This window comes from Elephas maximus, chromosome 2 (genome assembly GCF_024166365.1).
Source record: "Elephas maximus indicus isolate mEleMax1 chromosome 2, mEleMax1 primary haplotype, whole genome shotgun sequence".
In the NCBI taxonomy this organism is placed as follows: Eukaryota; Metazoa; Chordata; class Mammalia; order Proboscidea; family Elephantidae; genus Elephas; species Elephas maximus.
Genome location: NC_064820.1, coordinates 142,828,833 through 143,117,190, shown reverse-complemented (window position 1 = coordinate 143,117,190; position 288,358 = coordinate 142,828,833). Strand labels below are relative to the sequence as shown.

The following is a 288,358-nucleotide window of genomic DNA, read 5'->3' as shown; positions in this document are numbered from 1 at the left end:
ACACTTCACTGAGTTTGCTCCTTTAGAGAACTCAGCCTAAGATAAAAAAAAGGTATATAAAAATAAAAAAGTCTGGTTGATTGAGAATTTTGGGTTAGTTGAATTACAATTAATTAAGGTATTTCATATTATAATGGCTTCCCTATCATTGACCTGTCAGCTGACCCAACTAAGTTGTAAAAAGTATTTAGGTATGTAGTGGTGTATAAATTTCTTGGTATTTATAAATATACATTCCCTTAGCCTAGAGCATATCTACTGTAAATCAAATGAGAACAAGACAAAGCACCTTGGTGACCGACACCCAGCCTAGAATATGAATCTACTTAACCCTCCTGTACCCTCCCAATCTTCTGGCAGGTTCTGAGAAGCTGAGGGAATCAGGAAGAACAGGGCTTTGAGCTCTTCCCAGGCCAGGTCTGCTATGGTACCTGAGTGGCTGGCCCTGCCCAGAGAGAGACCTGAGAGCTGCCTGACATCACTTCAGTTTGAATTTCCAAAAGGGCAGCCGTACTAGTAAGGGTGAGCAGATACAAGTCCTCTCCGTCTGAGGTGGTGAGGCCACTCGACTGGTATATATAAACGGCACTCCATTCAGCTGTCTGGATCATCCTCTCTGTGTCTGGTGATTGCCTCATAAATCAGTACGTTTGTCCTCCTTCCTTTAATCAAATAGAACAGCAACAATTAAATGTGTTCTTAACATAATCACTCTTTTCTCATTGGTCCTTGGAAAATAAGCCTCCCAAACATGTCTTTTTATTTTTCTTCCAGGCTTGTTTTCAGGGAAGGAACAGTGACCTCTTCAAGCTAGCTCAAGTAAAAGGGAATTAATGTTAAGGTATACACGGAACAATGAGGACGGTCAGAGGCTTCTGGAAATCCCAGAACTTAGACCAAGGTATAACCGAGACCAAGGACCTGGAACAAAGAATTCAAGGGGCTTCTAGCAGCCATTGCTATAGCTGTTAGAGGATCCTAACTCATGCCCCACCATTAAGATGAAATACTTACATTCTACATAATGACTTCTCTGTCCCTCCCAAGTATCAAAGGCTCCATCTCCTTGCACATTGCCCCAGCTCACCCTTAATTTTTATTTGGCTGCTAACTGAAAGATTGGCAGCTTGACCCCACCAGCAGTGCTATGGAAGAAAAGACCTGGCAATCTGCTTTCATAAAGATTACAGCCTAGGAAGCCCTATGGGGGCAGTTCTACTCTGTCCTATAGGATCGCTAGGTGTTGGAATCGACTCTACCGCAATGGGTTTGGATTTCTTTCTCTCTCTCTCTTTTTTTTTTTTTTTTGGTATTTTTAAATATACTTTGTGACCCTTCAGAAACAATTTCTCCTACCAATGGGAAACTCCTTTCTGATTTAAGGGTCACTTTGAGGGAGGGGGGATTTGATGAGTTCAATTTCTCCTTTCCTTCTCTTTATTTTGTAAAACATATGGGTCATTGATCACTGGAAAGCTATCAATTGATTTCTTGTGGGTTAGATAGATCTCCAACCCTGGTTCAATCAACTGTGCAGGCAGGGTAAGAGTGGAGGAAAATGGGCCAAAATTATTGTTGTTATTGTTGTGTGCTGTCAAGTTGATTCCAAGTGATAGCAACCCTATAGGACAGGGTAGAACTGCCCCATAGGGTTTCCTAGCTGAAATCTTTAATGTAGCAGGTCTTTTTTTTTCCTCTGAGAAGTGTCTGATGGGTTCAAACTGCTGAACTTTCCTTTCAGTTAGAAGCCGAGCGCTTTAACCATTGCTTCACCAGGGTCAAAATTACCCTACCTAATCAGCAAGGGTTTTACATGGGTCAGGTTCCCTTTGAATAGAATGAGCAGGCATGAGCACTCCTCTTTTTGAGAGGAGCCTTGAACTACACTTCCACGAAAGACTTAATTTCACAGAAGATCGGAAAAATCTGGGAAAGGTGATGTGTCTTTGGCGCTAACAATCCAACACAAATTTTTCTTTTTTAATTGTTCTTTAGGTGAAAGTTTACAGCTCAGTTTAATTTCTCATTCAAAAATTTATACATACATTGTTTTGTGACATTGATTGCAATCCACATGTGACAGCACACTCTGCCTTTCCATTCTGGGCTCCCTGTGGCCGTTCATCCCATTCCAGTCCCTTCCTGCCTTCTTGTCTTGCTTTGGGACAGGAGTTTCCTATTTGGTCTCGTATATCTTTTTTATCTGATTGAACTAAGGAGCATGTTCCTCACGTGTGTTATTTCTTGTTTTATAGGCCTGTCTAATCTTTTGCTGCAAAAGACCTCTTTAAAGTGTTGAAAACCAAAGACGTCACCTTGAAGACTAAGGTACACCTAACCCAATCATGGTGTTTTCAATCACCTCATATGTATGCAAAAGCTAGACAATGAATAAGGAAGACCAAAGAAGAATTGATGCCTTTGAATTGTGGTGTGGGCGAAGAATATTGACTATACCATAGGCTGCCAAAAGAACGAACAAATCTGTCTTGGAAGAAGTACAACCAGAATGCTCCTTAGAAGCAAGGATGGCAAGACTATGCCTCACGTACTTCGGACATGTTATCAGGAGGGGTCAGTCCCTGGAGAAGGACATCATGCTTGGTAAAATACAGGGTCGGTGAAAAAGAGGAAGACACTCAATGAGATGGATTGACACAGTGACTGCAACAATGGGCTCAATCATAACAAGGATTTTGAGGATGGCATAGGACTGGGCAGTGTTTCCTTCCGTTGTACATAGGTTGCTATGAGTCAGAACCAACTTGACGGTACCTAACAACAACAATACAATCTCTGAGAAGTGGGCTTTGGGAGTGGTTTCAGGAGCCATAGTTTGGGGGGTTCCTCCAGTCTCTGTCAAACCAGTAAGTCTGTTCTTTTTTGGTGAATTTGAATTCTGTTCTACATTTTTCTCCTGCTCTGTCTGGGGCTCTCTGTTGTGATCCCTGTCAGAGCAGTTGTGGATGATAGCGAGGCACCATCTAGTTCTTCTGGTCTCAGGCTGGTGGAGTCTCTTGTTCATGTGGTCCTTTAGTCCTTTTGGCTAGTATTTCACTTGTGTCTTTGGTTTTCTTCATTCTCCTTTGCTACAGATGAGATGGAACCAATAGATGTATCTTTGATCTCCTCTCACAAGCTTTTAAGACCCCAGAAACTACTATTCAAAGTGGGAAGAGCATTTTCTTTATGAACTATTTTATGCCAATTGACCTAGATGTCCCCCAAGTCTATGGTCCCCAGTCTCCAGCCCCAGTTACTCAGTCTTTCACAGTGTTTGGCTGTGTCTAGGAATCCTATATGCTTTTGCTTTGGTCCAGTTGTGCTTACTTCCCCTATATTATGTGTTGTCCTTGCCTTCACTGAAGTTAACACTTGTCTACTATCCCCTCCTCTCCCTCCCTGGCCTCGTAACCATCAAAGAATGTTTTTTTTTTCTGTGTGTAAACCTTTTCTTTAATTCCTGTAATAGTAGTTTCATACAATATTCATCTTTTTGTGATTGACTTATTTCACTCAGAGTAATGCCCTCCAGATTCATCCATGTTGTGAGATGTTTCACAGATTTGGCATTGTTCTTTATCATTGCACACTATTCCATAGTGTGTATGTATCAGTTTGTTTATCCATTCATCTGTTGATGGACATTTAGGCTGTTCCCATCTTTTCGCTATTGTGAACAGTGCTGCAATAAATATGGGTGTGCATATGTCTATCCGCCAACACACATTTTTCAGTTCAAGGACAAAGTTATGGATGAATCTGGCTATTTCACAGTGGAATGAAAGAAATAGGCCCAAAGCCTCTAGGCCTGCCTGTGCTCCAAAGCTTCAAGCCTTGTTATGGCATCAAGACAATCTTGGTCTTTATCGTGTGTGTGTGTGTGTGTGTGTGCATGCATGCACACATGGTGGGGGCAATAGGAGACAAGGGTAGGAGTGGAAGGGATGTTGGGGATGATGTCAAACTGCCCTGTGGCCTTTGTGAAAAGTCTCCTGATGCTATGCCCCCACTCTTATTGGCCTGAACCTGTGGAGCTGGCTTGCAGCTCCTGCCCTTTCAGTCAGAAACGCCTACAGATCTGCTATTGTTTCCCTCAGGTAACAAATGCCAGAGAGCTGGGCCAGCCAAGCTGTCCTGGAACTCAGCTTCTTCCACACCATCAAATGAGAAGGGTGCTTTGTTTTAATTGTCACATTTGTTGTTTAGAAGGATGCGCTTTGACCATGGAGTTTTCTGGGTGACCTTTCCATTAGAGTTGCATGCAAATGTCCCTGCGAAAGGTTTGATTGGTCTGGAAAGGTTATCGCAATTTGTCTAGACTGCTGTCTTCACAAAAGGAGAAAGTGCAAGCCAGGAGCCCAGGGTTGGGGAGCAGCAGAGGAGAAAGGTCATCTGGGCTACCCCCTCCGTGTCCGCTAGGCCCCACCTGCAGAAGGCCACTTCCATTTGCTTCTGCCCTTGGCCTAGAATAACCCTGCTGGCTGAGACACCATCCCAGAGCTGCCCCCAGATAGCCTGTGTCCTCGGAACAGGCTGTCTTTGAGCAAATGTAATACATCCTCAAATTGCCCTTGAGATAAACCATGCAGAAGAAACACCCCTCTGAACAACTGAGGCTCTGTTAATAGGCTCTTAAAGGGTTTGTCGAGGGAATGGCGTATTAATGGCTCACCCTGCAAACAACCCTATTTAAATAACTACCCTTTCTGAGCCAAAAAAATGAATCTCTCTGAACACTAGGTTGCGATTAACATATTACTTATTACAGCAGGGAAGTCTGATAACCCCTTATCCCCAGTCTCAGGCTGGCAATGGGAGAGAGGTGGGTTTTAAATGAGACAGATTTAGTTTGTTGAAAAAAAAGGCCTATTCTATGATTTATAGATGGGGTGGATTTCTTGCCCGTATTCCCAGTCACTCCCAGCCAAATCAGAGGGTTTATTTTCCTTCTGGGTGGAGGCCTTGCAACAGCATAATTAACCTTAGAGGTCGCAGAGGGGAGAGGATGGGAGAGAAGGAAGGCGGGGGACAAGCCAGTGGGTCAGGGCTGTGCGTGAGGGATAGCAGAGCAGGCGCGAGGCATGAGGGGATTACAGTGGAGGAGTGTGAAGTTCTAATGAATCATGTCAGCTGTTGACTTGGGATTCACAACAAACAGCTGTGTGTGCAGCCGCAGCCCCGTCCTCAGGGAAGCAGGTGGTGGTGACGCTTGGGGACGGCCTGCCCCAACCTGCCTCCATTAGCTGTAATTATGCTTTTGACTTCTGCTGGGGGCATTGGGAAGCGACCAAGGCCCTCCATGAGTAACAGGGACCCTCATTTTCAGACGGTGGTCAGTCAGCTGTAAAAATGGGTCACAGTTGGCAACAACAGAAGGAGTCTGAGGCCTGAGGCAATTTTTCTTTGAAATCAGCTTCTAAATTGCAGGGAGTCAAGTAAATTGACACATTTACTAGCGTGAGCTCCTTCTCCGTTCCTGCTTCATTGCCTGCACCAGCCTCTCCTGGCTGAAGCAAGTCTCAGGGAGGGTGGGCTGCCCAGCATGGGACAGGATGGGAGGGGGCTCGGATCTATCTGCAGGGCGGTCACAGGCTGGGCGTTTAGGTGGTGATTTATGTGTGCACGCACATTTTCACTACCAACATCAACCAGTGCGTTTTAACCTAAAATCCAAAAACATGTTTCACAAAAGAAACCTGTAATTCACAGGGGAAAACCCCTGGAAAATAAAAACCAGGAAGTACCAAGTGCTCATTCCAAGATAAATACATTTTATTCGCAATGTAGGTTCTCTCCCCAATCCACTCTCCTGAGTAGAGAAAGGCACCTTCTAAGGCAGTAGAATTCTCCTATAATTTGGCAGCTTTAAATTCTGGGCTGTTTCCTCCCATAATCAAAACTGAAATTAAGTGGTAGAAGAAAGCCTGCGTGAATTTAAAATTTGATTGGTCGCTTAGCATTTGCAGCACTATCTTCGTCACTAGGATTTGAACTCCAAGCCTGAATGGATGGTTCTGAAACAATCAGGGAGGAATGTTGTTGGCAGCAGACACCTCTCTGTGCAGGGGAGAGCTTAGGTGCTAAGCCGCAGGCACCAGACTGGCAGCAATTCTGATCCCAGCTCAGCCACTTACTAACTGGGTGACCTGGGGCAAAGAAATTCATCTCTCTAAGCCTCAGATTCCTCATCCATAAATGGGGTTAATAATAACTATCTAATGGTTAGCTTGTGATTAAATAAAGTGATGGATGTAAAGCACTTAGCACTGCGCCTGGCATATTGTAAATGCTTAGTGAATGTTAGTTATTTGCAATCATCACTGAAGATCTACCGGATCAAATTCCCCCTTCGCAATGCTTGGAGAGCTTGGTCAGTGGAGAGATTGCATCCTTGTATTATCCCTGAGCGGGCAGGGGTGGTTCAGTGGAAGAATTCTCACCTTCCAAGTGAGAGACTTGCATTCCATTCCCAGCCACCACCCTCTGACGGTGGAGGCTTGCATGTTCCTATGATGCTGAACAGGTTTCAGTGGAGCTTCTGGACTAAGGCAAACTAGGAAGAAAGGCCTGGTAATTTACTTGTGAAAATTAGCTAACGAAAACCCTATGGATCACAAGGACCCAATCTACAACTGATCATGAGGACGGCTCAGGACCAGGAAGTGTTCTCTTCAGTTGTGTATGGGATCCCCAGGGGTGGATTATCCAATAAGCAAGGTACGCACAGGCTTACTAATCTGTAGTGCACAATTTCACCTGTGAAATTGTGTAGTCTAGATTAGTGAGTAAACACGAGTAAGCCCGTTCATACCTTACTTACTATAAGCCTATGCATACATTGCTTACTGCTTAATCTGTCCCTGGTGCGGTCACCATGAGGGGGAGGCTGACTTGAAGGCTGCTAACAACAACTACAGTCTCCTTGATGTGAGCTTGACCTTCTGTTCTCTCATCCTTGGCAGAGTCGGCTGGGTCGGTGCTCTCCCATGGCCCCAAAGGGGCCTTCTGAACCCTGACTTCTGCTCCTTTGCTATTGTCATCCTTGTGCCACCTCTCCTCTCCACCTATCTTTGTACACTGGCAGAAGCCTCACCTCCTCTGGGAAGGCTTCTCTGGAGCTGTCCCTATGGATCTCTCCTTCCCTGGCACTTCTGGAGTGCTGGTTAGCACTCCCTGCCACTTACCAAACATAGGACTCTGATGTTAGTAGACAAATCTGTGTCACCTCTTAAACCAGATGGTGACAATCTTGAGGGCTGGAGTGGTTTTTTTCTACTTCTTTGCATTTTCCTCAGTATCCAGTCCAGTGCCTGGCTCATCATAGATGCTCAAATAAACACTTGTTAATTCTTAATGGATGCAAAACCAGAGACAAAGTGAACTGAAGACTTGAGCAAGGATCAGTTTGCTCTGATTATCCCTGGCATTGATTCCATCAGCCAAAATTTACTGAGCACCTTCTGGGCACGGGGACACAGCAATGAACAAAACATATAAAATCCTTGTTTCCATGGGCCTTACAGTCTGATGATGGGTGTCAATGAGAATGAATGCATTGTACTGGGGTTAATATTTGCTGAGCTGTCTTCAGCAGGTGGAGGAGAGGGGCCTGGAAATAGAAGGTCACAACTCTCTTCATAAGTATTATGTAGTTTGTACTGTTTCAACTTCTCTAAGCTGGAGCCACATTTCTGAGAATTCCCTGGCCTTTATGAGAAAGGTTTCCTTTGTGAGGAAAACATGGGGATGTGGAGAAAGGGGGAAGAGAAACAGCAAAACCTCGCCATTCTGGGTGAGCAATGGTCACAAGAGACATTTTGAGGGAAACTTGAGACGTGGGGGGAAAGCTTGGGAGGTGGAGGTAAAGTGGGAGTCCTATTCTTAAGCTGGGCACCAACCACCACGGCCGCTTGCACATGCAGGCTCACCTAGGTGGGCGGGGCAGCACCTGGTCCCATAGATCTTCCAGCTCCCACTGGATCTGCTCTTTCAGCTTCTCCAAGTCCTGGGCCAAGTGGGTGTGCAGCACTGTGACCATGGCACCAGCTTCTCCTGCAAGTCACCCATGGCACTGAAGTTGGACATAGTGAGAAATTGGGCTCAATTTGCCCTTATGGGCTCCAGTTGTTCTTCTGAGCTCCAGTTTGTCTCTGGAGGTTTCAGTTTGTCCTTACTCTCATCCCCATCCAGGATTCCTTCTCAACTTCTGGTCTGGCTGACCTGTGGTGACTGCAGGCTCAGCACCAGTCACAGAGGCAACAGCCTGCGGAGACTGCTCCACCAGCTCAGTCTGCAAGCACAACTGCAGAAGGTCTAGCTCCTGTACCAAATGCTTATTCTGAATCACCCATAGTGGCTTTGCTTCTCTGATGAAACCCTGCCTGATTCAATTAGCATAGCCGATAACATTTGTGGAGTCCTCCTGACGTGTAAGTATCATGGTCAGCGTCATCTAAGTGAGCCAATATGCAAATGAGCATGCCAGGAACTCTGCTGATCCCTATTTCAGAGAAGAGGAACTGAGACACTCACCACTCCCATCTCTCCTCGGCTGCACAGTTGGGGTTGAGGTCGACGTCAAAGTGGTAGGATCGACCGTGCACATACATGAACGAGACTGGAGGAGCAAGCTGTTCATCATGCCTATGGTACAATGAAGATTCAAAATCTGCTTCAGGTTGCCATGGCTGGAAGTGAGAGATGTAGTAGTTTGCTTTCATTTCAAAACCAAAATCAAACTATTTGCCATGGAGTCGATTCTGAGGCATGGCGACCTCACGTACGCAGAGTAGAACTATGCTTAGTAGGGTTTTCAATGACTGATTTTTTTGGCAAAGTGGATCACCAAGGCCTTTATTCCAAGGTGCCTCTGGGTAGACTTGAACAATAGACCTTTCAGTTAGCAGCCCAGCACTTAACCTTTTGCTCCACTCAGCAGCAAATATTTATTGCCTGTCTTCTGTGAAGTGGAGGTGGGAAGGGATAGCCAGGGAACCTCATTTCCCAGTTCTAGGGTTGCACTCGCCTTGAAGGGGCAGCCCAGGGGCCACCCCTGGGGCTGCAAACACTTTCACAGGAGTGTTCCCTGGAAATGCAGGTTGGAGTGTGTTTCCTGCACAGCAGAGGGGCAAAGACTCCCAACCATCACTGAGCAGCAAGGCTGTGTGTATCTGAGACGAAACCAAAATGAGGAAAAAACACCCAAAACTGAAGTAAAATATGCGGCAATGTACATATTCATGTGAGGAAAACATGGGGACGTGGAGAAACAGAGGGAATAGAAACAGAGAAACCTCCCAAGGCATACTTTTCTAGAGTGATAAAATGAAACCTCAACGTCTGTCACCATTCAAAGTGCCATAATTTTATCATCCTTCCCACGCAGTGCTGTGCTATTTTGGGTTCTGTTATTTTCTTCCCTCTCCCACCTCAGTATGCCCAAGATGTCTGACTAACGAATGTGTAAGAAAACCCTTTATTTTTCCCAGCACGGATCAGGTCTTTATTATGGGAGCCGCATCTCTGGGAGGGGGATGCTGCCTCTTGCACGGATCCACGCTCCGCCCAGCGATAGATTTCGCCTGAGAGCGGAGCCCAATTAATTTGCCTGATATGGTTTCATGCTCAGGAACTAAAACCCTGTTGCTCTTCGCTGTTACAATTTCTTTCCGTAGCCACTAATCCAAGCAGAACAGAAAAGAATGCCAGCCACCCTTCTGCAAGAGCAACGAACCTCCCCTCTTGCTTCAAGGCAGTGCACCAAAGATTTCTGTGTTCTGCTTTGAGTCGTTTCCTTTGTAACAAAACAAAACAAGAAACCTCACAACTTGGAACTCTTTTGAGGCCAAGAAAGGAGATGCTGGAGGAAGTGGCTGCACTTGATGTTATCTTATTACCGGCTGTTCGTCTAAGTTAGATGTTTCATCAGACGAACAATGGAGAACCTGTGTAAGCCGGGAGACAGATGATCATCTAGCACAGTGTGCTTTTTCCCTCTTGCGCCTTTCTGGCCAGACATCCTCAGTGTCAGGACCTCCAAAATCTCCATCATTGGGGTGCACTTTGGGCTGGGGCAGAGTCCTGGCATTGTGTCACCTCTTGACCTTTGTCTTCCAGGCTTTCAACGTGCCAGCTCTCCCTGACGTAAGCTGCTGTGCCTATAATCCTGGAACTGTCCTGAATAGAATACCACAGACCACATTGTTTTGAGGATGGTATTTTCAGCAATGAGACAAGCCATTAAGCTCAAGGAAAGAAGCTGCCACCTGTTTCCAGCAAGGCATGATATTCACTGAGACTCAGAGGACATGGTTGCAGACTGGCCACCAGTCAGCTAGAGCAACCATCTGCTAAGACCAAGTCATTTCTCTTTGCAACTTGATGACACTTCACCTTCAAAAGGGAACTGAGCCAATTTGGGCCATTGGTTTGGGCCTATTCTCTGATGATGACAAGTTATATTTCCCCAGGAGACTTTTGCGGCCACAGCAAATGGATGACTGCCTGGGTTTAATACTCCATTGTCAGGTGGCCCCTGCCCTTCTCGTTTTTCCTAGCACACCCAGGCAGATGTTTTTACATCCTGCCATTTATATGCTTCCCTGTGAGGGAATCAGACCTAAATGAGCCCTATAATACTTGAAGATTTATTTTACCATAAAATGCATGACCTCCTCTCTCCAAATCATTTTAAACCCTACCTCCCAGGACTCCCCTTAATGCTCTTGCAAAGATGGACTTTTACTGTTCCTTGTGCAGGCTGTGTGCTTCTCTGTTACTTTTAATACTACATTGTTTCAATCTAGAAAGTTCATCTGGTATTTTCAATTTTCCAAGCCTACCCACTCTTAAGGTTGGGCACAAATGCCACATCCTCCATGAAGTTTTGGTTGAGTCCCACCATGTTCCCCTTCCCATCCCATTGGTGATCTCCTTCTCTTTAGGATTACTGCTGCAATTCGTAGGGTTTTCACTGGCCAATTCGTTTTTAGAAGTAGACTGCCAGGTCCTTCTTTCTAGCCTGTCTTTGTCTAGAATCTTTGCTGAAACCTGTTCACCAAGGGTGACCCTGCTGGTATTTGAAATACCGGTGGCAAACTTTCCAATATCACAGCAACACTCAATACATCGACTATGAAAAACTGACAGAGACCTGGTGGATAACCACAGCTATGTTTTTGTTTTTGTTTTTTTTTATGTATTTTAGCCTATTTTATGGACCACATTCATTTCTGCAACATTTAATGGTCATCTAGCTTCGTGACATAGTCGTTAAGAATGTGGACTCTGGAGACAGGTTTTCTGGGTACAAACCCTTTCTTAGGCACTTACTCTATGATCTTGAGCAAATAATTTAGTGTCTCTGTGCATCAGTTTCTTCATCTCTGAGATGGAAAGAAAAATGATAACTGTCACGTAAGACTGTTGTGCAAGTCAAATAAGCTAATCCATGTTGAGTGTGCAGAATGATGCCTGGCAATGTTAGTTGTGGTTATTACTATTATTTGTTATTATTTTTCTTCTTCTTTAAACCTTTGTTGTTGTTTATGTTTCTCCTTTAAATTTCTTGATGTCAGGGGCCCATCTTGTCTGTCTTGCCATTCCACCATACAGCACCTTGCATGTTGAAGACTAGTTTATTTTATTGTGGTGGAATATATATAACAAAACATTTGCCATTTCAACATTTTCTACATGTACAAATCAGTGACATTAATTGTGTTCACCATATTGTGCAACCATCGCCACTTCCTTCTCAAATTTTCATCACCCTTAACAGAAACTCAGTACGCCTCAAGCAATACCTCCCATTTCCCACTCTCGCCTGCCCTGGTAACCGCTAATAAAATTTGATCTCTGTGCGTTTGTCTATAATACATATTTCATATAAGCAGTATCACAATAATATTGAAGTTGTAAAGGATTTTATTTTACTTGGATCCATAATCAACACTCATGGAAGCAGCAGTCAAGAAATCAGATGACATATTGCATTGGTCAAATCTGCTGCAAAAGACCTCTCTCAAGTGTTAAAAAGCATAGATGCCACTTTAAGGACTAAAGCGCAGCCGACCCAAGCTATGGTATTTTCAGTAGCCTCACAGAAACATGGGAAAGCTGTACAATGAATAAGGAAGACCAAAGAAGAATTGACTCATTTCGCTTACGGTTATGGTGAAGAATATTGAATATACCATGGACTGTAAGAAGAATGAACAAGTCTGTCTTGGAAGAAATACAGCCAGAGTGCTTCTTAGAAGCTAGGATGCAAGACTTTGTCTCACATATTTTGGACATGTTATCAGGAGTGACCTGTCCCTAGAAAAGGACATCTTGCTTGGTAAAGTGGAGGTCAGCAAAAAAGAGGAAGACCCTCAATGGGATGGATTGACACAGTGGCTGCAACAATGGGCTCAAGCATAGCAACAATTGCGAGGATGGTGCAGGACCAGGCAGTGTTTTGTTCTGTTGTACATAGGGTCACTATGAGTTGGAACTGACTCAATGGCACCTAACAACAGCAGGATAATAAAATATTTGTCCTTTTGTCTGACTTATTTCACTCAGAATAATGTTTTCAAGGTTCATTCATGTCATACTATGAATCAGAGCTTCATTTCTCTTTATGATTGAATAATATCCCCATGTATGTATATACCACATTTTGTTTATCCATTCATCGGTTGATGGACATTTGGGTGGTTTCCACCTTTTCGCAATTGTGAATAGTGTTGCAATGAGCGTTAGTGTACAATAATCTGTTTGTGTCCCTGTTTCCTAGTCTTTTGGGTATACACCTAGCAGTGAACTTTCTGGGTCATACGTAATTCTATGTTTTACTTTTTGAGAAACCACCAAACTGTTTTTCACAGCAGCTGTACCGTTTTAGAATCTTAGCAGCAACGAATGAGGATTCTAATTTCTCCACATCCCAGCCAACACTTGTTATTTTTTATTTTTTGATAATAGCCATCTGAGTGGGAGGGGGGGTGAAGGGGTATCTCACTTTGGTTTTGATTTGCATTTTCCTAGTGAGTAATGATGTTGAGTCTCTTTTCATGTGCTTACTGGTCATTTGTATATCTTCTTTGGTGAAATGTCTATTCAAGTCCTTTGTCCATTTTTTGATTGGATGTTTGTCTCTTTGTTGTTCAGTTGTAGGAGTTCTTCATATAGTCCAGATATTAAGCCCTTATCAAATATATGGTTATCAAATATCTTCTCCAATTCTGTAGATTGTCTCTTCACTTTGTTTATAAAGAAGTCTCTCTATTATATTTGTGAAATAAATGGAGTGGATGACAAAAAAATAAATAAGTGAATAGTTAATTTATCTACAGACTTCAATTTCTTAGAAGTTGATCCAACTTTCCTCCATTAGTTTTGAGTTGAAGGGGAATTGATAAAACTGATTTAGACTTTGGATGGCAGTATTAACACATGTTCTTAAATATAATACATCAGATATAATACGTATTTTCTTAAATACATCACCCTTTCCATCTTGAAATGCTATCTCATGCCATCATCACCCAGAGGCTATATTAAGACCCTCTGGGTGGCATTGTATAGAGGTGACATAAAGCCAGGCCTGTCCTTCTAAAAGTATGAAGTGCAAACCAAGCCTTATAATAAATAAAGCCCAATAATAAATAAATACATCACGGCTGAGACCAGGCCCATCTAGTAGTGCCTGGTGTCTGGCAATATTGCTTACACTGTTGTGTGGAGATTTGCCCAGTAAGACCAGAGGTGGGATCTAGAAGTAGAAGCTGGAGATTTAGATGCCCCTCAGATTTAGGAGGAAACCCTGGTGAAGTAGTCGTTAAGAGTTTGGCAGCTAACCAAAAGGCTGGCAGTTTGAATCCACCAGGTGCTCCTTTGAAACCCTGTGGGGCAGTTCTACTCTGTCCTATAAGGTCACTATGAGTCAAAATCAACTTGAAGGCAGCAGGTTTGGCTTTTTTTTTTTTTTTTTTTTTTCCTCAGCTCTAGGAAGAGCCTTAAGGAAGCCCTGGAATATTTTTCATGGACATAATGTGACCTTCAGTTAAGGGGTCCCCACACAAAGCACTGTTGTCCATAGTCCTGTGGTTGCTGTTAGCTGTTGTTGAATTAGCTCCCGACTCATGGCGACCAGTGGAACAAAACACTGCCTGGCCCTGAGCAATCCCCATGTTCAGTTGCAGATTGGACTGTTGTGATCCATAGGGTTTTCACGGGCTGATTTTTGCAAGTAGATCACCAAGCCTTTCTTCCTAGTCTGTTTTAGACTGGAAGCTCCACTGAAATCTGTTCAGCATCCCAGCAACACGCAAGCCTCCAGTGACAGATGGGTGGTGGCTCCACATGATGTGCGTTGGTCGGGAATGGAACCCAGGCCTCTTGTATGGAAGGTGAGAGTTCTACCAGTGACTCACTAATATCCTCCCATAGTTCTGAGGACATGGTAATTTCTCTTAAGCCTGGGGTCCTGCTGTTTCGCATCCCACCTGTCCTTAGAATTCTAGAGCAAGTGAGAGAAAACGTGGTGACGGGAAAGAGAGGAGAGTGGAGAGAGAGAGAGAGAGAAAGAAATGACCACAGAGAAAACTAACAGGGAGGAAAAGGAGAGATTTCAATTTCGACACCCTTTCTCACTGTTGTTAACATGAAGGAAACGACAATGGAACCTGTCTGAAGTATCGATCCGCAGAAGGTGAGAGAGGAAGGTGTGCACCCAGAGAGGATGAGCTGTGCAGGTGCTGGCATGGAGAAGCCGGTTCGTGGGGGAAGGGGAGGCGCACCAGCCAGGTGAATGTGGGTGATTGAAGTGTCACTGGAAGCTGAGTTATACTGAAGCACTCGTAGTTCTTCTTTTCTTTCCTGATGAAAAATTTGCAATTTTTACACTGTGGCAGAGCAAATGGAACTGTGACTTATGATTCACAATTCATGTAGTTTGACACTTCTATCATGTTTCTTGCAGGCACAGAGCTTTATTCTACCCCCAGAAGTTGCAGAGGCTCGGGGAGGCACTGTGCCCACTTCATCCCTGAAGCCATGTTTATGGCAGATGATTTGTTTGTTTGTTCATTCATCCTTCATTCATTCAACCAAAAGCATTTTTTGAGCAGGGTGGGAGTCTGAAGATGCTTTCAGAACTAAGCAGGAAAATTGGATGTAGGCAAGACCAGATGGATGCAGGGGGTTGTCTGGAAAGAGAGGAAGGAGAGCAAGTCTTGAATAAATTATAGGAGTCAAAATTCTGTACAGCAATAGCTTAGACATGATTGTAATGCAGCACAAAAGTTCCCTATTTTGTGACTTATTTGACTTCCATTAGTGAGCACCAGGGAACCTCGAATTTGTGTCCACTGCTGAGAGGACTCTGCCTCCACCAGGTGAGTCAAACAGAGCCCCAAGCAGCAGCTGAGCCACCCTAGGGCCTTCATTTAGTCCACTTTTGAACTCGTGAATACAGGAGATTTCTGTTGAGAGCAAAATGTAATTACATTGGCTTAAATAATTTCAGGACCAAATAAAATCTTTCCAAAGTAGGTTGAAGTGTTAAGCACATATATCTTGTGGGCTGGCCATTAATTGCCACCCAGATCAAAGGGGGAGTGGGGCAGCAAGAAAGGTGCTGCACCTGATCTGTTCCTGCCAGAGCCTGCCAGCAGAGGAGGTGCCATCCCAAGAGGTATCTGTTAAAGGCGAGGCTGCTGCTTGCTGCCTCTATTTCCCTTCCTAAGTGGCTACTGCAGACAAAGGACAACAGGGTGGAGGGAGCTGTGTCAGGACCTGAGCTGTGTGGCAGCCTGCAGTAATAGGCTTCCTGGCCAGGCCCTTTGCTCCCAGGCATTAGAAAGTCAAGGTTGGGCTGTGTTCAGCTTGTATTGGACGCTGTAAACTCATAAGATGGAGGTTCTAGATTATGGGGGAGGGTGCCAAGTCCCACACTATGATCTGAGGTCATCCCCCAAAATATTTCCTCTGATGGAGGAACACTTTTGTAGGTCTGGAACCTCCTCATCCAAGACACAGGGGCCTCTTCCTTGCCTAAGGTAGTATCATACAAGGCTCTCTCTCTGCTTAGCCAAAAGCACATCTGCCATCTGTCAGGCCTGGTGAGACCTGTCACAGCCCAGTCCACAGAAAATCCCAGAACACCAATGACCACCTTGCCACCTGTTCGCTACCAATTAACACGGCGAAACCATTTAAAGGGTACCTAAACTGTTTCTTATTGGATGATTGACTCATTTGGGAATGCAAATGGAAGGCAATCCAGCAATATCTATCTGCATTTTAAAGGAAGTTACATTTTAACCCAGCAATCCCATTTCCACAATCTATGCTGCACTTAAACCTGAGCCTGTTATCCAATGATTTATATAAAAGGATATTTATTGACTGTGACATTATAATAGGCTAAGGCTACAATCAACCCAAATATAGGGAAGAGGTTTAAAAAAAAAAAGCATTTTGTTTTTGTTAGGTATTATTGAGTCAATTTTGACTCATAGCAACCCCATGTGACAGAGTGGAACTGCCCATAAGATTTTCTTGGCTGTAATCTTTATGGGAGCAGATCTACAGGTCTTATTCCCACCGAGCTGATGGGTAGGTTTGAGCTGCCAACCTTTTAGACAGCAGCCAAGCTCTTAACTATTGTATCAACAAAACTCTAAAAACTCATTGCTGTCGAGTCGATTCCGACTCATAGCAACCCCATAGGTCAGAGTAGAACTGCCCCATAGAGTTCCCAAGGAGCACCTGGTGAATTCGAACAGCCAACGTTTTGGTTAGCAGCGGTAGCACTTAACCACCACGCCACCAGGGTTTCCATTGTACCCACAGGGCTCCTGTAAATAATGGTATAGCTACACAATGGAATACTAAGCAGCTATTTAAAAAATCAGGTAAATCTGTATGAATTGATATGAGAATATCTTTAGGATATATTGTAAAGTGAAAAAAGCAAGGCACCGAACAGTGTATATTGCATATTACTATCTATTGCAGTGTCTCGCAACCTTTTTAAAAAATTATTGCCCCCATAAGGAGCATTTTCTAGGTGTCTTTTTCCTAACTGCCTCCCCCGTGAAATTTCAATACCGTGTATATCTGTTCAAAGCGTCTGTCAGTTTGTCATACTGTGGGGCTTGTGTGTTGCGGTGATGCTGGGAGTTAATGCCACCTGTATTCAAATACCAGCAGGGTTACCCATGGCGACAGGTTGCAGCTGGACTTCCAAACTAAGACAGACTAGGAAGAAGGACCCGGCAGTCTACTTATGAAAAGAATTAGCCCATGAAAACTTTACAAATAGCAGTGAAACATTGTCTAATATAGTGCTGGAAGATAAGCCCCCTGGTTGGAAGGCACTCAAAATACGACTAGGGAAGAGCTACCTCCTCAAATTAGAGTTGGCCTTAATGACATAGATGGAGTAAAGCTTTTGGAACCTTCAAATGCTGATGTAGCATGACTCAAAATGAGAAGAAACAGCTGCAAACAACCATTAATAATCAGAACCTGGAATGTACAAAGTATGAATCTAGGAAAATTGGAAATCATCAAAAATGAAATGGAATGAATAAACATCTATATCCTAGGCATTAGTGAGCTTACCGACTGGTATTGGTCATTTTGAATTGGACAATCGTATAGTCTACTATGCCAGGAATGACAATTCGAAGAGGAATGGCATTGCACTCATCATCAAAAAGAAGCTTTCAAGATCTATCCTGAAGTACAACACTGTCAGTGATAGGATAATATTCACACGTCTACAAGGAAGACCAGTTAATATGACAATTATTCAAACTTACGCACCAACCACTAAGGCTAAAGATGAAGAAACTGAAGATTTTTACCAACTTCTGCAGTCTGAAATTAATCGAACATGCAATCAGGATGCACTGATAATTACTGGTGATTGGAATGCAAAAGTTGGAAATGAAGAAGAAGGATTGGTAGTTGGAAAATATGGCCTTAGTGATAGAAATGATGCCAGAGATCACATGACTGATTTTTGCAAGACCAATGACTTCTTCATTGCAAATACCTTTCTTTATCAACATAAACGGTGACTATACACTTTTTTTTTTTTATACACATGGACCTCTCCAGATGGAATATGCAGGAATCAAATTGACTGCATCTGTGGAAAGAGATGATGGAAAAGCTCAATATCATCAGTCACAACAAAGCCAGGAGCCGACTGCAGAACAGACCATCAATTACTCATATGCAAGTTCAAATTGAAACTGAAGAAAATTAGAACAAGTCCACAAGAGCCAAAGTACAGCCTTGAGTATATCCCACCTGAATTTAGAGACCATCTCAAGCATAGATTTGACATGTTGAACACTAATGACTGAAGACCAGATGAGTTCTGGAATGACATCAAGGACATCATGCATGAAGAAAGCAAGAGGTCATTAAAAAGAAAAGAAAGAAAAGACCAAAACAGATGTCAGAAGAGACTCTGAAACTTGCTCTTGAACATTGAGTAGCTAACGTGAAAGGAAAAAATGATGAAGCGAAAGAGTTGAACAGAAGATTTCAAAGGGCAGCTCGAGAAAACAGTGTTATAATGACATGTGCAAAGACCTAGAGATGGAAAACCAAGAGGGAAGAACACACTCTGTGTTTCTACAGCTGAAAGAACTAAAGAAAAAATTCAAGCCTTGAGCTGCAATACTGAAGGATTCTATGGGGAAAATATTAAACGATGCAGGAAGCATCAAAAGAAGATGGAAGTAATACACAGAGTCACCATACCAAAAAGAATTGGTCGCTGTTCAACCATTTCAGGAGGTAACATAGGATCAGGAACCGATGGTCCTGAAGGAAGAAGTCCAAGCTGCAATGAAGGCATTGGCGAAAAACAAGGCTCCAGGAATTGATGGAATACCAACTGAGACGTTTCAACAAATGGATACAGCACTGGAAGTGCTCACCTGTCTGTGCCAAGAGCTTGGAAGACAGCTTCCTGGTCAACGGACTGGAAGAGATCCATATTTATGCTTATTCCCAAGAAAGGTGATCCAACCGAATGTGGAAATTATGAAACAATATCATTATTATCACATACAAACAAAATTTTGCTGAAGATCATTCAAAAACGGCTGCAGCAGTATATCAACAGGGAACTGCCAGAAATTCAAGCTGGATTTAGAAGAGGACATGGAACAAGGGATATCATTGCTGATGTCAGATGGATCCTGGCTGAAAGCAGAGAATACCAGAAAAAAGTTTACCTGTGTTTTATTGACTATGCTAAGGCATTCTACTGTGTGAATCATTCCAAATTATGCATAACGTTGCTGAGAATGGGAATTCCAAAACACTTAATTGGGCTCATGAGGAATCCGTACATGGATCAAGAGCCAGTTGTTCGAACAGAACAAGGGGATACTGATTGGTTTAAAGTCAGGAAAGGTGTGTGTGTCAGGGTTGTATCCTTTCACCATACCTATTCAATCTGTATGCCGAGCAAATAATCCGAGAAGCTGGACTGTATGAAGGAGAATGGGGAATAAGGGCTGGAGGAAGACTCATTAACAACCTGCATTATGCAGATGACACAACCTTGCTTGCTGAAACTGAAGAGGACTTGAAGCACTTACTGATAAAGATCAAAGACCACAGCCTTCAGTATGGATTACACCTCAATATAAAGAAAACAAAAATCTTCACAACTAGACCAATAAGCCACATCATGATAAATGGAGAAAAGATTGAGGTTGTCAAGGATTTCATTTTACTTGGATCCACAATCAACACTCATGGAAGCAGCAGTCATGAAATCAAAAGATGCATTGCACTGGGCAAATCTGCTGCAAAAGGACCTCACTAAAGTGTTGAAAAGCAAAGATGTCACCTTGAGGACTAAAGTGCTCCTGACCAAAGCCGTGGTGTTTTCAATTACTTCACATGCATGCAAAAGCTGGACAATGAATAAGGAAGGCCAAAGAAGAATTGATACCTTTGAATAGTGGTGCTGGCGAAGAATATTTAATATATCATGGACCACCAAAAGAAAGAACAACTCTGTCTTGGAAGAAGTACAACCAGAATGCTCCTTAGAAGCAAGGATGGTGAGACTAAGTCTCACATACCTTGAACATGTTATCAGGAGGGATCAGTCCCTAGAGAAGGACATCATGCTTGGTAAAGTACAGGGTCAGTGGAAAAGAGGAAGACCCTCAATGAGACAGATTGACACAGTGGCTGCAACAATGGGTTCAAGCATAGCAACAATCATGTGTATGGCGGAGGACAGGGCAGAGTTTTGCTCTGTTGTGCATAGTGTCACTATGAATTGGATCCAACTCAACAGCACCTAACAACAGCAATATTTGTTTAGGAAACCCTGGTGGCATGGTGGTTAAGAGTTACATCTGCTAACCTGAAGGCTGGTGGTTTAAATCTACCAGCTGCTCCTTGGAAAGTCTATGGGGCAGTTCTACTCTGTCCTTTAGGGTCACTATGAGTCACAATTGACTCAATGGCAACGGGTTTTTTTTTTTTTTTATCTGTTTATTTACTGTATGTATATCTGTGCTTTATATATAAGAGGAATAAGATTTTTTTTCCCTTCAGGAATCAATTTTCACCCCTTTGAGGGCCATATCACCTCTGTTGATAATGCATGTTTGACTAAAAAAAAAAAAAGGAGAAAATACTTATATAACAAAATGTAAGGGTACATAAGGAAGTAATGAAAATGGTTGCCTATAAGGAGAGGAGGGTGGCCTAGTGGTTAAGTGCTACAGCTGCTAATCAAAAAGTTGGCAGTTTGATTCCACGAAGTGCCCTTTGGAAACCGTATGAGGAATTTCTACCCTGTTGTATAGTGTCGCTCTGAGTCAGACTTGACTGAACGGCAATGTTTTTTTTTTTTTACTAGCTTAAAGTTTGGCTATTCGAACTCACCCAGATGTGCCTGAGAAGACAGGCCTGGCGATCTGGTACCAAACATCAGAGCCTTGAAAACCTGAAGGTGCAGTTCTACCCTGCACACATGGGGTCACCGTGAGTTGGAATCAACTCAATGACAACTAATAGCAACAACATAAGAAGGGGAGAGGATAGGGAGATGGGGGCACATATGTGAGCAAAATTTCTCCAATTATTCCTTTTTGTATTATTTTGGTGTTTGAATTATCTAAATGTGGTTGCCTAGTTAAAAGTTTAAAGACATAAATTCACTTTTTTAAAAAGTAGAATATAAAAAATTAAAAAACAAAACAAAACAAAAAAACAAGCCAGCTTGTTGCTCTTTAAACACTATTCTTTACACCAAGCAGAGCCCCTTCCCAGGCTGGTAATCTGCCTTTTGTTTACAGGGATGCATGTTGATGGCACCACGCCGGGAGACTTCCGCTCCTAAACAGTCTTTTGTCCTCCCAAGTTTACATTTCAGCACAAAAGGAAACAAGAGAGTATATTCTGCACCCTTATAAGGGCCGTTTCAGTCTGGTTGAATTTCAAAGATCTTAACCTTATTTTAAAAGCATCAGTGTATTTCAAAGCTGGAGGAAGAGGTGGCAAGGGAACTGTGGGGATGCGAGCACCAGCCGTTCCAAGAGAATGTGAAAGGAGGGAGGAAATTACTCGTGCCCTCTCTTCCTTCCCCAGCACACACAGGCTCCCCTCAGGAAAGGACCAGGATGGGGCACCCACAGGCCTGGGAAACTGGGAAACTGGTAAAGAAGTGTAAAACGGCAGCGACCCTGGGCACATTCAGATCGCTTGGATTCAGGGTCAATGCAGGTGCAGGTCAGCTTCCTCCAGCAGAGTGTGTTTCCTCCTTGGAGAGAGCAAGCGCTCAGGAGGAGGGAAGGGCATGCTAAGGTTGATTAAAAACCAAATCAAGCCCACTGCCATAGAGTGGATTACACTAATAGTGACCTTGTAGGGCAGAGTAGAACTGCCCCATAGGGTTTCCAAGGCTGTAAATCTTTACGGAAGCAGACTGCCATATCTTTCTTCCATGACGAGGATGGTGGGTTTGAATCGTGACCTTTTGGTTAGCAGCTGAGCTCCTTAACCACTGTGCCACCAAGACCCCTACTCAAAGTTGCTTTAGTGGACCAGAACTTCCATTGTGGGATTAACAAAACGAACTCAAACAAAAACTTGGACTCACACTCCAATATATCAACAACTTCAATTTGATTGTGTAATGAGGCAAGATGATATAAATAAGATTTGCATGATTGCAACATTTCCTTTGCTTAAATATCAAACATTGTAATGCATATTTGGAATAAATGACAGTCTTTGAGTGAATTTGTTTTTTCAAATGTTCCAGTAATTTACCTAGAGAGGAGTCAGTACAATTAAGTCAAGTCCTGGTTGTGCCACTGTACCTCAGTTTCCTCATCTGGAGAATGGATGTAATGATAACCACCCTATCTGCACCATAATGCTGTCATAAACGGTGAATGATGCAATTTAAGAAATGTCTTATAAGAGTAAGATACTGTCATTGTAGACACTTTCATTTTGGGGAGAGGGAGGGAGTCTTGCTTTTTAGAATGAAATAGATGACACTCGACAAGCTTTTGCTGAGCTGAATTGCAATGTTTCTGGTCCATTGAGGGAGATTCTAGAGCAAACATTCCCCTTCTGCAATGTGAATTCATTTCTCTATTTATTCAGAAACTTGGAAGTCACTTATAAGCAGTGAGCCGGTTTAGATATCCAGGGGTTCTGTACGAAATGGCAGCTTTTGATGTTGGATTTAGGCCTTACTGCCTTTATCGTTCTGTTGGGCCTCAGGTTAGCTGACTAACATTTCTGTTTCTCTCCTCTTTCCTTCTCTAGGTACTACTCTTTGAAATACACAATGGGAATTGGTTAATTAATAAGCTAATTGATTAATTGAGAAAGCAAGTCCATGAACAAAATTTCTGTGCTCAAAAGCAAAGCTGGAATACATAAGATTACAGAAGGTAACTACTAATCATTTTTTTTTTCTTATTTTTTCTTGTGAAGCAAAATAATATACTAGAAAACCAGAGTGCAATGTTCTTAAAGTGGAGGGTTGAATGAGCTCTCCTAATTGCGGTCTGGTTCGCTTGTATTATCATATATGTTTGATCAGAAATAATATGGACATGGGGCTATAACTGTCCATTTTTGTCTGTAACACTTGGATGGAGTTGTAGGTACAGTCCACTGCCAGAAAGATTGTCCATTCACCAATTATAAGCACCCATGGAGCCCAAAGAATTGTGGACAGGGTGAGTATCAGATTCCTGAGGACCTGAGTGTTGCTGGAGGAGAACTTGGGCTCTGCAGATTCTTCAGAGTAAATCATCCAGTAGAAAAACAACCTTTCTCTTGCTAATACTGATCAACTCTCAGGACAAAACTTCAGTGGATTATTGTGATATTAAAAGCTTTCAATATGTACTCTAACTTTCTGAGAAGGGGTGAATGAAGAAAGAAAAGAAGGGGAGGAGCAGAGAAGACAAGTCTTACCCTACCATAGGATGAAAAAGGAATGTCTGCAATGTTTGAAGGACTAGAGGGGGTCTCCATAGTGATATCAGGATGAGACCCCCAGATCCAAATCCTAACCCTGACGCTGCAGATGGGTGCTTTGTGTAAGCCCCTTAGCCTTTTCATTCCTCAGTGTCAGTCCATAAAATGGGGAAAATAGTGGATGGCTCTGGTACTTCATAAAGACATGGCAAGAGTATCATGTAGTGAGAGTATTGAGATTTCATAATGATGTCAATAACTATTGTTGTTAGGTGCCGTTGATTCGGTTCCGACTCATAGCGACCCTATGCACAACAGAACGAAACGCTGCCGAGTCCTGCACCATCCTCACAGTTGTTGTCATGCTTGAGCCCATAGTTGCAGCCACTGTGTCAGTCCATCTCATTGAGGGTCTTTTCTGCTGACCCTCTATTTTACCAAGCATGATGTCCTTCTCCAGGGACTGATCCCTCCTGATAATATGTCCAAAGTGTGTGAGATGTAGTCTGCCATCCTTGCCTCCAAGGAGCATTCTGGCTGCACTTCTTCCAAAACAGACTTGTTCGTTCTCTTGGCAGTCCATGGTATATTCAATATTCTTCATCAATACTACAATTCAAAAGTGTCATTTTTTCTTCCGTCTTCCTTATTCTTTGCCCAGCTTTTGGATGCATATGAGGCAATTGAAAACACCATGGTTTGGGTCAGGCATACCTTAGTCCTCAAGGTGACATCTTTGCTTTTCAACACTTTAAAGAGGTCCTTTGCAGCAGATTTGCCCAACGCAATGAGTCTTTTGATTTCTTGACTGCTGGTTCCATGAGTGTTGATTGTGGATCCAAGTCAAATGAAATCCTTGACAACCTCAATCTTTCCTCCATTTATCGTGATGTTGCTCCTTGGTCCAGCTGTTAGGATTTTTGTTTTCTTTATGTTGAGGTGTTTCCATACTGAAGGCTGTGGTCTTTGATCTTCATCAGAAAGTGCTTCAAGTTCTCTTCAGTTTCAGAAAGCAAGGGTGTGTCATCTGCATAACACAGGTTGTTAGTAAGTCTTCTTCCAATCCTGATGCCCCATTCTTCTTCGTATAGTCCAGCTTCTCGGATTATTTGCTCAGCATACAGCTTGAATAGGTATGGTGAAAGAATACAACCCTGACGCACAGCTTTCCCGACTTTAAATCATGCTGTATCCCCTTGTTCTGTTTGAATGACTACCTCTTGATCCACTTACAGATTTCTCATGAGCACAATTAAGTGTTTTGGAATTTCCATTCCCTGCAATGTCATCCATAATTCGTTATGATCCACACAGTCGAATGCCTTAGCATAGTCAATAAAACACAGGTAAACATCTTTCTGGTATTCTCTGTTTTCAGCCAGGATTCATCTTACGTCAGGAATGAATAGTTTTAAAACAATCAAAACAAAACCTGTTGCTGTCGAGTCGATTCGGACTCATAGCGAGCCTATAGTACAGAGTAGAACCGCCCCATAGAGTTTCCAAGGAGCAGCTGGTGGATTTGAACTGCCAAGACTTTCATTAGCAGCCACACTCTTAACCACTGCACCATAGTATAGTAATGCTATAATGAAGGAGCCCTGGTGGTGCAGCGGTTAACGACTTGGCTGCTAACCAAAAAGTTGGCGATTTGAACCCACCAACTGCTCTTCAGGAGAAATATGTGGCAGTCTGCTTTCGTTAAGATTACATAAACCAAAGCCAAACCCTTTGCCATTGAGTTGATTCCAACTCATAACAACCCTATAGGACAGAGAAGAACTGGCCCATAGAGTTTCCAAGGAGTGCCTGGTGGATTCCAACTGCCAACATTTTGGTTAGCAGTTGTAGCACTTAACCACTACGCCACCAGGGTTTCCTTGGCAACTCTATGGGGCAGTTCTGCTCGGTCATGTAGGGTTGCTATGGGTTGGAATCGACTAGATGGCAACAGATTTTTTTTTTTTTATAACTTTTATTAAACTTCAAGTGAACGTTTACAAATCCAATCAGTCTGTCACATATAAGTTTACATACATCTCACTCCCTACTCCCACTTACTCTCCCCCTCTTGAGTCAGCCCTTTCAGTCTCTCCTTTCTTGACAATTTTGCCTGCTTCCCTCTCTCTCTATCCTCCCATCCCCCCTCCAGACAAGAGTTGCCAACACAATCTCAAGTGTCCACCTGATATAATTAGCTCACTCTTCATCAGCATCTCTCTCCCACCCGCTGACCAGTCCCTTTCATGTCTGATGAGTTGTCTTCAGGGATGGTTCCTGTCCTGTGTCAACAGAAGGTCTGGGGAGCATGGCCGCCGGGATTCCTCTAGTCTCAGTCAGACCATTAAGTTTGGTCTTTTTATGAGAATTTGGGGTCTGCATCCCACTGATCTCCTGCTCCCTCAGGGGTCAGGCAACAGATTTTTAATGCTATAATGAAACTATTATGATCGTTGTCTGAGGAGCTCAGAATGACTAGGGCTACTTAGGTGGGTGCCATTCCACCATTTCTTGTTTCAGATTCTATAGCTGATAAGGATGCAGTACCTTGTTCTAGGGAGTCCGTGGGTGAGACAAATGATTAATGCACTTCGCTGCTAACCGATAGGTTGGAGGTTTCAGACCACCCAGAGGCACCTCAGACGAAAGCCCTGGCAATCTACTTCCAAAATCAGCCATTAATAACCTTATAGAGCACAGCTCTACTCTAACCTACGTGGGGTTGCCTGAGTCGGAGTTGACTCGATGGTAATTGGTTGGTTAGCTTGTTCCAGATTGGAAATGAATCTCACGGAGAGGCCATGATTATTGCTTGGATTGATATGTGGATCTGTAGATTCTACACTCTAGAAAGAGGAAACCTTTTCTTCAGCCTCAAGACTTCCTAGAAGCCAGCTGCTCCGGGTGGCTGCACAGGCTGTGCCCTGTAAGGTTCTGGCCCCTGGACATTGTTTACATCAGCTTGCACCGAAAGGAGCTGCCTGGAGCTGTGTTGTGCAGTGCCCTGTGGGCGGTCCTACCTATAGAGCAGATGGAGCAAAGAGGAGGCCCCTGGCAGAGTTTTGCCCTACAAAACTATTCTTAAACGATTTGAACCAACATTAAAAATAGAATGTTTCATATACAAATGTTGACTTCCTGCTTCTCTTGAAATATCAGCCAGCCTGACAACCCTGGACTCACATTCATTCCCTCATGGAAAAAGCTGTGAGGGCTGAGCTTGGTCTGTATTCTACTACCAGTAAAACCAGTTGCTGTTCTGCGGATTCTGACACACAGCGACCCCATGTGTGGCAGGGTAGGACAGTGCTCCAGAGGGTTTTCAGTGGCTGATTTTCTAGAAGTAGATGGCATCTCTGGATAGACTTGAACCTCCATCCTTTCAGGTAGCAGCCAACCATGTTAATCGTTTGCAGCACCCAGGGTCTCCCCATTTTACTACAGGCCCTATCCCGGTAAGGATTCTTCACTTAGCCTGCTCCCATACCTGCCAAAGCCCCTAGATTAAAAGGATGATAAAAGCAGGTCCCCATGGTCTAAGGTGTCCACTCTGCCCCACTATTCTTTCCTTGAGAAAGGAAACCTGGGAGGACACCTTTAAAAAGATGAAGGGAACTGGTAGAAAAAGTTGTTTTCCAGCATCCTTCCCTCCCCCTCCGAACGAGCGACAGCAGGAAACATTCGCTGAGCTGCTGAGAAGAGAAGATTGGCAGATTTCAGAATTTCCTCTATTACAGGTGAGCGCTGCGGGAACGAGGCAGACTTGAAGCTTTTCAGAATAGCAAAGTTTGCAGTCTCCAGGTTTGCATTCCCGGGTGGAGCGGTGGGCTGCTGCGGGGTCCTAGGCTTTAACTGGAGGGTGGCATTCACCTCCTCCCTGCCCCTCAGGTGAGCCCTTCAAGTTTTCAAGGACCCTCAGGGCATCTCTTCCTGAGAGAGACAAGAGAGGCACTCTGTGGGCTCCTCTGTTCTGCCGGTGCCTGAATCCCCCTGGCTTCTGAAATTGGCTTTTTTTTTGCGCTGGAAATATTTTGCATCTAGAGACATCTGTGTGCTGTTTTCAGCCAGCTCTTTACTATTCTGTCTTGTCATGTCTCTCCTGGCTAGGGCGGCTGCTGCTGCTCTGCAGCCTACTGATAGTTCTTGTTTACCTCTAGGGGTATTCTTTCTTTTAAGACAGCCTCCTGTAGCACACTCCACTCGGTGCAAACTGCTGCATTCTTTTCCTGGGGCTAGTCAGTGGCTCCTTGGATCTGCGAGACCTCAGAATGGGAAGAGTCTCTTTGCAGATTGTACTCTGTCCCCAGAAGGCCCTTGCAACCATGGGGTCGATGCCTGTTCCGCTTTTGTGAAATCTGCATTATGAGGGAGAAGGGCCTGGAACGGTAAAGCAGGGGGAGGTGACTGTGCCAGGAGTCAAGGAGAAAGTGCTGCCAGTTTCTGAAAAGCTAAGTAACAGTTCCAAAGCCATGCCGTGGAGCCCTGTCCTCAGCTGTTCTCCAGGCAGAGGAAGCAGCTTCTGAAAGTCTGGGAGCAAAGGCCCCTGCTTCTCAAGGAGGAAGAACAAAGGAGGCTTAACCTCCTCGAGAAACAGTCCTTAACTATTTTTGGATCATGAATCTCTCAAAAAATAAGAAAGCTCCAAGACCATACCCCAATAGGGATTCTCTTTGCCATGTAAACATACCAGGCAGACACATCTCAGACACCCAGCCAAAGGCCCGCTGGAGTCTGGAGTTCAGGAAAAACTTTTGGTTAGTGCTTTCATCTCTCAGTGGAGGGTGGCCCAAAGCCCAGGATACCAGCTCTCCACAGCCCAAGCCAAGCCCAAGGCAGAGGCCATTTTCTGGATAATTTAGGCAGAAGCTGCCACCCCCAATATTTCTTTACACTCAAAATTCAAACTGAAACTTTATTCTTTGCTAGGTAAGTGATATCTTCTCTGCTGGTCCTAGACTCTTGGCCAGAGGGCAGGAGGCAAAGGCTGAGAACCGCAGTTGTGGCTTTGTTCACAGGCTCCAGCTAGAGACAATTTACAAAGCTTGGAGGACATGCTCCAAGAACCGGAATTTATGGACAAGAAAATAAATCCTACAGCACTGACTCTGATTTTGGCTTATGATAACAGGGGACCCTAAGTCTCAAAGCTGTTGTCTTTGAATTGATTTACCACGCAGACTATGGGGAGCCATAGGCCCCCTCAGCTATAAGAAAAAGGAAGGCTTCCTGGCCTCATTTTGGATGCAATTCTCTCTTGGTGGCAGGGCAAGCTTCATGGACCCAGACCAAATTGCTCAGCAATGTTGCTGCTCGTGGCCTTGACTGGGGCTATCTATCAGCCCAAGCAGTTGGCCAGAGGCCTGGGGCCTGGCCAGTGAGGGGAAGGGACAGCTTGAGGGCAACTGAAATCAGGGATGGAGTTCCACAGGCCTCCTCATTCTCTTTGGAGTTATAACTGACTACCTTGGGACATCTGGAAGGACAGCTGGGATGGGGGTGAGGGGACTCTGTCTCACTCAACTGGGACTCAGAAGTGGCCTTAGACAAAAGTGGAGAGCCTAAGGAGTGTGTCCTTAACTCCTCCAGCTTCCCTCGAGGCCATCTCTTCCCACCACCTTGGCAAATGTGGGTCCCTCCCATTACCATTCAGCTGTGCCAATTCTGCTGTTGTTTGGGAAAGCCCAAGTTTTGCACAGCTACTGTGGCACTCCATCCTTTAATCAAAACATGCCTTTTAATAAAGTCTTTACTCAGTGTTTAAAAGGTACCTTCACATTTGAGCTTCAAAATGGCCCTGTAAGGTGAGCCGACTTGTCTCTCCGTCCCTATCCCCTTTTACGGCTAAGTGACTCAAAATTCTGAGAAGCAGAGGAGCTGGCATTCATTAGACAAATGTTCGACTTCTGTGGAGCCCTGGGTTTGGGGTCAGAAGACCCTGGATTCCAAGGAGGCCCTGCCACTTGCTTACAAGTTTGTCTATTTTAAGTTTTGTTTGTTTTTGTTTTTAGGCCTTTATGAGCCTAGTTTCCTTATCTACAAAACGGGAGTAACATCATACAGGGGTTGATTTGAAAGTTAAATGAGAAAACACGGTAGGTGTCATACTGGTGGCAATCTATTGGCAGGCAATGCACCACGTTGTTTGTGTTTGACTTGCTCACATACCACTCACCTGTGGGACCTCTTCAGAGCCACTTATCATTAATCATAATTAATGATAAGTGAGGTCAATGTGACATTGTCAAGGCATTTCCCAATGTCCTTACACTGAAATGACCTAGTCTGGTTGGTTTTGTTCCAAGTTGTTATACACAGCATTAATCCAAATGGCACTTGGCATTCTTATTCACTTAGCAGATCAGTTTGTGCATATTGCTAGAATCTCCTTGGTTACTCTGAGGTTTAGGTTGGTGGAATATGTTAATACCAAGGCAGACAGAGTTGTGGCGAGGATTTCACATTTCAAAATACACATTATTTCTTTTAACTCAGAACTCTCCATTAAAGCCTCATACAACTTCCTGTTTTTTGGGTTTGCATTTGCCACTTCTGCCTACCACACACCCACTGTCACATGCTGCTCCCCCAGTCACTCCTCTGACTGGACTCTGTTGGCTCCTTATTACCTACAGAATCAAGTTCCCAATCTTCAGCTTGTCTACTCGACTTTATGAATATTTTGTAGGGTGTGCAGACACGATCCATAGTGCCCTCAGGAGCACATCCTTTCTTCTAGATGTTCACCCCACCCACAATTCCCTTCCTCACCAATAGCCCTACCTACCTACTACCAGTTTCTGTTGAACAGATTTTGACCCATAGCGACCCCATGTGTTTTAGAGTAGAGCTGCACTGGGCTACTAACCAAAAGGTTGGCGGTTTGAACCCACCCAGAGGCACCTCGGAAGAAAAGTCTGACCAAATTTGAAAGGTCACAGCCATAAAAACTGTATGGAGCACCAGTAGCCCTGTCTCCCCAAATGGAATTCCCTTCACAAAGACATCTCTCATCCCGCAGCTGGAAGCAACCTTCTTTCCTCAGAAGCCCCCAGTACTTGTCTGTGTCTTTCATATACCACTTATCAACTTTCTAACTTGAAGAATATTCGTTTAATCTAATCTACCTTTTTTTTTTTTTTTACTGATAGAGATCTCCTTAAAGGCAAATTCCCTGCCTCATTCATCTTTGTAGCCCCGTGATACCAAGCACAGTACCTTTCACCTATTTTAGAATGAATTAGTGAATTAAGTGAATAGATTAAAATATTTTAAGTACAGAATAAAATAGTGGAGCAAGTTTGAGTTGTTGAAAAGTTTGAGTATATTTGAAGCAATGTAGCCATATTACTTTCAAGCATTTACAGTTGTCCCTCCCTCGGCATCTGCGGGGGGATTTGTTCCAGTACCCCCTCAGATAGCAAAACCCCTGGATGTTCAAGTCCCTTATATAAAATGGTATAGTATTTGCATATAACCTACACACATCCCCCTGTATACTTTATATCATCTCTAGATGTCTTGTAATACTTAATACAGTATAAATGCTATGGAAATAATTGTTTAGGGAATAACAAGAAAAAAAGTTTTGTTTTTTTTCCCCCAAATATTTTCGATCTGCAGTTGTTGAATCCGCTGTTGGTTGAATACCGTATCCATTTCCTTATTCTTAGAGTCCCTGGGTGATGCAAATGCTTAACATACTTGGCTGCTAACTGAAAGGTTGGAGGGTTAAGTTCACCCAGAAGTGCCTGGGAAGAAAGGCCTGGTGGTCGGCCTTCAATAAATGAGCCACCAAAAACCACGTGGAGCACAGTTCTACTCTGACAGACACGAGGCCTCCTTGAGTCTGAGCTGACTCCATGGCAACTGTTCTTTTATTGGTCTTATTCCTTATTCTCGAAGATTTCCAGGTACTCATTCTTCATGGGAATGCTGTGTTAATGGATTCCACTCGAAGGAGGCTTTCCTTTTCTTTGGCCATTCATCCATACGAGTAGGCTTCTACTTCAATTCAGTCACCATGTGTTTGAGCCTTCACCGTGTGTCAGGCACCCAGGCTCCATATTGGGAATTAACAGGAGACAGTGCCCTGTAGTGGGTGCCCATCCTCCAGTGTGGGAGACACACCCGAAAACAAGTAATTACAAGGCAGCATGATGAGGGCGACAGTGATAGGGTGGGAGCTCACAGAAAAAATAATCCCCTCTGCCAATGCACAGCCACCACCCAGAGGCGGAGGGTCCATGTCTGAGAGCCATGCCTCACTCCCCCCTGCTTCTCCAAAGCGAGGGTGCACAGAGCTCTCTCCACTGAGCCACTTCACTCACTACCATAGTCCCCACTCCACCTCCCAGCACAGGCAAAACCCTGAGGGTCCCACGCCTTCCCTTCCAAGCCTCTCCACTTGATATTTTTAGGTTACGCATTGCCATGGGATGGATTCTGACTCATGGCGACTCAGAGTAGAGCTGCTTCATAGGGTTTTCCTGGTGATAATCTTTACAGAAGCAGATTGCCAGGCCTCTCTTCTGTGGTACTGCTGGGTGGCTTCAAACCATCAACCTCTAGATTAGAAGTACAAACCATTTGTGCCACCTAAAAAAAAAAGAACCTGTTACCATCAAGTTGATTCTGACTCATAGTGACCCTATAAGAGGGTAGAACTGCTCCATTTAGCAGCTGGTAGATTTGAACTGCCAACCTTTTTCTGGTTAGCAGCCAAATGCTTAACTACCACCAGGAGTCCTTGTGCCACCTAGAGACCTATTTTTAGCTCAAAAAAAAAAAAAAAAAAACCAAACCCACTGCCGTGGAGTCAATTCTGACTCACAGCGACCCTATAGGACAGGGTAGAACTGCACCGTAGAGTTTCCAAGGAGCACCTGGCAGATTTGAACTGCCGACCTCTTGGTTAGCAGCCCTAGCACTTAACCACTATGTCCCCAGGGTTTCCACCATGTGAAATTGCCAATCCACAACCATTTTTTACTGAAAAGTGGCAATTTCATTTGGTTTGACTTAATACTTCTCCCTTGGCCTTGGTGAGACTTCATATGGGATGACGGCTGAGGACAAGTTTGTAAAAAGGAGGCAAAAAGAACTGTCTCTAGTTGGACCCTTCTCACTCCACCCCTCCTGTGATCTTCTCAGCTCCTCCTTTGCAAACTCCTCCTCCTCTCATTCCTCAAGTGGGAGTGTTTCCCAGGATTTGACCTCATTCCTTTTTTATCTCTCTCTCTCTCTCTTTTTTTAATCGTGTTAAAAATATATACATAGAGTAAAACTTTAGCCAATTCAGCATTTTTCACATGTACGATTCAGTGACCCTGATTATGTTCACCATGTTGTGCAGCTGTCACTGCTATTCTTTATTGCCTCTTAACACTCAGAGCTCAGCCCCTCACAGTTCGACCAGCCACTTCATAGAGACCCCCAGAGCTACCCCTACCCTCTCTGCTGAGATACCATCCTACCTTTTCCGCTGCCCAGACATCCCACCAGAGGTTTTGCCAAGGGGAAAGGAAGGTGATAGTTGTATCCTTCCATACTTCCTCACCCAAAGGTGAGGATGGGCACGCGAGTGTGGATGGACTCACAAGCCCTTTCCCGCTGCTGGTGACACAGCCGAGGCCCTCACCTCTCCTCGCCTCTAAAGGGCACCATAGTTCCATTGCTCTGTATCCTCCATACAACTCCCTCCAAGAAATGCTGTCAGGCAGAGGGCAAAGCTCTTTGCACAGATGGTAAACTGAGGCTCTGAGAAGTTAAAAAAAATGTTGAGCAAAGGGGACAAAAGCCTTGCTGAAAGCCAGGGCTCAAAACGTCCTATCAGTCTAGATTTGAAAAAAGAAAAAGAAAGACAGAGAACAAGTTGACAGTCAGCTCTTGTTGGCAGTCATAATTATCATGCTGTTGGGTGCCCACTGCATGCAGTGTGGTGTGGGGGGCACCAGGGGACAAAGGGGGGCCCTGAGGCCTCAGCCAGTGGAGGGGATGCAGTCCAGAGACCATCTCCTGTCAGACGTTCCATCTGGAGGGGAGAAATCCTGTTGGACACACCAGGGTATGTTTCTGGCTCCAGTGGCCTGAGGAATAAAATATTTCACATACGTGGTGGTCACATTTTATGCAACAGATGCTTTTTGGAAGACCTTGCATAATTCAAGAAAATTTTTCCCATAGCAACAAATGTAAACTCAGGAGGACGAGTTTCAGGAGAGCATAAATTTATAATTACTACGCTGTACTTTTGCTTTAAAGCTGCTTTTTTTCTTAGCATTGTGTTTAATATGTTGCAGAGCTTTTTTCTAAATGAACAGTGCATCAGAGCATACAGCTGGGCTTCTTTAAGGCATTTTGCTGCATCTAAATTACTTTGCAAAGTTATTGATTTGGGGGCAGTTTTTGGAGTCCCTGGATAGCACAGTTAAGTGCTTGACTACTAACCAAAAGGTTGGCAGTTTGAATCCAACCAGAGATGCCTTGGAAGAAAGGCCTGGAGATCCGCTTTGGAAAGGTCATGGCCTTGAAAACCCTATGGAGCAGTTCTACTCTGCACACATGGGGTCACCTGGGAATGCCTGCACACCTGAGATCGCCATGTGTCAGAACCGACAGCAACAGGTTTTTTGGCTTGATCAATTTTAGCATGAGCAGGCCCATTGTGGGATTTTTAGATGATACTGTTACTATATTTTTGAAAGATAATAAATTCTAACAGTGAAGACTAAAACATTAGCAAAACACTCACGAAGATACTAGCAAACTCTTTGATATGTGCAAACAGTGAGGAGGTTCACAGCATACAGATACTGAGAAAGGATGGCAGGCATTTCTGTGGCCTGGCATGTGGGAAAAGCGTAAACTGTTTCCAAGGCCCCCTGTCCGTCTTGAAACTATGCAGTTCTAGATGGATTCTTTTTAATATTGGAGGAGCCACATAAATTCCAGTTTCGATAACATGAGACCATACCAATACTATTTTATATCACCTGGCTTCAGGTTTGTACAGTTAAGATTTTTATAAATTGTGACCACACTGTAATAACTAAATGGGGTTCCTTGTGGCTGACAACTTGCATTACAGATGTGAAGAGATGATGATGAGGAGTGCTGCAGGGTGGGCTGGGCCTGGGAAACAGCTGCCGGTAAAGGGAAGTGGTTTTTCCACCCTTCCTCCGTGGTGCCTTGCTGGCTGGTCTTCTCTCCATCCATGGAGGTGATGAAAGCCCATTAAGTGCCTCTTCTACTCCCAAATCCCACCAGAAAACACCCCACTAAGGATATTCCAGGTGTGTGGGTTCCCTAAATAGTCCTAGGGCACTGATTCTCAAAACGTAGTCCCTGATCAGCAGCGTCCGCGTTTCCTGGGGGCCCTGCCGGAATGCAGGTTCTGATCCAGGAGGGCTTGGGTAGGGCCTGAGAGCTCCCAGGGAACACAGACGCTACTGGTGCGTGGACTACACTTCCAGGAGCCAGGCTCTATGATGTTTTTAGGGTCCATACGTCCCCTACCCCCAGTATCTCTTGACTCATTTGTAAATGCTTAAAATCCACCTTTACTGTACAGTTAAAGTCCAAGTGACATGCTTTTGTGGAGGAGTATTGGTGATGAAGAGTCTTGGTGCCATAGTGGTTAAGAGCTTGGCTGACAACCAAAAAGTCAGCAGCTCAAATCCCCCAGCCACTCCTTGGAAACCCTATGGGGCAGTTCTACTCTGTCTTATAGGATCTCTAGGAGTCGGAATCAACTCAACGGCAGTGGGTTTGGTTTGTTTTTGGTGGCAAAAAACTCTCCCTTTGATGGTGGAGAGAGGATAAAGGTCCTGACTGACCTGGGAGAGAGAACAGAAAAAGGAGATAGAAGAGACCAGATTTACTTTCAAGACTTGACCCTTCCACGCAGGGACAGCTGAACAAGTACAGGTGGCCGCTGCCTCTCAGAATGTTCTCACGTTTCACGCTGCTTTTGTTATTTCATACGTCTGGCTTCGTATAAAGGAGCTTTGTTTAGGGGGGTTGGTTAATTGAGGTATCAAGGCATATGGTATAGGCCTTGCCCTCGAGGAATGTAATGTAATTTATAACTGTTTCCAGAACAAAACTTGAGCAACTAAACTCTGTTCAGAAACCACTGCGACTACTTTTCAGTTTTTAAGTACTTTTTTAATTCTGGATAGAAAAGTTGAAAATCATGAGAGAGCATGCTTTCTTCTCCAAAAGCCACAAGTCCATACCTACATGTCATCATATATTCAGCTTCTTGGGGAAATGAGAGGACAACTAATTTTCACATAAATTCATCTTGGTGTGCACACCAAGACCAGCAGCAGTATGCATTAATGAAATCACTGTGCGTGGGATTACTGAGATTTATTTTCCTTCTTCAAACATTCCTTTTACTGTGGTTTTAATGATGTTTATACACTGAAAACATTCACTTAAAAAGGCTAAATAGTCTCTGAACTGTTTCTATTGTGCATTGTATTGGTAGGGAGAGAATCAGCTCATTATTCCTGTACAGTCAGGAGAGCGGAAAGTGATTAAACCTTTTGATAAGAAGATAAATGATAGGAAATCCATCTGAAAGCCGCACTGCTCCAGTCAGAGTTTCCACACTGAACTAGCACAAAGCCCTCCTTCTGTGCAGAGCACCCTGGGCAGCCTCATCCTTCCAGCTGTTGTCCCACATTGGCTGGGATGCTCTCAGAGACTCACACCTGGGCTAGTAGTGTTTCCTGAAAAGCAGGACCCCCTACTATCCATGATCCCACAGCACTCATCACTCTTGGGACGAGTAGTCCGAAGTGTGCTTCTCTAATGCTGTAGGATGGCAGAAACTGTCTCATTTGCCCAGTCTGGTACAAATGGACATTAGGGAATGTTTGTTAGAAAGCAGGTGGATGGGTGGATGGATGAATGGGTAGATGATCAAGTTTTAAAGTGGCCTCCACTGAATTTTTGTCTCTAGGCCAGACCTCTAGAAGTACTGAAAATCAAGAGATTTGGTTCTAGTCCTAGCCATGTCATTAAACTTGTGACCCTGAGTAAGCCACTTAACCTCTCTGAGACTTAGGCTTCTCATTGGGCAAGTCAGGGGAAGCCCATCTTTCTTAAGGATTGTGTGTCAATATGATGAATTCTGCAAAAGTACCTTGAAAAGTATACCCCTTGATCCCTAAGCTTTCAAACAGCACAGACCACCTTCAATTTGCCTGCTTCAGGCACCACAACTCAGATTTGGGGGCTTGGCCCTCAAAGGCCTGTGGCGTCACTCTTGAAGGCATTCAGGGTACTTAGGCCTTCTGGCTTCCAACTGCCTCTCACCCAATCTCAGGCAGGGCAGAGCAGGGTCTGGGCTTCCAGTCCTAGGCTTAATATCCACTTAGTAGGGAGTTAGTAAGAGATTGTGGAAATGTGACTCGTTTGTATCAGAGCCCACCTACCTTCCACTTCTGTACTTCCAGACTTAAGGTAAAGCCTTGCATGACCAGTCCAGACTGGCCAACTACCATGATGAATCTACTCCTATTTCATGTAAGCCTCTGCAGTTTAATGTAGCAGGAGACACAGATTTTTTAAAACCCGGTTGTCATTTCCCTGAAAAAAGCTTTTTTTTTTTTTCTTTTCTCCTGTACAAGTAAATAAACAAAAGGAAAAAACCCAAACTTCACCTTAAACATTCTATTTATGCTCTTGATCTCTTGTCTGACAAATTAACAGCCTCGTCACCTCCACAAGCCATATTAAGCTCTCTTTACTTTTGGAATTAATTGTGGTAGGTTGACAGAACTTCAGAGAGAGTTGAGCAATACATTTGACTTTATTGCCAGCTTCCTCTGAATTTTGTCTCACTCCTGTGAAGCGACCACACTTTGTAATCCTGAATCAGGAGTTTATCAAATCAAAGCTTTCTCTAGTGTCAGAGTAAATTAGAGCACAAATGATTTTCTTGAATAATACTAATAAAGAGAGGCCGATGGCTGCATCTGGTGTTTCAAATATGAAATTATATTGTTTACATGGGTTTATTTTTAGCAGGCCCTTTACATAGGCGTGCAGGATGAATTGAATTCTTGGGCCCCAAAATTTACCATACTAATAAACCAAACCTGTGGCCATCAAGTCGATTCCGACTCACAGAGACCCTGTAGGACAGAGAAGAACTGCCCCGTAGGATTTCTAAGGAGTGCCTGGTGGATTTGAACTGCCGACCTATTTGTTAGCAGCCAAGCTCTTACCCACTGCACCACCAGGGTTCTACCATACTGGCTAATAAATAGAGGGACACACAAATAAAATTACTTTGGGCCTCAACAAATCTTTTGTATAGGAGCCAAAAATGTGAGTTTGAATCCTGGCTTTGCCATTTACTTACTGGCTCAATGTTTACAGTGGAGAACTGTTGTTGTCTGCCCATTGCTCATGTCCCTGTCTTCAAGTCATAGCAGATCTTCCTTACCCACACTCCATGTTTTTGTTTTTTTCTTGTACTTTAGAGAAAGGGTTACAGAGCAAGCTCATTTCTCATTAAACAATTAATACACATATTGTTTGTGACATTGGCTGCCAACCCCACATGTCAACACTCTCCCCTTCCTGACCTTGGGTCCCACATTACCAGGTTTCCTGTCCCCTCCTTCCTTCTTGTCCTTGTCCCTGGACTGGTATGCTCATTTAGTCTCATTTTGTTTTATGGGCCTCTCTAATATTTGGCTGAAGTGTGAGCCTCAGGTTTAAGTGGGGCTGATCTCACGCTCCAGCCCTAGGTGGTATATGTGCAAGGCAGGGTCCTGCTGACTGGTTCAGACCTGGACATGCGATTTAAGCCAGTCCAATGGAATTTAATCTATGACTTATACTGGAACTACTGAGAAAAAACTCTTTTCAGTTTCATGGGGTTGCCAAGTTAATAGAATGTAAGACTAGAGTGACCGATGGCCATTTTTGCTACCTCATAGGAAGAAATGAAGGGAGATACAATATTAACTGAGGACCTGGATTCAGTCATACCTGTCATAAGTAATGCCTGGACTTTTCAGATACGTGAATTAATATATGTTCCCCCTCCTTGACCTATTTGCTCTTTCTTCCTTCTTTTCTTCCCTTCCTCTTTTCATCCTCCCTCTCACTCTTCCTCCCTCTCTTTTTTCCTTCTCTCCCTACTTCCTTCTTTCAAACAAAAAGACAGTGACCTTAGCAAATGCTTTAACCTCTCCGACTTCACTTCTAATTGACAAAGTGAAGTAAAATGAAATTTCTTTCCTCTAAGCATATCTATGACTGTAATGTGCATTCTAGAGGTAAGAAACACTTTTGGAAGTATATCTATTCTGGAACACCGATTAAACATTCAGGGACTACACAGAGGCTCCTCTCCAAACCTTTCTAAGCTATGTGTCCAGGGGGCAGTGGCTTCATTGTCATCATGAGGCCATCTCAGATGTCCAGCTGGTGAATGGACTAACTACTCTCACCAAGTCAGACCTGTACCAGGGGGTGGTAACTTAGTCATTGTTCACACATGGCAGTCCCTGAAGTGTATGTAACTGGCACATTGAAAGACCTGAACTCAGCAGAGTGCAGGCACAAAACAATTTTCTTCTTTCTCACTGTTGACCCTTTAAATCCATTCTGTGGACCATCTCTTTCCCAATCACTGGATGAATACTCAGGCAAATCCCCTGGCTTTTCCTGTTATTCTTAGATAATAAAAAAGTCCTCCATTCACTGTAAGTTATAAAAATAGCTTCGTTTCAATAGTTAAAATACCCAGTCTGCCATAATAATTAACATTTCAAGCTTAGTTAAAAAATTAAATCTTCCTCCTCCCAGCTTGGATCTGAGTAGTGGGGGAAGAAGAATGGTTGGCTTCTTTGCCATTCTCCCCCTGCCATGTCCTTCATCTCCTCCTCCCCACTTCGCCAGGATGCTCTCTTGGCTCCACCAAGGCTTGAAGATAGTGGAAGGTGGAGAGGTAAGGGGGTAGGAAAGGTCTTTTTTGACTGGCGTAGCTGTAACCCACATTGGTGTCTCATATTTTGGTAGATTCCCAATGAGGACCTTTTTGTGGGATTCTGTGAAGGCCTTTTCCCTCTTGGGAACCTTCAATTGCAACTTCCTTGATATGAGTGCCACTTTTTCTCCTCCAGCTCATGAACATTCAGGTGGTCCACTTGGTGGGGGTCTAAGCTGTTGCCAAACCAGTTCCCTCCCTGATGGTCCACATTTAGTCCTTGGGAAATTGCTGTTACAGAAATGCCATTTGCCCTCAGTATACTCCCTCTGTACTCTGCCACCTTTGGCTGCTTTAATAAGCCTCTTGCCTGTGGGCTTTTTTGGATGTGAGTCCGACCCCAATCTCTGCACCCAACATACTCTAGGGGACACAGACCAAACTGTCCAAGTGATTCTTTTGAAGTCCTGCCCCACGTGGATTGATAAGAAGGAAGTCATCCTTTCTTCCCAACCCCTATGCAGGGAAGGAGCACCTGCTGGACTCACAGACACTCAACTCTCTTCAGAAAAAGTCTCAAGGCTTCTTTAATCTCAACCCTTTACATCCTCCAGGCAGATGATGGCTGGGGGACAAATCTTTCATTGCTGTGCTTACGTGGTCTGGCACATCTCTTCGGAGTGGGGCTTTCTCAAATCCTAATGTTTGCTTGATTCATTCTCAGCCTTTGGAATCTCAGCCAAGACTGAGATATAATAAGTCCCATTTCAACCCTCTATAGAGACCTGGTGGTTCAGTGGTTATGTGCTCAGCTACTAACCTAAAGGAACGGCAGTTAGAGCCCACAAGCTGCAGAAGAAAGATGTGGCAGTCTGCTTCTGTAAAGATTACAGCCTTGGAAACCTTTTGGGGCAGTTCTACTCTGTTCTATAGGTTCACTATGAGTTGGAATTGACTCGATGGCAATGGAGTTTTTTGTTTTTTTGGATTTCATGCCTTGGGAAACATGTCAGAATTTCTGGGCTCTTCTTCTAACTCTAAGTGGGAAGTTGTTGATGGAGGGGTCTCCCATCCCATCCTTGGGCCTTTCCCCAAATCATCTCTCCACCCAGAAACCAACAGGTCACAGAGGTCACCAGTTTACCTCTCCACAGGAGTTTTTGTTCAGCTGCCTTATTGCCATGCACATGTGATGGGGCTTCCAGCCACTCTTACCTGGTGTCTTGCATTGTTATTCAGATTTAAAGATAAGCTATTGGTCCAAACACCTTTGTGAATCATACTCCCAAGGAGGCCAGGAGAGGTTAAGTAGCCTGCCCAAGGTCACACAGCAGAACCACGATAGGAACTTGGGCTTGCACCTGCCAGTCCATTAGTCTGGCCTCTAGACCTTGCAAGCACTCTTCCTAAGCTCATTATCATCTTGTTAAAAATCGCTTCTCCTGTTTCACACACAGCAGCCAAGATGTCTGCAGATTCATATTAAACAGAATGCAAATATTTCCAGAATTCATTTCCATTTCCAGCTCTGAGGAGGTGTTAACTTCAGAGTAGTTCGCTGATCATTTTTCCTCTAGCAGCAATAATTGTTTTTTAAGAACTTGACACACATTTCACCAGGGCTCAGTGGTGTTGAGCGGGCAGGGAGCAGCCAGGAACTGAATTCCAAGAGCCAAATTTGCATTGTGCTGTCCCTCTGGAGTGAGCTGAGCACCCCAGGCCCATTAACAATAATGATAGGTGTGTGCTAAGCTCTTCCTCGTTGCCAGAAATACATTTCATCCTTTGGGGGATCTGTTCTGATCCTTAGCCCTTCTGTGCGCCCAACCTCCACAGCATTTGCTCTGTAATTTATAAAAGATGTGTATTGCACCTGGGTGCCTCAGAAAATTTAAAATAATTTAAAAGCGTTCAACACCAGCCTTAAATTAAAGCTCCCTAAATCCCTTGCCTGACGAGTATAATTACACTCAGACCCACACAGGTGAGTCTTCCAGTACATCCTAGGGATTGAGAATCCTGGGTGGGTCTGAGGCAGGAGCCATTCCAAGATTGGGGCAAGACAATGATCATCGTGCGGGCAGCATGGTGTGCTAAGGGCAGACCACAGAGTTTATGAATAAAGCCTGGTGGAGCTCCACTGGAGTCTGGGTGGTGCAGATGGTTGGCTGCTAATTGAAAGGCTGGAGGTTCAAGTCCACCCAGAGGTGCCTCAGAAGAAAGGCCTGATGACCTACTTCTGAAAAATCAGCCATTGAAAACCCTATGGAGCACAGTTCTACTTGGACACACATGGGGCTGCTATGAATTGCAGTCAATGTGAGGGCAACAGGTTTAAAAAAAAAAAAATTTGGTTTAGAGCACCATTATTCCAAGATGCTCCATGTGCTTAATGGACGTCATGGTATTCATCTCAGCCCACCTGCCAAGGAGGGCAGGCTTTTGTTTCTGTGGGGTTTACGTTAACTTTATCCCCCCAAATCTGGTCTTCGTCCTTGGTTCCTGAGAGCTAGCCTCTCAAAGACAATTATGATTATTGGAATTTCTCCAGGAATCATAAGCGTCTTTGAGGAGTCCTGCAGCCCACACCTAACCTAACAGGCTATTCTAATGAGGTGGCTCTTGGGTGGGGGCTGGCCAGGCCAGAAAGACCCCGTGATATGGCATCAAACTTGTGATCATCTCGTGACACAGACCGGCCTCAAGGGAGTGGGGCTGGAGTTTGAAATTATGTAATAAAACCCCCAGTAAAAGCTCTGGAAATGCCAGGTCCGTAGGCTTCCTAGTTGGTGAAAGACATCAGTGCACACAGGAGGTGCATTGTGTCCCTTTTTGAGACACAGAAGCTCCAAGTTGGGAGCTACCCGCATAGTTTCCCATTCAAGCCCCTGAGCAGCAAGGTCCGAACTATATGTCCCCGAGCCTCTCAGCAGAGCAGGAAGGCAAAGGAACCAGAATTTTTCCCAATGTTGGGGATCATGCTTTTGTGGGCAAAGCACTGAGGCTGGGGTCTGAATAAATCTGTTAAAACAATAACAGCAACAACATTTCCCACTTCACCTTAGATTTCATGTCTAGAGCAGTGGATGGATAGCACATAGAAGCCTGGGTGAGATGTTCATAACCGTAGTGGAAAACAGGCAGCTGTGGAGAAAGGGCCCCCAAAGATTAACTTTGACCCAGACCCAATTTTCCTGTCCACTCAGCCTGACTGGACTGCAAACTTGAGACTGATGAAGGTAGCCAGGGAGATTTCATGACAGGAAGCCAGGTGAGCCAACCACCCTGGTGTTTCCACCCCCTCCTTGAAATCTGGCTGGAGCCTCAGGCCAGGCTGGGGAGGCCTCCCTTTGCCCCTGCTATGGTGGGACTTCAGCCAGCAAGCGGCTCCGTTAGCTCCTGGAGGATGAGTTCAGGTTTCCACACCTGCTATTTACTTTCCCTCCTGGGTTGACAGCAAGAATGTAAGGACTTGCCCTTTTTGCTTTGAAAGTCACAAACCTGGGAGCTGCAAGGACTACTACCTTTTTGGTGGGACAGATGCCAAAAAAGCAGGTGGCATGGAAGCCAAGTGCCAAGCAAAAGTTTAGTTGTCATCTGAGGCCTTGAAACTTTTAAAGTGGCTTAGCAAAGCCGTGTACATGGAACTTTATCAATTATGCATCATAAATAAGTCATTTAAATGTACAATACACTAACTGAATATTGCTTTAATTCATAGCGATATAGAGTAATTACAAACCTCACCCCCATCTCCTTTCAAAATGCAGAGGCAAGCAGAATGGACTGCCCTTGAGAGGCCTTGCACTCGGGGGAAGATGCCCACAGTGTGCAGATATGGCAGAAAGAGGGGAGGTGAGGCTGTTTAAGCTCTTCGGTCTGTCTCTGTACCTGTGTTTCTCTTCCTGTCCCTCTGTGGTTGCAGAAATCTGGGTGCAGCGAATCCACATTTCTCCTCTCTGCCTAGTTTTTGAGTCCAGAGAACGGTCAGTTGGTGCGGCTCCCAACAGCATCAGCCTCAGAAGAGCACCCCTCGGCTGTGGCTGTGTCCAGCATCCCCCTCCTGGGAGGCCTCTCCTTCACCTCTATAACCTGGGGCTCAGCCAGCACCCATAGCCTCAGATGGTTTTGGAATGCTGCTTATAGAACCTGCTTGCCCAGTGTCTTGTTATGTTGAAAGAAAACTGTTTAATAAGAAATAAAAGTGACAGAGAGTTTTAGTGTCTGACAAGGGGAGAATTGAGATGCTAACAGATGAGATTCATTTACATGGTTATTCCCGAGAGGTGAGATTACTGGTAAATTTTCAGGTTTTGGCCCCGTTTTTTGGTATTGGCATATATTCCTTTTCTAATACTAGTAAAAGAGCACTCACAATAGAGGGAGGGGGTGGGAAGACAAGGTAAAATTGCCTCCTTTCTACGCTGGAGTCTCATGCCCTTCACCTGTGAGTATAGTAGAGTTCCTTCTAGAAGCTGTAGACCATCCAAATATTTGGAGCCTGGGATGGCATCCAAGCCAAGTGAATCATCAACAGTCAGAGCCCGTCCTTTGGAGTATGGTTGCCAAACAGGCCTCTGGGATAGAGAGAGCATCCCATAGAGTGGAAATCCAAAATGCATCTTCTGGCAGGGGAGAGGCCCCAGTCAGAGCAGGCTGGGAGTGAAGCCCTGGCTGTCTGTCTCAGCCCAACTTTCTTTGCAGGTCTTTCTCTGAGAGGCCTGCTCCTCACAGCCAGTTGGTGTAGAAAAAACAAAAAACAAAAAAACCAGGTTTCCCTGAGAGCACAGCAAAATATTCCTGTTTCTAAGGCCTGGAGGAGTAGTGAGCATAGTATAGCTGGAGCTTTCTGCCTGCAAAAAACACAGCTCAGCCTCCTGCCACTCCCACTCTTCCTCCCCCCCTCCCCGACCCTTCCTGGCAGCCGCCAAGTCTCCTTGCTTCTGCCTGGACTGTACGTTTGAAGGAGGAAGGAGGAGGGAACAAGGAGAGAATGAACAGTCAGTATTTGTCAACTGTGAGCTAAGTGCTCTACATAAAATAATCTGTCTGTATCTTCACAAGAACTCTGGGAGAGTAATGTGATAATCTCTTAAAAAGGAGGAAATGAAGGTTAAAGATAAAAGAAATAAATCAACATTTGAATCCAGGTTTTCTGACTTCAAAATTGAGGCTCATCGTTTTACTTCTGGTGTACCCTTCAGGGTTACAGGCCCTGAGTTATAACTGGGCAGCTCCTACCCTCTGTGACAAGGAGCTGCATTTCCTGAGAACAAAATCTGGTTTAGTCACTACTCTATAACAGTAGTCATATTTTCAGAAACTTAATTCAGGGTACACAGTTTGGTCACAGAAAACACGGGGAACAGGGTTGTTGTAATGAAATCACTTCCAAGGGCAGGCTCTTCTCCTGACCCTTTGGTGAGCCTTGTCCTTGGGGGTAAAGTGGAACCGCTTGGAGAAAGCTGTGCTGCCTGACACCTTGCTAGGTTTTTATGGGCTGGCTTGAAAGTAGCTGTGCATTTTCCAAAACTTTAATTCCTTACTATTTATTGGCCTTAAGGCCCTGAGGCTGTTTCACGAGCATGCACTGCTGTGGTCAAAGCTAACTGGAGGGGGCAGGATGAGAGCAGGAAAGCATGCACAAGTTGATGCAAGGACCGCAGAATTCAGTACTGAGAGAAAAGGTAACGTGGACGCTCAGTAATTGTCCATCAGTGCACGGTTTTGCCTCTAAAAAGGCTGCTAGGTGGCTGGAAAAGAAAATAAAAGAGGTTCCACTAGAATGAGGGTCTTTATTTATGCAAAAAGTGAGCCACTTAACAAGTTCTTTTCCTGCCTCCAAAAACCAAAACCAAAACCAAACTCAGTGCCGTCGAATCAATTCCAACTCATAGCGACCCAAGAGGACAGAGTAGAACTGCCCCATAGAGTTTCCAAGGAGTGCCTGGTGGATTCAGACCCTTAGGTTTGCAGCCATAGCACTTAACCACTACGCCACCAGGGTTTCCTTTCTTGCCTCAGTCACGTGAAAACATTTTCTCTGTATATGTCGGTCAGTTAGGACTCTTGGTTGCAAGCGACTGAAGAGCCAACTTAAATAGTCTTCAGCAAAAATAGAATTTATTGATTCATGTAAGCTGTAATGGAAACCCTGGTGGTGTACTGGTTAAGTGCTATGGCTGCTAACCAAAAGGTCAGCAGTTTAAATCCACCAGACACTCCTTGGAAACCCTATGGGGCAGTTCTACTCTGTCCTATAGGGTTACTATGAGTCGGAATCAACTCCATGGCAATGGGCTGGATTTTTTGACTCTTGGTAAGCTGTAATGCCTAGGAGTAGGGCTGGCTTCAGGCAAAGGCTGGATGTGAGCTCAGAAAATGTTATCAGCACTCACTTTCGCTTTTTTTATTTTACCAAGTTGGGTTCTGTCTCTGACTTTACCTGGTACTAATATGGTGGCCCACCACCCATCTGTCAGTTTGTTGTACTGTGGTAGCTTGTGTACTGCTATGATGTTGGGAGCTATGTCACCAGTGTTTCAAATACCCCCAGGGTCACCCACTGTGGATAAGTTTTAGCTTCTAGACTAGGACAGACTAGGATGAAAAAAGCCTGGCAATCTACTTCTGAAAATCAGCCAATGAAAACTTTGTGGATCCAATATAGTGCTGAAATGTGAAAACATACCAATGACCATGAAGATGGCACAGGACCAGGCAATGTTTTATTCTGTTATATGTAAGGTTACCTTGAGTCGGAGCTGACTTGACGGCAACTAACAACAAATATGGTGGCAGTAGCACTAGCTCCTACATTGTCTTTGGTTTCTAAGACATCAGCTCCAACAATACCCCCCTTAGGTTTTTGGTAGGTTCAGGAAGGTGAAAGGCCATTTCTAGTAAGTTCAGGTCTAGCTTTGCATTGCAGCAAGGAAAAGTGGAGGGCAATAAGTAGGCATTGGGCTTTGTTCAGAAAGATCTCTTTGGTGGTGTTTGCACCTTGAGGTGCTAAGTAACTTATAGTTTCCCTTACCAAGTTGGGACCTAGACTATCAGATGTCTACCCAGTTTATATAATATACTTTATAAATACAGAGGACTTTTTCTTTTTTTAAAGACAAAAATACAACAGTCCTTTGGAGTGATTGAGACTTTTGGAAACATTTTCTGGGCCAGACACTGTGGCCAAGGATGCACTGGCACATGGAGATGCCTGGTGAACCTGCCTCCCTCCGTCTCTGGCTCCTGCCCATTCTCCAGGCCGTCTTTTTGCTTGTCTGCTCCTCTCCAGCCAACTCCCCTAATTTGTTTCCTATCTAGACTTTATACTCTGGTTCCCTAGTTTATCTGACAACATAACCTGAGGATATGAGACAAATAGGAAACCAGAGGAACTAGGCTTAGAATTTCCTAACAGACAAGACAGAATAACTCAAACTTACTGTTAGACACTGACATTTGTTTCCTCATAGAACCTTTAGAATAAAATCAATATTCTTCATGTATCTGTCTGGAGGAAGAGTCTCAGACAAACTCACAGGGTCACCTTTAGCCCTGAGATGTGACAAACTGCTGCATTCTATATAAGTTTCTCTTTTTTCCTGCCTTCCCCTCCTCCAGACTGACTCCTCTGGTCACTGCCTTCAGCAACCATTTCCTCTCCCCTGAATGCAGGCCAGCTGCTGACTTGGCTAGGAAAGCCATGGCTTCGCTGCCTGTTTACCTTGGAATAATAAAAAATAAAGCTGTTATAACTCTTTCTGGCTTACCAAGAGCTTTCACTTTTCATATGTTCTATCTCATTAGATTGCCAAAATACTTCCACAAGGAAGGCTGAGAATATGGGTGTTCCTGGTTATCTACTGCTGCAAAACAACCCATCCCAAAATTTTGGGGCTCAAAACAACATTTGCTTTTGCTCATGAATTTGTAGTTTGGGACGTGCTCCATGAGAAAGGCTCATCTCTGCTCCATGAAGAATAAATGAGACAACTCTACTGGGGTTGGGGGATGCACTTCCAAGATGGATCACTCATCTCACTGGTAAGTTGGTACTGGTAGTCCACGTGGGCTTCTCCATGGCAACTTGGGTTTTCCTTACAGCATGGTGGCTGGGTCCCCCAAAAGCAAACATCTCAAGAGACATAAAATGAAAACTCCAGTTTCTTAAGAGCTGGGTCTGGAAACTGGCATGGCGGCATTTGCATGATATTCTGTTGGTCAAGTTATCACAAAACCCAGCTTCCAGGGAAAAGGACATAGACCTATACCTCTCAATGGGAAGAGAGTCAAAGAACTTTGAGGCCATGTTTTAAAACTGCAAAATTAAGATGAGGGAACCGAAGCTCCAAAAAGTTTAGTGATGCGCCTGAGATCACTTCAGTAGATGAATTTTGAGGTGACCGCCCAACTCATTACCACCTTCTCTAAGATTTGCTGTTTATCCATAAGGGTAGCCCCTAAAGCCCTGTTCATACTATGAAATTAGGTATCATGGAATTTCCATTTTCTTTTGTAAATGGAACCCCCTGGAGTTTTGTAATACTGCCATCTTGACAGCCAACAGCAACTGCCTTCCAGGAATTTGGAATTAAGATGCAGGTACACTGGGACTGCAACTGACTGTGGTTTACTTTCCTTGAGTGCCATCTCAGGGTTAGGTGACAGTTCAAGGGCCACTATTGACCTCTCTATAACCTTGGGGAAGATGTTTCTGTTCTCTGGGCCTCAGCTTCCTGTAAATTAGGGTGAATGATGTTAATAGTCTATGTTTCTGTGAATCAATGGAGAATATAAATGTATAAATGTGGGCTCCTAAATTACTTTTGCCTCTCGTTTCCTGGTATTTTGAGTCCTGTCTTGACACTGCCACAGGACTGAGAATGGGGAGGGAGGTGGTTCATTACGTAATTGATTCAGCAACATGAAGCCACAGATTCTCTCCTTCAGAGTTGGAAGGCTGAGGCAGAGCTCACAAGGGTACTGAGATACCCTCAGTGGAAGGGATAGCAGGGCCTGTCCCAGCTCGTAGAGCTGCTGGGAGGGCCAAAGGAAATAATGACAGAAAGGAGCTTATCGACCATGAGACACTTTGTTACACTGTTTTTGGTATCATTGCTACATCCCGGTGGTTCTCATCTGGAACAATTTTGCCCCCAGGAGACATTTGGCAACGTCTGGAGATGTTTTCCATTGTCACAGCTAAGGAGGTGGTGCTACTGGCATCTAGTGGGAAGAGGCCAGGGATCCTGCTAAAGAACCCACAATGCATAGGACAGTCCCATAACAAAGAATTATCCAGTCTAAAATGTCAATAATGCTGCGGTTGAGCCTGCTGTATCCTGTCACTCAAATAGAAAATTCGAACCTGGCAGTCCACGTTGGAGTTTAGATCATCGCTTGAGTTTTCAATGCTGAGCTTTACTTCATGGGTTATGATTTTGTAATCCAGATGAAGGCTGAAATCTCCCTGCATCTTGAGTTAATCTCATAAAATTAATTAAAATTCCCAAGTCCATAGCCATTTGCTTTGCCAAGATTTCTGCAAATTCCCATGACTGCGCTCCCACTCATCACTGTCTACCACACATGGTGTGTCTGTTCTGTCCATTACAGCTCAGATGTGAAACTCAGCTTCTGTCTCAATTTCCATTGAAGCATGAACACATGCACACACACACACACACCCCCCCATCCACCCTTAGCATTGTGTGTGCACGCATAGGAGTCTATGAGTTGGAGGGGACAGGGATGGAATAGGAGGTTTATAATGCAATGATATTCCTGCTTTTACATGTTTTCCAGCTGCCTTACTGACGGGCCCACGTGGAACCGAATGATCTGAGACAGTGGGTATATGAAGAATAGAAATGAAGAATAGACAGTAAAAAGATATGAAACTAAGTGGCTATAGAGAAAGATCTTTTAAAGATAAATTGCTTTCTATGAACAAAAAAGTCAAGGGAAGTATTTTTCAAACTTTTTTTGACCATAACTCTCAGAAAAATTCTGACATTGCAGTCCTGTACACCCATCAATACGTATAATTTAAACAAAACTTTCATGAAAAGATATCCTTATTACCTGCAATATTCTCAGATATTTTCTATTTTCTTCTATAAAAACACTGGTTGCAACTCACTAAATTGATTTCGTGATTCCTCAATGGCTGTGACCTGTGGCTTGAAAACATGGCCTAGGGTGATAGTCCTAGGGTAGATAAAAGCATGTGCCTTGGAAACGCGCAAGTGTGGTGAAGATTAAGAGCCAGGAACTGCAAGCCCAGGTATTCCATGAATCATTCACAGTCAGGGGCCGATTACCCAATAAGCAGGGTAAGCACGAGCTGACTTTACTTGCTTACTAATCTGTAGTGAACGATTTCACATGTTTCATCAAAGACGTGGTGAAACTCATGTGAAATTATTCATTAGAGATCAGTAAATAAGCACAAGTTAGCCCATGCTTACCTTGTTTACTGGGTCATCTACCCCTGCTGGGGATTGTAAATTTGAAAAGAGGCTTTGATTCTGTAGGCAGGCTGCGGGGTTGGGAGAGACAGATGCCAGCCATACCTAGAAGCAGAATCTTTGATGTGGTGAAAATGTGAAATTGTTCACTACAGATGATGTGGTAAGCACCGTGCTTACCTTGCCTACTGGATAATCCACCCCTGTTCACAGTGGTATTCAAGTTCCCCAGGATGGTGGTGGGGCTAGTGAACAAGGAAGTAATACATGAGGGCAAATAATTAGTGAATAATATGGGAGAGTGAGCTGGATGTCACTAGATGTCTAAAAGGAGGAGGGAGAGGGCGGTTTGGAATAAAACTTGGAGGTTGTGTTTTTTTCTCTGAATGGAGAAGTGTTAGTGGTTTAGAAGAATCTTGATTAACCTCCCAGGCCCAAGCACCCATGGCACAGAGCACTGGGCAGCTGCTCAGCACAGGTGGAAAATCCTTGTTAATAAATTCATTCTTTCAACAAATATTTATCCAGCACCAACTAATACCCTATCCACACACTTTTATGTCCTGTTTTGCTCTTCCTAAGAGAATCTTAGTCAACCTAAATCTTGATGCTAAGGGACTCATAACTATACCTGGGCCACTATCTGATAACATTCTCTTCTTTCACCTGTACTTACCTTCTTTGTTAGTACCTAGTAAGCCAAATGCAGGAAAGCAATGAAGAAATATAAAAAAAATCTGAACCTGTTATATAGGACTTAAATATGGCTCCTCAATCGTATTATAGCATAGATTTTAGGGCAGGATTATGTGAATCATATAGTTCAAGATCACAGTCACTTTAATGCCTGAAATAGCACGGGGAACATGCAAGCTGTGAATCCATAGTCTAATGACAAAGGACTCGGGGTCACAGGACTTCAATTATTACTTCAAGCATAATGGTCCTGCCTCAGGGCCTTTGGGAGAATCTTGCATCTGAAAGCATTGCAGTTTACCTCTTTCCTAGCTCAATGCATCTTTACTCTGAAAGAGCAAGAAACAGCTCCAGGGCCTGCAATCTAGCCTCGAACTCTGCTGGCATGGGTGGGAGCTTGTTACACTGATGTGTGAGTTCTGGTCCAGTTGCTCACTAGCTTTCTCACCTGGATGTCAGTTTTCCATCCACAATGTGGGATTCTTGTGAGAATTAAATAAAATTTTGAGCCTAAAGCCACAGCAGAGTAAGTGGTACAAAGCAGGATTCTAATATATATACATATATATATATGTAACACATGCATTTTATATACATATTACATATATATATCTCACATTCATCTTCCTCCTTTTGGTAAATGGCATTATTATTCTCAATTCTTCACCATATCTCTGTGCACTATTTGCCACGTAACTTTGAAGTTCTTTCCTCTGAATGCAGAGTGTTTTCTGCCCCAGCTGTTGTATATCTTAGCTATGTGACTTGCTTTGGCCATTGGAATATTAGCAGATATAATATAAGTGAAGGCTTGAAATATGTTTGCATGACAGGGCTTATTTTCTTGCATTACTACATTTGACTGGTGAGAACAACATGTCTTAAGAAATTCCTGGTCCAACAAGGATGAGAGACATGGGGAGAAGACCTAGACCTAGCCAGTACTTAGAGTCAAGGCCAGCTGAGCCCAGCCTAGATCAGCCAAACCCCAGCTGACCTGCAGGTGCCTAAGGAGAAATAAATGTTTATTGTTTTATGCCTCTGTTTGTTCAGCGACTGGCTGATATACTACCTAACAGCTTGAACACTTTATGATAAGTGCTTGATATATTAAATAGTAGAGAAAGTAATTGTTCCAGGGAAGCAGAAGAAAGTGAATCCCTGGTGGTATGGTATACTGCACCTTCCTCTCCATTTTTATTTTTGAGTGGGGGATTTCATACAAGAATGAAACTGTTTGTAGATGGCACTATCTCCTTTAAGACAATCGTACCAGGATTATCATTCCCCCAAGAGTGGGGCCGAACTATTGTTAATAGGAAAAACGGGCACACCTCATGTGAAATGAGATTGTATTGCCTTCAGAAGAAAATGAATTCTCGATGGAGTAGGCTGTTTGCTCTTAGATAATTAGAAGGAAGCCTGAGCCATCAGTGGTAGAGAAACTAAAGTGAATTTGGAGCATCCATGACTTCCCTATGACAAATGGCACAGAGCCCACCTCTCTCTACTTTGCAGCCAGCAAAGGAAAGCAGAGAGGTCACTACCTTGAACAGCTTCAAAAGACATCATTTACACCGGCCCTGCAGACTTGTCTCCCATGTAGAAGGCTGTAGTTTCCAAACACTTGGGTGCAAGAAACTGGAAGAAGTGTTTGCTTAGAGCGTGGACAGGGATGGATGAAGACAAACCTGCAAGACAGAGTTAGAAGACATTGGGGCCCCCAGAGCTGGTTGGGGCTGAAGGAATGAGTGAGGACTAACATCCAGCCCAGCTCCACTTACCATAGCAGGTGTCAGCATGAGGCTGTGTCTGCCTAGAGCATCATCTAGAGGAGCGAGTTTTCTTTATTTGTCTAATTCTCACAGGGGCCCAGCATGAAGTAGCCATTGATCTGGACAAGAACAAAGGACTGTCCATGTGGGACATACCCTGAAGGCTTGAGCACTGAGGCGTTGTTCTGCTACCCAACACTGCATGGGGCAAGGAACAATGCTAGTTAAATAAAGCTGTGCTTTCTAGCACATCCTCTTTGTCTACTTTCTTGACCCGTCAGTAAAACACCCTGCTGAGTTCAGAGTGGGCTCCTTCTGGGGAAAATAGGTGTCGTGGTTCTTCCAAAGAGGAAGCACCTGTTTCCTGATCACCTGACAGTGACTGGCCCTTCCCTTTTAGACTGCTAGAAGAAGTGGATTATAGACCAGTAGACAATTCCTCAAGCCCAAGGGATCATAAGGCTTATTTCTCTGCTCACCCGGCCCCCTACTGGGTAGCGAGGGACACCCCCTGTGGGACAGAAAGAAGGAAGGGTCCTAACACACCCAGGTTACAATGCTATTCTAATTTCAAAAATGAAATTCCTTTTTAGTTTTTTATTTTGTTCAGAAAACTCCCACCTCTGAGTTCCCTAGTTTTATTTATCTTTTGAGTGTTTTATAGTGGGGGATAGAACCATTGTGGGACCCCATGTTTAAACAATTTATAAGTCCTGCTTTATGAAAAAATATAATAGAATACAGAATTAGGGACAGAAATGAATATTTGTTTAGAATAAGATTGGATGGGTCCTGTGCAAGTATGGGGCCTAGAGCTGTATTAGCTTGGTGGTATTTCTGCTGTCATCCTACTTGATTTACTTTCTCCTGCTTTGGTCTAGGAAGGTGATAGCCAAGACCAGAGCCTCCTAGGTGGTGAGAGGTAGAAGCTCCCTCCAGGGCTGCCAGTAGAAAACCTCTTCCAGGCTGCTGTCCACTGTGCACTTTCTGGGCAGAGGCACAGGGGCAGCACGGCCTCCAGCTCTGTTACTATAGCATCACCCTTGAGGAGTGAGCCAGTGGAGGGTGTGGTTGGGGCTGCTTGGGTGGAGCATCCCTCCTAATCATAGAATGAGTGGGATCCTTATGCAGAGGTGTAGACACTTGCCAAATGTTACCTCTGCCTTTGATCATCCCCTCAGAGGGGGCTATTGTTAGAACAACAAGGAGACCCTTTGATACTCCAGAAGCACAGTATTTCCTGTTCTCTCAGAGAGCCCCTCCCCTAAGCTACTTTATCTCAGAATCTCTTCCTAGGCTTCTTTTTTTCTTAAAATGTTCACAGTTTACCATTCTTTTGGATTAAGGAATGGTATTAGGGCTTTTTGCCCTGCTAACTTAATGTAACAGGGGTGGTGGCGGTGGTGGGGCAGGGGGGCACTTCATTGGACACATAGAAGGATCTGATGGAATTAAGGTCTCAGAAGGACAGGAGGGCACCAGGCTAGCTCTGGAGACCTAGGTAGCCAGAATTAATGTGTGGTTTTCCCGGAGCCCTAGTTTTGGATCAATCAGTTCCAGGCATTGGTTATCCTTTTTTCATTTACCTCAAAGAGAACCTGACTAGACTGCCTAGGGTCAGGGATCCACATCTTTGTTGTGACAAAGTACAGCCTCCTGACTGGCAATCAGTCAAGACAGCATGCACTGTAGGAGATAAGAATCTGCAAGAGGAATCCAAGCGCTGTTACAAAGACTTGGGAAAAGGTGCAGGGTACACACACATTAAATGTACATTCCAGGGAGAGACACACCATCCTTATAATCTGCCATCTGGAATGGCTTTCATGGCAGTGCAAATTCACTATTAGGATAATTAACAGAGTGCAGGTGCAAGGACATGGAAGGGAGGACATCAGGAAAGGTCTGGACCATGGAAAGTGGTAAAAGGCAAACCTGAGTAGAAAATACCAAAGGAAGAGAAGAATTTGAGCCTCAAGGAGGTGTAGGGAGTATGAGAAGGTGGAGCCAAATGAAGTGAGGATTCTAGGAGGATGATGGACCCTGATAATTAAGTGTGCTGAGTTCAGAGTTTTGTCTAGAGTGGATTCTGACTTTTGAGCTGCGGTTTTCCCTATTAACCAGGTTCCTACTACTACTACTACTACCAGTTATAGTCAAGTTGACTCCAACTCACAGCGACCTCATGTGTGTCAAAGTGGAACTGTTCTCCACAGGATTTTCAGTGGCTGAGGTAGGGCACCAGGCCTTTCTTCTGAGGTGCCTCTGGGTGGACTCAAACTTCCAGCTTTTCTGTTAGTAGATAAGCACACTAATCTTTTGTACCACAAAAGACTCTTATTAACTAAGCACAATTTTTTAAAGGTAGCCCATTTGCAACAGTTTATTCAGGCAACTCAGTCCAAATGGGGTCAGAGAGGAAAGAGGGCAAGTTGCAAGGAAGGAGTAATTTTTTCTTTACCAGCTGAGTTAAAATCTCTGAGGAAGCATTTCTATAACAGACTCTGGCAGACCTAAGGTGTGGAATGGTCATAGGCAAAGCCAGCCTGAGACATCTTCATGGCAAGGCAAGGAAGACTATAAAAGATTGGTTCTCAGAAAAAATAGAGGGAAAATAAACCATTCCTGGCTTTTAAAATGGCAAACAAACACACTTATGATATCATGCATCCCTATGAAATGAGTTTACTCTATCAAATGGCAGGTCACCCTTAATGCTCACAATCTACATGCCAGGAAGTGAAAATGCCAGGGCTGGATTGCAGCCCACTCCATCTTCAGGGTTTCTGGCATCAAAAAATTGCTTGCACATCCACATATGAGCAGCTGATATTTGACAAAGGCCCAGTGTCAATTAATTGGGGAAAAGATAGTCTTTTTAACAAATGGTGCTGGCATAACTGGATATCCACCTGCAAAAAATGAAACAGGACCCATACCTCACACCATGCACAAAAACTAGCTCCAAATGGATCAAAGACCTAAACATAAAGTCTAAAACGATAAAGATCCTGGAAGAAAAAATAGGGACAACGTTAGGAGCCCTAATACAAGGCATAAACAGAATACAAAACATTACTAAAAATGACGAAGAGAAATCAGATAACTGGGAGCTCCTAAAAATCAAACACCTATGCTCATCTAAAGACTTCACCAAAAGAGTAAAAAGACCACCTACAGACTGGGAAAAAATTTTCAGCTATGACATCTCCGACCAGCGCCTCATCTCTAAAATCTACATGATTCTGCTAAAACTCAACCACAAAAAGACAAATAACCCAATGAAAAAATGGGCAAAGGATATGAACAGGCACTTCACTAAAGAAGACATTTGGGCAGCTAACAGATACGTGAAGAAATGCTCTCGATCATTAGCCATTAGAGAAATGTAAATTAAAACTACGAAGAGATTCTATCTCACTCCAACAAGGCTGGCATTAATCCAAAAAACACAAAATAATAAATGTTAGAGAGGCTGTGGTGAGACTGGAACTCTTCTACACTGCTGGTGGGAATGTAAAATGGTATAACCACTTTGGAAATCGATTTGGCACTTTCCTAAAAAGCTAGAAATAGAACTACCATACGACCCAGCTATACTACTCCTTGGAATTTATCCTAGAGAAATAAGAGCCTTTATTATACGAACAGATATATGCACACCCATGTTTATTGCAGCACTGTTTACAATAGCAAAAAGATGGAAGCAACCAAGGTGCCCATCAGTGGAAGAATGGATAAATAAATTACGGTATATTTTCACAATGGAACACTATGCATCAATAAAAACAGTGATGAATCTGTGAAATATTTCATAACATGGAAGAACCTGGAAGACATTATGCTGAGTGAAATTAGTCAGTTGCAAAAGGACAAATACTGTATAAGACCACTATTATAAGAGCTTGAGAAATAGTTTAAACTGAGAAGAAAACATTCTTTTGTGGTTATGACAGGGGGGAGGGAGGGAGGGAGGGCGGGAGAGGGGTATTTACTAATTAGATACCAGATAAGAACTACTTTAGGTGAAGGGAAGGACGACACTCAATACAGGGGAGGTCAGCACAACTGGACTAAACCAAAAGCAAAGAAGTTTCCTAAATAAACTGAATGCTCCAAAGGTCGGCGAAGCAGGGGCAGGGGTTTGGGGACCATGGTTTCAGGTGACATCTAAGTCAATTGGCAAAATAAAATCTATTAAGAAAACATTCTGCATCCCACTTTGAGGAGTGGCATCTGGGGTCTTAAACGCTAGCAAGCGGCCATCTAAGATGCATCAATGAGTCTCAACCCACCTGGATCAAAGGAGAATGAAGAACACCAAGGACACAAGGTAATTACAAGCCCAAGAGACAGAAAGGGCTACATGAACCAGAGACTACATCATCCTGAGACCAGAAGAACTAGATGGTGCCTGGCCACAACTGATGACTGCCCTGACAGGGAATACAACAGAGAACCCCTGAGGGAGCAGGAGAAAAGTGGGACACAGGTCCCAAATTCTCATAAAAAGACCAGACTTAATGGTCTGACTGAGACTAGAAGGACCCCAGTGGTCATGGTCCCCAAACCTTCTCTTGGCCCAGGACAGGAAACATTCCTGAAGCCAATTCTTCAGACATGGATTGGACTGGACAATGGGTTGGAGAGAGATGCTGATGAGGAGTGAGCTAATTGCATCAGGTGGACACTTGAGACTATGTTGGCATCTCCTGCCTGGAGGGGAGATGAGAGGGTGGAGGGGGTTAGAAGCTAGCAAAATGGACACGAAAACAGAGAGTGGAGGGAGGGAGCGGGCTGTCTCACTGGGGGGAGAGTAATTGGGAGTATGAAAAAAAAATTTTTTTTTTAGTAAGGTGTATGTTAAGTGTTTATGTGAGAGACTGACTTGATTTGTAAACTTTCACTTAAAGTACAATAAAAATTATTTTAAAAAAATCTCTTGCATATCCAAAAGATGGAAATATTTCCTTTATCTAACAGATTCTTCATGCTCAGAAAACACGTAACTAAGAGCAAACCAGGAACCCTGGTGGTACAGTGGTTAAGTACTTGGCTATTAACTGAAAGGTCAGCAGTTCCAACCCACCCAGCAGTTCCACAGGAGAAAAGACCTGCCAATCTGCTCTCATAAGGATTAAAAATAAAACAATTGTTGTTGAGTCTACTCTGTCCTATAGGGTCGCTATGAGTCACAATTGACTTGACAGCGTACAACAGCAAATCTTCAGAATGGCACCCGAAGCACAGGCCCATGGGCTCTGCTAGGAGGCTGCTGATGACTGTCAGCAATATGGATAAGGGTATTGGGTTACTGTCAGAAGGGAGCAGGTGTCAGTTCTTCCTGCAGAGAGCTGGGAGAACAGCACTCAGCAGCTCCTTGCCCTTTCCCTCCTCCCTGTGCCACACCCCTTCCAGCTTAGAATGGGTATTGCTCTTGCCACCCTCTCTCCCAAACCACTGGGCTTTGCCTGGGAGCCACTGCCCCTGGGTGCCGATCCATTCTGGGCTCGTCCTTTCATTCAGCCCTCGCTGTGCTGCCCAGGGGTTTTTATTCCCATAGAAATTCCCACTTTTATCATTTGTGCTAATGGGAGCCAGTCATGTTTTCGTTCTTTTAAGTACACAGAGAAGCCCAAAGTACCTGTGTGTCCTTCACCAAGGAATGTATTTTTAGATGGCTCACAAACACATCTTTTCTTCCCCTCCCCCCCACCCCGCAAAATCCTAGATTTATTCTTGGAAGCAGCCCCCTGCTGCTGACTTTACTTCTCTTTTTGGCTGAGTCTAAGTAGGATCACTGAACCAGAGTACCTTGTTACCTGTTTTATGATGAAGAAGGACACACAGTTCTTTGCAAAAGAACACTGGGTTTGTCTGAAATGCCCTTGTTTCAGCTCTGAGTTGCTCTAGGTGAGGGTGTGTTGACCAATTCTAACCTCTCCGTAAGGCTTCTGTGTATAGAGTTGAGGATCTTAAGCAAATACACAAAACCCAGATCTGAGTTCATCACTCCCTGCTTAAAAACCTTTGATGGCTCCCATTCCGAAGCCCAGATTCCTTAGACTTACATAAAAGGCCTTTCACGATTTAATTCCAGCCAAATTTTCAAGCCTCCACTTGCTCCACCATGACCACTAGCTGCTACCCAATACATATCTGATGAGAAAAATAAACAGCTGTGCAAGGGCAGCTTTCCCTTGGTAATCAGGAAATTAGCAGTTTTTTAATGAACAAGGGTTTCTGTAGGGATAGGGCTTCTGGGGAGGGACTCACTTTTTCTCCTCTTCTTGCCTGGCTCTTGGCTGGTGGAAGGAGCCAGAATTTCTTGGAAGTTGTTAATGCCTTTCCAATGTTCTGCTTCCTGTTGCTAGCTGAAGAGAACTATATGCCATTGTGTTTTCTTTTTCTCCTCTTGGATGACAGGAAGTTCAGAGCTAAGCCAATGCTTTCTGGTACAATTATTCTACAGACCTGTTCCCTCTATTGCCTCTTCCTCTTCTTGGCTTTTGCCTTCTGCCATCAGTTTTAGAGGTTATATTTTTTTCCTATCTGTGCTTGTCATTGAAAGTGGCTTCACACCCAATTGAAGGAGGTGGGGTATTAATATAAACTGGAGATGAACATCTGATATAACGCTCTTCTGATGCTTCACTGCCTGCTAAAACAAGAAGTTTAACACCTTGTAGTTCGGTGTGTGCTCCTGGTCCCCTCAGATACCCATTCTGAATTTTGTGTCACACTCAGGATGCCGTGAGGGCTCCGTTGCCGTTTATATCAGTTCTAGCTGGACATGCGGAGAGAGCCCTTTGGCCATGTCCTTCCCCACAGAGTATCTCACAAAATTCAAGGAGAGGGTTCATCTTCACTGTGGGTGAACTACTCTGATTTGTCAACCAGATGCGTTGAGGCTCTTAGGTAAAATGCTCTCAAAAGGTAGGGTGATTAGAAAATGTTAGAACTCGGAGTGACTACCTTACATACCATCTCTGGACACACACACACACACACACACACACACAATTCTACATACAATCTCAAGGGGGCCAGGAATTCCAGCTTCTATTCTCTAGAGAATGACACAAATTGAATGTTGTTATATGGAGGGCAAATATGCAATAAATGCGAAAGCAATCTTTAACAACAACAATGTGGTGGTTTTGTTTTACTTGATTTAAAACTACTACAATTTTAAAAAACTACTATAATTTTAAAACTACTATAATTTACTGACATAAATACACAATTTGGTCAATGGAAGACAACAAGGCAAGGGATCCTAGTAAATTTAGAAACAATATATAATAAAGGTGATGATAGCACTCAGGTTTAAACACAGAAGCAGAACCACCATCAGTGGGTCTCAACAGGGACAATTTTGTCCCCCAGGGGCATTTGGTAATGTCTGGAGAAATTTTTTTGTAGTCATAACTGGGCAGCTGGTGCTACTGGCATCTAGTGGATAGAGGCCAGGGATGCTGTTAAACATTTTACGAAGCACAGAACAGCCCCCACAACAATTATCCAGCCCAAGATGTCAATAGTGCTGAGGTTGAGAGACCCTGATTAAAAAAAAAAAAAAAATAGAGAGGATTTATTATTGGAATTAGACCTTACGCAATGATGGGAGCTTGTGTAGTCATCTTTGCAAGGTTATTGCCTCTTGCCTCTGTTGTTAGGGATTGAGCCTCTATAGCTCAGTTAGTCTAGCAGTCAGGAAGGAAGTTGGAGAGACAGATGACAAACTTGGGCAAACTGGAAGCCATGAGGGCAAACTGGAACTGGTCTCTATCTCTACCATCTCCAATCTCGATGCCGTGGGTGACCTGCAGGAGAAGTTGGCATCCTATGCTATGGAGCAGTGCACCCACCTAGCCCAGGACTCAGACAAGCCAAAGGAAGAGATCTGGTGAGAGATGAAGGAGCTCAAGGCCTGGGCACTGGCCCACACCAACGTCATGCCAGAGATGGCAACAGCATCTTGTACCCTACCATGACCTTCAAAGCCTTAATGGTTGCTGCTTCACTTTCACCTTTCTAATTTTTCTTGTAGGCATCCCTGTCCTGTAACCATATAAGGAAGGGGATTCTAGGAAATGTATTTCCAGTTTAGCTGAACTGACACAGCTCAAAGTCACTGCACTGACATTACAGGAAAGTGGGGGAAAGACTACTTACTTAATATACGGGGTTAGAACAACTTGTATCTGTTTGGATGATAATAAGATTAAACTTTGCCTTATGTACATAGAAGAATAAATTAAGAATAATGAAGAAAGTCCCTGAATAGAAGAGGAAATGTTCTATCTCTGTTTTCCTGAGCAAATGAAGAAGCTTACTTTTACAAATATTCAGACAAATGAGAACTAAAACAACAATGAACTTTTTACCCACAAGATTAGCCAAATTTAAAGGGCTGGAGACCTTCCAAGGGTGGTCAGGTTATAGGGAGAAGGGTGATCTCATTTGTTACTGGCATTACTGTGTATTATGGGAGCATACTAGAATGAATTTCAGAAATAGTTATTAAAATTGAAATGCAAATACCCATTGTCATAGTAATCCAACATTCTGGAAATGTGGTTACTAAAAATAACAATTTCAGTTTATAAAGATATAGTTTTAAGGGTATGTATTACAGCCTTGTTGATATATGATGCTACGTATTTATGGTATTTATAATATTAAGTACAATTCTGCTGTTAACTTGGATGTCTGGTTAATGGAAATAACGTGATTCATGTTACATGGTTAGTGGAAATATAGATAGATCTTAAATTTCAAAATATCCTGCAAAAAAGAAAGTATGTGAGGGGCACATGTCAAATTGTCAATGTTGTTGTTGTTAGGTGACCCTCTGCTTTACCAAGCATGATGTCCTTCTCCAGGGACTGGTCCCTCCTGATAACATGTCCAAAGTATGTGAGTCATAGTCTCACCATCCTTGCTTCTAAGGAGCATTCTGGCTGTACCTCTTCCATGACAGATTTGTTTGTTCTTTTGGCAGTCCATGGTATATTCAATGTTCTTTGCCAACACCATAACTCAAAGGGGCCAATTTTTCTTTGGTCTTCCTTATTCACTGTCCAGCTTTCACTTGTATATGAGGCAATTGAAAACACCATGGCTTGGGTCAGGCACACCTTAGTCTTCAAGGCGGCATCTTTGCTTTTGAACACTTTAAAGAGGTCTTTTACAGCAGATTTGCCCAATGCAATGCATCTTTAGATTTCTTGACTGCTGCTTCCATGGGTGTTGACTGTGGATCCTAGTAAAATGAAATCCTTGACAACTTTAATCTTTTCTCCGTTTATTATGATGTTGCTTCTTGGTCCAGTTGTGAGGATTTTTGTTGTCTTTATGTTGAGGTGTAATCCATACTGAAGGCTGTGGTCTTTGATCTTCATCAGTAAATGCTTTGAGTCCTCTTCACTTTCAGCAAGCAAGGTTGTGTCATTTGCATAAGGCAGGTTGTTAATGAGTTTTCCTCCAGTACTAATGCTGAGGTCTTCTTCGTATAGTCCAGCTTCTTGGATTATTTGTTATTATTTGTTGAATAAGTATGGGGAAATGATGCAACCCTGACACACACCTTTCCTGACTTTCAACCACGTGGTATTCTCTTGTTCTGGTCTAACAACTGCCTTTTGATCTATGTATAGATTCCTCATGAGCACAATTAAGTGTTCTGGAATTCCCATTCTTTAAAACGTTATCCATAATTTATTAAGATCCACACAGTCAAATGCCTCTGCATAGTCAATAAAACACAGGTAGACATCTTTCTGGTATTCTCTGCTTTTAACCAGGATTCACCTGACATCAGCAATGATATCCCTGGTTCCATATTCTCTTCTGAATCTGGCTTGAATTTCTGGCAGTTCCCTGTCCAGGTGCTGCTGCAGCCACTTTTGAATCATCTTCAGCAAAATTTTCCTTGCCTGTGATATTAATGACATTGTTCAAGAATTTCCACATTCAGTTGGATCACCTTTCTTTGGAGTAGGCATAAATATGGATCTCTTCCAGCTGATTGGCCAGGTCAGTGTCTTCCAAATTTCTTGGCATAGATGAGTGAGTACTTCCAGTGCTGCATCTATTTGTTGACACTTCTCAGTTGGTATTCCATCAATTCTCAGAGCCTTGTCTATCGCCAGTGCCTTTACAGCAGCTTGGACTTCTTCCTTCAATACCATGGGTTCCTGATCATATGTTACCTCTTAAAATGGCTGAACATCGACCAATTCTTTTTGGTACAGTGACTCTGCGTATTCCTTCTATCTTCTTTTGATGCTTCCTTTGTCATTTAAGATTTTCCCTGTAGAATCTTTCAACTCGAGGCTTGAATTTTTTCTTCAGTGCTTTTAGCTTGAGAAATGCTGAATGTGTACCTTCCCTTTTGGTTTTCTAACACCAGGTCTTTGCACATGTCATTATAATACTTTACTTTGTCTTCTCGGACCACCCTTTGAAATCTTCTGTCCAGCTCTTGTGCTTTATCATTTCTTCCTTTAGCTTTAGCTACTCAATGTTCAAGAGCAAGTTTCAGAGTCTCTTTTGACATCCACTTTGGCCCTTTCTTTCTTTCCTGCTTTTTTAATGACCTCTTGCTTTCTTCATGTATAATGCCCTTGATATTATTCCACAGCTCATCTGGTCTTCAGTCGTTAGTGTTGAATGAGTCAAATCTATTCTTGAGATGGTCTCTAAATTCAGGTAGAATATACTCAAGGTTGTATTTTGGCTCTCGTGGACTTGTTCTAATTTTCCTCAGCTTCAAATTTAACTTGCATATGAGCACTTGATGGTCTGTTCTGCAGTTGGCCGCTGGCCTTGCTGTGACTGATGATACTGAGCTTTTCCATTGTCTCTTTGCACAGATGTAGTCGATTTGATTCCTGTGTATTCCATCTGCTAAGGTCCATGTGAATAGCTGCCGTTTTTGTTGTTGAAAAAGGTATTTGCAATAAAGAGGTCATTGGTCTTGCAAAATTCTGTCATGCAATCTCTGGCATTATTTCTATCACCAAGGCCATATTTTCCAGCTGTAGATCCTTCTTTGTTTCCAGCTTTCACATTCCAATCACCAGTAATTATCAATGCATCCTGATTGTATGTTTGATCAATTTCAGACTGCAGAAGTTGGTAAAAATCTTCAATTTCTTCATCTTGGCCTTAGTGGTTGGTGCGTAAATTTGAACAATTTTATTAACTGGTCTTCTTTGTAGACGTATGAATATTATCCTATCACTGACAGCGTTGTACTTCAGAATATGTTGAAATGTTCTTTTCGATGATGAATTCAATGCCATTCCTCTTCAAGTTGTTATTCCCAGCATAGTAGACCATACGATTATCTGATTCAAACTGGCCAGTACCAGTCCATTTCAGCTCAGTAATGCCTAGGATATTTATGTTTATGTGTTCCATTTCATTTTTGATGATTTTCAATTTTCCTAAATCCATGCTTCTCACATTCCACATTTTGATTATTAATGGATATTTTCAGCTGTTTCTTCTCATTTTGAGTGATGCCACTTCGGTAAATGAAGGTCCCCAAAACTTGACTTCATCCACGTCATTAAGGTTGACTCTACTTTGAGAAGGCAGCTCTTCCAGGTCATATTTTGAGCACCTTCCAACCTGAGGGGCTCATCTTCCAGCACTGTACCCGACAGTGTACCACTGCTCTTCATAAGGTTTTCACTGGCTAATTCTTTTCAGAAGTAGACCACCAGGTCCTTCTTCCTAGGCTATCTTAGCCTGGAAGTGCAGCTGAAACCTGTCCGCCATGGGTGGCCCTGCTGGTATTTGAATACTGGAGGCATAGCTTCCAGCATCACAACAATGCTCAAGCCCCCACAGTAGGACAAACTGACAGATGCATGATGGAAATTGTCAGTAGTGGTTACATTGTGCGTATGTGGGTGTCCAGGGAAAAACAACATTATGTGTGTATATATACATATTGCTTAATCTGTGCTGATTTCAGAGATCTTAACAACTGAAAAACTGTGTCTGTCTTAGATTTGAAGACTTTTGGTGCTCGCATATTCTTACAAGAGATATTTTCTATTGTTTCTTTGTCACGGAACAAACCTTCAATGCCACCCTGGCCCGAAATCCAACTCTCAGTCCCACTCCAGCAACCCATTACTACTCATCCGTTAAGAAGTAGCATGGAGGCCACCTCCTCCAAGCAGCCTCCTCAGAAGCCCCCTCCAGCCCCACCATCTGGGAAGGAGTTCCCTCTCTGGTTTCCCAGTGGGCCACACAGAGCACTGTCAGAGCAGTCGGCACCCGCATCACATTCACCTGTTAACTTGTTCATCCCTCCAACCCCTAGAAAAGCAAAAGAAACATGATGTGCAATAAGTGTTTGCTGACTAAATGAATCAATTTCAGATCGTCTGGCAGACAGTTTGGGAAAATACACTTGTTTTTCATGGCCATTTGATTTATGCCACAATCCTTGTCAGCCTAGCCATAAAAACAACTGGAGTGAGCTTTCGCCAAGGAGGAGAGTGTATTATTAAAACTCTCATTTCCTACCCATTCCACTCAAGCACATCCATCTGTGCCAATGCTGAATACAATTCATGTACTGAGATTTTTCCTTCTCACCTAACAGCTGGTACTCTGATATTCTGAGAAAACTACATTTTAATTTTAATATTAAAGAATAAAAGTATATTGAGCACCTATTGAATCACAGTAGCGGTGTAGAATGTCATGTTTATTTACACACATTCAGGCCCCAGAGACTGTTTACAGTGCCGTCACTCAGCTTAATGCTTTCACACGCTGAGTTTGCATTTACAGCCAGATGGACACTCAGAGCTGCTAAGAAAAATCAGTGCTGTCTACATGTGTGTGAGTATCATAGGAAAGGGTCCCTGTCTCCTGACCCCTGCAGCCTTCCATTTGTCAAGGCAAGATGGGGAAATGTCTGCTGTTTGCGAGACCCAGTGTGTGCCAGGCACTTTTCTTAAATTATCTAATTTAATTCTCAGCAAAAAAAAAAAAAAAAAAAAAAACTTCTCATTTTTCTAAGTAAGGCTTAGAAAAGTTAAGTAATTTTTCCTAAGCTGTCCAGCCTAGAAGTGGTAATTATTTGAACTCCAAAATCAGACTATGCTCCCTTCTTCTGTCCTTAGATGATACTTGAGAAATTTTCCACAAGTCAGGCAATGCATGGAGTCTGCACAGAGCCTGTGTGGAGGCTCCCAGGAGCATGGGCAAGCTATGGTCTCGTTAGGCAGGATGGCTGCCAGGCCTCTCCTGACACAGGCCATGGCACCTAGAGACTTCAAATCCTGGGCTCTTAACTCAATGTGGAGCCAATCCCCAATTCCAAGGCTAGGAGTCAGAGAAGCTGGCCAATCTCTGCCAGGTGTTTGAATTGGAAAGAGATGAAATTTGGAAGCTCAGACTGCCTTTCTGGAGTGTCCACTTAAGACACATGTGCAGAGAATCAGAGACCAGCAGACTCTGAAGCTGAACTAAGAAGAATCCCAGAGGTCAAGGAACCCAAGGAAGACACAGAGAGCAGACATGCTTCTTGTCTTTTTCATTTTGGTTTCCAGACTCCTGTGAGGCTGAGTTGAATTCTTGCCTAAGTTTCTTTGAGATACCCTCATATCCTGATTATAAAACCCCATTTTACTTAAATTAAACTGCCCTGAGTGGGTTTCTATTATTTGTATCCAAATGACTCTTGACTATACATCATGTTGATCTGGTCTTTGTCCAGAAGGCATAATGCCCTGGCTGGCATTGACTGGCACCAATGCTGACTCTCTTAAGCCAGGCAAACTGCCACTAAGCACTATGCCGTCCAGAAAGTCTTCCAGGATGACTGAGATGAATGATGGTACCCAACTGCTCTGGACCAAGAGCTCATACAGTAGCTTTACCACCACTTCTCATCTCATCTCTTTCCCCTCAAAGTGCATTTACCCCAGTTCTTGCTGGATATGGCTATTTTACTATTTACCCAGAGGCGCTTCCATCTCTGAAGGCTGGGCCTAGGATTTCAAGAGTACATCCAGTGAGTGTTGATTTCTTCAAGCGTTAGCACCAACCAGTGAGTACATCCTCTCCTTAGGGTTCCAGGGAAAAGATTTTGATTGACCTGGTTTGAGTCACCTACACACCTCTTGGTGAAAGGAGGGCAAGCAAGCAAGATCATAGCAAAAGGGGGACATTAACTCTCCAAAAGGAAGCTATCAAAAAAAGAAGCATGGAAATAGGCTCTCAAATGTTTACTGCTACCTAAAGCTTTTATTTGTACCAATTGTTCATTTTCACCTGCTTCCCCATTATCCCAATGCAAAATGGGAAGAGCTGTCTTAACCCTTCCCCACATATCCCACAGGCTGCTTTTTAAATTGGATTTCTCACCTTCAAATGCAGAATCAGGATTGGAGGAAGACTCATCTGTGATATGAAGATGGCACAATCTTTGCTGAAAGTGAAGAGGACATGGAGCACTTACTGATGAAGATCAAAGAACCACAGCCTTCACTATGGATTATATCTCAACATAAAGAAAATGAAAATTCTCACAACTGGACCAATAAGCAACATCATGATAAACGGGGAAAAGATTGAAGTTGTTAAGGATTTCATTTTACTTGGATCCACAATCAAATGCCCATGGAAGTGGCAGTCAAGAAATCAAAAGATGTATTGCATTGGGCAAATCTGCTGCAAAAGAGCTCTTTAAAGAGTTGAAAAGCAAAGATGTCACTTTGAGGACTAAGGTGCACCTGACCCAAGCCATGGTGTTTTCAAGTGCCCCGTATGCATGTGAAAGCTGGACAATGAATAAGGAAGGCCGAAGAAGAATTGATGCCTTTGAATTGTGGTGTTGTCAAAGAATATTGAATATATCATGGACTGCCAAGAGAACGAACAAGTATGTCTTGGAAGAAGTACAACCAGATTGCTCCATGGAAATAAGGATGGCAAGACATACTTTGGACATGTTATCAGGAGGGATCAGTCCCTGGAGAAAGATATCATGCTAGGGAAAGTAGAGGATCAGTGAGAAAGAGGAAGACCCTCAACGAGATGGATTGACTGTGGCTGCAACAATGTGGTCAAGCATTACAAGGATTGCGAGGACAGTGTTTCATTCTGTTGCGCGTAGGGTCTCTATGAGTCGGAACCAACCTGACGGCACCTAACAACAACAACAACCTTCAAATGAGGCTACTTATGTTCATTTTAATCCATTTCAATCTGCATAAAAAATATATAGGGTAGAGTTGTGGGGTCCCTCCTGGGCCTGCTTTAGCATGAGGGTCCTCTGAAGGCTTAAGCATAACCATCATTCATGTCAATCTGCTCTTGTTGGTTTGACATTTCTCAGCTCCTTATCTTAATCAAAAGGCTTCAAACTCTGGGTTCAACTTTCTTCCTGGCTATCTCCTCACAAAGTGTCACATCTAAAAAGGCAGGTAATAAATATGTTTTGATGACCCTAAAGATTCTCACACCAGTTCTTCTCGCAGATCCAAAATAAGAAACAATGGTATCATTTCAGCCTGAAGAGGAGGTTTCCTCTCAGAAGGCTACACTCACCTTGCCTCAGCAGTTGTGAAGAAAGGCAGGGTGTATGTGGTGTGCTGGTGAAGGGAGGGCATCCATCATCAACAACCATCCTCTCAGCCCTGTGGCCTTGGCTGAGCTCTCCCCAATTCCTAGCACAGAGGTCAGGTACCCACAGAATGAGGAACTCTGCATGAAGCTGCAGCCCCCTCCCACCCATAGCCACCCACAAGGAGGTCCCAAACATCTTTAAACCAACATTTTGCTTTTCATCCCCAATTTTTGAATAAGTGAAACTTGAAGCTTTGACGCTTTATTTATTTTAAAAGCAAAATTAACTCCTTCCCACACAACCCAGATGTTCCTTCACTCTTCCTATTTTAATTTCCTCTCGACAAGAGTGATGAATGGTGGAAATTAGGGCCGGCGGAGGTGGCAATGGGAACAACCTCATGCTCATTGAAAGGTTTCTGACCTGCAGATGCCCCCAGCTTTTCATTCTGAACCTCTCTGCCACCTCTAGACTCTGTGGTCTTGCTTTTGAACTTATGTGTAAGGCTGCTAATTCAGGCACCATTCTGTCAGCCTACATATGCCGGCATATCACAGAGACGGGTAAACAGACAAAGTAAAAATACACCTAAAATAAATGGTATTTGAAGACCTTGAAACAGATTAATTTAGACATGGTTTGAAAAAGAGTGGGTTGACTTTCTTTTTTCTTTTATTTCGTAGCTGGGATTTGGGATTTTTTTTTTTTTTTTTATGGTAATGCAAAAGGTACAAATTCCTATTCCTTTAATTTCTTACTTCAAATTGTTTCAATGAGTAATGAAGTCTCACCTGGACTCAAATATTATGCTTTTGTGTAGAGCAGGCACTCAATTAAGGAGAAAACACTCTGGCCGTGGGTACGAGAGAGCTTGTTTAACTCTTACAGGCTTCCACAGCAGGGAAAGGAAGAGGCAGATATTAAACACTGTTAAAAAAAAAAAAAAAAAGAATTAAATAAGGAAATAGGAGCTCTGGTCCTTGAACTACCTCTAAAAGATATCGTATTACATTTTTTTTAGTGTTTCCTAGGAAACCAGTTCAGTGTAAAACGTATTCTTTGTCTTCCACTCTTTGCAAAATTGTTTGAACCATCATATCTCATAAAAGGTTGCTTCACAGGCAATTTGAACAGCGTTAAAAAAGGCTTAATCTGCAGTTTGCTGCACCAATGAAGGTGATACACCTTTATCAGAGGCTTTTTTTTTTTGAATGCTTCAGATAGTACTTGCTGAAAACGGATAAGATTATACGATTTTTCTGTAGAGTCTGTGAAATCAAATCTTGTCTTTTTTCCTTCCAAATCATGAGTCTTTTCTCCCCCCAACACACTCAAGTCTAAAATAGTTTTTGGAGATTCTTATCAGGACTTACAGAGCAGAGTATTAACGAAGGAGAAATAAACCCCTCTCTGTCTCAATTTCTGTTTCTGAACAGGGCTTATTCTCAGCCAGAGTCTGCAGACATCATGCATATGGTCAGTCTCCAGGGCTGATGTGCTTGTGTGTTCCCTGTGCCATCACCCAGCTCAGAATCCCCCAATGCCCACTCTGATTGATATTTCACTAAGGAGTCCTGGTGGTATAGTGGTTAAGAGCCCTGGCGGCCTAGTGGTTAAGAGCTCGGCAGCTAACCAAGAGGTCAGCAGTTGAAATCCACCAGCCGCTCCTCGGAAACCCTAGGGGGCAGTTCTATTCTGTTCTACAGGGTCACTATGAGTCAGAATCGTTTTGACAGCAATGGGTTTGGGTGTTTTTTGTTTTTGGTATGATTGATTGTCAGTTGCTATTGTGGTTTTGCAAATGAATTGAGGTAGTTGAAAATGCAGAGGGGTGGGGGTCTGGTGAGGGTCAAGGGTTTAGTGTATTTCAAGGTTTATTTATTTATTCATTAAAACACTTAAAATTTCAGCTACTAATTTTATCTCATATGTTGAAGCCCTTTGAAAACAACATGAGCATCTCCCAGTACAGACGTGGGTGTGCACACACGGAAAATCTGCAGGACTGACTGCATGATGTTATGTGTATTGTTAGAAGACTGTGGCTAAGGGATTAGTCTGCTTCCAATCTCTGTCATTAAACACCTAGGTTCCTACAGTGTTGGCTGTCTCTTGGTTTCTGATAGGCACTCTTCATCATATTAAAAGAAGGATCCCATGTCTACCTCACCTAATAAGATGCAAGATGATCAAAAGCATTGTCTATGGGGTCATCCAAACGTACACCCTGGACCCGTCAATTACTAGCTCAGTAACTTTGGGGAAGTTCCTTAATTTCTCTGTGCTTTAGTTACCTTACACATCAAATGGAAATAACAAAGGGTACATACCTGACAGGATTCTTGAGAGTAATGAATAGCCAGCCAGGGAACACAGCCCAGTGTTTCAAGTGAGTGCTCAATAATGCTACAACTATTATGAAACTATGGCAACTACTAGATTATGTCTTATAATGACAACTCAGTTTAGCAAATGGTTTATTATGCACCAGCAGTTTACCAGGCTAACAGAAGACTGAATTTACAAAGGTAAAAAAGATAGAGTTCCTGCCCTTGATATGCTTACAGCCTCACGGGGAAACCAATCCTTCCAACACAATGTGGTAGGTATTAGAAACCTTTATGCACAAAGGGTTTTGGGGAGAGAAGAGGAGCACAGCACAGCCTGGGAACTCAGAAAAGGCTTGATGGAGGACAGGATACCTAAACTGGTGTTGATGTAGTAGTATGTGCAATGTTTGATTACACTATCGTGTGTGTATACACACTGTGCAGTAAGGCGTGTAAGGTCCTATGTGTACGAAGTTGGGGGTAGTGGTGGTTCAGTGGTAGGATTCTTGCCTACCAGGAGGGAAACCTGGGTAGCACTCCAGGCCAACGTGCCTCACGCACAGACACTACCCATCTCTCAGTGGAGGCTTGTGTGTTGCTATGATGCTGATCAGGTTTCATTAGAGCTTCCAGCCTAAGATGGACTAGAAAGAAAAGCCTGGCGATCTACTTCTGAAAATCAGTCAGTGAAAACCCTATCAGTCACCGTGGTCTGTTCTACAACTGGTCATGGTGATGACACAGGACTGGGCCATGTTTAATTCCCTCATGCTTGGAGTCACCACGAGTCTGTGGCTGACTCTACAGCAGCTAACAACAAAAAATGTGTGCAAAGCATAGCAGGCTGCAGATCTCCTGCAGTATACTTTCTCTTTTTAAAAAAATAATAGCACGTTCCTGACTTTCAGCAGAGCACAAGGTGCTCCTAGATGTGGCCCTGTGATTATGCTCTTGCCAGACACTCAGGTGGAGCAACGGTTAAACTCTTGGCTGCTAACTGAAAGGTTGTTGGTTCGAACCTACTCAGCGGCTCTGCCTACAGGACAGTTTTAATTCACACGGGATCGCTCTAAGTTGGAATCAACTCAATGGCAGCTGAGAACAATGCAGAGGGATGTGAGCTACAGTGTTCCGGGCAACCACCAGGACTAACACATAACATCACTCACTCCCCTTTTTGCCCCTCCTGTTGACTGAGAAATTGGTATAATTTGAAGAGCTTTCTGAATCTGAAAATGGAAGCCACACACTGAAGATGGCAGGGCTGCCCCACTGGTCTTGGGCCACCTACTTCTGGGCTGTTACATGAGAGTGAAATCAATTTCTTTCTTTTTTTCAGCTGTTCAGGGGTTTCTTTTTTAAAGAAGCTGTGAAGGTACTTTAATAGAGTATGGTATCATGCAATGAATGAGGAACTGGGACACCTGCTTCTTGCCCCCAGCTCTACCACTAATTAGTAGCGTGCTATGGAGCAACCTCTCATGCCTCCATTTATTCTTCTCTAAAACGAAGACGTTGAACTAGGTCTTTCAGTGCCAAGAGATATATGACAAGGATAACCACTTAAGTTTTTGGTATAATCCTTTATAGCTATAGCAAAGTAGGTTTTTTTTTTCTTTGAACTTCTTGGGACAGGAAATAGGGGATAGGCTTGGGACTTGAGTGACTGGTGTTTCCATCCAGGCTGCCTGTAGCTGAGTTTAGAAACCCTTTGGGCCCAGATGGGGCAGCATTACAGATATGCTCAGGGAAAATGGCTGCAGGTATATCCCTTTGAAGAGTGAGTCACCAAAGCAGACGGGTGAGCCAAGGCCACCAAGCATTATGTCCTGAGGTCCATGAGTACAAGCCTTGTGGACCAAAAGCAGTGGGTGAGTTTATAGCTGTGTTCCTTCTGTGCATGCTGTGTCATCTAATCCCATTCACTTTTTATATTTATTTTCTATTGTGGTAAACATATATATAACAAATATTTTGTCTTTTCAATATTTTCCACATGCACAATTCAATGACATTAGTTATGTTTTTCATGTTGTTCAACCATTATTACCATTACCTATTTCCAAATTTTTCAGTCACCCTTTATAGAAGCTTAGTGTCCCCTAAGTAATGAGTCCTCCTTTTCTCCTCCTTCCCACCCACCCCTGGTAACTGCTAATATGCTTTGCTTTCTATATCCTTACCTACCCTAGATATTTCAAGATATTTCATATAAATTGAATCTTACAACATTTGTCCTTTTGTAACTGATTTATTTCACTCAGTATAATGGTTTCAAGGCTCTTCCACGTTGCAGCATGTATCAGGGCTTCATTTCTCTTTATGTCAGGTCCCATTCTTGATGCCAGAAATACTTGCCAAGAGGCAACAGTTCCTGCCAAGCAGAAAGGAAGAGCCCCTTGTGGCAAAGGAGGAAGAATTCAGTGGAAGGCACTACCAGTTCTCCCAGACCACCCATTTGGGAATGAAGGAGAAAGACAGTATTAGAGGGTTTAGGTCCCCAGGTCTCAGTGAAGACATCATGTGGCTGAGGTGGCCACACCAGTGGAAAAGAGCTAGAACTCTTTAACAGGCCAAACAGAATTTTTGTTTCACCAGGTTTGACTGAAGACTTTTGTTGACAGACAAGGAGTATTCAGGGGAGAGAAAAAAGACATTTCCACTCTCAGCAGGATGAGGGCTCAAAGTCATTTAATCTGAAGATTCAGAGGACCAAGTTCTCATTTTTTAACATCAAGTTGGAGAAGAGGGAATAGACGGTTTTGAGTTTTGCAAGCACCAGTAAAAAACAGTCCCCTCATTTGACTTTTACACGATCCTGTGAGGTCGGCAAGGCCGGCATCATTAAATCTGTTTTGCCGATGGGGAAAAGGAGGTGCCAAGGGTTTGAATGACCGCCCCAAGTGGTGATTCACAAATGGTGAGGCCAGCTCAAACTAAAACCCAGGCCCACAGCCTCACAATGTGATACTCATACTCTTCCTTTTAAGCTATTTTGCCTTTTAAGTAGGTATAGCCTGTTAGGGAAAACACCCAGCTACCAAATTAGCGATGAGTGTCCCTAAACTGGGTTTTGGGTCCCTAAGAGACCTTAGGGGCCAGCCTTTGTGGAGCTGGTCTTGTAGTACCTCACCCTCATGACACCAACCCCACTGAGCCATGCTCTGAGCCTGCGCCCAGACCTGTTTGCTGCTCAGGCCAGGTAATTAAAGAGGATAGGATCGTTATGGGTCACTATTACCTGAGGAAGAAACAATCCTTTTGGTTTCTCAATGAGAAAGCCTCACAGATTGAGTGACAAGGAAAAGTTTTTGATCTTGCTATTATTGTCACCTAATTAAAATGAGATGCAGACGCTCCAACACCTAGTAATTTTCACCTCACTTATGTTGGCTCCAATTACATCCCTTCCCTACTGACTTACACTGTTTAAATTACAAAGTCAGAAGGCAATATGACTATTTACCTGTTTCTATTCATACATATAAGTCTAACACATTATCTTTTCTCCTCAAGCAAGAAATATGATCACAGCCCTTCTCTTTACCCTGAAAACAGAGGGGAATAATTCTTTGGTTCTTAAATAAAATTAAATGCCAATACGAACTCAAACCAGCCAACACCTATGTCAGCCTTTAACAGACAATTATGTTTCCAAAATCAGGAGGGTCCTTTTCCCAGCAATGGAGGAGGCAGACCTTTAGAATGCCTGTAGCATTTGCTATTGTCTTGGAATACACACTTTGGAATAGATAACTTCCTTTTTAAGGTTAATCAGCTATTGACTCTGACCCTTTAGATCATGGAGAGTTAATTGTTTCAAAGGTTGTTGCTTTTATTGAGTAGGTAATTGAGCAAATAGCACTGAGTGGCACTTGGAATTACATATAGATTTAATACCAGAGTTACCAAAGTTGATTGCAACCAAGCCACCGTTTTTACTAAAAAGCATGTTTTTGTACTGAGAAAGGCTTTGTGACTGGGAACAGGGCTTCAATTGGTAAACAAATAAAATCCACAGCAACCCAACCAACCAAAAAGAAAGAGAACAACAGGGTTCTAATAAGAACATCCATTTTCCTTTCTGCCTGAGTAGAATCTGTTTGAGGTTATGTCAAGGGTGTGAGTGGAAGATTCTGGCTTCCTCAGAGGGCCTATGGAGTAGCTATGTATGATGACTGGACCATGCAACACTGCCTTCAGGGCAGGGGCGTGGCTGATTCTCTCTACAGAGAAGGTGATCTTGTCTCTCTTGTACCACGTGCACTCACAGCCACAGCGTGTGGAGGCCAACTTTAGTTAATAAGCTACTTGGAACATGGGGCAGCAATGTGGAGGAGGAAGATGGGTACCTAGGTAGAGGCAATCTTTACCTTCTGTCACCTACCATACCCCTGGGAGATTTCTCTAGGTGCTCAACCAAATCAGTCAATTATTAACTTCAGGGATGAAATCAAATTGTTTAGTTGGTACCCATAGTGCCAAAGTGGCTAGTGGGGCTAACATGAAAAAACAATAGTGGCTATTTCTTACCTCTTACTTTAACACTTACTTTACCTCAGGCTTCTGTGAAGGGAAACCAGTAGGCATCGAGTTGATTCTGACTCATGGCAACTCCATGTGTGCCAGAGTAGAACTGTGTTCCCATAGACTATTTAATGGTTGATTTTTCAGAAGTATATAGTCAGGCCTTTCTTCCGGAGCGTTTCTGGGTGTACTCGAACGTCTAAACTTTCAGTTAGCTGTTGAGCAAGGGTGTTAACCATCTGCACCACCCAGGGACTCCTCTGTGAAGGGAAGGGTGAGAAACTTCCTCACCCTGGGACGCATGGAGCATTTTTCCTCCATTCCCAATCAACCCTGGTTCCTCTTAAGTTCTTAGAGTTTCTCTAGTGATCTCTGTGGCTTGTGCAGGAAGAAACTGCAAGAACCGAGCCTTTCATCCTTTTTCTTTCACTGAGGTCATCTGTCACCGGCCCTGAGTGGCAGCGTGTGCCTTAAGAAGGGAGGTCACCGAATTTGGCTTCAGGTCCCTCATTTCCTGCTTTGTTGACAGTTCCTAATAACACTGCTAGCATCACGGTTTTGCAGACACAGGAAGGAAGAGATGTGTTCTTTAATGATGGAAAAATATTAGAGCACAATGCCCTTAAAATAGATCCTGTGTGCTTAGCCTTTATTTTGGGGACTTTATTGTTGTAACCATCTCTCCTGGGAAAGGCTGTGAGAGGCTCTTCCCCTTCAGAGAAGAGAGTAATTGTGTAACCTGAGGCGTCTCCCAGAGAGCCAATGAGATAATGTCAGCATACAGGTTTTTGAAACATTACCACTTTCTATTTGTTGATCAGTGCTCCAAAAGACCCCTCTTTCCAAACTCTGTTATCTGTAAAGTGAAGTAATCGTATATGTATATGTGTTGCTCACTCCACTAGGCTGTTAGGAGGATCAAGCCATATAATGGGCAAGATTATGTCTGCGAATTGTAAAATGCTATAAAAGTAAAAGGCCATTGTCATTGACAATTGGAAGCCCTGCTTTTCTCTGGGTGGTACCATTCCACTTTTAATTTTTATGAAACAAACTTTATCCACTTTGTTGAAATACATGCTTTTGCACAGACATGGGACTAGATGGATGTGCTAAACGTTTGGTATTCACACCAGAAAAGCGACATTAAGTTTTCCTGAGATCAGCCCACTTTACCACCACTCCATAACACGGTGAGGGCAATTGTTGTGATGAACAGGATAAAACAGAGCCTTTTTTTTTTTTTGGTTCTAGGTCTGATTTTTCATCATCTTTCTCATCCTAGGAAACCCTCGGGAATCCAATCTGTGTTCCCTCGTGTTGGTTTCCTGGCATTTGGCTTGGTGTCCAATGTCACCTCCAAATGTTTAATGCTGAAAAATGTCAGTAAAAATGCTTCTTATTTCATGGTTACCTACTTTTCACCTTCATTGGCTTCTCTTTATTTGGACCATTATTGCAGCCTGTTAGCAGGACCGATGACTTGCTCTTGGGACGTCGCTAATGATTCTCAAGGGAGCCTTCTATCTGAAGGCAATTAGCAAAGATAAGAAATTTACTGGCTCCTTAGCCAGGGTCAACAGGGCTGCGAGGGGCCTGTGTCCAGATATCTTGGCAAAGGTCCTGGTTCTTATTTCTGAGACTGTAGTGTATGACAGTTCCTTTTGGGGCAGTCCATTTTGAGACCAGAAAGTGCTGAGGTGGGATTCATGCTTTACCAGAAAAAGGGATGAAAGGCCTCCCAAAGGGTCCACCTTCAGCAGATATGGCTTTTGACTTCTGGGATATTTTTGGTTTTAGATGCCCAGAGGAATAGGCTACCATGATTGCATTTGTGTGTGCACATGTGTGCATGGATGTGTTTGCAGAGAGGGGTGGGGGACATCCCACCACTCAGCTGCTTCTCTTGATTTGCTCAAATTTCATTTCCATTTGCCAGAGAGACATCTGCACATTTTTCTGCCCTGCCACATTTAATGCACATCAGTTCAGCCCTAACCCTCTGTTGAGGTCAACCGTCCCCCACCTTCAGGCATCCCAGGGGGGCTAGAGCTAAGGATATACAATATTCTAAATGGAATATTGAAGATCCCCATCTGTCTGGCAGTCCCGATCAATAAATGTGAACCCTCCCTGCCCACTTCTGTATAAGAGACACGTCACCACCTGGTTTTAAGACAAGCGTGAGATGTGGGTTTATAAGGGTTACTGAGTCCAAGCACCCAGCTGTCACAGTGCGGAGCCAGGAAAAGGATTATACTCTTAATCATGTTATTTTGTTACTCAAGGGTTCTTTTAAATTCCCCTCACCCCTTTCCCTCAAGAAAAATGTACCAGTGTCTGAAACTGTAGGTGCCTTTCTGACACTTTTATTTCACTTGCTGAATGGGTTTTTTTGAAAGAGCTTTTGTTCAAGCAGTAAAACCTAAGCACTGTGGTTCTGGGACATCTTGTTTGGCTTCTGCCAAATTACAAGGCTGAACAAGGAGGCCAGTTTGTGTTCACTTGACATTGCACTTCAGGAAAGCAGGCAGGTCCAAGACTTCAGATCTGGCTGGCCCATGGCATTTCTTTTCAGTGAAACACCTAGCCTATTGGCTGTATTGGGACAGCTACTTTTTAGGGCCGAAAGTCTACAAACACTCTAGAAAAATCTCCAACCCTGTATCAATGAAACAAACACACTAACCAAAACTCTGGGTTGTCTGAGAGACTTCTTACATCTGAGTGGGGACATCCCTGGAGTCCCAGCTAAAATACGGGCTGCACCTGTTTGGCCTCTGCCACCTCTTCACCAGACTAGCAAAACTGACTTCGGCAAAAGCAACCACTACCAAGTATCAGATTGCTTTGCAGGGATTGTCTGCTTCAAGCCAGTGTGATCCCAGCTCCTGCCCCACCCCTTTGCCTTGGTTCAGACGAAGGAATTTGGGATGCCCAGCTGGGGTAGGGCCAGGCACTGTACGAGGGACTTCCTAATGAGAAGGGATGACTGAGGGAGATGGAGAGGCTGTGTGGAGATGGGTGCCAAGTCTTTCTAGCTAGGATTGTATAATGATCTGAATGGGGGTAGAGACATAGAATTTGTCTTTGGAAGAGTGGCTTGACTGCCAACTCTGGGATCATGGGTAACTCCCTTCACCTCAGTGGACCTCAGCTTCCTTCACTTAGTGTCAGACTAGCTGTTGCCTCTTCCCTCAGTTCTATGGTAAGATATTTGGGTATAACTGGGCAGGGCAAACCCATCAGTCACATAAGGAGAAGGAAGCCCTTTTATCTGGCAAAAGAGAGAACAATCACAGAGCTGATTCATTTGTTTCCTAAAGAATCTGAAATCAGAGGTGGGGTTTTCATTTGTATCACACCTAGAATTTGATTGCTGTTATGAATTGAATTGTATCCCCCAAAAGTATGGGTGGTAAATCCTGACCACTGTACCCATGGTTAAAATCCCATTTGGGAATGAGTTTTCTTTGTTACGTTTACGAGGCAATATTAGTGTCTGGTGTATCTTGTGTCAATCACTTTTGAGATATAAAAGATCAGGGTAAGCAAGGAAGAAAGCAAGCAGAGATGGGGGAAGAGAGATGCCATACTACATGAAGATCACGTGAAGAACAGAACCTGCAAAGAGACAAGAACCTTCACCCAGAGCTGGGAGAGAGACAGAGAGAGAAGGAGAGGGACAGAGAGAGACAAACAGAAAGCGTTCCCCTAGAGCCGACGCCCTGAATTCAGACTCGTAGCCTCCTACAATGTGAGGAAGTGAATTGCTGTTTGATAAAGCCACTCACTTGTCGTATTTCTGATAGAGCAGCACTAGGTAACTAAGACAGCCACCATTTGACATATTGCTCTGCCTGCCCACAGCCTCTCTGCGGACTAGTCCTTTTTTCCGAACTACTGCTAGGTAGCTTCTTAAAGCACAAATGCTGTGTTTATCTGCTGTTTTGTACATTCCCAAAGCACTCAGCTGCCCACCAACAGCTAAAATCCGAGCACATGGCAACCAGGCCCTTCCTTTTCTTACTGCAACCCTCTTTCCCAGCCTTGCTTCTCCATAGACCCTGCTCAAGGCCAGCTAAACTTTTTTTTTTTTTTTTAAATAATTTTTATTGGGCTTTAAGTGAACGTTTACAAATCAAGTCAGTCTGTCACATATAAGTTTGTATACACCTTACTCCGTGCTCCCACTTATTCTCCCCCTAATGAGTCAGCCCTTGCAGTCTCTCTTTTCGTGAAAATTTTGCCAGTTTCTAACCCTCTCTACCCTCCTATCTCCCCTCCAGACAGGAGATGCCAACACAGTCTCAAGTGTCCACCTGATACAAATAGCTCACTCTTCATCAGCATCTCTCTCCTACTCATTGTCCAGTCCCTTCCATGTCTGATAAGTTGTCTTTAGGAATGGTTCCTGTCCTGGGCCAACAGAAGGTTTGGGGACCATGACTGTGGGGATTCCTCTAGTCTCAGTCAGACCATTAAGTCTGGTCTTTTTATGAGAATTTGGGGTCTGCATCCCACTGATCTCCTGCTCCCTCAGGGGTTCTCTGTTGTGCTCCCTGTAAGGGCAGTAATTGGTTGTGCCCGGGCACCATCTAGTTCTTCAGGTCTTAGGATGATGTAAGTCTCTGGTTCATGTGGCCCTTTCTGTCTCTTGGGCTCATAGTTATCGTGTGACCTTGGTGTTCTTCATTCTCCTTTGATCCAAGTGGGTTGAGACCAATTGATACATCTTAGATGGCTGCTTGTTAGCATTTAAGACCCCAGATGCCACATTTCAAAGTGGGATGCAGAATGTTTTCATAATAGAATTGTTTTGCCAATTGACTTAGAAGTCGCCTTGAGCCATAGTCCCCAAACCCCCGCCCTTGCTCCGCTGACCTTTGAAGCATTCAGTTTATCCCGGAAACTTCTTTGCTTTTGGTCCAGTCCAGTTGAGCTGACCTTCCATGTATTGAGTATTGTCCTTCCCTTCACCTAAAGCAGTTCTTATCTACTAACTAATCAGTAAATAACCCTCTCCCACCCTCCCTCCCTCCCCCCGCTCGTAACCACAAAAGTATGTGTTCTTCTCAGTTTATACTATTTCTCAAGATCTTATAATAGTGGTCTTATACAATATTTGTCCTTTTGCCTCTGACTAATTTCACTCAGCATAATGCCTTCCAGGTTCCTCCACCAGGTAAACTTTTTATGTTTCACAAACACAGTACACCTGCACCTTTGGACAAGTTATCCCCTCTACCAGGGCTAGCTGTCCAGAGAACTCCTACTTATTCTGTAAAAGCCAGGCGAAATGTCACCTCCTGTCCCAGATGTTTGCCATCCCTGCCCGTGGTATTACTGGGGAAATGCCATATCTCTCTTTGTAAATGAGGAGGCAGAAACTACACCATATTCAGCTTTGTGCCTAACAGTTCTTCACACCGTGGGTAGAATTCAAGAAACACAATTAGACATGACTTATCAAATGGTGACTGGGCTGGGCTGAGACCACTATGGGTGTGAATTAAGACCTCAGCCCACAGCTTTCCTACACTCAAACTGACCCAAACATTAAAAAAAAAAAAAAAAAATTTGTTTCAGACAGTCAAAAGTGAACTCCTATAGCTGAGGACTTATTTAAATAGATGTTTTAAAAATATCCCCGAAAGGAAAGCCTGATCTAGGCATTTCATATTGCTATTCTGCAAAATAAAAATCAAGTGCTGTATCCCAATATACCACCAACTGTGTCTTCTGGGTTACCAGAGATAAATGCTAACAAGGAGTAAAATCCAGCACCTTCCACCTTATTAATATGTAAAAAGGCTGAAGTCACATCTGTGCTGAGATCTATTTTTAGTGGACCCTACATACTAAAATCCTAGCCTTGATCTCTTAAACTATCAAGACTACCATAAATGTTTGATGATGAACAAGCCCATAAAAAGAAAATGCATAAAATGAATAGACAGAGTCAATGCGTGCTCTGCCTTTTAATTACTGGTGGCTTCTGCTAAAGTCCTGCTCAGGCTGGGTGCGGGCAAAGAAAACACATCAATAATTTGGTGTGGGAGGGGATGTATTGCAAACAAATGCCTCTAACACATGGTTATTTATGCTCTGAAAACCAGATAGAAATGGAGGGAGAGTAGAACATACCAAAAAAAAAAAAAAAAAAAAAAAGGAGGGGGGAGGGTTAGAAAGGGAAAAAGAAAGAGATAAATAAAAGCATTCAGGACACAAAAGATAATGTAGAACAGTCTGGTTTTATTACTTTCCAGTAATAAAGAGCCTTTTCCTTTTTTCCCTTTTTTTTTCTTCTTTTTCTCTTTTTTTTTTTATAACATACATTAAGTCATGAATCAGATGTTAGGGGATGTGGAGATGGAAGGGAAATTGGTGACATCACAATATTTTTACAACTTTACAACAAATATAAATCTGAGTTGGTTGTGTCTACCAGTGGCTAGCAGGGGTGGAAAGCAAAGGCACACTCAGGTTTATGGACCCTCCCCCCACACACAGTGGGGAAAAAAACGAAAGGGGGAAAATACTTAAATGCAGAAGACCTGCTCAATACATATGGGCATTTTAGGGTTAACACCGTGACGTGATGGGTTATGGGACGCAGGAATGTGGAAGATCAGTTTTGACACAGATTGATGTAACACAACTGAGAAGGGATGCCCACACCCCGGGAAGAGCTCACAGGTCTGTATGCAGGTGGGCACTGCACCTTCAACACTCTAGGGAGTCAAGCATGGGGAGAAGGTAGCGGGGTGATGTGTGTATATATACCCACAACCTTCCTAATGTTTGCACTTCGAGAGAAAATTCAAGGGAAAAAACAAGATCTCAGTTTCTAGAAAAGACTTCATGGTTTCAGGGTATACAGTTCATAGGATGTGACCACTGAGTCTACTAAAAAAACCAAACCCAAACAAAAATATAACAACAACGACAAAACCCTACCCTGAACAACAAAAGAGCTGGGCCTCACCCTCACTACACACTCAGGCAATCATCATTTTCTCACTAGCCAACTCAAAATTGTCCTTGTCAAGTCTTTTTTTTTTTTTTGCAAGTTTTTTTTTATTAAGAAAAAACTAAACCCAGAAGATCAAATTGGAAATGAGACAAAGAGACCACCAAATAAACTGTTTAGCTGTTGAACAAAACAATAACAACCAACAATGCTCAAGTTTTACAGTATGTTGACAATTTTTTGTTTATGATAGAGTAAACAAAAGTCCCTTCTTGCGTGTTTGGGCAAACGAAAACCAAGGGGAGAAAAACACGCATCCTCCCCTCCCACCCCCTACAAACAATAACAACAACAAAAGGATACATTTTCTAAAAAATTAAAAATCTTTTACCCTAGTCAACATTTTGCAGCATCCATTGTGGTTGGCCTTGGACTTTGAGTTACTTGTTAATCACAGCAGGGACCAGCCTGCCTGCATCGACTTCCACGTCATTTCTTTGTGTGCACTGCACGTGTGTGCTGAGCACATGGCTTGGAGACCCCTCCCCGGTGGCTACCTGACCGCACGCAGCATGTTCTCCAGCAAGTGGACACAACAGAAATGAAGGCTGGAGTATTAGTCCTTTTCCTGCTGGCTAATGAGGATATCACCCTATTGAAATGATTTGAGAATACAAGGGACACAGGGAGCTCTGGAGGAAGAAAGGGGTTTGCCACCCACAACACTGGGGTCCATGCTTGGCAGCAGCATGGCTGAAGGGTGGTTTGAGTTGGCACGACTAGAAGGAAGTGTGAATTAGAGGGTGTGGTGTCCCCAGCTTTCCTGGGCTATGGGATTGTGACGTTCACCACTGCATTTTTCTTCCATCTACTTGACTCCAATCTCCCAGAGGGCTGGAGTGGAGGTGGGGGAGGAAGGGTTAAAATAAATATCTGCATTTCTTTCGAAAGGGGCAAAAATTTATCATATTGACAGCTTACAAGTGTACACAACTCAGGGTGTAAGGCACAAATTTACATGTGGAAAACAGGCTATTCACAGATGTAACCCCACAAAAAACCCGTGTGATCAAACCATTAGCTTATGCAGGGTAGCAGCCGGCATATTAATTAGTTCACACCGTTTGTGGATTTTGTCTGCTGTCTCACATGCAAGGTGAAATGAGATGGCGGATCACAAGCTGGTGCCTTCACAGAAAGTAGTAACCACTGACAAAGCCATGTTGTCAGCAATGGGACACGGAGGATGTGCCGTTCCAAAAGTTTCTCTCCTGGTTGCTTTAGAAGTTAGGATCTGGAAGGACTTTTAAGCAAATTAATTTTTTGCATGTTATAGGCCAGAGACCTGTCCTGCAAGTTAACTGATAGATTTGAATAAACATCCCCCTCTTAACTCTTTCCTTTAGCTAGAGGTCAGAGAGTCCAAACACAAAGCTCAGAATTCCAGCTCCAACTTATTTACTCAGTGAATTTATTGTAAAAATAAACTCAATTATTCCAGTTAATGGATTTCACGTTAAATAGTTTAACTTTCAATGGGCTTTCTGAAGAGCTGTTCATAGGATGATATGTGGAAGAGTCCTTTCCTTAAGGAAAAAAGGGTGAACAATAAATAAGAGTTACTTGCGTTAACGGTCACGTTATTCATTAAAAGAGAGGAGGAGCAGAAATCTATGACATAGTTGCCCAACATGGCATTCATCTGCTATAACAGAAAGCTGTAACACTCGTGGCCATTTCACAGTATCTGCGCATAGTAAACTTCTGCCATTGTTAAAGTCTGAGTTAGAATTATCAATGATTATTTTTTTGTCTTTTTAATTTTCACAAATTTTTTAAAACATATCTGTATTTTGCAGGTTGGAACGCTAGCCCAGTTTGGCAACGTCCCATGCAGTCATGGACAAAATGTAGTTGCTGTTCACCTCTGTGTGTGTGTGTTTTGTGTGTAAGTGTGGTGTGTGTATGTGCATGGGTGAGTATGTGCTTTTGGCTCATGTTTGTGATGATAATTTAAGTCTTTTGTGAGTCCAACCTGTTGTAGGGTGTGAGGGAGAGTGAAGGAAGAGAATGGAGGTGAGTCCTGCAGTTGCAAACCTTCACCAAACCACATGGCCCATTTTTTGAGAGTATCCCTATGTCCCAGAGAGGAGGACCCAGAATCCTCAGCTTTGCCGTGGGCCATCTTGGTCTGGTGGGTACTCTGAGGCAGTTGAGAACCTTGGGGAGCTGAGCGGGCGCCTCGCCTTTCCTGCTGGTTCGACACCTGACCCCCTCCCCCTGGGATTATGTACACGCGTCATTGGGCTTCATGGATGTGGAAAGGGGAGCAAAGGAAGGTTTGGGAGGTACGTCCGGCTTTAGCGAGGGAGTGCGCTTCAGCCCTGACCGCGTCAGTGAGTTGTAGGCATTGAGGCTGGGCTGCCTCGAAACAGTCATGGCCTGGCCCGATGGCTGGGAGCTGTGCACCTGGATAGAGTCCACCCTCTGTGGGGCGGGCGGCGGGTTGTCTCCCCTGCCAAAGCTCTGGTTTCTGGAGAGGTGGGAGGAATTGGAGGAGTTAGTATTGTTTCTTTTGAGAGTGGTGGCCTGGTGGCTTCTTGTGAGTGAGTTCGTGGGGTAGCTCCTCTTATAGTCAACCCCATAGGAAGAGGAGTGGTGCATTTCCAGCCGCTTGCTCAGGCCATTCTGAGACAGGGAGGATCCTGGAGGGCCCAGGGAGGCTTCCCGCTGTGGGACTTTGGGGGGAAGGCTGTCCAGGTTCTCCACGAGGTTCACCCCATGGTTGGGACTCTTGCTGCTGAGATGCTCCTTGATGGTCTTATACTCCAAGGTGGCAGCCTGGTCCTCCAGCACCATCTGGGCCACCTCGCTCATTTTGGGCTGGTCCACGTACTCATGCTGGTAGCTCTGCTGCGTGATGGGCAGGACCACCACACTGGGGATGTGACTTGGGGAAGCCCGGAGGGGCAGGTCCGTGGGGATCACAGGGGAGGCCATGGGGGGCATGTCCTTCGTGCAGGCATTGATGAGGTTCTGGTTCCTTTCCCACTCACGGCTACCACGGCTGGGCTTTCGCTTCTGCTGCAGTGTTGGGGTGGACTCTGGGGTGGGCAAGGCTGCCAGGTCCAGGTGGTGTTGGTCAGCCTTAATGAGCATCTTGGCTGTGTTGCTGGGAGTAGCGAGCTTACCATTGTGCATGAGTGGTGTGAGGATGGCCTCTGGCTTTGGGTCTTTGGACTGAGTGTCCCCAAAGAGGCCGCTGAGCTTGGTCACACTGCTCATGGAGCCCCGGCGAGAGTGGGTGAGCTCCTTCTCCTTACGCTGCACCACTGTCACGTCTTTGCGCCGGTGATCACAGACGCAATACACGATGATGCCCGAGAAGACGGCCCCCATGACAAAAGCCAGAATGACTGCAATGGCCAAGAGGGTGACAGGAACCAGCTGGTCATGGCCTTTGAGGTAACTTTCCCGAATCACTCCTGCAATAGACATCATATATGGTGTTAAGAAATGAAGCATACCACTAGAATTATTTTTGTTTGGCATTCACCCTGTTAATTAATAACAGTAATAAGTGACAACAGCACCTCTGCGTAACTTGTCTACAAGGCACAGCTTGCCAAACATTAACTAATTAATCCTCCTGAAGGCCCCTCTGTGAAGTGTGTAAATAGGCCTCATTTGTTTTTTGTGTTCTGAAAAAGTGTTTTTCATTCTCTCAAGTACACACTCTTTCTACTGTGCTTCACTCCTTGAAATACAGCAATTATTAATCTTTAAAATTCATTTATCCCTCTTTCCCTCTTCATCTCTTTTTAGATCTTCTCCTCAAAGATAACCCAGATATTTTGAGTCTGGAGGAAGAGGCAACACTTTTATGCACATTTTTGTTGTTGATGTTAATTGCTGACTCACGATGACCCCGTGTGTGACAGAGTAGAACTGCTTTTGGAAGCAGATTGCCAGGCCTTACTTCTGAGGTGCCCCTGGGTGGGTTCTAACCACCCACCTTTCAAGTAGTAGTCCAGTGTCTAAACATTTGGACCATCCAGGGACCCCTTTTATGTAGGTTAAGGGAACAAACAGCCCAACTCTTCAGGCTTCCACCAGAAGCCTCTTCTGAGGACCTCCTTGTGGGCACCCTGGCCTCTGTCTGAAGATAAACTACGTTTACATTTCAAGCAACCAGAGGAAAGAGAGTATGTGTCATTCATAGCGAAAGAAAATAGCTGAAGTTCACAGATTACAAGTGCTTATGTTGATTTTACATCACCCCTCCAAAAACGACCACGCACACTCAATTTCAGGTAAATATGCCTAATATCTCAATGAAGCTCCCTCCTTACTGGAACTGAAAGAATATTTAGGGGAAAAAAAAGACCATTTGGGGCCCTGAAGTGGGTTTGAGAAGTGTCAAGTTACATTATTACGGCTGGAGTTTGCTGTCACGGTGAACTAATCTCTTCAATTTAATAAAATTATGTGACTACACCCGTCAATAATCTTACACTACATTAACCAAGGTACTGCGTTTCTGAAGAAAGTCGCTTACCCGTTCCTGCTTAATCAGCCACCAAGCTGAGAGATTTTAATCAAATGCAAACACTGAAGCTTTTATTTTTTAAAACCAAGTGAGAATACACATCACAACTGTCAGATCTTAAATGCTTGATGCAGTAGCTAAAAAAATAAAATCTCAGATACCTCAATTCCTGCCTCTGGAGAGTGAAAGAACACGAATACATTAGAGGCACTGCATGGGCTGAGGAAATGTAAACACTGTTCCTATTATGGAACGATAGCAAGACAGAAAATGGACCTTCTTGGGTCTCCGGAGATACATTTTTCATCTACTAAAATCTACTCTTTCTGGAATGTGTTTAATGTATTTTACTGGCAGATATCAGTGGCACAGAATTAGAATGACATGAAATAAAAATCTCTACCCCTTCCCAAACCCACAACATGCAACCCTTAAACTTCTGCCAGAATGCTTTCTTATGTCACAGCCAAGACTTGAAGAAATGCAGCTTTGCCACGAGGGTTTTTCTGCTAAAATATTTTGATTACTGAAGAGATGGTTTTCAAACCCAGAAAGCTTAGCCCGAAAATTATGTTCTCTTTCTCTCCCTTTCTCCTTTCTAAACTGTCCTCCTTCCTCCCCTCAGTGGTGACATCACCGTTGGTTGCTGTGGAAATGATTGTTCTGTGACAAAGGGTTTGTGACTTTAGGTGGGGAATAAATAGAAGCGGGTATCTCTCAAGAAACAAAGATTCTCTGATGAAATAATTGCCCTTAGTAATGAAGGGCAACCCAGGCAATTCACCCTGGAGAAAGAGCGTGGAAGATGGTAAGATAGGCAATAATTTCCAAATGTGTCACTTTTCAAATATTTCCAGAGTTATCTCTGTGAATTTTAAGGGGTAGAAACTAAGAAGCAAAAAACAGCAGGGAAATTCGGCTATAACTCACACCTTTTCTGTGGTGGCGCTCCCCAAACTGCGGGGTGTCTTGCATTCAAATGTTTTTATACCTAGTCACCAAGGAATTGTGCTAATGAAAAATTCTTCCTTAAATTTGCATTTCCTTGTTGTCATGCTAAAATAGCAACTGATTTTCTTTCAATTTTTATTATGTGTGGGGTTCTATTGAACATCATTTTTAACCACCTACACATAACTGCACCTGTGAATAAAATGGGTTTAATTTCCCTCATTGACTTGGTGAATTCAGTAAAGTCTAAGGTAGGTTAGACCCCACCCATTGTCAGTACTAGGTACATTTTTTTTCAGGGCAGTGGAGCTTTTCCAGGCATCTATATACATGGGGGCTGTGTCTTCCCAATAAATTATGTAGTTGTAGGTAAAAAAAGTATCTACAATTAGGAGAAAGATGTGGCAGTCTGCTTCTGTAAAGGCTTACAGCCTTGGAAACCCTATGGAGCAGCTCTACTCTGTCCTACAGGGTCACTAGGAGTCACTATCAACTTGACCACAGTGGGTTTGGTTTTTTGGTTTTGGGTGGTATAAAGGTTAACAGGTGATGCTGCTAACGGAGAGGTTGGAGGTTGGAGTCCACTCAGAGGCACCTTGGAAGAAAAGCCTGGTGATCTCCTTCTGAAAGAACAGCCACTGAAAAGTCTATGGAGCACAGTTCTACTTTGACGCACATGGTGTCGCCATAAGTCAGAATTGACCGATGGCAACTGTTTTTTTCTTTCCTAAATTTTCAACTAACTCTGGCGTTCTACCATTGATATTGACCTCTCAGCTTAAGAAAGGATAAGACTGTAGCAATCATCTGTTTCATTCATTGTTTAATTGGAAAAACTGCAAAATCTTCAAATTTTCACAGCTTCTAAACCCTCCTTTAAGTTGCAAATTTCATTCTTGCATGTCTGAGGGTTCTGGGTTACAACGTCCTTGGCTACCTTAACCCAAACCAAAAACCAAACCCGTTGTCATCAAGTTGGTTCTGACTCATAGAGACCCTATAGGACAGAGTAGAACTGTCCCATCCTGTTTCCAAGGAGTGGCTAGTGGATTTGAACTGCCAACTTTTGGTTAGGAGCCGTAGCTCGCTGTAGCTCTTAACCACTGTACCACCAGGGCTCCTCAGACTCATGGAAATCAATTGCTCTTTCACTGGGATAGGCTGTTTTTTTTAGTGGGTGGCATCTGAGTTCAGGGTTTCAGTTGTGAACATGTCAAGTAAGATATGACCTTTGAGGGAAATGGTGTCTCAGACAGATTTTTTTCTCGTCTCATTTTGTTATGTAAATAGTGCCCTTAAAATCGTTTCTGCTTCTCTTCAGCTTTTAGACATCCACAGAAGCAGGTGGCTCCTCTCATCTGCTTATACAAATTCAGAAATCCCATGTCCAAAGTTAGAAACAGATCAGACAGCAAGATGAAAGCACAGTTCAAGATTTTTGAAAACACCTTCCAAATTTAAAGCTTTCTGCTTATATCACAAAAGAGGACAAACTAACATTCATAAAAATGATCAAATCAACCTTGTGACATTGGTTACTGTGAAGGATTGAAAACATCAGACTTGACTGAGAGACCCTAGGGGGTGGTGCAAGCAACACTGGAGAATATCTCCAAAGGCTTGGGCTCTTATACTCCCATCTTCTGGCTGGGTGACCTTTCGGCAAGTGACTTAAGACCTCTGGGCCTCAGTTTTTTCACCTGTAAAATCTCCAAAACTTGTTGCTATCTAGTCGATTCCAACTCACAGCGACCCTATAGGATGGAGTAGAATTGCCCCATAGGGTTTCCAAAGAGCGGCTGTTGGATTTGAACTGCCGACCTTTTGGTTAGCAGCTATAGCTCTTAACCACTGTGCCACCAGGGCTTCTTCACCTGTAAAGTGGGGTTAAAATACTTAATCTTACTGCCTTACTAAGTTGGGACTAGGTTATGACAAGAATCAAATGAAATGAATAGGAAAGAGCTTTAAATGATGTAGCTTGCTGGGCAAATCTAAAGGTCAAAAGAAGCCACAAAGTAGAAGTGGTGTGTTAGTGGCTCACAGACGGCTTGAGAGTGATAGTTGCAGCTGTGCCATTTGATTCTATTTGCTATTAGTCTCCTGGGAGGGAGACAGAACTTTTCTTTCCAGCTCCAAAGCTTTCGTTGTCCATGTGGCCAAAGAGATGATACGTTGAGGCAATGTAAGGAGAATGTGCCGTGGGACACTACAGTTGGATTTTAGAAGTTTTCAGGACTGCCTATAGGTCCCGAATGTTTAAATAAGCAAATCAACAAAAAAGGGAAATTCTGAGCAAAACACAGTGATTATAGTTAGACTCCCAGTGGAGCAATAACTCTAGAATCGGCTCCTTGAAGGCAGGGATCATATTTTATTTGCATTTATGACCCTAGCCATCCCCAGGGGCCTTAGTCAGGTACTCAATAAATGATTGTTGAATAAATGGATTTGCAATACATTATAGAGAACTTTTTAAGTGGGCTTTTAAACTTGGTGGGTCATCTTTGGAGTGATTATCATCTTGCTTTTGAAGTCACAGAAATAAATTATTTTTTCAATTGTGCAGCAGAATTTTAATATTAGCATCTATCAGGCAAATCAAAAGAAATCTATAAAGGTGCTCAGAATTTGTTCAGAGCAATAATAAAAGAAACTATTTTAAAAATGAAAAGAAATTTGTTCTTGGATGATTCCAAAAGAGATGATGAGGGTAAAACGGGTTATTTGCAACAAATGACTGCTCAGGTGGAGTTTAATAGTTGGAAACAAACATATTCCTACAAAGGGCACAAGCTGGAGCTGGGACAAGCATCGGCTGCTTCAGAAGCCCCATGGAAACCCTTGGGAGGTAGAAGGGCTTTGTGTGGTGGAATGGCTCCCCATCCCCACTGCAAGGGGAAAAATCAGAGCTGGTTTTTCCACCCTGGGGTGCTGAAATGCCTTGCCTTACCAACCCCAAGGCCCCCTGCTTTCACCAATTGAAAATGGGTCATTAGTAATGAAAACAGTACCTGAAAAATCCCTTCGCATTGATTCATTAACCACCAGCTATTTCTCATCAGTCATGAGGTGCTAAATGGTTATTCTTTCCACTTTCCTATTGCAGGAAGCAAGGCACACAATGGCTCAGAGATTTCTCTGAAATCATGTCTTAAATTGGCAGAAGTGAGAAAGAATAGACTCTACTCTTTTTCTGAGGTAAGGGAGTTTTCAGACTCTGGAAGGAGGTCTCTGTGGAAGGTTTGAAGTTCTTTAGAGGGCAACGCAATGAAAAGATTACTAACCATTCCACCCCTCTAAAACAAAAAAAACCAAACCCAGTGCCATCAGGTTGATTCCAGCTCATAGCGACCGTATAGGATAGAGTAGAACTGTCCCATAGACTTTCTGAGGAGTGCCTGGCGGATTCGAACTGCTGACCCTTTGGTTAGCAGCCCTAGCACTTAACCACTACACCACCAGGGTTTCCTCCGCCCCTCCAGGCCCTGCAATATGTAATTCAAAATTAGAACAATTCTAACCTGTAAAATAAGAGGAATTCCAACACCATTTTGACTTTTCCTATGATGACCACATCAATGAATTGTGAAATATCAAATACCAAATTCTTTTTTTAAAAAAGTAGTTTCTGGTAGCCCTGCATGAGGGTTCTCTATGATTGCCTACACTCTGTGTGGGAAGCCTAGCACCAGGCTCTGGGTCAATGTGCTTCAGAAATGAGGGCCCTCCTAACTCAGGGCTAGACTGTGGTTCTCCTGGTATATTTACTATCTTTCTCCTGGTTTAACAAGATCTGGTCCAGCCATCCTTGTGGCTGCCTTCAGCCAACATTTACTAAGCACCCACCCAGAACCCAGTGCCGTTGAGTCGATTCTGACTCATAGCGACCCTACAGGACAGAGTAGAACTGTCCCATAGAGTTTCCAAGGAAACTCTATTACTAAGCACACTCTACCTAAAAGCACCATGCCGGGTGCTGGGGGTAAGTGAGCCACAAAGGCTGTGGTCCATCAGGGAGAAGGTAGGCTCACACACAAGCACATCCGAAGTGTGGAAGTGCCAGGAAATGCATTGCTTCTGCTGCAATAGTGGGCAGAGGCTTTACATAGGCGATGACATCTGAGCTAAGCCTTAGGATGCATGGGATGTCTTTCAGCTGGAGCGGAGAGGACAACAAGATCAAAGAAAGGTATGGCGAGAGGAACATGTGGTCTGCATTTAGTAATGGCTGATGGTCTAACTCATTTCTAGTCTCATTACACTTTGCTCCCTAGTCACCGTGCCATGCTCACTTGCTTCCATTTTTTCACACAGGAGGTTCCCTCTGCCTGAAATACACCTGCCCCACGTTTTCGTTCATCTAATTACATCCTCCAGGTCTCAGCTTAAAGAAAGAGGTCTTCTGACTCCCTCAGACCAGGTTAGCACTTCCTTCTACGAGTGTCCCCAAAGTTCAGAATGTCCTCTATGCTAAAACATCACTCTTGGGATACTTGTTTTATGCTCGCCTTTCTCACCTACACTGCTCTAGGAGGAAGTGATGGGCCATGAATCCCCAGGCATAGTAAGTGCTCAGCAAATACATGTTAAATAGTAAGTGAATGAAGGAATACATACTTGTACAGGAAAAATAAGAGCTAGAGCCGGAAATACCATTTGGAAGTAGGCCATGAAAAGCCTTGAATGAGTAAAATAGAAGTTTAGAAGGCTTGTTAGTTTTGGAAGGAAAGTTCTTAATTAGTTTACCTAAAATTTCAAGTGTCTCTTCTGCCTGAGAAAGCTGCCTTTCAGTTTGCTCTGCTCCACGGGGAAGCCATTACTGAAAAACTCCTGGTTTCAAAGGTTCCAGATCTTTGCATCAAAGGCACAGCTACTCGACCTGAGGGGTCCCTAGGTGGTGCAAACAGCTAACACGCTCAGCTGTTAACCAAAAGGTTGGAGGTTCAAGTCCACCCAGAGGTACACTGTAAGAAAGGCCTGGTGATCTACTTCTGAAAAAAAAAAAATCAGCATTGAAAATCCCGTGGAGCAGTTCTACTCTGATGCACATGGGGATGCCATGTGTCGGAACTGACCCGACGGCAAATGGTTTTGGAGTCTACTTGAATTTATTATTACTGTTTTTAAAATTAAAACTCTCAGTCTTCAACTACACAAACTCCTTCTAGTTTACAGAGCTAGCTGGGAGATGTTATCTGTTATTTATCATACCAAACAATAAAGCAAAACAAACAAACAAAAAAAACCATAAAAATAAATTGCACCTATTAAGGTAAATACCAAGGAGCCCTGGTGGTGCAATGCCTAAGCCCTCAGCTGCTAACCTAAAGTCTGGTGGTTCGAACTCACCAGCAGCTCCTTGGGAGAAAAGGCCAGGCGATCTGCTCCTGTAAAAATTACAGATTAGGAAACTCTATGGGGTAGTTCTGCTCTATCCTATAGGGTTGCTATGAGTCAGAATCCATTCAATGGCCCACAACAACGACAACAAGGTAAATACCAATTATCACCTCAATTACCCCACTAAGAGTGAGGCCAGGCAGCTGATACCTCGAAATGGTTAAGTGTGCACTTTACCCCTCGGCACCGTTCACTGGACTGCCTGTGTCAGAGCTGCTGTGATATGATGGATGTGTCTGTCTCCATAGAGAAGTGATTAATAGGCATCTGTGCTAAGCGGACCCAGTGACCACAAAGACAACAAAGCCGCTCTGTGTCCTTTGGGGGAATATGAAAAGGCAAAAGGAGGATGGCCATTTCCTCCAACGCTGAGCCAGAGCGGGTTTGCGTTGGGTCTGAGAGCAAAGAAAGATGGCACAACACCAAGAAAAGCCCCAGAGTCAGGTCCCCTAAAAATAGCCTTTGATTCTGCTCTAGAGTAAGACAAGGCTGCGATTTCCTTGAAATCCTCATAATAACTTGGGTGAATGGAATCTAATGACCCAATTTTTCCTGTTTGAAAATCATATTGCTTGTATCACAACAAACTGCCCAGCAGTAGGATCATGAGCTGAGCATCCCACCTCTAACCACACAGGGCCTCCTGTGATCCTTAGTAAGAGGGGGAGAAAACACACTGGGGGTGGGGAAGCCCTAACTGGAGACAATTTATCCTCAAAGCCATACCCCAGACAATCGAGATGACCACACTGAAAGCGAAATGAGAGCTCTCTGTGGTTATCTGGGCAGGAAGCAGCCTTCTTCTTGTCTTACGGCCTAATGGGAGCCAGATGGTTTAGGAATAAACTGAAATGCCAGCAGCCATGGAAATGGGCTTAGAGTTTATAACTTAAACTTTCATTTTATTAAAAAAATTTTTTTTTTCTGGCAGGCTGAAGATTAAGTAGTGGGAGGGGCCATGGTCTTCAAGACTTATGCAGCCAATGACCAAACATGCCAAAGTACATGCAGCTTCCTGGCACTTTAATATTCCCAGATCAGAAACTATTTTAAAACTCCCATATTGAAATAATGCTTACTGTGGTTAACTGTGGACAAACCCACTTCCAGTTCTACCACCCTTGAGATTGATCCATTTTTTTTGCTGGGATACCATCAAAGCAGAAAGAAAAGAAGGGAGAAGAAGCATGAAACTAATTTGATTTCATATTTCTTAGAGAGCTGACACAGCTTAATTTCCCCCTGCCCCCCAACTCTGTGCCAATGTGAGCGGTTGGTTCACGGATCACATTCCTCCTCTGCTCTGCTCTTTTAAGCTTGACACTGCTGAGTGGAGAACTCCACCCTAAGCATGGGCTGATGTCTACACTGAGAGTCATGGTAAGATATTTTTTTAAAAGCCATTCCCTGGATTGTTGGTCTGTGGCTACATGTATGAGAACTGTCACTGTCCCTGTAAAGGTAACGATAATTTCAGATCGGCAAGGTTTCAGCAGAATTTGCACAGTTCATTTTCTTTCAATATTTTCTTTCTAAATAAGACTGGAAACCCAACATCTAAGTGATTTCTGAAACCAGACAAAGCATTTCTATTTCTGAACTTCCTGGTCCCATCTTTTTCCTTTGCCCTCTCATGAGGCATCAAAGCTACAAACAGGGAAGTAGATCTCTTCTAAAATTGTGAAATTCAGGTGATTCTTTGTTTGGAGTATTTGCAGTGCTTTGATTTTTCTCTACAAAAGCAAAGATAAAACAAACAGGAGGAAACAGGCCCGCTTGAATACTCTTAAAACCAACAATTTAAACTTGCCAGAAATTCAGTCCTTGGGATCTGGGTTAGAGATGAGGCTGGAGTTACTGGTACATAAACTTTGAGGTCATAAGGACCTGAGTTTGAGTCATGGCTCTACAACTAACTAGCTGTATGACCTTGGACAAGTGACTCAGTCTCTGTAAGCCAGTAATGTCAGCTACAAGTGCTGGTGGAAGGATTAAACAAACTAATACATGTACTGCATTTGGTATCGTGCAGGAAGCATATTCAATCCTGAATTAATAGTGTGAGTATTCAACACAGACTATTTTACAGTGTTCAACACAGACTACTTTAATGTAACACTTTGGTAGGGTTAAGTATGTTATCCAAGAGTAGAAAAATAAGGATTTAAAAATACAAGAAAATTTTGGTGAGCAATCTTAAATAAGAGCAGTATCAGCATCACCCAGAACTTGTTAGATATACAAATTCTCAGGTCCTGTCCAGACCTTCAGAATCAGAATCTCTGGGGTGGGGGTGGGGGGTACAAAAATTTATGTTTCAACAAGGTCTTCCGATGATTCTTATGTTCACCAGAGCTTGAGAAGTACTACTCTTAATGACATGAATTATGTTCAAGAAACCACATCTACGTGTTTAGCTTTCAAGTACAACCTCAGACACTACTGAGGCAGTATATAACCAAACTTTAGAAATGACTTGTAAAATTAATAACAAATAAATGTGGCCTTCCTAGTCCAAAAAATGAATTTTTCATGGGTCTCATTTATGATAATTTCTTCACTGCATTCATCCACTCTGTAACAAAGAACACAAAATTGATATGTTATCTTATTGAAAACTCAAATAAGGAAACAAATTCCTAAAACTTCCCTTTGGTACCTGACAAAAGTGTGACATATGGCCTAAAATATTGTGTCACTACTCCTGTAAATCCTTTAATGTTCTAAAAAACAAAGATGCCACTTTGATGACTAAGGTGTGCCTGACCATAGTCTTTTCAGCTGTCTCATATGCATATGAAAACTGGACAAGGGAAAAAAGGTCAGAAGAATTGATGCACTTGAACTGTGGTGTGGGTAAAGACTACTGACTATATATCATGGACTGCCATAAGAACAAACAAATCCCTCTTGGAAGAAGTACAAACAGAATGCTCCTTAGCAGCAAGGATGGTGAAACTTTGTCTTGCTTACTTTGGACACATCATCAGGAAAAGCCAATCGCTAGAAAAAGATATTGTGTTTGGTAAAACTGAGGGTCAGCAAAAATGAGAGAAACCCTCAATGAGATGGATTGACACAATAGTCACCAACAATGAGCTCAAACATCCCAAAGATCACGAAGATGGCGCAGGATTGGGCAACGTTTTGTTCTGTTATACATCAGGTCACCGTGAGTTGGAGCCAACTCAGTGGAAACTAACAACTCCTGTAATAGAATCAGGCTGATTTGCTAAAGCCCAAAGCTGCAGGAAAAATGCTTTCGGTCTCCATTTGCACTGCGATAAACATGTGGAGGGGAAATTCTGCTGCTCCTCATGGCTCTCCATTTCTGTCACATTGGCCATCAATTAATGTTTGGCACTACAGTGCCAGAGCTGCCCTAGAAGGGATCAGCCCAGTTAGGACTAGTTAGGACGAGGACAGAAGGAAGCCGCATGCTTGATGGTGGCCTGCCACTGAATTTAGAGTGACCTCCTTCAAGGGCCTGCATCTAATGTCCCCTCAAAACAAACTCCTCTCCACTTAAGTCACAGCCATCAAGCAACATCTGAGAAGGCTTCATCGGTTGCCTGCATCTCACTCCACTACCTCTGCATGACCAAGCAAGAGGGTAAGAAACCCAGGGAGACTTTTTTTTCCTTGTTATTCCCGGATTAGAGGGAGCTGAGCTCATATTTCATTCCCTAAATTAAGGTCCTGCTTTGTAATAATAAAAATGCCCAGCATAACAGTGCCTGGCACTTCCAGATCTGCTGAGTTGAACTGAATCTGCAAATCCATAGAACTGCATAAGACATTTTAAGTTACATTAAATTTCTGCTGTGTGCTTTTAAATTAAGGAGTGCAAGACCCATCAGCACTTAGGGTATATTTATACCTTAAGAAATGTCAGATGATTGTGTCTAATGTTATCTATTATTTATGAATAACGAGAGGCTGTAGGACTGGAAATGACATGCTTTAATATGTCCAAAAGGTTAGGCACAATGCAGCTTGCCATCCTATAAATTTGACACCATTTTCCCTCCTAATAAAGCATTGTCAGTGGTTGACTATTTTGAACTTCCATTATTTCTCTGCAGTTCATGACTGCTTCTGACTTCAGTGAAGGAATGTAATTTCAGATACATGGTTGAAAAGGAATGCATTCTTTTAACAAATATGAAATTTAAAAATAATTGGAGTAGGAAAAATTCCTATTACCCTGTTAAAGATGAATCTCTTTACATAGATATTTCCCAGGCTGGGGATGTGCAAGAGCTTAAGAAATATTAATGAAGGATGACAAACCTTCACAAGGCCCGCAAGTGGCTTTCTGACACGGATTGAGATCCCGTCTATTGTGCACCCAATGTATTTGAGTATAATGCAGTGACATTTCACTAGTTTACTTCAGGGCCTTCCTACAATTTAGGGTGCTGTATGATGAGACTCATGTGGATCTCTTCAGGTGTTCAGAGAGGCCAATACACTTTGCAGGAGTTTACGGATTACTCACACAGCCTGTATCTCCCTGGGACCAGCCAGTAGGTGCAGCTTTTCTGTTCCCTTCCTCTGTATGACCATGGCGCGCATTAGGTATTCGGGGAAATTCCTGCAGCTAGCGAGGCCATTCTCATGTATAATATCAAAAGAAGAGAGAAGAAGCTATCCTCCAGAAATTCCTTGGTTTTCACAATTTTACCCTTTGTTGACTATTTTGTCTGTGAGTGAGGTTTGCACAGTAAAACTGATATAACAGTATGAAACTCCATGAAGCTAGAGTATCAGAAAGAAAGAGTTCAGACAAAGCTACTATCTTTCCCCATTATTACATATGATCCAAATACAAATGGGCCCTTCACAATTTTACTGTTAGGACAAAACCAAGTTAGATGAACAACACAGAGCAGTTGAGCCAATTAAAGAGCACATTTGAAACTCCCCCAGATGTTCAGTTAATAAGATCACGCCTAACGTAGTCCCTGTAGTCCTTGAAAGCTCCATTAAGCTGTCAGAAAACTTTGTCGTTGTGTGTGTGTTTGTGCAGAAGATGAGAGAGAATGAAAAAGAGAGAGAGAGATTGAGGGAAAAGGGTGGGGGGTAAAATGAATTTATGTCAAGGACGATGTGGCTTAAAAAACTGGCTACAGATGAAGGTAAGAAGTACCTCCAGAAAGTGAATTGATTTTTTTTTTTCTTTTTTAATACTTTAAGTCTTAAGTTGCTGATTTTTTTTTTAAAAAAATTCCAAGTCTCCATACTAGTCATAATTTAAAGCCTCTATTTTTTTTGAGAAAATGGATGACATTAGGTGAAAAAAAGGCTTAGCTGGTGTCTCTAGTAAAAAATAATTCAAATATTGGTGTGCAGATTCAGGCAGGCAGAGAGATGAAACAGCTTTCTATGTGGCTGACATTTAACTTTTTTTTTTTTTCTTCTACCCTTTCCACAATAATCTCATCAAGACCTTAGATAAATTCAGCAAGTTGTCAAGAGGATACAAAATTAATTAGATCAAATCTACATCTACGCCTGCACTGTGAAAGAACAATTACAGCCTTCCAATGGGCTTCTCAAGCCTTGCTCTCCCGCCCCAACACACACCCCCACATGGAAACTTCCACATCGTCTATTTAAGAGCCATAGGACTTGACCTGCTTACAGTATCATTTTCCTCCATTCTTCAAAGAAAAGCCAGAATCTACAAATAGATTTCTTTCCTCGTAGGTGACAAAGAAATATCAATAGGGTAAAAATAAATGGTAGCACCCTGGATTATATTATCATTTCTCTCCCAGACTCCTTTGATTTCAAAATCTGCTCTGGATGAAAAGCCTGGCATATGCCATACAACCCAGTGGTTTAACTAAAGTGATAGAGAAGCTCAAGCTTGGATTTTACCTAGGATACAGCTCTTAGCTTGGCAAGGAGCATCTACTAGGAGAATGTCTGTGATGTGTAGTAACAGACAATTTACATCCACAATTGATGCAAAATTCCATTCTCCAAATTTATCTAGTACAGTCATGCATCATTTAACGTCCACAATACGTTCTGTGATTTGGGTGCTGTGCTAACACCATATTATACACACAGGCAGTACCCAGTCCTGCCTGCTGTTCCGTGAGCCCGAGGGCCAGGAGCAGCCCCACCACAGCACCCCAGACAAAACCCACCGTACCCACTGGATACACGAGGCTGGCCTTGCCAGGTATGCAGCTGCAGGCGCGGCTGGGCTGTGCAGGGAGCCAGACAGGGACTTTGGGCATGTTCGGGCACAGGGCAGGAGGCATGAGGGAAGAGGGCAGAGAGGTGGCCACGGGGACCGGATGGGAACAAGTGCATGGAGTGCGGCTGGCAATTGTACCCTGGCTGCTGCTGCCCTGTTGGTGCTGCCGCTTCTGATCTGCCGCCAGAGCCACCAGAAGAAGGGAGCCGGTGAGCACCCCAGGCCAGCCGGCGCCCTCCTAGTGCCTGCAGCCAGGAGGGAACGGGCCGCCTGGCTGCTGGGCAGGTGGATGAAGCTAGGAGCAGAGAAAGGAAGAGAAGGAGGAGGCACTGCGGAGACTGCCATGCATGCCTGGAGCCTCACGGATGGTTCGTTCTTGGGAGTGGGGTTTTTAAACGTTAGGGAGAAATAATAAACAAAAGGAGAGCTGCTTTGCCTTCAGACTAAAAACAAAAAAACCTCCTTATGGGACCACGGATGTATATGCTGTTGGCCGCTGCCAGAATGGACATTATGTGGGGCATGACTGTGTATATAATAACAATCTGATTGAACATCAGTTTACTCTCTGCCATCTCTAAGACGGTGGTGGTGGTTCAGTGGTAAAATTCTCAATATTCATGTGGGAGATCCAGGGTATCTCAAGTACAGCCACTACTCATCTGTCATTGGAGGCTTGTGTGCTGCTGTGATGCTGAACAGGTTGCAGCAAAGCTTCTAGACTATGACAGACTAGGCAGAAATGCCTGGAGAACTACTTCAGAAAAACCAGCCAATGAAAAAACCCTTTGGATTGCAATGGTCTGATCCTGTTATACACGGGGTTGCCCTGAGTCAGGGGCCAACTCCATGGCAGCTAACATCCATCCATCCTTCCATCCACCCACCTACCTACCTATATCTATCTATTTCGTCTTCCCTCCTTCCCACCCTTTCTGCATCTTTTCTTCCCACCACTTCACCGCCTATAGCCTACAGCCTAAACTCCATAGCATGGGATTGAAAGCTCCAGACAATGCTTTCAATCTCAGTTCCCATTCCAGCCCTCCATATGCTTTATCACTTTAGTCATAACACAGTACTTGCCTCTTTATCATTACACTTTACTTTTATAGCTTTGTGTCTTGGTCATGCTATTTATTCAGCTTGGAATGTCCTTTCCCCTTCTGCTCCTGAAATACAACTCCTCCTTCAAGGCTCTATGAGATCTTTCCCTAGACCTGTTTGGAATTAGTTGTGTCTGGTTTTATACCCCCTCAATGCTCTACCCACACCTCTTTACTTCACTCACTCCCAGACTTCACCCTGACCCACTGGCTTCTAGGAGGTTATCTGTGTTTATGTCCACCAAACTGCAAGCTCCCCGAGTCAGTATCTACATAATATTCAGTCAAAGCATTGTGTACAGCAGATGTTTGCTGAATGTCTGCTGAATGAATGAAGAAACCACAGCAGCTTATACAGCAAATTTTTAATGGATTTTGAAGGATACCTTTCCTCTAGAGCTCAAAAACAGAAATAAATTAACTCTGGCTCAGGAAAGTTCTTGCATCAACAACAGGAACACATCGTGGCATTCCTTGGAGTCCCCGGGGTGGTGTAAACAGTTAATAAGTTAGTTCACTGAAAGGTTTGTGGCTTGAGTCCCCCCAGAGGCACCTCAGAAGAAAGGCCTGGTGATCTACTTCTGAAAAATTAGCCAATGAAAACCCTATGGAGCACAATTCTACTCTGATACATATAGGGTTGATATGAGTCAGAGTCAACTTGATGGCAACCGGTTTTGGTGTTCCTTGCCACTGACCATGCATGTTACTACCTGGTTGAGTTACTTTTCCATTGTTAACTGGACATTAGCAGCCTTTCCCTTCCACCAATAGCACAACCCATAGGACAGAACCCCTTTCTCTGAATTCTCCTCCTTTGGAGACTGTGTGGCTCTACCATCACACCTAAAAATGGTTATGATACTACTGGTTTTACTAAGAAAATCCACGCGGATTTGTATGGACATATATCTGTATTTATTTATTTTAAATAAAGCTCACGCTGTTGAGAAAAGGCCCAGGTTTGCCAGCATTTCCACAAAGTTGTAAAATATGAAATCTATCCGAAACATCCCCTCCCTTTCCTCATCGACCCTGTCGAGTGACATATTACTACTATAATTCTGACACTGAAGAAAAGGACTAAGGAAGAGGGGCTGAAAAACTGTTGCAGTATGGTATTTTGTAACGCCCTTACTGTGTGTAGCCATGTTGCCTTCAGTTGTCAAATGTCTTTTTTAAAGTTCACAGCACATGGCTTCACCATGTTCATGAAGACAATGATGGCTGTAAAGGCTTTTTCGTGTTTTTTCATGTCTACTTGTTTCAGCTCTCTGGTGGTTTGAGAGTTCTTGGACAGAAACTCCGTCTATCTCTAGCATAGCCTCTAACTCTTTACTGCCATCCAATAATGTGCTGTGGAGCCAGTAATCAATTTTGCTTGAGACGCCTCAGAAAACATTTTTGTTATGGTAATGTTGGTAAAGAAATGACAGTGAAAATTCGGCCCAGGTTTAGAAGTCAGGAAAAGAGGAGAAGCCCACTTTTCTTCCTTTATTAGTGTCATCAGGAATAATTTTCTCTGAATATAAAATCACCAACATATGAGTTGAGAGGAGCCAAGGAAGCATTTTCCCCACTGGGAGCACCAGGATGCTTTAAAATTCCAAATCCGTTAGTTTTCAGGCGTTCGAGAGTGTTAAAAATGCAAAAGTAACCAGAGCCAGGCTCTATCATCTACTATACTTGGCTAAACTTGTGTTTCTCAGCCTATTTCTTAATAGAAAAATCAGGGCTCTGAGCGTTTGAGATTCAGAATAGCTTAAGTCTGAATGGGAGGAAAGACAAAGAACATCAAGTATAGGGCACTGCCGGGCCAGGGAACACTCTGTAGCACAACAGCCTAACAGATATTGGAAAAGCAGACAGGAAGCATAAGAGCTGAAGGTAAACTTGCCCTAAGCCACCACGTGGATAATAACTAGCTGCAGTCTACACTTGGGTGCTCGCTGCTGGTGTGGAGAATACACTTGCCAGACGCTTAACAATCCTAGAGTGATTCATTTCTTTTTTAGTCTAAATCCATTTCACTCTAAATTCCTACTTGACCAAATTTCCCATCCCCAATCACAAAGTTCAATAGTTGGAAGAGGAATCAGAAGAACAATAGATCACATAACTACAACACTCACAGTGATGCATTTATTATCCGCTTGATTCTGCAGTGCCCGGCTAACAGAGACTATGGCAGTTATTAAAACTCGTTCTTTCAAATGCCCTAAACAAAGGTCTTGGTAGTGGTTTAATCCTCACTGACGTCTTTAATTGCCCTAGGCCAGAATTACCCCAATTTTAGCCATTCAACTGCCAATTTTACTCTTTCAATGGGTGGTACAAGCAGTTTGTGATCAGGCGCTAACCTAAAGGTTGGCATTTTCAACTCACCCAGTGGCTCCAAGGAAAAAAGGCCTGGCAATTTGCTTCTGTAAAGATTACACCCAAGAAAACCCTATGGAACAGTTATACTTTGTAACACAGGGAGCTGCCATGAGTTGGAATCAACTTAATGGTTAATGGCAACAGGGTAATACCTTCACTAACATTTACTTAATAGTTTATGTAAATTATCTTGAAATACATTTCAAATGGAAACTTTACATCATTATCATAAATGGAAAAATTTTCATTTTTCATAGGTAGAAGATAACCATAAAAACAAAATTATCAGAAAACAAAACAATGTTAAATTCCACCTAGATACTGGGGCAAGGCAATGTCCCCCGTGTGAACCCTGCCCTCTCTTTGTTAAAAGGGAGTTGTTAATGACAAATCACCAAACTGAGATTTTTTCCTTGACATAACCAAGAAGAGTAAAAGACAAATGAAAACAGCATAACTTTCTACCATATGATTAAATACTATTAAAGGTCACGATGTCCTGAGCCACTTAAATCATCCCATGTAAGGTGCTACACATCCCATTTGGTGGCAATACTGCTGTAGGCAATGATGTATTTTCAGAATAAATGATTGAGTATAAAGAGGATTGTTGGTTGATAAACTCTGTGATTCATAAAATTCCTCTCAAGATTGTTGTGAAATGCGGACAGTATATTCATCATTCTTTATACTTTTCAAATCTTACTGGAATATCATTTACCAAAATAAAAATTGCTTATACAAATAGCTTCTGTATGGATTAAAATATACTCAACATATATGTATCTTCTTAGATTAAATTATTCATTTGACCTCTAACTTAAATTCTACTTCTACATCTTTTTCTTCTCTGTAATCAGCATTTTCTTGACTAAGTATAATAATGTAGTATCTTACTTTAATGATTCCCTAAAATATATAAGCATACTACAATTCTGGCATTTCCAATCGAACGGGAACATTTTTTTGAAAGACATCTTTCTCTGTATTGACTGTTTCACCTCTTTTCAGAGAGCTCATAAGAACTCTGTACAAAAATGTCTGAATTAAGAGATCTTCTTCTGTTCATGATATATGGAGAGGAGATTCAAGTTGTCGAGGATTTCATTTTACTTGGATCTACAATGGAAGCAGCAGTCAAGAAATCAAATGACATACTGCATTGGGCAAATCTGCTGCAAAAGACTTCTTTAAAGTGTTAAAAAGCAGAGATGTCACTTTGGGACTGAGGCGTGCCTGACCCAAGCCATGGTGTTTTCAATCACCTCATTTACATGTAAAAGCTGGACAGTGATTAAGGGAGATGGAAGAACAATTGATGCCGCTGAATTGTGGTGTTGGTGAAGAATATTGAATATACTATGGACTGCCTGAAGAACGCACAAATCTGTGTTGGAAGAAGTATAGCCAGAATGCTCCTTAGAATGGTGAGACTTCACCTCACATACTTTGGACATGTTATCAGGAGCGACCAGTCTCTGGAGAAGGACATCATGCTTCGTAAAGGAGAGAGTCAGTAAAAAAGAGGAAGAACCTCAAGGAGATGGATTGACATGGTGGCTGCAGCAATAGCCTCAAACATAGCAACGATTGGGAGGATGGTGAAGGACTGGGCAGTGTTTCATTCTGTTGTGCATGGGATTGTTTTGAGTCATAACCAACTTGAAGGCAACAGCTATTAACAACAACAATGGCAGCAGCCAGTGTTTCTATTTTATATTTATGCTATGCAACTCTCTTTGAGGAGGTGTTTGAATGCCTTTGAATTGTGCACAGTGGCTGCAACAATGGGCTCAAGAATAACAATGATTGTAAGGATGGTGCAGGACCAGGCGGTGTATCATTCCGTGGTACACAGGGTCTCTATGAGTCAGAACCAGCTCAACGGCACCTAACAACAACTCTTTGTGGATCTGAACATGGCTAATTCTCTCACATATCTTGCAGTTTTCTTGGAAATCAGGTCTTATAGCACTGTTACTTTTGGTATGAAACAAGAGGTACAGAAGTGGCTATTTGTTCTCAGTACTGCTTAACCTAAAAAAGAAAGCACTTATTTCTCTTACTGTGCAGTGAATTGGGGTGGGGGTGGGGGAGGGGGAATAAGGCAAATGTAAAAATAAACTGGACTTCCGTTCTTATTCATCTGTAATTAAAGCCCCTTTGTAACTACCCATTACCACCTCAATAGTTACAGGAAGAATAAATAATATATATTTTTAAATGTGGCAAAAACTAACAAAGAAGTAGCCAGGACTGCATCTAATTTATCGACTTGCTGATTAAAAGGCTGGCTCGAGAGGCTCCAGACATCTAGGGACCAAGAGATAAAACAGAGCAGTTGGCTGTGTTTTTACTAATGAATCTAGGGCTTGGAAGATATCAGGCAATTTTAAAGAAAAGCAGCAAGGACAAGAGACATTAGACAAGGCCAGTAGGGTAATGAAGGGCAAGGCCAGTTACTGAGAGAGAAAATTGCTTCATTTTCTGTGATAACGCTTCTGTGTGCTTGGCAGGTCTCTTCTGGTGCTTTGTTAGTATAAATGTATATATACACACAGCATCTTAACATTACTCACGGTGTACAGGGAAGAGCCTTGGAACATTCCACACAGGGGTAGAGGGCTTGGGTCTATTATTTTGAAAGGGGGAGGCTAAGAACAATGGTAGCAGAAGGGGGTTAGACTGCTGGGTGAGGGACAGTGCTTTGACAGAATGTGAGGGACGCACGGGATTAAACCAACACGAAAGACACAGCAAGGAAAAGAAAGAAAAAGACAAGCAAACATACTCTGGAAATGTGGAATTGTTTGGGGGTGTGTGTGGTGGGTCGAAGAATGGAACCAGCACAGTGGCACTCAGCCATCCGCAGAGCTGTGGGCTCATTTGTTCACTGGTCTTTTTTCAGTGGCCAAAATAAAAAGGGCACCAGGCACTTGACTTCTCCTCAGCTGGTCGGCGGACACATTTTCTGCTTAGTGGAGAAATGTGAGGTATTTTAGAAACAATTCCAGAGTATATTTAGCTCCAAAAGCTGGGGCACACAAATGTCACATTCCCATGAGACAATTGACCCAGTGAAAAGAGCACCTGTCGGAGGCCCTCAGAAAACCCATGAAACTCGCATCCCAGGAGATGCTGTACACACGGATGTGACATCATCAAGGCACCAAAGTCAGGGAATGAAAAGAAGCAAGGGGGTCACAGATTGGTTCAAGTTCAGGGACATAATAATGAGTCAGAAAAGAAACAAAGACTTTTCCAAGGGAATAACGTAATCACCAAGCCATACCACACAGTGCTTGGCAAAACAAAAGTTTAAAATAAATCATGAACGTTAAAAAGAAAAACGATTCATAGCAAAATGGAGATCAAAATCATAAAAGTCATGGTAAAAGGAACATTAAGCTACATCTTTTTTTAAAAAAATTTCTGCATAACAACTCATTGACATTGCCCCATCGAAGCGTATAATCAATTGTTGAAAATCAAACTCAAATTGGACGGGGCAAGGCAAGGAGTTAAGAGCACAAGAACAGTGATCATGTTAAACACCCATGCAATCACCTCTGCCACCATTGTCTGACAATATGTAGACTGCTTCCAGCTTTGTCAATATTCATAATAAGGCCCAGGAGAATGAACAATGCTGAATTTTAAAACGATCTGTCAAAGCGTTAATTGGACTCTTTGATAACCTTCATTCCTTGGGGAAGTTAACAATTGGAGAAAATTCATGCCACCCCTTACAGTGAAGTGAAAAGAAAATTATTGCAACCAACAGCTAGCTATTTGGTTGACGTATTGAATACTGAAAAGGTTGCCTTTTGTTTGTATGTTTGTTTGTTTTTCCCAGAAAGTCGCAGTATGCAAACACCCTGTAATTTTAGTAAGCTATCTCTTCTTGAGAAACCAGCCGAGGCTAAGACATCTGGGGTCTGGAACCACACATAACAAATAATGGCACATAGTAGGGCTTGTGGACTGTGGAGATAGTTCCTCTGGCCCATCACAAGTCAGTCTGGTGCTTTCTCAGGATGGTTTAAGTTAGAGGGACCTCTCTCACTTAAAGAGACTGTGGAGTCAACTCCCTCCCCCCCCTTTTTTTTTAAGATTTGGAACAGAGCATACTAATAAAAGGAAGTCTACAGAAGGATAATACAATCATTTTAGGGGATATACTCAAGAACAAGACAAAACAAAACAAAACTAAAAACCAAATCAGTTGTTGATCGAGCTGATGACAACTCCACTCCACAGAGTTTTCAAGGCTGTGACCTTGAAAGGCATTTTTTGGAGGTGCCTCTGGGTGGGTTCGAACCCCCAACCTTTTGGTTAACAAACAAGTGCTTAACTGTTTGTGCCACCTGGGGACTCCCCAAGAACAAGACAAAGGGGGATAAATCTTTACATTTTGGCTTGGCAAGTAGAGCTCTTCTTGGTATGAGGAACAAAAAAGAAGATGGAAATTTAGCATGAGCTATAGAACATTGTATAAAAGTAAAGATGGCAATACGTATGCAGAAAACTTGGGGCTGGGGGTGATAGAGATGGTCTACTAAGGGTCACGGTGGTTGCTCTGCCCTTGAGACTCAAACCCTTGCTTGGACAAAACTCTTGAAAACATATAGAAGTAAACAATTCTGAATGGGGGGAAACAGCTCAGCAACATAACTGGTCTTTTCAGTCTCTGATTTACAAGACTGTTTTTTGGACAAGTAAAGGCCTCTTTGGTTGCAGCTGCAACTAAAGTAGGATGTGTTACCAGAAGCAGCAAATGGCGAGAAAAGAGATGACATTTCCTGTCTCTAGTTGAGCAAAGAAAGCAAGGGAGAATTTAGGACAGTTCACAGTGGAGTCCCTTTCATTTAGTGTGGCTTCCTTTCCGTTTTAAATGCATAGCAATTCTGCTTGATTAAATAACATATTTTTGTTTTAGCTGCTGTCCTCTAATGGCATTTACAATATGTCTGAGGACCTTGGCGCTATTCAAATTCAGCACCACGCAAGACAGAGAGATGCTACCAGCCAGAAAAGACTTTGCCCTGCTATTTCTCAATTCACCAATTAAACGGCCTTTACTTAGATTACATTGCCTTGCCAAAGCTCCCACTGTGCTCCATTCCATCACGGTGGGAAAACAGGGCCCCCAAATCACAGAATGAGACTAACAGGAGTGGAAAGAGATCCTAGAAGCCAGCATTTGCTTTGTGCCAAGACACTTCTCTTTCGGATGGGGGAAGCTTAGAAGATGTGTTATTTGTTTTGTGTGGTTTCTCCTTGGCCAGGGAATCATTTAGGATCAAGCCCAGTACAGAGTCTGTTTTGATAAGCTTTCTATCACAGTGCATTGGCGGTTCTTTCAGTGCTCCCGATTCGGCTGGAAGCAGTTACATAGTCCTCCCCGCTTTTCCCTCCCTCTCCCCCAGAGGAAGAGGCATTTCCAAGGCCTTACCCTTCTTGTCTTGGTGATTATGGGAAGACACTGCCCCCAATGGGTCTGTGCTGTCAGGTGAATCGAGCAGATCCTTCCAGTCCAGCATTCCTCCCCTAGACTCATACCCCTCTTGAGCCGTGGAGTCTGACGTGGTGGTGCTGGGCAAGAGGGAACTGGAGTGCCCTGTTTTCATCACAAATACAGTTAGGGAAACATTGCTAGAGAGACCCACAGTTCTTCTGCTCAGAGACCAGGAGGGTGGCACCCAAGCTGGCCAAAAATCTGAAAGGAGATCACCCTAGAAATGACAAGGCTTAGCAGGGTGGGTTTAGTGGAAGGACATTAGGCCAGATCCTATCTGCCACTCGGTGGGGGAGCCTCGGGGAACAACTAACTTAACGTCTCTGGGCTTGGTTTTCCTCCTGTACAAAATGGAGATAGTGACACTTACCTCCCAGGGTAGTTGGGAGGATAAAATAATGCATGAAAGCACCTAGCAGTGTGTGACGCGTAGAAGGTGCATGAAAATCCTGGTGCTTTTCTCTGCTAGTACCCTGCAGCACTAAAGAACAAACAGGCCCACATGGGGGACAGTGCATGTGGCTGATGGAGGAAGGTTTACAGCAGCAGATGAGCCTCTTCCCCATCACAAACAGCTCAGCTGTCCCAAAGCTTCCCATGGATTCCTGAATGTGTTTCTAGTCTTCAGCTTCAACTCAATGCCACAGATATTTCCTTTTCATTGGGATGGAGGCCTCACTACTCCAAGTTGGTGTGGCTGTGCCTTTTGTGTCTTATCCCAGTAAAGGTAGTTTCATTCTTTCATGACTGAAACCATACTTAGGAGAGGTTTTCTGAGACCTCACTATCATTGGCCAGAATCATTCAGATTAGAAAGGGGCAGATTTTTGAGATCCAGAGCAGCCTTCCACTGGGTAACTCCAGAAGAAGGACATTCAGGTTGGGAGTCATGGCAGAAATTCTGGCCATTTCCTGTGGCTGTATTCCTAAACTTTCCCGCCATCATTCTGCAACCTTAAATGCAGATGGTATCAGGTGCTTTGGTCTAAGCTGCACAATGATTTCAGGATGCTCTCTCTGATAGAAAAGAAATATAACTGCTTGTTGACATTCAAGTAGAATTTTTTGGTTTATTAAACCAACTTAACCTATAGCAACCTTTTGGACAATTTTTAAAAAAGACATCAGGGCAACTATTGTGAATGCGTAATTGGTGCTTTTGGTAGAAAGAAGGACAGAGTCATAATAACACCAAATTGGCTCCGGCCTCGTGGTGTTTATTTAACCACCATGTACATGATAAATAAAAAGGAGCCACCAGAAAGAGAGATGATGATGATAAATGTACTGCATTCTTCTCTTTTAAAATTATTATTGGAAGTTGGATTTGTAGACTTTAATATTGCAAGTTATAGACATCAAGTAAAAAAAAAAAAAAAAAGCTTTTTATCTTCTTAAAATTTTGCTCAGCAAAAAAAAAAGCAAACCAAAGATTTCCTCGGTGGCATTTAAGAAGACCCTTTTTGTGTGGAACTCGTTTGGCTCTCACACAGCTTCAAACATCCGCTTTGTCGTTTGGTTCATATCCAACCACTAAAAACACGTTCATTGAAAACTCAAGGAAAGTGCTTGGAGCTAGACTTTGTTTTTACATTTCTGGGTCTCACAGCTCATCTCAAAATACTGATAAGAAGAGAAGCAGGAAAATTAGCCTGAGAAATGGAAAGTCAGAATTTCCTTTGCATCCTTTTTTGTTTCTATTGAGGTCTAAAACATAGCCTGTATTTTCCACTCCTGAATTCAAGACGGCTCTAAGGAAACATAGGGTCTGCCTAAGAGAGAGTTCAGCACCCAGCATAAGCAAACAATTAGCAATAGCTTTGTAGAGAGTTAGAAAGAGAGAGAGAGAAGAAAAAAAAAAAAAACAACCCTCCCCTCCAAGTAGCAAGAATTTCTTTTACCTGAATAGATATGCATTTTGAGCACCTTCAATTTAACTGTGTTCAAGGGGCAATTTTATGGTAATGCCGTAAGTATGGTTTAGGGAGAACATTTCTTAATATGGTAATCTACAGGAAATATATGCCTCGGGGACACATTCTCTGTAGAAAGATTTCCTGGACCATATGCTGCAAATACATGGAAAACTCACTGGTAATGGAAAGCTATGGCTATGAGAGGAAATTAATGTGGACCAGATGGTGGTTAGGTAGGAAAATGTTTTACACAAATGTGAGAAATCAGCCTCTTCTCCCTATTGCTGAAGTGTTAGTCTAATACCCATCACATCTTCATTTTCTATATGTAAATCTAGAGAAACCATGCATCTGATTTACTCAAAAAAAAAAAAAAAAAGGTAGAGTAGCATGAGCTCGTAATTTTTTAAACTTATGCTTGAAGTTAGGGAACACGTCTTCATGGTGAATTAAACAGTTGGAGAGGGTAATACCTGATTCTCAAAAATTTTAGAACCGCCACCTATAAGCTCCATTAAGCAGCAGTCCTTAGTTTGAAATCAGTCATCAAAGATGTGTCTTATAACCTCCCCAAGCTTCAAAAATGTTAAAAGGAAACCGCTTATATTCCTTCTTATAACTTGATTTTAAAGGCTATCTCATTTTTAATGTATTCCCTAAGAGACTTTATAACCAAAATAATGCTATAAAATTAGACAATCATTTGTGGATATGGTTTTACATGTCAACAGAATTGGAACCTATGATTTTACTTTGTCAGTCCAATAAGAAAGGTCATGTTTTATTCAATGGAGCTATAAAATACAATGATAGAGATATATTTTAAAAGTTAACTTTAATATGCATCATATTGTTTCTCTATATCTACAAATCATTGTGATTCCAGAGGTTAGAGACCCTTCAAACTACTCTAACCTATTAACAACCATTGCAGCCCAATTAGACAAAAAAGAGACACTAAATCAATATGAGACAAGGAAGGAAGGAAAATAAATCAGGGTCCAATTCACTAAAAAAAAGTGTTCTTGCATATGTAACTGGCATTGCACAGAGCTTTGGCCAAGCAGAAAGTCTGCATGGTGTATGAAATGACCCTTCTTTTTGTGAGCTGGGCAGCTCTGATTCCATGGTTCACTCTATAGGCCTGCACTGAGCGACTGAGCTTTCTTTGGGGATGCACAAAGAACAGAACCAGGAACAATGGACACTTTGGACTTTGAGGCTGGCTTCCAGATCTACATTCATGCTCATAAAGATAGCAACCTGGCCCTTCTTGTGATGCTACAAATCCACCACCTGTTATAGTACCTGGAACATACAGACACTAAACAAGTATTTGGTAAATGAATTAATTAAATCCATTTGGGGTCTATTACCTCCAAAATAAGGAGCTCTGGTGGTGTAATGATTACAGCACTTGATTGCTAACTGAAAGGTATGTGGTTTGAATCCACCAGTAGCTCTGTGGGAGAAAAGACCTGGTGATTTGCTCCCGTAAAGATTTCAGCCTAAGAAAACCTATATAAATTCTACTCCATCCTACAGGGTCCCTGTGAGTCGGAAATGACATGATGGCACACAACAACTCCAAAACAAGCATCTCTTGTAATAATTTATGAAAAAAAAAGTCTCCTACTTTTTTTTAAAGTACTGTCTGGACCATGCCTCATTTTGACAGTCAATTAATCATCTAACTGCTTCACACTAGATAGAGTTAGCCTGAAATGGACAGATAATCAGCTGAAAGGAAAATTCCAACTCTTTTCTACTTTCCTCACAGAAATAGCTGATCAAGTGCTGAAGATGAATGGACATTGTCCTTTAAAGTGTTAATACGGAAGAATTAATAAGGTCTGTTCCTTTCGCGAAGGAAATAAGAGATCTGTAGCTTGGAGAATGATTTTTGTTCATAGAGAGCATCCCATGGTTTAATTATTTATATAAAAAATTACCTCGTAGTCAAAACTGGTCTTGGTATGATTGATGAATGCTGAGAGGCTACTGCTCAGTTAGATTCAATATCTAAATTTCTCAATATCTGATAAAGATTATTCAATTATAGGAACTGATTGCAAAGTATGACATTGGAGAAGATCAGATGCTAAGCGGGTTTTCTTTCTGAAGGGCAGGTAAGCTAGATGACATTTGCCTTCTGAACAATTTATCTTCCAGTCTTTGATGTTCAATATTCTGGCATGAATCGCAGATGAGAGAATGTTAAGGGCGGACAGACTCTTCAGGCTCATCTATTCCACACTGCCTCACACCACGAGTGGGCTGTTCAGGAAAAACCAAGCATTGTGTTCCATTATTTGCACTAATTAGACATGGAGTGAGAGTTTGAATAGAGCTATGTAATGCATTTGCAACCATCTTGAATCCTTGCATCCTAAATCGACCTTTCCTTTTATTTTCCTTTCTTCATTCTTTCCCCCTACTTTATTATCTGCCCCTATATTTAAATAAGGAGCCCTGGTGGCTCAGCAGTTAAGAGCTCAGCTGCTAACCAAAAGGTCGGCAGTTCAAATCCACCAGCCCCTTCTTGGAAACCCTATGGGACAGTTCTGGTCTGTCTGTAGGGTCTCTGTGATTTGGAATCGACTTGATGGCAATGAGTTTTTTATATTTAAATAAAGACGGTCCTGGCACTTTTACTCTGTTACAGATCTTAAACACACAAACTATAAAATGTTTATAGTTTTATCAATGAAATCCATCTCCATTATAATGCAGAAGCTTCAATTTGCCATGAAACATATGCTTTTCATGTTATACTTCAAAAACACATGAAGAGTTTAACCTAATAAATATTTGGTTTGGGTTTTTAAGAAATGTAAATGGTATGGCTACATCTCAATTTTTCTTACAAAGAGCTCAGAATACTCTGTTTACAGACTGGATAGCTTTGTTTAATATAGTGTCTGTGTACTTCAGAGCAGGACAATGGCATAAATCCTGTTTGCACGTCATTTCCATTGCATCACTCTTCCTTGTATGTGCTCTGAAGAAACTGCACTGAGAACCTATATACATATTCATGCTCTTGTGAATTTATAATCTGGTGGCTAATTTCATGCCATGTTGGATGGTTTTGCCTGAAAGGAGCCAAGTTTCCATACCCTGTATAGATTTTCCCCGTGTTGTCTTGAAAGCCAGCATTTCGGGGTATCAGCTGAGGAGCTGTGGACTATTAGTTAAAAGTACTATTCTTTTCTCTTGGATATACTTATGTCTAAAAGCAATTTCCTCTCCCTTAAGAACTCATTAAATATAGTCAGCAAATTCCCTAAGGTTGACATATTTCATGTTACACGGATTAAACATTTAGTACTCAGTCTCACACATCAATGGTCTCATATAGGCAGAGTGATTTTTGAAGCATTAGTGAAATCTAGAAAAATTTTAGTGAATTGGGGTCCTGAAGAATCTGGTCCATAATGTTTAGGAATGAAAACTAAACTACCACAGGATAAGTCACTTGAAAAATCAAAAAAAAAAAAAAAAAGAAAGAAATACATAAACTGACCATACACTGTGTTGTAAGACATTTCATGATCTGGTAGAGGAGTTGAAATGTCTATAAAAAAATAATGAGGATAAAAAAATTAATTAAAGAAACTCAAGGTTTGAAAATACTCAAGAGGATTAGTGAAATTGAACTTCCCAAATAGATTTTCACCGATACTGAAATTGTGAAAGTAATGTCTTCCTTACCATTCAGTGCCACGAAGGAATCTGAAAGACAAAAGGGAGAAGAAGGTTATTTAATGTTTTATGCTCTACTTAGTGTGGCTTACATACTAAGTGGGAATGAGCTCATACAAAACTCTGCTAACATATGATCCCAATACTAAGTAAGTGCTTTTTAATTCCTGCTTGTAACATAAGACACTTTATACTCAGTCCAGTTCTCGTTTCTGCCTTCACACCTCCATCTCTCTTTCACCAAGTGAGTTTCCTCAAAGTCACTGCCTTTGCCAAGAGGCAGAGAAAAAGCAAGAGTTAGCAGCAGGAATGGTAACTATGATTATAGGTGATTCTGAGCCCCACTCTATACTCAGGGGCACGGGCATGGATAAAATAAGTAACATGTGGACCATGCTTACAAAGCACTTCTCTTTATACTCTCTCTCATTGCATCCTTGCAACCGTGCTATGAGGAACTGTCCAGTATCACAGTGTTCTGAACTCAACAGAATTTTTTCTTGGGAAATTAAAAAAAGAAAAAAACAAGGGGGAAAAAAAGAAACCAATCACAAGCACATCAGGCAACAGGTGTCTGTCTGTGCTGTGTGTCTTGGTCAGATCGGTGGGTTCGCTTAGCCCGAGATCGCCTCTGACACTGACTGTTGATGGTTTCCTCAATTCTCCTTAAAATTCTGTTAAAAATTCATTGCACAAAAATCACCTAAATCCTCTCTGATACCTGTGTGAACAGGTATGCCTAACAGCAGCATCTCACGTTCCCGCAGGAGCATTCTTTGAATGAGCACAGGGTGGGGAGAAGCCACTGGGAAAGGCAGACAGGCAAATAGAGGGTCAGCTTTACTCCTGCCTTGAGCAGCAGTGAGGTTAAAGTTTAAAGGCTAGGTGGCATGCCGGTCTAGGGGGTTGGTTGCTGATTACCCTGGGAATAGAGAGTAAATCATTAGGTTGAACCTGAGGGTTTCCCCTGGGCTAGAACAGGGACTGCTTTAGGCTGCTCTGCCTGAAGACACAGATGTGGGTGTAATCTTACAAGTGTAGTGGACACTTTGTAGAGACAGTATTTTCATATACATATTCATGTTCAATACCTACCTATACTCCTGTTTTTATATAGGTGCCCATACCACTAGTCTCTAAAAATAGGATGAAAATGATTCACTAAAGTCACTCATACATTTTCTTTTTCCCCATTGCCATCTAGCCAATTCCGACTCATAGCGGCCCTATCGGACAGAGTAGAACTGCCCCATAGAGTTTCCAAGGATTGGCTCGTGGATTCGAACTGTTGACCTTTTTGGTTAGCAGCCGAGCTCTTTATCACTACCCTACCAGGGCTCCTCACCCATACATATACACACAGAACCCAAAACCTTTTTCCTTGAAAATGGAGTTATAAGGCTCCAAAAGGTTTAAGGTCCCCTGATCAAACACCGAATTGTGTAACTGATACAGATAAAATGCAAATGACACAGATTTTTCGTGATGACACTGTCTCCTATGCTAATTTCGTGTGTGAAGACATAATAAATATGAACTTTGTGTACCTCTCTCTCTCTCTCTATATATATATACACACACATACATCTGGAGATAAAGCTGCCTATATAGCTTTCTCTATTTGACTATATCTGGTCTCTGAAAAGACATATGGTAGAAAATTTAATGGTACCCTAGAGTCTGAAATTTCAGTTCTCATGGCTCAAAGATTGACAGAGTTATATCCATGTTTTTCATTATAGAATCAAATATCAGAAGTAATAAAATTTCACTCTGTTAGGAACTGTTTTTTTTTGGTGCCACTTTGAATGCAACCTTCTTGAAATTCAGGCTATCTAACATTGAAACCCCCAAAACTAAATTTTTCCTAAAAATGTGGCATTATCCTTTGAATTAGCTCTAATAGGGCATTTTCAGGAAAATATTGATATTAATCAGGGCATAAGATAACTGGACAGAGTTTTGACTAGTACCCTTAATATTAAGTTCTAACAAAAATTTTGAAATCAACTTTGAGTTTAGGTAGTAGGTTATTTCCTTTTTTAAAGGTTATTTTGGATCATCTTGTACTTAGTGGGTTATTTCTTAGAATACAGCTGTCCCACTCAATCAGAAAGCTAGAATATAGTGATCGATCTTTTCATTATTTGGCTAAAACTTACCGTGTAACCAAATCAAACCCATTGCTGTCAGATCAATTCCAACTCATAGCCACCCTACAGGACAGAGTAGAACTGCCCCATATGGTTTCCAAGGAGCAACTGGTGGATTTGAACTACTGACCTTTTGGTTAGCAGCTGAGCTCTTAACCACAGAGCAGCCAGGGCTCCAACAGCATAACAGCACTTTTAAAAAAACAACACTGTGGTTTTATAAGGGAAATGCTGATATAACTTACTGCTCTACTATAATTAATATCCTTTAGAGCACTATAATAACAAACTAGGTGCCAGCATTTATAGTAAAAACGTTGAAAACAGTGGCTTTAAACCATAATACTTTTTAAATTTGTTGTTTGAAAGATGATTTCTGTTATTTATGCATGCTTTAGTGCCAGCTGCACTCAGTTCCACATGTGGGGGAGTGTTTCTAGGCCATTCTATAAAAGCATCTTTGCCCAAAGATATTATGGGTAAAAAGCTTTACTTACTATGACAGTCCCCCAGACCATCTGTATTGCCACGTTCAATGTCCTGTTCAAAAGTCAGTCTTAAAAAAAAAAAGGGAAAGAAAGACAGAAACAAACACAGCAATGTGAGTCACTATTCGGGAATGGGTCTTAAGTTTCACTAAAGAAAGCAACACAATTTGATAAATTGAGTGGCAGGAGCAAAAAAAGAAATAGGTAACAGCTTGAATCTTTATATCTGAAGTTTACAGAAATAAGTCCCATGTGACTCTCCAAAGAGAAGCCATGGCTTAAGCAGTTAATTCAGATATTACTCAGGAAGTTAATTAGTTTGTGGATTATTTATATCCTTCTTTTACTCTGATTCTCTGAGCATTTTTCAAATATTTAAGAAGTTTATATGTTAAAATATATGCTTTGTATTTAAGAAATATAAAAAACCCACTTGCTGGTAAATCGATTCTGACTCATAGCGACCCTAAAAGACAGAGTAGAACGGCTCTACAGAGTTTCCAAGGCTATAATCTTTATGGAAGCAGACTGACACATCTTTCCTCTGGGGAACAGCTGGTAAGTTTGAGCCGCCAATCATAGAAGTCTATAAACTAAAAACAGAAGTTTTTTCTTCTCTCCTTCTTCTTCCATCCCACTCTTGCCTTCCCTGGCCTTTGTCTATTTCTTTTCTTTGCAATAACTTAGTCAAAGGTAAAGGCCTCTGGCCCATACAAGTGGCCAGAGGACACATGTGTGGGGCCGTGAGGAGGTAGGATCTGGTGGTGCGTTTTGCTGAGACCAGTTCGGTTTTTTGTTTGCTTCCAGTCCTACCCCTGACCCTCAGCAATATTACTCTCAAGCTTCTCCACATGCTCACCCTCCTTACATGTCTCCCATGTCACCACTGGGCTGTATTTAAAAAAAAAAAAAAAATTTTTTTTTTTTTTTTAAGCTATGTAAAATTAACAAGACCAATTTTAATATTACCAGTTTTGACTTCTTAAACAAGTACACCAGGAAAATCCAAAGGAGTATTATCCTTCTTTGGGGGAAATAAATTGTTTATTCCTGCAACATACTAAGTGAAACTCCTCTATTGCAACTGCCTTTGGAGTTTACTTACGAGCCATATGGGCAAACTAATTTATTTTGAAAGTCACACCTTGATCTAATAATCCACCGTGTTTGCCTTCCAATGTTCTTACTGTGTGAAAAATCAAATTCATCGCCGGGGGATTAAAATTTCTAGTCCCAGTGAAAGCAAGTATTCATCAGGCCCTGAAGCCCACTCCCCAAGAGGAATTCCACAAGGTTTGAGCAATGCCAGTGTGGCTGAAATATGTATGTAGACCCCTAAGGGAACTGTCTTGGAGTTCTGAGGTGGATTTAAAAAATAATTTTTAAAAATCAGTCTTCATTACCTTGGCCACATCTGGAATACAGAAAGGACACAGGCCATTTCTTAACTTCCCTCTCTGTGCTTTGTGATCCTTTCCTCCTCCAACTCGAGGGTTCCCATGGACAGATAAAAAGCTCTAACGTTATAGTATGTCAATATTGCTACTTGTAATGCTGCTCTAATGATATACAGTGAGTCAAACCTTTGTGTTAATCAAATTTCCAGGTCAGATTTTATAGCTATCATTAGCTCTGTTTATGGGAATATTTTTCCTCAAATTGTACAGATGGTGGTCATTAGATAGGCCCTTTTCTCTGTCTAGTTATTCTAAAATGAGAGAAGAGGCTTAAAGCGATGTGATCTGGGGAGGTTGATGGAATGGCTTACAAAGGTCTTTTCTGCCATATGGCACCTTTCTTGAGTTGCTACAACCTGTCAAGGACATGCATTAAATATTTTTCTAAATGTTATTTTGGATTTCATATCCATTGATGTAAAAACATAAAAAGAAACCTTTTCACCAATGCCATCTAAGCATTTAAAGCTAGGCTAACAATTTTAAACACCAAAATCACAGGCATGGTAGACTGTTCTGATCTAGTTGATCTGCTGGAGAATTGCCAAAAATTGATTCATGGCCTATGGAGTAATATGGTCAAGTGCTGTTCGGTGTAGGAGAAAGGTTTATTGGACGTATACACCATACTTGCTGTACAAATGCATCGCTTAACAAATGCTCTGCAATTTCCCCTCAGCCCTGCACAGTCAATTAGAAGAGTTGGTTTTGCTATGGCTGAACAAACCAGATCAGTAATCTAATTGGTATCCTATTGCTCCTTTTCTCGGCTGCTCTTGCACTGTGATGAACACGGCATGCACTTTCTTGCCTGTCTCTCCAGAGAATACTTAGAAGCCCACTGTGTTTCCCTTCTCTCTGTATTTTTAATCAGTTTGGCAATGATAAATCAGTTGGAAATCTACCACATGTGATGTTGTGGGGTTCTACGAAACGAGAAAAGAAGAGCAACTGGCAGTCCTTTCAGCGAGGTTGGTGCACAGAAGTCTGGGTGGTGTTGGTGTGTATGAGTACAGCTAGTTGTACATCTGGAATGCACATAAGCCAAAGGCCACCTTACCCTCTCCCACACTTGGGCTCCTTACCTGCTGCTGGGTGACAGATGGGTACAGGAACCTCCTTCCTTTACCCACCCACAATATGGGTCTCTGGAGGCGATGCAGGTTCTGTAGGAAGAGGGTAACCATGAGCTACCTAGGAATTCTTTCTAATCACTGTGGACTTTCTAATGGACAATGAGGCAAAATACATACTTTTTACACTTCCCATGACGTTCACACCGGCCAAGGGGAACCTTGATCACACAGGTGGAGAATGCAACATACAGAGAGCTACTTGCTTTGTCCAGCTGCATGCCCATAATCCTCTTGTCCTCCACTCCATCATAGCTGCACCTAATTTTATAAGGCAGGGTATCGTATTTATAGACTTTTGGGTCAATTCTTCTCTCTCTGCTACCATCCTCACATCCCACCTCACAACCCACAAGATGATTTCTTAATTCTTTCTAACTGAAGGTGGAACAGATACTTATGTGTGTGCATACATATACACACACACAATTACTGGCAAGGAAAAAATTATGCTTTCTATGTGTTAAAAGATTTTTATAAATAACACTTAAAACTACTTAAAAATGCTTCCAACCCAAGTCTTCCATGATTTTCTCTGGATAAAAGGGGGCATAATAGCATAAGAAATCATTACTATGGAGGAACCAAATATTCCACTCACTTTTCCGGGTTATAAACACTCATCTCCTCCAGGAAAAGGCTGTCATTTAGGAAACCACTATTTCCTATCCTGGCCAGGAACTTCAAGACGATTCCCTTCTCTGATCCCAGGAAAACCACAGTGTGATTCTGATAGGGCCCAGCAGCGGTGTCCACTGCAATTTTGGTCAGGCGGTATCTAGAATGACAGGATCACATCTTTAATCTCTTTGTTGGTCTATCATTAAAGTGTCCCCTTTTCCACTTCAAACAACTGTGACATAACTTTCTAGTAATAACCTCAATAAAAATATACACATATAAATAATACTCTCAAACTGTTCTGACCCATATGCAGAACATCAGTGTGGCTCCAAGTGGGGGAGGGGGTGGAGGAAGCGGTATGTGTGTGTGTGAAGGCCAAGTTCCACAACAGACAGCCATAACCATCTGAAACCGCTCAGCAATTATCCCCTCCATGAGCAACAAGGAAAGGCTGATGTCTCCTTTGAGTATATCACTTAATACCGAAAAAAGGGCAATGCTACCATTTCTCCATACTCATCCTCTGAAGTGTAAAGCCTTTGTAAACACAGTGTCAGATGGGAAAGCTTTCCGACTGTATGTGCAGGGGCTGAGAGATCTCTGAAGAATGGGGCGGTAGAGAGTTAGCTGCACTTCCAATAAATATATGGGTGAACCAGCCAAACAAGATCCATGGAACACCACATACCTAGGATAAGTCCAATTTAGGCATCCTTTCTCTGAAATCCTCTGATTGTTCAACGTTCTGTAGATAACCTATTGAACTAGAAAACATGGATCTTCCTGCAAGTTATACATGATTTTTTTTTTTTTCCATCTTATGGGCAAGAGCCATTATAGTGCTTCAATACCTCTCAATAAAGTCATGGTATAAGAAATGGAGGTAGTGTTATAGTGTTATAGCTCTTTTAGAATTTGTCTAGGAGGTCTGCAGGAAGATCACCCCCCTAGCCCCACCAAAAAAAAAAAAAAAAAAAAGAAAAAGAGGTAAAATTAATTAATGTTTTATTTGATGACTGCCACAGTTGGATGGTATTTGGAAAAGTCTTTTGAATTGTTTGGAAATATGCTCTTAATAAATATAAGAGTATTTCATGTTATCACAGATCTCTAATCGGCTATCCTTTCTCTGTTGGCCAGATGAGGAATATTAAATGTGAAGCCTTCATGCTGACATACTTGTGTAAATGTGACATCCATGCTCCATTTGACAGCTAACAATCCAGGGACCTCTTTGCAACCAGCCAACCAACAGGACATGGATACCAAACAAGTAATTGACTAATTCTCCTTCACTGCTTCTCAATTTTTGCCCAGATTGGGTTAATGGGCTAACCCGGAAGAGAATATCTTTGTTTTTTCTAAAAGCTGGCAAGGGCCCAACTAACCTGGAAATAAGGAAATATTGTCACTGGGAATGTGGCTATGGAGGATTGATGGCATCCATTCAACCCGTCAGCATTTCATAGCTGAATGAATGCCCAGGATAACAGAAGATGTTTGTGGCATTTCAAAGCACGGCTGGTTCTATGCGCATGAGAAGGAGGCAGGGAAACCCACTTAGAACCTGATTTGCTCACCACCCACCTGACCATCGTCCTTAAGAACCACGGCCTATTGATAATGGAAGGCACTGCCTCATCCATGAGCGGGTGCGTCTTGATGAAGTTGAGGGTATCATCAGGAAACTCATTGGAAGTTGCATATTTTTCTAAGGAGGATGAGCCAGCGCAGCACCCTGGCCTAGAACAAAACAAAGGGTGGGAAGGAGGGAGCTTATTTCGTGCCTTATGGCAAATTCTTTGAATGAACTGCTTCTCTAAGCATCTGGCATGAGGGAGAATGTACCACAGGCTGAGAAGAGGAAGTTGAACAATGCCGAATGCCACCAAATAAAACATGCTTAGATTTCCTCTGGGCCACCTCCTTGTTCCACAGGGAGCCTTAGCCAGGGGCAGCTTGGCTTCCTCTCAGCAGCACAAATAAACCCCAGTCAACAGTGATGGAGCTTGAAACAAGTGAACAAGTGCATGGTTTGCACATATCTCAGGGACTGCACTACTCCTACTAAAACCCTGGCAGACATTCTTCAGGCATTTGCTCTATAGAGGGAGAGAATCAAGTTGGTTGTTTTGCAAATGTAGAAAACAAAGGCCTTCATAAAGGTTCAGGGGCACAAAGGAGCAAGGCTCATTGTTTTTTTACTTTTGCTTCATTATGGCAGGTATGAAAAACCAAATATACTAAAGGCTTTTTCCTAAAAGGTTATTTCCTTGTAGTTGAACAATGACAATGAAAATTCACTTCTACAAAAAAATTCTATGATTTCAGGAGTTAAGGAACACCCCAGTAAATTCAGACCAGGGAAATACACAGGCTAATCCTATCCATGCACAGCTGATTTGCCCGCTGGCACACGAGAGGGAACTGGACCTCCACAGCCCAGGCATGATTAGCTCTCATGCAACTGATGCTTTTTAATTCAACCCTGCTTCAGCGGGCTAGGAGTCCCTGGGTGGTGCCAACACTAACGTGCTCGGCTGCTAACTGAAAGTTTGAGTCTACCCAGAGGCAACTCAGAAGAAAGGCCTGGTGATCTCCTTCAGAAAAACCAGCCATTGAAAACTCTATAGAGCACAGCTCTACTCTGACACACATGAGGTCACCATGAGTTGGAGCCAACTCACCGGCAACTGGCTTTCAGGGTACTAACCCAGCCAGCACAGTGAAAGCCCCTGATGTCTGTAAGAGGGACACAGCGAGCATGTGGAAAGATCAGGGTCAACCCACTGACATGGCTATAAAGTCCCTCTATGTATGCATTCTGATGACAGTGTCTGAGTGACAGCATCTTCACACTCAGAGGGGATTGTATTAACTCAGTACTCCCTGAAACCCCAGCCCTCAGGCTTACCTCCGCTTCCTGCTTATCTGGAAACCCCTTGCCATCGAGTCGATTCCGACTCATAGCAGCCCTATAGGACAGAGTACAACTGCCTCATAGGGTTTCCAGGGAGCTACTGGTGGATTCAAAGTGCCAACATTTTGGTTAGCATCTGAGCTCTTAAACAGTGTGCCACCAGAGCTTATCTAGAAGGTAGCTAAAATAGGGCAGCGCCTTTACTGTCAAACACTTATTAGAAAATGAATGAGGTTAAGTGTGAGTTCTGCACCTAGTCTGCTATCCATAAGCAACAGAGTGTGAACATGTGAGATAATTCAGGTGATGAAGGCTAAGGAATCACATGGGTTTCTCCCCTGGGAATGGAGGTTCGCATTATCTAAGTTAGTCCAATTAAACATGCCAGGCTAGGTAATTTGTGTGGGGGATTGGAGGTTGGGGGAGGGAGTTGGAAGCAAAAATACAAAATTGTAAATCTTCCAGAGGCTCACAAATTCAGTGGGAGACGGCAGCCACACACGGCTGCTTCTATATAACTCAGCTTGCAAATGCTCTACTGCAGGCATGGAACGTGTGTCATGTAGAGAAGGCAGGCACGGGGTTGGGGGAGAATCCCCCTCTTGTCCAAGTTAGAAAGAATGTATTCATAGTTTGAGGATATGAAGGAGATTATGTAGGACGAAGAGGTCTCTAGATTGCCTCTGGATCAAAGGTTCCCTATGAAAACAATTGTAGGGTGCGATTTGGGAGAAAGGGACTCTGTGCTGCATCTGGACATGAAACAGACCAGAACCTGGGAGGCCAGAGATATCCTAATGATCCACTGTATCTGCTGGGCTCTTCTTGCCCTTAGCCTGCAAGTCTTGGGCTCAACTCAGACTTGGCCTGGTCATAAGATCCAGGGGACATCACTTATAACTCATACTTTATTAGGTATTAAAGACATTCGTTAGTTGATTTGTGACTCATAGTGATCCCATGTGACAGAGCAGAACTGCCCCATAGGGTTTTCTAGGCAAATCTCCAGGTCTTTCTCCAATAGATCCACTGGGTAGGTTTGAACCACCAACCTTTTGGTTAGTAGCCAAGCACTTAACCATTGCACCACCAGGGCTCATGGATCTCTGTAAAGTTGAATGAAAGCAGGGAAGAAAAGTGGGAATAATCTACCAAGCTTTGAGAACTTGCAAAATACACTTTACCTTTCTGGGTCTCAGCTTCCCCATCTATAGGCTAATGGGGCTGTCTGGACCAGATGGTACCTCTTATTCTCAGATTACAGTGGACAGACCACAGACGTAGAGGCTAAGCAAAAGACTAAAGAGATATTGCTTTGAATACAATTACAGGTAAATCTGGGGTTTGTTAAGGGGATGAAGGCAAATGACCTCACAGCACTTTCCATGCTTCCAGGATGTGTCTGTGCGTGCTGAGTGTGGAAGGCACCAGCATGTAGCTCATATAGGATGGTCACTATCAGAGAAGCAAGGCTCACCAGGTCTAGAAGCTTAAAAGTGATTTATAAATATTCACATGTACCTGGGCTTAGGCACTCGTTCGTCAGGAACTGGTGTCCACGTGGAATCCGGAGACTTCTGCTCTTTGAATCTCCCAGTAAACACATTGGCAATGTCAAGCATGTCATAGGCACAGACTGCAGACCCAGGGATGCTGCAACGTGACATTTCACACAAAGCATTACTCAGTAGTTATGCATAAAGTTTGGAAAACATACTCCAAGGAAACTTTCCTGTTACAGGCAGCTGAAATTTAAGGTTTCCATTCTGAAGACTATAAATGGAAGGGATCCTAATGCATAAAGAGAATGTTTTTCATTGAATGCTTTCAATGAAACATTCATCAATGGCCTTAAAAATAGGGCTGGTTACAACAAAACCCTTCATGTCTTCACTTTCTCTGGAAACCACTGTTGATTATACAGGTAGAATTGTTGAGCTGGAGATAATTTAGGAGTTTCATGAATTCCCTGGTATGAACTATCATCAATAATCCAAAGATAAAATATCTGGACAACATTCTGCATCTCTAATACTGGTGAACATCTGAAGTAAAAATCCCCTCGCTGTCCACATATGCTTTTTGAACTTGGTTCTTTCAGCTAAGCACTCAGAGTATGAGAAAGTGTGTGAAGGGAAACCCACACATATTTTATATTCATGATTGTACATTTGAGTTTTTACTTCTTATTTATTTGCATAAGACTAAAGCACCATGGCTATGCAAATAAAGAGCTCTATAAAGTGCTAAATAATAATAATGATGGTAATCTCCACCTATAATTACGTCCTTGCCTGGCACTCCTGGAAGGACTTAGGGATTTTTTTTTTTCATTGATAATGAGAAGGCATGAATTATTCATTTTTCTGGGTACACTGTTTATATTTGAACCGACATTTGTTTTTGACTATGGTAGCTACTTGGTTTTGATAAAATAAATGGTAAGAAACACTGCCTGAGAGCTGTAATTAGGTTTTTAGGTAGTGGGCTACTCCATTACAAGAGCACCCAGGGCAAGAGACACAAGCACTTTGCACCGTGGGAACATCATCTGGGGCAGAGCGAACACTTCAGTCTAGATTTTCCATATGGGGAAAGGATATAAAAATGACTTCATAAATGATTAGGCGAATGTTACGCCATCTTTAATTTCTAACACAATTACTGAAGTACTACTAATGAAGGGAGAAGTAGGGAGAGGATAAAAAGCTTATTTAAAACAAGGTAGAAGGATTAATAGAGAAAATTTAAAGGATTACCTTTTTATAAAGGATGTATTATATTTATTATTCATGGAATTGCATATATAAAACAGTGATCTCCATTTGTTCTGGAATTTTTGAACCCTAGCATTATTTATTTTATTTTGTAAGACTCTCTTCACATTCTCTTTCCTGATAGTGACATGGGCACATATTTACTCTTATATAATAAGAAAAAAAAAGAATAAGTATTGCTTGAAGTATTTTATGACACATCTTATAATAACTTAAGATATCCTAGGGTTTTATAATTTTCCCAAGATTAGAATTGCTTGTGAAATCCTTCTTTCTTCCTTTCACCACTTCCTTCTGTATGTCTTTCCTTCCTTTCTTCCCTTCTTCTACTTATATATTTTTTGTTGGGGTTATTATCAGGTGCTGTTGAGTCATTTCCAACTCAATGACCCTATGTACAACAGAAAAAAACACTGCCCAGTCCTGAGCCATCTTCATAATCATTGTTATGTTTGAGTCCATTGTTGCAGCCACTGTGTCAATCCATCTCCTTGAGGGTCTTCCTCTTTTTCGTTGACCCTCAACTTTACCAAGCATGATGCCTGTCTCCGGGGACTGGTCCCTCCTGATAACATGGCCAAAGTATGTGAGTCGAAGTCTCACCATCCCTGCTTCTAAGGAGCATTCTGGCTGTACTTGTTCCAAGACAGATCTGTTCATTCTTCTGGCAGTCCATGGTATATTCAGTATTCTTTGGCAACACCGTAATTCAAATGCATCAGTTTGTCTTCGGTTTTCCTTATTCATCATCCAGGTTTTGCATGCATGTGAGGCTTGGGTCAGGAGCACCTTAATCCTTAAAGTGACATCTTTGGTTTTTAACACTTGGAAGGGGTCTTTTACAGCAGATTTACCCAATTCTATAAGTCATTTCATTTTTTGACTGATGCTTCCATGGGTGTTGAGTGTGGAACCAAGTAAAACGAAATTTCTGACAAATATTTTCTCTTTTTATCAAGATGTTGCTTATTGGTCTAGTCGTAAGGATTTTTGTTTTCTTTATATTGAGGTGTAATCCATACTGAAGGCTGTAGTCTTTGCTTCATCAGTAAGTGCTTCAAATCCTCTTCATTTTGAGCAAACAAGGTTGTGTCATCTGCATATCACAGATTGTTAATGGGTCCTTCTCTAATCCTGATGCTGCATTCTTCTTCATATACTTTCTTGGATTATTTTGCTCAGTAGACAGGTTTAATAAGTACTGTGAAAAGTACCCTGACACACACCTTTCCTGATTTTAAATCACACAGTATCCCTTTTTTCTGTTCAAACAACTGCCTTTTGATCTATGTACAAGTTCCTCACGAGCACAATTAAGTGTCCTGGAATTCCCATTCTTGACAATGTTATCCATAATTTGTTATGATCTACACAATCAAATGAATTTCCGGCAGTTCCCTATCAATGTACTGCTGCAGCCATTTTTCATATTTATGGAAACGTATATTTATGGAATCCCTAATATATGTCTCAACCAGTAGAAAAAAAAAAATAGTATAGAGTTCCTGCCCTCAGTTGGCTCACAGTTCACTACAGAGGCAAATATACTAACAACAACAACAAAAACAACTCCAGGACAATCTGGAAAGAGCAGTATATAAAAGAGGTATGTACCAAGTCCCACAGCAGTGACTCTGGACTTGAGACTTGGCACACCCTCAGGATTTCCATGGGTAGATGAGAGTTGGAGGGCAGCCCTGACAGAGAGCAGGGCATGAGCACAGAATGGCCATTCAAGAAATGGCTCTTAGCTCCAGCAGGGCTGTGACTTGAACAGTGTGGTAGAGGACGGGAAGAGGTGAGCTGGAGGAGAAAGTGGGGGTCAGTCCGTTAAGGGGCTTTCATGTTACACCAAGGAACCTGGGGTTTATCCTCAAGGCAAAGAGGAGGCTCTAAGGGATCTGAAACCATTCGACACGGCCAAGTTTTCAAGTGTAGAGGTTGAGTGGAGAAGGATAACAGAAGGAGTAAATCTAGAGAGGGACTATAATTTATGGATGAAAATAGGTGTGTATATTTTTCTTATCTGATTTTACTCAGCAAATAAGTTTTTGGGGACTGCATAAGCATGCACTAAGGGGATGTTTCTTAGGGGCCTTTTCAGAAAATTCTTTAAAAGGAGAATCCACAATATTCAGGAACCTGTTACTATACAGTAATCACAAAGTGACATCCCTCCCGCCCCACCATAAGAAAGATAAATTAGGAAAGTACTCTTAAATTCTAGCAACCCCTGCATCCCTGCTGGACCTCAATAGTATACTTTTTTTTGACAACTCTAGATAGATGGGTTTCGATTTAGGAGAACAGCAAGGCCTGAGTTTTTTTTTTTTTTTTTTATAACTTTCCTATCCTCAAGTCTAACAAACCCTACGGCTGGTTAAAGCTCACCTAAATCTGAGTGAAAACTTCTTGCTGCAATATGGGTTCACATTTTTATGCATCTTCAGTGGGTAACTTTTTTTTTTTAATGATTTTTAATTATACAATTCAGTAACGTTAATTACATTAACAACGTCGTACAAACATCACCACTACTTATTTCTAAAACTTTTTAATTACCCCAAATAGAAACCCAGTGCCCCTTAAGCAGTAACACCCCATTCTCCCTCCTCCCTCAAACCCTGGTAACCACTAATCTACTTTTATCTGTAAGCATTTGCCTAGCCTAGGTATTTATTATCAGGGGAATCATAGAATATCTTTTTCGGTCTGGCTTATATCACTTAGCATGATGTTTTCAAGGTTCATCCATGACTTAGTCTGTATCAGAATTTCATTTCACTCTATGGCAGGATAATATTCTATTGTATGAATGTACCACATTTTGTTTATCCACTCACCTGTTGATGGACACTTGGGTCGATTCCATCTTTTGGCTATTGTAAATAGTGCTGCAATGAACATTAGTGTATAAGAATCTATTTGAGTCCTTACTTTCAATATTTCTGGGTATATCTAGGAGTGTAATGGATAGGCCATATGGTAATTCTATATTTAACTTTTTGAGGAACCACCAAACTGTTTTTCACAGTAGCAGCACCATTTTACATTCCCACTTGGGAACCCTTAAGTCTTTCCCTCTATACAACTGAAGAACATTATTTCATCCTTCAGCTTGCTCTGCTCTCAGCTATATTTCTCAAGCAATTCTTTCTAGATGCTATCCTCCATCTCATCATTTATGTGCCTGTCACCTAGGCACTTACCAAGTTCTTAAAAGTCTTTGTAAAAACTGTAATCCAAAACAGCACAGTATATTCCTAGAGGAAGATATTTAATATAGAAGATACAATTTTCTACATAGACATGAAAGCATAGTACAACTATTTTGATCTCATGACCACGCCCAGAATTACGACCATTTTCACACAACAGGGCTAGGTCTCTGAGATCTAGTTGGCTTACTGGAGAGCTGAATACCAGGGAACTGAATGTCTACCTTCCTTCTAGTCCTTGGTCGCCATATATTTCATTCCACTGCTCTAGGAATAATTATTCCTATGTCATTTAATTGTTCAATGTCTTAGGTTAGCTAAATTAGAAAAAATAGGAGCGAATAGGCTGGTACTAAATATTTCTAGGTATAATGTTTGATGGTTTGTAAATTCTCACTACAGTCCACCAGAGTCAGACAACGATGCTATCATTGGGATCCAGGCCAGGGTCCAACTTATAGAGTGAGGCTATCTGAGGGAGACTTCCTCTGAGAGGTCAAGAACCTAAGGTGGGAGGCAGGATGGAGCCATTTGAATCTTGAATTTCACCCTGTAGCATTTTAACAAACTTCCATTGTTTTGCTTCAAAAGTCACCAATCCAGTCACGGAAATATTAACAGTCAAATAGAAAGTTAGATGAGCTGGAAGAGACAGGAGAGAAATTCTTGAGTTCCAAAACTTCCGCTTCCATCTACTCGCTACTTGGACCAGGTAGTATAATATTTTGAGCTGCTTCCTTAAGTGTAAAAAGAGGGCAATAGTATCCACTTTCCAGTATTACTGGGATTTAGAAATAACACGTGAAAAGTGTTGATATGCCAGGCATATAAATAAAAGTTATTGTTATAGTTTATCTAATTACTTTCCCTGGAATCCTAATCTCATACCGTTTATACTGTTAATTTGCTGATGAAAACTGAATGTTAAGTGCTTCGTCACTACAAATAACGAGTAGCAGTTCTTCCTTCAGTTGTGAATACTGTATATTAGAAGAGAACCCCTGGGAAAAGGAAGACAGGAAGACAGATTAGGTCAACACAGCCAGGGCATGGTTACCTGTTATAAGGTGTGGAAAAGGTTGCCAGGACAACATCACGGCCATTAATGCGAATCACATCTGTAACTGCGTGGAGGATGTTGAAATAAAAATGAGAGTCTCCAGGAACTGAGCAGTTCAGGCGAGCCTTTAGAAAAGATGTCCACTGTTTCTCCAGGACTCTTTGAGATCCTCCCATGTCATTCTTGCACACCTGAGCCACCCTTGGGAAAACTACCTGTAGAGGAAAAACATACCAAGAAAATGAAATGCACACACTTTGCAAGGAGATCTTAGTAGGATTTGCCTTTCCTTGAAAATAAAAACAGAACAAGGTGCTTAATTTTATCCTGTGTTTCTAAAATCAGCAGCAGGGGAAAAAAGGAAAAAAAAAAAAAAAAGGGGAAACTCAGCACTGGAACAGCATGTTTTAAAAGATAAGGCTGTGGCATTTAATACAGAGCCATAAATCCTTCAGGGGATCAGCTCCCAGCCACATAAACTCATTTCCATACAGACTGCCTAGCTTTTTATTTCCACAAACAAAAGCACACTTTGTATGCACCATCTCTGCCATCCTCACTGGCTGCCCTGAATCTCTTACATGGAGTTTGCATTCCTCAAACTATGTAAGCCGCGCTGACATTTTATTTATGCCCTCCACCTTAGTGACCTTGATCTGCTCTCTGTGGTAAAAAATTACGGAAATGCAACCCCCTAGTGTTCTATTGCTTTTTGCAATAAAGAAAAAAGTCAAGGTTTTCAGTTTTGCTTCAAGTGCTGGATATTTACCCTCTCTCTGCCAAGCAACTCACTTAAAAAGAAAAAGCTGGTTGAGTATACCCGGAAATGAAATCTTGAAATAATTGAAACTCAGTATGAAATCAGCCAAATATCTGTCAATGAAAATTTCAAGAGAAATATTTAAGAGGTTCCCAGTAATCTGTTACTGTTCTGAAAAAGCATTAGGGCATAGAAATAAAAGTTTATTATTGGTTACCAGGTGTTCCCTGGTGGCATAGTGGTTAAGTGCTATAGCTGCTAACCAAAAGGCTGGCAGTTCAAATTCACCAGGTGCTCCTTGGAAACTCTATGGGGGCAGTTCTACTTTGTCCCATAGGGTTGCTATGACCCTTAATCGACTGGACGGCAGTGGGTTGGGTTTACCAGGTGTTGTGAGGAGGGGGAGGTGGGGAGTTATATTTAGGAGGTGCTGAGTTTCTGTTTGGGGTGATGAAAAACATTTGGAAATGGACAGTGGTGATGGCTGCACAACATGGTGAATGTCATTAACGTCACTGAATTGTATACTTAAAAACGATTAAAATGGCATTTTTTTGTTACATACGTATATACATTTACCATAACAAATTTTAAAAAAGAAAAGACATATAGGTCTTCTAGGCAGCACAAGGCTTCACATTCATGATGACCCTGTCCTTAAGATGTAGGGTTCTCATTTCAAGGCCATTTGCAGCAACCTCAACCCAAAAGTGAATTTCTGAAAATGTTACAAGAGAATCCGGAGGTGTCCTCCTCTCTTACCTTTCCCATGGTGTTGTACTCCACCGCTATTTCCCTAAAGAAGAAGTAGATGTAGTCTCCATAATCCACTGCTTGGACAAAATATGGCTCTGTGGACAAATGGGCACTTTAATTGGGGACATATCAAACAGAATTAAAAGAAGAACTTTGATCAATTGCAAATTTCAATCAAGTTGAATTAACTTATTAATTTAAAGTGTAGGGCCATTAAGCATTGGTTACCAGGAACCATTTGTCATGACTTTATACATGCCAGTACTGGTGATTTCATAAGGCATTTGAGTCTACAAATTATATCCTTCAGAAGCTGTTACAATCAACAATGAAGAATAAATGAGTTTTGCATATCTCTGTAATTTTGTTTTCCACAATAGAATCACCATATTACAGCAAGGATTTCTGTACACATCTCCTTGTCAACTCTGACTCATTCAGGGTTGTGAACAGTTTTTTTCATGTTTCCCAATTGCCTCCAATCCCCTGTCCCCTTCCATGAATGAATTGTTCAGTTCTTTTCAGGTGGGACGCTGAAATGAGAATTTGAGGCAGGGAAAGATGAATGTAATGTATTCTATTGTAGTGGCATAGGTAGTTTTGTTAAAACTCCAGAAACTCATGGGAAGGGAAAAAGGAAGGTAAATAAATCAGTTGAGGCAAAAGATGCAATTTACACTTTCCTGTCTGTCAGAAGCCATTACTAAAAGTGAAACTACAGTCTGGTCCATCCAGACTCTAAATCTCCCACAAGATATGTATTTCCCCCATCCCTCCTCTTTTCTCCTTTTAATTATGTGTTCACCTTTCAACCATTTTGAATCGTGCTTGACGGTCCGCAGGGTTGGGCTGTCTCCAAGACTCCGATAAATGACTGCATCAATGGCGAGAAAGTCAGTCACTGTGGCTGAATACAGCTTCCCATCTGAAACGAAGAAGAAAGGAGGTGAATGGGGTGGAAGCAAAGAAGTGGGGGTGGGGGAATAATAGAGAAATCCCCCAGATTGCTTTCCTACATCAGGCAAATGAGATAGGACAACTGGGAAAAATTCAAGAGTCGCTGGGAAGATACTTAGTCCACATTCCTAACCGTTTTAAATTGGGATCATGGGAGATGAAACATTTTTCATTTTTAAATTGCATGGCAATTTCTAAGCAGCAGCAGCAGCAGCTCAGGGTACAGGGTAAATGAAAAATATTGTTTGCCTTACTTGATTAGATGGACCTTGACTGAAATCTCAAGGCCAAGGCCCCTTAGACACTGCCACCGCCACCACACCATGGTAAACTGGATTAGGTGAGAGACCAAGGAAAGGTGGAGGCTGATCGTATCACCAGCAATTTTAAGTAATAAGCAGAAGTAATGGGGTCCTCAGCCAGAGCAGATGAGGGGAGTGGGAGAATGATCCACAAGCAAAAAATGGCTGACTAAGTTTCATCTCAGTTCTTCAACTACTTATATTTCGGGAGTCCTTGCTCCTCCTGACCTCAGTCATGAGAGTTCACTAAAATCTGCCATTCTTTTGTGTTATTAGCTTAAATAAAAGACTCTGATTTCAGTATTTCCAAAGTTACAAACTAAACACATTCTGATGTACAAGATGCCAAAGCAAAGAAGAAAGGGGGGGGGGGAGGTGGGAGGGAATGCAGGGTTCAACTTGACCTTTCTTTATAAATTCATGCTTTTGGGGAGACATGTTTGAGTATATTTCTAAGTCAAATGACAGCGATGAAGATTGACCCCCAAAACTTGTGGTTCATTACTAGATTAGCAAACATTCTTAACACGAATCATCAAATTAGGATGCTCTAGAACAGTAAAATCTATGTAGATTAAATGGAAACAATAATTACATACAAAATTTTAAAATTACTTCCTAGATTCATTTTTAATGGATTACATATTTTCTCTCATTGTATGTCCAGTTGACTTCTATATAACATAGTAATCTTTCAGCTCTTCCCATTTGTGGGCTAGACAGAATGACTTAGAAACAACAAAACAAAACACCTTATCCAAATATACCTAAGCAAAATTTTTGAAGCTGTATATTCCTTTAGTCTTAAAATAACTGAAATTTTCTCTTGCTTAAGTTGGAGCTGTCTTGATATCTGCATTATTAAAAGCCATACCTCAATGAGTGTTGATTGTTTTGGTTAGATTAGAGCTGCTGTCAGCAAAACTTTCCTTTGAAAAACACCTACCTAAAAATCACAACGTTCCTTATGCAATTATAGCCCCATGTCACATGGAAACGCCTCGGTAGTTGGGGGGCAGTAGGAAAGAGGCTGGTCCTTCTAAAACGCTCCAGGACTCTTCTTGTTTTACAGTCATTTCAAGCTGGGTATCCCACCAGAGCTTTTATTTGTAAAATGGGGCACTACTCTGCCACTCTTGGTAATATGACAATCATTTAATTGCAATAATGATCTTCCATTAATAAGGGCTGAACTTTTATGAGATTTCAAACATTCCAATGATAAACTATTTAAATATACCTGGCTTTGTTTTCAGGGGGAGGAGGGGCACAGTCATAGTATTACCTCATGTGGCTTGCGCTCTATAAAACAAACAAAAAAATAGTGCCATTGAGTCAATTCCATCAAGTCAGTTCTGACTCATGGCAACTCCATGTACGTCAGAGTACAACTGTACTCCATAGGGTTTTCAGTGGCTGATTTTTCAGAAGTAGATTGCCAGGCCTTTCTTTCAAGGCACCTCTGGGGGGATTTGAACCACCAACCTTCCAGTTAGCAGCCAAGCACATTAATCATTTGCACCACCAGAGACTCTTTGCTCTGTAGGGAAAAAAAAAAAAATCTAACCAGTTCTATGTTGATTCCAACTAACGGAGGCCCCATGTGTTGCAGAGTAGAACTGCACTCCATAGGATTTTCATGGCTGTGACCTTTGGGAACAGAATGGGAGGGCTTTCTTCCTAAGTTCCTCTGGGTGGTTTCAACAACCAACCTTTTCCATTAGCAGTCAAGCGCTTAACTGGTTGCACCTTGCTCTGTGTGTGTGTGTGTGTATATATATATACACACATACGTACATACATATATATATATGTATGTGTGTATATATATATATATATATATATATATATATATATATATATATATACAGCAAACCTGTTGCCTTCGAGTCAGTTCCAACTCATAGCTCTATACGGCTCCTAGTAAATATTCTGCCCATTCTCCCCCTTCTACCTCAGGCTACAAAATACCCTCTTTTTAGCTTACAATTAAATTTAAATTCTTTACTGCAGCCCACAACCTCCATGCTACCAACTAAGAATGTTTCCAAGTGTCAGGTGCTACCACAATAATTACACAAGTGAGAATATGCTCAAGCCCTCTTCCTCCTGGCCTTGCTCCTGCCCATGCATATAAATAGGTCTGTAAGAGTTTGTGTTTCTTACAATGCTGCTTCCCAGCGTGCTCAACCTAGGTGTGCTCAACCTGGTGAACCTTTCCTTCTTAACGTGGCAGAAACTGTTTCTACAACCTGTGACTGCAAAATCAGGTTCACAAATGGGTGAAGCCGAGGATGAGGTTCAAGGAACCAGAAGGTAATCTTGTTTTATAATCAAGGCCTTAAAGTTGCTCATCCAACTAGAATGTGCCAGTTTTTAGCTGTTGTGATGAAAATTATAGCTAACTGCTTTATTACATGCTGTAACAATTGCTATTATACCAACACATTTCCCTATACCCACCTCCACATACACAGCTGGCAATGAATTTCTAAATAAATTCTTAATTAACACACACACACACACACACACACACACACACACCTGACTAAATCTGAAAATGGTGGCTTATTTGCTACCTCTTCAGATCTTTTTCAGTGGTAAGAAGGGACAGAAGGGGGGAGCATGGCTCAATCTAAGCTACTGAGCATCATTCCCTCCCCTGATCCACAGTCTTCATGTCAGACACAGGTATGGAGACTAATCAGGTTAGTGAGATTCTGGAAGAGGTGGTTTCTGGAAGCTTTTGGGCAAGTGGCCTCAATGATCTGAGAAAGCACCCAGAAGAAAGCAATTCCTTCCTTTTTCCTCTCTCTTTCTTCCTTCTGTACGTGGACATGAGGGCACACAAGCCTCACTGGGGCTGGCAGTCATCCTCTGATCGAGAGAGCAGCCAGTCTCACAATGAAATTGATGCAAAGCAGAGAAATGAAATGGAGTTGCATCCTGGATGATACTGTTGAGCTGTTGACTCAAACCAGCCTCAAAGATTACCCTACCTTAAACAATATTTCCACTCTGGGGCTTAACGTGGCTTGAGGTCAGATTTTCTATTACTTGTGCCCAAGCATGTCCTAACCAATACAGGACATACCTAGTGTACTATGTTGCTATCCTTTTCTGAAGGCACAAAACATGGGAAAGTGTAGCAAAGAACTCTTTTCAGAAGCAAAAGTACAATTTCCATACTAATGGCAAATGGAAAAGGTATTTTTAATCACTGTATTCACCAGAGAATCAAAGCACAACTGTGACTCCACGAATCCTCCAGAGCAGATTTGCAGTGACAGGTTGAAACATGCAAAAGCAAATGCAATAAAAAGAAATCAGGTCATTTACCTGCAAACAGTGCAACGTTGGCATGTTTGGCATCATAAGGGCATCTGGCCATTCCACTAAATTCATCCCCAAAAGGATCCAAAGTATCCATCTAAATGAAATAATAGGACTTAATTATGAACAACCACAACTAACAGTAGTAATAGCAGGGATATTTATTAAACACTTAATGTGCTAAGTGATTCGTATGTATTCTTGCAAATAACCCCTACAAATTCCCTCTGAGACTGGTTTCAGATGAGGAAACTGAAGACTTAATCAGATGAGATTAAGTCACTGATGAAGGTTCTACAGCTAGGAAAGTTGGAAATCTTGTTATGTCTGTGTAACTGCTCACCATTACAAAAAGTTGATTACCAATAGCCTTTGGGAATGTTCTAGAAATAATGACTTTTCTCTTGGAAAAGGAATTTCTGAGGCAATCACCTGAATTATCTGTTGAGTCATGAATCCTGTAGAGAATGACCTCAGTTTTTGGTTTTGTTTTGCCTAAGGAGACCTGCCTTTGTGGGTTAAATCCCAACAGACAGACAATGGAATCTCTCCTCAGCGTAGCTGGCAGAATAGTATGGTATCAGCAGAGGCGCAAAACCATGTATGCAAGCACAGCTCAGTGGCCTTTTGCACCTATTTCAGAATCATGGAATGAATGCTAGCTCTAAAAATGAGTTTAGAAACGTGTCCCAGCCTCAAATGGTATAAACAGGAAATGGAGACCCAGAAGCTGAGGGTCTCTTACAGGTCAAACACAGTGAGGAATGGAACCGCCATTTGTCTTCATGTTTCCCAGTGCCCAACAATGCCTTGTTCCTTTATATTAAAGGTTATAACTGGCCTGCAGATGAATTTTGTTCAGCAATTTTAATGTTAAAATGTAAGTGAAAACTAAGCACGAATTTTAAAACAAATTTCACATGAAAATCCAGATTTCTTGCTTCTTTTGAAAAAAAAAATCAGAAAGTCAGTTTAGGCTCTTCTTACCCAACTAGCTACAGCTGAGTAATGGTGCCATCTCGTTTCAGACAAGCAAGCGGTCTCCAGCCCCAAGGCCCCTTCACCCACAGAATGTATTTACACCCTGCTTGCTTCATTCTATAAGCTACCTGCCTGGACCCATAAGCATTTTTAGGTGTGGCAAAGCCTTTCTAGCAGTTCACCAAACTCCATTCCCTTCCTTGGAGATCACACCAAACTACATTTCCCATCCACCCTTGCACTCATGTGTGGCCATGTGACCGAGCTGTGGCCAATGGAATATGAGTATAAATGATAAGAGCCGCTTCCAGGTATTGCTCTGGAAAATCACCCAGGGTCCTCCACACTTGTTCTGTGTCCATATTTGCCCACCGGACACAGAGGAGTCAGTGGAAAAGTGTAAGACCCTAGGGGATGGCAGAGCTATGATAAAGACAGAGCTTGGCCTTCTAAATAACCTCACAGAACACAGAGCCCTTCTCGCAGACCCACAATCCACTGTGATGTGAGAAAGAAATAGACCTCTATTGTTATATGACTACATTAGTCAGAATTTGGCCGACCTTCACCAATAATACAGTGCTTCCTGCTGTCCCCTTCCTTACTCCATGTGATTCAGGAGTAAAGAAAAGGAGGCCAGAATGTCTCCTTCTCCTTACTCCATGGGATCTTCCTAGCACATAAAATCTCATCTCCACTGAGTCCATAAAATGATCTCTTCCGTAATCATTAACGTTGTTACACCACTTTGTTTTCAATCTTCTTTATAGTTTTAGCATATCTTGTTTACACATTTGGGAGTTGGATGGTTTTACCACAGATATGAAAATTGAAAGAAGATAAACCTAAGGCAGCACTGATGCTGAGGAAGGAGACGCCAAAAGGCCTTTAGCATGAAATCAAGGAGCCTGGAGTCGTTGCTCAGGAGGAAAGAGCGAGGTTCTCATGAGCAGCAGTTAGTGTTGCCAACTAATTTTATCTTTTATTCTAACCCCGCCCCCCACAAAATTGAGGAATGTGACAGACCTTTTCCATTCATAACCACTTTGAGAAGGCCCCTAACATAAGCCATCTTATTATTTTTTTTTGACTGTAGAATCACATAAAGCAGCTGTGTTAAAAACATGTATTTTTAGGAGAAAGATGTTCAGGCCAGACATCCTTTAAAGCAAAGCACTCTTCCCCCCAGCACATTTTTATTAGCCTTTTTCTGATAATTTATCCCAAAAAGAGCTTCCTGTTAAACTGTGACAGACTCTGCGGTCTGTGGATCTGGCGGGTATTCAAAAGTGATGCTTAGTACACAATGATGCAATGGGAATGCCCTTCTCCCAAGCAGTGCATGCTGTAATCCTGCAGCGGGGAAACAATATGCCAGGCAGATTTTTTTTTTTCCACGTACCTACTTCTAAAAAAGTTAACTATAGCTGTAGCTAGTCAGGGGTAGGAAGCACTGAAGAATTAACGTATTGGTTTGTGAGTTTGGAAAGGTCCAGAGACAAAACAATTCCATGGTGAAATCTTCTTTCCATGAAGTAAGAACTAATCCTTGTGGTAGCAGTCATCAAATATCAGACTTAACAGCAGCCCCTGGGGAATTAAATCACCACAGGGTACAGATAATCACACAAAGAACCAGCCTGACCTTCGCAGAAGTTCAAGAGGTTTAGAGAACAGGAGGAAAAAGGCATGGAGTGTGGTTTTAGATTTATAATGGGTAGCCTTCAAAATTCCTCCCCAGATAATCTTATTTGGGGCTATAATCTTTCTAACACATTATGCCTACGTCCGTTACATGAATTATAAAATTCAAGGCACGGTAGAGGAAGAGACTGTCACCCTCCTGCTTTAAGTTACTCTAATCAACTTCTTGCTCTCATGCTATGAGACTTAGGTTTTTCAGTGGAAAACTGGCCATTGTTTTTGCTATAACCTTTGGTCCTGATCTGTTAAAAAAAAAATTAGTAGTGTTTATTAAGGGAAACACACACACACACACTTAAAAGAGAGGCTGTCCATTCTTCCTATAGCCAGATACATTATGTCCTGTGTTACCAGCAAAGTCCCGCTGTCCCCTGAGTCTAAAAGAACCCTTTTCTGAGCCATGCCAAGTGTTCCCACTGCCACCTACAGAGGCACACATATAGACAGGACTGAGTGTGAAGAACATCCCTGTCTGTGGCTTTTGAGAGGTCCAGGCTCCTGGGGTGGAACATGTCTCAGCAGGTGTGGCTACACAACAAGCAAGAGGTGAAGGTATCACTGTAAGTGAGGCGTCGTGGGGAATGGAACATGTGCAGGAAGAATGGGCTAGATCACTTACAGTCCATGTATCGCAGCACCAAGAAAACCTGTAATTTGTCATAAAAGAAAGCTTCCCAGCTAGAGAATTCCTTAGGATTTGTTAGAAGCATTAATCTTAATGAGTTAGAAACAATGACAAACAGGGATGGAATATTTAGTGGTATACTTGAAGCTGAATCGTCAGCTGTCTGCTGTTACTAAACCCATTGCTGTCGAGTCAATTCCGACTCATAGAGACCCTACAGGACAGAGCAGAACTGCCCCATAGAGTTTTCAAGGAGTGCCTGGTGGATTCGAACTGCCAACCTTTTGGTTAGCAGCCGTAGCTCTTAACCACTACGCCATTAGAGTAATTGCTGGGCAGGGCTGGTTGCCTCTACTATAAGCTGATGGATCCTGTCTTTACTTAAGTTTGTCATTTTGTTCATGATGGAGTTTTCTTGCATTAATTTGTGATTTTTTTTTTATTCTAAAAATAGTGTATTAGAAATATTTATTTTGATTCTTGAATTTACAGCAACCCCTTAGATTTTGTGCCTAAGACAAGTGCCTCACTTGCCTCACCCTAATCCTGGCCCTGTTGATGCCCATTACCAAAGATAAGATGAGTGTGAAGGTAAAATAGACCTCCCCTTCAACGACTGTGCAAAGAAAGGGCAGAAGGCCTTTCAAGTGGTCAAACCAAAGGCTGGTGAGGCCGCTGGTTCTAGATCCAGGCCATCACTCCTTTTCTAATGCTTCACACTCCCTGGGTTTCACTGCTATCTGTACTGATGAAACCCAAATCTATATTTCTACCCATGCCTCTTCCTAAGTCAAGGCTTATCCATTTATCTTCCTGCTAGACACATCTCTATTCACGTCCCACAGGCATTGCCATCCACTGTGTAGTCATACTTATCATGCTCAAAACCCAACTCTCTGTCTCCTCACCACCCCCACCCAACCACTGCTTTTCCTTTATTTTCTGTCTGTGTTGGTAGCAGCCCCATCCATCCACTCACCCAAGAGATAGCCTGGCCTCATTCTTGATTCCTCTTTCTCTTTATGCTGGGCATCAATCATTAAATCCTACTGAGCTTTGTCACTTAAATATTGTCCAGAATCTATTCTCTTCCCTTCATCCCTGGCCTCTTTCTTATTATCACTTGTCACTTCTCAGTCCAGCCCCTCAGAACCAAATGGAGTTTCCCAAACTTAATAGGCTGTTTTTTACCCCATGTCTTTGTTCACGCTGTCCCTCTATCTGGAATGCCCTTCTCCCTCCTGTTGGCTAACTTCTACTTATCCCTTAAGACCAATGCCAGGCATTACCTCAGTCCTTCATTTGTTCCACAAACATTTATTAAGTACCTGCTTGGAATTAAGCACAGACATGGGCTCTGCACTCACAGAACTTATGGGTTTCTTATGAGTTAGACATGGGAATTCCACATGTGAGAATAGTAGGTGGAACGTTTGAAAGGAGGGGTCACCTACAGCCTTCTGGAAGCCTTCCCCAGCTAGGTTAGGCACTCTTTCGCTGTGCTGTCATTATACTCTGCTTCACTATGGCAGCAACCCCATGGAATTGCAGTTTCCTGCTCATTCTCTTTCTTCCCTAAGGGTGGGGGTCTCCTACTTGTGTTTACAACCTCAGGGCTTGGCCATGACAAAAACTCTGCTGAGTGAAAGACTTGCAGAAAGAAGAGACAAGAACAATGACAGATGGAGAGGTAAGACCCTAGATCATTGCCACCTCTGCTTGCACAGCTGGTGAGCTCCCTGCTCTTCAGCAACACTTCTACCAGCAGCGTCAGGACTAACTAGACTTACCAACTTGGAGAGTTAGTTTTTTCTCTCCCTGCACAAAGGCCATGGTAAAGTGAGGCACTCTTCTCTGAGTGCTAAAGTGGAATTAAATGCCTGAGTTCTTTAAAATCTCGACTAGAAAAAAGCCTACAGTTTCAAACGGCTTTTGAGATGCCTTTTAAATTAGGACTCATTCACAATATATGTATGTTTTTGTGCTCAGAGAAGAGATGACGGGGGTGGAGGGAGAAAGAGAAAGAGAGAAAAGAAATCCACATGGTATGTGTGGTAAGTATGCTGGTCTTCCAAACAATAAAGAATAGGGTCTTACAGAAACCAACTTGGCTGTGTAGGCTTTTTATAGATGTGTCAATCAATTCTGAACAAACAGGAAGCTTAGAAGCCTGCTCAGGATCACTCATGTGGAGCAATACATTAAGCTGAACAAGTGAGAAGAACCCAGGTGGTGTTGAATTACCCCTCTTAGGTTGCTGCAGGTACAGTCACAGTAAATTATGAAATACCTCCTGGCCGGGTGGTTCCAGACAGAGAAAACAGCATTTACCTTATAGTTTCTGCAGGAAGGGTTGAAGGCATTAGTTCCACAGACAAACAACGTATCATCATTTTTCTTTAGAAGAACTTTAATAAAGTTGTGACACTCATCCTGAAAAATAATTCAAACTTTTTTATATCGCTCCATTCAATACAGAAACCCATTCTTCACGTTATATCATGATCTGCTTTTTTTTTTTTTTGCTCACAGGGGGTTAAAATGAAGGCAGCTGAGGAGCTCTCTTATAAAAGTTTCAGTTCCTCCTACTATTAACCAAAAACAATTGCTTTTCAACAGCAAATAAAAACACAGTACAGAATGGAAGAGTGTGTTTAGGTAAGAAGGAAAAAGCAAACCTGGAGAGCGATGCTCTCCCATCATATTAATTTTAATGCCAGGTGCTCCAGGGTCCCTTGATGTACAAGGCTTCTGGTCGAGTTGTGTTTTTATGTTGTTTTATGACCAAAGGCACAAAACCCTGTATGTCTTTGGCAGCCTTTTATGAGCCGTTCCCCCGAGTCCCTGTGAGCACTGGGTTGCAGGGTGGGGCTGTGGGAGAGTGCACTTGGAGGAGTCAGGGCAGCCAGCTTTGTGCTCATAATCCCTGGTCGCCTAAGTAGTTCATGATGCAGCCCAAGCAGCTGTCGTAATGTTTCATCACATTAAAAGCAAACTATTTCTGCAAATTAAAGCCTTCAATACGTTGATGGAAAAAGCAATTACTGGAGAAAAGTGAATGGCATGATCCATTCCATATCACAGTCGACGGCTAGAGATAACAGTCAAAAAGTTAACCCAAAGTGGCAGCTGCAGGAGAAATGAAAATTGCCTACCTTATGTTTTCCCTTCATTCTGCATGTGTCTACATCAGCCTGTCTAGATTTCCATGTCAGTTTCTGCCGGGATCAAGAAAGAAATCAATTAGAGTACAGAGGTTGTTGCATTTGATTTTAGAAGTAAGAGTTCCCTTGGGGAGACTGCAGGCTGAACATATATATTTATTGAAAGCTTTCTGCACCCTTTCTCCATGATTAATTCACCATAGCAACAAGAGATTAGAGATGGAAACGTTCATTTAATTTTGAACTCCTATCTATTCTATTCATTAAACTACAAAATGATCTTCTCTTTGAGATAAAGATAAAAGAAAGCAAAGAAGAATAAACAACAGGGTGGAATTTTCACATAAAATATCCAAATTAACTTGCTAAATTATGCCCATTTTGATAAAATACACATCCTACCGCTTCTTCTGGAAACCCTGGTGGTGTAGTGGTTAAGAGCTAATGGCACTCCTTGGAAACTCTGTGGGGCAGTTTTACTCTGTCCTGTGGGGTAGCTATGAGCCAGGATTGACTTGACGGTAATGGGTTTGGCTACCCTTTCTTTTCAGCTGATAAATCAATTTTTGTAAAGCAGACCTTTTTCATAAAATATGTAAGTAATTTTCTTATGCATAAAGGGGATGTTCACTTTAGGTGAACAAATATTTAATTCAGGTTATTCTCCTTCATAAGGAGCTCTGGTGGCACATTGGTAAAGCAATCAACTGCTAACCGAAAGGTCGGTGGTTCAAAACCACCAGCGGTTCCATGGGACAAAGATGTGGCAGTCTGCATCTGTAAAGATGTATGTACAGCTTTGGAAACCCTATGGGGTCCTTATGAGTTGGAATCGACTCAATGGCAGTGGGTTTTTGGGTTATTCTCCTTCATGTAAGTTACTGGACTGAAGGTATTGTCTACTTCTATGTACAGATTTTATTAACTAAAATACCCCCAGGTGGAGTTACAAGGAAAGTTAGGTTGTACTTTATGTCTGCCTGCAGTGGATAATGAATAAATTCCTGAACCACCACAGTCAAATGAAATTTAACATTGCAAGACATGGGAACACAATATTGAAACATTGGTGGAATACACCTGTGGGATAAAATTTTACCAATGAAAATTGGTATTTTTCTGGCACAAATATGGTAATATATTATTAAAGAAATTTAGAAATTACCTAACCCCAAAATATACACATACATACTCAGGTTTTGATCCAGTTTGTTCTGGTTTGAACCCCTGCTGAGAATTTTCATTTCTAACAAGTTTCCAGGCCGTGCTAATGCTGCTGGTTAGGGACCAATTCTGAAAACCAATAGTAGAGCAAAAACCAAAACAAACTTGTTGCCGTTGAGTCAATCTCTGACTCATAGCGACTCTACAGGACAGAGTAGAACTGCCTCATAGGGTTTCCAAGGAGTGGCTGGTAGATTTGAACTGCCAACCTTTTGGTTAGCAGCCGAGCTCTTAACCACTGCACCACCAAGGCCCCACTAGTAGAGCAGTGGTTCTCAAAATTTATTATACATCTGGAGGTATCAGCTGGGGATCTTATTAAAATGTAGATTCTGAGTCAGTATATTGGGTTGAAATGCAAATTCTCGCAGGGCTTTGAACTGGAACATACCTAATAACACATGAAGTACATAAATATTTTTGAAAACTTATCAAGCCCCAACCTACTCCCAAATTAGAACCCAGCTGCTGTCAAGTTTACTCCAACTCATGGTGACCCCACATGTGTCAGAGTAAAACTACACTCCATAGGATTTTCAATGACCAATTCTTCAGAAGTAGATAGCCAGGCTTTCTTCTGAGGTCTTCTGGGTAGACCCAACCACCAACCTTTTGGTTAGCAGCTGACTGTGTTAATTATTTGCACCACCTAAGGACTCTACTTTCAAAATAGAATCCACAGACTGTGTGTTGGTATTTCCATATTATTTTTGACCACATCATCTCAGTAAATGTGTTTAAAATACTTAATTCTCTCCAGGAACTATCTTATAGTTCTTCTTTTCAGAAAAATGGTTTTAAAACTACTTACTCTGCTACAATAAATTTCTTCTGTGTGTGATGTGTCTATATCAACAGCATAAATATGGTCCCTGTAGGTGAAGAAAAATTAATATAAAGTCAAACACAACAAACACAAGTGTCAAGACAGTTTATTTTCTATTGAATGAAGTTAGATCTTATTCAAGACAAATAAATCCATATCCATGGTATTTAAAAAAAAAAAAAAAACAGACATTCCTATGCAAGAAAAAGAGCCCAGCCTACAAGAGACGTTCTGGATGACATTCAGCACCTTTCTGATGAAGCGCACATCTTGCTCTAAGGAACGCCTTTTATGGAAAACTTTTCTGTAGTCAGTATTCTTTCTGATACTAAAACTAAACTACAGCATCTGTATATATGCAGTTTAGGAAAAAGGACTTTGAACATTAAATTGGTCCAAAGACTGGAAGATAGACAGATTCACATGCCCTTTAAGTGTCTTCAAATCTATGTACCAAACCCTTGGTATTCAACCTGCCATATTTGCTCAGCAAGGGGTTTAATAAAAAGCTAATCTCCATCTTCACCTTTCTTTAGAAAACATATTTCCAGTCATAGCTTTGATGATTTGATCGACATGATGAAGGAAAAAAAAAAAAAAAAGATAATAGAGGTAAAATTATTTCCAGAAGCCATTCTTTTCTTCACACGATGATGGTCAATTAAGGTCTAAAATGTACTTTAGCTAAAGTTTCCATTTCTTCTGTTCACCTTCCCGCTTTGCTGAGAATTCGGTTCTCTTTACAATTGGCTGCCAATCTCTCCTTGGAAGGGGAGAAACAGAATCAGCAGCTCAGGTGTGGGGCTATATTTAAACATCCCCTTCTGTGTGAGCTGAGAACAAGGGTGTTTTTGTCTGAATTCAGAAGAAAGAAAAGAACTACTCTCAACTGGGAAGATGAGGGGCTAGTGAGGGAAAGCAAAACAGCTCATTTTCCCTTGAAATAATATTGACTTTTTCTAAAATGCAGGAAGTCCTGGGGCTGGGAAATTACCCACAGCTTTAAACTAGGACCTCAAGGCTCTGATGCAGACTTTCAAGTCCCCTCGTTATTAGAAAGAGAAAGAGAAAGGAAAAAATTATTTAGTTAAGATATGAGGCTTTCTTTTTCTTTTCTGTTCTTGGGAAATCTGTGTTTGCTACTGCTTTTAGGGAAAGCACAGCAGAGAAAAAAATAATATGAAAAGAACCTCTCTCATGTGAAAATACAAGGAGGGGGCAGGGCAGTTGGCTTACAAAATTCCCTTGCCCGCCATGGGACTGTGAGTGTGAGTGACTGTGTGAGTGTGTAAAAAAAAAAAAATTTTTTTTTTTTTTTTTTTGTGTGTGTAAGGGTGGTGAAATAGAGGATGGGGATCCTATTTTGAAAATTGTTGAACTGGAATATTTCTTCAAAATTTAGTAGGGTGCCAGAATCACCCTCCCCTTTAATTTCAAGGCAGTTTTATTGCATTTGTTTATTACTTGCTTTACTTTATTGGTGGTGCTGTGGTCAGACTCGTTATTGGAATGGAATTGCCCATTACTTCGGTATCAGGTTTGAGATGACTCTAGTCTTTTCCTTGCCCTGCCTCCCCTCAAAACTTAAGTAGGAGCTGACTATATGAATTGTAAATTAACAACTGATTAATATGCACTGGCAACTCCTTAGAAAGCTCTGGGATTGCCCCTTCTGGCATGGCCTGTTTATGTTAATTACCAGTTTAGAGATTTACCAAAAAAAAAAAAAGAAGAATTTATAAAGTGGATAATAATGAAGCAGAACTGAAAGGGGTTCTTGCCACCAAGCCTCACTTAATTCCTGGGTTCTGGATGGGACTTGGCTTCCGATTACTGACACCAATTGTCTAGAAGAACTGGGAAGCCTTTTTAAAACAGAACTGCATGAATGAAATCTCCTCTTGGACAATGGCGATCTTTTTCAACATCCAAAAGATCACATTACCCCAGCAAACAGAAACAGCGCTTTATGGAGTAAACCACAGACCAAGATCGGGGGTTATTCCCAGGATTCACACATCACGCTTGCCGAATTAAGTTATTTGAACATAAACTGACTTAATCCGAGATGACTTCCTCTTCCCCTGTCCGTGGATGCCAGGGTTTGAGCTTGGGGGAAGGATTTAACTTTAAATCATGTTACATGCTGCCTGGGAACCTGGATCTCTCAGGGCAATGTTGGGAAATGTGAAATTAAAAAGAGAGGAGAGGTCCTAAATATGGTGGCCACAGAGCTACTTTAGGGACTTTTTAAGCACAAATATTGAGGGAAGTGGCTGAGTATGGAGTGAAAATCAACATGCCACAACCCTGACAATTCTGTTTTATAGTTATAAAAAAATGACTTCTTTTTCCTTTTCCTTTGATTTCTTCTTCCTTTTTTTGAGGGTGGGAATTAGGATAAAACCATCTTGGTTTTAATGAGGTGGAATAATGGTCACCTTTAAGTTTGCATAACACCTTGCTCCTTACTCACCTGTACTACAGTCCACACCCATGCAAAATCACTGGGCAAAATGGCAGTCTGTTATGCCATTTTCCCCACCAGTGACACAAGTGCTAAGTGAAACATTCATGGCAGATTCTTGATCAACCTACTTCTCACAAATCCAATGTTTAATCATTTGCTCTGATCGGCCTTTAGGTAATTTAGTACAAATGTAATCTTCTAGGCCTGCTGCATCTAGAAAACTAAAAATGGTATTTAAGAAGCTGGTATTCTCCTAGAGAGGCAGCTACTGAGGACCTTATTGGCATGTTTTTTTTTTTTTTTAATTAATTTTGATTGTGCTTTAAGTGAAAGTTTACCAATCAGGTCAGTCTCTCATACAAAAATTTACATACACCTTGCCATACATTCCTAATTGCTCTCCCTCCAGTGAGACAGCACCGTTCTTCCCTCTACTTTCTCTCCTTGTGCCCATTCGGGTAGCTTCTGGCCCTCTCTGCCCTCTCATCTCACCTCCAGACAGGAGATGCCAACATAGTCTCATGTGTCTACTTGATCCAAGAAGCTCGTTCTTCACCAGTATCATTTTCCATCCCATATTCCAGTCAATCCCTGTCTGAAGAGTTGGATTTGGGAATGGTTCCTGTCTTGGGCTAACAGAAGGTCTGGGGACCACAGCCTCCGGGGTCCTTCTAGTCCCAGTCTGACCATTAAGTCTAGTCTTTTTATGAGAATTTGGGGTCTGCATCCCAGTGCTCTACTGCTCCCTCAGGGGTTCTCTGTTGAGTTCTCTGTCAGGGCAGTCATCGGTTGTGACTGGGCACCATCTAGTTCTTCTGGTCTCAGGCTGGTGTAGTCTCTGGTTTATGTGGTCCTTTCTGTCTCTTAGGCTCATAATTACCTTGTATTTTTGGTGTTCTTCATTCTTCCTTGCTCCAGGTGGGTTGAGACCAATTGATGCATCTTAGATGGCTGCTTGCTAGCATTTAAGACCCTAGATGCCATTCTCCAAAGTGGGATGCAGAATGTTTTCTTAATAGATTTTATTATTAGCATGCTTTTTAATGAGTGCCCACAATGGTTATTTTCTTTGGCAGCAGCTATTAGAAGTTTATTTTAATACCAGGGGAAATAGTACTACCTCTACTGCTCAGTGGGCAGCACAGTACAGCAAGTAATAGCACAGCATCTAGACCAAGATCAACACGGTTCAAATCCTGCCTCCATCATATTGGCCTGGTCATTTAATCTCTCTGTACCTTGGCTTCCTCCCCTAAGACATGGGATAATAATAGCTCCTTCTCATAGGGCTGTTTGAAGACCTGAATGAGTTAACATTTATAATGAATTTACAATTTTATTTGCAACTTACAGGGCACACATAACTGTTATGTTCTATGTAAGTATTTGTAAAACAAAAATAAAAATTGTTTTGGCATTGGTCTCTGTGACCAAACCTGGAGTACTTTCAGGGTGTTTAGAAAATGTTTTTTTAATTTCATATTGCAAAGTGTGTAATCTCAGAACATCGACGTACTTTAAAAGAATCATGCACTGTTGTTGTTTACCTCTCATTACCTATGTTCATAGCCAGGTATCACAAACATAATTTCTATTTCATCTTCCTAGCATGAAATGATTAATCAATCTAGACACAGGTAAGATCACAATGGAACCCTATAAGAAAGGTAGTGCTCCCAGTCACTGTTCATTTATAACCATTCTGAATGGGCTATATAATCCAAAAATGGGGGAATCATATATTGATGGAATCCCAAAGAACTTCATTAAGATAATCTAATCCAACCTCTCATTTAACAAAGAAAATTTATGGGCAGATAAATTGTCATCCAACTAAATTAAGGGCAGAATTAGAACAAAAGCCTAAATCCATGTGATCCCTGTTCAGGCAGTACTCGTCACATGCCATTCAGTCTTAATATATGAACTGTCTAAATAACATTTCCTCAGTGGATGAGTAGTCTCTTAGTAGATAGAGTCAGATAAAAAACCTTTCTCATATATATGCTTTCATTGGATACCATTGCCATTCTGTTAACACATGACACATACTGATGTTCACTGCACAAATGAAAACAGATTTAATACACACACACCTACACACACACTACATAATACATGTTTATACATTCAACTCAATTTAACAAACAAGTATCAAGGAGTGAAGCACTCTACTGGGTGCTGAGTAAATATTTGCATATATGTCCTGGATAAACAGTGGGTTATTTGGGTTTAAGCTTCAAAATAAGCAATGACTTTACCTAAATCCACCTGAAGTTAAACAGACACAGAAAATCTTGAAAGAACGATTGCTTGACAAACCAAAGTAGCCTTTAAATTAAATAAGACTTTGTGTGGGAACTTCAAAATCTGAAAAACGATGCATAGCCAGGACTCTGGACTTTTGAACGTACTGAAGGCAGATGTGAAGAAAAAGTCACTTACCGAGCAGCAACGTAGAGGGTTCTATTCATGATCATAATCATCTGGATGTCCAGTCTGTGCCTCTGTGTGGTGTTCCGTCCTGGCTTGTGGCCCACAAACACCGGATACTGTTTTGTATCTGTGAAAAGAGAAGACAGGGCAAGAGAGGGAAAAAGAAATCAAGCCAAGAGATGACAGGGCGGGGGTGGTCGAGTGGGTGAAAAGACAAAATCATGTGCCACCATTTCCATCAGACAGACTAGTATTCTTTAAGACTCATCAAGTTACAGTTTCATTTCCAGATGATAATAAGTAATAAGCCTGGATTTAGAGTTCTAAGTGTCACAATTTCTTACTTGACTCTCTTTCTAGGGGTTAAACCTGCTAGTGAACCCTTTGCATGAAGGTGTTCTTTTCTCCCACAGTTTTCTTTTCTTCTTCTGTAGAGTGCTAAGCCCAAGGGGCAGTCTGCCAAAGATCTTGTCTCGGGACAAAACTATTTCAAAGCAGCCTTCCCATCAATCACCACAAAGGCAATGTGGTCTGGAGGCGAGAGCCTTCGTCCAGGAGCCAGAAGAAAAATACAGTCTCCACAGGCGTCCAGTTGGAATAATCCACTATTGAAGCCTGCCCCATTAGGTTGGTTGGCATTCTAGGAACTGTGGGAAGTTCACTCTTGAGTTGAGCAATTGGCTAATCTCACAGAAATAGGGGCTTTGACAGGACAGGGTCAAATTGAGTGTAGCCAGTAGGGTGGATCTGGAATTTTCCCTGACTTGGGCAGTCAATAAGCATATTTCTTTTTTCCAACAGTTCTCTTTGATAAAAAAAAAAAAAAAAAAAAAAAAAAAATTTTTTTTTTTTTTGTAATAATATTTGACCTTTAGAAATACCTACATTGCAACATCTCTGCCTTTAAACCTATAATCTCCAGAACTCTGGCAATCTTCCAAAGAAACTAAGGCGGAAAGAAAGATGAGTCAAATTTAAAAGGCAGTTGATTTCCAGGGGTGTAAATAATGAATAGAAAACCATTCACAGATTGATGCTCAGACCCCCACAACTTCCGTGCTCCAGCATCTGAGCACTACCCAGAGTAGGTATCTTATTAGAGGGCCCCGATATATTTCACTCACCATCAGGCTTGGTTTGAGATTAACGTGTGCTTTTCCTGCTCTGAAACTTCATTTACTTATTCACCCATGAGCTTGCTAGAACAATGCATGTTCCTCTACTATCATGGACTTGAGCGATCATTTAAGTATGATTCTCAGGAGCATATTAGAATTAAAGAGCCTTTTGTACGTGACACGAAAGACAGATAATCTTTTTGAGTTGAAATAGTTAAATGCTTATAAGCTTTTACACCTTGAGTTAGGTGGACTCTGCCACTTTGACAGTGATGATCTTGAAGCATGTAATTTGGTCCATCATCATGCCCTTTGACCTTTTAATCTCTAGTTGTTTTCTCAGTCTTGCCTCCTCATCTTTATATAAATATATCTTCTTTTTCAACCCAGAGGGTCCAGAAAGACTTGGGCATCGAAGGAATTGCTAGTGTCCCATACTAACGTTCACCACCCTTTGCCAGGTTCACTCAGTTTTTGTTTTGAGATAATTACTGAGAAATAAATATTTGGGGAAAATGTTCTCTATCACCTTTACTGTGATAAAATACTTTGTCTTCTGGAGGGCAGGAAAAAAGTACTAAGTTGGCTGTTCTGTCCAACACACAGGTAGGACTTTCCTCTTCTGAGGAGACAACTGAATTCTTAATCATGTTGCTTATCTACCCCTGACAATAATGCAGAGACCAACAGAAAGTCTATAAACTGTTCAAATAGGTCCTTGGTGAATTAAAAATCACCCTCAACCCAAGTCTGGCAAGATACAACTTCTAAGTCTAAAAAAAAAGACTTAATTTTTTGTTTCTAACTTACTCTAAAACACTCATTATTTTTTGCTCATACCTTGTAACAGTGTCCTTATATTAATTACATATGAAAATGTATAGCACTGGCAATACCTGAATGCCAGTGACATTCTCCCATACAGCTGGTTTAAGTCAGGATCAGTCTCCACGTAGTAGTTGAGACTTGATCGACTGTATTATGAAAAGTTTCAAATCTCACACAGATGCGTCTCCACGAAAACATTTAATGGAGTTAGAGAACAGTCATCCCAGTAATTTGACTAGATGTGAATTACCCAGTTTTGTCATCCACATGAGTTAAAATGACTAACAAATTCTCTTACGTTATATATATATATTCTTAGTGAATAATATTTTACTGTGTTTTTGGTAAGGTTTACACAGCAGCTTAGGTCCCATTCAACAGTTTCTACACAAGTTGTTCAGTGACACTGATTAGACTCTTCACAATATGTGAACAGTCTGATTATTTTCGTTCTGGTTGTTCCATTTCTATTAATCTAGCTTCCCTGCCCCTTTACATTCTCACCTTTATTTTAAACTATTGCCTGTTTGTTCTCATGTAGGTGATTTTTAAAATAAATCTCCTATATTTTTTAATACTTTTATTGTTTACTGGTTGATGCATGCTAAAATGTCCACAAAGAGAGGAAGCAAGAGTAAAACTGTGGGTACTCACAGTTGCCATGCGAAATACTGATTGGCTCAGAATCTTCTGGGAAACCAGCCCCAGCAAAGTGTAGCAGTGTGAAATATAGCAGCAAGGCTTCTGACCTCATAGTAGTTCAGCGGGGAGACTTGACTTCTCTACTTCACCCTGCCAAAGAGCAGAAGAGGCATTTATTTATTTATTTTTGCAAGTCAGCTTTATTCAGTTCCATAAAATGAAATGACCTTGAAGATAAATTCAGGAGAAAAGGGCCACTGCTTCCCACCTTTCCCATTGTGAGCTCACTGGCTACTGTGTTTTAGAGGAACCTGTATCCATTGCCCACTGCACCTCCTTCCTCATGAACCTGAGCCTTTTTGGAAAGCTCTCCTCAAACGCCTGACACACAGCCTTAGTTCCTTTGTCCTAAGCCATCTTTAAGGCCATTACGGGCTGTTATTTCACAATTGAGAAACTCTACATTCCAAAACAGGTGGACAACTGAAAAGCATGTTCTTTTTTCTTTTTAAAGTAAATACTTTCCTTTTTCTCAGCAGGCCTGCAGAGAGAGATTAAAAATTACCATCCCCCAAACATGTGTTGTGTGGCCAGTCCGTGATCTTTCAAAAATTTGTAGTTGCCAATATTGAAAAATTAGATTTTCAGTAATAATCCAGATTTCCAACTTCTTTGGACAAATCAGAATCTGTTATACTAACCTAAATGACAGTTCTCCTCAGAAACCACACCCCTACCCCAATGCGCGCGCGCGCACGCACACACGCACACCTAGAGCTCACATGGAAAACTGGCCCTGTTCTTTCATATCCACTACCTATGTCACCCCCTTAGCTGAGATTCTGTTCCCTGGTTAATATAATTCCACAGTGACCTTGGACATAAATAAAGTGACACCATAATCTCTCTGTTTAAAAAAGAAATCAATGTACCCTTTCAGACCCTGTGAAGAATACGATAGAGAAAATCTAAATCCACATCCTTAAATGGTATTGTTGATTTAAAAAATTATATCCATATATATTTTAGTTTCAATTACTACCTTGCAATAAAACAAGAGTGAATAAAAATGCCAAAACGTACTATTGTTTCCAACTGTATTTTCTTAAAAATGTTTTTTATGTACAGAAAAATTATCCTAAATCTTGGAAATAAAAACAATCCCACGTGGGGCCACTAGATACAGTGAAAGAAGACTCATAATACAGTAAAATCACATAATTCTCAGGCACATTTTTAGTGAGTGTTGATCTACCAAGGAAATTAATGTAAAATGGGGATATCTTTTCATCTTTCCAGAGTTATAAAGCCTTTGAAGTAGCCTGCCAGAGATTATCTTTTTTTTAACAAAGCTATTTTATGGTGGCCCATCAATCATTTAAGATTTGTGTGTGTAGAAAAGTCAAACGTAGTAACTTAGGTGTCTTTGAAAGTTAATTTAGCAAACAAATGCTAACTTGTGCTTTTTAGAACACCACTTAATATTAGATACCTGTGTCTCTCTTCTTCGTGCCAAAAAAAGCATTAACAAGTCCCGAGTGTTGCATTGCAACTTATAATTTCACAGACACAGCTGGGGCTTAATCATTTCTTCAATTGAAAAGTGCACAATAATTAATTTGCTTTATCTTGAAAATCAAAGAGGGAGAGAGGTTGAGAGAAAAGCCCTAAACAATTCCTTATCTCCATCTCGGATGTGTAGACTAAAATTAAACTTTAAATGATTACTTGTTCACAAGGGCGATCCATTACCAAGAGACATGAACATGTATTTATAGACAGGTTAAAAGCAAAGGTCTGTTCATTCATTTGCCAGTTCTCCATATTAAGGAGAATCTGAACCTCAGGGAAAAAGGTTCTGAGGTGCCCCTATTTGCTTCTCATGGCTCCTCTTCAGTATAACATGAAAGGGGAGGAATCAATAACAGGAGAAAGTAAAACATAAACCAGACACCAGTCAGCTGTTACATTTTGAATGAGAAAATGTAATATGGGGAAAAATAAGAAGCAGTAACATTCACCAAAGGCTCAAGAGCTGCATTTTAATATTACACAGAAGCACATTACCTCAGAGAGTTTGCAACACGTAAAAGAAGAATAAAAAAGACTCGAAAGTTTGAGTCTCGTTCCTTTAGAAATCATGGGAAATAATGCTCATTTTTTAAAGATTAAGTTTTCTTGAATGACAAACTAATCTCGATCCTTCCACAATTACATTCATCTTTGTACACATGGCACCTACAAGCTGACAAGACAAAGTCCTGCTAGTATATTATACCCCCCAGTTTTAGTTCTTTCGTCTTAAGATTGAATGAGTCAGATGAGAAATTCACAAACCCAGAAGCCAGCAGGAAAAGCAATACATACAGAAGAAATACATTATGCAATCCAATGGCTTCTTTTACTACTTAGACACAGCAAGGATCATGGCAGAGATGGGTCATTTAAATATCTCCAGGTTTATAGTGGGGCTCTAGGCCAGGAGAAATAGCTGTTTTATGTGTGTTTCTATCCTATCATCAGCTAGGTAACACATCTACCCGATGGATGAATGTGTTTTGCGTACTGACTAATCTTGGCCCGTCTGCAGGAACACTTCAAAATTTTCTTCACCTGATGTTTTGATGCATTATTCCCTTCCTCCTCAACCTTGGGTCCTAACCCTTGTAAATATGTAGACAATACACTTTCTTGTTGAAATGATTACTCTGGGGAGAGATCCCAGTTCTATCACGTGGTCATTTCTCATCCTGCAGAAGATGAGCTGGGTGTTCCCTCTAAGACTACAGGGATACAGACTTGTACCACACCTCAGGAAAGAAAACAAACAGAACTTTCCATTGAGTTTCAAAACCTGGAGCTAGCTCAGTTGCCACAATTAAAGAGGCTATTTAGGTAATTTTCAAAACTCTGAAAAGTGCTACCTGCATACAGCATATTTATGGGTAACTGTAATTTTTTTGTTTTTGTTTTTGCAGACATTTGTCGATTTCCCTGTCTGTGGCTGGGCTTATACAGGCTAAATATGGCTTAGGTTTAAGGAACTGTCCAGAAAATCATACAAGGGAAGGTTATCAGTATGAAAGATTCTAAACAAAAACAGTTACTTCCTCTTATGCCTGAATTTTCCATATAATTATCTCAACCTTCCACTTTTCTTAGCCTGAATAGAAATGGCCTTTGTAAAATACACCATTATTATAAAGTCAAAATCCTACTCTGTGCCTCGGCCCACAAAATTCATGGAAAACCTTAAGAACCTTCTTAATTTTAATAGGAACTGTTTGGTGAATTTATTAGTTCTATTCTTTTTTTTATTTAGGCTCATCTAAAATTAATTACACAATTTTATTATGAGTCAGATGGGAAAGGTTTGTGTTGACTTTCCACGTAATCTGAGTCCAGACAAAAATACCTTCTACTGTAGCTTTCCCTCTGAAGTCCTCAAGGCCAAACTGAATAACAGAACTGTGATACACAACTGGCATTGGGGCTCTTGGCTGCCATGAACCAAATGAATTGTGCCACGAGCTACTTGGCCAGGGATGGCCTTCAGGTATTTCAGACTAAGGAACAAACATACACACTAATACAAAAGGTTAAAAAGAGGTTTGTCTGAAAATCCTGTGAATGCATTTGCCTTGATAATTTTTTTTTTTTTAATAATCAAATCTTGTCACTATCTGGAGCTTCCATCCACCTCTACTTGCCAAGCCCCCCTAGTTATTCAGCTGGTCACTGTGTCAACAAAACACAGAGCAAAGGGAATGTCAGTGGTGCTGAGAACAATGTAAGTTGGAGAACGAGGTTATAAATTGCCACATCTTACTTTGATCAACCAGAGTAATTTAAGAAGAGCCACAAGGGCTAGGAAACCATGACAAGCCTACCCAGCCAGACACGCCCAACCCTAATACTAGTTCTAAACTTCTGTCCAACTATTTCCCCAAATCTGCCCCAGAAAATCATGCCAGGGCTCACAAACTGATAGCACTTGGGACAAAGACTTAGAAACAAATCTGAATTAGTTGCCAGAATTGGGGGGGGGGGTGCGGGGGGTGGGAAGGAGATTAAAAATACAACTCCAGATTTCTGGCTTCTTAAAAAGTAAAAAATAATCAGAGATCGGCTTTGTTGGCCTACATTCCACATGGCTACACTCTAGCATGGCTGCCCAAGGTCAAGGGGCTTGCCTCCTCCTGCTGGAAACATTCCCACCACTTCCCATTGTCTTACAAAGCTTACCTCACCCTGCTAATCCTTGAAGACATTGAGGGAGACCTATATGCCACCCAGGTAAAGGACATACCCACTGCTGCATGAGGCTATCTGTAAGTTCTCTGTGTCACGTTTAGCAAGTGGACCTAATGGGACTCAATGTCCATACACACAGATGAACTTTGTTTTAAAGACTCAACAGGGCAGCTCCACACACTGACTGCATGTCCAGCTGCAGCAAAGAATGCATCGACAGGTTTGACTGTATGAATAGAACTTGGGTCGGATTTAGTACATGCGCGTTGGTATCTAGTGAACATTCTAATAATGAGTGGTAATGATAAGAAAAATAATTTATGGTCACTTGCGAAAAGCACAATGGCCTTGATAATAACTCTAAGTATGGCCTTAAAATAAAGAGGAAATCATAGTTAGTGGCACTTTCTTTTCCAGAGGAAATTCATTTCACTGCCATGTGTAGTCATTCCTTTAAAAAGTACATTTTCTACATACATCATAGGAAGTCGTTAAGGTAATCAATAATTCACACTGTTATTAATAGGAGGAAGGTCACTCTAACCGTGTGACCCAGGGCAAGACATGTAGCCTTCCTGGCTCTGTTTCCTCATCTATAAAATGAAAGGACATGGAATGTGACGGTCTATAAAAACTCCTCCAGGCTCTGAGCTGTAACTATTCTAGGTGGTTCTGCCCAGCGAACAAGGGGGGGTGGATGTGTGATAGTGGTTAGGGAGGACAGCACTCAGAGTGCTTGAGCCAGGTCAATCTATTGTAACACTCCATGTAACACATTTCCAAGGCCATGGGCACCAGATGGTGTTGTAGGGTTGGAGCTAAAGGAGGACCAAGGCAGTCCAAGAAGCTGAGAGAGGATGGGGCCTGGAGCTCCAGATGCCCTCTCTGGTTCAGGTCTCTTTGCCCTAAAAGCACTGGGAAATATAGCTGGGCTTTGGTTGTTGGAGTGGCAGGCACTGAGATCACAACAGAGGTCTGCAATAAAGTCCCCTGCTCCTGGGCCTGTATTCTCTCTGAAGTGAACTAGGGCATAGGGCTCATTGTTTCTACACTCTCTACTAATAACCCCTCAACTGCAGGCAGTTTGGAAACTCTAGGGGTAACTAGGGTGTCACTGTGTAGCATTGTACATGGCAAACGGAAGGGGCGGAGCAAACCATCTTCAATGTGTCAATGAGAGAACTGCAGTGGGGACAGAATGAAAAGTTGTGAAACGTTAACTGAGGCAGAGCAGAGAATTCACAGCATGTTATACTACCTAGTTTCAATATCAGGACAAAGTTCAAATCTAGTAAGTAGTCCTAAACTGCCAAGGTGAATGCTGTTGTTACCATTTAATCATATTTGGAATTTAGTTGGGTTTTACACTAAGTGTAATATTTTCATTTTTATTATCCCCAGCTTTCTCGTCTCGTCTTCCTCTTTACAGTGTGACTTTTCTTTAAAAATCTAAACTGAAGTTGGCCTAAAAGCTCCTTACTAGGAATCAAACTATTGCTTAGAGCAAAAATAGGGTTTGAATTCCTCTGTCCCACTTACTAGGAGTCCCTGAGAGGAACAAATGGTTAACACATTTGGCTGCTAACTGAAAGATTAGAGGTTTGAATCCCCCTACAGGTGCTTTGGAAGAAAGGCCTGGTGGTTTACTTCTGAAAATTCAGCCATTGAAAACCTTATGGAGCACAGTTGTACTCTCAAACACATGGGGCCACTATGAGTCAGAGTCCACTTGATAGCAACTGGAGGAGCCGTAATTTATGGCAAGATGCTTAAGCTTGCCCAATCTCAGTTTCCCCATCTTCAGAGTGGGCAGAATTTGTTGTGAGGATTAAGTGCGATAATGTACATAAAAACTGTAGCCCTTGGCTGGGGACCAAGGTCTCGGGGGACATCTAGCTCAATTGGCATAACATAGATTATAAAGAAAATGTTCTACATCCTACTTTGGTCAGTAGTGTCAGGGGTCTTTTGGGGTCCTAAAAGCTTGTTAGCAGCCATCTAAGATGCTCCACTGGTATCACCCTGTCTGGAGCAAGGAGGAATGAAGGAAACCAATGACTCAAGGGAAAGATTAGTCCAAAGGACTAATGGACCACAACTACCACAGCCTCTGCCAGACTGAGTCCAGCACAACTAGATGGCGCCCAGCTACCACCACCAACTGCTCTGACAGGGATCAGATTAGAGGGTCCTGGACAGAGCTGGAGAAAAATGTAGAACAAAATTCTAATTTACAACAAAAGACCAGACTTATGAGTCTGATAGGGACTGGAGAAATCCCAAGAGTGTGGCCCCCGGACACCCTTTTAGCTGAGTAATGAAGTCACTCCTGAGGTTCACCCTTCAGCCAGAGATTAGACAGGCCCATCAATCAAAATGAGACCAATGGGCACACAAGCCCAGGGGCAAGGATGAGAAGGCAGAAGGGGACAGGAAGCTGGGAAGGCGGAACCCAAGGTCCAGAAGTGGAGGATGTTGACACGTCGTGGAGCTGGCAACCAATGTCACAAAACAATATGTGTATTAATTGTTTAATAAGAAACTAATTTGCTCTAGGAAACCTTGGTGGCATAATGGTTAAGAGCTATGGCTGCTAACGAAAAGGTATAAACCTTCATCTAAAGCACAATTAAAAAAAGAAAAAATTGAAGTCCTCAATAAATGTTTGTTCATTCCCTAGTTGAGATAACAAAAGTGTCTTTTAATAGTTTTTTCTTGAAACTCCTTCAAAAATTCTTAGAAAGCCTCCATATTAGCTCCTGGTGCTTTACTGCTTCAGTGGAAAGAGGAGACCCCACCCCTTCCCTCAGGTCACTAAGGGTCTGGTCTCCAAAGGTGGGCACCTGGGAGAGGTAGGAGAGTCTCTGTCATCAGTAATTCATGTTGTATGGGTTTCTTTCTTTCTTTCTTTTTTATTGTACTTTAGGTGAAAGTTAACAGCTCAAGTTAATTTCTCATACAAAAATTTATACACACATTGTTATATAACCCTAGCTGCTATCCCTATAATGTGACAGCTTTTTTTAAAAAAATGTCAACCATGGCACTCACATTCATGAAAAGGAAAATAATAATGTGGAAAATAGGGAAAGGATGGGATGGGAGGAGATGCTTACTGAACACTGTATGTTGGGTATACATCATCACAGCAACCCAGGAAGACAGGTCTTATTTTCTGCTCTGTACTTGGGAGGAAACTGAGGCTCAGAGATGTTAAGTAACACGCCTAGCAGCACATTTAAAAGGGGAAAGCCAGGATTCAAACCCGGGTCTGTGTGACGCCAAAGCTGTGTCCTTCCCAGTACATCAAAGAAAGGGGAACAAGAGGGAGGATGGAAAGAGGGAGATGCCGGCGTGAATGGCAAGTGCACTTAAGATGATAGTCGAATATAGGCTGATGCATCTCTACCTGCGTGGACAGAATGGCTGAAAGTCCCTAATGGCTTCAGTAATAAACATCTATAAAAGGAGTACACAGTTGCTTCCAAACATGCAGGCTTGCAAAGGTTCATTCCACTTTATGGCCCCATTAAAACCTACTGCGGGCTTAAGGTGATGGAAAGATGCAAATGCTTCTCAACCACAGTTTTAGGAGGACTTGATTATCCCATGATTTCACGATGTTAAGTGGTACCACTTTCCTCCCTCACTAGTGATGTTTTAAAGTCAATACATTATAGAGAACAGTGTCTGTTATGACAGATAAGAACAAGGCTGCCTGCTCCAGTGACTGATAAGATAAACAGATTTGGTCACCGCTCGGGTCTGAGTAAGTGACCTTAGTCCAGACAGAATTGGGAAAGCAGTTATTTGTGCAGAAAATCCAGCTCACTGAATCCTGGAGACATTTACGGAGACCTGAACTGCTGATCTTCATGCACAAGGGGAAAATGGGGAGAATTAAGGAGTGCTTAAATACCAGGTGCCCTTCACTGACCTGCACAGCACTGTTTCAAGGACTGCAGTGTTTAGAGGATGCTTCCGCTCACAGGATGCATAGCTGGGCCAGAGGAGAGCTTTTCCCAAATGGAATTAGAAGCAACTTAGACCCACTGATCCTGGTTAAAACCTTTACTGTACCAAGTCTACAGGGACCACCTGTTCACTGATATTTGCATTAAGATATAAGGTACACACAAATGAGAAAACTAGCTCTAGCCTCTTAATAAAGCATCTAGCCTTTCTCTCCTCCTCTTCTCAGCCATTAACAGAGACATAAAAACACCCATTGTGGAGGAAAGGGAAATGCCACAGACCTAACTTCAACACATTTTGGAGAATGATGATGGCATTCAATAGAGTATAATAATAAATATCAACTGTATATAATAAAAAAAAAAATTTTTTTTTTTTTTTAGTATATAATAGATGTTCCATTTTAGATCTGAAACCACTGTCACAAAGGAGAAGAACAGCTGTGAATTCGCAAGTCCTTCTAGAAAATGTTTTTCTTTGGAAAAATAAAGGTTGGCTGTATACTTATTATCTTTTGAGGTGAAAGGGCAAGGCTTGCCTTTCAGGTGATTCTTTGTCATGACGGCTTTCTTTCTAACACTCCCATGCCTCCCTCCTCTTACACACACACACACACACCTCAGCCAATGCATTTAATGCACTTTGTTTGAACATTTCAGATACAGTCTAATGACTCCTTAGGACTCTGCTGCTATAGTCATGATCTTAAAAAAACCAAACTAAACCTGTTGCCGTCGAGTCGATTCCAGCTCATAGCAACAGTATAGGACAGAGCAAAACTGTCTCATAGGGTTTCCAAGGAGCAGCTGGTGGATGTGAACTGTTGACCTTTTGGTTAGCAGCCATAGCTCTCTTAATCACGATTTTAGCAGGCCTAAAACTATTGTGACATATTATCTCGATCTCAAAAATTTATAGCAGTTCCAACCATGTTTACCCATGTCACAACCCAGCTTTTTGCCATCTCTCTTTTTAAACTTTTTGTAATATTACTAATATCAAACATCTCCCCCAGAAGCAGGAACAAATACCCCTTTCCTTTTACTCTTAGGCCCCCTGAGGCCCTGAAAGGGGAGGCTACCTGCCAAATGTTTTGCAGCTCAATAGTAACAAAGCTGAGCTGCACTTGAGGACCCCAGAATCCTCCAAGCTCTTTGCCTACATTACGCTGCTTTCAGAAAGAAGGCCAGAATTCATTCATTTCTCTTTGGCTTGCTGCCCAATGTTCATTACTTCCATTGCCTGCTTTCCATCTTACTGACTCCCTGATTTCTACTGGGAGTCAGGCTCTGTGCTAGATGCTGACATAGATAACGATGGGGAGGAAAATGTTCCTCCCCCAAGACCTCACTGTTCAGTGGATGGGCCTGACAGGTCCAGCCCACTATCCCCAAATATGGCACATAAAGAAATAACACTTATTTTTCAAAAATAAAAGGATCTGGTTGAATGGACACAGGAAATCCCAGGGCGGAAAGGAGGACAGTACAGTCACATTATAGGGAGAGCAACTAGGGTCACATAACAATGTGTGTATAAATTTTTGTATGAGAAACTAACTTGAGCTGTACACTTTCACCTAAACCACAATAAAAAGAAAGAAATTAAAATCCTATTTGAAAGACTGTTATCTGGGGGGCAAAGACATTGCAGAGGTAAGTGGGTGACCAGCAGGGCTTTCTGTTGGAGGAAGCCCTGAAAGTGTGCATGACCATGTGCTGTGGGTGACGAGGAGTTGGAAGAGGAAGCAGGTAGGAGGTAACATTTCAGTGAGCAAGACCAGGTCAAGGGGGAAGGGTGTTTAAAGCAGACAATTCCATGGTGATTGAACTTCTGGAAGCCCAAATTGGACCATTTCACTCTTTGCTTGAGAAATTTCAAAGATTTGTCTTAAGTAACTGATGGGCTTTTTAACTTCACCCAAAGTTTGGTTCAAAGAATCATAACTGTTAATAAAGATTATAAGGAGCCCTGGTGGCACAATGGTTAAGGATTTAGCTACTAACTGAAAGGTCAGCAGTTTGAACATACCAGCTGCACCTGGCTTTTTTAATCTTTACAGCCTAGGAAACCCTATGGGGCAGTTCTACCCTGTCCTATAGAGTCACTGTGAGTGGGAATCAACTCAACGACCACAACAGTAAAGAATACGACAGAAGATAATAAGAAAGAAGGAGGGAGGGAGTCTTTGAAATAAAAGCTCAGATTACTGGTATTTATTTGTTCTATGTGGTGAGTACATGGGTTATTTCCATATTACCAAAAACCAAACCCACTGCCATCAAGTCAATTCTGACTCATGGAGATCCCATGTGTTACAGAGTAGAACTGCTCCATAGAATTTTCTTGGCTATAATCTTTACGGAAGTAGATCACCAGGCGTTTCTTCTGCAATAGCGCTGGGTGGATGCAAACAACCTTCAGGTTAGTGCTTGAGCACAATCCGTTTGCTCCACTCTGGGACCTGAATTTTCTATTATTCTCTCTAATTTTCTGTACATTTGTAATTTCACTAAAAATGAAAGAGAGCAAAAAATAACATGCCTAAATTGAAGGCAATTTTTCCCAGCCCTTAGAAAGATACTTGCAGAATGTCTTTAAAGGGAGCAAACTAGAGATAGTAACGACTAGACATTTCCATAAACTGTTGTCAAAATCCTGAGTTGATTTAAACAAAAATGAAGCAATCCCTGCCCTTTGATAGGACGACTCTCCCTAATAACTTGTTCTCTGTTTCTGCTCAGTCTACTTAATAGAAGGCAGGATACCCCAGCCACAGCTCCAACCTTCCTGATCCTCACTCTGCCTGCGAGTCCTCAGGCTCCCACAGCTGCAGATGTGTTCTTTCCCCCACTTGGAGTGGAGGTCAACTACAAGCCTCACGCATACAGAAATAAGAAAAACAGCACAGAAGCCTCTCCTTCTTTGAGTACTGAGTAACAGCCCCAAATCACAATGTCACCAACCTCAGATAATGAAAACTTTGACCAAACCCTACAAATCCTTATTGTTTTTCATAAAAGTCTTTGGTAAACTAGTCTCAAGATCAGGAAGAAAGTGAAAAAGCCATTTCCTTGAATAAACTTTCAAGTTCTTTGGTGTCCACAGCATGCCATCTTTCATTGTATTTCCTGCCTCTTTAAATGGACACCCATGCTTTTCCAGGATCCTGAAAGCCAAAAACTGAGTTTACATTTGACTGCAAGCTTCTAATTATAAAGAGGCTAGAAGGAAAAAAAGAAACCTCCTGTCATTTCAGGATCAGCTCCATAACAAAACACGATATTGATGACTAGTGCTTATCATCAGTAAACTATCTACACACACCAATGATCTAGCTATGACTGCCTAGACACACCCCAGAACAGAAATGAGATGGGAGAATTACTTCTTGAATTTCTATAATTTTCTTACACTTTTTACAAAATTTATTTCATTTATCATAAAAGAAAGAAGCCTGCTTTATGTCCCATTGACCTCGGTAAAAACTGCAAACACACACATTTCAACCTATTATTGAATTTGGTAGATATTGCCAAATTTGTCTGAAATTAACGACATCCTTATTGACTCTGTTCATGTTCTTTACTCATAAAAAGTGACACATTAAGCTGGTTTGATATACCTAGAGCAAAATAATTTAAGTTTTTCCCATGCCACTTATCAATTTGAATTGGGCTTTGAGGGGGAGAAACACCATTCACTGACAGCCTGTTCCCAAATCAGACTTGAACTGAGTCGATTCCAACTTGTAGCAATCTTATAGGACAGAGTAGGCTGCCCCATAGGGTTTCCAAGGATCAGCTGGTGGATTCAAACTGCCAGCCCTTTGGTGAGCAGTCGTGCTCTTAACTTCTAAAAATGTTCATTTGTTTTTCAATTTGAAATTCTACCCTCAAAAATTAATAATGGTTTCCAAACATCCTGGAAATATGCTTCCTTAAGGCCAATGAGAGAAAGTTCCAGGAAATGATGTGTTTGTTTAAATGTCTATATCACTTAATGACTTGATTCTTTATGTAGGTGCCTTTTAAAGGTCACTGCACAGAAACAAGGAGCCCTGTGGTACAGTGGTTAAGCGCTTCCCTGCTAACAGAAGGTCGGCTGTTCAAACCCCCCAGCCACTCCACGAGAGAAAGATGTGGCAGTCTGCTTCCATAAAGATTTACAACCTTGGAAACCCTATAAGGCAGTTCTACTCTGTCTGATAGGGTCACAAGGAGTTGGAATCGTTTCAAAGGCAATGGGTTTAACACAGAAACAGTGTTTAAAGTCCTGTTCATTGGAAAGTGAGCATATTGAGGTGGTCAGTAACTTGATTAATTAATTTGGTAGCAGTAAGAAACAAAACAAAACAAAAAATCATTGCTGTCAAGTCGATTCTGACTCATAGTGACCCTATAGGACAGAGTAGAACTGCCTCATAGAGTTTCCAAAGAGTGGCTGGTGGATTTGAACTGCCACTTTTTGGTTCGCAGCTGAGCTCTTAACCACTGCGCCACCACGGCTTGCCTCAACTCTCCTTAAATTTAAAGGAAAACAAGATTCGTGTTTCTTATTCCTCTAGATCTGGTGAGGCAGGCTGGTTTTGGAAATATAGGTACATTGTGCAATCCTGAAATCCAAAAATACTCTTAAAACTAAAAGTTTTTTCCCATTCATTTGGTGATAAAACTTAATCTGAATTAGCATAAGACCATTTATAGCCTTTATTTATTTCACGTAGAGTGAATATTTGTTAATTCACTGCAGAAGTATTAATGGGTTTGATTAACGGGTATTGCCCCAGGCCCCACTAGGGATACAGGTACCACGTTACTAAAATCTGAGAAATTTGAAATTCTGAAGCACAACTGTTCGAAGGCTTTCAAAAAAGAGATTGTGGAACTATATTCCTTTTTCTCTGAGGAGTTTACAAACACAATAAAAAGAGAGTGAGACAGGAATTCCTTTACAGCAGAATTTCCAACACTGGTTTTGATAAACCTGGGGGCTCTCTAATTATTCCACGATATGTTGTGTATTTCTCGTAGAAGTAAAATCAATTTAATTGGATTCTATTTATTTTTTAAAATCTGTGTCATAGTTCACTTTCAAGAATAATTCAGTGATTAGCAATTGCTGACTGCATGTAATCTCCTCTGTTCTGAGCTCAGAATGACAGGTTTCCAGGCTCCTCTGCAAAGGAGGGATCGACGAGCCCGCAAAATGAGTGATACTTACAAAGCTGAGGTAATTTTGGCAGAGAGAGTCTCAAAGCCCCCTGTAAGAAATGACATCCTGCCAGAGCAGAAGGGACAAGCCTCACCAGGCTTAGCAAACCCCCCTCCTGGGTGAGCCTCATATTTCCTCCCATCTGACAGCCAACTACAGGCAGTTCAGGAATGCCTCTTTTCTCTTTATTAAGTTGGGAGACTTCACAGATTGTTTTGTGTAGTTGGTAGTGACTTTCCAAAGGATGGTCCATAATGTCTACAGCCTGTTATCTTTCTCTCCCACATAGAATAACTCTGGTAATGACCTTTTCTAGTCCCTAGAGTCAGAGGGAATTGTCAGCTGGCAGTATCTGCTCTTGGCTTTATGGTATGAACCTGCCTTTAATTTTCAAATATCTGCAACATTCTTTTCATAAGTAACACCAAGAGGTTTAGGGATTAATTAATAAGAAGAATCTGAATTTCAACAATATTTTAGGAAGACAAATGTTATCTTAAGGAGGCCTTGTAGTGAGGTGGTTAAGTGATTGGCTGCTAACCAAAAGTTTGTCAGAGGTTTGAACCCATCAGCCACTCCATGGGAGAAAGATATAGCAGTGCACTTCTGTAAAGATTTATAGCCTTGGAAATCCTATGGGGCAGTTCTACCTTGTCCTATAGGGTTGCTATGAGTTTTAGAGGATAATTGCTATCTTGGGAAACTGGTGGGGTGGCAGAGGAGAAAGACACAATCTCTCCCCCACCTCTCCAAGGTTCCTCTCCACTTCTCCTTTCCTTTCCTTCTTGCAAAATGGACATTGGGCATTAGGCACAATGGTAATCAATTCCAATGATGAGATAAAGTGGAGGCAAATGGTTAATTTCTGACAACCTGGACACAAAGTTAATTACAGCAATTTAAATTATCTGGAGGGAAAACAGCACGTGGCTATCACCAATTAACCCCTGGATCTCAAAAAAAAAAAAAAATCACAATTCCTATAATTAATAGCACAGCAGACAATCGCTATAATTACAATCTCTTCAAGAGAGACTAGAATCAGGAGGAAAAGTGAAATTATCCAATAAGATTGAGTGTCACAAGCAGAAACCAAATTAAAGCACTGAGGGTCAGACAAAAGAGAGGGGATAGATCAGACAGAAAGTGAGTGTGAGACATGTGCCCAGCCCAGAAGACATGTCTTGGTGGCTGGTCAACCAGGAAAAAGCACAAGTATTCCCTACATGCACATGCTTGCTGTTCTCTGGAAAGAACTGGAGGCACAAGAAACAGATAAATGACTGTAAAAGCTACTCATCCCCTGGATACTGGATAGAGGTCCACGTGGGTCATTCAGATGTTCATGGGTAAGGATTTGAAGGTCTGAGCAGTTAAACGGAAAAGACACAGTTCTGAACCACATGGAGATGGAATAATGCATGACCTTTTTTTGGAAAGGGAGATTCCCTGGGTTCGCTGAGAATAACTAAAAGACTAAGGCAGAATAATTTTTTTCTCAAACAGCGATATTCTGTCTGTTCAGTTAACATAGCCTCATCTCTCCAAAGAGTTTTTTTTTTTTAAAGTCATTCTGAAGTATTGTGCAAGAATAGGCAGATGCGTTATTTGCATATCTATTTAATCAGCCCTCACCAGCATTTCTCAAGCTGAAAGAGCTGAAGAAAAAATTCAAGCCTCAATTTGCAATTTTGAAGGATTCTATGGGAAACCCTGGTGGCATACTGGTTAAGTGCTACGGCTGCTAACCAAAGGGTCGGCAGTTCGAATCCACCAGGCACTCCTTGGAAACTCTATGGGGCAGTTCTACTTTGTCCTATAGGGTCGCTATGAGTCGGAATCGACTTGCCGGCACTGGGTTTTTTTTTTTTTTTGGTTTTATGGGCAAAATATTGAATGATGCAGAGGGTATCAAAAAAAGATAGAAAAAATACACAGAGTCACTGTACCAAAAAGAACTGGTCAATGTTCAACCATTTCAGGAGGTAGCATATGATCTAGAACAAATGGTATTGAAGGAAGAAGTTCAAGCTGTACTAAGGCATTGGTGAAAAACAAGGCTCCAGGAATTGACAGAATACCAACTGAGATGTTTCCACAAACAGATGCAGCCCTGGAAGTGCTCACTCATCTATGCCAGGAAATTTGGAAGACAGCTTACCTGGCCAACCGACTGGAAGACAGCCATTTCTGTGCCCATTTCAAAGAAAGGTAATCCAGCAGAATGCAGAAATTATTGAAAAATATCATTAATATCACACGCAAATAAAATTTTGCTGAAAATAATTCAAAAACAGTTGCAGCAGTACATCAACAGGGAACTGTCAGAAATTCAAGCTGGATTCAGAAGAGGATGTAGAACAAGGGATATCATTGCTAATGTCAGATGGATCTTGGCTGAAAGCAGAGAATACCAGAAAGATGTTTACCTGTGTTTTATTGACTACTCAAAGGCATTTGACTGTGTCCAAATTACAGATAACATTGTAAAGAATGGGAATTCCAGGACACTTAATTGTGCTCGTGCAGAACCTGTACGTAGGCCAAGAAGAAGTCTTTCAAACAGAACAAGGGGATACTGAGTGGTTTAAAATCAGAAAAACGTGTGTGTCAGGGTTGTATGCTTTCACTATACTTATTCAATCTGTATGCTAAGCAATTAATCTGAGAAACTAGCCTATATGAAGAAGTACCTGGCATCAGGATTGGAGGAAGACTCATTAACAACCTGTGATATGCAGATGACACAACCTTGCTTGCTGAAAACAAAGAGGACTTGAAGCACTTATCGCTGAAGATAAAAAAACTACAGCCTTCAGTACTGATTACACCTCAACATAAAACAAAATCCTCACAATTGGAACAATAAACAACATCATGATAAATAGAGAAAAGACTGAAGTTGTCAAGGATTTCATTTTACTGGCGTCCACAATCAACGCCCATGGAAGCAGCAGTCAAGAAGTCAAACGACGTATCGCATTGGGCAAATCTGCTGCAAAAGACCTCTTTAAAGTGTTAAAAAGCAAAGATGTCACTTTGAGGACTAAGGTATCTTGACCCAAGCCATGGTATTTTCAATCGCCTTTTTTTTCATATGCTTGCAAAAGCTGGATAAAGAATAAGAATTGATGCCTTTGAATTATGGTTTTGGTGAAGAATATTGAATATACTATGGACTGCCAGAAGAACAAACAAGTCTATCTAAGAAGAAGTACAGCCAAAGTGCTCCTTGGAAGTGAGGATGGCAAGACTTCGTTCCACATACTTTGGACAAGCTATCGGGAGAGACCAATCCCTGAAGAAAGACATCATGCTTGGTAAGTTAGACGGTCATTGAAAAAGAGGAAGACCTTCAACGAGATGGACTGACATAATGGCTGCAACAATGGGCTCAGACACAGCAATGATTGTGACAATGGTGCAGGACTGTGCAGTGCTTCCTTCTGTTGTACATAGGGTTGCTATGAGTTGAAACCAACTTGTCAGCACTTAACAACAATAACAATGCCAGCAGCACTAAGGCATGGAAGAAAGGTTGAGTTTCCTCCAGAATCTTCAATGAGGAGGGAGCAAGGTGCTGTATGGAGCTTGAGCAAGATGACACAAGCTGGGGCACTGCTTTCACATCTGAAAAGTGATGAACATAGGATGCCTCCTCTTCCCTCACATGAAAGGTGTATTATGAAGGTTAATGAGAGACGTTATCAATAATTTATTCCGTCTTTTGAAAGTAGTTTTATTCCAAAGGAACACTGCTTTTGTACATCATGGATTAATTCCGCAATGTTTTGTAAGCTACCAGCAAGAATGAAACATGAGAAAATACTGTACACAAGTGTAGGCACTGAAAGATGTGGAGGAATTTATTTCTGATGATCAATAGCATACAGAAACTGCCTTTGTTAGTGGTTCACCTTCATGCATTTATTCACTCATACATTCATTCATTCTACAGATGTTTGAGTTTCTAGTATGTACAAGGCACTGTACTGAGACAGTGTGGAATGCTGAGGTCGTGGGATACCAAGGGAATACCGAGTGGCATCTGAGCCGCTATGAAAGGACTACATAACCAGGTATAACAAAGCAGAAAACAACGTAAAAATATATATAATATATGTGTGTGTGTATATATATATATGTATATATGTATGTATGTATATAGAGCCCTGGTGGTACAGTGGTTAAGAACTTGGCTACTAACCAAAAAGGCTGGCAGTTCAAATCCACCACCTGTTCCTTGGAAACCCTATGGGGCAATTCTATCCTGCCCTGTAGGGTTGCTATGAGTTGGAATTGACTCAATGGCAGTGAGTTTGGTTTCGGTTTTATATATGTATGTACATATACTGTTGTTAGGTGCCATCGAGTTGGTTCCAACTCACAGCGACCCTGTGTACAAGAGAACGAAAAACTGCCCAGTCCTGCGCCATCTTCACAATTGTTACTGTGCTTGAGCCCATTGTTGCAGCCACTGTGTCAACCCATCTTGGTTTTTCAAAGACCTTCTACTTAACTAAGTGTGATGTCCTACTTTACTAAGCATGACATATATAACAACAAAAACATATATATATGAAACCAAAACCAAACCCAGTGCCGTCGAGTCGATTCCAACTCATAGTGACCCTATAGGACAGAGTGGAACTGCCCCGTAGAGTTTCTAAGGAGCGCCTGGTAGATTTGAACTGCTGACCCTTGGGTTAGCAGCTGTAGCACTTAACCACTATGCCACCAGGGTTTCCATATATATATATATATATATATATATATATATATATATGTAAATATATAAATACCATAAGTTTTCAGAGAACTGAGATAACACCAGATAACTAGAAGTCCCTGGGTGTCGCAAACAGTTTGCCATCAGCTGCTGACGTAAAGGTTGGCAACTGGAACCAGCTGTGCTGTGGAAGAAAGGCCTACTGACCTGTTTCCATGAAAGATGACAGCCAAGAAAATCTATGGAGCACTTCTACATTCTACCACATGAGGCCACCATGAGTCAAAATGAACTCAAAAGCAACAGGTTATCGATTCTACTACCAAAGTGCGTGACAAATATATCCCCTTCTCTCCATTTTCCCTACAATCATCTTAATCTAATTCATGAGCAGCTCCTGCGTAGACTACCACAGTAGCTTCCTGATTAGTCTTCCTACTTCAATTGGCCCTCACTGAATTATTTAATCCCCACACAGAAACTTTTAAAATCAGAGAGTCTTTTCAAAAACATAGATCAGATTGTGTCCTTTCTCACATTAAACCTTCCAGTGGCTTCTCATTGCATTTACAAGAAAATGGAAATTCCCTACGTGGGCTCAGGGTACTCCATCATTACCCACAAGCTCTAATTCCTGCCTTACAGACCTGCTGCTGCCTCTGGTCGGCATGATCTTCTTGCTCCCACTCTTCTTCCTATAGCTGTCATTCAGGACCCAGCTAAAATGTCACCTTTTTAGACAGGTCTTTCCTTGACTCCAAAACAACCCAATGACTTTCTTTTTCAGTTTATTCTAAATCTCTGCAATTTATTTGTCCCTAATTGATAGTTTCACATTGAATTTATATCCTTAGTTTCTTTTGTCTGTCTCTCCCCTCTACCAGAATGTAGGCGCTGTATCCCCAAGTTCTAGAGCAATCCTAGTGCACTGTAAACTCCCAACAAATACTCACTGAATAATGAATAAATGTTACTCTAAGAAAGAGCATCAGGGCAATTTAACAGCCCTTGTTAAAGAAACGATGAGAGGCAAGGAGCAAGGTTAAGCCTTTTCTGATCTCTGAAGAGAAAGTTAAAAGAGAGATCCAGTGGGAGGGTAAAACTAAGATCAGTGGGTAGAAACTATAAAGAGATGATCTCTGCTCAAAATTAAGAGACACTTTCTAGCAGTCCTAATAACACAAACATGGACTGGCCCACCTAAGGGGAAAGGGAGGCAGGATGAGTGTTGGGGTGGAGAGAATATTGTTCAGGGGGTTCAAACATTGGATGTGAGGCCAGACTAGACAACTGTTAAAGTCCCAGTGGAAAGGCTGATTTCCTATGATTCTTGAATCTGCTGACAAGTCCTCCCTCCCACGTTCTGAGGAAGCAGTGCTTAGAGCAGGAAGCTACAGATGGTCCAGCAAAATCCTGCAGCGGACTCAGCTCTTGCTGGTGGCTGACCATATAGCTCTGTAGAAGAAATAACGCGCCTGGAATCAAATGATGAAAGAGAAAGTCTTCTGGTTTTGGCGAGGTCTCATTCATTCAGACTCCTAGCTTGACCAGCTTGTACAGGCTATAGCCAAAAGTATTTGCAAGAGGAGTTGGTCCCAGCCTAATGAGCATTATGGACACTAAGCAGATGCCTTTTGGGTTACAGATTTACAGCATCCCAACCACTCCACCTCTAACCTTTGCTAAGCTCAGAGGTCTTGAGTTCTGGCTGTGTGGCCTTCCTGAGGATGAATGTCACATACTGGCTTATTACTAAGGCCCAATTGCCAATGACAAACAGGCCTCGAGAGATGATTTAACTCCACCCTTGTCTCAAAGCCCTTCCCAGTGACTCATAACTTTCTCCTTACACCAGAAGAGCTGGGCCAGCCAGCTGGAAAGAGGACATACAGATGTTGCTGGCTGGAGTTTGAGAGTGATGGGGCCATCATCCCAGAGTCCTTCAGTGGGGAGAGTGTAGGTGTTTCTCCCTCTGCAGAGGAGATGTGGGTGGGGATTCCGGCTCTGTCATGGCCATCTCTCATCCTTCAGCACGTATGTGTCTTAGAGCAGATAGTGCAGCAGCTCCTCTTCATCTGCAACTTGGAGAGGTTTTAATTCTTTTGGGAATATTAGGTCTTTGAGCCAATCCATCTGGAGAAGGAATGGGAGATAGTACTGCGGCTAGAACGTACCACCCACCCAGATGTCTCGGCTAAAAACAGATCTCAAATCAGAGGACGTGTGAAAGACTGAGACATTAAAGGATCATGGGAGAGGGGTGAGCAAGAAGGAGATAATCTTTGTTTCTGAGAAATGAATTTCAAACAAAGATTCCTGGCCATAACATAAATTTAGATAAGTTGATTATGTACTAGAAAAAATATGAAATAAGTATGTGCAAAATTCTCACTAGAAATGGCTTGCTTAGGCAACATCTTACATATTAAAGATGCTTGTTCAATATTTGTTGATTTTGATTCAAGCAGCTTTGAGTATTTTTAAATATCAGAGTATTGAGTCCTACGGTGATTGTGAAAGGGGCTATTTTTGTTAATGAAAATTGAAATACAAGCCAAGATTGACTGATTTTTTTAAAAGTGTATTAATCTTTCAGTTGAATATATAAGCAATTAGTAACAGTGATTGTCTCTAGGGGAAGAGGACTGGAGGTTGGATGTGGGAAAGAAGCTCGCTTTTTATGTTGTACTTACATATTTTTTTGAAATATTTGTCTTGTGCATATGTTTCTTTTTTAAAACAAAACACTAGTTCTCCTTTTTAATCTGTGTCTCCAGAGGCAAACCTGGAATTCAGGCCAGCTGATACCTGCCAATTCTCACAGTTTTTCCCAGGGCCCCATACCTTCACGATATGTTCAGCCAATAGTAATGTTCTGGAATCCAGAATAATGTTGAGGGAAATTTATAGGCATTGTGGTGTCAGTAGCGATAACTCTCCAGTTTATCTGTGACTCAGATGGATGTATATGGTGGCTGATAGTTTATACAACACCGTAAACCCTGCCTGCATGCCATATGAATGGCTGCCTAATTTATTAGCTTTCAAATAAAAATGTAGCAAACTCAGAAAGGAAGGACACAATGAAGTCAAATACAAAAAATCAGATGCGCTCAAATCAAATACCCTTCATATTTTTTTATTTTCCATAAACAGGATTCCAGTACTGTGCATGGAAACATTTTTCTTTTCTCTGTTTGCGTGTTCATTTCTGGGCAGGCTCCTGCTCCCACATTCTCTGGCTTTACTGCCCTTTCTTCATGTTCACCTTCCATGGTAAAATAAGGCCAAATGCTGCTTCTGAAGCATTCTCGAAGGATACCCAATTTTTTAGAAGATGAAAGAATGTTTCTCTTTGGGATGGGTGCTCGAGTATCCCATAACAACTGCTTCCTGAGAACAGGAGATTGGCTTCACTACATAGGAAAAAAGACATCACCAGAAGAACAAAGAGGGCAGCGTGGAGAAGTATGGAGAGTGTAGAGATGCTGTTGTTGTTGGGTGCCGGGGCTGATTTTCAACTCATAGAGACCCTGTGTGATAGAGTAGTACCGCCCCATAGGGTTTTCTAGGCTGTGATCTTTACTGGAGAAGATCACCAGGTCTTTCTCCAGCAGAGCTGCTGGGTGGGTTCCAACTACCAATCTTTTGGTTAGTAGCCAAGCGCTTAACGATTGTGCCATCAGAGTTCCTTGTGGAGACTCTCTAGGGCTATAATAAATAAGCAAGTATCCTTTATGGTCTCCCACTTCCCCTTTCTGGGAGATGAGCTACAAAGGAGCACTTTCTCTTTTCATTCTTTTATTCAACAAACATTGAGTTGGGTGCAGAGAAAGAGGCAAAGGCTTATTTCTTCCTTCCTGGGTTCCCTTCTCTCATCCCCTAAGGAAACTCATTGCCATTGAGTTGGTTCTGACTTACAGCAACCCTACAGGACAGAGTAGAACTGCCCCAAAGGGTTTCTAAGGCTACGATCTTTATGGAAGCAGACTGCCATGTCTTTCTCCCGAGGAGTGGTTGATGGGTTTGAACTGCTCACCTTTTGGTTAGCAGCTGAGAACTTAACCATTACACCTCCAGGGCTCCTTATCTCTCAACCCCAGTGGGTCATATCATGCTCTTTCTCTTGGGTCTTAAACTCTCTCACAGTTGTGGGAGGCACTAGTTTCTGATTCTAATTTCAACATCAACATGGGCCTTGGAGGCAAGTACTGTCCTTAAGCGCATGCGTGTTTCCTTTTCTTCACTCTACCTGTACCTGTTGCTCTGTCCATAACCCCGTACAAAAAAATAGGTAGTAGCAGTATTAGCCAGTGTTTTTTAAACTCACCTGCAGGGCTTCAAAAAACAGGAATGATTGTCCCCCACACCTGAGATCATATCTTAATTGGCCCTGGAATGTATCTTGGATTTGAAATTTTTAGTAGATCCAGGTGATTCTAATGTGCAGACAAGTTTGGGAGCCACTCATATAAACACATGGAGCCCTGGGTTGGTGGGATATCAACACAAATGGTGCCTAAACCGCAATCCTAACACCTTCCATTTTAATGCCTTCAGCCACAGCCAGGGATGATTAATTATGATCCAAAAACCTTTACTTGGGCCAGCTGCATGGAGTCACTTTAAAAATAACCCCATTGACGTTGAGTCGATTCAGACTCACAGTGATTAAGTTTATTTTGTGCCAACCTACCCTCATCCTGGGGCCCTGGTGGCACAGTGCTTAAGAACTTTGCTGCTAACCAAAAGGTCGGCAGTTCAAAGCCACCAGCCGCTCCTTGGAAACCCTACGGGGCAGTTCTACTCTGTCCTACAGGGTAGCTATAGGGTCGCTATGAGTCGGAATCAAGTCAATGGCAACAGGTGTTTTTTTTTTTTACCCTCATGCTGATAGGAGCCCTGGTGGTGAAGTGGTTAAGTCACTTGACTGCTAACCAGGTCAGCGGTTCAAAACCACCAGTGGCTCCACGGGAGAAAGATGTGGCAGTCTGCTTTCATAGAGATTTACAGCCTTGGAAACCCCGTGTGGTGGCTGTGAGTCGGAATCAACTCAACGGCAGTGGGTTTGGCTTTGGTATCCTCATGCCAAACCACTTAAAAAATAAAATTTAATCTGTTAAAAATTACTAGGAGCCACGTAGAAACTTCTTTTCCAGCATGCACCCAGCGAAGTATTTCTAACGTAAACATGGATAATAGGTGCGTTCTCTTCTATGACAGGGTTGAAATAAAGCAGACCTAATTAACCCACCCAGATGCTATGGAGTAGAGGCCATGTGAATACTGGGTTAGGGAGCCTATCTCTCAGCTTTATCAAAACAGCTTTTCTCTTCAACAGTGCCCTGGTAACCTGAGAAATAGAAATTTTGATTACTGATTGCTGCATTGTTGGTAACCAACTATATAGTATGCCATTAGTAACTGGTCACCAGTGTCAGCCCAGGCTTAATTATCTCAGCCGAAGGAAAAGTAACCCCATGAAAGAACAGTTTTCCAATTAAAGCAGCATAGAATATGTGATTTGTCTCTCTGTCGATATCAAATTCATACTCCTTTTCATGTTATTTGTATTGTCTTCTTTTCCTCATTATAAGCTCAGAGTGGTGAATCTTGGGCTCCCCACAAGAAACACATAAATATCAACAGGGCAGCTGTCAGACCTTTAAAAAAAAAAACCATGAACAGTTACCACCAATAACACAACAGTAATTACCCAGTTTCCACTAGCAAATGCTACAGTTAGGGTTAAATATGTCTTTCAACATAACCATTTATTTTCACAGGTTCGTAACCTCCTATAGAATGTGTTACGTATACACATTCTAACACACACACGCACATTCAATTTTTAGAAGTTATTCTTTCTTTATGGGTCAGATGCTCTGTGCTTCGTCTTAGCTATTGTTTCAATGACAAAGAACATTTTTCTACCAGTATAAGAAAGAAAAAACTGGGTAAATAGCTAGACAATACTCTCTTAACTCTTCATCCTCCTTATCTTGTTGGTTTTTACAGCTGTTTGTTGTTTATTCCAACTGAATGTTCACTTGCCTATCTAGATAATTCTTTGTCCCAGGAACGGGTATAAAATTTTTATCTTCTCCATGACTAATATGACCCTGATCACTTTGTAAGCATAGGCTTTGAAGTCTGGGTTGCTTCAGAAGATATTTATTGAGCACCTACTGTGTGACAGGCATGTTCTAGGCACTCAGGGCTCTTCTGTGCTCATGGATAATTTAGAGGGTTTATACCTCATTCCATTCATTAGTGGCTAAGTGACTTTGGGTTAGTTATTTAATCTCTCTAAACCTCAGGTTTCTCATCTGTAAAGTGAGATAAATGATGCTTTTCCTTCACAGGGTTACTACTAGGATTAAAAGGCCCTGACCCGTAAGGGTGTTTAATAAACGTATGTTTCCATTTTCTTCTCGATTCCCCTGGTGTTTGGGGTTGGCGTTTGGAAACTACTCTCAAGTGTCCTCACCTTTCATCATTTTGAATTTTTACACTTATGCACCACCACTGGTTGCTGAGAAACACTTTCCCACTGTAGTTTCTTCATCAGTTTTCCCCTTACCCCGAAACTTTCCAACCGTAGCCTCCTATGTCTTGAATTGGAGCTGCTCACATTTTGTTTCACTTAGACACAATTGCCACTCTGAGAAGACAGTAACTGTAGGTGGGCTCTTGACCAAAATTCCACGGAAATTTAAATCACTCCTTTGTGTTTGTGTGTGTGCGTGGGCGGGGGGGTGGATTTTATGATGAATTTTGCCTGTGGCCATTGCTGTTGGTCATTGCGTCTTTGACTCATACATCTCTTCGTTTTCCCAACTAACACCTCAAAGAGAGAGGTCCTTTACTTCTATTTATTTTTAGTAAATTAAATTGAGTATTTATTTATTGTCTATATTTATGAGCAAGGCACTGTTTTAGGTGTGTGATCCTTAGAAAGATGTGGGATGGCTGATGTATGAGGACTAGAGAAGGAAGCTTCTTGAGTAGCACTTAAGAATCTCCCTGGAATCTTCTAGTTAGCGGTGCTGGGTGAGCCACCATGCCCCAGTGTCTCGGCTTTCCAGCTTACTGCTCAGGGTTAAGAATATACACCAGGGTTTCAGAGAACTGTTGAGAATTTCTCACAACTTAAATGAATTGGGGGGCTTTGGAAGGATAACTCTTATTGGATTCTCTTTTGCTTTCTTCCCCCTTTCAAGCTTTGTGCTACTTTTTCCTCTGCTAGTCCCTCTCTGCACGTGTTCCCCATTGTCATCCACCCACTCCACTTTTCTGTCCCATTCCCTTGGCTGCCTTGAGAATTTCTACCCTTGCCTTAAGACACTCTTCAAACATCACCTCCTCTGTGAAGTCTTCCCTGATTCCCATGACAATTACTAATGCTTCTGACTTTTCTTCTACAGTACCTGAAAGAGCTCTATCAAAGCAATCAAACTGACATTATTTGTTTATTAATCTGTCCACACAACTAGATAGCAAATGTTACAAGCGCTAACAAATGTTTGATGGGTAAATAAACGGATCAATGAGTGAATAATCCAATATATAATTCCTGCCCTCAGAGGATTTACAGTTTATGGAGGAGACAGACATAACACACACTGTATAAAATAGAGTACAAATGCAAATGTACTATAAGAAGAAAAATGCTGTGTATTTTGTTTTGTTTTTCAGAAAGATTTAGGTTTATTTACTCAGCTTATTTCACAATGGATAGCAGCCCTCGAAGCAGTTACTACAGATTGCACCAGACTTTCTTTTCAAAAGACCTTCCTGCCAGTTAGCCTCGGAAACCTTACATACAACTCCCTAGTAATACACATCAGAGTCCTGGGGTGCAGTGGTTAAGAGCTACGGTTGCTAACCAAAAGGTCCCCAGTTCAAATCCACCAGCTGCTCCTTGGAAACCCTATCGGGCAGCTCTACTCTGTCCTACAGGGTCACTATGCATTGGAACTGACTTGACAGCACCTAACAACAACGGTAACACACATCAGACTGAAACATAGTGTTTGCCTTTTTATGACTTGCAAATGTATGCTCCGGTAATATCTGTGAAATGTAAGACTCCGGTATTCTTACAGTAGCACCAACACCTCCACACTATGAAATCCCTGACCTAGTTACACTGCTGAGAGCAGAGCTTAAGTGTATGTAATGCCCAGCACAAGGAAGAAATTGTTATCTTGAGAAAAGTAAATTTCACATTCCCCGAGTTCTGTGTTATTAAATCTGTGACCTTAATATTGCATTAGAGTAGGTTTTTTTTTTTTTTTATCTAATTATGTGGACAATAAAATAAGAACTGAGAGAGATGTAGCTGGCCCAGAATCCCCTGAGTGTAAAAAAAGATGATATTTATTTTATCTACTCCGGACAATGAAGTTTAAATTGTTACTTAAAGCTCCTACTAGCAAAATATCAATTCAAGCAGGGGTTAATTTTTCACGATCATACTTGGCATTAAACATTTTTCAACAAAACTAAAAAAAAAAAAAAAAGGCGATTTAACATTTCTGCCTTAAAAATGGGTGTAGCTGAATTCTTCAAAATGTTGGATAAAGGAAATCGAACACGGCCAAAAGATGATAATTGCCAAATGAAACAAATGGATTTGGTGCTTTCTAAATAAAATAAAGTGTTTCTAATATTTCAATGCAAGTGAACACATAAGGTTTTTTTTTTTCCCCCTAGCTGTAAAGAAGTACTTCTCAGCTAAGTACTTTCAGGAAGCTCCAGAAAGGTCAAAGTATAAATGAGGTTGGCAAAGAATCTCTTGTACCTCTTCCTCCTGAGAGCTGACGTTCTAGCTATTTGTTAAGAGAAAAGGGTGCTGTTAGCCTCAAATTTTTGGAAGTGTTTTTCTAACACATCGTTTGTGGTTCAACAACTGTTTTATTTCTCTTGTCAAACCAGTTTGGTCTAATGAAGTCTAATTATTAGTCTTAGCAGTTAGCACTAACAGCATGGCTGAAAGTCAGTTAACAACTTTCAGTTAAAAGTCAACCCTGAGATACACAAAACCTTTGATAAGATTACATTTTAACATCCAAACAGCTCTCAACTAATCTGTCTAAGAGGGTGAAGTCCAATTTTGGTGTCATTAATTTACAACACTCAAGTCTAAACACCACAAAGCAAAAGCTTATTAAAAGAGGAACAAAGATGCAACTTGGAGAACAAGGAAAATGGGGAAAACAATGTAGTTTTTTCTTTAATTAACAACTTCTTGCAGGACATAAATTGTAGATACAATTACCTTTAGGTCCTATCATTTAAGTGACTCTAGTTGTGAAGCAATTTGCAACTCTCCAGGATAACTAGAGATTAAACACCTGGCCAACAAATCTGTGGGCCGTTTCTTACATTGCCTTTTCCTTTCTTTATTTCCTTCACTTCATATCCATTCCATTGGATAATATTTTTAAATGGTTAACATAGCACATAACTTTTTTGGTCATTTTCTAACATTTAAAGGCAAAATGAAGAGTAATAAGCCTTAAGAACTTCGTGCCATTTTGTTCATAGGGTTGCTGTGAGTCGGAATTGACTTGTCAGCTATGTGTTTGGTTTTGGTTTGGTTCATAAGTTTGTCTTTAAGTGGAATTTGTACGTAAGTTGGAATAGTTAGGTAAGGTTCACATCTAAGATGAGTTAGTCGATGTTTGTCTTAGTATACAGTGTACCTTCCTATGTGTAAAAAAAATCAAAGAAACACTTCCAGATACACTAAAACATCGTCAACATAATAATACAGTAATAATAATGTTTTGATGTGCATCGTAAAGTAGCACCCGTTTGTTATTACCAACCATTGCATGTACCTTGAATTTTTAATATAATAAGCTTTATGGCGGTTGGCTTGTAACTATGGGTTGTATGTAAGTCGAAGGTTTATAACCCAGGGACTGCAATGTGGATTTCTGAAAGTGCTCAATTAAAGCACAGTTCAACCACACAGACCCCCATACCCATCCTCTTATCTGCCTTTACAGTATCAAGCTGATACTGCAGAAGCAGTTGATCACCAGGAAAGCCAGCTCAGGTAAATTAACTTAATGAAACAGATGCCTTTGTATGTGTGTATACCTTTGTAATGGAGTAGGCTCAGATATCCACCCAGCTAATGAGTTTGCAATAGGACTCTGGTAGAGGTGTCATCATTCTGCCACCAAAAGCCTTTCCCCAGCTTGGATCCTATCTTCCTGCCTGAAAACTAGTCAGAGGCTTAACAGCCGCCAAGCTTCCAAAAGGCAACAACAGCAATTGTCCATCTAAGTTGTGATTGATGGTACACAAAAACACTTCACAGATATCCTACCCCCCAACAAACTAAGGATCTAAACCTTTGTGCTCGGCAGATAGCCAGTGTGTGTCGTGAGGCACTGCTGCAGCTCTATAATTATATCCAGCCTGATAACCATCCATTCTACCGCTATGAATGGCTGGTACCCAGGGACTTTAACTTCACTGTCCCCCTCCACCAGATAATGCCTGACCCTGTGTCACTTTAACTGTGAAACACACTGAAGGAGACAAATGAGTTTTCCTCTATGTTTTTTTTTTTTTTAATGTTAAATTAACTAATGGATTCTAGTTGTGAAACTGGCACAATAATAAGGCAAAGCTTTGATGGTACCGGGTGGACATTTAGACAGTTTCCAAGGGTGTTATTAACCTCAGGCATTAAAACAAAACAACAAAGAATTTGCCAGTTGTTTAATGTCAATAGTGATTAAACAAATATTTTATATGTCAACCAGTTCTTTTACTATCTTGAGACAAAGCTGTAAGAGAGCTGTTGTATGGTCTAAAACTAGGCATTAAATAAGTAATTTTAATCAGCATTTCCCTCCCCCCTTTTCTTCCAGTGCTATTTTCTCAATCAGAAGGTAGCTATAATTCAATATGGTTGCAGATACACCACTTGAACTAAATGCTGTAAATCTTATGTATCTTAGAATGAAAACCACTCTTTACATTACTTTCATTTCTAACATAAAAGGCTCTATTGCTTCTAATAATTGGTAAAAGGCATTCTAATCTGGACAGAAAAAAAAAAAAAACCCATTGTCGTCGAGTCAATTCTGACTCAAAACATCCCTATAGGACAGAGTAGAACTGCCCTGTGGGGTTTCTAAGGAGCGGCTGGTGGATTCGAACTGCCCACCTTTTGGTTAGCAGCCGAGCTCTTAACCACTGCACCACCAGGGCTCCAAAATCTGGAAAATAGGGTAGAAATGAAACCGTTACAAATTCCAATGTTATAGCTATTTAAGTACTTTCTGTTACACGTGGTCTTAATTTTTAATATGTATTTTCCAATTAGTTTACTAAAATATTATGGATTTAATTTTCATGCAGCTGAAAGACAAATGTCCTTTGCCATGTTCCCATGAGGAGTCTGTGTTTTTTTGGAAGTTAAAAAATTATAACTCAGCTGTCCCATACTGTGCTAAATCTGAAATTTGGCAACCCTGATGTGAATTTGTTTCCAAAAGGAAATCAAATCTATTAAGTTTTTTTTAAGAAGAAAAAATATTTTAGAAATTTAACTTATTTTTTAAGATGATGTACTTTTGTTGTTGTTGTTGTTTTTAAATAGAATTACACATACAGTTGGGAAGTTTATACCAAACCGTTTGGACTTTTGAGGGGTAAACACCCTATTTCTCCAAAATTTTTTGTTTTAAAAACAAGCTACTGAAAATGCAGAAGTTGTAGAATCTTCCTTACTTAGAAATCAAAAATACCTGCTTGCCTTTATTTTAGGTGGTATGTTTTCAGAAGGGCTCTCTCTGACCAGGAGAACTAGTTTTTTAAAATAATAATAATAATACCATTTTACTGCATATTTATCATGCTTCAGGTTCAGATCTAACTCTTTATAGGGAATGACACATTTAATCCTCACAACACCTTGAGATACATGCTATTATTATCCCCATTTTACAGATGAAGAAACTGAGGTTGGAGGGGCTGGGTAAATTTCCCAATGTCACACAAATACAAGTAAGGGAGAAGGGATTTATTTGAATCCTGGGGAAGCCGGCTCCAAAGTCCACATTCTTAGCCACCATGTATGTACACTGCCCCTCTGATTACAGTCATTTCCCTTTTCTTAAATTCACTCAATGTTTATTGTTGTTGTTTTGTGCTGTCGAGTTGGAATGACTCATAGCAACCACGTAGGATGGAGGAGAACTGTCCCATAGTGTTTCCACGGCTATATAACCTTTACAGGAGTGATAGCCACATCTTTCTCCCCGCAAGTGACTGGTGGGCTTGAACCACTGACCTTTCAGTTAGCACCCAATTGCTTATTGTATTAGAGGTTTGGGGGTGCACATGGAGGGAGTCTGGGGTGGAAAAGACAGGGAACAAAGTTTAAAAAAATGAAAAAGAAAAGCAGCACAATTTCTGCCACCATCTTGTGCATCAGATAGACATGACTGAATGACTATAATATGATGTGGTAAATACTGCTCTTTTCTGATTGGTCCTTCCAATTTGGGAAATTGTGGAGCCCTAGAATGAGCTGTCTCTGATGCACTGGGGCCCTTCTGGATGGTATGACCTGCTTGTCTAGGCCCAATCTACCTTATTTAAAGGTCTTCCTGTTTGATTGGAAACATTTCTAAGGGCCATGCTTCTCAAAGCATCAAACACCTGATGGTAAAAATCCTTTCTCGTATGTCATGGTACCTTGTTATTTTTCCCTCAAACTCCAGGGGACATCAGTAACAATGCCCTTGGATGGGGTTGCTTTGAAAGCACTGGCTCTTAGCATTCTGTCACACATACACCAATTGTTTAAGTATTATTAGCAGGAGCTGCCGACAGAGATGACAGATGTAAACAGTTCATAATTTACAAGGTGTAGGGTCAGGTTTCTCCACTCCCTCCGCCACCGGCTCACGGGCACAGCCTGTGTATGCACTTTACAAATTCTTATGGGACAGTTTTAAAATAACTCTCCTAATGGGCCTTTATGCACCCATTTGGTAAGGTTTTTGGCTATAGGAGTCCCCTTAACCGTTAATTCAAATTCCACAAAGCTATTGGTTAATTTCTAAGTTAAAATTTCAAAATGCCCCATACAACTAAATAAACACAAGTGCCTTGGAACACTCTGAATGGACTGTCCTTCTACTCTGTGCTGCAGATTTCCTTCTTTTTCTTTCTTTTTAACCAGTGTTGCTCCCATGCATTTGTGATGGCAGATCTGAAATGACTAGCCATTGAAGAGACCCACCATTGTGACTCTGGGCACAGATGTGGGAATTCTGGAGCATTTTTAGTGGGCCTACTTAGCCGCCTTAAAAATGCCTTCTACATTTTTCAATGCTGACATGTTTCAGTCAAAGTGAGACTAACTAGAATACTTGGGGGGAGGGGTTCCTGGTTCCATGATTTCCTGGTTGCACTGAAAGTTATTTAGAAAGCTCTTGTTATTGGAAATCTTTTCAAAGCATATCCGCATGCTTTTCTCTGGAGTGAGGCAGGGCTGCTGGAGAAAAATGGTATGTGGCTGTTCGGAAAGGCTGCGATACAGCTCTGGCTGAGCTGCTAAATGCTCATTCATCCTTTCACTTGCCTGAAAGCAGGCCCTCTCAGGTTTCCTGGGGCAACTAGTATTCAGGACCATGGCTACTGGTTGTCATTGAGTAGCTTCTGACTCATGGTGATCCTATATGTTACAGTAGAATTGTGCTCCACAGGACTTTCAATGACTGATTTTTCAGAAGTAGAAGGCCAGGCTTTTCTTTTGAGGTACCTCTGGGTGCATTTGAACCTCTAGCCTTTTGGTTAGCAACTGAGCATTTAACCATGTGCACCAACGAAGGACTCCTATTTTCTTCCAAACCCCTCTTCCTCCCTAGGCACAGGCTTCACCTCCAACCAGGAAGATTAAACAAAGGCCACCTGCCTTAAACCCTCACTTTCCTTTCTCACACCTCCAGGCTTTTACCCATCCTTCTTCAGTCCTTCCAGCCTCCACTGAGTCCAAGGCTAGCCTCTGCTTCAACTGCGCTCTTGTTTCATTGTCTCCCGCCTCCCCAAGGAGGTTGCTGCATCTTCTTGGCCCTTTCGCTGGCAGTTTCAGTCTCTTTCCACCCACTTATATCCTATTCCAAACAAACCTTTTCTCTACCCTCCTTCCTCCTTACAGCGAAGTCCTTTCCTTCATTACCAAATATCTTGCAAGCGCTAGTGCAACATACGTTGATATCCTCTCTTCTCGTTCACTCTGAACCAGATTATCTGTTTCTTTCCTCATGTAACTCCACCAAGACTGCTCTCACAAAGGTCCTCAATGACTAACAACCATATCTAATGGCTTCATCTCAGTAATTCTTGTTGGTTCTTCCTGAATAAAGCTAGAATCCCTCTCTTTCTTGCCATCTTCACTGTCACCATCATGTTTTGCTGAACTTCACACGTGTACAGCATAAGTCAGATCCGGTCACCTCCCTTCAGTGGCTCTCACCACACTTAGAACACTCAGACTCTCTAATATGGCCCACATCAGCTCTTGAGGGCCCAGGCACCCTTGTTGGCCATGTTCCCACCAAACTGTCTTTTGGATCCTCAAACACCCTAGAGCTCCTCTAGCCTGGTTTTTTTTTTTTTTTCCACTTGCTGTTCCCTCTGTCTAGACAGTGCTTTCCTTTTGCTCTTCCTGGCTGGCTCCAACTCATCCTTCAGGTCTTCACTCAAATGTTCCCCTCTGGGAAAGATGTGTGAGCAACCCATCTGTGGGGGTTCCTGACATCCCCTCCCCACTATAACATCCTGTTTCTTTTATCACCGTTCTTTCCCTTTGTGGTAAAAATCATGTAATCTAATAGTCAGTGTACTTGTAGGCTTACTGACTGGATTACTTTTTGCCCCATCCCCCAACTAGGTCCCTGGGGAGGAACAAACGGTTCCCTTGGCTACTCACTGACAGGATAGCAGTTCCAACCCACCCAGTGACGCTGTGGAAAAAAGGCTAGTAATCTGCTTCTGCAAAGATTACAGCCAAGAAAACTCTACATAGAGTTTGGTTCTGCTGTGTAATAAATGGGGTTGCCATGTGTTGGGATCATCTTGACAGCAATGGGTTTGGTTTTTGGTTTTAGGCTATGACCTCCATGAGTCCTTAGGTCATGTCCTTTTTGTTTACCCCTACACATCCTGTGCTTAGACCAGCATCTGGCCCACAGTTATTGAATGAATGAACAAATGAAGACTTTATACTTCTACATAAATCCAGGGAAATAACCCAATCAACAGGAACAGAAGAAATTAAAATTTTAGGGGTTCTTGCATTTGAAATAGCTTATTTATTCTTACGTAAATCAGGCACTCTGCCTAGAGAAAAGCCTTTAGCATAATACAAATACACATCATTTTATAAACAAATATGGATCTAAAGAAAAGCACATACATTGTGTTGGGAGTAGTGATGAGGGTGGCCTGAAGGAAGGAAGGTGGGTGACTTGGTGACAGAGCTGCTATTAGCACAAGTGAGAGGACGAGTATGAGGAGAGAAACCCCGAAAGGAGAAGTAAACCAGGTGATGGTAGGAGTGAGGGGGAGTAATTTTACCAAGAGGGGGGAGGCTAAAGTTAGACCAAATAATAAGGTCATTGACCTGGTCAGGAGAACGAGGAAGCTGGGTGGAAAGCAGGACGCGGAACTGCAAATCCTGTACAAACACACAGTCAGCTTCGCAGCTGGCTGGGGGAAGAGGAAGGATTTGGGTGGAGATGAATAGAAACTGCAACAGTGAGCAAAAGGCGAGGTAGTAGAAGGAGGTAATGAGTAAGCAGCATGAGTTTCTTGGAAAGCACATGATCTTTGGATCCGGAACAATTACAAACCGTGATCAGTGTATTATCACAATTTCCTGATGTTGTAGCCAATCAGAAATAAGGGTAATTGGATGGATGACGTTTCCAGTGATAGATAGAAATGAAAGGAATTCCTGGGTGGTGCAAACAGTTGACATGCTTGGCTGATAACTGAAAAGGTGGAAGTTCAAGTTCACTGAGAGGCACCTTAGAAGAAACGCCTGGTGATCGACTTCTGAAAAATCAGCCGCTTGAAAACCCTATGGAGCAAAGTTCTACTCTGACACACACGGGGTCCCCATGAGTTGGAATTGACTGGGTGGCAACTGGGAATAGGAATGAAAGAAGGCAGAGATCAACTTGAGGGAGATAATCAGTAAAGTCAATCAGCCGAGGTTGAAAAAAAAAAGAACTAGAGCCATAATTCATCACCATTTATATTGCTGCCCTACCCATTCCAGGAGGTCCTGACATACCCTGAAAAACAGAGCTGAGCTCAGCTGAGGAAGTAGTTGGAAATATGTAGCACCTTCCAATAAATGCTCAGCTTTTAACTAGATCACACTATAATGGGGGGGGGGGGTCTGCTTAAGAGATTCCTCTGAATTATTTTGTAAAACTCCCTCAATTTTTCATCAACCCAGATTTTCATATACAGAGATTGAGCAAGGACACTCTATAGTATTCTAAAGCAAGAATATACCTAGTCAGTTTGCATAGCCCTTTAGTTAGGACTTTTTTTTTTTTTTAATTAAAAAAATTAAATGCCAGCCCCCAAATAACCTAATCAACAGGAAGTGATTTCAGATGGAGATGCCCACCTGGCTTTTAGCTCACCCAGCTCTGCCTACCTGCAAGGAACATGATAAATTTCTTTCCCATGGAAACTTTTCCAGAATCATCTGTCATGAAAACAAGCATTAGGCACAGTGGTGAAGAAGCAGCCAGCACCAGAAAAACTGCCTTTACCCCCCCACCCCCCACCCCACACTATGGAATTAGATTAGTCCTTTAGTATTATTTTAAGAGTGATTAGAATTTAATTTTAGTTGGGAAGAGCTGAGCCCATTATTTACTTACAAACAAACAAAAGAATCCTCCCCCGCACTAGGATTGCTGCTTGGCTGGTTTTAAATAGATGAAGCTGACCAGATATTTACCATCAGCTTGGTGAAGAAAGAGACATTGTCCTAGGGAGCCAGAGTCATGGGAATTCAGTCCACACAGTGATGTATTGCTAACTGTGAGTGGACTATGACCAATCAAAGTCTCACTGTACATTTCATGGAGATGGGGCAAAATGGGGAAGAAAAGTCCTGTAAGTGCCAGCATGTTGGAAAGACATCATTGCAATAAAACTGTGAAACAAATGCTGGCAGGCAAACAACAAACAACAACAACAACAACAAGAAAACTGCAATATGCTTATCAGGGTTTGGCAAAGAAAAAAGGGCCCCAATCTTCTACTGAGGACACTGGCAAAAGTCCCAGGTTCCGCAACTCCTGAATAGCTCTGTGTGCAGTGTTCCCTTCAGGTACTGCATTGTCAGCGGCTAGATGTTCTCAGCGGTCAAGGAACAGCTGCACAATGCAAGCAGTCTCTGAATGGTGCAAGGGCTTTTTATTCAGGCCTCGTGTGATTTAAAAAAAAAAAAAAAAAAAAAAAACTGGTGTTCTTTTGTGCCTTACAAAGGCAGTACTTTGCTGGCTCCAAGTTCAAGACTCATGCATGGGCTATTAGGAGAGGCAAGATGGACAATGTATTATTAGCATGTGTGAAAAAAAGAACAGGCGTTCCTTAAAATCAAGTTCATAATAAGAGCTGCCCAGTACTTGGAACACCTACCTAGCCAGAAGCACCTCCTACCACAATTGGAAGGTAAGTATTTTGACTTGTGTGTTTTTGATGAAAACCTTTTGGCAACAATCACACACACACACACACGCTCACACCACACAGCTCTAGCAATAGGAAACTACAGCAGTTATTCAGAACAAATACATTTCTTGAGAGTAGAGCCATAAGAGAAATAGAATCTCAGAAGAATTAAAGCTGGGAGGGTCCTGAAAGCAACCCCAAACCTCGGTCTGCAGAGAAGCAGACAGAGAGGTGAGGTGACTTGCCAAAGACACAGGAATGCTTCCACTTGGCAGAGTTGTCTTGGTACTTCCATATCGCCCTGCCTTTCCACGTGTGAGGGGTTGCTGAAGTCAGTGACAAGGATCGTGGGCTTTGGCATCAGGCCAATCTGGGTTTGAACCCCAGTACTGTCGTTTTCTAGTTGTGTGACCAAGGGAGAAATTCCTTTTACAATTCAGAATCTTAACTGATGTGCCAAAAAAAAAAAAAGGATAACAGTAACCATCTGCCTTTAGGATTGCTGCAAAGATTAAGTGAACAAATACCAACCAGTTACCATCAAGTCAATTCTGATTCATGGTGATCCCAAGAGTGTCAGAGTAGAACTGTGCTCCATAGGGTTTTCAAAGGCTAATGTTTCAGAAGTAGATCTCCAGGCCTTTCTTTCTAGGTGCCTGAGGACAGACTCGAACCTATAAACTTATGGTAGCAGCTGAGTATGTTAACCGTTTGCACCACCCAAGGGCTTCACAAATACCAAAAAAAAAAAAAAAAAAAGCCATTGCCATGAAGTCAATTCTGACTCATAGAGACCCTATAGGGTCTATGCCAATTTATACGGGTAGAAACCACTGGGTTTCCAAGGCTGAAAATCTTATGGAAGCAGACCGCTATATTTTTCAAGCATGGAGTGGCTAGTGGGTTCAAACCACTGACCTTTCATTTAGAAACTCAGTGCTTTAACCACTTCACCACCAGGGCCTGTTAAGTGAACAACAACAACAAAAAAAATAGCAAGCAGTAAATAAATGTTAGTTACTACCATTATTGCTACTACAGAGAAACCTGTGAGAGCTGGAACTCGATAGGACTGCCTTGTTTTTCCAGGTCTCACAAGTTTTCCACCTTTGACAGGGTGGAGCCTTACCACTTTTCTATCGCCTAATTTAGTGGAAAATATTTTCGTTTTCCTTCTCTGATAGGTTTCCGCCTTTTACAGGTTCTGGCTTTCACAGGTTTTACTGTACTATTAGCAGCAGAATTTTCGTCTTCTCTAGAATTTTAATACATTTAGAAAAAGAAAACAAAAATCTTTACAACTGGACCAACAAGCAACATCTCCATAAACACAGAAAAGATTGAAGTTGTCAAGGATTTCATTTTACTTGGATCTAAATCAACACCCATGGAAACAGCAGTCGAGAAATCCCAGCAGTCAAGAAATCAAACAACATATTGCACTGGGCAAATCTGCTGCAATAGATCTTTTTAAAATGTTAAAAAAAAAAAGCAAAGATGTCAATTTGAGGACTAAGGTGCACCTGATGTAAGTCATAATCTTCAATCACCTTATATGCGTGCAAAAGCTGGGCAATGAATATGGAAGACTGAAGAAGAATTGATGCCTTTCAATTATGGTGTTTGTGGAAAATATTGAATGGACTACCAGAAGAATGAACAAATCTGTCCTGGAAGAAGTACAGCCAGAACGCTCATTACAAGCAAGGATGGTGAGACTTTGTCCCACTTACTTTGGACACATTGTTAGGATGGACCAGTCCCTGGAGGAGGACATCATGCTTGGTAAAGTAGAGGGTCAGAGAAAGATAGGAAGACCTCAGCAAGACGGACTGACACAATGCCTGCAAATATGGGCTCAAGCATAGCAACGATTGTGAGGATGGCGTAGGACCAGGCAGCATTTTTGTTCTGTTGTACATAGGGTCGCTGTAAGTCGAAATTGACTTAACGACGCCTAATAATGAGAATTAACAAGAAAAAGGAGGAAGAAGACAACAGAGAGGATACAGGAAATGACTACAAGGGTATATGAGTAAGCATAGGGGAAATAAATGTATGCAGGTCACACAAGCAAAAAGTTTTATTGCTTTATCTACTCTTAAACTCTGGCCAAATGCTCTGTAAAAATAACAATCTGCAGCCTTCACACATGAATATTACACCCCTTATTCACCCATATGGGCTCAGTGGTTTGAGCTTATTTTTTTCCAATATCAGTAATAGGTGTTTGTTGATTCTTTAGCATTTTGTCTTCCTTGAAATTGTTTATTGCTGGGCATTTTGATTTTTTTTTTGCCTGATGATCTGAGAGTATCCTAAAGTACCAACTCAGCTGGGTTTCCTGAAGCACTAACTCGTTTGGCTAAGACACAATGCCCCTTATTGTCCTGAGATGTTTAACTCATATATGTGAGTTGGATCTCACGTTGTCGGATAACAAACTACACTCTGATTCTTCTCATTCTATGTTTTTCAGTGTATTTCCAGCACCATCATTCTATGTGTATTCTCAGGACCGTTCTGTTGTTCAGGGGAACAGAACTTCAGTAAGTGTGGTTATGTGCGTGTGTTTTTTTTTTCCCCCCACAACAGATATTGCAATATTTTTTCTCTGTTATCTAGTTTAACACATTATACATCTGTCAGAATATACTTAATAGCTGTTTTTCATCTACTTATATTAATTATATAAAAAATACATGATGTCCTTCTCATGGCATTTTTTTTTTTTTTTTTAATAAAGCTAAAGTCCTATTTGACCATTGGCCCCAGCCTCAAACCCCTCCCCTCTACAGTACTCCCAGTCTATCCCACCTCCAAGGCACCCAACTACCATACCGTGTTCTGTATATCTTCTAGTGTTTTCTTTTTCTTCTTTGTCTTTCTGTGGTTGTTTAGCCAATATCTTTTTTGTAACTACATTCTCATAGCTGGGCATATTTTTGTTTGGAAATCGTCCATGACAACTAACAAAGTATCATTTTCAATTGTATGTACAAATTTTTCTTATATATAAGGTGTAATTTAAACATCTATGCCATATCTTTATGAAGATAAGCCAACACCCCTGGAAGTTACAACGAACAGCATTTATTTCTTCAGCACCAAACTAGACAACTTTTTACAAAGGGGTTTTAACTGTGATTATCTGGGCAAGCATTGTGTGGTGATTCTGCTTCCTGAAGCTGGCTCTGCTGCTGGGTTGGTTTTGTAGTTGTCCTCCTGGAATGTACGCTGCATATTCCTAATGCAAAGGCTGTTAGAGATCTACAGACTATTGATTGTGCACGATAACCTGACATGTGATGAAAGCATAGTCCCTATTTTGCAATCTGAGAACCAAACAAAACATTGATAGTCATTTCTCATGGGAATTGTTCCTGCCCCTGCAGCTGTCCTAGGCGGTATACAGAGCTGCCATCCCTGATCTTAGGTGATACTCCAAAGAAATGGCTCCCAATGCTCCAGTCCAGTGACCTTATGCCTTTTGTTACAAATACATTTTAATAATTCCTTTAACATTCACATGTGTGGCTTTTCTTTAATTTGTGCCTATTTAAAAAACCCATTTTGGTCAAGTTGATTCCGACTGATAGTATATAGGACAGAGCAGAACTGCCCCTTAGGGTTTCCTAGGCTGAAATCTTTATGGAAGCAAGCTCTCCTCTTTCTCCTGCGGAGTGGCTCTTGGGTTTGAACCACTGACCTTTTGGTTAGCAGCCACGAATGGATTACCAAATAAGCAAAGTAAGCGCGTACTTAGGGCACCAACAAAACAGGGGCAGCAGTTGTCCAAAGCAAAAACAGGATACCAAGCAGACGGGATGCAAGGAAAAGCACGTACCACAGTGGAAGGGAATGGGCAGGACACTGAATGACACTGATATCATTTTATAAATTTCGTATACAATAACAACTATATTTTCCTTTTCATTCTGGAGCAGTTAGGTATAATCTCACATTCAGTTCTCTCTTGTTGACCACATAGGAATGTACCATCGGTACTATAATTAAGAGACTCATGACATATCTGGTCCTGCACAAAGTGAACCAAAATGCATCTCCATGTTGAGCATACCCTTGTATTTGTATCATACTCTCTTCAAGCACTCTTGCCCCTGTCTGGTATCAGCAGTAGTCCAATAATTGTGAAGGTGCAGCATCAAAGGACAAAAAGTGAGAGTGCAAGCTTTTAAGTGTTATTTCAAGATGAAAAACACTCATAGAGATCTAAGAGGGGCACGCCAACAAACATCGTATGATGAAGGCATGAAATTATTTCTGAATGCCTTCCTTTTAAGTACTATTTCTTTTGACTATCTGAGGCCTGAAGAACAAAATTACATGTTCCAAATCATTTTTTTTTGCTTACTAGTTTTCAAATATAAATTTTTGTGTTAACGTCCAAATTCAAATGTAAATTTTATTTTATAAATTTATTTTCAATTATTCAAGTTTATTTGCAACAATAGAACCAAATTTAAAAAGTGACATAATTTTAAATCCAGGTAAAATGAAATGGCAACAACTAAATGGAGCGCAAAAATGAAAGCTCACAGAGATAAAAATAGGATTTGTGAATCCCTAAAGACAATTCCAAAATTAACTTCCTTTTTAAAATGTAATGAATCAGGAAAGACTTCTTCCATTGAATGCTCAAGTTTAATGGATGCAAATCATTGTACTAGAACTCCTAGTGCTGAAATTACTAAAAGCAACACATACGTAACAGAATTTGTTCCAAATCCTGCATCCATTCCTTGCCGTAGTAAAAATAATAATAATAATAATAATGGTATAGAAAATGAAATTATTTTAGAATTAGAAACTGTCACATCTGCAGACCCCGTAAATAACAAAAATACAGATCTTGGTTTGTGGAATAATGTTTCTCGCAATGACGTATAATTATTGGACTGAAAAAGGGCCAAGTGATTATCAACATCACAGTGAACAATCTGAAAATTTGTGCCCAAAATTTCTGGATGGCAAACAAACAAGGTTCTGTAACCAGAATATATTTCTAGGATGCAAAGCTAAATGGTGAAAATTAAAAGAGGTGGCTACTATATTCTCTATCAGTTGACTCAATGTATTGTTTGTAAATATTCAGTCCAAAATCATTTAATTCTTCATTTGCTACAGATGGATTTAGTGATTGGCACAACTTAAATATAATTGATAAGCATGAAAACAGTTCAATTCACAGAGATTGTATGTTGTCATATTTAAACTGAAGATATGGTTTTGGCTTAACTCACGAACTGGAAACACAAAATTAATGAAGAATATCAGTACTGGAAAGAAGTTTTGCAATGTGTTGTTGCTGTCATTATAACAACTGCTGAATGTGGACTATCTTTCTGGGAAGAAATGAAGTGTTTGGGTCCCTACAAAAATGGAAATTTGGGGGTTTTACTTGAACTTGTTGCTCATTGATTCATTTTAAGCAGTCACATCTCGAAATATCATAACACAAGAAAGGGTAACCCATCATATATGTCTAAAAACAATGTGTGAAAAATTAATAAACTTAATAAGTGATGAAGTTCAATCAACTATTTTCAGTGAAATAAGTATAGCTCTATATTTCAGTTTGTAGATTCTACTCCTGGTATTTCTCATACAAATCAGCTACGTATTGTTTTAATATACATGCCTCCAACAGATGGAAAACCTGTCAAGCGATTTATCACATTTACTAGCTTAAAAAGTCACAACCAGTGAAGAAATTGTAGATCAAGTATTTCACTATGTGAAGTTTGCAAAATTGATTTTTTCTACGTGTGGAGGCCAGTCCTATGACAATGCTGCCAGTACGTCAGGGTGTTATAAAGGCACGCAACAGAAAATTTTAGAACGTAATGAATATGCCATGTATCGCAGATTCACTTAATCTTGTAGGACACAGTGCAGTAGATTGTTGTCCAGAAGCAGTTGATTTTTTTTTTTTCTACTGTTAGTTACTTTACACATTTTTTGCCACCTCTACTAAATGATAGGCAGTTCTTAAAACATATTTAGGGAACGATCAAGAGTTAAAATGTCTTTCTAATACACATTGGGAAAAGTATGCTGTAGCAACAAGTACCATCCTGGAGTTGTACACTTAGATTCTAGGTGGCTTAGAAAATATTGCTTAAGACCAGCCACAAAAAAGGAGATACCAAAGAGAAGTTGAAAACCTCGCCAACAAAATGCAAACACTAGAATTTGTAAAAGCAAAGAATAGAAAGATATGTTTTTAATTATAACATGTTAGAGATGAACCAAAAAAAAAAAAACCAAACCCAGTGCCGTTGAGTCGATTCCGACTCATAGCGACCCTATAGGACAGAATAGAACTGCCCCATAGAGTTTCCAAGGAGCGCCTGGTGGATTCAAACTGCTGACCCTTTGGTTAGCAGCCGTAGCACTTAAACACTACGCCACCACGGTTTGTTAGTGATGAAAGATCTACCTTAAATAAAATATAGTAATTTGCTGTAAATTTGTTTTCTAATCATTAAATTTTCATTTATGACATCTTTCATTTGTTCATTTATAATTACAGCATATATTACAAAGCAAGCATCAAAATTGAAGTATGAGCTGTTTAAAGCAAAATTTGTGAAAGTCAATTTTTTGTTGTGGGAGATCAATAGAACTTTACATTGATTGTTGAAACAACCAAGCTCACTGACTCATTTTCTTTTTTGTAGAATATGTGGAATATTCTTTTTGTAGAAAATGTAATACACAGTAAAAATATTAGCACCCCACATCCACTAAAAATGTTATAATTCAGTCCATCTCATTCTGATAAAATGGTATATGCCACTTTTATGTTTAATGGATTAATATCATAGTCACATTTAAAAAGAAGTTATCATGAATAGCTTAGACACACACACACATACATATACATGTATATATATATAACTCACATATCCTGTTCAAATGCATGAGTAAGCAGAGAAGGGGGCACCACAGATTATCAATGTTTAGGGCCCTCGCATGCCTTAATCCGGCCCTATTAGCACCACCAGGGCTTCTTTTGTGCCTGTTTAATTCCCTTCAAATCACAAAAACATATAATAACTGATGGATTTCCTTCAATAACTTGATTTTCACCACTAGAATTGCAATACCTTTTCCATCAATGGTAGATGCACAGTTAAAATGATTTACTGAGTCTCTGAAGTCTAGATACTTCATATTTTAGCTATTATTTTACTTTTGTCCCTGACTTTTTTAACCTCACAATTTTATGTAACTTTTTAATTATTTAGGTCATCAGTCACATCAATTATTCTTCCCAGTGAATATCAAAATACACTAGATATAGAATGCTTTGCCTGGTTGATTTTTAGTTTCTCAAGTGTTCTTGAGTATTTTCTGATCTGTTTTTCTGTTAGTCTTCCTTTCTGTTATAAGCTCACCTCATCTTCCTTTTCTTGTACTAAACTGTGTAGTTTTTATAAACTTCTTTATCTTACATCTGTCACCTTTTGATTAAATGATCGATGATCTGCTACTTTATATGCTCAGTCGGACCATTTATTCAGATAGTGAAATTCGAATACTCATTTTTACGCTGTTGTTGTTGTTAGGTGCCGTTGAGTCGGTTCTGACTCATAGCGACACCGTGCACAACAGAACAAAGCATTGCCTGGTCCTGAGCCATCCTCACAATCGTTGTTATGCTTGAGCTCATTGTTGCAGCCACTGTGTCAATCCACCTCGTTGAGGGTCTTCCCCTTTTCCGCTGACCCTGTACTCTGCCAAGCATGATGTCTTTCTCCAGGGGCTGATCCCTCCTGACAACATGTCCAAAGTATGTAAGACGCAGTCTCGCCATCCTTGCTTCTAAGGAGCATTCTGGCTGTACTTCCTCCAAGACAGATTTGTTCGTTCTTTTGGCAGTCCATGGTATATTCAATATTCTTCACCAACACCACAATTCAAAGGCATCAATTCTTCTTCAGTCTTCCTTATTCATTGTCCAGCTTTCACATGCATATGGTGCGATTGAAAATACCATGGCTTGGGTCAGGCGCACCTTAGTCTTCAAGGTGACATCTTTGCTCTTCAACACTTTAAAGAGGTCCTTTGCAGCAGATTTACCCAATGCAACGCGTCTTTTGATTTCTTGACTGCTGCTTCCATGGCTGTTGATTGTGGATCCAAGTAAGATGAAATCCGTGACAACTTCAATCTTTTCTCCATTTTTCATCATGGTACTCATTAGTCCAGTTGTGAGGATTTTTGTTTTCTTTATGTTGAAGTGCAATCCATACTGAAGGTCGTGGTCTTTGATCTTCATTAGTAAGTGCTTCAAGTCCTCTTCACTTTCAGCAAGCAAGGTTGTGTCATCTGCATAACACAGGTTGTTAATGAATCTTCCTCCAATCCTGATGCCCTGTGCTTCTTCATATAGTCCAGCTCCTCAGATCATTTGCTCAGCATACAGATTGAATAGGTATGGTGAAAGAATGCAACCCTGACGCACACCTTTCCTGACTTTAAACCAGTCAGTATCCCCTTGTTCTGTCTGAACAACTACCTCTTGATCTATGTAAAGCTTCCTCATGAGCACAATTAAGTGTTCTGGAATTCCCATTCTTCGCAATGTTATCCACAGTTTATTACGATCCACACAGTAGAATGCCTTTGCATAGTCAATAAAACACAAGTAAACATCCTTCTGGTATTCTCTGCTTTTGGCCAGGATCCATCTGACATCAGCAATGATATCCCTGGTTCCATGTCCTCTTCTGAAACCGGCCTGAATTTTTGGCAGTTCCATGTTGATATACTGCTGCAGCCGTTTTTGAATGATCTTCAGCAAAATTTTGCTTGCGTGTGATGTTAATGATATTGTTCTATAATTTCCACATTCGGTTGGATCACCTTTCTTGGGAATGGGCATAAATATGGATCTCTTCCAGCTGGTTGGCCAGGAAGCTCTCTTCCATATTTCTTGGCATAGACGAGTGAGCACCTCCCACGCTGCATTTGTTTGTTGAAACATCTCAATTGATATTCCATCAATTCCCGGAGCCTTGTTTTTTGCCGGTGCTTTCAGAGCAGCTTATACTTCTTCCTTCAGTACCATTGGTTCCTGATCATATGCCACAGCTTGAAACGATTGAACATCGACTAATTCCTTTTGGTATAGTGACTCTGTGTATTCCTTCCATCTTCTTTTGATGCTTCTTGTGTCGTTTAATATTTCCCCCATGGAATCCTTCACTATTGCAACTCAAGGCTTGAATTTTTTCTTCAGTTCTTTCAGCTTGAGAAACGCCGAGTGTGTTCTTCCCTTTTGCTTTTCCATCTCCAGCTCTTTGCACATGTCATTATAATACTTTACTTTGTCTTCTCGAGACGCCCTTTGAAATCTTTTCAGTTCTTTTGTTTCATGAATTCTTCCTTTTGCTTTAGCTGCTCGATGCTCAAGAGCAAATTTTAGAGTCTCCTCTGACATCCGTCTTGGTCTTTTCTTTCTTTCCTGTCTTTTCAGTGACCTCTTGCTTTCTTCATGGTTGATGTCCTTGATGTCACTCCACAACTTGTCAGGTCTTTGGTCACTAGTGTTCAATGCGGCAAATCTATTCTTGAGGTGGTCTTTAAATTCAGGTGGGATATACTCAAGGTCATATTTTGGCTCTCGTGGGCTTGCTCTGACTTTCTTCAGTTTAAGCTTGAACTTGCATATGAGCGATTGATTGTCTGTTCCACAGTCAGCCCCTGGCCTTGTTCTGACTGATGATATTGAGCTTTTCCATTGTCTCTTTCCACGGGTATAGTCAATTTGATTTCTGTGTGTTCCATCTGGCGAGGTCCATGTGTATAGTTACTGTTTATGTTGGTGAAAGAAGGTATTTGCAATGAAGAGTCGTTGGTCTTGCAAAATTCTATCATTCGATCTCCACCATTCTTTCTATTTTTAGGCTAGCAGGCAGCTATCCATCTATCTATTTAAATTGAGAAAATTATCCATTCTTCATATCTATGCTTTTGATTTACAATCACTTCAATTTAAAATAGGTATATAAAAATTATTATGGTAAGTGCAGGCCAAACTGGACTACGTCATCATTACAAACTTACATGTGAGCAGCACAGAAGCCCATTTTCTGTCCTGTGCCTGTGTGTCATCTGTACCATATTGCAGGCCTCTATCCCTGGATAAAACCTAGATTCAGGTATTCACAAAGATCTCCTGATTTCCTAGCTAATAGCTTCTGCTTCAAGTCCCTCCTCCTGGGAGGGTCTGGCCATTTGTCATACTTGGAGGAATACACTTCCCCTTCATTCCCACATCTCTTGACATAGTTAAGATAAGGGGGTGGGACAAACTATCACTTTTCACTCCACTGTCTTCCTTGGCAGTTTATTCTCATCTGACTGGCACCAATTCCAGCCAACAGCTTCTACTTCAGATCAGCATCTTTTAGCATTTAGATGACAGTGTATTTCTACATGGCTGAATGCAGACAGGAAAAAGTCTTGTGTAAATAATATTTTCCATTAGCAACACTGAACTGATGTCAAACCTCTAGGTATATCCCAAGACAACAAAATTTACAATTGTGATAATATTGAGAGGAGTCAAATCGGGATCATGTTTTTCTCAGACTTCAAACACTTGAAAACATTCATGTAGACCAGCAGAGATGTGTGGCAGGGGTGGAGAGATGAACACAAAAATGGCTGAATCGCATGCTGGCCTGGCTCACACAAATTGCTAATTGGTGATAATCAACATGTCCAGTGCCTTCTAAATATTCAAATTCTGGAAGAATTCAAATTAACAACACAGGTCTTCTATTTAATCTACTGTGCTAGTCTTCAGATGTTCTATTTTATCTCTTTGGAAGGGGCATAGAGACATCAAAACTATTATTGTTTACTCTTTTATGATTACTAGTATTCAATGACATTGAAAAGCAATATTCTGAAAATGCAGCAATCCCAGACTTGTTGTTGTTTAGGTGCCTTTGAGTTGGTTCCAACTCATAGCAACCCTATGCACAATAGAACAAAACACCACACGGTCCTATACCATCCTCACAACTGTTGTTATGCTTGAGCCCATTGTTGCAGCCACTGCATCAATCCATCTCATTGAGGGACTTCCTTTTTCACTGACCCTCTACTTTACCATATAGCTGGGCTATATGAAGAAGCACAGGGCATCAGGATTGGAGGAAGATTCATTAACAACCTGTGTTATGCAGATGACACAACCTTGCTTGCTGAAAGTGAAGAGGACTTGAAGCACTTACTAATGAAGATCAAAGACCACGACCTTCAGTATGGATTGCACTTCAACATAAAGAAAACAAAAATCCTCACAACTGGACTAATGAGTACCATGATGAAAAATGGAGAAAAGATTGAAGTTGTCACGGATTTCATCTTACTTGGATCCACAATCAACAGCCATGGAAGCAGCAGTCAAGAAATCAAAAGACGCGTTGCATTGGGTAAATCTGCTGCAAAGGACCTCTTTAAAGTGTTGAAGAGCAAAGATGTCACCTTGAAGACTAAGGTGCGCCTGACCCAAGCCATGGTATTTTCAATCGCACCATATGCATGTGAAAGCTGGACAATGAATAAGGAAGACTGAAGAAGAATTGATGCCTTTGAATTGTGGTGTTGGCGAAGAATATTGAATATACCATGGACTGCCAAAAGAATGAACAAATCTGTCTTGGAGGAGGTACAACCAGAATGCTCCTTAGAAGCAAGGATGGCGAGACTGCGTCTTACATACTTTGGACATGTTGTCAGGAGGGATCAGTCCCTGGACAAGGACATCATGCTTGGCAGAGTACAGGGTCAGCAGAAAAGAAAACCCTCAACGAGTTGGATTGATACAATGGCTGCAACAATGAGCTCAAGCATAACAACGATTGTGAGGATGGCTCAGGACCGGGCAGTGCTTCGTTCTGTTGTGCATAGGGTTGCTATGAGTCAGAACCGACTCGACGGCACCTAGCAACAACAACTACTACTTTACCAAGTAGTCCCCCCAAGAACGTCCATCAACTTAGCTAAACTATGATTCCCGGTATTGTGTGATTGCCCGCCACTTTATCATCTGATGTCATTTTCCTATGTGTGGTAGATCCTATCTCTATGATGTTAATAAGGGAGGATTAGAGGCAACCGTGTTAATGAGGCGGGACTCAATCTACAAGATTAGGCTGTATCTTAAACCAATCTCTTTTGAGATAGAAAAGAGAGAAGCAAGCGGAGAGACAAGGGGACCTCATACAACCAAGAAATGAGAGCCAGGAGAATAACACATCCTTTGGACCCAGGGTCCGTGCACTGAGAAGCTTCTCAACCAGGGAAGATTAATGAAAAGGACCTTCCCCTTGGGTTGACAGAGAGAAAGCCTTCCCCTAGAGCTGATACCCTGAATTCGGACTTCTATTTTTCCCTCCTAGAATGTGAGAGAATAAACTTCTGTTTGTTAAAGCCATCCACTTGTGGTATTTCTGTTATAACAGCACTAGATGACTAAGACACAAAGCATGATGCCTTCTCCAGAGACTGGTTCCTCTTATAATATGTCCAAAGTAGGTGAGACAAAGTCTTGCCATCTTCACTTCTAAGGAGCATTCTAGTTGTACTTCTTCCAAGACAGATTTGTTCATTCTTCTGGCAGTCCATGGTATATCAATATTCTTCATCAACACGGTATTTCAAATGCGTTAATTATTCTTCCAAAAAAAAAAACCAAACCCATTGCTGTCAAGTCAGTCCTGACTCACAGTGACCCTATAGGACAGAACAGAACTGCCTCATAGGGTTTTCAAGGAGCACCTGGTGGGTTTGAACTGCCGACCTTCCGATTAGCAGCTGTAGCTCTTAACCGCTACAGCACCAGGGTTTCCAACTCTTCTTCAGTCTTCCTTATTCGTTGTTCAGTTTTTGCATGCATATGAGGCTACTGAAAACACCATGGCTTGGGTCAGGTGACCTTAGTCCTCAAAGTGACATCTAACCCCAGACTCAACCCGTTGCCATTGAATTGACTCACAGCAACCCTAAAAGACAGAGTAGAACTGCCCCATAGGGTTCCAAGGAGTACCTGGTACCTTTGAACTGCCCATCTTTTGGTCAGCAGCCATAGCTCTCAACCACTGCACCACCAGGGTTAACCCCTTACTAGCATGACTAAATAAGGGGTTAATTACTGTTCATGGTTCTATGCTAAGAGGCCACCCACACAAATTCGTTCTGTCAGTACTAAGCTTGCATTATTGTCATGTTAAGTTAAAACGCTAATTAATAGTTAGAGTGAACTTGGTAGCATCTTACACATGAATGGCTATCTAGGGCAGAAGAAAACCTTAAGTTCTTAAAGATGCTTTATTTATCTGGTTCAGAAGTCTCGTGCAGAAACACATGCCATATCTTATCCATTGATTTTCTTCTCCCTCTTTTCAGAGGATTTCTATCCCTGCCACGCTGGGAGGGTAGTGTAGAGAACCAACAGGGATTAAGATTCTATTTGGATTCCCTCTTCATTTGAGATGCAGGAATTGGTGTAGAGTTTTCTAAAGACTTTTGATGTGGAGTCTGATATAACCATATCTTACATCCTTTATACCGCCATCATTTTCTATACAATCATATGATAGCTTAGGAACCATACACCAAAGCTTGATACCATAACTGACCAATGTTCTAGTGTCTATATGAGTCAGAAAGATGGACACTTCTTTGAGAAATAAAATACTTTCTAAAGGACACTCAGTATTGACCTTTTCTCATCATTGCTCTATTGTGTTTTTATTTCTTCCCACTGGGCCCCTCCCACACCTCGTTACACACAGATATAATTTTTAATAGCCTTCTTTAAAGGCCCCTGACTGTCCCTTTATCATTCATCATTCAGGGTCCAGAAAACATTTGTTTTCTCCTCTCTCATATACCCTATACAGCAGGGAATTTATAAGCAACACAGGCCCACACAGCTACTACATCAAAGAAGCTAGGTTTAAAAAAAAAAAAGTTAAACATTACACCAGGGTTACAAAAAGGAATGTGGATTTCTTTGGAGGTGACATTTAACCAGACAGTAGTTTGTGCCAGGACAGGATGAGGGCTCGGGGCATGGGCGTCATCACTGTTTTAAACCCTGAATAAAGCTGGTCCTGCTCCGTGGAGAGGCAGGAAGTGTGTAACGGCACAGTGAGTAAGGAGGTGAGGGTTGTAGAGTCTTTTCTATTGAGGGCTGCTTTATTACGTCCCCACATCTCACATCCTGATCTCCTAGGAGGAGTAAAGGGGGCTGACAAACACTTCCATTACTTTCAGAGGCTGCTGTTTCAGTACCACTTGAACCCTTTTCCCAGTTTTTTTTTTTTTAATGTCATTTTGGAGGTAATGTCATTATTTTCCATTTACAATGCTGAGATTTTGTGACTGTAGGTTTATTTAAAGACTCACACAGACCAAGAAATAAGGTGTGAAGTTGACATTTCCCTGCAACCTCCCTAAGCTACCACCAATTCAGTAAAAGGAGGCCTAGTGGCTCAGTGGTTAAGCATTTGGCTGTTAAATAAAAGGTTGGTGGTTTGAGCCCACCCAGAGGTTCTGTGGAAAAAGGTCCTGGTAATCTGCTTCTGTAAAACTTATAGTGTTAGAAACCTGTAGAGTCTCTATAAGTTGGAATCGACTTGACAGCACCAGGTTTGGTTTGGTTTGGTTTAAGTTCAGAAAATATTAGCTTTTCTCTTTCAAGATGATGTCAATTTCATCTTTCAACTACTATGGGAGGGGTGATTGGTTTGTCTATGCGACGACTCTAACTGGATTCCTTTAAGTCATACAACTGCTGCCTTTCTATTGCAGAACCAACTAAATTTTACTTAAAGTTTCTGGAAAACTCTTACAATATTCTTGGTTTAGTGACATCCCCTCCCTCCAAAAAAACACACCCTCATGTAGCATGTCAACAAAATAACCCACTTCAGTAAAGGTTCTCTCCCACCTGATGCCCCTCTACTCTCACCTTTACTGAGGTATTCTTCTAAAGTACAAAATTGTCTTAACCTTTTGTTTTTCTCTTGCTTTAGTTTCTACTGAAAACACTTTTTTCTTTCTAGAATAATTCTGATTATACTTGAAACATATTGGGTAATATAAAAAGAAAAGCTTACCCTTAGCACCTAGACTTCTTACCTTTTTTTAAAGAAGGTCAAAAATATCGTTTCTTTCTTTTTTTTTTTTTTTTAATTTGTCAGTGGTCAGGACTGACTTACATGTGATAACTATTCAATCTTCTCCAAAGGTTTATAATCTGGCTAATTTCCTGGCACACCAGGGCTGTTTAACCCAGATTAGGTGGCAGAAATACCCCTCCTACATGCTGACATGGATTTGTATTGGCAGAAGAAAAAGAAAAGTAAATGGGACAATATGATAAGGCAAGCAGATGTGTCTGTGTTTACAGAGCGTGGTCAAGTCTCAGTGCTCCTAATCAGGTCTCCAATGTGTTTAAACTCATTTCAAAACCAGTCCTTTTCACTTTTGTAGTAGACTTTGCAGGTTTTCTCTACTTCTCAATTAAGTTTTTTAACCTTTTAGGAAGCTCTTAAAAAACGTTTGGAAGGTCTTTGATAATGTGGCAATGTTCTTTGCTGTATTTCTCATGTAGGTTAAATCCCTCCTGGAGAAAGAATTCTCTCCGATCTGGTCCCTAATGTTTCCAAGAAATGACTTGGATACTGAAAAAAACTGGGAGTAGACTCTAGTCCTTTCTTTAGCAATATATTTATACTTCTGGTTTATTACTGTTTCCAAGAATTTGGAAACCACTGTCACTATGGGTGGCCCTTCCTTGTTAAAGTTAGTTCCTGGGATCACTGAGGAATCTCCTCAGTCCTCTTTCCCAAGGCTGAGGTTGCGGACAATCCAGGGCACCAATGCAGTTTGCAGCCTCTGAGAATAGATTCTGCTGCCAACAGGACTGAGATCATTATATCAAAACTTGCAAGGACAAGGACAGATTTGTAATTACTGTGATATCACCATTTCTACTCAATGTTTCTCTAGCTTGCTATTATTGCTTTTAGACTATGGCATGGACGTGAAGTGGCAAGGGATTTATCTGCAGCCTCAACCTCCACTGCTATAGGAAACTATGTCGGGAGAAAGCTGCTCTGGAAACATGCATGTCCCTGGGTGGCGCAAATGCTTTGCACTGAAAAACTAACCTAAAAGTTGGTGGTTCGAACGTGGTGGCACCAATGGAAGAGAGGCCTGGTTATCTGCTTCCATAAAGATTACAGCTGAGGTTACAGTTTAATCTGTAACACATGGAGTCGACTAGATGGCAATGGGTTTGGTTTTTTTAGCTCTTGAAAATGGCAGCCCAGGGGGGGAAAGCCGAGACAAGAGCAGGTCCAGTCTCTCCCTGTGGGCTCAGAGATGCCACTCAGATGCAGTGGATGATCTGTTTATCCAGCCATCTCATAGCCCTATCCCATTCTGCCGTCTACCATAAACCTGAAGGGGTGTCTGCAGAAATCCTCCTTTGCCTTTTAGAATCATGGGAACACTGTACTGAGTGACCTCATGAGGCTGTTCTGATGACCAAGGTCGTTTCTGAGGGGCTGTAAAGCACTTGGAAAGAAAGAAGCTTCAATGATAAGTATGCACACATGCATACAGGGGCAGAGTCTCGGTTTACTGGAGTCAAAGCCCTAAAACGTGGCAATAACCATAATCCTGCAAGCCATTGAGATGAGGATCATTCCTCTTATCACCCAGCTCTCTGACCTCCACTCTCATTGCCCACTGGCCTTGGCGTCATTACACAAATATTGGGCTCCCTGTTGACACCATGGGCATAAGCATGTCAAGATCCAGGTAATTACTTCCCTGACACTCTGATTCTTTCATACATTCAAAGATAAACTCCTAACAAGTACCATCACACCCCTGTAATATAGTATATTAAAAAATACTAGCTAGTTAAAAACAGGACAGCCAGCAGCTGACTGCATCCTGCTTCTTTTCTCAAGACCCTTTTTGCACCCCACACTCTGTGTCCTCATATCTTGTACCCATGTGTCCTTTTGATTAATGCTTCCTGAAGTTTATCAAAAGGCAGATTCACATTCAGCGAGGGGCCCTGGGGTGAGGCCTGGGCATCTGAATTTCTAACAAGCTCTCAGGAAATGCTGAGGCTGCTAGTCTGAGGATCACACTTGGAGGAGCAAGGTGGCTTTAGACCACTTGTCAACCAGGCCATAGGGCTATAACTAGGTAACTCCTGGGAGATCTTCCCTGAAGCCAGCACATGATTGACTGGAAAGCCCCCATATTCATTACACAGATCCTCTCCTAAACCCCTTGCAATTGATGTAACAGCACAAGAGTGACTAGGAGTTTAAAAACCTCCTTAGAGCCCAGAGCTACACTGGTTCCATCCCCTTGTCCTTTAGCCATTCCCACCTCTTTTTATTGCTCATTATCACTAGTCTGAGCAAACACAAGCTTCAGACTGATAAGCAATCAACTGGCTTTTCCATAAATATAGACTTTCATGAAAAACACACACACAAAAGGACCAGAATGGAAAGGTGTTATATATTCAATTTATTTTAGGTTCCAAACCTATTTTTTTCCTTAGGCTTGTTGCCTGATTTCCATTAAGTCATCCTGTTTGCCTTTGCATCAGTTTTTCCTGCTCCTCTAGAAGGATTTTGAAAGGATTTTTGAAAAATCTATCAGTCTTTAGAAAAATCTACCTTTTTAACTGTAGAGGCACTAAAGCAAAGGTCGGTGATACATACCATGGGCACGTGTACCAAGTGTCCTGAAGACGTACAGCATTGAAGTTGCTGAAAAACCCCAGACTCCATTTTATGGGAATATTTGCTTTGATTCTTTTCTTCTCGGTCATCCTAACAGGGTTGCTATCCAAGGCATGGGTTAAACCCTTCTAATGGAGCCCTGGTGGCTCAGTGGTTAAGAGTCAGGCTGCTAAAGCAAAAGGTCAGCTGTTCGAATCCACCAGTGGCTCCTTGGAAACCCTATGGGGCAGTTCTTCCCTGTCCTATAGGGTAGCTATGAGTTGGAATCTACTCAATGGCAATGGGTTTTTTGTCTGTTTGTTTTTAATGTATTCATACTACATTTGTATTTATTTTTCAATGTTCAAACATTTGAAATTAACTCAAAAATCGGACATTTCATCAGGAAATAATGGTTTTTATATGTTCTTAAGGTGAGATGGGCTAGGTTTTTAAAAGCATTTATCATTTTTTTTCTTATTACTTAACTATTTGATAATACCTTTTACGTAATGCACTGATTAAAAAAAGGCTTTGTTCTATCTATTAAGGAAGCTTCTACAACAGAAGCTTTTATTTCATAGCAATGTTACTAAAAGCAGGCATTAAGACTGGCTAATGTCTTTGGATCTCAACCAGAGGAGAAAATCCAATGATGTAAACTGCTAGATATCCAATACTTTTAATAAAAGAAGCCTAAGGATCCCCTGAGTCAACACCTGTGAATGTAAAGAAAGCATTCTGCGAATAAGGAGGGAACATGATCAGCGCTATTAATTAAGGTATATAATCCCCAGAAATGTGCAATGTGTAAGCTTCTCTTCGAGAGGAACTAAAGTGCTTTTAGGGGCTGCAAACTAATGCCATCTCCAAAAGTGCTGAACCTTATCCCTGAGTGTACCTATTGTGCTGGGAGACTGGCCCCAGTTCTCATGGGTATTGTATAAGACTATCTACCCTGTCACTCACATTCACACGTACAGACAGGGAAGTCTGGCAGCCCTGGAACTTAATTGTCCAGTTTGGGGAAGGTTGTTGATCTGTCTTGAATTGGTTCCAAGGCTCCGTGGGTACCAGCACGGCTGGGCACTACAGAACAGCAAGAGCCAGTTTACAACGCCTTTGCCCTTCCTGACAGCTTTTTATTCCCTGACTCAAGATTTGATTTATGGACCTTCGTTCCTGCTTCCAGGGAAGACTGGCACACTCTTGATACTGTCCATTTAGCTGCCATGTCCAAGTTGGCTGAACAATGGTTCTCGAGGGTCATGGTGCACTTTGGAGAATATCACATTTCTTGTCACACTGGAGCAGAAAACTTGCTTTGGGGTGGTGTGCGGAGGGAAGTTCCAAGCTCCTGCTGTGAAGGACAGAAACTGTGCTTGTCATTCTATACAGACGTCTTTGAAAATGGGTTCCGGAGGGGCACCATGGGCTGCTAACACATCTCTGTGTTTTTGATAGTCAGGAATTACAAAACAGGCATCCAAGTATTTGCGTTCCATTCAAAGCTCTTTTCAATTTAAAGCCTACGAAATATAATGGGGTATACCATGACAAAAGCTATTACTGTGCTTAAATAATACATTCATTTATTGATACAGTTTCTTCAACTGATGTGTTTTTAAATGTTTCCAAAGATTCCCCTTTTAAGAGAAAACTGAGGCAAGAGAACAGATGGGCTTATCCACGGATTACACCAAGTCAACAGAAGATAGAAGGAGAAAATCTTATATTCTTTGTCTATGTGGCATCAACTCACCTTAAAATAGTATTGCCTTGCACAATTCCATTCTGTAATAACAATGGATATGCAACTAGGGTTTTATCATTATCCAAAAACATTTTAAACTCTATTCTTGCATTTGAATGCTCCCTTGGAAACTAAAGGAATAATGAGACAGGCCCATCTTCCTGTGTCTGCAATTTCTACTTCTAGAAAGAAGGGTACAGTAAGTGAAGCATGATCTTGTAGATATGGTACTCTAAACCACAAATTTAGAGGTCCTCGGCGTTAGCTGATGGGCAGGCCAAATAAGCACTTTCCAGGTTTACTTATGAATCAACTAAAAATAAAAATCATTAAAAGCAAACAATAAAATAGACCTGATGATTATCATCTCTTACATAGCTCTAAAAAAATTTCTTTTTAATTGCATACCAGATTCCCTTAATATAGCCAAGGATCTACTAAAAGTTTATAAGCCTTTATAAGCCTCTGCCATTTAAAGCGTTAAATTGGGAAATAAACGTTTTTTTGAGAGTCCGAGAAGTTAGCCTTAAGAATGGGATATAGTCTCCTGCTTTGTACCATCCTGTAGTGTAGCACATAGAGATGCCAGATACTGGCAGAAGAGCCCTGAGACCTGGAGCTAGATAAGAAGCAGAAGGGTCCTGATGATTGCATTTATCTTCTGAAGAAGACCAGGCTACCATAAAACCTGGGTGACAGTTAAAAGGGGAGGAAAAGGATGAAAAGCCACCATGGGGCTAGTTCCAGTTGGAACAACCATGACCCACGGCTACCCATCCTCTCACTCAGGGAATAGGAGGGCAAAGTTTTTTCTTTTTATCCCTGCCAACACTGACCAGAAAAACAAAACACAAACAGAAGTGAAGACACGAAATACAGATATTTTAATTTTAATAAGTGGGGAATTATACTCTCCTTTTTTTTTAATGAGGCATGAATATGCAATCATTGTTAACAGAATGCACCAGGTGAGCACTTTTGTAGTAACAGAACGAAGTATACTATTTATACAAAATTTACAAGAACATTGCCCCCACATAATTCATACCATGTATTAATTATAATGCTTTTTGGAGCATTTAATGGTATACAAACAATAATCAGAACGCTCAACCAGTAGTTATGCACTACCATAAACACCAAAAGCAGAGCCCTACCTGAGGGGTTGGTCACAGCACACATTCAATTAGTGTGGCCCAGAAATGCTGGTTTCATCGTTCATGGGTCTTCTAGATAGGCATCTTAAGAACATACTAAAGTCAGTGATGGATCCTAACCTTTGTATAAATAGAAAATAAGAAATTGGATCCCTTCAGGGTTTGAGTGGAAAGGGGTTGGTGGTTAAAGAGTTTATTTGTTTATTTTTAGAGGCATTTTAAACCATTGTTTTCTCATTGTCATTTGAAAATGTTATCCTCAATTTTTTCAGGTCATCAATTTCCATATTTCCTTTTATGACCACCTCTAAGCCTCCTTGGTTTTTATTTTAAAAACAAAATAAACTTATCTACTGAAGGTTAGTCAAAAATGTCACACTGTCAGCAATGTCTGAATTATTTTAAGATGAGAGAGATTACCAAGAGAATGATGCTCTCCGAGGTTATCTGACACTATTACGCCACCTTTTAGTTTGAACTTGAAACCGGATTTGTGAAATAATACCCTAAAAGTGCTAACGTTAACAATATCTAATGATACGGAGAACCCAGTGGCAGGATCCACAAACCTGAAACCTTGCCTTCAACTGCCTTTACTAAACCACGGCAAAAGAAAATCTATCAATCTCGTTGAGGGTCTTCCTCTTTTCTGCTGACCATGATGTCCTTCTCCAGGGACTGATCCCCCCTGACAACATGTTCAAAGTATATAATATATAGTCTCACCATCCTTGCTTCTAAGGAGCATTCTGGTTGTACTTCTTCCAAGACAGATTTGTTCGTTCTTTTGGCAGCCCATGGATATGCAGTATTCTTCACGAACACCACAGTTCAAAGGTGTCAATTCTTCTTTGGTCTTCCTTATTCATTGTCCAGCTTTCACATGCATATGATGCAAATGAAAATACCAGGGCAGGTCAGGTGCAACTTAGTCTTCAAGGTGACATCTTTGCTTTTCAACATTTTAAAGAGGTCCTTTACAGCAGATTTGCCCTATGCAATGCACCCTTTGATATCTTGACTGCTGCTTCTATGGGTGTTGATTAGGGATCCAAGTAAAATGAAATCCGTGACAACTTCAACCTTTTCTCCATTTATCATGATGTTGCTCATTGGTCCAGCTGTGAGGATTTTTGTTTTCTTTATGTTGAGGTGCAATCCATACTGAAGTCTGTGGTCTTTGATTTTCATTAGTAAGTGCTTCAAGTCTTCCTCACTTTCAGCAAAGCAAGGTTATGTCATCTGCATAATGCCGGTTGTTAATGAGTCTTCCTCCAATCCTGATGCCCCATTCTTCTTCATATAGTCCAGCTTCTCGTATTATTTGCTCAGCATACAGATTGAATAGGTATGGTGAGAGGATATAACCCTGATGCACACCTTTCCTGACTTTAAACCACTCAGTGTCCCTTATTCTGTCTGAACAACTGCCTCTTGATCTATGTACAGGTTCCTCACGAGCACAATTAAGTGTTCTGGAATTCCCATTCTTTGCAATGTTATTCATAATTTGTTATGATCCACACAACTGAATGCCTTAGCATAGTGAATAAAACATAGGTAAACGCCTTTCTCATATTCTCTGCTTTCAGCCAGGATCCATCTGACAACAGCAATGATATCCCTGATTTCATATCCTCTTCTGAATCCGGCTTGAATTTCTGGCAGTCCCCGGTCAATATCCTGCTGCAGCCACTTTTGAATGATTTTCAGCAAAATTTTATCTGCATATGATATTAATGATATTGTTTGATAATTTCTGCATTCAGTTGAATTGCCTTTCTTGGGAATAGTCATAAATATGGATCTCTTCCAGCTGGTTGGCCAGGAAGCTGTCTTCCATATTTCTTGGCATAGACAAGTGAGCACTTCCAGCGCTACATCCATTTGTTGAAACATCTCAATTGATATTCCATCAATTCCTGGAGCCTTGTTTTTTGCCAAGCCTTCAGTGAACTGATGGTGCTGAAGGAAGGAGTCCAAGGTGCACTGAAAAAAAAAAAAAATTTTTTTTCAGTGCACCTTGGACTCCTTCCTTCAGCACCATCAGTTCCTGATCATATGCTACCTCTTGAAATGGTTGAACATCAACTAATTCTTTTTGGTATAATGACTCTGTGTATTCCTCCCATCTTCTTTTAATGCTTCCTGCGTCATGTAACATTCTCCCCGTAGAACCCTTCACTATTGCAACCTGAGGTTTGAATTTTTTCTTTAGTTCTTTCAGCTTGAGAAACATGGAGCGTGTTCTTCCCTTTTGGTTTTCTATCTCCAGCTCTTTGCATATGTCATTATAATACTTTACTTTGTCTTCTCAAGCCACCTTCGAAATCTTCTGTTCAGTCCTTTTACTTCATCATTTCTTCCTTTTGCTTTAGCTGCTCAATGTTTGAGAGCAAGTTTCAGAGCCTCCTCTGACATCCAACTTGTTTTAGTCATCTAGTACTGCTATAAAAGAAATATCACAAGCTGATGGCTTTAACAAAGAGAAATTTACAGTGTCACAGTCTAGGAGGCTACAAGTCCGAATTCAGGGTGCCAGCTCCAGGGGAAGGCTTTCTCTGTCAGCTCTGGGGGAAAGTCCTTGTCATCAATCTTCCCCGGTCAAGGAGCTTCTCAGAGCAGGGGCCCCAGGTCCAAAGGACACTCTATCCTCCTGGCTCTTGTTTCTTGGTGGTATGCGGTCCCCCTGTCTCTCTGCTTACTTCTCTCTTCTTTTATATATCAAAAAAGATTGGCTTAAAAGACTATCTAATCCTGTAGATTGAGTTCTTCCTCATTAGCACCATAGAGGTAGGATTTACAACACAAAGGAAAATCACGTCATATGACAAAATGGTAGATAATCACACAATATTGGGAATCATGGACTAGCCATGTGGACACACATTTTTGGGGGGCCCACAGTTCAACCCATAACACCCAGTCTCTGTGCCCTCTGTCGCCTGAGAAGCTTCCACAGCACTGAGATGCCCTGCACCTAACACTAATAATGGTGCCTCGGGTTTACCTGGGGCTTTACACTATCTAAAAACAGACACAACATCATTTGGTATGCACCAAATCTTCGGAGAAAGCCATGACTCACTTTAATCATCTCACACATGAGAAGAATCAGTTTCAGGGAGATTAATTAAATCAGAGGATCCCCAAACTGAATGATCATCACTATCTCCTAAGGGACATTTAGGTTCTATGGATTCCCAGGCCTCAGCCCTGGAGATTCTGGCCAGGTGGGTCTTTGGCAACCCAGCTTCCCATGTAGCCTTGGGCCTAAAATTCTCACCCCTGAGGATAGGAATCCAACATTGTCAAAAGAGGTCTTGGGTTAGCTCTGTTTTCCAACATTAGCATCCATTAGCATTCAAAAGAGTGAACACAAAGATGGTTAGGGTATATATTCTCTGTCCTTGGGGGACGTCAGAGATGAGTGATCGACTTCATAAAATTAGTAAAGTGTCACTTAGATGAGGTAAAGGTCATGACCAATGAGAACATGGGCAGAAGGATCTGAAGGAGGGGAGAGGGACAGGGTGGCTTTGAGTGTAGGAACAAGGGATAAGGTAAGCAACGAGTTAACTTTGCTGATGTTATAACTCAGGTGTAGAATCAATTCTGCATATTCTCTAGCATATACATGTATATGTTCTCTTGGCAACTCATCCCTCATTGGCATGTTTACATGAATATGTTTACATGAACAGAAGATTTGAGGTGGAAGAGTACAAACAGGAAGCACTTACCTAGTGTTTATTACATAACAGGCACTGTTAAAGTACTTTACATACACAGCAATCATATGAGATGGATGCTACTAAGATACCATTTTACTGATGAGGAATCTGAAGCACAGGGAGGTTAAGTCATTTGCCTGAGGTCACACAGCTAGTGAGTGGTAGAATTCAGGTTTGAGCCCAGGCACCTGCCTCTGTGCAGGTAACCACTGACACACTGCCTCTCTTCTCGTGCACAGCATTTGCCGAATTTGCTTACCTCCCACCTGCCCCTAAGTTCTCAACTGATTACTGAATTTAGATATAATAGGTATCTCAGAGACTGTATTCACAGCAAACTTGCTCTTGCTGCTGCTTGTTTGCAATTAAACACAGACATGCTACAACAGTGACATCAATAATCCCACTAAGGAATTAGTATGTCTGGGCTGACAATGCAAAGTATCGGGAGCTGTCACCTTTCTGACAGTTAGGGTAGGGTTTTTAAAAATATCTGTCTGATGTTTGCCACAAAGGCTCTCCTGAGAGTCAGTCACATCCTGCCTGTGGTTGTCTACATTAACCTGAAGAAAAGGTGACAACAAAGAACATAGGCATGGCAACCCACTACCCACCAAATGTCACTGAAATTAGTCCAAGAAGTGCTGACTATATTGGACAGTACTGCTGAAAGGTAAGCTGTGGTCTTTGTTCCTCTCTTTAAAATCTCCCAGCATGGGTAAAATAGCAGCTTCTATGGATTAAGGGAGGGAGCCCTGGTGGCACAACAGTTAGGCACTTGGCTACTACTAACCGAAAGTTGGCCATTGGAACCCACCTAGCAGCTCCACGGGAGAAAGACCTGGATATCTGCTGCAGTAAAGATTACAGTCTAGAAAACCATATGTGGCAGTTCTACTCTGTTACATGGGGTTGCTACGAGTCTATTGACTCCATGGCCCCGGACAACACAACAATGGCCTAAGGCTTTCTCTGATGTTAAAAAAAAAAAATTTGTTTTAAGTAGTGGCATCTTCCAGCCAACCATCATTTTCCACATGTCATTTTAGTTTTCCCAACTGATAATTACAAAGCACATCATTTGGGCAAAATGGTAAAAACACATAACTTTACATTGACTATCATTTTAGTTGGAGCCCTTGGGTGGTACAAACAGTTGATGTGCTTAGCTGGCTGCTAGCCAAGAGAAGCTTGGAGGTTCAAGTCTACCACCAAGAGGTACTTTGGAAGAAAATCACCCACTGAAAACCCTATAGAGCACAGTTCTACTCTGACACACATGGGGTTGCCATGAGTTGGAATCGACTTGATGGTAACTGGTAGTGGTAGCAGAGGTTGAGGTGGTGGGGGGGGGAGGTTAATAGTTTAGTTAAGAGGACAGCGTTTCTTCTATTTTTTTCTAATCAGGGTAAATACAAGTGCCATAGAGAGTTGTGAGGATTAAATGAGATGGTACATACGAAAGAGCTTTGAAAATAAGCCTCGCACTAACTACTTGGTCACTCCCCTGGGTCAGTGAGTGCTTTGGTACTAAACGAGATCTTCCAAGGCTGAGTTCATTAGGCTGATGCCCTTCCCCATCTCTCGACACAGCTGTACAAGGCATGGAGCTAGGCGTCTGAAAGAGGTATAACCCCATCTAGGTGGAACATTAGGATGCAAACAAGTACAGATGCCATTCTCTCCAATACCTATTTTAACAGGAAGGGGGGATAGCAATGGGAAGGCTTATTGGTAAGTACATTGACTTATACTTACTTACAGGAAATGTTACTAATGGAAATAATTTTGTAAACCCACTAGAAAATTATTTCATCTGTGCTTCTAAATGTTCTCAGATGTGACAAAAAAAGAAAAAAAAATTCATTCAATCGTTGCCAAAATAAATACACCAGGAAGTTAAAAAAGTAAAATTGTGTGTGTATTGGGAATATAGATAAATCAGTGATGCTGGTGATTCTGTCTCCAGGAGAAAAGCATCCCTTCACACAGAAACGGTCCAAGAGTTGCTGGTTGTGCTCTAGAAAGCATTCATTCCTTCATTCCCCAAAATCCTCATCAAACGACATTTCTCCATATGTAGAACTGAGACAGTATTTCCAGTTAGCAAACTACTTTGAAAACTATAAAGGAGAAATAAGTGCTTATAGCATATTCTAATAAGACATCATACAACTTTGTATCAGACCTTTTTTTTTTTTTACTGTATTGGGAAATTTTTATTAATATATTCACTTGAAACACACACAGTTGCATGGATGGCACTTGAAGACAGTATGCTGCTGACTGAATGAAATAAGTCAGTCACAAAATGACAAGTATTGTATGACCTCACTTACATAAAAAGACAAGAAAAGACAAATGTACAGAGACCAAAGTTTATCAGTGGTTACCAGGGGTGGGGATACGGGGGGCTTAACAGTGATGGAAAAATCACTTTGATTCAGGGTAGGGTTGCAGAGCCAATTATTGTAATTGCTGTCAAATAAGTTGTACACCTGTAAACAATTGAATTGGCAAAAGTTGTGTGATAGATATATTTACAACAAAAAACAAAAACAAAGAGTAGCTGCTGGGCTGCTTATTAAACCCCCCCCACACACAGTCACTTCATTTATCTTTAAGAATTTCAAACTCCACTCAGTATAATTTTAGCAGTATTTCTCATAAACCTCAATGTAACCACTGCAGTAAGACCACTTCTAAAACTCCAAGTTTAATCTCTTGGAGGGATTAAATCTTAAACACACCATCACGTCCGCTGCTTTGGCTGACTATGCTCGGTGTCATTAGCGTCTATTTAATATGGCAGCTGATGCCTTGTGGTCCCTTGCAATGGGGCAGAGCAGAGCTTGGAGAGAAGTGAATTACAATGCCGCAGGACTGTGCGGCGCTGCCTGTGACAGCAGCAAATGGGGAAAATAGGAAGGCAGTAGAGAAGGTCTGTTGTGCTAGTGAAGTGGAATTCCTAGAACACACTGTGCTATAAAATGAGATTTGGCTCCACAGTGGTCGGACCAAACAATGGACTCAATAGTACCCAGCACTGGTTGCTGGCCACATTCTAGCTCCTTTAGTTGGAGCTGCCTTTCATTCAAGGGAGCAGGAGCCTGCCTCACTAGAGAATGGAAAAAAGAGGGGTATTACTGGTTCAGAGAAATTCTGAGAGTAAGATGTTAGGGAAAAAAAATTAACGGACTTTTAACCAGGGTGAATACCAAACTCAATATGATATAGCTTCAACCAAGCCTATAATTCTTTTGATAAATAACTATGCAAATTACCAGTAAATGTGTCCAGCCTCTTAGCTAGGTTTACATAAACAATATTTTGGAAAGAGCTGGCCTGAAGGGCAGATCTTTTGTAGATCTTTGACTCTAGAAAGGGGTGAGGACAAGGAGGCTTCAGTGCTTGGTGGACATGTCAGGGAAAGGGGCAGAGAAGCAGGGAGCCCACAGAGTCAGAGAAGGCATCTAGACTCTGTGTTCTATTCTGTACATGATCTGAGTGCTTGAAGAAAGCAATGAAGAGTAACATCAGTAAAAATGTTTTTAATCACATATTATCAAACTGCCTTGTTATTATTTATCAGTTTATAGAACGGTGCTACGAGCCAGGATTGACTCAACAGCACACAACTACAGCAACCACCACAGACTCCATTAGTAATAAGGCAGAAGTTGGCGTTTGTTTGCAACTTGGAACAGTGAGAGAAAAAGAGAGGGGAGATTTCCCACTTAAAAAGGGTCCTAGGCACTGAAAAGACACTTCAACTGTTGAAATCAGTCAGTTCATTACAACTTACACAAGCAGGAGCAAGCCCATCTAATTATTAACGGGAAATTGTCAAACCAGTTCTGCCCTGAAATACCCATTCTAAACTAACTTAGGTTTCTTAAAATCTTTTTTAACCAAAATGTTTGATCACAATTACACTGCAGCTGTTACCAATCAACTATAATCAAAGGTCTGAAATGAAGTACAAATGCTCTATTTGAGGGGTTTACATGAAGACAAGATATAATAATTTTTATAAGGTATTTGTTCAATAATACATCATAAAAGCCAAATCTGTGGTGAAAACTTTGCATCTGAAGCCTTGCCTTCAGGGGGAGGTGGGCAGTGAAGTTCAAACAACTCCTTGATTTGCGTACCTTCTTGAAAGGTTTAAATTAATTGTTAATTTCATACACTTGTACAAACAAAAATAAACACTAAATATTCCTTTTGGAGACTTTATGTCAAGTAGCCCAGAAGCCAAAAAAGTCCCTGACTACGGTCCCTCCAGGATCTTCTCCCTAAGCCAAGAGAGGCAGGCTTGTGTGTTGTGTTGAGCCCACTCCTGCCTTATTTGTTGACATCATTAGGAGGGTGCCAATTAGCAACTATTTTGATGATGGCTTTTGTGTTGTGAACATCTGTCCACTAGCATCTGGCCACGGCCCAAGTCCATTTCATAAGAAATACCAAACAGCTGTCAGATGGTCCTGGCTTTGGGTGAATATCAAATTAACACAATTCTTACTGACATTGGGGAGGAGGGTCCCTGGTTCCTATTGTATCCTATTATCAATCTCTGGAGACACCCAGTCTCCAAGCTCTTGTTAGCACATTCCCTAACCCTAGACCAGCAATTTCCTCACTTCTGTGAATTAGGCTAAGTAATTGGAATGGATAAAGCTGGAATTAACTCATGTTTGCTTGAGAGTTAATGATTAGTTGGGCTCATTTTTCTTCTTCAATCACCCAACGACTTTTCTTGTGTCTTCATTTCACCTCAAAGAAGTAGGGGTGAAGAGGGGTCGAAATACAGATTATTTTCAACTCCATCTACTTTGCTGTGAAGCGGTTCAATATTAGCTTTTGTGAAAAACAAGTGTTTAGAGCCAATAACTCAACTTGGCAATTTCAGTTTATTGGTATAAGTAGTATAACTGAAATTTTTTTTTTTTTTTTTACATAAAATAAGCTTGTTTGTATTTATACATGGGTTTAAGTGAGACATTAAATTAACAGAGATCTTTGGGCTCTTTGTGTTAATGAAAACTCCTGAGTATTGTGGTTCCAAATGGAACATTACCTGCATTCTAAACACTGTATACATAAAACTCATCTAGTGAATTACCTGGAGATTTCCACATCCTCTGTTCCTATAATGGAGTCCCTAAGTGGTGCAAACAGTTAAGCTCTCATCTACTAACCAAAAGGTTTGAACCCACTCAGAGGCATCACAGAAGAGAGACCTGGCAATCTGCTTCCAAGAGGCCACAGCTTGAAATCCCACAGAGCACAGCTCTACTCTGAAACACATGGTATCACCACGAGTCAGAATCAACTCAATGGCAACTGGTTTGGTTTGCTTTGGTTTATTCCCATAGAACAGGAAGACTGTAACTCAGGGCATGCAACCTGAGTCTGATAAAAACAGATTCCTACTGAGCACTGGACCCAACAAAAGCAAATAAAAACTAGCAAGACTTGGTTACCTCACGTTTAACATCTTATTTAATATTTTAGAGATATCCAACAGAATCTAACATGGCTCCTTGCACACAGTAAGCGTGTACTAAATATCCCCTAAATAAAATAAAATAATGACTGATTATTCAATCAATTATTTTTAATCATGCCCTTACAAGAACATAGAGAAAGAGAGTGAGACAGAAGCAGGCAGAAAGACTCATCTGGACACCATCATCTTGTCATCACCTTGTCATTTTAGTTTTAACTTACATGCCAAGAACCCACACCTTGCTGTTGATATGAAACACTGAATTTAGGTAATTCCATTAGGAGAGCTTGGTAATCAAATAATGATAGCTACTTTTTATTGAGGCAGCCCTGGTGGCACAGGTGTTTGAGTGCTCAGTTGCTTGAGTGTTTCCTGTGTATCAGACATCATTCTCGTACACACTGTCTTATTTAATCATCAGAATCACTTTATGAGGTAGGACTGTTATTCCCACTTTACAAATGAGGAAAATGAGGCACAGAGAGGCTAAGTAACTCTCATAGCCAGTAGAATAGCAATCTCCAGAGCTCATACACTTAACAACTCCATCATCCCACCTCTCTAGAAGAAACTGACTCACAAGAGTAATTTTGACCTTCAGCTTCCGTTTGTGTTTCTAGTACTGATACTGTCTTCGTTCTTCTTGATCTTAGTCTCTAAACTTGAGGGAAATCATCACCATCATCGGTAACCATTTTTATTGAATGCACATCAATCACACTGCTGTTATGAGATGGACGTACGTGGAATGCTGTAACATCACCTTCATAAACCCACAAAGAATGCTAACATTATGCATGCAAAAAATGGCTACTAAGTCTATTCTCTCCACTTATTGTGGACTCTGGAGTATGCTTACTCCTCATCCAAGAAAAAGCAGAGTTGACACTACTTTCAGAAAGTACTTAGTACCATAGCTTAGGTTGCAACACTTGTTTCTCTTTTAATATCTTCAGAGAATAATCCTTAAAGTGCTTGAATTTACTCTTTGAAGGTTTGATATAGAAAAGTGTGTTGACATTTGAGAGCTCTTCTCTGAAGGCTGCTTATACCATAAACTTTGAGGATGACTGGTCAAACATCTTCTAACTTTGTTCCTTGACACTGTAGTATTTATTTACGCTTATCAAACAAGTTTAGACTTACTTAGAGCTTATTTTATCACGTATCACTGTTTTGCACACACAAACACACAAAGAACATAAGTGAAGTCGATAAAGTAGTTCTAAAATTTCTTATTCAGAATTCGACTCTTCGTATTTGGAGTTGGACTTCAACTCATAGTCATTAATGTCTGTGATTTTCTACACAGTATTGTTCTCTGTACCATCAAGTGCATTGGTGATGGGAACATTTTAATTTGCTCACAACCCCTCAAACCGTGTATCATAAACTTATTAACACTGTATTTAGAGACGGCTCTAACTGACTAAGTGATAACATTGTGTGTTTATAACCTTTCATGGGATCGAAAAAAAAGTGGCTGTGTTGAGATTAAGTAACACTAGAGGGCAGCCTACAAGTAAAGTTAGAAAAAAGTGACACTATATCCAGCAAATAATTTTAAATAGATACAAGTAATCTATCATTCAGTTTTCAACATTAATAACACCACCCCAAAACTCCCTCAAAATACTTGATGCTTCTCATTCTGTTTTTTTGTTTTCACTTCCATTATTCAATTTCTTTGTAAGATATAAAATGAGAATTCCTTTTAAAATATAAAATGAGAATAACACTTTCTGTTACAACTTTTATTTAGAAACCCCTGAAAGAAAAATGCAGTAATATAAAAAAGGGTTAATATAGAATACCCACCTTTTTAGGATTCTTTGTTTATAGTATTAGTTATTTTCAACTATTAAAGGCACCAGAAGATGCTTCTGGACAACTGCATAACATCGATACTTATCTCAAGGTTAAAACCGTTAAAAGGAAATCTGCAATACCTCAATCATCTAAGTAATGAAAATTTATGTCTTCCTAAATAAAACATTATAAAATGCCACATTTTCCCTTTCACTATGCAAGCAGTGTTCAATTTTAGCACAATGTAGCAAAAAAAAAAAAAAAGAAGCCTAGCTGTCTGAATAACACTGCCTTATTAAATCAACAACACAATTTAGGTGTTATTTGTGTTTTGCAAATTACATCATCTGTAACATTTCAGTAGCACAAGGAAACTTAAGAGAGAAACAACCATATAATTCTGCCCAGTGGGTGTGGGGAAGAGAGGGGACAAGCAGTTGGATATCTAATTTCAGAATTCAAAAACTTTCATACAGTAAAATTGTTCAGAATGGAAAAAAAAATAAGCAACAGGTGACTGGACATATGCCCTGATTCTTAACATGAGCTAATCATTTAGAACTTGGTCCTCCCACACTTGTAGTGCCGGTTTTTATATATGAGCTGGATGGTGCTTCAGTCTTCCTCATATTATGGTTTTAACCTCCCTAATGTTGGAGAAAGTGGTCCCAGCTGCCAGACCAAATGTGACAGTTTAAACACCCTTAATTTTAAAATCTTTAACACTCTTTTTAAAGAGCTGAGTGTGAGCACAGTAGGTTTGGATCCAAGCCTTTGGTGTTCAGCCTATTTTGTCATTTAAATGCAGTTTATGACAGCTGTTAGTTAAATATTTTGTCTACAAACCTGGGTTCCTGTCTTGGCCAATGCCACCACGATCACTCAGTTCCCCAGATGTGACATCTTGGAACCATTTTTTACTCTTCACACCCCCTCACCTGACAATCCACTGGTCCCCAAGTCCTTTTGCCTATACCTCACAAACATACCCAGAATCTGTCTCCTTTTTTCCACTGACTGCACTAGCAAATTTATATTCTATTTCTAAAACATGGATCTGATGGCGCCATCTTTAACTGCCTACAGAAGTAAGTCCCACTTAACTCAGTTTCAGAAGGTTGGGGACCTTGTCCCAGGCCCTTCTCTTACCACAGGTGTGTTCTTAGGCAAATTATTTGACCTCTCTAAAACTCAGTTATCTCATCTTTAAATTGGACATAACTGCCCTGCCTAACCCGGAGGGTTGTAATGAGATTAAATGAGACAATGTTTATAAATGTACTTTGAAAAATAGAAGCACTCTATAAATGAGAGGTCTCTATTATTAATAATAACAGTATAAGTTATTGTTGATGTTGACTGTCATCAGTAAGCCTGAATCCCGAATCCTGTAGGGAAACACATTTCAGCCCTGTTCAAACACCTCGTTACTGAAAGCCAATCTCTTCTTTCCACGGGACAACCTGCCATTTCTGGGAGATATGTTGTGCACTTTAAACATAGGCAATGAGAAAAATAAAAGATGCAGATACATTATGAGTACTTTTAATATAACAAGCCCTCAAGTTAAGAAGAGGTGTGGTTGACAATGATGCACAAGAAAATGCATTGTCCCAGTCCTACATCTAAAATCCTTTCAAGTTATGCTCAGCAGAATTTGCATTTCAATAACAACGTGATAATGTCAAGTTATTCACAACATTTCAAAGCCTTCACTTACACACCTGCTGCTGGGGGACTGGATGTGGCTGTTTTCTAACAGTAAAGGCAATTATGTTGTCCTTTTTATTCTTGGGAACGGATGTGTTCTCACAGTATTAACAGGTCTTATGTTCTGGACATGTCAAAATACAAAAATGAAAGCTCCACCCTCCAAGCTATCCCTGGAGAATTAATTGATCAGCATATTCAACATGTTGAACTTCCCCCCTCGTCACAAATGAGCGGAAACACCTTGCACATAAACGTTGGCTATTTAATAGAACTTTTCCCGGACTCTGAACATCCTTTTAAAGAAAAAAGTATCTAAAAGACGTTTGTTACCCTTTCTCTTGGCTGCAAATAAAACTACTCTGCTGTTTCGGCTCTTGATACCAGTAGTATCTCCTTTTCACCAGGCAGTTGTGCTATCCTGTCACTGAGTTCACTTTAAAAACAAAACCATATTGCATGCAGTGGGGACAGCCATTCTGGAAATTTATTTTACATAATCACTACCCTAGAACACATTACAGCAAATATTACAAATCAATTTAATTTAGGTAATTTCTCATTAAGATGCTTACAGATTGGTAAGTCTAATTGTAAAACCTAAGCATTTATAATTCATAAGCACAAATTATGCTAAACTAGATGGGTTATATGCAATTAGAGTTTCATATAATCTACAAAATGATTGTTCACACAGAAATTTAATTCCTAAGTTTCCATTAATGTATTACATCTAATTTTTATTAGACCTTCTAGTTTTAAAAAAACAAAAACCATTGCCAATGAGTCGATTCCAACTCATAGCGACCCTATAGGACAGAGTAGAACTGCCCCATAAGGTTTCCAAGGAGTGCCTGGTGGATCCAAACTGCTGACCTTTTGGTTAGCAGCCGAACTCTTAGCCACTACACCACCATGGTTCCCAGAAGTTGGATGTAAATTGTGCACTAACATTATAATTCAACTTCTTGATAGCTGTTCTGAAACTCATGTCACAAGAAAAAAGTAGTTTTTACCAAAAGTAAGACCTAATTCTCTCCAGCGCTGACAATATTCCCTGGCCCTACATTTGGCACTTATTAAATAGAAACCCTGGTGGTTTAGTGGTTAAGTGCTATGGCTGCTAACCAAAAGGTCGATAGTTCCAAACCACCAGGCGCTCCTTGGAAACTCTATGGGGGAGTTCTACTCTGTCATATAGGGTCACTATGAGTTGAAATCAACTCAACAGCAGTGGGTTTTTTAAAGGGTATTCTGGGAGAAAGGAAAATACCACTTGGTCCACTGCTCCCTGTACATAGTTGTTATAGATTGAACTGTGTCCCCCTAAAATTTATGTTGAAGTCCTAACCTCTGGTTCCTGTGAACATGGCCTTGTTTGGAAATAGGGTCGTTGAAGACATTATCAGTTCACATCAAGTCATACCAGAGCAGGATGGGTCCTCATCCCATCCGAGTGGTGTCCCATGAAATAGGAGAAGGGACACAGAGAGACGGTGGAAGACAGACGGCCTACCTGGGGCTACCAGAAGCCAGGAGAGTCAAAAGATCTTCCCCTTAGAGCCTTCAGAGAGAAGGTGGCCCTGCCAACACCCTGAATTCAAACTATTAGCCTCTAGAACTGTGAGACAATAAATTTCTGTTCTTATCAGCCACCCACTTTGTGATATTTTGTTAAGGCAGCCCTAGGAAACTAATACAATAATACATTTTCATTTGAAAGAATTAGGCACCCCTCGAAGTCCCATTCAACCTTTGGGAGGAACTGGGCCTCAATTCCAGCTAGGAGTTAGTAAACATCAGCCAATCTGGAATGTAAATTTCTTTAAGTTTAAAAATGGCTTCTTTAAGGACCCCTAGTGGTACAACAGCTAAGCACTTGGCTGCTAACGGAAAAGCTGGTGCTTGAAATCCATCCAGCAGCTCTGGGGGAGAAAGACCTGACAATCTGCTCCCATTAAGATTATAGCCTAGAAAACTCTATGGGGGAGTTCTAGTCTGTCACACGGAGTTGCTGAGTCGAAATTTTGACTTGATGTCCCCAAACAACATTGACAAAGACAGATGTACCACTTCTAAATTTCAGCTGTCTCCCAAATGAAAATGATCCAGAATCACCTTTTTCATTAAAATACATTAGAACCTAATCTGATCTGCATATCAAGATAACAGAAGCCCGTTCATGCCACCGCTGCCCCAAAATGTCCCACGAAAATATAACTTCCAATGCACTGATGCCTCGGAAGCACAAAAGAATATCTGTAATCAGAAACCATTAATTAAGGTTAATTAAAGTTCACATTGTGACTGACTGACATTCACACAAAAGTACCGCTTACTTTTCTTAAAGCGTTGTCTGCAATATCATGTCTAATCGGACACCCAAGAATATTCACAAGCTTGTTATCTGAAAGGAGAGCAAGCTAAATTCACACAAACTCTTCTTTCAACAACAACAAAAAAAAACTTTTGATCTTGAACTATTATCCCCATTGTCCTCCCCCACCATGCCTTTTACTGTAAAATTAAAAAAAAAAAAAAAAAATTACCTCATGAGTATACTATAAAACGACCAGGACCTATTTTATTATCCTGCCAAATAATCAGGGGTCCCTAATACCGAACTTAGGAATACATGTGTTCTTTGCTTCATGGAAGATATTTGAGGGGGAGGTGGAGAAAGGCTGGGGAGATAATTGCAGCCTATGGGTAAGCCAGACCACATGATCAAAAACTGCTGTGACACTTAAAAGTGTTTCTCCACAAGGAATTCCGGTGCCCAGAAGCGTGGTGAAGCCAGTAGCAATTAAAGCTATGTTATCCTTTTAATTTACTTCAAATCATTGGCCTCTAAAATCAATCATTTAGTGTGGTTGGATAAGGGAGGGGCCAATATAATAGGCACGTGCATTAAAAATCTTGTTGATCTTACTCGGAAATTTTGGCAGGCTGGATCTGGGGAAATTTAAAACGGCTGCTTTGAAGCCCACCCTGAAATAAAAACTGGTCCCTTTCTAGTGAAACAAAGTGACTAATTTTCTAGGTCAGTTCATTTGTAATGAATTCAAGGTTTGCTTCTTCGGAATCTCCTTGGATTTTCATCCAATGCCCACCATGCCCTGCACTGGGCACTGCCTGCTTGAAGTGCGAGCTTTTATTTTATTGCATGTTTTAATCCACAAAGGAACCCAATTGTTTAGCGTAGACTGGTAGGAGTCCTTGAAAGTCCACTTGAGCAATGGGAACTAAAACATTAAGAAGTGTACCAGTATCTGTTACACAAGGCCAAATTTACCTAACAAAAGAAAGCTGTGTTCTACATCACACATGATGCACATAAATCACTGGAGTGTGTGTATCTCCCTCTTGCAGCAATTTACTCCCCCAAATCTTTTCTTGACAAGGACACGGAATACACACACAATTGGAAAGCTTTTCCTAATCAACCCTGGAGTCACAAACCTTCAAAGAAAGCAAACTATTAAAATTATTAAAGGAAAGAAATACTCCTATCAATAAGAGCTGACAAAGCAGTCGACCATGGTCCAAAATGTGCTAGCCTTTTGTTGCAAATACAGTAAAATGGTCTCTGGTGCCTCAGTAATGTGTGTCAATCCTGAAGAAATAAAGGTTGAAGCTGAAGTGACGCTCTAAGCGTTTACACTGCCAAAACAAAACACAATGCACAACGCCCACGATGTCGCTGTATTTATTTGGGAATCTGCTGAGCCAAAGACAAATTATGGAATTGAATTCTGAGCGAAGTCATGAATGCCCTCATTTACCTACACATTTGGGAAGGGTGTTAATGAAGAGTCTGTGCCCCTCTGCCTACTTGTCCAAAGATGAAAGTGACATCAGCCCCTGGACTGTAATTTTTTTTCCAGCAAGACTAAGCAAGAGGCAAATCCTGAAGTAAATATCAGCTGGATGTGCACATAACAAGGTCCAGGGAGACACTCTCAGAAGTTGCCTCTTATAATCCAACACTGAATTATAGGAGAAGCGGTTCTCAGTCCTTTCAGAGCACAACTGCCAAAATGACTGCAAGGCTTGCAAGCCCTAGTATATCTCAAACCTTTCCCAAGACACCCCAGCACTATCTGAGGCACTGAAACTATGGCAACCGAATAAGCAAGCAGCCTCCATGATTAATAGATGAAGATCCCTGCGACAGTGACTAGCTAGGGCCATCATTCATGAATACAAGAAGAATTAGCAGAGAATCCATCTTGAAAACCATTAGCAAGTATTCTTTTTATAAAAATCAACCCAACTGCCCTTCCGCTACATATACTGGAGTTTCGGAGGCTGTAAACAATTTCATTTCTATTTATCTCTCACTATGCAGAGATGAGAACCTTCTTAGCAACTGAGCTCGCTTTTTTAGAACTGTGAAAGGCTTAATAGAACAATGTTCCACCTGAGTATCTGAGGCCTAAGAAAAAATGCACACACACACACACACACACACACACAAAATACGTGAAGGAAATCATGGGGCCTTCTGGGCTACCAAGGAGGGGCAGTTGTTGGACTGTTTGATGGCTTGTACATGTGCGTGTGTATAGTGTAATTTTTCATTAAGCATTCCATTTTCAGGAAAAGAACGTTCCCATTCACTAGCTCAATCAGTATGCTCTCAGTTCCCTCGTTCAAGGACAGTAGGAGTCTGGGGGAAGGGTGGCCAAGTATTGGAGTTGATGCAATATTAATGAAAAGATTGAATACTCTGCTGAAAAAAAAGCTCTGGAATAGGAAAAGGAAAGAAGAATGGATCCATCACAGAAATCTCATCTATAAAACTCCCATATAACATTAAATCATAATTAATACATTCTTTATTTCTTCACATTCCCTAAAATGTTTAATTTCCAATGGCATATTTTCACTGTGTTAATTCCAGATCCTGTCCTGTTCTATAAAAGCTTCAAATCAAATTACACCCAAACACTGGTCTCAAAGATGTGGGGGCAGAGGGGCTGAGAGAGAGGTAAGTAGCTGTGCCTAAGCATCAATTTTAGAGTCTTTTACTAAATTTTTAAATTGGCATGGATTCTTTGAAATAAATTTTTTACAGATGGCAATTATAGGTTGGTTGGAAACCACCAAAAAGCACCCAGTCATATTAAATGAAAACCTCAGGTCTAACTGCTGTATGTGGAAATATCTATTACCAACAATACTTTCAAAGCAACCATCTCCAAGCTGCTTCAAAGGACCACAGCCCTTCGGTTTTTGGGGCGTGTTAATTGCTGATTTATTCAGCTCTCTTTCCATCCCTTTTCCACATATAGAATTTAAGACAAAGCCTTTTTTTCCTACATGAAAATAGCTGTGCTTTCAAACTATGGAGGGACTCTTAGAAGACACAACTGCACAGGGAAAATTGTGGCTATAACATCAATTTACGTCCCCTTCTGCGGTGCCTTTGAGAAGTCAAATTTTTATCACTGATAAGACCTTGTATGGCTATGATTTGAGTCAAATTTCAGGTTCTGTAAGCAATGTCAGTAGAATTAAGTGCTATCTCTACTACGGTCAACCAACTATTTCCTATCTGTGCTTTGCTACTGTGAGGATAGTCACACTCTCCCAAACTGATTTCAGGTCTGATCAAGAGAACAGCGACCCAGAAGGCATATGGCCACCATAAGGACCCCTTGAACAAATCTCGGCCACAGCCTCCTGGAGACATCTGCTTGGCCGCAAAGCTTTTCCTCTACAACACGTGTGGCCCTCGGGGTCAATTCAACTCATCCCTGAGCAGGCCGCATGTGCTGCTCTCAGATTTGAATGTAATCCTTAGTGTGTGCAGACTACGCAATTTATTTCTAAAATGTTAATAAGTGACTGCTATCATTTTTAAAATGGGCTTCTATTTGATGATGTAAGGCCATGGGCTGCTTACCACTGTTTTACTTGTATAGTGCTTTTTTCCTTCAAGGTTTTGGGTGTGATATTTCAACCTTCAAAGTTAGGAAAAGGATCCTCACATCCCTTCCCATGTGAATGATTTTTTCACATACTTCCCAGCTTAAAACCCATGATACTATGACCAGTTTATGTGTGATTGTTCATTTCTGGTCCAAAGATTGTTTCCTTTGCATCATCCCTGTATGCTACAGATGTGCAGCCATTTCCTCTTGTCCTCTCCCCATAAAAGCACTGTCTGCTTCTTCAAATCTGTTTCCAGGGCACCTTTCCTTGACAACTGCCAACCAAATAAAAATAACACCGTATATTTAACGAGTGCATTTTACATATTCTATTACATTTAATTTTCTCAACACCCATAACACTTCCATCATACTAACATTTTACAGATGGAAACTGAGGCAGACAGAAATTATGTAACTAGCTCAAAGTTACACTGTTTGCAAATGGCAAAAAAAATGGGATGCAAATCCAGTTGTGTCTGCCTGAAAAGTGACACCCAGCATTGCCTTGATGGTTATCCACTGCATTCTCTCTGAGGGTCCCCTCCAAAATTAGAAACATTACTCCACAAAAATGGAATGAATCTGCCCTTGTTATGGCAGAGATCAAAACTTCTCTCCTACAATCCTGACGTGAGTGTTCTTCTACATGTTTACATTGACGTGAACGATTTCAGAACTTAACTGAACAAAAACAATTATCTTACTTTTTTTTTTTTTCCCATTTTTATGCCTGACACAATGTCATTCCCATGACCTTGCCCAACTTAATGGCCATATTGAAAGTACTCTTTACTTGATCTGGTTGGCATTCTGATTAATAGAGCCACCATCCATGCTCTATGTGGATTGTGCATTTTCAATGAATTTAAGAATATTATTTTGATAACATGGTTTATACTAAAACTATATCAAGAGCATAATCTTGCCTTTATGATTTAGAAGACCCTGAAGTAAGGTCTCTGGTATACCCAGGAGGGTCTAGGATTGGGAAGAGAGAGTTAGCATCATAACTTTTCAAATTTCCAGAGTGTGTTTCATATTTTACTAAATCTATTCACATTTGTGAGTTCATATTATTCAAGACTAAGTATCACTAGTCACAATTTTATTTACTATAATGCAGCTTCAGAGAGGTTAAGGGGCCCGTCCCAGGTAGTAAGGGTCTAGAACACAGATCTTCTTACTTCAGACGTAGGGCCTTGAACGACAGATATCACCGTGTGGGTACAGGGCAGAGACATCGCAATACTTTCTCCTGGTAGAAAGCTGAATTTTAAAAACTATTATCATCAAAACCCCCAAAGCAAGAAGGGTCTGTGGCCAGTGGGTAAAACTGCAGAACAAATGAGGCCAAGGTCAAAGGCTCAATCCCCATAAATATTTGATGGGTGTCCTCTTAGCTCTGTGTTTTGGCAAGTTGATTTTACCTAACTCAGACTTTCTCCAGCTTCAGCCAGGTGTTCCACAGATGTGTGTTCTTAGCCACAGAAGGGGACTAGGTGAGAGTGTGGGAATGAACAGGCTCAAATCCATCACCAAAATTAGGAAAACAATCCTTAGTGAGTGTTCCACTAATGGTGCATAAGCCATATCACCTTTGTTCATGGAAGGCAGGACACACACGCACATTCATGCACACGGAGAACTACCTCACTTGATGAAAACATGAGATGGAAAAAAAAGGGCAGACAAAGGAGATAAAGTAAAGACTAGTGGTTTGCAAAACGATTCACTCTTTATTCATTCATTCATTCATTCAACAAATACTCATTAAGGGCCTATGATGTGCCAGGCGCTGTCATAGGTGGAGCTACAGCAGTGACTGAAACAAAAATGTCTATCCTCATGGTGCTACATTCTAGCAGAAGAAGCCAGGAATAAACAAGGACAGCATATGGCATGTCAGTCTGTGCTAAGTGCTAATGAAAAAAATGAGGCAGGTCAAAGGGGTAGGGAGTGCAGGAGGAAAGAGGTGAAATAAACAGAACGATCACAACAGATCATTGAGAAAGTGGCATATGGGCAGAGACCTGAAGAAAGTGAGGAGCAAATCATGCAGTGATCTGGGGAAAGAACCACCCCAAGCCATGAAAGAGCAAGTGCAAAGACCCTGCAAAAGACCCCAAGGAGGCATATTGAAGTAACCTCAAGGAGAAGTGGAGATCAGAGAGATGGAGGCCTGGGTGTAGATCATGTGGGGTATGTAGGCTTGGGAAGGACTGGCTTTTTTTACAGGACACTAGATGGGAAAGCATCTGAGCAGAGATATTACCTGATCTGACTTAGTTTTTAAAAATCCGTTTGGTTGCTTTGTTGAGAAAAGACTGTTGGGGGGGGGGGCAAGGGCAGAAGCAGGCAGACTAGCTAGGAGGCTGACACAATAACCCAGCAAGAGGTGAATAGCTTGGCCAGAGGCTTGAGGAAGTCCGCAAGCATTCTGAAGGTGGAGCCAACAGGCATTGCAGCTGGAATGGATGTGGGAGTGAAAAAGAGTCAGGGTTAACCCCAAAGGTTTAGGTCCCAGAAACTCAATAGATGGAAGTGCTACTTACTAAGATGCAGGTTAGGACAGGAGCAGATTTGGGGGAGACAGATCCAGAATTGGGTTTTGAACATATTAAGTTCCAGATGTCTGTTAGGTTCAAGAGGAACTATCTACCCAGTACGCATTTGGATATTTGAGAAGTCCAGGTGAGTAGTCTGGGCTGGAGGGGTTATTTGGAAATTACCAGAGTATTGCTAGTACTTTATATGACACTCTCCATTAGTGCAATTATAGTTATTCTAATAAAAAATAAGCTTTCAGGAACCCATCTGTTTCACCAAACAAGATACCCCTGTGTGTACTATACTATAATAGTCTCCTCCTGAGAAGTCGTCCTGAACTCCCATCTCCCCTTGAGGTTTGTGTGGTATGACATCTTATTTGCCCATTTCAAAGGGATTAAATGCCTCCCTCCCTTCCCTACCTTACCATATTCCCAAGAGGCAGTCATGTGGTTGCCAGCAGAGAATAGCTCAGTTGCTCTTGCAGCCATATTTTAAGCCAGATGAGATAACGCCTTCACTCTGGAATAGAAATATCTCAGAGATAAGCTGGTTCCAGTGCACCCCAAGGAAGTAGCGGGGCACTGACATGAAAGGGCATGGTGAGAGGCTTCATGGCTTCACCCGCCCCTGGCCACGCCCACAAATGTGGCCGCCACAAAGATCTTGGTATGTTGAGACACACCCACTCGTCGTGTACCCCGTTAAAACCAAACCCATTTGGGTGCAGTTGATTCCGACTCATAGCGACCCTATAAGACAGAGTAGAACTGCCCCATACAGTTTTCAAGGAGCACCTGGTGGATTCGAACTGCAGACCTTCAGGTTAGCAGCTGTAGAGCTTAACCACTATGCCACCAGGGTTTGTTTCCACTCTTCCTGTAGGACGTAAATTATCTAAACTTAAAGGAGGGTGTGTGGGGGTAGGTGGGTGGAGGAGAGGGGCAGCCCAGAGGTCCATGCAGGCTTTCCCAGGCTTTACACTGCTGCAAATGGCAGATGGCTAATTAAAACATGTGCAATTAGCTTGGCTTGTTCTATGATTCCTTCCCGCAAACAAGTAAGATGGGAGAACATATTAGCTCTTGGCAATCTAATCCTTAAAAATAAACTTTTTCTCTCATCATCACTCTTTTGTCCTGCTCTGAAAAGAGCTGAACCACTATGTACACATAGTAAAGTATCTGACTTACCTCCTTGTTCAAAACAGTATTTTTCCTTTCATTTCAAACAGAAGTTCACAATTAACCATTTGCTTTTAAAGCATGAGTATTTCTTTTGAATTTAAAACAAGTTCGTGTTTTTATTCAATGAAGGTAACATTCATCCTCTCCTCATTCAACACACTCAACTTCACTAGTGCAGTGCCACCCACCCACTCAAAATGCAAACGCTGTATCTTCTAATGATGGGAGAAGCATTCACTAGCCTTGGGAAGAACCTGAGGTGTCTGTGTGTGTGTACACAAAGAGTTGTACTGATTGCCACTTTACAGTAACCACTTACTTGAAGGCACAGTTTTTCACTGCAGGAAAGATAAACAGGTCCAGTCTAAGTGAAGAAATGTGAACCATGTGTGACTACTTCTTTCATTCGTTTATTCATTCAACATTTATGTGAGTGTTTTGACTGATCCTTACGAATTTTCAACCTATTTAAACAAGCAGATTCTGCAGATGGTTTCCAGGATAATGATTCTGGGTGTCCGCTTAACATTTACATATATGGATTATACGCATTGTGGAGAATATGGCATACCTCTTAAAGGTGCCAACTACAAAACACAACACTTTGGGAAGACTGCCACTCCACCAGCACTGTAAATACGAAGCATCTTCACATCGAGCTGAAAAGACTCATAACACAAAACCGAAGTTTTAAATCTGATATTCATTCTTCTCAGATTTCAGATGAGATCACAAAGTGCCTCATTCAAAATGTCCTAAAACCTACGTAACAGGGAGTGAGGGGTTACTCATTATTCGAATAAAAGTTACCATGTAAACAAGTATGGGTAAACCAAATTCAAATAGCTAATGCAATTATTTTTTTTAACAGTTTAGTGGAGGCGAGGTTCTGCCACTGTATTTAAGGTTAGGCTAATAATTAACTTTGGTGCCTGGAGTATTTTAATCAAAGTGTACTGTAAACCATAAAACTGCTCCATACTGACTAAACACACGGTATTAAAAAATCATACAAAATGCTTGCCACCTTCACCCCTGGTACCCATCTGGATAAGGCTTTAAAAAGTTGGGTATTTTCGTTAAGAACTGGGCACAGGCATCTTTACTTTGAAGGGAAAATCTAAATAAAGGATTCGAATATTCAGAAACACCCATCTTCCCCTGCCATCAGGGTGGCAGACCGTGGACTTGATTCACAAAACGTGTGTATCAGGGGAAGATAAACCAACAACTACCCCGAATAAAACAAGGCAAAGGCACTCGATCTTCCTGCCGGTGAAACACTTAAAAACCAGCGCTGGGGGCATTCAATAGCTTTTCTTAGATGGCAGAACACTGCAACTGGGTTAAATGGCTTTCCAAATTTGAGGCAAAAAAAGTTGAGCGTACAGTAAGTGAGTGTGTGTGTGTGTGTGTGTGCGCGCGCGCGTGTGTCCGCCCGCGCCTGTGTTTTGAATCTGTCCACGGATCGCACCGAGTAGCAACTCTATTTCTACTGAGCGTAAACAGGGAGTTATCCCACTGTGGCCACACCTGGCTACAACACCCCCGAAGCAGCCACTTTTCTCCCGAGGACGGAGTGGAGCGGTCGGCCAGGCTACCCACTGTGATACAGGCCGAAGGCCGCCGCTGCAAGTGCTTGCCCTGGCTATGAAGACAGCGCCGCCAGTGTCTCGTCTCTCCCCTCCTCTAATCCGATCCGGCTCCTCTCTGCTCCTCCCTGTACACCCGGCGGCTGGAAAACCGGGCGCGGGTCGCAGGAGGCTCGGATGCTGCGCTTGGAGCTCATTACTTGCAAGCCAGCGAGCCTCGACCTATATCCACAGGCACGGGTGCGCCAGCCAAGGTCCACAGCAGCTGCACCCTCATCCCAAGTCCTGCCTCTGGATGTCTTTCCCCCACTCTCCGCGACTGCGTGAGAGACTGGTCAAGCTAGTGCAGCGCCGCGACCCCCACCATGCCGACCGCCGGCCGGGGGTGCCACTCTCCAATGAGCCAGTACCTTGCTCCTAGCAGTCTCCTGGGCTGCCTGCCCACTTCTTTCCGGCTCGGTTTCCCGTAGGCTGCACTTGCGCAGCCCCAATCCCGCCGTACCCACCGCCCCCTGGCTTTCACAGAAACTTTCCAGAAGAGCCCGGTCTGGTGACCCCGCGCTGGAAAAGGCGGAGGGGCGGCGAGGGAGCGGGAAAGAAGGCAGAGTCCTGTTTCCTTTCCGGACACCATCAAGTCCGGGACCGCTCCCTGCCTCTCCCTGCGCGGCCCGGGTCGTGGAAGAAGGGAGGTGGCCTGAGGATAATGCTTTGCACTGAGTCCCACACTGGGAAGCTGAGAAAAGCGCAGAGAATCCGGAGGAAAGACACTTCCCACACCAAAAGGGTCAGTCAGAGTGGGTGGGCACTGCCCGGCTTGCTCCGGTGCGCCCCGCCGCCCCGGAGCCAGCGCTCTAGGACGCAGCGAGGAGTCCTGGCATCCAAATTCTGGAGTCGCGGCAGAGCCCTTGTCTGAGTAGCTAGACCCAGGTCATATCTTGCCCCGTCTCCCCTTTCCCCTCTAAGGACACCTCCTTTCCAGAGAAGGACCTCGCAGATTTTGGAGGAGGCGCAGCGGGCGCCGGCCCTAGCGAGGCGGGCTCTGTGCTTCAGGGTACGCAGCCGCGGTGGTCAGTGGTCTTGTGGCTCAGAAAAGAGCTGCTGAAGGGGACAGGACCCAGGCGGAGACACCGTGTCGCATCGGGGGACGCTCCTTGGCACTCACTGGAGCAAACAAAGCCCGGAGCCTGTGGTGCCAGCGGCCACAGGAGCCGGGATGTCACCAAGTGGGAGAGCGCGCGGATGTCAGGGCCATTACAAGTTTCCCTCACTTCATACAGCCCAGCCCAGACCTCGCACCAACAACAAAAGACTCCGTCTCTCCACTGTCTGCGCCGAATCCCTTCTCCCAGCACCAGGACCCAGATCTGGCGCTGGGCGAAGACAGGGAGTTCTATCCGACCCCCTCCAGCCAGCCCTCGAGGGCAGAACCCCTAGCCCTGCCTGTGGCACCAGGACAGGGCTCTTCCAAGAATGCCACCCTCTTGGGGCTGCTTGGCTTCCTGCTGGTCGGAAAGTGAGGACAAGCCCCCGGACCCTCTGCCCGCGCACACACGCCCTGATGGGGCAGCCATCCGCGCCGTCGCGGTCGGGCGGCGCCGGGCGTGTGCGTAGCCCGGGTAGGGAAGCTCGCAACGTAGAGCCCAGCGGTCTCTGGGGTGCAAGGCAGAGAGGCGCGGGCAAGGCGCACTACTGCTCTCCCAGGGCGAGAAACGCTCAGGAGACGAAAACCCGAGACAAAATAAAACGCAGACACTACAAAGCCGACAGCGCGCGCCCGCCGCGGCCCCGGGACCCGCAGGCTGAAGCCAAGCCACCCTGGAGGTGGGGCGCGCCGGAGCGCCAGGGCCGTACCTTTTCGGTGAATCGACGGGAAGGCGGCCGGGGCTTGGAACGGACTGGTGCAGCGTGTCTCCCATTTAGTAATCCATTATCGAGGGGGATCTCTCCGGGCTGCGAGCTGCGCTCTCTCCTTCGCAAGCCTTTGTCATTCCTACATGTGTACTTGCCTCTTTGGGGGCAACAGTCGCGGCGACTACTTTCTGGGATGCAAGCGCGCTGTGTACATCTCCAATGACAGGGGAGAAGAGAGGAAAGAAGCAAAAACAAAAAGACCAAAAAACCCCAAAACGAACAATCAGCCCCACACACAAGAAAGGGGTAAATGTTCAAGAAACTCTTCTCCAAATCCAAATGCCACTTGGATTCCACTCCGGTGAGTCCCTTCGGTGTCGCCGATTAACAAGTCATTTCAGGGCTGGGGGCGGGGTGGGGGCTGGGGCAGGAGTGCGCGGCTCTGGCCCTACTCTGGGCCGGGAGCGCGGTACCACCGGTCTGGCGATGCTGGCCGCTGCTTCACGTTCCTAAGCGGGCATCGCGGGAAGTCGGTCCCGCGGAGAAGCGCAGCTTATGCTTCCCGAGCGCCTGGACAGCCGAATGCGCGGGGAGCAGAGTTGCCTGCAGCCTCACCCGGTGCTGCTCACTACTCCTCTGCCACCAGAGAGGCCGCGGCTCCCGGGCGGAGCCAAGTCCCGGACTGGATTGCGCAGAGCGGACTCTCCTTCTGCAACCCCGCCTCCTTTGGCTGGCGTTTCTTCCGACCCAAAGGAGAGCTGTGGTGTGTGCGTGTGAGTGCCAGTGAGCGAGGCGGAGAGAGGGATAATCTGCGCCGTGTGAGTTCAGGTGGAGCCTTGAACCGACTGGCCACGTTGGTTCCTTCCACCTGGATTCCCGGGCAAGCGCGCACTAGGCGGAGGTCCCAGCGGGGGCGACCCGGACTGTAGTCCAGCCCTCGCTTCCCCCACCCCAGCATCTGCTCTAGCACGGGCAGAAAAAAAAAAAAATCCCGGACAGCATTGCTGAGCCCTGCCAAATCAGAAAAATAAATAAAAATAGACGTAGTGCAGGAGCGAGTTACAAGAAAGGATTTGTTCATCGATTTTCTTAAATGGAAAAGTTTTAAAGGATGAGGGTAAGTGAACGGCGAGCCTTTCTAATTCTGATTACTGTATCAAAAGGTAGATTCCAGAGTGATGGACGCGCTACGTACCCAGATGAATTGGATAGAAGCAGGTGCGGTTAAAAACACACTTCGAACATACGAACACAGCTATTAGTTACGCACATACACACGTTAATAAAGCATGTTAAGTGAGCAAACTACAGAGGATGATGTTATTAACAAAAAAAACAATAACGGCCTGTTTTAAAACTAAGAAAGTATGTGGACTGTTCTTAGGAATAATCTTCAGCAGTAAGATGCAATTTCAATAACAACCCAACGGCTTCATGGAAGAAGAAAATTGCAACTACTTTCAAGGCGCTATTGTTATGATCACACATAGAATGGCAGGCACAGCCTTCCTCCACCGCACAAACTCTGAATCGCCAAGGAGCCTTGCAGTTACAGGCTTGTGCCAACTCGTCAGGCCGTGCCACGTCCCCCTCCCCTGGCCGCTGCGCCCTCCCTGCCTCCCCTGCTGCGCCCCGCAAACAACTGCGCACAGTGGCTGCTGCTACCCCAGAACCCCAGTAAGCTACCCCAGAAGGCTTCGCAAACGGTGCGGGCTGTAGCCGCAGCCTTTAAAGAAAGTAACACAAGGCGGCCAAACCAAGCAGTATTTACTACTCAGGGGATCGGGCAAGAAAAGCAAGTGTGAAGACAGATTGGGGTCTCAGTCCTACTTAGGTCGAGAGCCCTCAAATGCAGTAGAAACTACTTGTTCACGAATTGGGGCTTGAGTCACTAGTAAATGCACGTTCACTTTTATGCTGTTCCTGCTAGGAACCCAGGTTACGCTAATATAACTAAGCTATCTGCTCACGAAAGCTCACGAAGAAGAAATCCACATGCTATGGGCCCTTCGCCCCCTCCATCCCCCGCCCCCCCCCCCCCCCCTTTTTTTCCACAAACCACCTGGGAAAAGGAGAAAATGGTAACGGGGAAAAAGTCCGTCTCCCTGATGTTCTTCAGAGCTGCCAGCAGGGGCCGCTATCCCCTCCTTTCCCAGGCAAACGCAGCTCCAGGCCCGGGGGACTGGGGGCGGAGGGCGGGGAGGGGGAGGCGAGGCCCTAGGTGCGCAGGCAGCTCCCGCCGCTCCGAGGAGCAGGATCCGGGAGGGGATGTGGAGTGAGGACGGTGGGCCTGCTGCCTGCGCGCTCCCTGGCCTTGAGTGGGGACTGGCTCTAGGCTGTTCTCCCTAGATTCCAGCGGGATCGGGCGGAAGGGCGCTGGCTTGCCGCGGCGGCTCGATCCCTGACCGCGCTATTTAACACCCAGAATTGGGCTGGTGACGGCAGGGCCAATGAGAACGGGGTCCCGCGGTCGTCCGTGGTCCCCTTGCGCGGTACGCAGAGCAGAGGTCGGGTCCAGGCGGCTCCCTGGTTCTATGTCCCGGACCTCCACCCTGCCCGGGTCGCCGAGTTCCCTCCTTCGCTTTCTGCCGCCGATTTACATGCTAATTGTGTCTGGGAAAAGTTGTTTAACTGGCAGAATTAGGCAGAGCAAACGAATTGTTTCACAGGCTGAACCAAATTAATTCCGGGCTTAGCTCCCTCCCTTGGAGAAACAAACAAGCTGTCTTGTTTGCTTTATGGATATATTGGAAATACCCTACATCCAGTTCCAGGATATTTTTTAAACGGAAATTATTTTCAATATTAATACCTGTATGTTTAATTTGCAGAAACACCGAGCCTCGAAGAGATTAAGTTTACCTAATTTAAAATTACCGAATACAAGAGAAAAGAATTCGAGTTTACTTTGCATGGCGAAGAAATACTACCCAGAATCTTCCTGGCAACTAAGAGATCCTGAAGTCTCACATCTAATTGGGCGGCCATATTCCTGACCACGTGATATGGCATTTCCACCTGCCAGGGGAGAGATGCTCCAGGAGCTGGAAGAAAAGCCAGCTATTGTGTTGCTCCGGAAGCCCTCTGGGGAGCACCTGTGGCCGCCTGGAGAAGAAGCTTCATGTCGTCATTTCCACTTCTGTGTGCCTCCGACGTATTCCCAGACATACTCCCAAACGCCTGCCTTATCTCTCAGTAAAACCACTGCCCCTCCAAAGCCTTTGAAGTCTGCAATTCCCTTTGTCCCTTCAAGGAGAGAATGCTAATGGGAGTTAAAGAATCAGTGTTAGAACTAGAAGGAAACCTACATATTTTTGTAGCTAAATGGTTATGGAATGGAATGATTAAGACGTTGGTCTTTAGAGGCAGTCTGCGATTATTACTAGCTGGTGACTTTAAGCAAGTCACTTATCTCTTTGGCACCCCATTGTAAACCCCTTGCTGTCAAGTTGATTGTGACTCAAGGTGACCCTATGTGTTACAGAGTAGAACTGCTCCATATGGGTTTCTTGATTGTAATCTTTGCGAAACACATCCCTAGGCCTTTCTTCTGGAGCACCTTTCTTCCATGGCACTGCTGGGTGGGTTTGAACCACCAACCTTTAGATTGGTAGTTGAGCTCAAACCGTTTGCACCACTTAGGGACCATATGGATTATACCTCAACATTTAAAAAAAAAAAGTCACAACTGAACCAATAAGCAAGGCCGTGATAAATGGAGAAAAGATTGAAGTTGTCAAGGACTTCATTTTACTTGGATCCACAAGCAATGACCATGGAGCAGCACTCAAATCAAATGATGTATTGCATTGGGCACATCTACTGCAAAAGTCCTTTTTCAAGTGTTAAAAAGCAAAGATGTAACTTTGAGGACTAACGTGCATCTGAATCAAGCCATGGTGTTTCAGTCACCTCATATACATGTGAAAGCTGGACGATGAATAAGGAAGACCGAAGAAGGATTGATGCCTTTGAATTACAGTGACAGCAAAGAATATTGAATATACTATGGACTGCCAGAAGAACGAACAAATCTGTCTTAGAAGAAGTATAGCCAGAAGACTCCTTAGAAGCAAGGATGGCAAGACTTCATCTCACGTATTTTGGACATGTTATCAGGAGGGATCAGTCCCTAAAGAAGAACATCATACTTGGTAAAGTATAAAGAAAAAAAAAAAATTTTTTTTTTTTTTTGGTCAGCATAAAAGAGGAAGACACTGAACCAGATGGATTAACACAATGGCTGAAACAACGGGTTCAAGCCTGGCAGCGATTGTGAGGATGGCTCAGGACTGGGCAGTGTTTTGTTTTGTTGTACATAGGGTCCCTATGAGTCAGAACCAACTCGATGGCACCTGATAACAACAAGAACAACAGGGACCTCAGAGCCCCAGTGTACTTACCTGTAGAAGGGGATTCACTTACTACTCACTTCCCAAGGCTTATGGGGATTAAATGAGATGGTGTGCATAAAATGAGAGTGTTGTGCCTGTCACAGTCTGCTCTGTAAAAGTTAACTAACATCGTGGTTGTCCTTGTCATCCTCCACGTCAATCCTACCACCACACTTTACAGGGGTCAGATTGAGGCACAGGGGTCAGATTGAGGCACAGAGGAAAGAAGTGACTTGTTTTGTGCATGATTGAGTCAGAGCTGGAAAAAAAAAAATTTTTTTTTTTTTTTTTTAGAGCTGGAAGCTACCCATAATAACTCGCCACCAGTAGCTGTTGAAGTAACAACACCCACTTTCCCCATATTATCTGGAAGAAGTGTGGAGGAAAAACCCAGAGGTAACGATTTGATCAAAATTACTGCTTTAAGACAAAGAGGAGGGATGAGCTTGGGAGAAGAGGGGAGACCACAGAAGGGCCTGTAGGCTTACTGCTCAGCTCTTTGTGGGTATGAGTTCATGGGGGATGCTCACGGAACGCAGTTTGTACATGCAGGCCATTACTAACATCATACACAGGAAACAATGCATCCTTAACCCCTTCTCCAAAGCTCCTCCACTTCCTCACCTTAAATCAGTGGTTTTAAAATCCATTTGCACATTAGAATCACCTGGGGAGCCTAAAAATAACACAAATGCCAGGGCCCCAGAGATGCTGATTTCATGGGCTGGGGTGGCTCCTGGCCATGGGTATTTTTTTTAAAGCTCTCCAGTTGATTATAATGTGCAGCCAGGGGTGAGAATCACTGGCAGGCTGAACCCTGGCTATGTCCTAAAAGACTGCTTTCCTCCAGCCTTTTCTGGTGAGGACTGTTTATCCTCCCCCTTGTCCCTTTATCCCAGTGTTAAGAAGTAAGGACAGCGTCCCCCTTGTCCCTTTATCCCAGTGTTAAGAAGGGCAGCGTCCTCCTTGCCTCTCATGTTGTTTTCCGACCATTTCTACCCCTTTTGTGCTTGTGCTCTACAAACACATTAATGCTACCCACAGACCTCGTTTTACCCCATTTTTCAAAGATTCAGTTCCGGGCTCACTGTCCTCCTATCTGTCCCACCTCCTGTCCCTATTCACAGGGTCCACTGGAAAACCCCACTAACCCTCTGGCATCTCATTCTCTTCTTCATTAACACTATCTTTTTCCCCTACTCAGCTCTGCCAACCACACCCAGGGCTCCTTGCAGGGCCTTAGCATTATTAGAAAAGGCTCTGTATTAGTTTCCTGGAGCTGCTGTAAGAAATTACCTCATACTGGGTGGCTTAAAACAACAGAAATTTATTCTCTCACAGTTCCGGAGCCTAGAAATCTGAAATCAAGCTTTTGCTGATTTTTTTTTTTTTTTGCAGTCTTCACACCTTCTGAAGGCTCTAGGGAAGAATCCTTCCTTTCCTCTTTCAGCTTCTGGTGGCTTCCAGCAATCTTTGGTATCCTTTGGCTTATGGCAGCATCACTCCAATCTCTGCTTCAATCTTCACATGGCCAACTTCTCTGTGTCTCTGTTCTATGTCTCTGTGTCCAAATCTCCCTTTCCTTTCTCTTATAAGGACACCAGTCTTTGGATTTATGACCCAGCCTGGTCCAGTATGACCTCATCTTAACTAATTATCTGCAATTATTTTCAAATAAGGTCACATTCTGAGGTTCTGGGTAGACATGGCTTTGAAGTGGTGTACACTATTCAACCCAGTAGAGACTCCATTTTCTAAGTCACTAATTCTGACATTCCAGTCTCCAATCACAACTCCCTCTCATTCCAGCTTGCTTGCTCACGTACCCCTTTACACTCAATTTCTGATTTCATCGAGAATACCAGGCCCTGGGTCCCACCAGTCTCTCTATATCCATCAACTCCCTCCTCCTTTCATTCCCCTCTTTATCATTGCTTCATGATAACAATCTCTATCTTGAAAACACCTTCAATTTCCTTGCTCCTCTATCTGTTGGTCACACCCATCTGACCAAAAGCTAGTCCTGAATTATAAACATCAGCCTTCTCTGCTCTAGGATTGGGCCAAAAAAAAAAAAAAAACCTGTTGCCGTGGAGTCGATTCGGACTCATAGCGACCCTATAGGACAGAGTAGAACTGCCCCATAGAGTTTCCAAGGAGTGCCTGGTGGATTCGAAAGGTTGGCAGCCAGAGATAGCACTTAACCACTATGCCATCGGGGTTTCCATAGCATTGGTAAAAATTTTTAATCCACACGTCTTAGCAGATTGGATGTTCTGAGTTATCCACTTTAACTAGACCCTCAACGTTGCCATGCAATCCTCTTCCCTTTCTCTCAGCTGATCTTTAACTTTTCTCCCCTTCAGCTTCAGTGTGCTTCCTACTTCCCTAAGAACACGGAATCCATCAGATGGGAACTTTTTTGCTTCTGTATCCATCATTTCCTAAGTATTTCCTCTTGTGATGGAGGCGGTGTCCTTCCTCCAACCAGAGGCCAAGTCCTCCACATGTGTTCTCAAATTTGTTCATTCACACATTCTCAGAATTCTGTCTCATTGTCTCCTGTCTCTTGCATCTTCCTGTCAGCAGGTAAGCAACATTTAGTCTCTTACCCCGGCACTCCATTGACTAGATTTTTGCCAAATTCTTCAGTAACGTCCATGACCCCAAATCTAGAAGACATTTTTGTTTTCATTTTACTTGAATTTTCAGCAACAGTGAACATGGCCGTCTACTCTTTCCTTCGTGATATACTCTCTGCTTTTGACCTCTACACTGCACCACTCTGTTCTGTTTCTCCTGTCACCCCTTTCTTTTTAAACTTGGTTTTTCTTTTGAGGAAATGAAAAAATACAGAAATTTTCAAAGAATAATATAACAAACATCCATAATTTTACCACACAGAATTAACATCTGTTAATATTTTGTCATATTTGTTCACTGTCTTTGTTTTGAGAACTAAACCATGGTGGATGAAGTTCAATTTTCTTGTAATTAGCGCTGTTTTTCACATTCCTCCCTCCCCCATCTTCTTCATAGGTAACACTACCATGAGTTTTCTGTGCCTCTGTACAGAACTGTACTGTTTACTGGTTTTTTGTATTTTACATATATCATAGGGGCAGTGGTGGTTCAGTGTTAGAATTCTAACTTTCTATGTGAGAGACCCCGGGTGGATTCCCAGCCAATGCACCTCATGGAGGCTTTTGTGTAGCTATGATGCTGAACAGGTTTTAGGGGTGCTTTTCCAGACCAAGACTGACTAGGAAAAAAGGCCTGGCAATCTACTTCCGAAAATCAGCCAATAAAAACCCAGTGGATCACAATGGTCCAATCCATAACCTGTCATAGGGATGGCACAGGACCAGGCAGCATTTTGTTCCATAGGGCATGGAGTCACCATGAGTGGGGTCGACTTGAGGTCAGCTAACAGCAACAACATATATCATATGTACCTGGAACAATATACAGCAATGTTTTAGGTTGTTTTTTTTTTTTTGCCCAAATTAACATAAATAATATCCTGTACACTCCTGTCCTGCAGTTATTCTCCAAATTGTAGCCAAATTGATCTTTGAAAGATGCATATCTGATAAGGTCACACTCCTTAAAATACTTCAAAGGTATCCCATTGACATCCACAAAACCTTACCATGGCCTTCAAGGCTGTGCAGAATTTGGCTGTTGCCTACCTGTCTTGTCTCATCTCTCTGCCATGTTCCCATCACATTCTCCTCTTTGCCACACTGCCTGCTTTTCCAGTTCTGGGAAAGCTCCACACTCCTTTGTAACTACAGGCCTGTCCCCATGATTCTGCTGGAATGCTGGCTCTCCTTCTTTCCCCTTTTCACCCGGCTTCAGCTTAAATGTCCCTTTCCTACACCAAAAACCCCAAACCTGTTGCTGTTGAGTTGATTCCGACTCAGTTGATTCCGACTCATAACGACCCTGTGGGACAGAGTAGAACTGCCCCATAGAGTTTCCAGGGAGCACCTGGTGGGTTCAAACTGCCAACCTTTTGGTTAGCAGCTGTAGCACTTAACCACTATGCCACCAGGGTTTCCAAAGAACCATTGCCATGCCATCGATTCCAACTCATAGAGAGCCTATAGTACAGAGTAGAATTGCCCTATAGAGCTTCCAAGGAGCACCTGGTGGATTCAAACTGCCAACCTTTTGGTTAGCAGCCATAGCAGTTAACCTCCACGTCACCAGGGCTTCCATCCCCTCCCTGGTACCCCAGAAAAGGTCATACCCCACATTATGTGCTCTCAACCAAAAAACCTGTTGCTGTCAAGTTGTGCTCTCATGTGCTCTCTCAAATGCCTGTAAATTTACTTCATGGTACATATCATATATCCAAGTTAGAATTAAATAAATTTCAGTGCAATTATTTGTTGATTGCTTCTCATTCCTGTTAGACTGGAAGCTTCTCGAGTCCTGGGATCATGCCTCTTTTGTTTCTCTTGTATCTCCAGGACCAAGCATGGAATAACAGCTTGGTATGTAAATGAGAGATAGATTAATGAAAACAGTGAGTTCTTTTTCAAGGATTCAGTAGGGAAAAAATAGATTGTTCGAAGGCGTGGAACCATTTTAAAAGGGAAAGAAAACCACTAGAAATATATGATACTCTTCTTACTTTTAGTCTAAAAAGGAATAAAATCTAGGCTTTCCGTCAACACAAAATTTCCAGTGTACAATGACTAATTTGGTTTTTGAATGAGGAGAAAAGGGATTTACAGATGTAAGTGATGAGTAAAGTACCACAATTAAAAAATAAGACTCTTGAAAATAAGCTGCAATGTGAACATAAATATAACTCTAAAAGACCCATGGAAGGAGATAAAATTGCAATTTGAATCCACTGGGAACAGTGCAAGAGCATCTCCTAGGACTGGCTCTACCAGCAAGCTGGAGCTTGCTAACAGTGATTTACTGTCTGCCCCTCCATGGATAGCTTCACTGGTGGAGTTATTCCCCCTCAGACCAACCCGTGTGTAACAATCACCTCACTGTACCACACTGAAGCTTTGGCTGTATTCACTTTTGATATCAAATTATTGTTTGGAAAATTAGGAGAATGGTAGATTAGAAATAAGGTAATGAATAAACAATAAATGTCAAGTAAACCAAAACTCCACTTTACGTTTCGTTGAAGCCTTTAGTTGTTTAACACAGAGCAGACTGTCCTTAACCTTGTTTTCATCCTTCTGTTCCAACATAATCTCTTTTTAATTGCCCCTCCTACTAATATTTAGACTTAATGGTATATATATATTTTTTTACTTGGATATGACTTTGTTTAAAAATACAGTTAACTAAGTGTAATTTATACTTTTCATAACTAGATAAACCAGATGATTAAACACTACTTTGGTATTTGCTATTTGGCCAAAAGAATGGTAAAAATTAAAATATACTTGTTTTTGAACACTGTTTTCAAGGTCTTTGCTTCCAGGTAGTGAAAGACCTTCTAGAAGCCAGAATTGTTCTGGCATATGCTTAAATATAAAATTATGCTTAAATTTGTTCCATTTACAGTTTTTAGATTATGTGAGAAAACACAGTACTGCTATCAACTGAAAGGCTATTTACAGGCTGTTTATGATGAATGTGTATTTAAGAATAGTTTTATAACCAGAGAAAAGGAGACTACTAAGGGTGTTTGTTTGCTTTAACATTGAAAATCTAAAACAGAAGACAGCTACTTTAAACATCTAAATTTAAGCTGGGTAATTGCAGACAATGCATATATTTTAACTAAAAAAATGATTTATTAGGATCTACAGTAGGTTTTCAAGTGAAGTATAAAAATAACATTATTCAATATAAAATAATCATCAGATTATATTCCATACATATAAATATATGGATGGTTTCCTAATGCCTTAACTTGACTTTGGATTTTATACCTGGGACAAGTCCCTAGTTAATTGTCCTATAATAACACTGGAGGCATTTAAGTAGCTAAATTTAAGAGTATTTTCAGACGTAACATTTAGGCTCAAATATTACATTTTAAAATTAACAGCACAATTCAGCACTTCCAAAAAGTCACTAGCTACTAGGGCCTAATTTAGACGTCACCAAAATTTAAGAGAGAACAACTGATGTCAGTTTCTTTGTGAGACTGCTTAAATGCACCTTTATTCACAAGGTAGTTATTATTAATATAAAGTAGAATTTTACATTTTAACATTTGAACGGAAAACCCACACACCTGTTTTCTTAAGAAATATTGTATCATGGGTTATATTATTAAGACTCTTACAAAAACACACACACTGATTTCCTCATAGTTCCTCTTTCTTTGTTTCCATATCTTAAGCAAATTGAGTCATTTTCTTCTTCAAATCACCTTTTAAAGTCTTTTCTTCTGTTTAAGCAAACTTTTGAAAGTTTGGGCAGTGCCTGTCTGTTTAATGGTATAAAAATGGCATGGCGGGGGCTTCCAACCTCCTCTGACTTCACAAGGAGGGAGAATCTGTACCAGCGTCAACAGCCCAAGACTGATTGCTAGGAGGCAGAGGTCAGGCATACCTCCGCCCTCCAAACTTTTTACCAATTCTGACACCAACCACCCCTCCCACTGCACTCTCTACTTTTCTGCTGTGTTCAACAATTTGTTGCAATGGCCACACAGAACTCACAGACAATATTCACGATTATGGGGTTTGGTGAGAATGTAACAGGTTACAATTCAGGATCAGGAATGACTCAAGGTGTAATTCTTCAGTCAGGACAGCTTCTTTTCAGTTGTGTCTGAAGGCAGGCCTCTCTCTGGCCCTTGGCCTCTTGGATCCTTGGCCTGGCCTCTGCCCTTTTTGGGCAGGTATTACAAAGCTCTTTAGCTCTGCCAATAAGCACCCAGGGGCACCCTACTCCACCAGGAAGCCTCCTGCCTGAATGTACTCAGCTTTTTCACTCTGTGGGGTGGTATGTCCACTGTAACCACCTTATTCCAAGAGCCAGGAAGCCCACTGCACCATCTCATGCTGGTCTGGTTCTGCTGCTGCTGTTTCTCTACCTCGACTTTTTGCCATCTTGTGTTGTCTCTGGCGTTACAGCTCTCTCTCTTTCTCTTGGGTCTTGGAGGTTCTCAGCTCAGGAATTCCAGGTCCAAATGACACGCTTCACTCCCAGCTCTTCTTTCTTGGTGGTAGGAAGGTCCCCTCTCTGCTGTGGGATTGCCTCTCTTTTAAGTCTGGCAGATAGCAAAACTAACCAATTCCCTCATTAGGGTTCTATACACCTTATTTGCCTGGCCCCACCCCCACAAGGTGCAGGGAAAGGAAAGGTCTGGTGCAGGGAAAGGAAAGGTCTGGTGTGGGGAAAGGAAAAGTCTGTGTCAGGGTTGTATCCTTTTATGATACTTATTCAATCTGTATGCTGAGCAAATAATTCAAGCTGGGCTATAAGATGAAGAATGGGGCATCAGGATCGGAGGAAGACTCATTAACAACCTGCATTATGCAGATAACACAGCCTTGCTTGCTGAAAGTGAAGAGGACTTGAAGCACTTACTGATGAAAATCAAGGACTACAGCCTTCAGTACCGATTACAACTCAACATAAAGAAAACGAAAATCCTCACAACTGGACCAATAAGCAACACCGTGATAAACAGAGAAAAGGCTGAAGTTGTCAAGGATTTCGTTTTACTTGGATCCACGATCAGTGTTCATGGAAGCAGTAGTCGAGAAATCAAATGTGCATTGTATCGGGCAAGCCTGCTGCAAAAGTCCTCTTTAAACGATTAAAAAGCGAAGATGTCACTCTAAGGGCTAAGGTGACGTCCAAGCCGTGATGTTTTCAATCGCCTCCTATGCAGGCGAAAGCTGGACAATGGATAAGGAAGACCAAAGAAGAATTGGGTACCTCTGAAATGTGGTGATGGTGAAGAATATTGAATATACCATGGACTGCCACAAAAATGAACAAATTTCTCTTGGAAGAAGAACAGCAAGACTGTTCCTTAAAAGCAGGATGGCAAGATTCCATGTCACATACTTTGTACATGTTATGGGGAGGGATCAGTCCCTGGAGAAGGACATCATGGTTGGTAAGCAGAACCCGCTGCTGGCTGGTCCATTCCAACTCACAGTGACCGTACAGGGCAGATTAGAACTACCCCTTCTGGTTTCCAAGGGGCGCCTGGTGGATTCAAACTTTCGACCTTTGGTTAACGGCATAGCTCTTAACCACTAAGCCACCAGGGTTTCTGGGGTAGAGGGTCAATGAAAAAGAGGAAGACCTTCAACAAAATGGATTGACACAGTGGCTGCAACGATGGGCTCAAGCATAACAAGGATTGTGAAGATGGCCCAGGACCCGGCAGTGTTTCATTCTGTTGTACTTAGGGTCGCTGTGAATTGGAATGGATCGGACAGCCCTTAACAACAACATTAATATGTATTTTTATTTTCCTCTTTCAACAGATGAGGCCAATGAGCCAAACAGATATTAAGAAAACTTGGCCAATGTTTTATAGTTTAGAAGTGGCTGAGGCAAAATTCAAACCCAGGCAGTGGGCTCCAGAACTTGTGGCCCCACCCACCACCCCTTACTGCACTGCACAGACCCGCAAAGGAAGCATGCACTTTATATATAGGTAGTTCCTTGATTCAGCCCTTTTGAAAAAAAAAACTTGTACGTTCAAAATATCTTGAGGCATGTGGTGTTTAATGTTGCTGCTAATTTAGCAAAATGTAGTGCGGTTCAAAATGTGTGAATGTCGTGGTGAATCTTCTCCTAACACTATTTCAGCAAATTGTTTACATTTAAATGTGTACTCATTCAACCAACAATGTAAGTATAGGGAAATGTTAATTATAAAAGAGATAAAGCCAGGGTTGATAACTCGATTTATAAAAAAAGATTAGTTGCATTTGGAAAGGATCGCTATTGAAGTAAGCCCTCAATTCAATTTCAATCGTTTAAGTTTACTAAATGACACTTGTAATATGAGGGGAGCCCTGGTGGCACAGTGGTTAAAAGCTTGGCTGCTAACCAAAAGCTTGGCAGTTGGGATTCACCAGACACTCCTTGGAAACCTCATAAGGGCAGTTCTACTCCGTCATGTAGGGTTGCGCTGAGTCGGAATTAACTCAGGGGCAACTGGACAATCTTTGAGGAGCACAGACTATATCTGTTGGGTAAAAAGTGAACACGCACTGTCTTCCATGCTGCCAAGTGTGTGGTTCCATTCCTCTAGAGAATGATGGGCATGGCTGTGCACACCAGTTGATTTTCCTCGTGAGCTGGGTCCAGAAACAGTGAAATACAAAAGTGCTTTTTCTTAGAACTTGAGACTTAACAAAAAGAATCGACTCCTTAAAGTGGGACAGTTGGCTATCTATTTGGAAAATAGTAAAGTTAATTCATGTCTTACACCACTTTGGAAAATAAGTTCCAGATGGATTAAAAATCTGAAAGTGAAAGAAAAACAAAGCAAAATATGGAAGTGTTAAACGAGTATATAAGAGGACATGATTATAACCTTGGGACAGGACAAGCCCTCTTAAGGCTCTAAAAAAAGCAAAACCTCTAAAGGAAAATGCTGAAATATTTTTCAAGAACAAAAACTTTCACGAGAGGAAACATACCATGAGTAAAGCAAAATAGCCGATGGCAGATGGGGAGAAAATATTAGCAACCTGATTAAAGGAGTCATACAAGTTGAATAAGAAAACTACCAATAATCTGACAGAAAAAAAAAAAAGTGGGTAAAACGTTAAAGAGGCAATACTTAGGAGGGAATGCAGTTGGTCAATACCTCTTCCAGAGGACAGTCAATCTCAACATCAATTAAGGAAATACAAATTTAAACAGTAAGATAACACTTTTTGTGCTCATCAGATTGGCAAAGCACATTAAAGTTTGATGATACCAAATGTGGGCAAGGATGTTCAAGTAGCCTCATAAATTACTAGTTAGAATGTAAATTGGGATAGTCACCTTGGAGGGCAATTGGACAGTAGCTATTAAAAATGTGGATATTCTGTGACCTGGCAATTCAGCTCCTGGGTACCTACCCTAGAGAAACATTCATTTGTGTGCACAGAGGCATGTAAAAATATTTTCATTGTACAATTGTTTGTAATTGGGAAAAATTAGAAATGACTTAAATGCTTATCAATAAGGTGGTAGTTATTTAAAATAGCTAACAGAACCTGGTAATCATATTTTAGAATATTATGCAGCTGTTAAAAAAAATAATGAAGTAGATGCCTATATACTATTTTGAAAATTCACCAAGACATATTTTATAAAAACCAAGTTGAAGAAGTCTATGCACAGGAAAATTTTAGAAACTCCACAGTATAAAAATAACCTCTATGGGTACATATATGTTTTCTTTCATTCTTTTTTTTTTTTTTAGAAAAAAGTCTAGATACATTCCAGCCCTCAGAACTGGTAAGAGAGGTCATAACTGTGGACAAAGGATCCCGGGGAGGGGGTTGTCAACGAGGACTTAAGCCTTCAGTGAAATGTTAGTTGTGATGTTCTAATATTTTAGAATGAGAATGTATTTACATATTACTTATGTAATTAAAACCTTAGCTTTTTAAAGTCAGTTTCCTCTTCCCTCCTTCATCATTCCCTCCTTCATCATTCCCTCCTTCTCCCCACCTTCTCCTGAACAGTATTAATCAGGGCCATGCAGACATTTACATTCAGAGCCTCCCAGACAAACTTTCCATGAGAACCTCCCTTTAAATCAAGGCCTCTGAAGAGAAGTGTTTTCACCGTGAACCTCTGGGAAAAGGCCATAGGAGGCACCTGAGGTTAGGATCAATATAGTATTGGATTGTGATTTGGCAAGGGGATTTATGGTAAAGGGAAGTCCCTTTCTTTTAGCATTAGAGGAAAAAGTCACTTTCCATCATCTCGTAATATGCATACAATGTTTTAAATGTATTACCTTAATATTAATGGCCAACATTTATTGTTTGTGTCCTTGCTATGTGGCCAGCACTCCCTAAACATTTTAAAATGTGTTCTCTAATCCTTAAAACCCCACCTGTGAGGAAATGAAAGTAATTACACTTAAATCATACAATTTTCTCACTAAATTTGATATAAAACAATATCATATCAACATTGCAAGAGATTTAAGACAAACCAATTTCTCTATTACCCTTGCACCTTCAACACAAAAATGATTAGTATTTTAGGAGTTCTTTTCTCGGCTTTATCTAGAAGTTTACCTATTTTTCTGTTGTCATCGAAGGGTTTATACATACCTCATTTCACTTAGCATACTTGTTATGTACTCTTAATAATTACCATTTTAATGGCTACTCAACGTTTGATTTCATTCAGGTGTTATAATTTATTATCCATTCTACTGTTGTTGATATCTAGGTTATTTCCAACTTTTTGTTATCATAGATAATGTAGAATAAATATTTTCATACATATAAATTTTTTAAAACATATTTCTCTGGGTTAAGTTCTCAGAGGTATTACTAAAGGCTGCATGGTACAAGCAATTTTTATGACTATTGATCAAAGTTGCTCAATAGCTTTCCAAAGCCTTGGGCCAGTGAAGGATGCTACCAGCAATGTATAAATATACTGGTTTCACCACAGCCCTGCCAGCATTGGCTAGTCTAATTTCAAGGTTTTTGCCAATAAGAAAGCTTTGGGGGGGCAGGGAGGGTTCCCTCAGATCTCCTAAGACTCCTTGGTGAGCAGATCGAAAATAAGAAGACATGGATTATTTTTCTCAGCCATCCTCCATTCTGTTCCTTTAGGAACAGCACCCTGAGTTGCTGTGTTCTCTCAGTCCATGTGGTTTGATGGGACCCTACCCTCACCCCCACCCATACTCTCAGATACAAGAGGTCAGCATGTGACTCAGCCTGGTCAATGGCCAATCACTTTCTCTCTCTCTCTCTCTCTCTCTCACACACACACACACACACAAATGGACCCAACAAAAGAAAAGCAGAGTCAAGAGGACAGAGTGAGGGTAAGTCTTGGTGACAGTATTTGAGCCCCTGCATCCAGCTGGGCCTGAGGCCAAACTATTTGGATTCAGGGCTACTGCTTAGGGTTGAATGGAGTCCCTGGATGGTACAAATGATTAAGTTCTTGGCCACTAACAGAAAGGTGAGTGGTTTGAGTCTTCCCAGAGGCACCTTGGAAGAAAGGCCTGGGAATCTACTTTCAAAAGATCATAGCTGTGAAAACTCTACAGAACACAGGTCTACTCTGACACACATGGGTCACTGTGAGTTGGAATCCACTCTAAGGCAACTTTTTTTTTTAAGTATAAGGGTCGAACAGACTATGAACCGCAAAGAATTCCCAGCCAAAGGAGTCAATGGGGGCTGAAGTCCATTTTGAGTATCTGAGAGCAGGGCTGCATCCACCTAGAAGAAAGGACATGTTATTGGTGTTTTGTCACACAGAACTTCCACTAATTGCCAAGCCAGGTGCTCACTCAGAAGGATCCCTTTTTTCTATTTCTCAGAAGGCTTTGCGTCGGTTGCCAGTGCTTTGCAATTATGTGAATCAATAAATCCCCACTTTGTTTGTTAGTTTGAGATCTGTTTCTATCACTTGGAACCAAAATTATTCTGATAAATAATCAGATCATGGAATTTTAAAACTAGGAAAGGCCTCAAAAAGTCCTGAGTAGTGGTTGGACCCACTCATTTTATAGATGCACTGACTTGGGGAGATTAGCAATTCGCCCAGTCATACCACTATGCTAGTGGCAGGGCCGGGAAGGAAGTCCAGGTAACCTGATTCTCAAGTTAGCATTCCTCGCAACATAGTATACTGCCCTCTACTTATAACCTGTGATACCAGTTCATAAGCTCCAGTTTGAGGGTCTAACACTGAAGATGGCTTCTCTCCTCTGAGCGGCCATGTAGATAGCTGTCCCCAACTCAGTGTTGGCCTCGTGAATATGGCTTTGTAATCCAACTACTTCTATTTCTTCATGGCATGAAGATCTAAAAGACAAAACATAGGCTGTGATTTGATAAATTTTTTATTCTGTATAAAAAATCAACTCAGAAAATGGAAAAACACTGCTATTAATCAGTGAATACTGTCACTAGGAAAATAAAATGTTTACACTCTTTAGCCTAAGATTTAAATAAATAAATACGTTTAGATATATTTATACCTATCCTTTATACTATTTACTTTGTATGTATGGCCCTGTCCCTCAACTAAGGAGAAAATTCATCACAGGTCCTCCCAGACTATAGATAGGGTCTCAAACGGAGTTAACACAGGCCTGTGATCAACTATATGTTGAAAGGGCATTAGTGCATCTGCTGGCCACTCCCCATTTGGTTTTTCATTGCTCCCCATTTACTTTGATAGGAATTTGTCTTCTGCTCTATCTGCCTGCTTAAGCTGAAGAAAGGAGGGAGTTTTGCACTTTTTGATGAACATACACAAAAGGCTACATGATTTCTCTGGGTTTCTGTCAAAGCCTGTTATGGTCTCTTTCCAGACAGTATGGAGTAATTTTCTTCCACCAGGCAGCCTTCTCCCAACCCAAATTTGCCCTGTGATAATATAGAATCAGATTCTCTGCTAAATTCTATAGATATCTTTCTGTTTTGAGGCCTAGTTTTTTTGACAGTGCCCTTTGAGCAAATTACTTTTCAAGGAAACAGGCCCCTTAGCTTCTGCACATTGTAAAACCCATTTGAACAGAGCTTTCAAACTACCTCCTCCTCTTATTTCGTTTTGTCAGTGAAATAGCATTCAGAGAAAAGTATGGAATGGGTGTTACTAAAGGGGAACCACACCTCCCTCAGTTTTGGATTATATCTCCTCCTGCCTCTCTGCAACCTTCCACTATCCATTATTCCTATGTACCTATATATCAAGTCTTAATCATGTTCAAGGCTTACACACTTAAAAAAAAATCCTCCTCTTAATCCCAAATGCCCTTCCAGATACTATCCTTTTTTATCTCCTCCCTTCCACCCCAAATTCACTAAAGATTTGACTACATACATCGTCTACTTCCTCACCTTCCGCTTACTCTTTACACCATGCTAAACAAGCTTTCTTCCTGATATCGTCACACAAATAGACAGATGCTTAAATGGCTCAAACAGAGTAGAGCCCCCCGAACACTCCCTGTGATTTCTCTGATCACTTCTTCTCCTCCACCTAGTCTCCAAATGGTGGAATTCACTTGGGCTTTGTAATGGGTCCCCTTTTTGCCTCTTTTTAAACTCTTATTCACTCCCATGATTTCAAAAACCAGCAGATGTTTTGACTCCCATCTATGCATCTTCAACCCACAGCTCTTGTCAGAGAATCAGATTCGTAGGTTCAATTACCTGCATGACACCTCCGTTCAGATGGCCCACAGGCATCATGACTAAAACAGAAAGCTGGCTTTTCCCCTCAAACCCCACCCATCCGGTCTTCTCCATCTCAGTTTCTATACTAGAAACCCAGCCGTGCTTCTTGAAACCTCCTCACCCTCACACTTGCCTCCAAATTATGTCATGTCAACTCTCTTTCCTGTACCACTACAACCACCCTCATTGAAGCCACTATCATTTCTCAACTGTTTTACTATAACAGCCCCCTAAAGGATTTCTCTGAATCCAGTCTTGCTCCCCTCTAATCTATTATTCGCACTACATTCAGAATAAAGATCCAAACTTCATCACATCACCCTGTTGGGGGGAAAACAATCTAATCATTTCCCATTGTCCTTAAATCCTTACCATGATCTATAAGGCCTGGATAATTCTCTGGAATGTAAATGTCATAAGGGCAGGCATCTCTTTGACCTTGTTTTCTGTATTTTATCCCCAGTGCTTACCATACTATGTGTGGCTATTTGTTTAATGCCTATTGTTTCAACTAGAAAATAAGCTCCGTAGAAAGAGGAGCAATGAATTTTCTTGTTCAACCCTTTATACCTAGTAGCTAGAAAATGAGTCTACAGAAAATATACAAGACTTAGAAACAAGGGATTGGCAGTATACATGGTAATATACTGTAACTGTAAGCACAGTGCTGAGTGAAAGAACCATGAAAGAAAATAAGATGTATTAACACAATGTCATTTATGAAAACTAAAAATGCATGCAGGACAGCAATACACATTTTAAAAGAACGTAAACAAAAAGATATACATTGAACATATCAGAATACTGCTTATAGAAGGTAGGGGATGGGAATGGGCAGTGTGATAGTCAAGGTTGCGCACCAACTTGGCTGGGCCATGATTCTCAGTGGTTTGGTGTTATGTAATGATGTAGTTTGGCAATTATGTAATGTTGTAGTTTGGCAGTTATATAGTGATGTAATTTAGCAGTTACGTAATGATGTAGCCATTTTTCCATAATGGGTTCTGATGTGATCAGCCAATCAGGTGTAAGGGGAGTTTCCTTGGGAATGTGGCCTGTATCCAATATATATATGGACAATCTGGCAAAGCTTGCTTGCTTGCTCTGGATCTTGTCATCATATGACCTCCAGTTCTTAGGACTTGAGCTAGCTGCCTGCCATATTGACTGCCAATCTTGGGATTTGTCAGACTCCACACCTGTGAGCCAGCAATCTGCCATTTTACCTGATGATCTTGGGTTTGTCAGCCCTGCAGCTATGTGAGTCAGGAGTTGTCTTCAGCCTGACACCTGACCCATGGACTTGGGACTTGCCAGCCTCTACAGCTGTGTGAGTCATTTCCTTGAGATAAATCTCTCTCTGTATGCTTCACTGGTTTTGCTTCTCTAGAGAAGCCGGCCTAAGATAGGCAGTAAGCTCAAGTACAAAAAAAAAACAAAAAACAAAACCCTAAAGTAAAAGAGGGGAAAATATCTGCTAAATGAATGATGAATGGATTCTGCAGGTGGTATGAAACTCTAAGATGAGTATGAGTGAAATTTTAAGAAATAACAAAGTAGAGAACTGAAGGAGTTTATATAAATCAGGGCTCCGAACTGGTTCATTCCAGTTTGGCCTCCTGCTGAGAATTTGCATTTGTACCTGCCAGATATACTGTCTCAGAATCTGTGTTTTAACAAAATCCCCAGCTGATTCTTATGTATACAGTATACATAAGATTCAATATTATCTAGAGTGGAAATGCAAATTCTCAGCAGGTTGTTGAACTGAAATGAACTGGTTTGAATCCCGGATAAAAATCCATTTGTCAGTGGGGTTTTAGGAATAAAGATAGAAATAGGGCAGCAATGGCTGGTACTTTATAGAAAACAAAATTCCTCAGCAAGGATAAAACAGGAAAATTCTGATTTTCACTGAAATCACGTTTCAAATAAGAATGAAAATTGTCCACTACTTCTTAAAGGAAAAAATCCTTGAGGGAAAACTCCATTTTTCTTCCCTCCTTGTTTATACTACTAAAAAAAAACCACATTTAGGGATGATCAAATTGCAGTTTCCAATCTAATTTTGCTGATCTCCAGGAAAGCTCCAGGCATGTCACTAAATTCTTAAAATTTATTTTAACCCACTTTAATTAGGACATATAAATATATGTCATGCAGCACTTTCAGGAGAAAAATGGATTATCACATCAAATTAATGAGGCTAGGCATGAGAATTGGAGGACTATTGTCTTAGAATGAAAACCTCAGGCTCTGTATGATGTAGTTTAAAGATTTTTAGGCCATTGTAAATCTTGGCCTAAGGTCAAGGTCATCATATGATATTTGGTTTGAGAATCAGAAGCTCCTGACTCCAGCACCTAGAACACTAGAACTGCCAGGTCAAAAAAAAAAACCTTAACTGATGTTATTGAACAAAGAAGAGGTAAGAAGTATTTTATCAAAGAAGGGCAATCTCACTATACACAGACAAACACACACACACACTTTGTTGTATGGTTTGAATTAGACTAACGTAGTTCTGAAAACTTTATACAACTGCAACTTTCCTTATGAAATTTACTATTTGGTAACTGCAGCTGTGTTATATAATTGATCATGAAATATTCATAAATTTGGGGGATTTGATTTCCAAACTTCAATGAATCTCACGTATCAGTTTAATTGCAATCATAAACTTGACTTTAGTATCTAGATTACCACATCCTGTATTTCTTGGGCATATTAACAGTTCCACAATTTTCATTTCTAAATAGAGGAAGGAGTAAGTAATAACAAGAGCTCAGCTCCCACTGATAAAATATGACGACCACATTCCGTAGTGATAGCCATGAGTATTTGTACTTAGTGGCAATAACTAGCTTGCCACAGGTGGTTTAACTAGATAATAATAGCTATCACTTCTTGAACACAGGTAAGCACTTGGCTGCTAATTGAAAGGTTGGTGGTTTGAACCTCCCAATGGCTCTGTGGGAGAAAGACCTGGCGATTTGCTCCTGTAAAGATTACAGCTAAGAAAACTCTATGCAGCAGTTCTCCTCTGTCACATGGGGTCACTATGAGTAGAAAACAACTCAACATCACTTAACAACAGCTTTATGTGCCAGACTGCGCTAGTCAGGATAGTCTGTCAGTGGTTCTCAAACTTGAGTGTACATCGGAATCATCTGGAGGGAGGGCTCCTTAAAACCCAGATTGCAGGGCCTCCTCTCCAGACTTTCTGAGTTAGCAAGGTGAGGGGTGGGAACTGAGAATTTGCATTTCTAACAAGTCCAAGGTGATGCTGATGCTGCTAATCTAGGGACCATACTGAGAAGAGAATGACTGGTCTGTGCTATGCTTCAGTAGGAAATAAGCTCCAAAATCTCAGTTGCTCAACACAACATAGGTTTGTTTCTTGTTTTCACAAAGCCCCACATGGGTTGGTAACTCTCCTCCATCTTACAGTTGAGCCCTCGGTATACGTGCCCTCCGAGGTAGCTGCAACCTAGCAGAAGAGGGATGGAAGAAGCACTGAACTGAACTGCCTCTGTCCACCTGTGGCATGAGTCACCTTGACTTCTAGTCCATTGACGGGAGCTTGTCACAGGAGCCTCTGGATAGTCCAAGAACATTCTTTCAGACACTCAGGTGTTTTACATTCATCATCTTTACTCTTTACGACACTGAAAGTGAGAAGTTTGTACATGGGATTCAGAAGTGAGAAAATTGAGGCTCAGAGAGGCTATCGTCACAGGCTACACGCTAATAGGTAAAGCTTGGAGCCAGAATTTAAGTCTATGGTTGTCTAACCCCAGAGCTGTTGCTCTCATCTCTTCAGAACACTGCTCTGAACATGCTGAACTGACTAATTCAGCCCAAGGGTTGGCATGGAGTAGACTGCTTAAGAAATTTATCCAATGTTAATACAACAGGCTCCATAATTGAAGGCTTGTGGCAGACTCCTTCCTCAGCTCCTTTTCTATGTATAGTGTACAACTTGAGAGTTCCTCAAAGTAGAGTGAAATCATTTGTGTATTTTTGCAGTGCCCTTGTGGTAGCTAGCTATTTTGAGGAAAGGGATACTGAAGAATAGAAAGAAGTATTTAGAGAAGAAACCACTAAAAGATGGCTGAAAATAGTCTATCGCAAGCCATCACAGATTCATTTCTCAATAAGAAACAGTGATGAGAAACTGAGAATGCCCAGTTCTTAGTCTAGTCTGCCATCTTAACAAGTGTACTGCCATGCACCTCTTTTTCGTTTGTCTCTATCCTCAGCTTTACTGGACGACAAATAATATGCATTTTATGTTTTAATACAAAACTTAATTGAGTGAATCAGAACACAGTCATACTTACATGTATAAACCCTTACTAGCTCTTCAATTGTAGGTATACGTCAGTTCTTTAATACTGCATTAGCTGACTCTCAAAACTTGATGGGGCAGGGGCTAATTATCCTATTTGTGGATTGTGTGGTTTCTGCTTCTTGTTTATCAGTTTTTTCCTTTCTTTTTGTTGTTTTGCTCTACAAAAGGAACTTTCAAAAGAAGCCAATATGATAACAAAGGTAAAGCAAAGTTCGTTTCTTCCTATCCATCTTTCTAGTAGCTCTAGTCTGCATCTTTCTGGTAGTTCTTACAAGAGAATTAGTTGGTAAAGAGGTCTGAAATATTGGCTGAAAACTGAAGATTTTGTGAATTTGCTTCATCTTTTAGGGTAGTGTAAATGGTTTACGTTTGGCTACTAACTGAAAGGTTGGCAGTTGAGCCCACACAGCGGTGCCAAGGAAGAAAGGCTTGGCAATCTGCTTCCATAAATATAAAGCCAAGAAAACTCTATGGAGCACAGTTCTACTCTGTAACAATATGGGGTCTCCCTGAATCAGAATCCACTCAATGGCAATAGGTTTTAACAAGTTAACCAAAAACAAAAAACAAACCAAACCTGTTGCTGTCTAGTCGATTCCAACTCCTAGCGACCCTATAGGACAGAGCAGGACTGCCCCATAGAGTTCCCAAGGAGTGCCTGGTAGATTCGAACTGACGACTTTTGGTTAACAGGTTAAAAAAAAAAAAAAACAGGTTAGTACTGTTTATATCTGGGATATAATAAAATAACATAATATGGTGTAATATGATATATTTATAATATCTATTTATCAATACTATCTATTCATAGGTGAAATTTCACATTGATTATTCTGTATGATTTATATTTGTGTTTATTTCCTTGAAGAAAGGTCTATATACATGTATACAGTTAATCCTTATTATTTACAGGTTCCTCATTTGCAAATTTGATTATTCACTAAAATTACTTTGTAACCAACCCCAATCAATATCTACAGCACTTTTCAGTTATTTGCAAACATACGCAGAATGACAAAAAAATTGAGTCTCTCAAGGCACATTTTCCCAGCTGAGGTTGGACACGGGAATCCTCTGCCTTTTTTTTTTTCCAACTTTTATACTTTAAAAAAATGTCTTTTTGGGGGGTCTATTTCGTGCTACATTTTTTGGATTTTTTGTGCTTTTTTGTTGGTAATTCCTCTGTTTAAAATGGCTCCGAAGCATAATACCAAAGTGCTGCCTAATGTTCCTAAGTGCAAGGAGCGTGTGATGTGCTTTATGGAGAAAATAAGTATTTTAGATAAGCTTTTTCAGGCATGAGTTATAACACTGTTGGCCATGAGTTCAATGTTAATGAATCAACAGTACATATTAAAAAAGAAAAACATATAAAACAAGGTTATGTATTGATCGGCTGATAAAAATGTGTGACCAGAGGCTCACAGGAACCTAACCCTCTATTGCCTCTAGGATCAATGGTTTAATATTGGTTAATTCAGTGTTCATGGTGACTTTATAGAATGTATTTACTGTGAAAAACAAGAATTAACTGTAATATTCTTTTAGGTAGTTTTTTAAAAGCTGTATTTAATATTTCTTGGGAAATTTTAAGATAATGTATTTTATTTCATTTTGTTTAATAATAATAAATTTAGTTCTTTCATGTCTCTATACTGGTTAAGTAGTAATAAAATGCACTTAATCCCAGTACATGTCATTTATAAAGAACCACTAACATGCTAGATTAAAAAAGAAAATTAATTATTATGGGCACTTTTTCCTTTTTTACTCACAAAAGTGAAACTTAACACATTCTAAAAAAAAATAAGTATTGTACTTTTTTTTTGCTAAGAAAATGTCATTAAACTGATGGGAACGAACATACTCAAGTAAAAAGAATATTATGATTCCCTGAAAATTACTGCACATAAACAGGTACATTTTAAATTTATTTTGAAAATATAGCCACTGGGCATTAAGGAAAACCACTATTTTAACTATTGCGATGTCTTTATTCTTGATCCAAGTAGAATTCTTTCAAGAAGGGCACTCCTGCTTAATAAATTCAGTTATGCTAAGGATAGAGTTGCTATGAGTCGGAATCAACTTGACGGCACTGGATTTGGTTTTGGTTTTTAAGGATAACTTAAGCATTTCATAAAATTCTCTTTAACAATGAGACCAAAAAATATGTCTATGTGTTTTCCAATGATCTACCTTTAATGGATATATGGTTCATCAAATAGGTTCATTTCAAAGAATGGTCTTAAAAGCTGTAAATCAAAATAAACTCAAACGAGTTAAAGTTAAAACAACCTAGGAAGAGGTGTTTGTAGCATATGTAATAGTGAATTGACATCCAAAATATATTTTTTAAAACTTCTATAAATCATGTACCAATGGGAAGAGTATTACCTAGTGTAAACATTTTGAAGAATATTCTAGGAATATCTAGTAAGGTTCAATTTTTACGTACCCTAAAACCTGATGTTTCCACTTCTATGTATGTTGCCCTATAAAATTTCTCACACGTCTATATAAGGAGAAGTGTCAAGAATGTTTACAGCAATATTGTTCATGATAACAGAACCAACCATATGAACAAAAAAACAACTGAAACAATTTCAATGTATGTAAATAAGGACAATAGTAAATAAAATATGACCTACTGAAATGCTGAAATACTAACAATAGTAAATATGAATGAACTATATCTATATATATTAACACAGATAGGTTTTAAAAGAATATAATACAACCCCACGTATTATAAATAGAGCAAACAAAAAAAAAATCTAGAGTGTAATTTGCAGGGTTCTGAAAAAAAAAAATTTTTTTTTTTTTTTTTTTATCATTGAGGGGTTAATGAAACGACTAGGCAAACCTGTGCAGTGAGCTGCCTGGAGTTCTGATATTCAGCTGCACCTACTAAGTCAGTCTAGTTCCCAGTTGTCATTTGGTGCCTGTGGTGGTGGTTGTCCGCTCTGGCTTAAGTACTGATGAAAATAATTCTAAGCCCTGAAACTGGCAGGGCTCTCCAGGATAGTGATGACTCTCCAGTTATTTGATATCCCTTTGTTGACCTGATCTTCTGGGCAGAATACTGGGGATACAGAAACCCACCCTCTACCTACCATTTCTTCACCAGGTATCACCTTGTCCATGTCTCTCCATCCCAGGCCCCCAAAATAAGAAATTGGGGCATATGTCTTTTTTAGAACCTGGGCTGTGAGGAAGGTGGGAACAGTGTTGTTGTTGTTAGGTAGTGCTGAGTTGGTTCTAACACATAGCTACCCTATGTACAACAGAACAAAATACTGCCCAGTCCTGTGCCATCCTCACAATTATGGTTATACTTGAGCCCGTTGTTGCAGCCACTGTGTCAATCCAGCTCATTGTGAGTCTTCCTCTTTTTCACTGACCCTCTACCAAGCAAGATGTACCTCTCCAGGGACTGATCCCTCCTGATAACATGTCAAAGTACATGACACCAATACTCAATTTTATTACTTACAACTTGGTGGTATTACAGGATGCGTTAGGATGTTTTACTGTTATAGTCGTTGAAGAAGTCAAGTTGAAGAACAATACTCAAAAATTGTATGGACTACCTATTATGTATGTAAAAGCAAAATGATTGAAAGGATACAAGAGCAATTTAATGCAATGTGTGACTGGAACAAAGGGGAGAAGAACAGAAAGGGACTGGGGACAAAGGAGACTGCCATATTATCTATAGTATTTTATTTCTTTTACTTTTAAAAAAGATTCAAAGCAAAAAATGATAAAATGGAGGCACGTCATTTGGAGTAGTAACGATCTGATACCTCTTGGAATGTGCTGGCCTATTTTCTGGCACATTCTCAAATCCATCTCGTTGTTCTACTATAATGAAATACTTGCCAGGGACTCCCAGGCTTCCCAGCCTTACCTGAATGTCTCCTGAGCCAGCCCCTACCTTTCCCTTGCCTGAATAGCTCCTACTTCCTCCGCGTGATTGGAATCTCCTTCAAACAGCCTTGATCATTCACGCCTTTCCTGCCCCTCCTCCCCACCCCTCCCGGCTCCGCCCAGGGCTGTGCAAGACTGCCTTATTGAGCTGTATCACGCTGCTTTATGGTGGCTGTTTTATTCGTGAAATCTTTAGAAGCAGGATCTATGCCTTTCACTTCTGAGTCCCTAGCACTGAGCTCAGTTCCCAGCACAAGGAAAAATGAATGAATGAAGCAGGTTGATTTAACTGATAGCACCAGGATTCTTTTGAGGTGGCCAGAACAGTGAACTGGTACACAGAGAGCTTGAGAAATTTATAGATTATCCTTTTATATATTTTTTGAAGGATCATTAGTATTTTAAAGAAAACTGTTGTTTTTCAAGTGCAAAGAATTGTTGAAAGTAGTTAAATAAACACACCGTTTCACTGGAAACAGAAATGTCAACTGAGATCCAATTTACTAATTGGGCTTATAACTCTTTTAAGGTCTATTTCTGGCACCAATTAAATTCCCAGCTTTTTTATTTACTTTTTCTCTATTCTTTTTTCACGTGGGAACCATCCTTTAGTTTAAAAATCAAGGATTTAAATATTTACCTAAATTTTTCTTGGGGTTACTTTTTCTTTACAGTCTTGATTACAACTAGACTGACTTATTTAGTCAGATAACTTGAGAAAATTATTCAAAGTACACACTCTGTACTTGGCACACTGAACTATTGATAATTGCCCTGCGGGCAGGGCCTTCTCTTTGCAGTGTTACTAAATGGTAGTAACGACATAGTCCAGGACAATTCTGAACTTGTATATGGAGGACATTTTTAAACAGGGTCGAATCAAAAGCCTTCTTGAAATATTGATGCATTTTAACTGTTAGCAATTAAGGCCATTGCCCATCACAGAAATAGGTCAAATTCCACTACTGCTACCACTGCTACTACTATTATTCCTGTCACTACAACTTCTATTCACTACTTCTTCTACTCCATTGACTACTATACTCATACATACACACATGTGAAGACATGCACACAATTTTATAGGCAGCCTAATTGTGTTGCATGGGGCCTGGTTGTTATAAGTATTCATTCATACACTCATTCATTCATCCAAAGTCTATCAAGTGCCTACTCCCTCCAGGTACTCTTTTAGGTATGAGAGATTCAGAGATGAACAAAGTCAAGTGTCTGCCCTCATGACGTTTACATGGTATTGCATGAGCCAAACAAGCAAGCAAACAAATAAGAAAACAATGTAATTTCCAATAGAAACGAGTGCTATGAAGAGAAATAAAGCAGAGTAAAGGGGTTGAAGGTGAACCGATGGAAGGTAGAAAGAGGTTATTTTAGATAGGGAGTTCAGGGAAGGTCTCTTTGGGGTCTGATCGTTAAGTAGAGACTTGAGTGAGCCATTGGAAGTCCTGGTGGAAGACTCTCCCAGGCAGAGGAAAGAGGAAGTGTAGGAGCCCTTTGGCAGGACAACATGTGCAGGGACAGGGAAAAGGCCAGTCTGGGTGGTGCAGAGTAGGCAAGGGTGAGTGGGAAAAGGCAGGGGCTGAGGTCCTAGAGGAAGGCTAAGACTGGATGTGTGGGCTTTGCAGGTGTCCCCAGATAACAATTTGGGATTTTGCTCTCAGTGCTGTGGGGAGCTACTGAAGTGTTCTGAGAGGGAGCTGGTACGATCTCATCTATTTCTGGAAATCAGTGTACTTCTAGAAATTCCATCCTGGTTAGGATCTTTAGGAGCAAACAGCTGCTTCCCAGGCTCCTTGGCAAATCAGCCAATGAAGTAAGTTCTAAAACAGACAGAAAAGAATGAGATGACTAGTGCAGCCTGTTCCCTCCTCTATCTTCTGAATCCTGTTTTTTTTTGCGGGGGGGGATTGGAGGAAGTTGGCATGTAAAGTGTGAAGTGGGAAGGAACATTAAGAGTGATACCTTATTAAGTCTTCCAACCCAAGAATACAGAACATCTTTCCATTTATTTAAGTCTTAATCTCTTTCAGCAGTGTTTCATGATTTTTATTGTATAAGTCCTTCACATCCCTGGTTAGGTTTATTCCTAGGTATTAGGAATAAATGCTATTGTAAATGAAATTTCTTCCCTAATTTCTATTTCATATTTCTCGTTGCTAGTGTATAGAAACCCAACCGATTTTTATTTGTTGACCTTGTACCCTGCAACTTTGCTGAAATCCTCTATTAGCTCTAGAAAGTTTCTTACAGGCTCTTTGAGATTTTCTGTTTTATAAAAAAAAAAATTATAGGATCACATAATTTGCAAATAGAGATAATTTTACTTCCTTTTTTCCAATCTGGATATCTTTTATTTTTTTTTTTCTTTTCTTATTGCTCTGGCTAAGACTTCTAATACAATATTGTATAGAAGTGGTGAGAGCATGCACCTTTGTCTTATTTCTGATTTCACATGGAAAGCTGTCAATCCTTCCCCATTAAGTATAATATTGGCTATTGGCTTCTTATATATATGCCTTGAATCATATTGAGAAATTTCTCTTCTGTTCCAGTATTTTTTAGGGTTTTCATCAAGAAAGGTGTTGGATTTTATCAAATGCTTTTCCTGTATCCATAGAGATGATTGTGTGGTTCTTTTTCTTTGTTCTATTGATGCAGTGTATTATATTGATTGATATTCTAATGTTGAACAATTCTTGTATTCCTGGAATAAATCCCACTTGGTCATGGTGTATGACTCTTAAAATATGATGTTGGATTCTGTTTGCTAGTATTTTGTTGAGGATTCTTGCATCTATATTCATTAGAAATATTGGCCTGTAGTTTTCTTTTCTTGTGGTATCTTGGTCTGGTTTTGGTATCAGGGTTATGTTGGCTTTATAGAATGAATTAGGGAGTAGTCCTTCCTTCTTTGTCTTTTGGAAAAGTTTAAACAGTATTGGTGTCAATTTTTCTCTAAATGTTTGGTAGAATACCCAGTGAAGCCATCTGGTCCAGGTCTATTTTTTTGTTGGGAGGTTTTTGCTCACAGGTTAGATCTCTTCACTTGTTGTGAGTCTGTTGAGACTTTCTATCTCCTCTTGAGCTACTTTGGGTAGGTCGCATGCGTCTAAGAATTTGTCCATTTCCCCTGGGTTACCCAGTTTGTTGCCGTACAGTTGTTCATAATGTTCTGTCATAATTTTCTTTATTTCTGTGGGGTCAGTTGTAATGTCCCCTCTTTTATTTTTTGCTTTGGTTATTTGCATCTTTTCTCTTCTTTTCTTTGTCAATTTAGCTAAAATGATCTATAAATTTATACACGTATGTATTCACACAATCCCAATCAAAATTTCAACAGCCTTCTTTACAAAAATGGTCAAAACAAACCTAGACTTTATGTGGAGAGGCAAGAGACCTCAAATAACTAAAGCAATGTTGAAAGAGAACAAAGTAGGAGGACTCACACTTCCTGATTTTAAAATATATTATACAGCTACAGTAACCAAAAAAGCCTGGTACTAGTATTACTATAGACATATAGATCACTGGATAGAATTGAAGGTCCAGATTAAACCCACACACCTGTGGTCAACTGATTTTTGACAAAGGTGCTAAGTCCATTTGATGGGGAAAGAAGAATTGCCTCCATGACCAGCTGTGTCCTTTGCCACGAGACCAGAAGAACTGCGTGGTGCCCAGCTACCTTTACCAAGCATTCTAATCAAAGATTCTACAGAAGAATCCTGATCAAAAGGGGGAAAATGTAGAACAGAATTTCAAATTCTCATGGACTCTAGACTTTCTGGAGCCATGGGGGATGGATGAACCCCTGAAACCTTGCCCTGAGATAATCTTTAAACCTTAAACCAAAAATATTCCCTGAAGTCTTCTTAAAACAAAACAATAATTTGGCTAAAACAGTAAAATATGTCTGCCTTGAGCATTATGCTCTTTTAAAAACTAACTACATGGGATCAAAGTAACAATAGCAACTCAAAAGATGAGATAGGAACCTTAGAAGGAAGTGAGTTTACGTTAATGGGAGAATGTCTTAGTTATCTAGTGCTGCTATAGCAGAAATACCACAAATAGATGGCTTTAACAAACCATCATTTATTCTTTCTTTCACAGTTCAGGAAGCTAGAAGTCTGAATTCAGGGAGCTATCTCCAGAGGAACGCTTTTACTCCCTGTTGACTCTGGGGAAAGGTATTATCATCAATCTTCCTCTGGTCTAGGAGCTTCTCTGTGCAGGGACCCTGGATCTAAAGGACACTTGCTCCTGGCTCTTCTTGCTTGGTGGTACCGAGGTCCCCCGTCTCTCTGCTTGCTTCTCTCCTTTATATCTCAAATGAGATTGACTTAAGACACAACCTAATCTTCTAGGTTGAGTCCTGTCTCATTAACATAACTGCCTGTAATCCTTCTTCATTAACATCATGGAGGTGGGATTTACAACATCCAGGAAAATTATATCAGATGATAAAATGGTGAACAACCACACAACACTGTGAATCATGGCTTAGCCAAGGTGACATATATCTTCGGCAGACACAATACCATCTATGACAGGAAGGAACAATTCAGAAAAGGATGGGAGAATTGTTGCACAACACAAAGAACATAATCAATGTCACTGAATCGTACATGTAGAAATGGCTGCTGTATATATTCTCAATGACAGCAACAAAATGAATTTTAAAAAATCAGTTAAAAAATAGTGATACCTTATTAATAGATACTTTAATAGAAGAACCGAGAAGATCTTGGATCCTCTATTTTTATTCCCACCACTAGTAAAGGAAAAAAAGTACAGGGATATCTAAATGTTGGGAGTACAAGCTTTCTGGCAAACACCTGAGAAAGTTTTATTCCATAAGATAGATTGTTTAGAGAATTGTTCTAAATCTAATTAAAACTCATTGTCATTCTTTTCTGTTCACCAAGATATAAAGGTAATTTAACGACATAAATATTTCTATAATAGCATATCTGGTACTGTAATTTTACCTGTAAAGTAAAGTTGTTTCTCATGACTTCCCCATCACATGGCCATATTGATTGCAATTTCATCATCACCACTTATGCTTTTCTAGGATTTTTTTTTTGTAATTAATATTTCTATGATCTAGCTGGCATTGAAATTAAGCTGACCAATCTAGTATTCCAAACATAGTTTTCCCTATTTGAATATATAGGATTGTAGGAAAATGGCATTTTTGGTAGTGAACTTTAAGTAAAATGGAAACTGTGTGTTCACCTACCTCCAAAGATCATGCAATAACTATTTAAAAATTAATGTATTTTCCCTTTTCTTTTAGAAGCTCTTTCTTATTTTATGTCAGCATTTTAGGACCAAAGATAATAAAATTCACAGTTTTGCAGCTGATATCCCTGTTTATATGATCTGGGGCTACAGCTAACCCTGCAGTGTTGTTTAGAGAAGAAAAAAACCCTCACTGGGAATGTGCAAAAGACATCCTGACAGAAACGTCATGAACTAAACCCTGTGTTCACAGCAAGACTTCATAAAGGCAGAGCATCAATCAAGGATTTAGGGGAGCAGGGAGTGAGGACTGCGTTTGTCTTGGCAAGGTCCATGTTATTACAGCAGAAAACCATGGACCAGCGTGGACCATAACCATGCTTCCCGAAATAGCCCAAGTCAAAGGAAGGGTATAATTGCCATAGCTGTAAATAAGTGCCTCAGAGAAGTCTGTATTATATCATAGGGGTTTTACATACAATTATAACACTAAACAGATTTTAAAAGTCAATTGAAAATAATAGAAAAAATATGAATAGATAAATCAACAGCTGTCTCTCTGTGACCTTTCCCTGGAATTCTGCCTTAGACCCAATATGGCAAATTGCACACAAAGCAGGCTCCCTTCAATTGAGAAGTTATTTATGCCATCAGAGACTTAAACGTTGGGTTTTAATTGAGAACTTCGATTACTATAAAGCCAATCATTTTTCTTCTTTGGACAAAACAGATTGGAAAGATGAGGACATTCATAAAATGTTTTTAACAGTAGAGATTGTGCTACAGGGAATAGTCATGGCAAAAAAAATAAATAAATAAAGAAGGTGCGAGATAGAGGGGAAAATACAGGAGAAAAGTTAATGTGCTGAAAATGAGGAAGTAAAACCAGGAAGCTTATCTGGGAAAGGCTAAGAAGAAAGTGATGTCTTTCCTATGTTAGTGTTTACAACACAGCCAATACTTAGCTGTTTTCATTAGCTAAAATAGGCTGAATGCCAAATCCAGATGAAAGGTGAAAAACGTAATCAACTATCCAGATGTTTCCAAATATCTGGATTTTTGGCATCAAATAGATAAAACATCTCAATGATTTAATGTTTTTGTTTTTTGCTTTGCATCTATATATGACATCACGGGACAGCCAAAATTGGTTGGCATCTGTCCATCTAAAGATGTTTCCAACTCTGAGCATGTTTAACATACAGTAACACTTAAGGCAGCCTCTACAGGCATGTGTCTGTTCTGGCTCTGACACAGAGCTATGCCTCCACTATCTTTGTATATTAGAAGGAGAATTAATGTTAAGCATGTTGTCATCACCCATGAAAAGAGGTGACAGTGTTTTGAAAGATATTGCAACATACTTGGAAAGGATAAGAATGCTTCCCTTTCAACAGCTTGATGCTCACTGGCACTCAAGAATTTTAAAAAATCATTTTGACATTAATTCTAAACCCCGGGAAAGATTGAAGAGTACATCCCAGAGCTAATGGGGGAAAAAAAATCCTTTAAAATGGGGGTCGGCAAATTCTGTAAAGACTAGACAGAAAATATTTGGGGCTTCATAGGTTGTGCTATCTGATGCAACTAGTTACTCTGCTATTGTACCAGGAAAGTAGTCATTGATGATATGTCCACAAATGAGCATAGCTGTGCCCCAATAAAACATTTCTGGACATTGGAACTCGAATTCCATGTAAGTTTCATGTGTCACAAAATACTCTTCTTTTGATTTTTTTTGCAACCATTTAATAAATATAAAAATCAATCTTAGCTCTCATACTATACAAAAACACACAGTTGGCTGCATTTGGCCTGCAAGAAAGTTTGCCAACCCCTGCCGTAAGACACAAAAGATTTAGATTCACAATAATACAATAATAACAGTAAGAATTTGCAGCATTTTAAAATGTGCCAAGCACGACACTAAACACTTTATGAGTTCTATAGCAATTAAATACTCAAAATAACCCCGTGAAGTACGTACTCTCATTTCCTTCAATACACCAAGAGGGAACAAATACACAGAAATTTCAAGTAACACAGCCACTATGTAGAGTAGATTGCTTACTGCAGGGGGTGCCCTGCAGGGGAGGGTGTAGGGGTCAAAGTCAAGCCTTCCAGCCTACTTGGGACTTCATCTGCCTGTAGAGGTGCCTGCCTCTGATTTGCATAAAGGTCATCAGGACTAGTCTTTTAAGTAACTTGTTGAAGGCTACATGGTCATTAAGTGGCAAAGCTGGAATTTGAACCCAAGATTGACTCCAAGGACTCTGCTATGCACCTGAATCCATTTGCTGCATGCTTTTTGTATGTATTTTATGTTTCAGAGGTAGTTTTTCCACAACCACTTGTTTATTTCTTTATAAATTCTTTTACTTTCCTAAGACTAACAGATCACAGCACACCAAGGTGGCTTTGTTCCTGCAATTAGACATGTTTGTCCTCAGAGTTGCCTTTTGCATCAGTGTGTCAAAGTGTCAGAAGACATTAAACTGTAATAGCCCCAAACATTACAAGAGTGAAAACATTCTGAGGGTGGAAACGCTACTGTTTTTTCTTCACTTCTGTGATTACTTCCCAACCCAAAGCAAGACAACACACTCCCAAAGGTACTAAGTGAACAGCAGCTAAAAATAGCAAGCCACATATATTATGCAATTTTTGCATACAACATTACTTAGACTGAATAAACTCTTATGCCCAGTGTGATCAGTTTATTGTGAGTTCAGCTAAATGGAATGCTAAAGTCATAGTTCCAATTTGCCATAATGAATTCTACTCTTCAAAATGTCTTTTTCATACCATTTTTGCACTTTTTTGCTCATTAACCCCTAAAGCAGGCCTCCACCCACTTTTGTTGGCTAGACTACTGAAATGGCCTCCCATATGCTCTGCTTCACTGGTTTTCATTGATCAGTCATATCTAGCATGACTTTGTGCTGGATTAGGGGTAAGGTCCCACAAAAAAAATTTTTTTTTTTTTTTTTTTTTACGGGTAAGGTAAGGGAGATTTATTGGAAGGGGAGGAAAGATAAAAAATACAGAGAAGATAAAAAAAATAAGTGAATATCTTAAAATAGCATCCAGGTACATTTTTTAAAAACGTTGTTTTGTTGCTTGTTATGTTGTTGTTGTTTGCAGTCAAGTTGATTCCCACTCATAGAGACCCTCTAGGGTCTCCAAGGCTGTAATCTTTATGGAAGCAGACACAATATAAGAGATAATGAAGACAGATCTTTAAAAAACTTTCTCATTTAACTCACTGAGCTTTGTATTTACATTTACAATGAAAATAAGAGGGACAGCCATTTCTACCATCAGAATTCTTTAATGCATTCTTTTGTTTTATTTACTTTTACAACTGGATTAGGTTCTGCCAACATTGTTACAATTTAAATAAAAAGATAGCCTTCTTCTTCAACATATGCATTTTTCTCATCCTCATGTGACATCCTTTTCTGTAGAGAAAGGAGTGAAGAGGAAATGTAGAATCTGTTTATAGAGAAGAAACCTTGGCTGTCAATGATATTAGCAGGTAAGTAGGTGGTGAAGAAGTCTGTGCAAGTACCTGGCAGGAAAACTCCCTCGCTTACCTAATTCCTTGGCATGATTCATTTGTAAACAGTGTCCACTTAGGCCCTGCCAGGTATATCCCTGTGTGAACATCTTGCTTCAAGGAGATGAATCCTAGGTATGTATGTCTTCTAGGTTTCAAAGGAAGCTACCAACAAAAAGTACTCATTGAATGCCCAGTATTGGTAGCAGAGTATTTTTATGTCAGGATTAAAGGACCAAAAAGGCCAAAGTAGTAGAGCGTAGTAGTGTAGACCCTGGAAAAAGACCCTGGAACTAGACCTTTATTAGCTGAGGGCATTGGCACCATGCTTAGCCTCTTGGTGCCTCTATTATCTTCTCTGCAAAAATGGGAATAAATATAATATTAATGTAAGATTATTGTGAGGTTTAAATGAGCTAATATGTCAACTGCCTAGAACAGAGTCCAGCACATGTTAAGCGTGACATAATGTTAGCTAAGAAAGGTGCTTAAACGTGTTTAATCGATTGTACAAAGGCATTTGACTGTATGGATCATAACAAATTGTGGATAACATTGAGAAGAATGGAGATTCCAGAACACTGAATTGTGCTCATGAGGAACCTGTACATAGACCGAGAGGCAGTCATTCAAACACAACAAGGGGATACTGTGTGGTTTAAAGTCAGGAAAGGTGTTCCTCAGGGTTGTATCCTTTCACGATACTTATTCAATCTGTATGCTGAGCAATTAATTTGAGAAGCTGGACTATATGAAGAAGAACGTGGTGTCAGGATTGGAGGAAGACTCATTAACCACCTGCATTACGCAGATGACACAACCTTGCTTGCCAAAAGTGAAAAGGACTTGAAGCACTTACTGATGAAAATCAGAGACTACAGCCTTCAGTATGGATTACACCTCAACATAAAACATCCTCCAACTGGACCAATAAGCAATATCATGATAAACGGAGAAAAGATGGAAGTTGTTGAGGATTTCGTTTTACTTGGATCCACGAATCAACGCACACAGTCAAGAAATCAAAAGATGCATCGATTTGGTCAAATCTGCTGTAAACGATCTCTTTAAAGTGTTAAAAAGCAAAGATGTCACCTTGAAGACTAAGGTGCACCTCACTCAAGCCATGGTGTTTTCATTCACCTCATCTGCATGGGAAAGCTGGACAATGAATAAAGAAGACCGAAGAAGAATGGATGCCTTTGAATTACGGTGTTGGTGAAGAATAATGAATATACCATGGAATGCCGGAAGAAAAAAACAGACCCATCTTGGAAGGAGTACAACCAGAGTGTTCCTAAGAAGTGAGGATGGTGAGACTATGTCTCACATACTTTGGACATGTTATCAGGAGGGACCAGTTCCTGGAGAAAGACATCATGCTTGGTAAAGTAGAGGGTCAGTGAAAAAGAGGAAGACACTCAACAAGATGGACTGACACAGTGGCTGCAACAATGGGCTCAAGCATAACAACAATTATGAGGATGGCACAGGACCAGGCAGTGTTTCATTCTGTTATGCATAGGGTTGCTATGAGTTGAAAGCAAGTCGACAGCACCTAACAACAACAACAACAGTGTTAGTTATTATTATTATTTTATCAGATTTTCTTTGTTGCTCTTATTTGTCAGTCTTTCCCTTCCTGACTATACCTCTTTCCCCTACAGAACCACTAAAAATATCAGATTTAAATTTCTTTGCGATTTAACATTTTAGACAACGTAATTGAAACTGTAAGAGAGTGACTTAGTGTGATCTATCATTTTAGGAGGCTTATACTCGTTCTCTGCTTAAAACCATTGCTTTACAATAGTCAATTGCTTTCTTATTTTTGTGGTCCATCCATATCTTTAGGCATCTGGGCTTCCAATCAGTGTGTAATTGTCTCAGTTAAAGTGTATCAAATGCAAGGAATGAAAAAACAACAATAGCTGGCTTAAACACTAAAAGCACATTATTGGTTTATACATTGATTCATATAGCAGTAAGTCTACAGGTAAGACGGGCCCCTGGATTAGTTTAATTCAGTGGCTCAACACTTTCCTATCTCTCCTCTTTGCCTACTACAGTGGCAGATTCACTTTAAGGCTGGCTGCATTTTATGATGGTAATTTGGCAGCCAACAAATTCCCAGGATACTTGTTATTTCATGTGTCTTTGAGATAGTCATTTCCCGCAACTCTCAGAAAACAGCATGGAATCTTCTTTTTTGAATTTCAAGGATACCTCTCCTCCAGGCTCAGTGGCCCAAGTATTGGGTCACATGTTCATCCTCGAACCCACCCCTGTATGCAGGGGGCAGGGATATTGCACTGATAGCTTAGGTCTGAACTACATACCCCACGCTCAGTGGGCACAGGGGGCATTCCATTCACTCACCCTCCTTCAGAGCACAAGGAAACAAAGGGGAAAGTGTGGCTATCTGGAAAAAAAAAAAAAAATCAGGACCCTTACCCAGAGAAAGAGAAATGGATGCTAAGAGGGCAAAGTTAATATCTAATACAATAACTATGCCAACTGACTAGAAACTAGGTTTTAATACATCTAAGAGCATTCTTCTACTCTTTGCTAAAAAATCTCATTTCAGCTCTGCATACACAATAGGGCTGACTGTTTTAGCTTAGTTTGTTTTGTTTTGTTTTAACAGCTATTCATACATGTCCTGACTACGTGGGATTGTAACTGGCCCAGCACTGAGTCAGAAGACTCCACCCTTAGCAAATTAGTATTAGACACGACTCTAAAGGATTAAGAGTATATTTCATTCATATATTTGCAAAGTTATTCTTTATGGTGCCCTACTTTTAAGAGACAATTTTAATGAAATAAAAATTGGACATATGTTTTGATACATTTAATTTCGGTTTCTAACACATCTGACAGCTAACAGTGGATAATATACAATTGTCCAGGTGGGCAGAGATTTCAGTCCTCTGGTCACCTAGCCCAACATGATGATCTGCTGCTCTCCACCTTCTTTCCACCAAGTCACACGGGAAGGAAGATGTTCACCCCGAGGACAAGCTCTCATGTGCACTTCTCCATACATCCACGTTTTCTTTACCTACCTCTTCCGCTCAATAAACACATCTGAGTACAAGTGAGGGGAGAAACACATGTATAGGCATGCACTTGAATCTGCTCTGATTTCTAAAAAGAGAAAAATCATCCTCAAACTTTAGTTTTTGCATTACTCATGTAGGGCTATGTTATGTTGCGATAAGAAACGACTTCGAGGCTTAACACAACAACATTTTGTTCTCACCCAGGGTGAGGTTACATTGGAGGGGCGCTATGTTTTTGTAGCCACTCAGGGTCCCAGGCTGATGGAGACACCATCTGGAAGTATCCTCACATGGCCACAATCACACACTCATTCTTAATGTCTTTGCCTCAGAATGACACACATCACTTCTGTTCATATTTTGTGACCATGGTAAGTCACACAGGTCATGCTATTAGGAACAGGGAAAAGCAACCCTACCATATGCTCAGAGCAGGGACAACAGAAGCCTTAATGGCCTCCACAGACTCAAAAAGAGAAAAATTATTAGCAAAAAATGAGTTGTGACATACCTCACTGCTCTGCTTGTTAACTGTTATCTCCAGCTCCCCAATAAGAGCTTGGTTAGGAAAACTCTTAAACGGAGGAGGGCTCTTTCTGGAAAGAAGAACTTTTGGAATATTCTGCTGATGTTTATTTATTGCCAAAGTCTAGCTTAGCAAAACTTAATACTGTACATATAGACATATATGTGCTAGCATATTGCGTAGATAAACACAGGGCCAGCCTATAAGTTCAAAATCAAAGAGGAAAATTTTTCAAGAAAACTTCAAAGGCCCAGAAGGAAAACTCAGTTTAAATAGTCATCTAACTTTAGTCTATATAGTGCAATCTCATTTCTAGAAATACTCATGTATGTATATTTATGATGCTTAGGAAAAAAACTGGAAGTAGACTAAGATGCTGACAGTGATTATATCTGGTTATAATAGCAAATAATGTAATAATTTTATTTTTATCTCATTGCATTTGTGGTGAGATGAGACAGTTGAAAAGTACTTGCAACAGACAGAATTCTATGATGGCCTCAAGATTTCTGTCCCTGTAGTGTGCATACACCTTGCATAATCATCTCCCCTAGAGTGTGGGGAGGGCTGAGAATCTGATGGGATAGCGCTCCTGTCTTTATGTTAAGTTATATGGCAAAAAGATTTTGCAGATGTAAAGAAGGTCCCAAATTAGCTAATTCTGAGTTAATCAAAAAGGAGATTATCCTGGGTGGGCCTGAGCTAATAAGTTGAACCCTTAAAAGAGATGTGACATGGAACCCTTGAGATTACTGTATTTTCCTTCAAATCTTGGGACAATACTATTTCCTGAAGTCATCTTTAAACAAATAGTTTATTTCAAAAAGTAAAGAATGTCATCCTTAAGTACTGCATTTAAAAAAATATAACTTTATGAGACCAAAGGGGCAACGATAACTCTAATGCACTGAGAAGTTTAGGGGGCAGTGAGTCTCAATTAATGGGGGTGAAACAACTACAGCAGAAATAACAAGAAGGTTGACACAATGTGAAGAATGTAATCAATGTCACTGAACAATATGTGTAGAAATTGTTAAATGGGAGCAGGTTTTGGTGTGTATATTTTCACAAAAAATGAAATTAAAAAAAAGAGACAAGAAGCAGCAGTAGATGCTCTTATGCTGGCCTGAAGAAGTTAAGCAGCCATGTTGGGAGAGGAGGGGGCCACGTAGCAAGGATTCAAGGGCGGGTTTTAGCCAGCTAAGTCTGGCTGACAGCTAGCAGGAAAACTGGGGTCTCAGTAATACAACCACAAGAAAAAGGATTCTGCCAACAAACAGTGAGCCTGGATTCTGCCAACAAACAGTGAGCCTGGCAGAGGGGTATACCTCAGATGAGATAGCAGCCCTGGACAGCTCCCTGATTTCAGCCTGGTGAGATCCTGAGCAGAGGGCCCAGCTAACCGGTGCCCAGACCGCTGACCCTTGGAAACTAAGAGACACTAAGTGTGTATTGCTCTAAGTCGCTAAGTTTGTAGTAATTTGTTATGCGGTAATAGCAAAATAATACAGTAACGTCAACAACTGCCAAAAGATTCTACTGCATAAAATTAGGAAAAAGTCAGGAAGAATGTATATTTTCAAAAGAAGAAGAAGATTCTTCAAACAGAAACCAGAATACCAATTACCTTTGTGGGGTGTTACCTACTGGGAGGGGGCAAAACAGAACCTGCTGGAGTGCTGGAAGTGTCCGCATCTTGATCTGGGTGCTTGTTCAGGTATGTACATATATTAAAATTCATTGAGCTGTATACTTAAGGCTTGTATGTATGCAACTTATACTTCAATAAAAAATATAAAATAAAATAAACCCAGTGAACTTGGTATCAGTCATTACTAAAACTCTATAAGGTAAAGTCTCTGTATCCTATGGACAGTAAGCACTCAACAAATCCTTTTATTGTTGAGACACCTGGCTCTCTTTTCTTTTTGCCATGTAAACAAATCACAAAACAATACAGTATGATTATCAAGGCACCTCTCATAGTCATGCTTTGTTTATATAATAGCTTGACTAAATGTGCTCTGATATGCTTCTCAGTTTGGGAGAAGTAAAAATTCTTGAAAGATGGCCCAATTTTATAGATCAAACTTTAAAAAATCACTTTCCATTCCCAGCTTTTATTGCTTCCTCACTCAAACCACATTCTCCAACTATAACAAGTTATTTGTGATTCTGAGAACACATCAAGGCCCGTTGACCGTTGCCAATGCACTTTTCATGAAATGCTGTCACAGCTTTCTATACCTGGTAAGCTCACTGAGTTAATTCATTCAGAAAATTTTATTGGCACTTACTCTGTACTAGGGGCTGGGATACACTCGTGAACAAGACATGATCCTTGCCTTCAAGGAATTTATGGGGAGATGGGTACTTTTCCTTTAAATCTTTGTGAAACTTGTTCCCACTGGCTTCCCTCTTCCCCATCACCATTGCTAAGGCTCTTCTAGTAATTTATACACACATCCCCTTCAGGAAATCTCTTCCTGTATCATTTGTTTTGAAGTCCCTGGATGCTGCAGACAGGTAAGTGTCGGGCTATGAACTGGAAGAGCAGAGGTTTCAGTCCACCCAGAGGTGCTTCAGAAGAAAAGCCTGATGATCTACTTCTGAAAATTCAGTGACTGAAAACCCTGTGGAGCACAGTTCTACTCTGGCATACAAGAGGTCACCATGAGTTTGGTTTTGTTATTTTTTTATCGTGTGTTTATATCTTTGTCTCCTTTCCGACACTGCAAGTTACTTGAAAATAGGACTCTTATTCATTTTTGTGTCTGCCGCACCTAACATAATGCCTATGGCTGACGCTCATTGAATATTCATTAAATGACAGAGTTGGGTGTTGCGTAGGAACTTTAAGGCTATAATTAAATTGCAGATCCTACCTGGAGATCACGGGAGCCTAATATCTGCAGGTTATTGGAAAGCTTAGTTGATAGTTGTAATAGGTAGAGAAAATAAAGGGGTACTTTTGAAGTCTCCACCTTATGACAGATTTATGTTATTAATTAAAAAAAGGTTTGTAGGAACCTATGAATACTGACTCTCTCCCTTAGAAATAAGCTTCCTTTCTTATAAATTAAGTTGGGTATAGTACAATGTAAATCTCTCATTGCTTATTCTACTCATTTCATACATACTAATGAAAATGAGCAGATGAGTTTGGTGGAAGTGGAAATTATTTATCCAATGGTGGGAAAATAACACCAGAATTCAGGCCCCCTGCTGCCTTTGGATGCAGGTTTTGAAGGTTTATATTGGCATACTAAGAAGTAGCTGAGTGCACTAGATAAAGAGTGTGCCATTGCAGAGGTTATGAGATGCTCCTTGTGTTTTTCTCCTGAGCATTTTACAGGTGAGGGTGAAGGGACCCATTATGGACCTATTCTGTAAGGCTCTTTCCTTCAACCATTAACCACCATTTTCAAGTTTTCTACTTTCATCAAAAATTAACAGCATTCTGGGAGAATTGTTTGAGTCTCTAGTAATTATAGAAAGACCACTTTTGATACAAGGTGCCACAGTTATGCTTGTCTCCTTTCAACTGTGTGGACTTAACATTTTAAAATGTGAGTGATACACAAGAACAAATAGAGTATGATTCCACTTACATGAACTATCTAATAAAGACATGAACTATCTAGAGTAGGCAAGTTCATAGAGATAGAAAGTAGATTAGGGATGACCAGGTGCTGGTGGAAAGGGGAATTTGGAGTTATTACTTAATGGGTACAGAGCTTCTGTTCGGGGTGATTACTTTTGGAAATAGGTAGTAGTCATTGTTGCACAACCTTGTGGATGTAACTAATGCCACTGAATCATTTACTTAACATGATTAAAATGGCAAATTTTGGTTTTTTGGTTTTATATTACCACAATTCAAAAAAATGATATAAAATCCTGAAAAATGTGGATGGTCATTTTATTAGCTAAGAGAGAAGGTATTCTGAAAATATAACATCAGGTTTTATGATTGTGCCTATATTTATTACTAATTACTAGAAAAAGTAAGTTTTCAATTCACTGTTCTATCCTCATAATTAAAAAAATTTTTTTGGACTGACATTTAGAAAAGAATATATTACTTGGGTTCTCCTAAAACCTGGTTCCCGTGAATGTAACCTTATTTGAAAATAGGGTCTTTGCAGATATTAATTAGTTTACATGAGGTCACACTGGAGTAAGTGGAGCCCTGCTTCAATATGGCTGGTGTCCTTATAAGAAGACGAAAAGGGACAGCCAGGCGACAATGGAATGATGCTGTCACAAACAAGAAACATTGGGACCAGCAGAAACTGGAAGAGAAGAGAAAGGATCTTCTCCCAGGGCCTTTAGAGAGAGCATGGCCTTGCTCACACATTCAATTGGGACTTCCGGCCCCCCAAACTGTGAGAGAATAAATTTGTGTTGTATAAGCACCCACTTTACGGTAATTTGTTACATCATCCCTAGCGAACTACACGATGAGTTAAGATCAAAGTGTCAAGATTTAAATCCTGGCTCTTCCATTTTCTAGTGTTGGCCTTTAGGTAGGTCATTTGACCTCTTCATCCCTTGTTTCCTTATCTACAAAATGGAGATAAAAATACCTACCTTGCAGGGTTGATGTGAGGGCTAACTAAAGTATTTGGCACAAAGTTTGGCCTGGAATTAGTTGTTATTTTTACTGAGAGTGACACCAACAAGTAGAATGTAATTTCTTGGGAATGCTCACAAATTCTCCCTGAACCAAGAAATCATGAAGCAAAACTCTGGCACCCATTACCCTTTCCTCCTCATCCCATCCCCTGTACTTCAGTTTTCTTTCTTGGGGGTTGGGTAGAAGAAAGTTAGGTTCCTAGGATGATGGAGGAGGAAGATGGTAAGACCCAGATAAGGCCTCAGGGCCTCAGTCAAGTGGGCTGAGTCCCAGCTATACTCTAATCCTCCAAAAGAACTGCAGTGCCAGCCTGGAAACTGAGGCGAAGTCCAGAGACCCAAGCAGAGCAAGGCTAGGGGAAGGCTGTGGTTTGGTGGGAAGATTGTAGGTATGACAGCAACTGCTTCTCCAGCAACACAACAAATTCTACTGCTCACTGGCCAGGGGGCCTGAGCTGACTCCTGCTAAGGACTAGTACCAAGTCGAGTAGAGCAGAGCTGAATCTGTGGAGTGATTGTATTATCTGATCCCCTCCAGACTGTCTTTGGATCCAAAGCTCCTTCACTAGTGGGTGTGTCTTCATGCCACTTCTATGCGTGTTGTGAGCCAAGCTCTCACCCTTCACATGCTTAAGATGCCTTCTTGGGCTCTCCAAGCTGTTGCTTTCCTGGGTTACCTGCTCTCCCCAACCCTGCCCTCCAGCCATTCCAGGATCCTACCTGTAAGCACACAGCAGGTTTATGAGCCCTAAAACAATGTCTTCCTTCATCCGTAGATGAGCACATTGGCATTTCCAAAACCACTCCTATATGTGGCAATTTTAAAGTGCCAGCACTAGCCATTCCTGCACTCCGTTGAGACAGAAACCCCACCTTGAGGAAGAGATGAACATTCTCTTACAGCAAGAAGTGGCTGCAGCCTTCTCGATCCCACAGCTGACGGTGGACTCTCTGGTCTTGTAGGGACTTCAGGAGAAGCCTCTTTAGGGCATTTCCACATCACTCTGGGTCCAGGCTCCCAGCCCCAAACAAGGCCCTCAAGTCTTGGCCAACCACCAGGACAGGACCTCAGCGTGGCAGCCATCACTGCAAAGGCCTTCAGTAGAAATGTCTCCTCTTCTGTTCCCAGTATGATTCTCTGTGGACCAGATCCACCAGGTTTAACTGAGTCTGTCCCCCTTCTTGCTCTCCTCCCACTGTGATAAGGGGAAGAATGAGGCCTACTATAACATGCATGAGAGGAAGCAGAACCTAGGGTAAAATTCATTTTTCTTGTTGCCATATTTCTTAGCTTGTTATAGTTTCTTTGCACCCTAGAGCTCTTGTCGGTGACCCGTTTTGTGAATGGAGATGGTTCTGCTTTGAAGTCATAATTCATCCTCGCAAGAGCTGCTAAAAGAAGCACTTTTAAACTCAGATCTGAGCGTAGGCTGGGAATTGTAAGGCACCTCCAAGCACTTGGGTAATTGCAAAGAGTAGAGTCTTTTTACCTCAGGGAGTCAATTTTAACTTATTGCTTTTTCCTAAGATGGTTTTCTCAAAGATTTTCTCCTCCTTACTTTCATTACAAATTCTGACGTAAGTAGGGCAAATTAGCCGTTTGTCATTTATTTATGACATTTAGTTTGCGGTAAGTTAGCTTTGTGACTACCTCATCTAGCTAATAAAGAGCTTTAAAAACTAGCCCATGGAAAGCCTAAGGCAACACTATGTTTTCCCAGCCCATTCAAAGGCAATTACAGTTTCTACTAGCCATCTCTCTTCCTAAGCCTTAGAGAGACATAATAGAATGTGGACTCCAGTATTCAAATGCCTGGATTCAAATCCTAGTTTTATGATTTATTAGCTCTGTGACTTTGGGCAAGTTACTTAACCTCTCTGTGCTTCAGTTTCCTCATCTGTAAACTAGTTGCCTTCGAGTCAGTTCTGACTCATGGCGCCCTCATCTGTGTCAGAGAACAACTGTGTCCCACAGGGTTTTCAGTAGCTGATTTGTTGGAAGTAAATTGTCAGGGCTTTCTTCTGAGGCACCTCTGGGTAGACTTGAACCTCCTACATTTTGGGTAGGAGCCCAGCACACTAACCGTTGGCACCATCCAAGGACTGTTCCTCGTCTGTAAATGGGAGCAGTACTAATACCTTCCTTATAGGGTTATTGTGAGTAGTAAATGAATCAGAACATGCAGAGAAAGCAAAATGTAAGTATGTTTTCTTACTCTCAAAAATTGTCTTCTGAACTTGTATTTAAACACTTGGAGGAGAAAGACATACAGATGGACAAGGAAAACATACATTTGTAAAAACATTTATCTTTCACACTCATGGTTTGGTTAGTTATTAAAGTGGCTATTTGACGCAGATCAGATTTAACACAAAGATGTTCATAGATTTAGTCACTGAAGGTGCTTTGTTTTTGTTAAATGCAATCAGCTACATTAACTACTTAAATCTCCTGAGTCTTACGACAATGCTATTTTGAATCTCATGTTTTAAATGTCTTCAATGTGTGAGTTTGCGTAATAAAACCCATCTGACTGAACAGAGCTATATAAAGTGGCCAGTGTCTCGGGTGTCTCCCTCTCCCCACCCTTCAGCACGTTCCCACGCACTCTCAGTAGGGCCTGTGTATGGAGCACACTTTATGTGAGCTCTAAAGAAAGGAAAAACAATAAAAACACGTCTCTGTTGCTGTACGTTAGTGCTTTTCTACACACTGAATTTTCAGGGTAACTAGCTTGTTAAATTTGCCTATTGCTGACAGAGCTATTCCGGGATAAACAATACTCTCTGGCATTTAATAGGCTGCCAAGTTTCCCTCAGAGGATTCTTTTGGAACCCCCTAAAATGTTGCAATCCACAGAAAGTCACAAGCAAGAAGTTTTATTAAAACTCACAACCCTGAGTTCTATTAAGAACCCACTGGGACAGGGACAACTGCTTTCTTGCTTACACATTCATTCACACACACACACACACACACACACACACACTCTCACATCGCAAAACTGTCCTTTCCCCTCATTCCTTCTGATTTAGGAAATAATATTGGAGTCATTATTTCCTGTCCTTAAGCATAGAGAATGTGACCCAGCTGGAGTTGGGCTCACAAGGGCTCACAGGGACTCATAAGGACACATCAAATGAGCCCTGAGGTATAAAGACAATAGATGGGACAATCCTGGATATTATCTTTTAGGGAAGAAAAATATCTTTTAGGGAACTTTTCACATAAAGCCAATCAAACAGAACACAAAAGACTTTCCACTATTACCTTTTTCTATTAACATTTAGTGAATAGAAATTTGTTAGATCAATGAACACTAAAACCTGTACCAATGATTGTTGAGAAGGACAATTCAAAATGTAGGATCACAGTTTCTAGCCAATCTGTGAAAAGGTGAAGCTTTCAATGGTTTTGCCTATTTGTAACGTTAGTATAGACTGATGACTGTAATTTTCTTTGGACTCAGGCAGACGTGGCTGTGGCAGCATATTTGCCCGTTTTCCCATTCTTGCCTATTCTGTAATATTTCCTTGGATTCTGGCAGACACGGCTCTAGCAACAAGCTTGTCTGATTTCCACTTTTGTCTTTTTGAATATATGCCGAATAAAACTTTCTTTTTGCTTTATTAAACTTTGTGATTTTTTTCCCCTACAACACTTCACATCTTTCTGGGGTTAGCAAACAAATTTGGAGGTAAATCTCTGCTGATCTGGGGCTATGATTGCTTTTTCAAAATGCATTACAATCATTCCTTAATTTGCACAGTGTGAGTTAAAAAAAAAAAAAAAAAAAAACCAAACTCACTGCCCTAGAGTCAACCAACTCATAGCGACTCTACCAGACAGAGTAGAACTGCCCCATAGAGTTTCCAAGGAGCGCCTGATGGATTTGAGCTGCGGACCTTTTGGTTAGCAGCTGTAGCTCTTAACCACTACACCACCACAGGGCTTTATTATCATGCTCACTGTAATGCCAGACAGTAAAATGAGAATTCCAGGTATTTGACCAATCTTGGATTATTGTCGTTAGTTGCCACTGATCGATTTTGACTCATGGCGCCCCCATGTGTGCAGAGTAGAACTGTGCCATAGACTTTTCAAGACACCTGGCAGTCACAATTCAGCCATACGGGAAAACAGCTCTGTCGCTTTTTTTTTTTTTTTGGAGATCCCAAAAGGAAGCTTGAATTGCTGGGGGTGGTGGACATGGGGAAGGAGGTTTGCCCAGTCTTGTCTAGGGGCTCAGAATTATGTTTCCAGTATAGCTCCTTTCCTTCTCTGATAAAACAGCTAAAGTCAGATCTTCCTGTCTCTTGCTTCCGGAGCCCTCATATCCCATTCCCTTCTAACTCGTATCAGAGCCGTGAGCTTATATGTTATGATCACCTGAATAAACTTCTGTTAAAAATAATTAAAACTCACCAAAATTTGAACATATTGTTTATCCTGAGCAGTTATTCTATATGCATGTAGGGAGGCCATTTTGATTCCAGAAAAAGCAAATGGCTTGAGGAAGGTAGGTATGATGGGGCTTATAAAGAGAAGAGGAGGGAGAATATAGAAGATCAACTAATCTTAAGATGATTAATTGAACCCTGCTTTTTCCCTTTACCGTGATTAACTGATATCAGGTTACTTCTGGCCTAAAATCAAAGCCAAACCTGTTGCCATCAGTTGAATCCAACTCATGGCAACCTTAGAGGACAGAGCAGAACTACCTCATTGGATTTCCAAGACTGTAAATATTTATGGCTGCTATATCTTTTCCCACAGAGCAGCTGGTGGGTTTGAACTGCTGACATTTTGGTTAGCAGCCAAGTGCTTAACCACTGTGCCACCACAGCTCCCTTTACTTCTGGCCTAAAAAAAAGGCCTAGCTGCTAATAATTTGCTCTCCACCTCCCACCTCACCTGCAGCCATGAGACTTTCGAGATTTACATTAGGAGGTAATGGTTTGATGACCATCCTTTTCTAGCAGGATAAGACAGATTTACTTTGCTATACAGCAGTTTTTGGCAGACTTTAGCAGTTTGGTTCAGGCTTTTTATGGTTAATATTTGGTTTCCTAGGTAAGAAAAACCTTAGAATCAAAGTAAGATGTCAGTTATTAATTTTCTTATTCAACAACTCTGTCTCCGCCATGAGGGCAAGGACTCCGTGGGGGTAGAGAGAGTATTTTACTCACTGCTGTGTTCTCAGCACCTAACTCAGTGGCTGGCATACAGTTTGGGCTTAATAAACAATGCCTGGTTGAGTGCTCCTCTTTGTGCATGTTTCTTGTGCCAATTCTAGGGTCACCTTTAGCACAGTAGCCCCCAATTTTCTGTGAGGATGTGTTCCAAAACCCTCATGGATGCCTGAAACCAAGGATGGTACCAAACCTTACATATACTATGTTTTGTCCTATACATATACACCTATGATAAAGTTTAATTTATAAATTAGGTACAGTATGCAATTAACAATAACAACTAATAATAAAATAGAACAGTTACAACAATATACTGTAATAAAAATTATATAAAAGTGGACCCCAGACAGGACGGAGAGGGATGGTGTAAGATTTCATCATGCTATTCATGGTTGACCATGGGTAATTGAAAGGCAAAACCCGTGGATAAGGGGGGGGCTGTTGTACTACCTATAGGGTCAGGACTGACTCAATGGCAACAGGTTTGGTTTTTTTATGTTTTGATTTGGAAATACCACTATCAATTGTCAGTGCTGACTGAGATCAGAAGAGATAGTCGTGGCTGAAGTTACCAGATAATCCCTTGGGCAGATGTTCCATCAGCCAATAATTTGAAAAGAATTTCTTAGATTCTCACCATGTATGCACTTCGTGTGCACTGCTGAAAATTGAGGGCAATATTGCAAAGTATAATAGTCCCCTTGCCAAGGAAATTTCAAAATATAGCTGATAAGTCTCACACAAATGCCATAATTAAATGCTCAAAAAAATTGCAACTAATTCTAAGGGAAGTGAAATTTCAGAGAATGGAGAGATGAAGCGGTTGCTAATGGATGGATAATCTTCATGTGGGCGATAAGGACTTGAGCAGGAAAGATGGGTAAGGCTTGAATACATCCTGGGGGAAAAAGGGGGGCTTTCTATATTGGGGAACAGCATGAGCAAAGACATGGGGACTTGGGTGAGCATGGCTTATGTGAGAAGCATAGAGGGGACTAACCTGACTGTTGTGCAGTGTGGTTAAGACAGAGAGGGAGGAAAGGAAGGCCAAATTATGGAGAACCCTGAAATGTTGTTTGTGGTCTTGATGTCACCCTTGAACTCAGCCTAGTTAGGCAGGAAATGCTGTGCCTGTGGTAATAGAGACAATAGTTTGGGCAGGAGTGGAGGTTGGAGGGGGAAGCAGAGGCTCATCTTAGAACCACCGCTCCATACTCTTTTCTGATTTCACTGAGTCAGGATTCAATTTTCTGGCTTTAGGTTCTCCCGTTAACGAGCCAGCCTAGTCTTTCAGGCAGTGGTCCTTAAACTTGGCTGTGCATCAGAATTACTCAGGGATCTTATTTTAGATGTTGACTCCTGGGCTAGGTCCCCCATGATCTGATTCAGTAGAATAGAGATAGAGCCTAGGGATCTGCATTTTTGCAAAGGCCCAGTGTAGTCCATGAGCCACGTTTTGCAAATATAAACCTAAGGAGAAAAAAAAACACCTAGGAGATGGGCAGCTAGAGAAAGGCATGGTAGAAGTAAACTGCCCAATTGACCACCATGACACTGACCTTTGACAGAATTTAAAGACTACCCAGAACAATTGTTCTCTTTCCCATCTTTTTAGGGTGATATGTGCAATAGGCATAGAAATTATCCAATTTCCAGAAGCCCAGGTAGTGAGAACAATAAAGTTCACCTTAATCCAAGGACATCCTAAGAACAGCCACTTGAATTTATGCTTTGCTATCAGCTTGGCCCAGAGTAGCTTATTTTAAACTACAATTAGTAGCAAATTACAGTCAGACTGACTTTCAGAAGAGCTGGTTACATTCTGCTAGGAAACAATTTAAAGGATCAGATTGGTGCTGCCACTAAATCAAATAAGCTCATCTAGCTCCAGAGATTTGGTCCATCCAACTCTGCAAAGCCTTAAGTCTCCATTTCTTTTAGCAAAAAGCTTAGCTCTGAGCTTTGGTATTCTAATCAGTGTTTGCTGTAACAATGCCCAATCTGCCTGGGGAAGGTGCCTCTACCTCCATTGGCAAACATATAGATCGATAAAAATGCAGGTTCCTTCTCCACCTCCAGATGGGGAAAGCTGGTAGGTACTTGGGTGGCAGCTATATGAGAGCCTAAAATCTAAAGTACTTGGTTTGTGGAAGGCTCCACCTACAGCTAGAGCCCTAACTCCATTTTGAGTCTTGACGTAAGTTCAGACTCCATTTTAAGTTCTTTATGATGCAGAAAGGTGCTTACACAGGAACTTGCTTGGGCATGTCCTTAAGGATTTACTGAAAATAGCCAGTCAGAAGAATTTACTTTAGCTAGCCAATTGGAATATTTTTTACTCTTAGTTCCTGATATTTTAATATTTAAGTCCCACGTGTCCTCTGACTGATAGAGCACTGTGTTGAGAGCCTCTGGGCCTTGTGTTTCTCAGTTCAGGAATTGTTTTCTCCTGTAATAAACCTCTTTGCTTTTAATTTCAAACAGAGTCAGAGTTTTTCCACATGTTCACACACCTGACCCAGTTTCTTAATCATACCATACAGTGTCTCCACAAGCCTCATTGAGAAGGAGGCCTCTCCATTCCTTTCAGCTGTTCTTTCATTCAACAACAAACAATGCCCCTTTGAATGAAGAAAGGCCATACAGTGCAGAACAAAATCACACCGCTGAACTCTCCACAAAGTCACACTGTTATAGCATGCAGGGTGCGGTATCGTTTTGAATGGCTTCAGTGAGCTTCTCAGAGTTAGAATGTCAGGAAATTGTAAAAAGTATTTTAGCTCTTGCATCACAACTACAGGGGAAAAGCCTCCATAATACCCATTTCACAAGAAATCTTTATGTGTGTGTTTCCCACTTGTCTACAGTTTTAGAATGATAGTGCAGCCACTTCTGAGATAAAAGCAAAGGAAAGGACCTTAAAAGTGAAGGCAACACATTTAAGGACTAATCCCTGCACTTCTTTTTTCTCTAATCTGCAAACAAAAAATGTTTGGCTCAGGGCTTTGAACTGGTTCAAACTGGTTCAGTCATGGCTGATGAAGTGAAATTGGAACAAACCCAAATTTTTAAAATTTGGGAGCAGAATGATATCCAGAATTTGATTACGAATCAAAGTCCTCCAGTGGGAAACTCAGAAGAGACATAGTGAATGCTTTCAGGAGCCCGATGTGGGAGATTGGATTACTGGCAGGGCTGTGGAGAGTGACACACTCAAAGCAGCATGGTGGTCCTCCATCTTTGAGTGGGACACCCTCGTTTCTGACTCTGTAGGTCAAGAGATTTGGTTGGCATGCAATGCTTATGCTGCCCTTGTTTTCTAAGAGGGAGATTAAGTTTCTAGCAGGGTTCAACTCATAATTTTTCCATTTCTGGTAATCGTCTTGGTTTACCCACATTTAACTAATTTGTATCCCTTCTCATTTTGCTTTGTTGGCCATGACTGAACTGGGAAGAACTTGATTCGAAGCCCTAGTTTGGAGTCATTTTATATGATACCAGCTGGATAAAGAGCCAGCCATTCATTAGGGAGTGCACAGAGCCGGCTGTCTTCAGGTTAAATGAGCACAATTGCCTTGGCTCTTCCATGCCTCAGCACAATTTTTTTTTAATTGTGCTTTAAGTGAAAGTTTACAATTCAAGTCAGTTTCTCATACAAAAACTTATACACATTGTTATGTGACCCTGGTTGCTCTCCCTGGGGAGAGTGAGCACAGCACAGCACGCTCCTCCTCCTCTCCACCCTATATTTCCCGTGTCTGTTCAGCCAGTGTCCGTCCCTTTCTGCCTTCTTATCTTGCCTCTGGACAGGAGCTGCCCATTTAGTCTCATGTATCTACTTGAGCCGAGATGAGCACTTTTCACCAGTATAATTACATATCTTATAAAAATTATACATATCTTATAGTCCAGTCTAATCTTTGAAGACTTGGCTTTGGGAATGGTTTAAGTACTGGGCTAACAGAGAGTCCGGGGGCCATGTCCTCTGGGGTCCTTCCAGTCTCAGTCGGACCATCAAGTCTGGTCTTTTTACTAGAATTTGTGTTCTGCACCCTACTTTTCTCCCACTCCTTCAGGGACTCTGTGTTGTGTTCCCTGTTAGGGCTATCATTGGTAGTAGCAGGGTGCCATCTAGTTCTTCCGGTCTCAGGCTGATGCAGTTTCCGGTTTATGTGGCCCTTTCTTTCTCTTGGGCTTGTATTTTCCTTATGTCTTTGGTGTTCTTCATTCTCCTTTGTCCCAGGTGGGTTGAGATAAATTGATGCATCTTAGTTGGCTGCTTGCTATCTTTTAAGACTCCAGACACCACTCACAAAATGGGATGCAGAACATTTTCTTTTTTTTTTAGTTTTTATTGCGCTTTAAGTGAAAGTGTACAGATCAAGTCAGTCTCTCACACAAAAACTTACATACACCTTGCTACACACTCCCAATTGCTCCCCCCTAATGAGACAGCCCACTCTCTCCCTCCACTCTCTCTTTTTGTGTCCATTTCACCAGCTTCTAACCCCCTCTACCCTCTCATCTCCCCTCTAGGAGGAGATGCCAACATAGTCTCAAGTGTCTACCTGATCCAAGAAGCTCACTCCTCACCAACATCCCTCTCCAATCCATTGTGCAGTCCAATCCCTGTCTGAAGAGTTGGCTTTGGGAATGGTTCCTGTCCTGGGCCAACAGAAGGTCTGGGGGCCATGACCACTGGGGTCCTTCTAGTCTCAGTCAGACCATTAAGTCTGGTCTTTTTATGAGAATTTGGGGTCTGCATCCCACTGCTCTCCTGCTCCCTCAGGGTTTCTCTGTTGTGTTCCCTATCAGGGCAGTCATTGGTTTAGCCGGGACAGAACATTTTCTTAATAAACTTTGTTATGCCAATTGACCTAGATGTCCCCTGAAACCATGGTCCCCAGGCTCCCACCCCTGCTACTTTGTTCTTTGAAGTGTTTGGTTGTATTTGGGAAACTTCTTAGCTTTTGGTTTACTCCAGTTGTGCTGACTTCCCCTGTATTGTGTATTGTCCTTGCTTTCACCTAAAATAAT

The 288,358-nt window shown here is 41.6% G+C and overlaps 1 protein-coding gene and 1 non-coding gene across 4 annotated transcripts; one reads left to right on the top strand and one right to left on the bottom strand.

The window, feature by feature from the left end:
- Nucleotides 1-81,087: 81,087 nt before the first annotated feature.
- Nucleotides 81,088-234,129, bottom strand: SEMA6A (semaphorin 6A). Of its 3 annotated transcripts, XM_049873611.1 has the most exons (20): nt 234,041-234,129; nt 151,535-151,672; nt 148,944-149,061; nt 144,014-144,074; nt 141,970-142,032; nt 141,146-141,247; nt 135,511-135,601; nt 131,718-131,837; nt 130,919-131,007; nt 129,394-129,611; nt 123,863-123,994; nt 121,009-121,164; nt 119,399-119,575; nt 118,918-119,058; nt 118,750-118,830; nt 116,217-116,275; nt 113,576-113,596; nt 113,388-113,438; nt 107,883-108,047; nt 81,088-85,310 (listed from the first exon to the last, which is right to left on the bottom strand). In XM_049873611.1, exons 2-20 carry the CDS (start codon nt 151,632-151,634, stop codon nt 84,112-84,114), a joined length of 3,144 nt encoding a protein of 1,047 aa, XP_049729568.1. In that variant the 5' UTR covers nt 151,635-151,672; nt 234,041-234,129; the 3' UTR covers nt 81,088-84,111. The 3 variants fall into 3 exon arrangements, with proteins under 3 accessions (XP_049729568.1, XP_049729569.1, XP_049729570.1); XM_049873612.1 differs by lacking the exon at nt 113,388-113,438; XM_049873613.1 differs by lacking the exons at nt 107,883-108,047; nt 113,388-113,438.
- On the top strand, nt 120,314-120,368 carry LOC126070743 (U7 small nuclear RNA). The gene has a single exon (XR_007516266.1). It is a non-coding gene; the product is annotated as a U7 small nuclear RNA (small nuclear RNA).
- Nucleotides 234,130-288,358: the final 54,229 nt, after the last annotated feature.

Bases quoted from the DNA above. Each gene is read 5' to 3' on its own strand.
- SEMA6A (XM_049873611.1), bottom strand. From the start codon at position 151,634: ATGAGGTCAGAAGCCTTGCTGCTATATTTCACACTGCTACACTTTGCT. The intron at 142,033-144,013 runs GTAAGTAGTTTT...TGATCCCGGCAG, and splicing joins AAGAAATTTATTGTAGCAGA to AAACTGACATGGAAATCTAG. The intron at 108,048-113,387 runs GTCAGTTTATGT...TGATGAAAACAG, and splicing joins GTCTTACAACACAGTGTATG to GGCACTCCAGTTCCCTCTTG.